At 42.0% G+C, this 288,358-nt stretch overlaps 1 protein-coding gene across 7 annotated transcripts; it reads left to right on the top strand.

Annotated features, from left to right (window-relative positions):
* The first annotated feature begins 157,181 nt into the window (after window positions 1-157,181).
* On the top strand, window positions 157,182-287,701 carry PRR5 (proline rich 5). 7 transcript variants are annotated; one of them, XM_073316425.2, is made up of 11 exons: window positions 157,182-157,515; window positions 195,647-195,783; window positions 204,645-204,731; window positions 214,387-214,500; window positions 231,815-231,895; window positions 238,586-238,634; window positions 239,628-239,685; window positions 242,928-243,019; window positions 245,782-245,922; window positions 281,978-282,116; window positions 285,415-287,701. In XM_073316425.2, the coding sequence occupies exons 4-11, from the start codon at window positions 214,397-214,399 to the stop codon at window positions 285,963-285,965; spliced, it is 1,215 nt and encodes a 404-aa protein (XP_073172526.1). In that variant the 5' UTR covers window positions 157,182-157,515; window positions 195,647-195,783; window positions 204,645-204,731; window positions 214,387-214,396; the 3' UTR covers window positions 285,966-287,701. The 7 variants fall into 7 exon arrangements, with proteins under 7 accessions (XP_073172526.1, XP_073172536.1, XP_073172515.1 ...); XM_073316414.2 differs by lacking the exon at window positions 204,645-204,731 and having other exon boundaries at window positions 157,183-157,515; XM_073316396.2 differs by lacking the exon at window positions 204,645-204,731 and having other exon boundaries at window positions 157,183-157,515; window positions 214,247-214,500.
* Window positions 287,702-288,358: the final 657 nt, after the last annotated feature.

Raw genomic sequence — 288,358 nt, 5'->3', positions numbered from 1 at the left:
CCTATGAAATAATGTTGGGCACAACTGTTTTAATGCATCTCAAATTTCACTTCAGCCTCCAGATGTGAGTATTTAAAGTTATGAAAAGATGCTGAAAACTTTAAAAATCACCCTTAAAGACCATGTCCCTGAGTTTGGCAAGGACAAATTTCACGTTGATGGTAATGTGCTGTTCTGTATTGTATGAGTTCAACTGATATATTTGTATATGTGTACATATTGTGACAGGGTTGGGCCAGAGGGCTACAGGAGAGTGATAGAAGGCAGGTATATTAGCCCCAGATTAAGCATGTCCCTTTTCCCTGGGTAAGGTAACAGGGGAGGTTCCAGAACAATCAGGAACTTGCTGGAACCAATTAAGATAGGCAGGCTAATTAGGGCACCTGGAGCCAATTAAGAAACTGCTAGAATCAATTAAGAGAGGCAGGCTAATCAGGGCACCTGGTTTAAAAAGGACCTCACTTCAGTCAGTGAGGGGTGCGCAAGGAGCTGAGAGTGAGAGGGTGTGCTGCTGGAGGACTGAGGAGTACAAATGCTATCTGGCATCAGGAGGAAGGTCCTGTGGTGAGGATAAAGAAGGTGTTGGGAGGAGGCCATGGGGAAGTAGCCCAGGGAGTTGTAGCTGTTGTACAGCTGTTACAAGAAACACAGTAGACAGCTGTGATCCACAGGGCCCCGGGCTGGAACCTGGAATAGAGGGTGGGCCCGGGTTCACCACATCCCCCTCCCCCCTAGTTGACCTGGACTGTGGGTCCCACCAGAGGGGAAGGTCCCTGGCCTGTTCCCCGACCCACTAGGTGGATCAGCAGAGACTGCGGGGATTGTTCCCCTTCCTTTTCTCCATGCTGGCCAGTGATGAGGTTAGCTGAGTGGACTGCAGGTTTCAGCCACTAGCAAAAGTGGCCAAACTGAGGGCTGCCATGAATCTCTGAGGCGAGCAAATCCACCACTAAGCGCAGGACCCACCAAGACAGAGGAGGAACTTTGTCACAATATATATAAAACTAAAGTTCAGCATTTCATTTTAATCATGGAAAAACACACATTTATGGTTTCTTATTAGAGAATTTTGGGGGTATTTTAATCACAGAAAACTAGTATCCCTAACTATAATATTCCTCCATTCCACAGGTGTCTTTTCACCTAATTCATTGACGGTAAAGTTCTGACATTCTCAACATTACATAAAGTGGAGAGTTCTATTATGAATGCATACCAATTATCTACTAAAATGCAAAAGTAAAGATAATGGTAGCTGCAGTGGGAGGATGGCTTTCAGTGAAGATATAATATTGATTTGTTTATTGTACAGATGTTCAGAATCATTTCCTGGAGTGATTCCTTTAGACAGTGAATGGAAATCAATTTTTCTTTCTTATACATTTGAAAGATCTCAGAGAGCTGTGAAGAAGAACAGGAGGAGCCATTAAGATCAGACATTATTAGATCAAGTTGCTAAATATTATGGTTTACTGATTACAAATCCATCGAAGTGCTCAGTTTGAGCAGAGGAATTATTGCCTTGGTTGTTTATTTTAAGGATTTTTGCAAGCTGGGAGAAGAGCTACCTGAGCCCTCTGGTCCTGACAAACATGGGCACAATCCTGCAGCTATTGGGGTATGTTGTCCAGTGAGAAATCAATGGGATGATGCATGTGAGTAAAATTAAGCATAAATGGGCTTGCAGGATCAGATCCCTGTCTCTGTTTGTGGAATGGAGTATCGTAGGATATCATTAGTGACGGTTGCTTTTAGAGACAGTCCTCAAAAAAAAAAAAGTCTAGAGTCACCTTATTCACCTTTTTCCATATTAGCCAATCCTCTTTGATTTGAAAGTCCATGAATTATAAAACCCTAAACTCTTAATCCTGTTGGCAACTCTAAATGACACAAGTGCAACCCAGGTGTGGCTGGTCCCTGTAAATGAAACAGGTTGGCATTTGGGGGCTATAGAATATCAGAGAGAAACCTAGTGAATGAGAGTCAGGAAAAATCAGAGACCTCCTCCAGTCTCCTAGGGAAAGCTGCAGAAAGCTCTCCACAGGCCATCTCTGGAAAGGAGGAGGAATAATCAGGAAGGCAGTGGAGGGGCTAGCCTCCTGAGCTTCCTGAATCAGAGCTAGTGCCAGGAGGCTGGAATGGACTCAAGGTTAGGAAGATAGTGGAGGGGCTAGCCTGATGACTTGCAAGACCCCAAAGATGGTGGAGGGGCTTACCAGCTCTCCTGCCTGAGCCAGAGAAGGCTGCAGAGGGCTAAAGGCTGAAAGCAGCTGAGGGAATGGCGGCTGACTCTCAGAGCTGGAGAACGGAAGCCAGAGGGACAGAGAGGGCTGTGCTGGGGTGCTGTGCGAGATGTCAGAGCTGTATTTCAGGTATTGCCTGGATTATGCATTGGGCTTTATGTGCATGGGGTTTTCTTCTGTAATAAATTAGTTCCACAAGGGCCATGTGCACCCAGGAAGACAACTGGGATTGTTTCAGGGGACTCTGGAAGGGGAAGCAAAGGCAGACACTTGTCATGTGATGGGAAGAGATCCTTGGCTTCAGCCTGAGCCCAAACATCTACAATAATTAAACAGCCCCTTAGCTGACACAGGCCAGCCTTGGGTTTTAATTGCAGTGTAGACATATCCACAGGGAGCAGTCAAATATCCTCTCAGCCTTCACTTTGCTAGGTTAAACAAGCCATGCTCTTTTTGTGTCCTCTCATAAAATAGGCCCTCCATTCTTCTGACCATCCTAGATTACACGGTAGTGGTTTCTGCTTTGCAATTTTAAAAACTCCAAAAACACAGGTACAATTTGGATATGATTGTACACTGTATTGAAGCAAAGTAGATATTGGCCCATGCAGCAAAATTCAGATCCAGATCTTGATGTCTCCTTCCATGACTCCCAAATGGGGATCATGCCTTTACAGAGACAGGTCAGTTGTGGAATTAAATTCAGGGTTTGGATTCCTTTCTTCTGAAAAAGTGGGGGTGTTTTGATCTGGGATTTTGGTTCCATTCACTCTCAAAATTAATTGTCATTTTCAGTTTTAAACCTACAAAATGGGCCGGAAATTTTAGGGTAGAACTTAATTTTTGGTGCTTCTAAAACTTAAAGGACATTTTTTTCCCTCTTGACTGTGTACAAATATTCTCTTCTACTGAGACCTTGTAAAACAAGCTTTAGCCAGGAGCAAAATTTTGCAGAGGGGTCTAATTCTGTAAATAAATATAATAAAAAATTGGTAGCCTGTCACAACTGTAAGTAGTCAGTCAAGCAACACTGCCAGCAGCAGCCCTGCAGTGTTCATTTGATGTCTATTCTATGGAGAATAGAATGTACCAGGAGCTGCTTCAGTATTTTTATAGACAAAATGAGCCCAATTGGTAAGAAATTAGGATATATACAGTTTTTATTGGTAAGAAATTAGGATACATACAGATCTTATTACACCAGGAAATACCCAAGCAATAAGAGAAGAAGGTTTACCTTATAGGAGAAACACTACAGTGAGATTTTTGTTTTTGTTTTGTGAAGGTGGTTAGGAAATAGATAAACTGGGGGTGGGGGGTGGATACATACCAAATTAATCTTTCTTGTGCTAGGCTAGATTAAAGTGAAGAATTAATTAAAATATATGTTAATGTTTTCTTGTTGTAATGACTAGATACTGCTAACCCCAACCATTCAAAATTCATGTCAGCTCCCCCAATAATGTAATTGATTTAAAAAATCATCAGTGTTTTAGTTTTATAAAACAAAATATATTTTGGGTTCTTTATGTTCTGATATCTGAGTCTTTAGGGTGCACAAGGATCACATTTTCAAGATTTTTCCCTGTAACCATGAGGGCGAGTAATGTGTATAATAAATTTTATATATAAACTTATTATTAAGCACCAACAATATATGCTCTTTGGGGCAGGAGACTATCTCTTATTCTGTACAGTGTGTACAGTGCCTAGGACAATGGAGTCCTGATCTTGGTTTGCCCCAAGCACCAATACAATAAACATGATAAATAATATGGTAGCATTTATCAGAGGGGTAGCCGTGTTAGTCTGGATCTGTAAAAACGGCAAAGAGTCCTGTGGCACCTTATACGTAGCATTTGTGTATTGTGCAGGGTCTAAGACAGTTCATCTCTCAGAACATTTACAATCTGGAAGATGGATTTAAGGAGACAGGTTGTCCTGGGAAACCTAGAGAAGTGCTAATTGTCTATAAATATAGAAAATATATTACTATCTTATTTCTTGTATGCAGTGATGTTGTAGCCATGTTGGTTGCAAGATATTAGAGAGACAAGGTGGGTGAGGTAATATCTTTTATTGGATCACTTCTGTTGGTGAAATAAACAAGCTTTTGAGTTTACACAGAGCTCTTCTTCAGGTCTGGGAATGGTATGCAGAGTGCCACAGCTAAATAGAAGATGGAACAGATTGTTTTATTGACACACATTTCAAGGGACCATTCAAGGTGGCCTGTTGACATCTCTCCAGTTGGGAAATGGGGGTTGTTGGGTTATAGATTGTTGTAATAAGCCATGAATCCAGTGTCTCTGTTCAGTCCATGATTTTTAGTGTCTAGCAAAGTTATGAATTTCAGCTCCCACGCTCATCTTTTGAAAGTGTTGTGCAGGTTTCCTTCAAGGATGAGGATTGATAGGTCAGATATAGAGTGATCGCTTTATGAAAAGAGTTTGCCCTCAGGTGACAGGGTGTTCTTGTCATTAACCTTTTTTTCTGGGAGCTCATTTCAGAGCATAATGATTATATCGTTTCACCCACTTAGATTTTGTTGGGGCATTTAGTGCACTGAATGAGGTATACCACATGTTGTGATAGGCATGTATAGGACCTATGGATCTAGCAAGGTGTGTTGGGAGGGATGTAGATCATCACAGCAATGGAGATATATCTACAGGACTTGCATCTGTTGTTCTGGCACGGTCTGGTGCCACTTTGAGCTGATGTGTCCTGGTCGACGGGGAGCTTGTTTCTGATGATGAGCTTAGAGAAACTGGGGGGGTGGTGTTTGAAGACCAGAAAATGGGGTTAAGAAAAGATTTCTTTCAGGATGTGGTCCCCATCTAGTATGGGTTGTAAATGTTTGATATCCCTTATAGGTTCCAGTGTGGGGTGGTAGGTGACAACCACAGGTGTCCAGTTGGAGGGGGTTCTGTTTACATATTAAGCATGTTCTATTGGGGTATTTGGGTGACCTATTCCATGATACAATCCCTTACTCTGGTGGAGTGTCCTTGTTTGGTAAAGGTGGTTTTAAATATGCTAAGGTGTATATCCCGGACTTTCTCCTTGGAGCATATTCTGTGGTATCTGGGTGTCTGGCAGTAGATAACAGATTTCTGGGTGTGTTTGGGGTGATTACTGAATCAATGAAGGTAGGTGTGGTGACCCATGAATTTCTTGTGTATAGTGGTCTCTAAGGTTCCATTGTTGAAGCTGATCATGATGTTCAGGAAGTTGATGCTAGTGTGGGAGTGTTGTACAGAGAGTTTTTAAAATGGGTTGATGTGGTGGTGAAAATCTATGAGGGAGTTTAGGCTGTCTGTCCAGGTGATGAAATATCATTGTTGTATTCCAGATACATCACTGGTTTCATTTGAAACTAGATTAAAAGGGGGGCTACAAATGCCTTCTTCGTTAGTCACAAAAGCAAAAATATTAATTTTTTTTTTCTCCAGTAACTCTACCCAGTGTATCCCTCAATTCTGAAGCTGCACTGGCAAGTGAAAAAGAATATATTCACTAGCCTTAGTATTTGTAAAAAGCACTGGTTTGCTGCCAACTGGCTGTAGAACAGGGCAGTAGCATGGCCAGCTTTCCCCACACGGGCTTGCAGCTCTGCTTTGTACTCTGTTCCTGAACAGTCACTTCCAGGGTCACGTCTGGACTAGGAAGATAGGTTATGATTTAAAGAACTTGTTTGCCAACATTTTTTAAGCCTGCCTTGGTACCTAGTGTGGGCAAAGTAATTGTTGAATACATGTTAACTTGGTGTGGTCAACCCTAGCCCCTCCACACCCAGGGTTAATTGTGATCAGCAATTTTTAAACATGTTATTTTAAACATGACTAGCCCTATCTGTCCAAGATAAATGGACACAAATCTGACATCAGGAATCATAACATTCGAACACTGGTAGGAGAACACTTCAACCTCTCTGGCTACTCAGTAAAAGATTTAAGGGTGGCAATTTTGCAACAGAAAAGCTTCAGAAACAGACTCCAGCAAGAAACTGCTGAGCTTGAATTAATATGCAAACTAGATACCATTAACTTGGGCTTGAATAGAGACTGGGAGTGGCTGGATCATTACACACATTGAATCTATTTCCCTATGTTAAGTATCCTCACACCTTCTTGTCAACTGTCTAAATGGGCCATCTTGATTATCACTACAAAAGTTTTTTTCTCCTGCTAATAATAGCTATCTTAACTAATTAGCCTCTTACAATTTGTATGGCAACTTCCACCTTCTCTGTATGTATATATATCTCTTCCTACTATATGTTCCATTCTATGCATCCGATGAAAGCTTATGCTCTAATAAATTTGTTAGTCTCTAAGGTGCCACAAGAACTCCTGTTCTTTTTGCGGATACAGACTAACACAGCTGCTACTCTGAAACCAGTCTTGTTCAAAACTGTGTGAGTTTAAAGCTTCTTAGCTGACATATCTACAAACATAACCTCTTTTCTTAGTACATGTGTCCAAGGTGTTTGAAGGGTGGCTAGAGCTCAAGCCCATCCAACTGTGTCCTCTTAACTAATGTTGGTGGGGGTTTTTGTTGATCAGTTTGTCGAGGCTACCAACTCATTTCGCAGATCAATGAAAAGCTGTCACAAAGGATTGAGTTCAGCACTACCATTACTGAACCTGAGTTGTGTGTATTAGTGGCAGAAGTGAAAGGCTTTTGCATCCCATTACCCATCCCCTTGTGGGGGATATTCAGTAGACTAAAGATTGAATAAATATTAGGACCACATATCAAATCTTTAAGAAGTGTAACTAAGAGATGGGACAGGGGGAGAGGTGCTTACTTCCTTTAAATGAAAGCCTATGAGCTAGCAAGCAAAAGCAAATGAAACGAGTGATACTGACATTGTAACAGAAATATATTAGGCTTTGTTAAAAGTGGAAGCCCCTCTTTCTTCTGTTATGCTCTAATTCCTGCTATTTTTAAAGCTGAAAAAGAATACCCCCTGCTGAGCATCTCCAGAATTAATGAGGCGCCTTGTTGACGGCTACACTAATACCAGTTTTTAAATAGAATGCATGATGGGATGGGGGGGTTTCCTCCCCATAAGAGACAAATTTGTGCAAAACACTCCAACTACAAATGGAACAGCAGAGACCAGAAGTGCTTATTCACTGCAAGCTTCAAATCAGTGCGATCACATCACCACCCTACAAAATGATGCTCTCAGCCCCACTCAGAGCCCCACACACTGCTATCAAGGTGACCAGTCTTTTTTGGCTTATCCTCCAAGGGATTTTCATCATAGTGATTGTCCCACCAGCTGCAAATAGTTACTGCCCCTTTCAGAATCAGTTAATGACACTCTTGGATCTGCAAGAGAAGAGGGGTGGCAACAAAGTCAGCTGAGGCTCATGAATTCTTTGGCCTATTGTCCTCATGGCACATTCATCCTAACCCCCCAGTGTGGCTCAGGGTGCTTCCTCTGCAACATTCATAGCTCCCAAAAACCAGGAAGTGAAAACACAATGTCGTGGCAATTTGATGCATCATTCTATACAGCCCAATAAAGCAGCATGACAAAACAATGCAGTGAACACAATATCACAATGAAGGAAACATTCTGAGACCAGCACTCCAAATAAGTCTATTCCCTTTGCTCATGTTTATTGGCTCTTTTTTGTCATGCCATGATGGATTAGAAACTGGGTTCTCTTCCTTTGTCAGGTAATTACAGTTTGATTCAAACTTTGTTGTGACTATCCTCTTTTTCTCTAAAATGCAATACAGATATGGAAGGGAGAGGGTGTGATTAAAACATCTAGGTTTCCAAAAGTGGCTCAGATACTATTAGTGCTGATTCATCTTTCCGACTGATCAAGCTAAATCAAGTTCCATGCCATTACTACATGAGGCATGGAAGTCTCTTCAGGAGTTCCTGTCTATTCTGCAGACATTAAACATTCCACTGTTTAATGTATAACACTTTTTATACCCTAATAGAAGGGATTTGTCTTGCTGTCCTGGCTAAATTGATTCCTCCCTTCTGTTGTTGCAACATCTTTTGTTTGCTGTCTTCCTTTCCTGAGGTGGTTGCATTTCACTAATGCCTGCCACATATGGTATCTGAAGACATTGTGGGATGAGAGATGTTGTATAAATCTAAATGGATGCATCTGATATTAACTTTTTCCTACAATAGTGACACTTAATTACATAGGCTTACTCAAGCTTACTCCCTTACTTAAAGCTAATCATACCTTACTTCTCAAGTTGTCTGATTGACTTCAGTGGGAGTTCAGGTACTTTTCAACATGAGTGGAGGAGCTAGAATCTGGTCCTATGTTTTTATGAGACAATGAATTCTTGTTACCACACATCATCATATTATTTTTGTTTTGAACTGTATTGGCATCTAGATACTTCCATAAGTATCTATTTAAACCACTATTCTGGGATCTTTGTTACAAAACAAATCATTTATGCTTTGCAATAACTAGAACCTGGTTAGCTGCCCTATGCAGCAGAATTATGGCTACTTCTCTAAAATTGGTTAAAGGCCTGCTCCTGCTGTCATTGTTCTACCTGGGAAAAGAATCAGCCCCAGTGAGAGCAAAAACTCACTTTTTAAGTGAACTCCTGAACCATTAATGTGAGTGTGACAGGTTCCCTGGAGTGCAACTGGGAACTCAGGCATCGCTGAGCTCTCTGTCTTACCAACCTGGGCTCCCTCTCACACTGTGATGCTGTGACAAACTGCAAACTTCTCCAGGTCCTGCACTTACACAGCCATCCACAGGCAGGGACACATCCAGCTGAGTTACATGAATGCTTTTGCCAGCCAATCATGAATCAACAATAGAGAGGCTCCAGCCAGTTCCCCACAGCTCCCTAGCCTTGGACCCCAGAGCCATCCTGTCTTGCCCTGGTCAGAAGCCTGATCAGTGTAAGTTTATAACACAGTCCACCCCTCCCTTAATGTGGAAAGGACATGCCCCAACTCTTGTTCCTGTGCAGATTTCACCAAGCACTTCAAGCAAAATACGCTGTTTTAGGTAAGATATAAAACACATTTATTAACTACAGAAAGATTTTAAGTGACTCTACGTAATAAGTGTACAGATCAAACTTGGTCACCTAAGAAATAAAAGTAAAATCATGATCTGAGTTCTATAATCTACCCAGGATTTGAATCAAGCAATGTCTCACCCTGATGGTATAGTTCCTTAATACACAAGCTGGGATTTTCCTTTCCAGCCTGGGACCACCTCCCAGTTCAGAGTCTTTTTTCCCAGACATATTTCCAGATGGTTCTGGCCAACTACTAACTATGAGTTGTGGTGGGAGTGAAGCCAAATGATGATGTCACTTCCCTTCCTTTATAGGTTCCTCCAGCGTTCTGGAAAGATCTTTTGCTATGACTGAGTCAAACAGTCTCCATTGTTTATTTCTCTCTCTGAGAGGTCTCCATTATATACAGTTCCCGGGGTAGTTCTTGTGAGTGTGTTTCCTTTAATGGGCCATCATTAGTGTCTGGCTTCTCCACTATTGTACCTGAAAGGCTGGTTGAGGGTGTTCCCAACCTCATAACATATTTCAGTAACACACACGCAGCCTCCCATACAATGATAGCACATGTAATCCAACAGAACATTAACATTTGACAGATCAAGACTTTTAAAATGATTCCTTCCAAGGCATACTTTGAACAGAACACATCATAATCATATCACCATAGTGAATATGGGGGTGCCAGGGTGTTGCTTTGGGGCACAAAGTATCACAGTGAGTTGATCCTATGTGGGGACAGGAAGGAATTTTAACATCTGGTATTGTCATGTGGTGCAGTGGTTCTCAGCCTTTTCCATACTGAGACCCCTTGGAGACTTTATCTAGGCAGGGATCTAGCTGGATCCTGCTCCCAGTTAACAATATGGAAACAGTTGGGAAACAATTCCCAGGTTGAGACTTCCTAATAAAGTGCACTGCAGGGTTATTTAGAGGCATAACTTGCTATGGGAGTGCGAATTCAACTTTCTCTACATTCTTAGGTAGGATACAAGGTCAGATAGATTTAATGAGGTCTGGGAATGCCTCTCTCTCTATTTTGTGTTGGCAATAAGCTGAAGACCAATCCTTACTCACCAATTCAGATAATCATCAAGTCTGTGTACTGCAGGCAACCAGCTTGCTATAAGTCTAAATGTTTCAATTTTATAAAATTGATCTTTGGCTTTACTAGGAATTCAGTTCCTGAAAACTTAAGTAATGGCTTTCTGTCAACAGAGATGAAAAGAATAATGAGCTAAGGAGGAGACCCCTGTTCACCAGGATTAAGTATTTGAGGCCTTAGTCTTTTTATTCTTGGCCTCAGGTTTTGGGGAGGGGAGAGGTTGTACTAATTTATTGATTAAGAAGTGCTTCTGGCACATCTTAAGTCTTTCTGAAACACACCTTTCTCTGCTTAACTGTGCTTTGTCTTGAGTTTAAAATGTGCCTTAAAAAGTGGACAACATATAGCACTTCATACAACAGGAGCTTACTGACATACATGTCAAGTTGTTACTTTACAGACTTGGTTCTTGCAAGTAGGTTCTGTGTGCCGTATTTGTAAGTTAAGAATCACTCCTTGCTCAACGCGCTACCAGGCTGGAGGCATTTTTATATCAGAGAGAGAGAGAGAGTGTTGTTAATAATGTTTTTTATTTTTTTCTGATGTTTTCTGTAACATCTATTATTAATTAACAACCCCAAGAAAGTTTGAAGTGCTATCTCTAGATGCATTCTAAACAAAACTGGATTTCATACTTTCAAAATGGTGGTGGAATTACATCTCAATTTTTCTGAGAAGGTAGTCTAGATGACACTCAGCTATATAAAGGAATAAAACTGATGCTACTGTAAGGACAACTCAGCCCTCAATTACATGTGTGCAATGGACACGTTTTTTTATGGCAGCTGTGTGTGCACATATATGGGCAAAATCCAGCACTAGGTCTCCTGTGAATCAAAAGCCTAGTATAAATAAGTAGAAGCAACTGTACTGATTTCCAGTACGTCTGCATGTCCATTCTTTTATATAGTTTATTGGCAGATAAGATATAGTTGAAGAAAATCAAGGAACACATTAAGCCTTTAAGCTGCTTGCCTCTTAAATATTCATGATCCCATCAGGGTTTTTGACAGACATCTGGGATGGCTTGTCTCACCTCTCTATTAATAAATTTTATTAATCTCACTCAGTCTTCTTCATTAAAGCTCTCATTAATTCAGGCTTGAAAGACATTCATCTCCCTCCCCATGCACAGATAACTACAGCTGGCACCCCCAATTTGAAAATGATACCCAAAACGCAGAAAATAGCTTTGATACTGTAAAAGGATCTATAATGTATGTTTGGCCTTTTCTATATCAGAGAAACATGCTTCGGGTAACCATCATATGGTCCTCCTCAGTACAGCTTTAACACACCACACAGAAAAATAATCTAGTGTCCCATAGATATTCACATCATTGTTTGAATTAGATATGCTTTGACCTAGGCTAACTATAGCATCCCCCCCCCCCACATCATCCTCAGCTGAATGCATGCACAATAGTGCATGTTGTTTCCACAGTACTGGCCCACAGTGGCACAGTAATTGCTCAGGTGGCCTGTCTGGTCTATTCTCTGAACTCTATTTAGATGGAGCCACAAAGATTAACTAGGGGAATAGAGAATTTTCCTAAAGATAAGGGCCAAGGTTTTGAAAGCTAATAAATGGGTTTGGTTTTGGGTCGGGTTGGTTTTTTTTTTATGGGGGGGGGGATGCCAGAGTTGTTGGATACCCAATTTCAGATACTGTCAAGGCTCCTGATTTTTCAGGAAGCATGGCACATCAGCACTCTGAAATTCAACCTCCTTTAAGATGTACCAAAATCACTTTTGAAAATCCTGGCCAAGAAGCTGAAACTTCTTGTATCCCTGAGATCCAATTCGTCAGTATATGATGGATCATATTGCGGGGATATTGCTCAATGTTTAATGTTTTCTATAGGATGACAGAGACTCTATATGGAGGGAATTCTCACCGGGTGAACAAGTTTACCACACAAAGCCAAAGGCCCTAAAGCTTGGTTTCTGTTACCGCTGAAAACGTAGGGAAGGTCTTTGTATTGTCATGGAGCCCAACAGAGAATCACTGCTGAAAGCTCCTCCTGGGAGACACAGTGTGCTCCTAATAAAATACACATTACTTCCCAGAAAGCAAGAGCACAACCTCTGGAACAGGGGAACAGTGAAACCTTTGGCACAATGTCCAAAGTGGACACTTATAGCAACTTTACTATTCCAGGTGCAAACTTCAAAGTCAGAAAGATGTGAAGGCCATGGGGGCAAGGGGAATCCACTGAGGAATTTGAAGCTATTCTGCTGCAGATTCAAGTTATTAAATCAGGTGACACAATTGTTTCTTCTGTTTCCCTGAAGCTAGAAAGTTTGTTGGTTTTGTTTTCTTTGTCTCTAGTGTACCATTTGAGCTGACTGGTTGTAGGGTTTGTTTGTGTTCTTTTTGGATCCATTTTATTCCTTTGTGTTGCTAAGAGGTTTCCATAGCAATTCTAGTATTGGATTAAGGAAGTCATATTATTCAGGTTAATGCATCATCTCTGGAGTTGCGTAAGCAAGCTCTGAAATTCTGCTGTACCTGAAAAGCCATTGAAATGGAGGGGGGAATAATGTGTGATCCGGATCCTCAGTCAGCTTCAATCCACTGACTTCAGTGGAGCTATGCTGCCTTACATCAGCTGAGGAATTGGCCCTGTAAATTGTACTTCCCACACTAATTCTATCAGTAAGATTCCATGAAAAGAACAGTTTTTTAGGACTGCACATATTGAAAACATAGCTGTTCATTGATGCTGGAACATATTAATTCAAGTTATCTTTATTGCTGCACTGCAGCTATTATTTCTGTTTAAAATACCCCATGTTCATATTTTCCTGAATTGCCTCCAACTTTTCTTCCTTAGCAATTTCAAACAGCTCAATAATTACAGTTCTGCTACAGAAATATTATGCCTTGGGTGGGATTGATACATTTCAGAAGCAATAAACAGACTATCAAAAGCCTATAAATTAAAATCTGGAGGGGTTAAAAATGTAAATGGTTATCTCTTCTTATTGAAAAGTTAATTTAGTAGCCAGAGGTGCCAGATTGCTTCTGTCTCCAGAGCTGTCAAAAATAGCTGCAAGCATGGATACCAGCCTCCTTTCCCTCCCCTCCCCACTGTCACCAGGTATCCATGCTGGGTCTGGAGAGGTAATTGCTAAGGATTCAGTCTCCATGCTCACTGAAAAGCTCTTTTGGCTTAAATGACAATTATTAGGGCAGCCTTCCTAATAAGGACACCTCTCCATCAGGAACTAGACTGAGCCCGGACCACGTTTCATATAGGCCACTGAACAGCTGTAAGGTGGTCACAACAGTCCTGGGCTGGATTCAGATGACAGGATTACCACTTCCCTAAGGACAAGAGTCTGCCATGCTTACACTGAGTAACTCCTTACTCTGATGATAGTCCCACTAAAGAAAACAGGACTGCCTGTAGAGTGACAAACCACTCGGTGAGAGTAAAGGTTGAAGTATAAATCTAGAAGGGTTTAGAAGGTCTTTGCCCAGGCTGCTATATGGTTGGTATTAAAAACGAAACACACAAAAAGACCCCAAAAACCAAGCCCACAGTTATTCATAGTCTGTTCTGTTCAGATTCTTGGACTATGTCTATCACCATACTACTTGAGCACCTTCCAAAAATGCATGACTAACATCTGCAGCAAGACCCTTTCATTGTGATTGCCAGGCTTTTAGCACAGCTTTTTAGCCAGTACCACCACCTTTATTTTGTTTTGTTTTTGTTATTTTGGTTTGTGGGCAGTCTACAAATGACAGAGTGGGATTAAGACTTGTCCGGCTGATCAACTCCAGCTTTCCACTTCCTACAAATGATAGGCAGCAGTAGAAAGTGCATTTTAATAACAAGGGTGTCCTTAGTAACTCCTGTCTAAAACTGAAAGCCATTCAGTTGGGCAGACTGCTCACCCAAAAGCATATACCAGCTCTGCTCTATGGAAAATGTTTGAAGCTGTAGCTCTATCTGGTGGAACAAAGGGAAATCACACTGAATTGGATGGCTGATAGCTTACTAGGTTCAGATCGGAAGAATTTCCTTAATAACAGAAGTCCTATTTTCAAATAATGTGCTTGACTGCAGGGCAGCACAGGCTGTGTCTACACTGGCTTTTTTTTTAAAATTTGATCACTGTTGCTAGGGCTAAATAACATAGAAGCTGGTGTCCTTACCACTGTCTCCTCTACTGCTCCCATTGTTGCTATCCCAGTGGAAGCTGTACCAGGTTCCTACCACCTAATCCCCAGGTGTCACCCCCTAGTCTTGTCTTTTGCAGCTGGACCAAATCATTTGTAAGTACTGGGTACAGTTTACAAAACTGCCCAAGCCTCATTGCAAGTCAGTGGGATTTAGGAGCCTAAGTCACTTAGATGCTATAAAAAAGTTACCTCATTGTCTACATTGGCCTTTTCCATAAATACTCTCACCATTGCACCGTCACTGAAAAATAGAAATCCATATACTGGATCAGGCCATTGATCCACCTCGTCCAGTATCCTATTACCAATACCAGATGCCAGTACCAGATGCGTCATAGGAAAGTAATTCTGTGGTAGGCATCCACGGGATAACTTGCTCCTGGGAAAAGTTTCTACCTAGCCCTTTCAACAGTTGAGGCTGGTTTCCACTTCGGACAAATAAAGACTCATTGGCGCATGGGGATTGGATTCTGGGTCTCCCATATCCTCTGGGAGACTTCTAATCACCAAGCAGCAGAGTCAGTCTCATGCTTGTGCATGCATTCGCATTCACTCTCTTGCTCACCCAATGACTTTTTAATTATTTGTCCAAAGTAGAAGAGCTTCAACAGCAAAATCCCACATCAGCAAATCCCCACAGTTCAGTGGCTAGGGTGCTCACTTTGGATGCCTGTTCAAATATCTTTTCCTCCTCAAGTGAAGGGGTGTGAGTAGCCTAGCCACTGAGCTAAAAAAGTTGAGGGAAGTTTGACATTATTCCATTGTGAATCTTGCCCAAAGTCCTACAGGAAGTCTGTGATTGAGCTCCAAACTGGTTTCCGAAATCCCAGTGCCTAATCTGTAATACAGTCCTTCCTTTCCATGTCCAAGTGCAAATATTCAGGTGGCAGTGACAACTGCAGGAACTAGAGGTGTGAATTAGGTGTGCCATTGCCAGAATAAATTATTTATAATTATTATATTTGAAGAGATGGTCCTTAAACTGTCTCATTCAGCTTCAGGTTTAAACCCATGCAGGGGGGCAGTTCCTTCCTATTTTTAGAGCTTTCCTGTTGCAATATAAGTGCTACAGGAGCTGATGTTTAGCAGGTTTTCTTCATAAACAAAAGGGCTAGAAAGTGTTTATTTAGAAGAAAGCTTATATTCTGCAGAATCTGAATGGGTCGTAGTAGCCAGATAATGACAGCAAACAGAACTCTATCTCCTTTATTTATATACATGATATCTTCGGCTATCTCTCGATTTGAGGATGATGTCTGCCAAGGGAGTTCATTGGTGAACTTTTAAGTGGCTGAGGAGCCCAATTCTTGCCCCACAGATTTTCCCTCAGAAGGGACAGGTATAATCTTGGAGGAGACATAGTTGTTGGCTGGATGTTGTGCCCTTTCTTTTCTCCTTTTGTCACTTCTCTGTCTCATGAGCACGTCTGTTCTCCGCAAAGTGAGCTGTGGCTTGGTGTTTGGTGTGGCGCCACTGTGTTCTTCTTCTGTGCCAAGTCCTTCCAGTTTGTTGGGTTGATGCCTCCCTTTTTAAGATGTACTTTCAGTATGTCTTTGAAACACTTCCACTGCCCTCCTCAAGCCCTTCTTCCCTGACTTCACTTAACCGGTGTCAAGCAGGGCTGTGTCATTACCCCAACGCTGTTCTCCATTTACCTTGCCGTGATCCTGATTCTCATTCGCGACCGCCTTCCCAATGGAATCAGGATAGAGTATCGTATGGATGGCCAACTCCTCAAACTTCGACGACTCCAAACAAAATCTAATATCACGAGAATTGGCATCACTGGCCTTCAGTCCTGTTTACATAATATGTATGCTATATAAAATTTAAATGTATTCAACATATAGATATATAGTTGTGTGTGGACATAATTTGTAATATTGTAATATTCTTCTCATCTCCACATTCACTGTGAAAGATAAGACTCCTCGCAACCTGCAGTTTTACTCATTTTTAAAACTCCCGCATTTACAAAGCTTCTGCACAGGCAGCTGCTCTTCCTTATGGGAGGACAGCATCATTTGGGACCAAAATCTCCCTGCATCCCACACAGAGTTGGTGCTGTTGCATGTTTTGGTACTTTGATATAATAATACAGACCCTTAGTTAGTCTGATGTTATGAAACTGAAGTTGGACCTGATTTAGGATTCAGAAATGCATCTGTTGTCTTCTTTCTTGTGGTTTTTGTTTGTTTGTTTGTTTGGCTTCCTCAGTTGGGGGAATTTAACCCACCCTCTCAAAACAGGGATGGTTATGTAGAAGTTGGCTCACATTGTTTGTCAGTTTGAACTCTGGAAATTGAAAGGATGTGAGGAGTGTTTTTTTTTGTTTTGTTTTGTTTTTAAAGCTAATCAAACTACATTATGTCAGATTACCAGCTGGTGTAAATTGGTGTTGCTCCAATGAAGATCTGGCTCTCTCTTTCTCCTGAATTAACACACAAAGCCAACAGATGAAAATGTAATTCCAGAATATAGCTTCCTAAATCCATGTTATGTGTGTGCATGGAAGAGATGGGCCAATCACTTCTGCAGCACCATTTATTCACATATCCTCTTCAGTCCACAAGTGGGGAGGTGGCAATATACAGGGGTGGAGGAGGGCACACTGTTTCTCCACCAAAGTTCTGACTAGATTCCCACTGAAATAATGCAATTGCATGCTATATCAATTTGAATGGGGCCCCTTCAGTGCTGTGGAACCACCTTTAATCAGGCAAGTCCTGTCAGGAGCTAGGAAAGCAGCAGTGGTCTGAAGTAGAAGTGTGCAGGCATAAGGGGTGAGATTATGTGCAGCTCTCTATCATAGTGCCTGTACCAGGGGAATCCTCTCCTCACCAGAACTGGGGCTTTTAGGGCACCTTTACATCACTCTGGCCCTCTTATGTGGTGTGAAGAGGCTGAAACAGGGGTAAGGCTCCAGCCCAACGTTTTCACATGGAGTAAAATCCTGGCCTTGTTTGAAGTCAAAGTCAAAACTCCCATGGACTTCAATGGGACCAGGATTTCACCTAATAGTTCTTAGAGTAGCTAAGATTTGTGGCATTGGCTTCTTTTGCAGAAAGCAATCCCCAGTTGTCCAACAGTACATTCTGGAAAACTCCACAAAGGGAATCAGCTCCATGGACTTTTGCTCATGGTAGTTATTTCTCCTTGGATGTGTCTAGAAAACTAATCATACTTATATGGGAAATATACGTGGAGGCTCCCTGGTAATGCAACAGCAGCGTGCTTGGAAGGAGATAAAAAGTCATTGCGGGGGCAGAGTGGAGACTAAATTTTTTTAAACTCAGATGGCGCCTTAAGGAAGTGACAGGTGGTCCTTCCACCTGTCACTATATTAGGTAATTTTAGATCCTGTGATTAGATGGCTAGCAAATAAAAATAATAATTTAAAAAAATAACACTTAAAGCAAAATCAGATGGAATAAACAATCCTATTTTTCATAATTTATTCAAAAAGTGAAACCTCTTGTTTCAACTCAAATTTATCACTGGAAAACACTTGTTGTCTGAAAAGTTTTGAACTTCAAACTGCAAATTTTTTCTGTTAAATCTGTATGGGGCAATGTACTATTGGCTATTTTTTCCCATCTCAACAACAGCCATTTAAAACAAACCATATCCACTGGTAGAAATACCAAAATGTTAAACCTGGAACTGCTTTCAGATTCTCATGAAAAATTCAAACTTGCCAATCCTAAGCACTCAAAAATACAAGAGTCAGGTGCCTGAAAATAATGAGATTGGCTTAAAATCATGTGACTTTAACATAAAAGTAAATAATTGGGGTGCTGGTAATCTGCACTCTGGGTTTTAAACCTTCAAGGTTTTCAAGGTTTTCTCCATAAAAATGCAGAAAGGGGGTGTATATAAAATGAGATTGTCATGTAATAACATGACTTCAGGAGCTCTATCTTTAACAAACACCAAATATTGAAAGGCTTGCAATAAAATCATAACACTGAAACTTGCCAAAAGTTTCAGCTTTCATAGTCAAAAACTTATAAATTGTGAGAACTGTTCCCTGCCCTGCTGCATGTGTGTGATGCACATGCCACATGGTAGGTTTACACACTGGGACCACTGATGCATGGAGTGCTTAGAGGTCTGCAGAGAGCACACAGATCACAGGGTGCTGGCTCCCCTTCTTGCTCCAAGCTGGGAGATCAGCACGGGAGATGAATGGAAAAGTAAAGGAGACAATATGGTTAGTTTAAGGGGTGAGGAAGAAGAAAGAGAAAACTGATCACACTAGAGAGCACTCAAATACTTGTGGCTTTCCTTATATTACTTTTCCACCTCAGCAATTGCTGTAGTTGCCACAGGGATGTTATCTAATGAAAAATGGGAGGAAGAAGGCCATACAATTGCAGATGGATCGTGGTTCATGGGACACTCTTTAAAATGTGATCCACGTTCTTGGAAAGTATTGCTGACCTTGACCCATTTAAAGTTCATTACCAAAGTCTTCCAAAAGTCCTTTGTGACTGCTGAAATCACTGGCTAACAGAAAATGTAGTTAAGCTGCAGACTCAGAAACCCCTATCAACCACAAAGGGTCATTAAGGCGCATGGAAACCAAACTGTGTGTTTTCCATATTTGTCTGCAGTTCATAACAGAAGTATCTCTCAGATAGGGGTTTCATTTCTTGCAGTGAATTCTGAGCAGGATATTTTAAGACAGCTATGGGACTGCAAGGGACGTAAGTATATTTCAACACTGTTTAAATTTAAATTCCTCACATTAGAATTGAAAGTGACCTTTTGCTGTTGTGAAGTCAAGGAATGGAATAGCAAATCAAAGAATTCCCATCTCTGTTATCAGGGAAACATGCTTTCTCATTTAGCGGGAACAGAAGGAAGGAGTTAGGTTACCATAGTGATCAATGAGGAAAGGACATGGTTACCTGGATACAGAACTGCTTCCATCCACTGAAACAGGCTTTCTTTTATTTGTTTATTGATGAGAGATCAAAGCTAGCTCTTCACTCACAGAAAAGTCTAAAGGTTAGACTTGGAACAGCTGCTCTGCCTCAGATTTCTGCGCAAGAGAGCAGAGATTTCCAGAACTTTCTTTCTGCAGGATGTTGGCTGCCTTTTTTTCTTTATCTGAAAAATAATAGTCTTCATTGTCAAAGCATAAAAAGAGCAGGTAGCTAAATTAAATTAATTGTCACATCCTTTGCCATCTGAAGAGGCGCCTGTGTGTGTGTACCATTAAAAATACCCCATTCAGCCTTTCATTGCATTTGTGGAGACAAGTCTTTCCTCACAAACTGTAATTGTGTTATACAGACAACATTTACAGTGCCCACACTACCAGCTGCTCCTCCTTATAGAAACACTCCTTGAGATCAAAATCTCCCTGCATCCCAAACACACCTGGTGAGGCTGGATTGTAATAATGGAGCCATTGAGGCTGGAAGCTGGAAGTAATGTCACAGAAAACCTAACCTGGGCCTAAAGAAACAATTGGGAGTTTCCGTTTCTGTATATTGTTGCTGGTGTGTTGTTTGCCTGTCTCCATAATATTGAGCTGTTCTTTTGGGACTCTGACTTTTCCTGAAATCTGTCTTGAGGTCTTAGAAGGATTTGCACTCCTGGGAGGAAGAATGGTCTTTAAGGTACTGAACTGGGATGGAGAAAATCTAGGTTCAATTCCTGGCTTTGCCACAGACTTTCCCTATGACTTTAGACAAGTCATTTAATCTCTCTCTGCCTCAGTTCTCCATCTGTGAAAGCAAAGATAATACTTTCTTCCACTCTGTTTATCTTGTCTATTTAGAATTTTAATTGTTGGATGCATTACTGTCTCTTACTGTTTGTTGGTACAAGATATAGCACAAAGGGGCCCCAATCTTTAGGGCTTCTTGCTGCTGCTGTCATACAAATAATAAATGAACAATGAGGGATCAGAAAACCAATGTGGTTGTAAGGGCTGAAGACCAGAATGGTAGCCATGATATGCTGAGAAGAGCAAATAACTGTGTGAATAACTGATTTTTTTCGGTTTGCTGGCAGTTCCAAAAAAGCAGGAGTGGGGGAGGGTATTCAGTTCAACCCAAAATGACTTTATTAAAAAAACATTGGCAGGTTCAAAGTAGGAAACACTTTGTTGTGGGTCAAATGAAAAGTTTTGGTTTACGGCATTTTTTTAAATAAAAGAAAATGAAGAGCTAGATTCACAAAACTGAGGAGAAGATGTACCCTTATGTCCAATGGTTAGGGCACTCAGCTGGGATATAGGACACTACGGTTCAAATTGCCACTCTGGAGCAGGGACTTGAACCCAGGGCTCGCCATCTTTCTTAGATGAATACTACCCAGCTATAGAGTATGTGGACCAGGTTATAGGGTATTTTCAGGTGACTCTCTATCTTTCTTATTGTAGCTGTTCCACTTTGTATAAAATACTTGAATAGTCATTGGGTCAGCGACAGAGAGTGACTCTAACACCTGGTGGTTAGGGTATTCACCTGGCAAAAGGGACATCTAGTTTCCAGTCCCTGTTCCAATAAATGTTTAATTTATACAAAGTGGAACAGTCAGCGAGAGATACTGAGACCTTGGCCGCCTTAGTGTCATGGAAAGCACACTACCTTTTATTATAGATACAGAAAAAGGAGAAACAAAGCATTTGATATGTAAAGTATTAATGCTTTCATTTTAACAATATCCCTTATTTCCATTCAGCTGTAAGGAGTTTTTAGAAGGAAAATAATCCCTGTCTGGCAGTCTCTTAGATGGTATTTAAGAAGAAAATAACTGTGCTTTTGGGGGAAAAGAGAAATTAGTTGAGATAGTCTGGAGCTGCTCTAGTTGCTGATTTTGAAGTCCAATTCCGTTTCCTAAAAGACAAAACAAGACAAATACACACACAGAAAAGGGAAGAGAAATGAACAGCAAAAATTAAAAAGGCAGCTTCTGTTTTGGAAGCTGACTCTTATTCAAACCCTCAAGGCCGAAGAAACACAGGCACAGCACACACTCGTATTTGCCACTCCAAAACCTGGCCAACTTTATAGCAGCACTGGGCTGTTCAAGGCATTGTTCTTAGCCGCCTTTTCTGGTAGCAGACTCACAGCAGTGTTGCAAAATATCCAGTCTTGGTTGACTAAGCCAAATTCTTATTAAATACAAGGTAAAAAGAAGGAGAGAGGAAAGAAAAGAAATAAGGTGCAGAAGGAAAAGGACAGACGGGGGAAGGATTGACTGCAAGACCCAAAATCTCACATTCCAGGTGCTGTTTGGGATTCAGCCACAGTTGGTGAAGGTGATGATCATAGAATCATAGAATATCAGAGTTGGAAGGGACCTCAGGAGGTCATCTAGTCCAACCCCCTGCTCAAAGCAGGACCAGTCCCCAGTGTTTGCCCCAGATCTCTTAATGGCCCCCTCAAGGATTGAACTCACAACCCTGGGTTTAGCAGGCCAGTGCTCAAACCATGATGTCAGCTGGGTTCCTTTCTCTGGCCCAGTCTGGTCAGGACTTCTCTATGATCAGGATGATGAAGGCCAAACTGTGTCATGGAGGATCCCAGGGTCCATGGAGATGGTGTAGGTGGTAGCAATGATGATGAGGCCTGTGCCTTCCAGTCCACCCATCTCCTAGTGAACCTGAATCTGCATTTATTGGGGACAGGAGCTATAACCCTGAGTTCTAATACTTCCTCTGCTGTTCACTTGCTGTGGGGCCTTGGCTAACTTACTTTTCCTGTTATAACTGGTGACAATGACATTGTGCCATTGATGACCTGCTAGCCAAAATGAAAACAAGAAGGAAAACCAAATGGTACCATGCTTTAGTAGGCTAAGTCTACACACTGAGAGATCATGGGCCTAAAATAAAGAAGGAGCAGTGCTTAATTTGTAATGAAAGAAGTGCTGGGGCTCAAGCAATTTTTTTACATTCATAACTGATGCAGCAAGCCCATAGGTGCTGAGGCCATGAACTGCCAAGCCTAGAGGTTCCGGGGCTCAGCCCTGGCACAAACTAAGCACTGGGAAGGAGTGAATATCGGACCTGTTTTTCCTACAACTGTCAAGGTGTACTACAAATTTTTACCCCTCTTGCCTGACCTTTTTGCAACAGATGCAAGATGACAGGCAATGACTGAAGCCCCAAGGCCACACAATAATAGATTCACTGAATAGTCTGCTAATTTATGGTGGAAACATCATGCAATATGATAATCTACTCAATAAAGTTTGCTGCCTCCTACAGAAATTCTGAGTTGCTTCAGGCAGATGCTTCCTTCCCCAAGAAGATCTTGCCCCAACCAAAAACCAGGATTGCAGTTACTCAACTCTGAGGAACATTAAAAGTATTAAAATCAGAAGCAGATTTACAGTAAAACACAGGGTGCCCTGGCACGGGGGCCCTCCAATGACAGGGGGCCCCAGGGCTGAGCAGCTGCACCCCTCACACACACCCAGCCCCCTGCCCTCCCTGACTCCTGCACCCCTGTCATGCACACCCAGCCCTGACTCCTGCACCCCCTCACACACTTCCAGCCCTGACTCCTGCACCCCTGTCACACACCCCTAGCCCCCTGCCCATCCTGACTCCTGCATCCCCACCTGCACGCCTCACACCAAACAGAAGCTGCCCCAGATAAGCGCTCCACATCCAAACCCCCTGCCCCATCCCTGAGCCCCATCCTGCACCCTAACTCCTGGCCAGAACCTGCACTTTAACTTCCTCCCAGACCCTGCACCCCCAGCCCTGAGCCCCTTCCTGCACCCTAAGTCCCGCACCCCAATGTGTTTTTACATTTTTTTTATAAAGCACTCTTATCCAAAGCGCTTTACAATAGTTAGCTAATGGTACAAACAATATTTGGAAAGATCATTAAGTGGTCTGCCGAGACCCTCAGCAATTTTTCAAGTGGTCTGTGGAAAAATAAGTTAGACTACAAAAACAATAAAGGTACCTCACTTTATTTTCATTTACTTCCTATTACTTATAGGAGGAGGATGAAGAAAAAAGAATGAAAAATGTGGGCAGGAGGGAGAGAAGAGAGAATGTTCTTTCTTGGCAGGGTTCCAAGCAAGGAGGGGCCCCAAAAATGAAGCTGAGCACAGGGCCTCACTAACTCTAAATCCGCCACTGACTAAAATCCAAGATATTTGTTTATCGCTACCAGTTAAAGGCATTTTTTTCTAGAAGAAATAAAAACGTTTTGATGGATAAAATAGAGATGTATCCAAGATCTGGATTTGACTGTAAGAGAATTATGAGCTAAAGTATGTAAAATGCAGTGCTTGAAATCCTATGCAATTGGAAGATTGTTCACAAACATAATACTTTGGAACTGAGGCCACTTGTCGACATTTATAGTATAACACCACTTTGCATTTTGATAGTGCCTTTCATGTGAGGATCTGAAGCCTCTTTAAAAACACTAAAAGAATTAAGTCTAATACCCAAGTGAGTTAGAAAATACTATCACCATTATACAGATGGAGAACTTGAGACAGAGGTTATATGAGTTGCCCGAGATCACACAAGAAGTCAGTGGTGGCAGAACAGTCTGGATTTTCTGACTCCCATTCTAACCTTCCACTTTGACTATTCATATGACAGCCCTGAAGCTAGTAGCTCTTTTCTTTCTCCTTCCCTTTCTAAAGCTATAGGAAGGAGCATCGTCCTTGTTAAATTCACAGCATACGCATAGAGAAATCCGATTAAGAATGCTCTTTGTGGAAGGTTGCACAATAACCCTAATTTATTTCTTAAACTCCAGAACTTTAGCAATATAAGGATCAAAAACAGAGAGACACAACGCAGGCTGCCCCCGAAAACAGAGGTGCACAATTCATCTCACTTTATTGTAAACTGGCTGTCTACAAACTACCTCTGCTAGGTCCAGAGAAGACTGCACACTTACCTACAGAGCTCTCTAGCCTGCAGGCAGGACCAGGATTTAAAGTGACAGCTTGTAATTTTTACAGTTTTTAATACACCACGCTCCTCCTGCAGCCCCCCTAGCTAGTGAGCCACCTGTGTCTTGTCAGATGAAATCCAGTTTGACAAATCACAGGTGGTTCATTGTTCAGATTGGCATTTGCAGACACTGAACCATTTGTAGTTTGTTGGATGAAAAGCCAAGCTGGGGGGGCGGGTTAGTGGAGTCTCGGGGGATATTGCAGAGAGAGTGGCGGGGGGAGCAGAGAGGGGACACAGATGGCAAACTGCCAGGTTCTTTGTCTGGGTGAGGCAGCTGCCAGAGGAGAAGAGTTGGTGGCTTTGCTCCTGACAGCTATCCTCACCGTTCCCCAGCTGCTTTGTAACCTGACCAGCTACCTCTGCAGCAACTGGTACTTTGTGGGATAGGTACCTGGAATGCATTGCCGCTGAACCAGTTCAGAGAACCCTACTGTGGAAGTAGTGCTGCAATGCAATAACATTTGGTATGGCTCGGTTGGGTGCACTGGATGGTATGTATTTCACCTAGCTGTAAATACAAATAATAAAAAAATAAAAACTTAGATAAGCCACTCTTCCCATCCCATCTACCCAGAACATGCACCAGGTATTTCAATGTCTGCACCTCTTTAAAGCTAATGCAGTAGCTCTAAGTGTTGAGGAAACTGGCAATTATTGTTCCAGCTGTTACGGTGAGTTTTGGTCATACATGGATTCTTGCAGGAAGGCATTTGTTCAATTTAGGCCAACGCTTTAGTTAGTTAAATTCCTGTTGACTCCAGTAAGTTTGCCTGAGTAAGTAGGGGAGGGAAGGACCATTATCCTGAAGTTCTGTTTTTTATGTGGTATGTTCATCCTTTCTCTGGCACCAATTCAGAAAGGCCCTTAAGCATGTGCTTAACTTTAACATTGGCTTGACTTCCATTGGACTCAGCTGAATAGGAATGGACATAAACTTATGTGTAAGTGCTTTTCTGAACCGGACCCTCTTAACCTAACAGTTGCCCTGCAGCATCAGCCCTCATTCAGAATCTTGCCTTTGATTAACAATGAATATCAGAGTTTTCAGAGAGAGGTAGGCAACATCCATAATGACCTAGCTAATTATGCAATAATGAGGAAAATTAATTCTTCATTGGGCAATCAGATTGAGTTCTGATGCACTCTTTGATTATCAACCCCCGGCATTTCTGTTGCTTGCATCTGTAAATTTTTCCTAAAATTATCCAGTCTTGCAGTATGGCAAGATTTGCCTGATGGCAAATAAGTTATCAGGATGACTCTATGTTGTGTATAAAATTATTTTAGTATCTGTAAAAATTACTGCTCTTCAAAGTACTCTTTTTTTGCCAATTCTGTTTCCACTGATAAAGATCACCAAAACCTTTTTTAGTTATTGTTTTTTTTAATATCCAGTGTGCATTTAAGATCTAATGTTAATAGGAAATCAGTACTCGATATTTTCTGTAGTGTGCCCATACATTTTCTATGCTTTGTTAGCCTAACATCACTATAAATAAAGACATGTATTTTCTTTAAATTCTTTTGCTTCCAAACTTACCAAAGAAGATAACTTTTAATGAGGATGCAAGTACCATTTGCTGCTCTTAGTATATTTCTGCAGAGTTTTTCAGAGCCACTGGAACTTAGTAATAAGCATGCTCTTATTTTTAATCCATTCAATCCACTGTTGAGTCATAGACAGGATTTTGATTTTTAATTTGGCAAATTGACAGGAAAAACCTAATTTCTCCGAAAAATAAGTAACTCAGAGAACCTTGTCAATTTGTACAAAAGCCATATCACTATTAGCATTCAATATGTAATTCTCCAATTACAGTGTTTTCAAAGCATACTGTCAGGCTTCATGAAGGTGTACAAACACATTTCATTACTGACATACAGTTTGGAGTGTGCTAACACCAAAGGAATCTGCATGTACTAGAAAGTAGCTGGCATTATTTGTTAACCAATTCATTCAGCACAATGCCAGGCTTTGAATTTAATCCTTAGCTACCTGCTGTTTTCAGTAGATAAAACAGTGGAACAGCACTGAGAAGTGAGAAGAGTGTGGGGGATGGGGAAAAGGGTATTTTACAACCTTGGACCACAAAAAATCACTATTTTTTTTCTGCCTGGTAGAATGAGTAGGAAGGCAAAGATGTTTTTTCATTTGCCTCTTTATTTGTAGTATAGTAGCATCTAGAAATCCAAGCAAGGGTTAGAGCCCCATTGTGCTAAGCACTGAACAGACGATTAGTCCCTTTCTAAGAGATCTTATAATCTAGGTGACCTTGTCTTGTTTGGAAAATTGGGATTTGGAAGTCTGAGGATGTTTCACAGACAATCTCTTTGGGGAACAGCATTAAGATCTTGCCATGAAGTTCTGCTGAGTACAGTCGCCTAGTATCTTCCATCAGTGCCATTTCCTTCTTTAGGGCTGGCCTTTTATGGGGACATTTGACATGTCATAAGGATCAGTATGTTGTCCTTCTTACTCAAATTAAACAGCTGTTGCTGACATATACTGAATAATTCATGCAAAATTTAGGCATTGAACCTCAGATCTCCTTGAGCTGAGCCTTTAACTTGAAGTTCAATGAATTTGCAAACACCAGCCCATGCTCATAAACTTGTAAGCATGAGCTGAGGTTGACACAGCTACTAAATCAATGAAATTCATTTCCTCCTAGGGCCTGCTGGACTCCTTCCATATTCCTGCCCCCTCCCACACCCCCTGCTCATCTTATTGTTCATATAGGTTGGAGATCCATTCTGTCCTTACCCTTTCATCTTCAGATCAGGTAACCCAAGTTCTTTGTGGGTACAGGTTGTCTGGGGTAAGAGAAACCTCAAAGGGTCTTTTGGGGAAGCAGAGGAAGGGAGGGCATCATGCCTTATCTCTGGTGCTACTGGAGCAAGGAAAGCCTGTTCCTCTGTAAATTACATAGGAACAGTGAAGCCACATAATCTGTAGAGCAGTAACCAGGGGGTCACAGGGGATTCCCTGGATACCACATGTTAAAAGAAACACCTTATAATTTTTAGCATGTTGCTGCTAGGTTTTTTTATGATTTTGACCTGAATCTTTTGCTCAGCTTTCTTCTAAAGATGTTTGTGAAAGATGGGGCAAGAATACCATAGGTTATGGGTATGTCTGCACTGCAACTGGGGGGAGGGGTCATTGCAGCACATGTAGATGTGTTCCAAGCTAACTTTAACCTAGCTAGCTCAGGTACCAACACGAGTGAAGTTGGTAGCCTTAATCTAGCTAGTTTAGGTACCAAGAGCTGCAGCAGCACAGACTTCAGTGCAGGCTTTACAAGCATCCGATGAAGTGAGCTGTTGCTCACGAAAGCTTATGCTCTAATAAATTGGTTAGTCTCTAAGGTGCCACACGTCCTCCTGTTCTTTTTGCGGATACAGACTAACACGGCTGCTACTCTGAAATAGGTAATTAGACAGGCAGTTAGCCAGAACTGAAGTCTGTGCTACCACCGCTATCGGTACCCAAACTAGTGAGATTAAAGCTAGTTAGGGAGTATGTCTATGTGTGTTGCGATTACACCCCCAGTGCAGTGTAGACATACCCTAGACTGTAAAAAACCAGTTCTACAAGAGATAAGCATTCTGTCCCAGGTCCAGCAAGGCACTTAACCATATGTGTAAAGTTATGTTTGTGAGTAGTCCTGTTGATCTGAATGAACTCACATGCTTAAAGTAAAGCAAGTGCTTTGCTGACTTGAAACCAGAGTATCCAGCACTGGGCTCTGAACCAGAGCAATTGGTGCTTTGCAGGAACTAGCCCTTTTAGAGGGTTGGTTGCTATCAGGCACAGGTTTAAGAGGTGTTCAGATCAGGATCTAGATTATGCTGATATTTCAGAATGAGGCTGAATCATGGCTAGGGTTTGGGTTTGCATTTTTCGTCAAAATTTCAGACAGGAGTATCAGAGATTTTTGCCATCTTGAAGAATATCAACTGTGACTGCTTTTTACAAGAGTTCATCTGCATCTAAGCAACACATGGAAAACAAGAGCCTTCCCATTTTGAATGCTACCTAAATGTAAACTTTAAATCACTGGTATAGATTCAGATCTGGGGATTTTTAACCTGCCCCCCTCTTTTCAATTGGATTTGGATTTCAGAGTCAGGTTTTTGTCTATGTAGGGTTGCTTCTCATCCCATAAAAGTTTAAACAAATGATACTGTGTTCTGTATCACTGCCCTCTACTGGAGGAAATTATAAGTGCTCACCTATGTGTCAGATTCTGTAATATTACCCTTCTAATGGTGGTTCTCCTTTCACTAAGGTGGTAGGGGCCTCTTCCTTAAGAACAAGGAGAGGAGAATATTAGTTCTATCCATCCTGTCATAGGAAAGTTCTGAAGGGCCACAGAGGACAGCATAGTGACAATAATATAATACTAAGTGGTCCCAGTTGTGTTACATTACAGCATTTGTATGGTCTTTTTTGTCTTCAAAATGCTGCACAAATGTTAGCTAAAAAGCACCTTTTACAAAGTTCAACAAGCTAGAAGATAATGAGAGAAACAATCAGTAAGGGCTGATAATAGATTGTCCTCATGAGTCAAGTTCTTCTAACTTCATTATTTATGTAGCTTCACAGATCCCAAATTAACAGGCTATCATCAGCAATGAAATAAAATCCATGCAAAGATGCAACATAAGCTTCATATAAAGGGAGAAACAGGGAAATAAAGCAGCAGGCAAAATGGAAAAAAATAAAATCGGAACATTTGCTCAGATGAGAAGTTTTGACAGTGTCAGTAACTCCTTTTATTGTGAGCAGTGCTCCAATATAATTAGGCAGCTTGCTACAAAGAATCATATCTAATGATTTTTCATGTAAATGTTTGCATGGTAGGGGTTTAACACTGTCAGAGTCTTGGAAGTATAACTGAACAGAAGGGGGAGTTTTACCTTTTGCCTGGCTTATGTATAGAAACAGGTCTGAGGAGCTGGCAAGCATTGTTGATGTTCTGAAGTGGCAATATTCTCCAATGCTACAAAATTACTTCCTCACATCTCATAGACTTTTTCTCCTCTGTCTGTTGCTGGTGGTTCTCATTCAGTATGATCCATTTAACCCCCACTGTTATCAGTCAAGAAGCTGCAGGTGTTATCAATTAACAGAGGAAATGCATGAAAGTCTGCTGCTTTTCATGTCAGGCTTATTTTAAGAGCTGCATGAGGAACACTGTCCCTCACTAAATCTACACCAGTGAGGGCTGAGGCTCAAGAGACTGATTCTCCAATGCCTTGTACCTTGAACAGGTATACAGAAAGTCAGGTCAAAGTACGTATAAAACTGCAACTTCTGCATAAGAGAGTGGAGAATTCTGATTTGGTGGCATTTGACATTTGTGTAAATGTCTACAGGAAAGATAAGGCAGGGGAAAATTAGGTCCTATATTTCTTTTTGTGTGTGTTGTATGTAAGGCGATCCCAAAGTATGCTTTTATGGGCTCAGTCCTGCAAGGTTCTGACCGCTCTATTCTCCCACTGATATCAGTGGGAGGGTAAGTCACAAGTGCCCAAAACCTCCTGGGATCAAGCACTATTTAACCAATTTGAAGAAAGACCAACTAAAAAAAGTGCAGCTGTAATAAACTGGGTTGCTTAAATATCTGTGTTTTTTCACATAATTATCTGCATGTTCATATTACTACTAGCTACATTTTCCCACATCCAACTAGCTACATTTTCCCACATCCAACTATTGAACTCCTACAAGGTGCTAATGTAACATGGATGACAATGACAGGAAGGAGAATAGAACATTGGGAGGAGGAAGAAAGAAGTGGCAAGTTAAAGAAAGAGACTGAAGGAAGACTGGCAACAGAAAAAAGGTGGAGTATCTCATTATTTTAAAGTCACCAGGCTGTCACTCGATGCTAGCGATATCTTAATACCACAAGATGATGGGAGCGGGGGAAGGAATGAAGGCTATTTTTACTGGCACCTCTAGGAAAAGTTAGTACATTAAAATAATTTCAGTGGTCTAAATTCACAAAGGACTATTAGGAAATTCAGCATCAGGCCTGTCATTCTAGTTTTAGTTCACTATGTGGTCTAGTGAACAGGGCACTGAGCAAGGAATCAAGAAACCTGCGTTCTATTTCTAGCTTTGCCCCTGAGCGGCTGTGTGGCCTTCTACAAGTCATTTAACCTCTTTTTGGCCCTTGTTTCTCCTCCTCCCCTTTTGGCTATTTAGTTTTAAGCTCTTTTGGACAGGAATTGTCTCTTACTTTGCTTTTTCACTGTGCCTAGCATGATAGGGCCCTGATCTTGGTTGGGTCCTGCTGTGATGCAAAATATTGCAGTGTGTTGTGTTGCAGTTCTCCATACACAAAGAACAAATGGATATTTTCACTAATGAAGACCTTTCTTTTAAATTTAAGAAAACAAAGCAAGAGAAAATAAATGTAAAGTTTCTAAGAGAGAGGTGTGTGTGTGTGTGTGTGTTTTCCCTTTGACAGCCTGCACTGAGGTCTCAGAACAAAATGGCGGCTGAACTGGGCACAGAGAACACTTAAAATATAAAGATGAACTATGCATAAAACAGAAGCTGTCAGTTTCATAGGTACGCAGACCACACTGCCGTCTATCCTTGACTCAATTAGTGCGCCAGGTTGATCGTTTCCAAAAGCCTACTTAAGAAGAATCGAGAAGAAGATGTCAAAGCCAGGAGGCACTAAGACTTAGCCTTGCTTCATGCCAGTATCAATGCTAAACTCAGACAATGATTCATTTTCATACTGGATAGTTGCCTTCATTCCCTCATGGAACTCCTTTAAATAGGGAGAGCATTTTTTGTGGGCGGTCAGTTTTCAGCAAGATCTTGTATATGCCATTCCTGCTAACCATATCAAAGGCCTTTTTGTAGGTCAATGAATGCTGCATAGAGAGATGCCTATGGTTCTCTGCTTTTTTTTTCTTGCATTTCAGAGTCAGGTTTTTGTCTATGTAGGGTTGCTTCTCATCCCATAAAAGTTTAAACAAATGATACTGTGTTCTGTATCACTGCCCTCTACTGGAGGAAATTATAAGTGCTCACCTATGTGTCAGATTCTGTAATATTACCCTTCTAATGGTGGTTCTCCTTTCACTAAGGTGGTAGGGGCCTCTTCATTCGCTACATACTGGAAATCAGCCAGTCCTTTGTGAAGGACTTGTCAGTCATAGAGCGTCCAGCTCTGAACCCACACTGGGTCTCAGGATAAACTCTCTCAGCAAGAACTTGGAGTCTTTTCAGCAGGATGCTTGCAAGTACCTTGCCACCAGGCTGACCAGAGATATCCCTCAGTAGTTGTTGCAGTCCGCACTGTCCCCTTCATTTTTTGTATAAAGTGATTATGTTTTGCATCTTTCAGATCCTGGGATTACGGGGTATGTGGCTTTCTTCCCAGCAGGCTCAGAGAAGTGTATGGATGTTGCTCGCAAGCTTTCTCCCCCCGCCTTTGGGAGCCCCAGAGGTATCTGATCATTGTCTGCTGCTTTCCCAGCTGCAACCTCTTTGATAACTTTCTGTACATCTTTGAGAGTTAGTGTTTGGTCCAGCTTCTGCATTGTTGGAAGCTGGGGAATGGCAGCTAAGGCAGTATCCTAGATACTGTATCCTAGATACTAGATACTAGTATCCTAGATAATGACATTCTTTGAGTAGAGTTCCTTACAATACTCAGTCAATCTATTGGTCAATCTATTGTTGCCTATCGGTAAGGATGGTACCATCTTTCGCTTTCAGGTTTGCAGTCCTTTTACAAATGGGACCAACTGCCTCTTTGATTCCATCATACCACAAAGGTCTCCTCCTTGAAAGCAGGTCTGAATCTTTTTACCAGGTTTTGCCAATACTTGTGGGCATGTTCTCTGGTGGCTTTCTGGACTGCAGCATTAGCCTCTTTGAACTTAAGAGTTCTGGACTTAGTTGGTTGTTGAAGTAAAGTTAGGCAAGCTTGCGTTTTCTTTTCTATGAGTGGGAGCAGCAGATGTTCAGAGGCTGTGAACCAGACAGGTTGTTTTTTATTTTGTCATTCCAAAGACATCCTTGGCAGTAGCCAGTGTCTTATTCTTGAAATTTTCCCCACAAGGTGTCAGAACCAGGGGAATCATTGATAAATACTGGAGAGGTACATGAACTGAGGACAGACTTCTTGACAGCAAATCCGGCACTGTATAAATTTGATTCATTTTCAGGTTTCACAGACCAGCAGAAGCGGATATTTACTTCATCTAGGGATCCAGTTTCAGAAAGTCTCATCTCACTGAGGGCTGCAATAGACACCCAGTTGATGTAGTTGTCTGTCAATTATGGCTGTTTTACAAAGTTCATGGTCTTTCAGTTCATGTCCTGTTAACATAGTGTGAAAATTCCAACAAGCAATGATTAATTTAGAGCCAGGAAAGAAGAAGTTGGAAGGAAGCTTTTTTTAGCCCATCTTTTTTAGGACCTTCCCCGAATTTGAGGCAGCAGGCCACCCCTAAATAGGGCTGCTTGGACATCTGAGCTGCTGCCAAGCACCTGGGTCCTTCCCCACCAGGACAAGTGACCATGAAGCATAGACCTTCAATATGTGTGCCTAGACAAAACAAGGGAAGAAAGGGGTTGGTGTAGGCCCTCCACCTTCTCTCTCAGCAAGGACTATAGAACTCCAATTGCAAGATGAAGATCAAGATGATTGGTATAGGCCTGTGGCAGCTTCTACACAGAACACCACTCCGAGTTGAAGGAAGCACCTCTCTTGTCACATCCGCAACTGCACCTTTTCTAAATGGGTGTGGTCCCAGTAACGTGAGTACAGTTAGCCAACAGGATTCTGGCTCATCCACCTTTCTGGAGACATTTCCTTCATTCAGGGGGTTCCACTCCCACACCCTTGGACGCCATTGGGGAGACAGGTTTATTGACTGGTGCCTGTCACTCACCATTGCATTGCTGGCTGCACCGTCTACACATCCAGTTGTGAATCCTCAGGGGACTAGCCAGACAATGTATACCAGGAGCTATTTTAAATAAAGGCCATCCTTACCTGTAAATAGCCATGCCAACATCTTCATGTCATGTTTTCTCCATATCTTTAATATGGGGAAAATGCTTCATGCTACATCATCCTATCATATAATAGCTAAACCAGATGACAAAATGTTTGAGGCAGAGTGTTTAAATAACAACACATATAGTGGATCGCACATACGTGATCCAAGGTGAAATGATTAACAGTTAAGTGAATGACAGGAATCTTGAGGTGCAATCCAGTTTAATCTTAGAACAGAAGATAGAAAAGGATTCCCAGTGTTCATGAAACAGTATACTGCAAATATTCTCCTGATGGAAGTAAGTTATATCTGAACAATTTGGAACATCTTTTATGTCAGCTATCCTGCATATTTCATTCCATCATCATCATACTCAAATTGTACTACTGTAATTTTCCATTAAATCAAAATGAAGCTTATGTACATCTGATTAAAGTCAGTCTACTCATCATTTGAGGTAATTGAAGGGTTTGTGTGTGCACTCTGCAATTTCTTCACAGCCATAAGTAAGGGGTGTCTGCTTAAAAGAATGAATTGTGAGGGAAATTTTGAAATAAAGAGGTAAACTAGAAGGATTAAATAAATGCTTGATTCAGAACAGAGCTTTGTGATCACAGTAATTTAATCATCTTTTCCTCCTCTATTTAAGTCTGATTATCCCTGAGACTTAATACTACCTGACAATTTGAACAGAGGTTGAGCCAGTTGACTTCAGTGGAAGCAGGAGCTGGCTCATTGCAAACATGCTTGAATTTAACTTGAATTAGAATGAGAATTCACTACATACTGGAAATCAGCCAAGTTTGTCGCTGCCATTTTGTTTTCAGTGAGGAAGTAAACACCTTCCCACTGTATATCTTTGACCTTGCCTTATCTAACATAAATAAATACATAGCAACAGGTATATGTGTTTTTTTAAAAAACCTACCAAAATGAGACACACTACTGCACATACTTCTCCCTTTGGGGAGAGGATGAGAAAACAAACAGAACATAATGGATGTTAGGCCCATCGTTTAATACACTACTGAAAGGTGCTCGGGTATTATGGTGATGAGCATGGTACTATTGGCAGTATTTATATAAATAGAAGTGTCTTGTTGGATTGGGGAGAGAAGAAATTGAAATGCATCCATATGCATAAAAAATATTCTGTTTTGAGAAGTTTTTGGGGTGGGAGGAATTTTGGAAGATAGGAGTGATGCAAAGGTTTTGTGATGAGACCAAAGCATGAAGTTATCACCAAGATAACTTGCTCAGGTCAATTCAAAGTAATTGTTAGATGTATAAGAATGTTTGGGTATTTAAACTTCCTAAAACTAATGGAATGTTACATACATTGTTTTCACTTACCTGTTCCTGTCATAATGTAATAGCAAAGGTTTACATGGTAAATACCCCTGTAACTAAATAGCTCAGATATCAAAGAAGCCTTGTGGGATACTAATGAAGAACTTAAGGACTTTAACAGAAAATGCTAATTTCAAAGCAAGTGGCCATTATATATATGGTTGGAGGTCAAAAGTCTTAAGTGCATGCCTCACTCACCACCATCAAAGGAAAAGCCCACGTTAGTAGAGACACTGTCAGCTTGCTTTGTGTGTGAAGATACTATAAATATGGATTCAAAGAAAGATGCTTTAATCTCTGGACTGTTTGGATTCTAACAGGGCAGAATAACTGAATGAGAAGCCTGAGATCCCCAGAGTTATTCTGGGCAGCCCTGAAAGACCTTTGGGAATCGGGCAGTTTATTACATCACTGCCACCATTTGAAGTTACTGAAATTTACCTGTTATATTACCTGCTTTAACCTCTCAATAAACTCTTGTTCTTTTTTCTTAGCTAATCAATCTTTAGTTTAATTATAGAACTGGTTACCAGCATTGTCTTTGGTGTAAAATCTGGAGTACCATTTGATCTGGGGTAAGTGGCTGGTGCCTTGGAACTGGGAGCAACCTGATGTGGTGTGATTTTAGGTTTGAGTAACCTTTTATTAAAAAGGCCCATTTGTCTGGGTGGCAAAATAGGCTGGAGAGTCTAAGGGGACTGTCTGTGATTCTGTGTAAGACTGGTATAATTACCCAGGAGTTCTGATTTGGTGAAATCTAATTATAGAACATACCACCAGCTTGGGATGTCTGCCCTTGTCTTCTGACAGTCTGCCTTGAGGTAGGCACTCACAGTTGTGAGCTACTCCAAACAGTGTGACACCTGTATTTTGCAGAGCTCTGCTTTTTAGGCCAAATTCTTGCCTCCGTTTCACCTTTGCAATGAAACTGAAACCAACTGCTGTATCAATGGTGTAAAGGGAGGTAGAAATTGACTGGCTGGCCCAGATCCTCAGCTGATGCAAATTGACTTCACTGGCGTTATGACAATTTACATCAGATGGGCATCTGGCCCTTTATTGTCAAATTGATGACAAGACAGAGATTTTCCATTATGCTTATGACACACTGTAAATGGAACAAAAGGAAGTCAGATACTAAGAGAAAAACAGGATACAATAAAAGCAGTCTTGGAAGGATTTGATTTTTACTGGCAAATGTCGACTTCACCATACACACACAAACCCATGAAAAATTATTTCCATCAATAATAATTGAAATTTGCAAATAGGCCAAAAGAGAAATACTGCTTGAGAATTTAATTGAAGGATATTTACTTTGTATATTTTTACATATAAGTTTACACCTTTCCTCTTTGATTTTGCACAACTGAAAATTTAAACTGGTAAAAGTCTATAAAGTAAAGATCAAATTCTGCCAAGAGTAAGTAAGTGAAGACTGAGCTCATTTTATAATGCCATACCTGCCTTAAGCTTTGAGTTTTAGGAAGAGATGTTCATTTAGGGATTATACTAGATAATGGAAGCTCAGTGAGCTTCAAAGTTTGATTGCATGTTGTTGAAAATTTTGGAAGTATTGACTTTCTGAGCTAGAGCCCTGAAAATGATGATCATACCTAGTACATGAAACACTTTTTTATGAGACATTAAATTGCCTTACAAGGTTTCATCCTTGGAGTTATTAAAAAAAAAAATCAGTATGGCTAATTATCCATTTTATATTAGAGACGCGCAGTTAGGATATTGATACCAGTAACACTTGTCCACCTTTTTAATACATCTACAATACCCACATACTTTGTATGTTAATATTCTTGGAAGTATGGAACTTTATCACATCTCTGAGTTGGTAGTGGCATGGGTCACAAGTGGTTAAATCTAGTTTTAAATAGCTATTCAACTGAATTCCAGCCAAATTTCAGATAACTAGCTTTGGCCAAGCAATGTTCAAATTTCTGTTTAAGGCCCAATAATTAGGAGGAGGTACCAGTCCTTTTCCTGTGTGGAATTGTTCCCTAGTCATGCAATGTAACTTAATGTTAAACTATCCCAAATGAGACAATTTCCACTCTTCCTTTTAAAGAATATTGTGTAGCCTAATATATCTCACTGTTAGGAATTCTTCATGATATGCAGCCTAGATTTTAATTTTAAGCTTTGCTCTTAGTTACATAGTACCCCTGACTACTACCCTAAATAATTCCACTCCCTCTTTAGTCTTCAAATATTTAGTCGTTGTTTAGCGGAGCTGTAAATAGCAACTTCTTTTAATCTTAAATCAATCCTTCTAGACCCCTAAACTTTTTGTTGTTTTTCTCAGAACTCCTCTTAAATTGTCTCAGATCATCCATTAGATCTTCTACTGGGGTATATATCATATAAATAGTGGCATAAGCATTTTAGTACATTGTAAATTGAACACTTTAGCTGAGTATATTTCAGCAATAACTCAGGACATTTAGTGCGAATACTGAGTGGAAGACAAGATCTCAAAACATTCTGGTGGTGATATGATGTCAGGAGCGATCACCTTCCCTGAGAGGTGTAGTATTTTGCTGACAAGCAGATCGGTGTCAAGAAGCTCTTTATTATGAACAGAAATGAGGTAGCAAATGTTCTACTACTCCAGGTAGCTGGAGCCTGTGACTGCCCGGTCCTGTGCTTCTTTGTTTCTTCCCCAGCAAGAAGTGTTTATGCAGGCTTTGGTTTCCTGTGACAGAGTGTACAGGGAATGTGGCATTTCAACACTTCTCGGATGACTTACTTTATAGCACATCTGGCCTTTCTTAGCTCCCTTTCTAAATTTCTTGAATGAATTACAATACTATTATAATATTATAATATACTATTATAATACTATACTAACGAACTATAACAAATACAACAGGGACTGAACAACCCTTCAGGTTATGACGCAATCAGTGGCGGATTTAGAGTTAGTGGGCCCTGTGCTCAGCTTCATTTTTGGGGCCCCCTCCTTGGGACCCAGCAAAGAAAAAGAACATTCTCTCTTCTCTCCCCACCATTTTTCATTCTTTTTTTTTCTTCATCCTCCTCCTATAAGTAAAAGGAAATAAATTAAAATAAAGTGAGGTACCTTGATTCTTTTTGTAGTCTAACTTATTTTTCCACAGATCACTTGAAAATCACTGAGGGTCTCGGTGGACCACTTAATGATCTTTCCAGATATTGTTTGTACCGTTAGCTAACTATTGTAAAACGCTTTGAATAAGAGTGCTTTATAAAAAAATGTAAAAAAGCTTTGGGGTGCGGGGTCTGGCCAGGACTTATGGTGTAGGAGGGGGCTCAGGGCTGGGGGTGCAGGGTCTGGGAGGAAGTTTTGGTGCAGGAGCAGGCTGGGGGCTGGGGTACAGGGACTGGCCAGGAGTTACGGTGTGGGAGGGGGCTCAGGGCTGGGACAGAGCGCTTACCTGTGACAGTTCCCATTTGGTGCGAGGGGTGCAGGTGGGGATGGGGGGGTGGATGAGTCAGGGTGGTCAGGGGACTGGGGGTGTGGGGTTCCAGGAGTCAGGGAGGGCATGGTGTATGAGAGGGGTGCAGGAGTCAAGGCTGGGAGTGTGTGAGGGGGTGCAGTTGTCGGCTGGGGGGGGTGTGAGGGGTTGCAGGAGTCAGGGATAGGGATGCAGGGTCTGGGAGGGAGTTAGGGTGCGGGAGCAGGCTGGGGTCTGGGGTGCAGGGGCTGGCCAGGAGTTAGAATGCAGGAGGTGGCACAGGGTTGGGGCAGGAGGTTGGGGTGTGGAGAGCTTACCTGGAGCAACTCCCATTTGGTGTGAGGGGTGCTGGTGGGAATGTCGGGGGGAAGTACAGGAGCTACCGTTTGGTGCTCAGGGTGGGGGTGCGGATGTGGGGGGGGCAGGAGTCAGGGAGGTCAGGGGGCTGGGGGGGTGTGAGGGAGTGCACGAGTCAGGACAGGGGGCTGGGGGTGTGGACTGGGGTCATGGGGGTGCTCTCTGCCCTGAGCAGCTCATGGCAGGGGGTTAGGGGATGGTATGTGTAGGGGGAGTGCAGGGATCCTGCCTTTGCTCCACCCGGCCTTGATTCCACCCACTTCCCCAAGGCCCCGCCCCTGCCTCTTCTCCTCCTCCTCCCCCGAGCACACTGCGGCCCCACTCCTCCTCCTCTCTCCCAGAGCTACCTGAGTGCTGGCAAACAGCTGTTTGCTGGCGGGGGAAGCACTGGGAGAAGAGGCGGGGGAGAGGAGAGCTTGGCTGCCGATGGGTGCAGAGCCTGCAACAGGAGCCCCAGGAGCCAGCAGGACCAAGCTTTTGTCCCTGCAGCTACCCGGCTCTGGAGCCCCTTGTCGTTGCGGGGGCCCCGTGCCAGGGCACCCTGTGTTTCACTGTCAATCCACCTCAGAACACAATAATAACATGTCTCGATCAGTCTCTTAGGGTACTTCAGCAATCTTCTCAATCTGCTGTATTGCAAGTCCTTGTCTGTAACCGACTGTTCAGTCTTAGTCAACAATCAGGTCCGTTTGTGAATTGTTTTCCACTTGTATGTCTGCTCTCACTTCACTTATCTCAGCTGAGTTGTCAGGTGTCTTATGATATGCTTACAAGTTCCTTTTGTGAGGTTTTGCCTTTGTCTGCAATCAGCAAGTATAAATAAGGTGATTCTTCTTTGATTATTGTAGCCTTGACTGGCTGGGGCACATTTTGCCAAGTCCTCACTGAGTCTTCGTTTTTCAACTGTGGAGAGGATTTGCTCCTTTATTGTAATATTTCACTTGATTGTACTTTCACAGTATTTTCCTCACTAACACACACTCCTTAGCAATCCTTTGGTTTTGTCCCATATTTGGAAATCTGAGTATTTATGTGTCTGTTGTAGAGGAGTTCATCAGGTGATTTGCCACACTGAGTAGTGCTAAATATGGATTGTTTCTTGCTCCCATTGCTTTTTGTTTGTTTTGTTTGTTTTTGAGCAAGTTCTTCACGATACACACTTCATGTTCAGCTAATCTATTGGTTTGAAAATATTCGGGATGTCTCATGATGAAAGTTGTACATTTTAGCAAAGTCAAGGAACGCCTTCTTGAGCTGTGGTCCTCTGTCAGTTATTACTGTTTTTGGAATTCTATGACCTGCAAATACAGATTTAATATGCCTGGCAATTGTTGCTGTTGTGGTATCTTCAGCTATGACTACGTCTGGGAAATTGGTAAAGTTGTCCATTGTAACCAGGTGTTTGTGTCTTCCCAAGTTGAAGAATGTGTCTATTCTGACTTTGTCCCATGGAATTGCAAGTTGGTTTTGAGGTTCTTTCTTGGTTCTTTCTGCCAGGAATCTCTGTACCTCTGATACATTCCACACTTACTCATCATTTCTTTGTCGCTATTCATCTGTGGCCAGAATACAATTTCTCTAGCTCTCCTTTTTGATTTGGTCATTTCCCAGTACCCTTCATTTATTTGTTTCAATATTGTCCTTCTCATCACCATGGGTACCACGATCTGTGTCCCCTTCAAAAGCACTCATAAGACCACTGAAAATATTTTGTGAAAATATGCAGTGCTGCTTTTTTTCCCCTTCCTTTATTTATCACTTGCATCACTGCTTGTGGCATCTCATCTTTAGTTATTTCTGTCTACAGTTCATCCCATATGCCTGGAGATACAGCTGAAGACACTTATCACGTTCACATGTATATTTACTACTTGTGCCAGATCAGGCTGCGTACTGTCAGATGGAGCATATGTTTTTGAGAGTGTGTCTGCTGTTACCAAGTGATATCCAGGTTGGACTCATCCTACAGCAGAAATCATAATTTTATATTTTCAGAAATGATCACTGTGTCCTTGGTGATGATTCTTTGATTCTCTTTCTGCATATTGAAGTCAATGGATTTTGATCAGTTTCTGCTTTGAAGCTATGGCCATAAAGAAAGATTTGAAATTTTGTCCATATTCCAGACCTAGTATCTCCTTTTCAATTTATTCATACATCTTTTCTGCAGCTGTCACAAACCTAGATGTACGAGAGACTGGCAACAAATCAGTTTGACATTAATGGTACTGCTCCCAGTTGTCCTTTCAAGGCATGTGTGGAGAGTCTTTTCACTGGGTCAAAAAATTGCAGCACTGGAGCGAATGTTAGAATGTACTTTAAATCATTGTACTCTCTTCCATGCTCTGATCACCATGCCCATTCAGTGACCTTGTGGAGATTTCAAGTCTAAAAGGAACCATTGTGATCATCTAGTGAGTCTAGTTTGACCTCATGCATAACACAGGCCATAGACCTTCCCAAATTAATTCCTAGAGAAGATGTAATAGAAAAACATCCAATCTTGATTAAAAATAGTCAGTGATGGAGAATCCACCATGGCCCTTGGTAAATTGTTCCAATGGCTAATTACCCTCACTGTCAAAAATGTATGCTTTATTTCCAGTCTGAATTTGTCTAGCTTCAACTTCCAGCCATTGGATCATATTATACCTTTCTCAGCTATATTGAAGAGCCCGTTATTAAATATTTTTCTCCTTCAGATACTTTTGTATTGTAATTCCTTAACCTTCTCTTTGTTAAGCTAAATAGATTGAGCTCTTTTAGACTTTCACTACAGACATGTTTTCTAATACTTTAATCATTCTCATGGCTGTTCTCTAAATCCTTTCCAATTTATCAACATCCTTCTTGAATTGTGGGCATGAAAACTAGATAAAACTAGATAGTCCAGTAGTGGTCACACCAATGCCAAAAACAGAGGTAAAATAACCTCTCTTTCTTCTTGAGATTCCCTGTTTACGCATCCAAAGATTGCATTAGCTTTTCTGGCCGCAACTTCATATTGGGAGCTCATGTTCAGCTGATTATCCATCACAATCTTTTTTCAGAGTCACTGCTTCCCAGAATAGAGTCCCCCATCCTATAAGTATGGCCTACATTCTTTGTTCCTAGATGTACACATTTTACAGTTAGCCATATTAAAATGCATATTGTTTGCTTCAGTCCAGTTTATCAAGAGATCCAGATTGCTCAGAATCATTTTGTGTATCATTTGCAAACTTTATCAGTGACGATCTAACATTTTCTTCCAGATCATTGATAAAAATGTTAAATAGCATAGGGATAAGACCCCATCCCTATGGGACTCCACTGGAAACACCAGTTTGATGATTCCCTGATTACAATTACATTTTGAGACCTATAAATTAGCCAGTTTTTAATCCAGTGGTCCCAAATTGGGGGGGCGGGGCACAGAGGAATGTCTGGGGGGCATGGTGGGCCCAGGCCAGCCCCCGAGGGGCAGGGAAGGAGCGAGCGCCACCCAGCCCTGCTCTGCCCCCAATTCTGCCTGGCCCCAGTCCAAGCTGCCCGCACACCACATGTCTGGTTATCTGCAGAAACCAGCCTCCACTACCAGGGGACAGGAAGAAGTAGTTGCTGCTGCTGGAGCCTGGAGGAGCACTCAGGGATGGCTCACTCTGTGGTGAAATACTTCTGAAACTGAAAGTTTGACAAAAGAGAGTCTTAAGAAGTGGTATCTGCCAAATGGTGTGTTGAAAGAGCAGATTTTTGAGCTCTCAGTGTCAAAGGAGATTTGCCAAAATCCTAACAATGCATATGATTTGCTGAAAAAATTTGGCACCTGCCATCTCAGACATGTTGTCTTTTTTCTGTTCAGCTCTTTAGGGTTCATACACAGTTGTAGTACCCCTCCCTTTTCTTTCAGTTACAAAGGAATGAACACAATCTATTGGTTTTTCTCTTCTCTAAACTATGCTATTTGCTGTCATGTTTTGTAGCTTGCAGTGTTGTTGTAGACATGTTGGTCCCAGGATGATGGGTGAGGTAATATCTTTTATTGGACCAACTTTCAAGCTACAGTGAGCTCTTTTTCAGGTCTGAGAAAGGTACTCAGAAAGTATGTCTACACTGCAATGTAAGCTTCTATAACTGAAGCAGGTTCTCTTAGGGTTTTTGGGTGGCTCATTCCATGATACAATCTACTTCTCTGGGGTGTCCTTGTTTTGGTGAATGCAATTTTAAGTGTGTGGATCTGTATATACAAGAAACTCAAAGATCACTGCACTTACCTTCATAGATCTAGTAACCACCCCAAACACACCAAGAAATCTCTACAGCCAGGCACTCAGATACCACAGAATGTGGTGTGGGGAGAAAGTCCAGGATAACACCTTAACATGCTTTCGCTACACATCATAGCATAATGGTTGGGTTTATTACAGTTTCTACATATTTGCTGAAGGGTGGTGTTTCCTATACTCCTGCTAGGTGCCACATCAATGCCATAGTTTCCTGCTTTACATGCTGGAAACATGCTGTTTCCATGTCTCTGTCCATTGTCACTGTAATTTCTGTGAACTTTTTCCTTACTGGTTTATATATGGTGCTCACAGTCATGAGTTCTGTGCCTTTCTCTAGGTTTTTTATTTGTTTCTGTGGGTTCTGCTGCTTGGCATATACATATTGCCCTTTCTAGTGTCAGATTCATCTCCCTTGGTAATCTTTCATGGTCTTTTTTTGTTGTTACACCCCAGAACAATCTGGTTTTTAATCAGTCTGTTAATATTACATATTCACAGAACTGACTTTTTTTAGTTTTAAGTTTGTAACAAACTCCTCTATTGTTTCCCCTTCCCTCTGTGTTCTCATCCTGAATGTGTATCTCTCACAAGTAACACTTTTTCTAGGGATACAACAATCCTCAAACATTTTCTTTTTTATTTCTGCAAAATTTTCCTCTCCCTCCTACCCACCCCTACCATCTGTGTGGAATGCTTTGCAGACATCTAGGGATTCTGTGCCAGCTGCTAAGAGAAAAGCAATCGTTTGCTCATCCTCCAATTTATTTGCCCCAGTGGTTTTCATATACCGTTCAAATTGTTGTCTGTACTGTTTCCAGGCATACTCAGCCTGGATTCTGATTCTGAGGGCTGGGGAGTTACATACCGTTCCACAGGCTCCATAACATTCATTTCAATGTTACCTCTCACTGTATCTTCCAGCATGCTGTGCCTTCCACTCCTGGTACCACGTAGCATCTCACTGATGAGCAGACCAGTGTCAAGATAAACCCTATATTATTAACAGAACTATGTACAGAAATGAGGTAACAAACTTTCTACTTCTCTGTATAGTTAAAGCGTGCAACTGCCCAGTCATGGGCTTCTTTGTTTCTGCCCCCAGCCGGAAGTGTGTCCCAGGAAACCAAAGACTCCATGAAGTGTGTACAGGAAGTGTGGCATCTCTACCAGAGGACTTACTCTGTAGCATTATGGGAGACTGTGGCCATCTTAACTGAGGGTGCCTAGGAGTCTCTAAGTAGAACAATAGAAGACAGCAGCCATTTTGAAAGAGGATAGCTCTTTGTGAAATTCTGAGTATCAGATTATTTGTCAGCCATCCTGAAGAAGAAACTTTGTTATGAAGACTAACAGAAAAAACTTACCATTAATAATAAAAACAGAAATCTTCTAATGCATGAGATTTCACTGAGTTTTAACTACGCGATGTCATATTTTATTCCACTAAAATCATTCAGAACAACAAATGATCTAACACAGGCTGGTAAATTTCTTAAAGGACTGTTTCCTTAATCTTAACTCCTAAATTAACTGACCAATTTACTTCTAAATTCTCAGAAAATTCATTCTATACTCACAGAACAAGTTCTGTATTTTTTGGGAGGATATGCTGCATTCTTCCTATATATAATAATACAGTGGTTGTATCTCTGATTTAAATGTGCAAAACTCAAGTCAAGTTTAACTGTGGAACTGTAAGTCTTCCATAAAAATAGGCCAAAGCAGGAATGATACTAAATCCAAACATTGCAAACTTTTGTAAAGTTTAGCTTCCTTGTAAAATCTGTTTCAACCTGAACTGTGTGGTTTGGGCTAAACTCTCCTACTAATATGACAATAGTCTTTATATGGAATATTTAGAAAAAAAATTATTCTATTATCTGAAATATACTTACCAGTACATTTGGAAACACTAGTTCAAAAAAAAAAAGGTCATTATACACCTTCATGGCATGAATAACATACCACACTAAAAACAATGAGGAGTCCTTGTGGCACCTTAGAGACTAACAAATTTATTTGGGCATAAGCTTTCGTGGGCTATAACCCACTTCATCAGATGCATGGAGTGAAAAATACAGTAAGCAGGTGTAAATATACAGCACATGAAAAGATGGGAGTTGCCTTACCAAGTGCAGGGTTAGTGGCTGGGTCACCACAAAAAGTAATTTTCCCCTGTTGCTATTCACCCCTTCTTGTCAACTGTTGGGAATGCCACATCCACCCTAATTGAATTGGCCTCATTAGCACTGACCCCCAGCCTGGTAACTCCCATCTTTTCATGTAGTGTATATTTATATCTGCCTACTGTATTTTTGACTCCATGCATCTAATGAAGTAGCCCACGAAAACTTATGCCCAAATAAATGTTAGTCTCTAAGGTGCCACAAGGACTCCTTTGTTGTTTTTACTGATACAGACTAATACAGCTACCCCTCTGAAACCATATACCACAGTTTTCCCACTATCAAAATCATTAATAGATAATGTACAAGTTTCTGTAATATCTGTTTTAAGGCTATGACAGCAAGTCAAATGCCTTCCAACAGTGCACTTACCCCTAGTGTGTGTGTGTGCGTATGTACTTCAGGCTGATATTTTAAAATACATTGTTCCACTAATATTCCATCCCAGTTTAATAAGAATGTTGAAAACTGTACCCCTTCATGGTTTTTTCCCCCTTCTGGTGTGACCATAGGAAGATTAGAAGTAAACAAAGCAAACACAACACAATGAATATGAGTGACCTTGAAGCCAAACTATTTACAGGATGAGATTGTTTAAACTTTTAACTTTATGGCCACTGTTTTATGCTACAATAGGCCATTCTTTTTAGATGGATAGAATGGTGCTAGATAACCCTGGTAATACATTAGGTCACCTTAGGAAAATGTGCCAGTCATTTTGCCATGAAAAGTGTTTTCCCAAACCAACAGGACCAAGGAACAAATGCATTTGTTTTCTACTCTGAACTTGTTCAGCAACTGAACAAGCTAGAGTTTATGTTCCTGGCTTTAAATGGGACTTCTATTGCCTATTTTGGAGTTAACTCAGTTTAGTCAACTTGTATAAAACCTCTTGGATTTGTGAGCTCCCTGTTGCTTCTCAATTAGACTACATAATTTTGCACTAGATTATGTAATTGAGGTTCACTTTAATTTATCTCCCCTAACTGGATCAAGCAATTAATAGGCTGCAGCAGAATTTACAGCATGAATGTGCAAATAATCGTTTGTTTTAAAGGAAATTTGCAGAGGGAAATGAGTTTTTTCAGATGGATTTTAATGGAAGGTACTAGGTTTTTATATATGGGAATCAGTTAAATTTGTACAATGCCGGGGAGCTGAATGACTTAAAAGAATAGTGATGAGATATATAGCCTATCAAATCTGGTATTCATTCATATATTTACCATCAGAATTTTAGCTGCATGGATCTCAGTCCAACTTCTAGTGGAAACGCCGCAAAATAGACTATCACAATTTGTTTCCAAAGAAACATGAATATGAAAACTCAAAATACCAGACTAAATCAGGTTGGCAGTCTCATCAGAAAAGCCAAAGATCACAGCCAGCCCTTCCAATTTAGAGTTGTGGAAATGTGGGGAAGTTTGCACTGCCACTCATTGCGCTGTTCCTAGTCTCTTTCCAGGGCTGTTAATCTAATACCTTTCATATTAATACAAGACTAGTATCCTATGTGAATAATTCTTTTCCATCACTTGCATTATTTCCCTGTTGTCACATTAAGTTCCTTATTACAAGCTATGGTAGGGATCTGTTTACAATACAACCGTGGCCTAATCATATTGTGTCACAGCTTGCTTTTGCTTGTGTGGACAAGACCAAATCATGTTATGAACATCGCAGGGGAACCATGTTACCTTCAGGTAAAACAAAACTCTGTTTTAACAAGGTTAATAAACAACCATGTTGTATTTAGAGTAGATGAGAACTCAGGGACTCGCCTTCTGATCTCAGGTGTCTTGTGATCTTTCCTCTCCCATTTCTCTCAATTGTTCCTTTTGTGATATTTAGATCTCCCATTGTCCCCATGATATAGCCACAAAAATATTTACCTAGATGTGCCACCAAAAGGAGAAGATGTTGGTGTCTTGTTAAATGTCCATTAGGTGTGTTCCAATTCTCTCAGGATTTTATTAGTTACTTTGGATATGATTTTCTGGGGTTTGGTTTGGTTTGTATTCCTGTTCCACTTTTACTACTGTAAACATCCTTTTAAAGTTGTATCCAGACAATAATTGACTTTCAGTCCCTCCTTCATATCTTGGACTCAATTCACCATATCTTTATTCTGATTTAATTGCAGTTTGCAATCACTTCATCAATTTGCATCAGTGTAAATGGCTACGAGATACAAAGAGACACTGAAGTGCATCCCTTATTTCCAGTTAAGCACTCAGCACCCCATGAAGCATCTGCTCTTTGGGCTATCCTAATTTAAAATGCTAATTATCCTGGCTGAATCATCAACCTGGAGCTTGCTCACTGTCAACCTTTAAAGAGACAAGACTCTTTTGTAATTCCTTCATTTTATTTCTACTGTCTATTAAATATAAGTGATTGACACTAAAATCAAACTGTTAATCCTTACATATGTATATAGTACCATTCTGTCACCTCTTTAGCATAGTTTTTCCTACACCAAACAAATAGAATTTCTTAAAAATTTCCTGGTAGGTGATTATCATAATTTTAATTGCTTTTCAATTCATACTGGTACACTTTTTTTAGAAACTAATTCTGCCTTTTCTGAGCCAAAGGTTGCTCCCACTTCAGTGAGTGGCAAAATTTTCATTTGACTCCAGTTGGATCGGGGTTTAATCTATAAGGAAAGTCTCCAGTAAAAATAAATGCAGTTGTGCCATTAACGGCCTTATTTTATGAAGTATAAATGCAAATAGTTGGTGATGAAAAGCTAATGACTTACCCCCTCCCAGAAGAAATAGACTGCATGCTACATCATTGTCTACTGGTAACACTAACCCCTATTGTGGTTGCAATTAATTGTTTAGTTCTATTTCTTCAAGCTACACAATAATTACTAAAATAATATGAACTTTTAGTTGCTATCCCCACAGTAATGCTTTGAAATATAGTTTTCTTTATTTATAAGCAGTAGGTCCGCTGGTATGTCTCTATTTGTCCATTGTCTAAAAATAAATACTTAGCTTAGTATATACTTAACATAGAATATATGCATTAACACAAAATACCTTGTACTGTATATTCATCTGTTGAAAAAAAAATTGCAATTATCTTCCTTGATTGTGATATACCATGGTACAATCTAGGCTAATGAGTACTGGTGTCACCTTTGCCCTGCGTCCTCGGGTGCCTTACAATGTCTTCCTGAAGTAGCTCCCATATGGCCCACTCACAAACATCCTTCTAGCATGCAGCCACATCTTGAGGCTCTGTGTCTGACTGCAGCCTGCCAGCCACATGTGGGTTACACTCTGGCTCTCACCAGCCTTGGTTATACTGCAGGGTGACACCAACACACCCACAATCTTAGATTTCCTCCCAGAAATGTATGTCCTATACTGCCCTGCCCTCTGCTGGACAATATAAGCTATACTAGGTCCATTATTTCTTTAAAGGAATAATAATCACACAACTTGTAACCCCAAATGGAATTTCCCAGACCCTTTATTTTAAACACACTAGGTGAGATAGAACAATAAAACAAGGTTATTAACTACAAAGAAAGAGATGTTAAGTTACGATTTAGGAACCTAACTTATGCATCTGGTTTTGAAACATTGGCCGTTATTTCTGTTTAATTCCAGCTCTTTGAATCCTGAAACAAAGCAGTGTCTGCTATGTTTTTTGCTTCATCCCATATATACAGAGGCTGCCTGGTTACTTAGAGTTGCTCATGTGTCTGGGCTCCAGGAATTGATTCAAATCATCATGCACAAATAAATAAGTTATTTCAAAACTAAACACAAGTAAAACATTTCATGGACTTTTGCAAAGAGATGGTAAATTTCCAACACAGAGGTTTATAAAGCTTTTTGTTGTGTTTCCTGTGAAAATAACCAACATCGTCATATGGGCAGTTCTGGTGTCCCCATCTCAAAAAAGATATTAGAATTACAAAAAGTATATAGAAAGGCAATAAAATGATTAGGGATATGGAACAGCTTCCATATAAAGAGAAATTAAAAAGATTGGAACTGTTCAACTTAGAAAAGAGATGACTAAGGTGGGGATGTGATGTAGATCTATAAAATCATGACCGGTGTGGAAAATGTGAATAAGGAAGTGTTATTTACTCTCTCATAACACAAGAACCAGGGGTCACAAAATGACATTAATAGGCAGTGTGTTTAAAACAAATGTAAGAAGATACTTCATCACACAATGCAGAGTCAACCTGTGGAACACGTAGCTAGGGAATGTTGTGAAGGCCAAAAGTATAACTGGGTTTAAAAAAAACTAGCCAAGTTCATGGAGGATGGTTCAGGAATCACTATTAGCCAACATGGTCAGGGATGCCACAGCTAGCCATAGACCAAATGGCACCCCAGGCAAAGAGCGTCTTTGGCATCCCTCTACCCCATTTGTTTAATTTTTGAATACCTTATTTTTTATTGCATTTGTAGCCCATTTCATGACTTTGATGCATGATTTGCATGCATGATTTATCCCTGTCATATAAGATGATAAATTTGCATGCTAGGATCTGTAAATCTGTTTTTATTCATGCCACATTTAAGCAAATTTTAAGAAAAAATTGTTTCCTCTAAGTTTACAGAAACTTTTTAATATTAAGAATAACTGAAATGTACTAATATCAAGAAATTGAACTGTGCACTAACATTGGGTGGATCAGTATTAAATAGTGTTGCAGTCGGTGACAGCCTTAGACTGTGTGACAGGGTCAGGCCAGATGGCTACAGGAGAGTGCTAGAAGGCCGATATATTAGCCCCAGGTTAAGTAGGTCCCTTTTCCCTGGGTAAGGTTTTTTTGTTTTGTTTTGTTTTGTTTTTAATCTTCAAGTACTTTATAGACTTTGTATATACAAGAGTCACTTCACTCATCACTGAAATCCAGTTACATCTGGATTAAAGCACAGCAGCTGTTAAATTGTATATGCAAACACATTAAAACAATTTAGGACAGGAACTGAAGAGGAATACCATACACAATTAAAACCACAGGGGGAATTTAGATAGGCTAGGCAGAAAGTAGTATTAAAAATCGTGCATATAGTGCTGCAAATTTACACAGTGCTTTCCAAATGTAATTACCAGCATTGGAATTTGGCCAGGACACTAAGGATAATATCCCTGCTCTTCTAGAAAGGGTCTCTGTATCTTTTAACAGCCACATGTAATCAGGACCTCAACTTCATGTCTTATTCAAAAGGAAGAGCACCACCATCAGCAAAAATTTCTGTAGCACCTAGGTATTTTTTGGAAATCTCTCATCCAAGTATTGGGCCCGGCCTGACCTTCGTTAGCTTTTGAAAGCTGATGGGAATCATAGTACAAGATGGCATCGCTATGTGAATATATTTAAAAGGATGAACATTTTGCTGTGAGTTTGTTTAATCAGAAGAAAAAATGGTTAGAATACTAGAGAAGGAAAACTTTAACAGCTAAAACATTATTTGGAATATGACAGGTTTCAGAGGAGCAGCCGTGTTAGTCTGTAATCGCAAAAAGAAAAAGACTACTTGGTTAGTCTCTAAGGTGCCACAAGCGCTCCTTTTCTATTTGGAATATGTTACCACGACTCTGTGTCCTATGCATAAATAAGGTAAATACCTTCAAAAGACCTAGTGAACAATGGCATAGGATCTGTCTCTTCTGTCTACATACCAGTAAATATGGAAAGAGACTCTCAACAATTTGAACGGGTGAATTAGGATGCCTAATTTATGAAAGCCAAGCCCCTGGGACATGATATATATGTATATATTGTGACAGGGTTGGGCCAGATGGCTACAGGAGAGTGATTTTTTTTTTTAAAGCAGAAAAGAATTTTATTTGTGTAACACTTACAAAGAATCACCGAAGAGGATAAAGCAAAACTATGCAACAAAACAAAAGCAAACAGAAGGTATGACACAGCAGCCTTCAGGAGGGAGAAGTGTTCAGGCTAGCCTGGGCCCAGAGCGGGGGGGCTTCCTCGACACTCGTGGTCTTCCACTCCCTCGAGTTACCTAGTACCTCGCCCAGTGTCACCGATTATTCCTCTCCTGAGAGTGCTCGACAAGATGGGCACAGCTGCGGGATGGGCAGTTTGGGGGTAGGGGGGATTACACCCACGTGTTTTAGGACCCCTCCTAGGTGACAGTGATGATGGTATCCACAGCGGCAACGACTGGGGCTGGGGTCTCTCGCTCTTCCCCTCGATCAAAGGGTCAGACGGAGGGAACCGGACGGGGTCACCGAGCAGAGAACCTCGGACAGCACCCACCACTCCTCGAAGGCGTCAAGGGAGTCGGTGGACGCCGCCCAGAGGAACTCCGCCCGGATACGTGAATGTACTGACGATCGGAAAACGGCCCTACAATCGCAAGATGCTTCATTAGCCAACCTCCCCTCTCTGGTTTTATAAATGGGTGTTTTAGCTAGGGCTAGGAGGAGGTTAACCAGGAGATCTTGCGATTTTGTGGGGCCACAGATGGGGAGGGTGTAGATAAAAAGGTGAGGGAAAAAATGGAGCCAAAAGCGTAATAAAATATTCGTGAGGAGCCGGAAAAGGGGCTGCAATCTGGCACACTCTAAATATACGTGCGCCAGGGTTTCCTTCACGTTGCAAAAAGGGCAAGTATCTGGGATGGGGGTGAACCATGTCAAAAACACGCCCATGCTCACAGCTCCATGAAAGAGCCGCCAACTAATGTCCCCGACGGGCCTCGGGACCAAGGTGGAATACAGGCTGGCCTACCGAGGTTGCTCACCCTCCAAAGGTGGCAGTAGGTCCCACCACTTTGTATCGGGGCGGGACACCAGGGTGTGGGCGTGAAGGGTGTGAAGCATGAGTGTGTATAAATATTTCCGTGGCGCGATTTGGAAGCTGACCGGCTGCAGTTCATGCAGCCGGCTTGCAGTGAAAGGGTGAGAGGTTTGTTGGGATCTACAGGGTAGGGGCCCAATTGAAAGGTCCGGCGGGCCTGGGGTAGAGGGTGGGCGGGGTGCGCCCTCGTGCAGGGCTCGATTGAGATAAGCCCGAGAAGTGGGCGTCAAGGCGGCCTTCACCTCCTGAAGTACGCGCCGAGGGGTACAAGGTCTGGAGAGCCCCATGCGCCAAGCGAGCGTCAGGGGATCCAGCCAGTCTCCCCGGTCGTAGTCCAGGAGGTCTCCGACTCTTGTGACTTCCGCCAGGACCAAACTCTGATGCACCAAGCGGGACTCCGCCACCTGCACACGGAGCTGGGGGTTGTGTAGCAGGGGCTCCGTGAGGAGATCTGCTCCCACGGTGGCCGCCACGGTCGTTGAAAACAGTTTCCAAGTCCGGAGGAGGTCCTGCTAGAAGACCGGCAGCCCGGAGAGGTCTTGCGGAAAACCTCTCGGACATAGATAAAAGAGCTGCCGGTCGTATCGGAGCCCTTGGAAGCGGCACAGGAAGGCGTGCACCAGTATGCTCCACATCGAACTACCTGCACTATAAAGGAGCCTCTGCAGGGCCTGGAGGCGGAAGACACGGACCTGAGTGTGCAGACACTTCAGACCCTGCCCTCCTTCCTTCAGGGGTAGACAAAGAACCCCAACAGGGGCCCAGTGCATTCCTGACCAAAAGAACTCTAGAATCGATGTCCGGAGGTTGCTCAGGAAACCTGGGGCCGGGACCAGGGTGTTGAGCCAGTACCAGAGCGTGGACAGGACTAGTTGGTTAAGCACCAGTGCTCTCCCTTGGAGGGAGAGACATCGGAGAAGCCTCGTCCATTTCTGGAGCCGCTCTATCACCCCGCCCTCTACATTTTGCCAGTTCTCAGGTGGGGAAGGGTGCATGGCAGAAAGGTAAACGCCTAGGTAGAGCAGTGGACCCGCACTCCACCAGATGGTCTGAAGCATGGGTGGGAGGGAGCTCACCCAACGCCAGTCCCCCACCACCAAGCCAGAACTCTTGACCCAGTTGACTCGGGCGGAGGAGGCTGCCGAATAGATGGCCTGGCAAGCCTCCACCCGCGCCAAGTCGCCCGGGTCCTGGACCACGAGGAGCACGTCATCAGCGTACACCGACATGACCAGCCACAGCTCCGGCTCCCGCAGCACCAACCCTGTCAACCTCCTGCGGAGGAGACAGAGGAAAGGCTCGATCGCCAGAGCGTACAGCTGGCCCGAGAGGGGGCACCCCTGCTGCACTCCTCGCCCGAAGCTGACTGGTTCGGTCAGGGTACAGTTGAGCCTAACCAGACACTCTGCGGAGGTGTACAGCACCCCGAGAAAACTCACAAACTGAGGTCCGAATCCAAACACCTGCAGAGTGCTCAGGAAGTACCCATGGTCTACTCTATCGAACGCCTTCTCCTGATTGAGAGACAGGAGGGCAAACGACAGACCATCTCTACGCCCGAGTTCCAAAAGGTCTCGGACTAGAAATAGGTTGTCAAAAATGCTGCAACCCGGGACAGTATAGGTCTGGTCTGGGTGGATCACGTCTGCCATCACGGACCCTATCCGCAGCGAGATTGATTTTGCTACGATTTTGTAGTCCGTGCTAAGGAGCGAGACGGGACACCAGTTTCATAAATTGCGGAGGTCCCCCTTCTTCGGCAACAAGGCGAGCACTGCTCGCCTGCACGAAAGAGGGAGGACCCCGCCCTGCAAAGACTCAGCCCAGACAGTGGCTAGGTCTGGGCCAAGGATGTCCCAGAACGCGCAGTAGAACTCCACGGTCAGCCCGTCCATGCCCGGAGATTTATTGGTTGGGCATGCGACGGAGGGCTTCTGAGAACTCGTCCAGGGTGAGTGGCAGCTCTAGTCGGTCTCGGTCGCCCACGCTGACCGTGGGGAGTTCCTCCTAGAGCACCCTGCAAGCGCCAGGATCGGTCGGATCTGGGGAGAAAAGGCTAGTGTAGAAGTCATGGGCCCTCCAACACATCTCCACCGGATCTGTGAGGGGGGCGCCGTCTTCTGCTAGAAGGCAGGTGACGTATTTCTTGGCCCCCCTCGTTTTCTCCAGGGCGTAGAAGAAACGGGAGCCGCGATCCATCTCCCGAAGGAGGCGGATGCGGGATCGAACAAAGGCACCTCAGGCCCGATGGTCCTCGAGGGCCCGGAGCTCCTCCCACTTCTCCCGGCACGCTCCACAGAGGAACGGGTCCTCAGGGCTGGCAGCCAGACGCCTCTCCATCTCTAAGACCTCCCGTTCCAACTGCTCTATCGCTGCATTTCTCCATCGGCTGGTGCCCCGGGTGTAGTCACGGCAGTAGAGCTTGGCACGCACCTTCCCTAGATCCCACCATCGCCGCGCCGAGGGAAAGGCATGCCGCTGCTCTCGCCAGGTCAGCCAAAACTCCCGGAAGCATGTCACGAAGCCCTCATCCTCCAACAGGCTGTTGTTAAAGTGCCAATAGGCCGACCCCGGCCTACCTCTGCATGGAGGGAGGCTGTTATGGTGGCTAGATGATGGTTGGAAAATGGGGCCGGCCGAATGTTGGAGGAGTGGGCCTGTGAAAGATGGAAATGGGATAAATAAATATGGTCCAAACGAGAGTGGTGTGACCAATGGGCCTCCACCCGGACAAAGGTGAACATGGAAGTGTCATCTGGGTGGTGGTCACGCCAGACGTTTACTAGGGAGTGATGTTCGACTATTTCTCGGAGAATGTTCGCAGCGGCCGGGCTCAGCTCGGCCCCTGAGCGGTCCTGTTCCTCGAGGGTGGTGTTGAAGTCCCCTCCCAGGACTAAGCACTCGTGAGAATCTAGGGTGCCGAGGAAGTCGGACACCCGCTGATAGAATTGCAGCCACTTCGGGCTCGTTGTCGGGGCATAGATGTTAACGAGGTTGACCATGAGCCCCTCCATACGGACTCGGAGATGCAGCAGATGGCCCGGCATGGCCTCTGTGACCCCTAGCACCTCGGGCTGTAGGTTGGGGGAGAACAGGGTCGCCACTCCAACTTGTTGAATCATGAAGTGTCTAAAGTAGACCTCGTCCCCCCACTCCAGCTGCCAGCTATCCTCAGCGATCGGATCCGTATGAGTCTCCTGCAGGAAAACTACAGAGTACCCCCCTTCCTGAAGGTAAGAGAGCACCTGGGACCTGCGGAGAGCCATCCTACAGCCCCTGGTGTTCAAAGTTGCGATAATGAGAGGCGTCATGCGCAGGGCTGGGGGGGTGGGGGTTCCTTATTGGCGGGGGTGTTCGCGGCCCCCGACGGGTCACGCAACAATCCATGACCCATCCTGTAAGTGATTAAATCATCACGGAAGCCATGGGTCCACCCATAGGCTGCGGCACCGTGCCTTCCTTTCCCTCTACCCTCCTTTATAAGGGCCCTTGTGGCCTGGAGGAGTTGATCAAAGTCCACTCATAGCTGGAGAGCCAGCTGTACCCTGTTGCGGGAGCCACGGATGTTTTCTAAAAACTCTCGCAATGCTTTTCACAGCTCATGGGGGGTGGGGTTACGATTTCCGGGTTATTTCCTGGTGGGGCTCTTAATGCAGCCTCGTTGTCCGCTGAGGCGGGCAGGCAGGGTGCGGACCACCGACGGGGCGTCTGATAGGCTAAAGTTATTAGGTCCATCTCACGCCTTGGGGTAGAAGGGGATGGCGGAGGGAAAATTGCAGCTCCTAATGGGTCGTGGCAGAAAAATGCAAAGGCTGCTCCCTGGGGCGGATCCGCAAAAAATGGGAAGGAAATAACCCCATGGGCGGCAATAGCATTGCAGAGGGAAGTGGATTGGGCAGGGACAGGGGTGGGGGCGGGGGCAGAGGCAAGGCTCTGGGCTTCGGTAGGCAAGCAGCTGAAAGGTGGTGCCTTCTGAGCAGATTCGAGGGTTGAGGGGTGAGGGAGGGGGCTCCCAGCGATGCTAGGCGCAGGCTCTGTGGTGGATTTGGCGGCTATGGCATCAGGTGGTGGACCACCTTCTGTAGGGTGCCCGCCCGGGAAGGCGGTTAGGGGGAGGGAGCATGGGGAAAGGGGGACTGAGGTGAGGTTGCCCAGATCGAGGCCAGCCGGCAGTAGATCATCCTCTCCCTGGGTGACTGGGGTCAAACCTAGGGCCTCAATCTCCTCATACATGGAGGAGAGGTCGTCTTCTACTACCCCGGGGGCCTCTCCTCTGGGGCCCGCCTTGACGGTCGCTTCAGGGTTCGCGGGGGATTCGGGTAGTATCCGGGTAGAAGGGGCTTCCTCAGGGGTCTCGGAGGGGAGAGTCTCCCGTGGTGGGGAGATTCTACCTTCCAATGCTATTCTGTCTTCCCCTCCCGACACCAGCAGATGGATCTGATTCGTGGGCATAGCGGAAGACTCAGTATCAGTGCCTCCCTTCCTGGTCTTCCGGGGGCCTCTGCATCAGATGGGTGCAGCGGAGCTTGAGCCTTCCGCTTGCCTCACTTCCCCTGGACTAGGGTCCAGCCCTCCATAGCGTCGTCTGGGGGTTGGTTAGCAGGGGTCGTGTCAGGGGGCAGAGGCGATGGTTCAGGGGTTCGGGGGGGTAACGGTGAGGCAGCATGAGGGGCGGGGGGTTCTCCTTGGGGCGGGCCCTCTCCTATACCCGGTAATATCTTTGCTGCACCCTCCTCCATAGGCTCTGCTGGATTGTTGATAGCAAGGGTGGGACTCCCTTGCTCGTCTGGGCATTGTAGGGGAGGTGTCTCTTGGGCCCGGACGGGAGCAGCGGTGGATCGAGCAGGAGGAGAGGTGGTTTCAGGTGCCAGGCGGCCAGGGGCATCGGCAAAGACGGAGCTGATGTCCTGCCGGGTCTCGGGGGTCTCGGGTGCCCCTCCTCGCTGGGTCAAAGGGCAGTCTCTTTGGACATGCCCCGCTGAGCGGCAGAGGTAGCACCGGGCTTCTCCCGTGGAGTAAAAGACCCGATAGCAGGCTCCCTGGTAGGGGACTGGGAAGGACCCCTCGAGTGCCTCTCCGTCACGCGCCGCTGGCGGCAGTAGAAGCTGCACTTGCCGGCGGAACGAGAAGACGTGACGGAGGGTGGGGTCCTTGCAGCCCAACGGGAGAGGGCTGATGACAGAAACAAGTTTCCCCAGGGTGGAGAGAGCGGGTAACAGGGCGGCATTGGGTAGAAAGGGAGGGACGGAGGTGAGGACTAGGCGAACGCCCAGGTCCTCTAGCGGCTCCAGGGGGACAAACATCCCCCCCACCGCCAGGCCCTTCTCTACCGCCTCCTGGGTGGCAGCCTCTGATGCTAAGAAAAAGATGACCTTCCCGTACATTTTGGAGGTCGCCACAATAGCCGTGGGTCCTACCACCCTTGCCAACGCCTGCACGTAGGTCTCCACATGGGGTGAGGCGGGCACCAGGAGGCAACGGACGCCGTGCTTCCTGGTTGTGGTGGGAAAGGGGCCCCGGCCGCTATTGATGGTAGCGGAGGCGTTAGATGGGCAAGGTGACGAGGCGGCAGGCGTGCGGGGGGCTGCCACCGCCCGGGCATATGTCCTGGGGGCCGGGGGAGGGATGCTCGCAGAGCTTGTGGAGGGAACAGCGGGGAGGGACGTCATGGTCGATGACGAGGCCACAGCGGTGGGGGCAGCCCCTGCCATGAAGGGCCTGGTGGTTTTAGCGGGGCCATTTCCTTTCTTCACACCCTGCCCTTTCCTCCTCCTGGCCTTTCCACCCTGGGGGGGGTCCTAGAATCTGGGGGGGCGGTGGACGTAGCAGCGGCCGTAATTGCCCCAGTGCCTCCTGCTGCCGATGCCCCAGCGGGGGCGGTGGCAGGTGTTTTGACAGCAGTGGTGGGGGGAGGGCTTGGGGGTTGGGCAGGGGGATAGGTGGGGGAGGGGCAACTGAGGTTGTTAGAGGGGCCTCACCCTTCTCATTTGCCATTGTGAGCAGGGAGAGACGGGGAGATACCAGAAGGAGGAGGGGTGAGGGGGAAGCAGATTAACCACTCCTCCCTGCTGGGCTGCAGGCGGGGGGGGGGTGCCAAATGGGTCAGACTGGATGGGGGAGGAAAACAGGAATTGGTGTCCGGTAATGGGGGCAAATTGTGGGGTAAACAATCCGGGGGGGGCGTGGACCCACGCGCGTTTGTCCAAAGAGCCTCGTTTGGTCGGCTGTTGTGTCTGGTCCGAATGGCAAAATTCAAAGCAAACAGCTGAATCCAAAGGCAGATGGCAAGTTGCCAGCAGGGACGGACGGCGGGGGGGCTGTGACGGTCGTAGTAGCGTTGGGGGGGGGCACCGATGGATCAGGGGGCAGCTCTGTTCCACATCCCCGTACCACTACAAACACAATTAAAACACCGTCAAACTCCCCCCACACGAGAGTACAATTCAAAAATTACGCAGTCTTACGGCCCCCTCCATGATGGTTCATAGCTTCCCTGGGTGATTTTTTTCTGTCGGCTATCTTCTCTTCCAGCTTTGTAATGAGGCTTTCAGCAGGCCAAGAATGTTGCAAAGATAAGAAGAATCTTCCTAGCTCGGTACGGGTTTAGAAATAACAGCAAAACGGCTGGGTCTGGGGGTTTCAACTCCCCTCCTCCGGGGAGCGGGTCGGCAGTCCTCCCCCCCCCCCCCCGGGATTTCAGCTGGAGCAAATAGCAGTGTCCGAGAGCAGGCGTGGTGGGGGGCTGGCAGCAAGCTGGCAACCGACCAGCACTCAAACAACAGCAAAAAAAAAACAGCAAAAAAAAACAAAACAAAAAAAGCATCTGGCCCAGTCGGGGGGGGAACTAAAGCAGGGTCAAAAAGTAAGAAAAATCCAGGCCAGGGGGCTTTAGGAAAGAATAGAAAGTGAATAGAGTAGCAGCAAGCGAAGGAGGTCCCTTTTCCCTGGGTAAGGGAGCAGGGAAGGTTCCAGTACAATAGGAACTTTCTGGACACAATTAAGGCAGAGAGGCTGATTAGAACACCTGCAGCCAATCAAGAAGCTGCTAGAATCAATTAAGACAGGCAGGCTAATCAGGGCACCTAGATTTAAAAAGGAGCTCACTTCAGTTTGTGGTGCACATGCAAGGAGCTGGGAGCAAGAGGTGCAAGAAGCTGAGAGTGAGAAGGCGTACTACTGGAAGACTGAGAAGTACAAGCATTATCAGACATCAGGAGGAAGGTCCTGTGATGAGAATAAAGAAGGTGTTGGGAGGAGGCCATGGGGAAGTAGCCCAGGGAGTTGTAGCTGTCATGCAGTTCTTACAGGAGTCACTGTAGACAGCTGCAATCCACAGGGCCCTGGGCTGGAACCTGGAGTCGAGGGTGGGCCCGGATTCCCCCCATCCCTCCATCCCCCCAACTCCCTACTTGATACTGGAGGAGTTGACCTGGACTGTGGGTTCCACCAGAGGGGAAGGTCTCTGGCCTGTTCCCTGATCCACTAGGTGGATCAGCAGAGACTGTGGGGATCGTTCTTCCTTTTCCCCATGCTGGCCAGTGATGAGGCTAACTGAGTGAACGGCAGATTTGAGCCACGAAAGTGGCCAAACTGAGGGCTGCCATGAACCTCTGAGGCAAGCAAATCCGCCAATAAGTGCAGAACCCACCAAGGCAGAGGAGGAACTTTGTCACAACTGGTAACCCTAGTTCTTTACTTCAGAAGGACGCTACAGCATGCTGTGCTTCAAATCAGCACCCTGGAGCCCCCATATAATTACAATATGTTTTGTACAAAATATGAATCGTGAGGTATCATTTTAAAAGTCTTGATCTGTTGAACATACAATCCAACAGCATATTATGTGCTATCATCTGATGGGAAGTTATGATGTCTTGCTATGTGTGTGTTACTGAAATATGGTGTAAGGTTGGGAACCCCCATAACCAGTCTTTCAGATGCAACAGTGGATGAGCCAGACCGCTGATAGCCATTAAGGAATCCACACCTAAGGACTATCCCAGGAACCGTGTACAATGGAGACTTCTCAGAGATAGCACATAGACACTGGAGACTGCTTAACTCACATCATAGCAAAGGGTTTTTCCAGCAAGCTGGAAGAAACTATAAAAGAGGGGAAGTGACACCACTTGGCCTCACTCAACCCACAACTCAACACATGGAAACGAGTCTGGAGGACTGAACTGGAGGAGACTTCCAGCCTGTGTATGGAAGATCTGTGACCTGTTTGTATTTTGTATTAGGGTGAGACACTGTTTGATTCAAATCCTGTCTAATTTATAGAACTCACATTGTGATTTTACTTTTATTTCTTAGGTAACCAATTTTGATCTGTACTAGGGCTGTCAAGAGATTTAAAAAATTAATCGTGCTGCTGAACAATAATACAATAGTATTTATCTAAATTTGGGGGATGTTTTCTACATTTTCAATTATAACAGAATACAAAGTGCACAGTGCTCACTTTATATTTATTTTTATTACAAATATTTGCACTGTAAAAAACAAAAGAAATAGCGTTTTTCAATTCACCTAATATAAGTCCTGTAGTGCAATCTCTTTATCATGAAAGCTGAACTTACAAATTTTAGAGCCTACAAGTCCACTCAGTCCTGTTCAGCCAATCACTCAGACAAACAAGTTGATTTACATTTGCAGGAGATAATGCTGCACACTTCTTGTTCACAGTGTCACCTGAAAGTGAGAATAGGTGTTCACATGGCACTGTTGTAGCTGACATTGCAAGATATTTACATGCCAGATGCGCTAAAGATTCATATGTCCCTTCATGTTTCAACCACCATTCCAGAGGACATGTGTCCGTGCTGATGACAGGGTCAGCTCAATAACAATCCAAAGCAGTGCGGACTGACACATGTTCATTTTCATCATTTGAGTCAGATGCCACCAGCAGAAGGTAGATTTTCTTTTTTAGTGGTTTGGTTTCGGTAGTTTCCGCATCGGAGTATTTTAAGACTTCTGAAAGCATGCTCCACACCCCATCCTGATCAGACTTCGGACGGCACTTCAGATTCTTAAACCTTGGGTCAAGTGATGTAGCTATCTTTAAAATTTTACTTTGGTACCATCTTTGAGTTTTGTCAAATCTGCAGTGAAAGTGTTTTTAAAATGAACATATGCTGAGTTATCATCCGAGACTACTATAACATGAAATATATGGCAGAATGCAGATAAAATAGAGCTGGAGACATACAATTCTCCCCCAAGGAGTTCAGTCACAAATTTAATTAACGCATTATTTTTTTAACAAGGTCATCAGCATGGAAGCATATCCTCTGGAATGGTGGCCAAAGCATAAACGGGCATGCAAATGTTTAGCATATCTGGCACGTAAATACCTTGCAATGCCAGCTACAGAAGTCCCATGCGAACGCCTGTCATCACTTTCTGATGATGTTTTAAATAATAAGTGGGCAGCATTATCTCCTGTAAATATAAACAAACTGGTTTGTCTTAGTGATTGGCTGAACAAGAAGTAGGACTGAGTGGACTTGTAGGCTCCAAAGTTTTGCATTGTTTTCTTTTGAGTGCAGTTATGTAACAAAAAATCTACATTTGTAAGTTGTACTTTCACAATAAAGAGATTGCACTACAGTACTTGTATGAGGTGAACTGAAAAATACTGTTTTATTTTTCATCATTTTTACAATGCAAATATTTGTAATAAAAAATAATAATATAAAATGAGCAGTGTACACTTTGTATTCTGTGTTGTAATTGACAGGTTTCAGAGTAACAGCCGTGTTAGTCTGTATTCACAAAAAGAAAAGGAGTACTTGTGGCACCTTAGAGACTAACCAATTTATTTGAGCATGCGCTTTCGTGAGCTACAGCTCACTTCATCGGATGCATATTGTGGAAACTGTAGCAGACTTTATATACACACAGAGAATATGAAACAATACCTCCTCCCATCCCACTGTCCTGCTGGTAATAGCTTATCTAAAGTGATCATCAAGTTGGGCCATTTCCAGCACAAATCCAGGTTTTCTCACCCTCCACCCCCCCACACACAAATTCACTCTCCTGCTGGTAATAGCCCTGCTGGTAATAGCTATTACTAAGGTGCCACAAGTACTCCTTTTCTTTTTGTGTTGTAATTGAAATCAATATATTTGAAAATGTAGAAAAACATCCAAAATATTTAATCAATTTCAGTTGGTGTTCTATTGTTTAACAGTGGGAATAATTTTTTTAATCACAATTAATTTTTTGAGTTAATCGCATGATTTAACTGCGATTAATTGACAGTCCTAATCTGTATGCTTACTATTTATAATCACTTAAAATCTATCTTTCTGTAGCTAATAAATCTGTTTTATGCTTTACTAAAACATGTGTTTTGTTTGAAGTGCTTGGGAAATCTGCTCAGGAACAGGAGCTGATGAATGGCCTCTCCACATTGAGGAAGGGGCAAACTGGGTTATAAACTTACACTGGTCAGGCTTCTGACCAGGACAGGACAGCTCTGGGGTCCTGGTCTGGGGGAATTGGCTGGAACCTCTCTATTGTTGATTCATGAGTGGCTGGCAAAAGCATTCATGTAACTCATTTGAGTGTGTCCCTGCCTGTGGATGTCTGTGTAAGTGCAGTACTTGCCAAAGGTTTGTAGCTTGTCACAGCATTACAGTGTGAGAGGGAGCCCAGACTGTTGGGACAGAGGACTCAGCAGTACCCCATTTCCAGGTTGTACCCCAGGGAACCTACCATAGTCGCTTTTCTCATGTTTGCCCTCATAAACTCAAGCATAGCATCAAAGAGATCTAAAGACTAGCCAGTGACATTTTCAACCAATAATGGCAAGCAATGTCAGTCTCTTGTTGGCCATTGTCAATCAAAGATATGTTTTTAGTAAGCCTGAGTTTCTAGAAGGAAAATATAGTTCTCTGAAAGCCTGGAAGGTTCCACGAGATTCTATAGCAGTCTGGAACATTCAAGGAGATTAGTGAAAAATGAATCCATGTACGGAATACCTGAAACATTTTACTTCAAACATTCTATTTTCCCTTTTGTCGCTAACAACAAAAACAGCATCCTGAGTCCAGCACCCCAGACAGTTGCCTGGGTTGCCTGCCCCTAAATCCGGCCCTGAGCACAACTCCATGCTCAGGGTGTCCCTAAACCTATGACTGCCAGAAGCTGGGACTGGACAACAGGGGATGGATGACTCGATAATTGCTCTGTTCTGATCATTCCCTCTGAAGCATCTGGTACTGGCCACTGTTGGAAGACAGGATACTGGGCTAGATAGATAATTGGTCTGACCCAATATGGCCATTCTTAGGTAGTTAAATTAGTTAATAGATAGAGAAATGTCTACTTTACTTTTTTTCTTGGTGGTATGACGCATTGCAAGCATGACCTGAACTGAGGGAGTCTGACACTGGTGTTAAGAGGTTAATCTTACTTTGCCACTGGGTATGTGTGATCCGATGGCAAGTCACCACGATTTATAACCAAATTATTCTGAAATCCCCTTTAACAGGATTCTCTAAATGATATTCCACTCAAAGAGCCAAACACTTCATTATGATGTCTTTCTCCACAGACCTTTTCATTGGCTTCAGTTCCAATGTGCTGTGACAAATTTTTTGCAGTTTGCATTTGGAAGGACTCTGTTTCTGTAGGATCAATGAAAAGTTAATGCTTGTTATGAAGGATGCTTTGATGTGGTTGGTCTTACTCCATTAAACTAAGTCCACCCAAAAAGGGCAGGAGATATTTTTCAGAATTCAAAGGCAATCATTGAGGGCACAGATAATGTAACCTAGCAAAAATAAGGTAGAAAAATTATCATAATAATACCATAAATTTGTAGTGGAGGAAAACCCTAATTTAGAAGGGTTAGAAAGGGTGTATTTTTACATGTACTTAATAAAAATAATGGGTTTAAATCCAAAATGTCCTGAAATACTCAAGGTACCAGGAGCCCGATTTCATTCAAATGCAAAATTGTTCACTCCAGTCCTGAAGTTAATGGGAATTATACATGAGCTTAAAATGAAGTGCATACTTAACTTCTGCACAGAAGGACAGCCTCAATGAAGTAAGGTTCCCTAGGATGGTTGAAGATACATATCACTCAGAGTCAAATTTGGCCTTCATACACCGATCTGTATAATATGTCCCTGTCTAGTTGCTGATCTACAAAAGTTTATAAATCTGTTTTTGCTTCTATAGGTCAAGAGATAATAACTCAAGCTGCTTGTGCTGTCGATCCTGTGATCAACCCCTGCTCTCAGCCCAAGCAGGGTTGGTTCAGTTTACATGTCACTCCCATTGAAGGGAGATTGTGTGCACATATCTGATGGCAAAATTTGTGATTTGTATCTTTGTTCATCCAATACATCTCAAGGTAAGGAATGATTGGTCAGGATACAGCAAATCTGAATACAGTTTAATATCAAATGGTATTTAGATTTTCACAAAGCCAAGCTTTCCAATGGTGTCAAGAGAAATACAGAAATGAAAAAACAATCATATGCATATTTCACATGAGATTCCTTCTAACAGAAAGCGAAGGCAGAAAATCTGGTTCTCCTAGGGTTAATAAACCATAAAACTTTTCTTGACTTTAATGAAAGTCAATGGAGTTGTTACACTCCTGATGTGACGCATGATAGAAAATCTTATTCCATGTTTTCCTCTTTTTATATACCTGCAACAATAGGGACATTTTTCATTTGTTTATCTGCTGATGGGCTCTTACATTGTTTTCAGTTGTCTTGCTGGCTGATCTCTTGTTATATAAGCTAGTTTTTTTTATAAATAAGGTCAGCTTTTTGCAGTTTCCTAGAGTAAGGAAATAAAATAACCTTCAGTTGTTTGAGTCCCAAATCTCTTGTGGTTCTGGTTAAATGTAATTGGTCACACTCTTGCACAGTTTATATAAAATATACACTTAGTTTTAACAACACATCTCACCCATAAGAATTGCATTCCTCGGAATGTCACTTTCAGAGTGATAAAAAGAAAAGAAACTAATTGACTTCATATTTTATGAAACCATGCAGGAGCCTGGTGAGTTAAGGCAAATCAGACTTCTAAGAGATTCTGTGCACTAAGAAAAGTGATTTTACTAATTTTGGGGGAAATGGGAAAAGCTGACCTTTCTGTCTTCTTTGTAAAAGCAATTTTATATATGGATAAGACAACCAACAATAGGATTTCAACAGACGGAGAAAAATAGTAGGTGCTTATGTAATTAAACATTGTGTCTTAATGCAGACGCACCAGCGGCTGAAACAGGATTGCACAGGAAAACTTCTTTCTGGCCTTTCCTAGCTCTTAGTGTTTGACTTGGAAACCGTAATGTTCTTTTAATGCAAGAATTTTTGGGTAATAGATAACTACATTGTTGTCACTTAGCAACCATAACTGGTCTTTCAAATGAAGTATTTTTGTTTGTTTCGGAGTGAACTAGGTTCTGTTAAATAGTATGTTGTTAGTAATAACAGACTTGGCTACTTTGCTAGTGGAGAATGGAAGTGACAAATCCGTCTGCACAGACCTGTTTTGCTGCCTTTTATGTCTACAGATAGTATTAGGCATAGACTAGTTAACTAAATCTGTTTGCTAATTCCCTCAGTCCTTAGAAGACCCTTTCATCGTGTTAGGTTATTGGGGAGGGAGGCGTATGTTTGTCCATACATGTGCACAATTCTCACAGCAGGTCACTTTGTGTGCACTTAGGTAATTGCATTATTCCCCCCAATGACATTTCCTTACAAACAAGAGTGTGTGTGGGCGAGAAGGAGATGGAATAGAAAGAACTTGGACAGCAGTGATCAATATGATAAAATCATAGTAATGAATACTGTGCCTTTGTTCTTGAAGTATAAAAACTACTAACATTTTGCCTTTTCAGTTTACAAGCACTACAAAGGCTTCTGAGACCCATTCCGTTTATTTCTGCTCTTGCTGAGTGTTCCTGAAACACAGAACACTGAGATCATTTTCTGACATTTAATAAGTAATTAACTCTTCTGCTAAATTCTAAAAACTCCTTTCAGACACAATATCTGCTGGTTAAGGGGCAAAATAAGTCCCATTTCAGTGGTTTGCTCGCTGCTGGTGGTACTGCATGCAATAGTTCAGCAAGGACACAGTTCTCCCTGCCTCCCTCTGTTCTGTGTCAGCTCACTACTCCCTGCTATTGATGTAGACACCAATGGATTCTGTTTGCTCAATTTGCTGAAAGTAGAGCATAAATTCAATGTAAATGGTAGATGAAGCTGTTCACCCTGGTAATCCTTTTTTGTAAAAAGAGGCCCAAATCAAAACCCTGGATGGGAACAGCCCCGTACGTTGAGATTTGGATCCAGATCTAATTTTGCCGCTGATTCTGATCTCTATCATGGACTGAATTAAAACCCTGGTACTCTAGAGAAATTCAGATCCAAATGTTGTGCCTTAAGCTCTTTATTTTTAGCAACATTGAAACCCCCGTTACTAAAGCAGAGGCAAATGGTTCCATTCTCTACACCAATCGCTTTCCCTTGGAACTTGGATTCCAGTCTCTTTAATTTTACCCTGCATAGCTCACTCTATGCCACAGGTTCTCAAACCGGGGTTTGGTACCCCTCAGGGGATCATGAGATTATACATGGGGGATTGTGAGCTGTCAGCCTCCACCCCAAACCCTGCTTTACCTCCAGCATTTATGGTAGTGTTAAATATAAAAAAGTGTTTTAATTTATAAGGGGAGGGTCGCACTCAGAGGCCTGCTGTGTGAAAGGGATCACCACTACAAAAGTTTGAGAACCACTGCTCTATGCTATATGCTCACAGATTTATAAATTAATTCTCTTCATCAATACTCCCAAGGCTTTGACAGAGAACTGTAATCCTGGGGTTGATAGCTGGGAAAGGCCACTCACAGTTCTGCTTTTTATAATAATGAATAGTGAGAGAAAAGTGAAAGTTAAACTGCTAGAATAATTCAGGTCATGAGCTCGTTGGGTGAAAAAGTGGCATTTCTAGTGAACTTCTCTGACCAAGTCAAAAGTTGTATTGGTGGAATTTCCATTTTGGCTGCACCAGTTCTGCTACAAGAAGATGACCCTACTAAGAATGATTCAGAATTTGCTTCTAAGTGACTTTTATAAGGCCAGATAGTCAATATAGGGCAGAGCTGAGAAAAGAAGCTGTGAGACATGTTCCAGCCCCTTTTTGTCATCTTGTTGTTCTAAATTAACCAGCGAACAGAGAATCAGGGAGCTACGATTGGCTCCCTGACAGTCTCCTCCATGGGGCCATCTCTTCTACATCAGCTGGATATCACCAGAAGTCTGAGGACTTTGAGTCCTGTGTTCTAACTTTAAGATCCGCAGTCCCCCAAATGACAGGCACAGTACTAAAGGTTTCATTCAGAAAAGTGTAACTGTTCACAGCAGCATCCTTTGCCTGCATGAGGATTTACTGGGCAAAAGTCTCGGTTCTTTTTGGATGGCATGGCTCCCTTGAAGCCATTGAAGTTGCACCAATTAACACCTGCAGAGAATTTGGACCATTATAAATTATTTTTATTCCAGTAGTGCCCAACATATGCTAAATGTACAGACTAGTAAGAGGACAGTCCTTGCCCTGAAAAGCATACAATCTAAAATAAATACCAAAAAAATTTAAATATATTTTAATCTCTTTGCATGTAAAATCAGCTTGCATTAATATCATGAATTTATTGTAAATATATAATGTTCAAGGGGGGGGAATAGAATACATTTTTAAAATCTCTAAAAATGATCATGTATAGAAAGCTGGTTTAGGTGAGGTCGTGATAAGAAGGTATCAGGATCTTCCAAGGCGATAAAGTGCTGTGTATGTCACAAAAAAGCTGGGAGTATTCCCATTTGAATGCTATAAAGTAACTTGTCCTAGCCCTGATGTGTCACAAGTAAAGCTGGTCAGATTTTTTTTTCCACTCGTAAATTCAACTTTTCAGTGAAAACTCTGAAAACAAAATATTTCATCAAAATAATGAAATATGTCAATTCAGAAGTGCAGCTGTGTTCCCTCATGCTCCCACTCGCCTCCTTAAACCTGACTCCCTGGTCATATTACATCTCGCATGATGCATCTCCCATGATTCTTTTGGTGAGGGGAGGCAGAGCATCATGGGAATCCCATGGCTTGAGTGCATTTATATAAGATGATGTCTGGCTGGGGAGTGCAACCCATAGAGGCCATGAGGTAACAAAACAAGAGATCCCATGAGACACTTCAGCATGTCGAATTCAAAATATTTTAGGTTTTGGACATTCAATATTTGTCAACAAAAATCGACATGTTTTCACAGAATCATAGAATCATAGAATATCAGGGTTGGAAGGGACCTCAGGAGGTCATCTAGTCCAACCCCCTGCTCAAAGCAGGACCAATCCCTAATTAAATCATCCCAGCCAGGGCTTTGTCAAGCCTGACCTTAAAACTTCTAAGGAAGGACACTTTTCACATAAAAAATTCTTTAGTCAAAAACCCAATTTTCTGTCAAAAAAATCAGTTCCGATGGAAAATTTTCAGCCATCCCTAGTTGCAAAATATCAGACACTAAACTGCCAGCAGTGCAGAACTGAAAATGGCCCATTCTGCATTTCTGGAACATGTATGTTAGGGTGGAAATTCCACAGTTTTTGGAAAGGAAAGGAAAGAAAGCCTTTTTATGATTTTTTTTTAAACTGGCAGCTGTTAGAAACTGCTCAAGGGGTTGAAATGTTAGAATATGTTAAGAGGATAGATGGATTTGTTGGTAGGTGTAGTGGTTAAAGGCTCATAAGTGCTATTTATCACATTACTCTGCTACTTAGCACATGGCTATTATCAACACCTATGTGGCATATACCGCTACAATAATCATTTAAAAGTTTTGCCAACCTCCAGGGCATATAAAACCTAATTCAAGGCACTTAAAAAAGACTCCCATTGACTTCAATGGGCTCTGGATAAAGACCTAAAGTAGTTCATTAGTTTGCTTTACAACAGCTTAAATGTGAAATATAGAGAGAGAGGCCTGAACCAAGATCCAGTATTCAAATGCTCCTTACTGTTGGGTTGGGGTTTGTTTTGTGAAACCAAATCCAAATTTTGCAGTTGGACATTATCTTTATAATCTATTTCTGGTACTTACCAGGCCCTCATTCTGCTAGCACTTCACAATCTTTAATTTAATCCTGTGAGGTAGGGAAGTGTTGTTATCCCTAATTTGCAGATGAGGAACTAAAGCACAGAGAAACTAAGTGACTTGTTGAAGGTAACCTTGGAAGTCTATGGCAGAGCAGGGACCCCTAACTCCCTGGATGGCGTGCCCTAACAACTCAATCATCCTGGGCATGTTCAGGAGCATGATACAGGTTTTAATGGATAGCTATAATTTCAGTGATCATGTCCTGCTACCTAAAACTCTTTTCTTACTTCATGGAAAGAGAAATTGGTTAAAAACATATGAAGGGTTTAACCATTTACATGTTGTGCACCTTGGTTTTTTGAACAAGCAATGCAAATGTCTATAGAAACCGGGTGGGGGGAGGGGCGGGGGAGAGGAGGCTTGCATAGGTGGGGGCCTTGCATAAGAGTCTATTGCAGTGATAAATCCAGTACTGCATATTGAATTCAATGTTTTATGTCTCCATTTATCTTAAGGCTTCCTGTAGCACCTATCGCTATAGTTTCTAATTGCTATACAGGTAAATTCGGTCTGTATGACAATGTGCAAAGTGAACTTCATAGAAAGTGATGACTTTCACACTTCCCAGGTCCTAGACCCTCCACCCTTCTAGATAAACAGAGTCCTTAGTTCAGCAGTTTCAAAAAAATTTCCCATCATTGTACTCTTAAACTCAGCAAGGGAGTGCTTTGTAAGTCCCAGGCTGCCACCTAGTGGAAATGGGGTGCTAAAACTAGCTACCCATCAGTAAATGTGGGCTATTAGGCTAGTGTGGATTTGTTATTCTCCCCTTCCCTTTGGTGCATGACAGTGCCCTTCTGTATCTTCCTGATACCTCAGCAGTGATGACACAGAGTATATCTCTTTAGCACAAACATGAAAACAGTTCTCTTAATATTCAACGCATGCACCTGACAAGGCCAGGGGATCAATTGAAAGCACATTCTGTTAGGAAACAAAGGAAGTTGGTGAGCGAACTCCCATGAGTAACAACCCTGCAGATTAAGAGCATATAGCATAGTGCTGAGATAGTCCCAAAACACAGGAATGCCTCTATGAAGACAATGGGAAGATATTAAATAAGCCAGTATGGCTTCATTTGGGGCTGTTTCACAGTGGAAACAAGATTTAGGGCTAAAAGGGAAAGCATACATCAAACAAGAAATATAGAGAAGAAACAAGGTGTATACATAAAAGTAAACTCAGAAGCAAAAAAGCAAAATTAGATACTAACTAGAGGAATAAAAACAAGCTTATAAACATGGTAGCGGCAAGAAGAATCCTGGGCTATTGAAGGAAAGAGAAGTATTCATATAGCAAAGGGCATGCAGAAGGCTAATAGCTCAATTTTAAGGACCAAAGAAACTGGAGACTCAGCATTAAGGAATGCTGGGAAACAGGATTATTAGGAGGCAAATACAAGAATACTTGCATATTAATTCTTTGTAGAGCTGGTCAAAGAACATCAGACTTCACAATTTTTCATCACAATTTTGACCAAATGAGAGTGCAATGAGTTTTGTGAAACGTGTCACAGAAATGTCATCCCATTTCTCAGCCAGCTAAGGAATTTGTCAAAAAGTGTCAAGATTTTGAATGTAATGGGGGGGGGGATTTTATTCACATTTTCACTTGTTCTGGTCAGTTCTAATTATTTGGAATTGCAGTAGAAGCTAGAGCAGGAACAGATTGCAAGGCCCCCTTGTACTAAGCAGTGTATATACAAATTAATATCTATATACACAGATTTGCCTACAAAAAACTGTTCTGTTTCTCTCATGGCCATCAGCTGACATTGCAAACAAACCTCTTTTCCCTATCACTAGTTGGCCTGAATTAACATATTTTGATATTTTTCCTGAGGATTTTTCTTCCCTCTTAAAGGACCTATACCGCCCAAGGATGGGCACAAATTTGTTTGTGCAAATCTTTAAGAAATACTATTTGTATCCTTATGTCAAACTGTTTGGTGAAATAAGTCCTGGATGGATTTTCACTCTATCTATTTCTATAGCACCTACCAGTTTAATACGGTCTGTGTATATAAGAAAGGGTTGATATATTCTTTCCAGAAAGAACTCACCATCTTGTCTCTATTTTAGCTACTGTCCTGCCTGGGATTATTTTGGTGATTGTCTTCCAGTAGTTTCCATCAGCTTTTTACTGGAGGTTGGGGGGACCTACACAAGAAGGAGAGTCTAACCCCCACCATTTACAGATATAATTGAATCAATAACCACATCATCATACAACACAAACACCTTTAAGCTCAACTCCCCTGAGTACAATTGCCAGTCATGCTAATATAAGGGCCTGATTCTGCAAAGACTAGTGTGCGCTTTACTTTTCACACTGTGGTCCCACTGAGATCAATCAGAATATTCCAGATTAAGCATGTGCATAATTTATTTATTTATTACAGGATTAGGGCCTAATTAGGGTAGAAAATTATATTCCCATTTATTGATTAGTTTTGTTTCCAGCCCAATCTGCATTTTAGGTGCCTAAATACCTTTGAAAATTTGGCCCCCTCTCTGTTTGTTTTGTGGAGTGTCCAGCACAAACTTGGGTATGGTACTGCTACTACTACTAATAATAATAGTAGTAGCAGCACAATAGTAATTAATGCCCAAGAATTCACGCCTTTTTGGTATTCTTTCTTCTCCTTCTTCAGTTCTTCATGGAAGTGTCTAACTTTGCATTTCATCTTGTTAAATCTGTCATTTCCCTCAGGACATCCAGGCTTCATAATTCATCTTCCTGTTACATTAATTGATACCTTTCACAGCTATGGCAGAAAATACCATTGTGCACCCTTTCTACACAAAAATGTGCACAGTTTTTTCTGAACCACACAATGTAACTGATGGCTGCACAGGACTCCATATAAACTATTACTTAATAGAATATTGTACTGTTTGTGTTTTTATGACAAACCAATTAAAGGCAATGTGAATATTTGTGTGAGTGTACAAAATTAGGGATGAGACAGAAAGTCTGGATCTAAATTTCGCCAAAGCCTGACCGGCTTTGGATCCAGGGCCCTGGTATGGGCTCATCTCCAGTCAAAACAAAACTAATACACAGGCAAACAGTGTCATGTATATTAATAGACATACTATTTAGTCTCTGTTAAGTACTGGGGAGGGGGAAGCATGATGAACTAAGAAGTATAGGCCTGGAAGGAGAAAGGGAAAGGATTGATGGATGTGAGAGGGAGAAGATTAATGTTTGGGGGAATGAGCAGACACTGAATTTTACCCAGGGATGTATCAAGAATCATCAACGGAGCGCAAAGCTAGTCCATAGAGTTCTATTACCTTTAAAATTGTTATCCTCATCCTCCTTGCACACCCCACTTCCTGTTGTTTGATACCTATACTTATTGCTTCCTGGCTTCATGAAATTATAAACTCTTTGGGGCAAGAACCCTGGGTGAAATCCTGTCCCCACTGAAGTCAGTGGGAGTTTTGTCACTGATTTCATTGTGGCTCAGATTTCACCCTGTCTCTTGTGTGCTTGCATAGCACCTACCACAATGGGGACGCAAACCAGACTGATTTTTTAAATTATTTTTAATGTATTTATTTATTAATTAGTGCCTACAAGGACCAGAACCCCCTTGTGCTAGGTGCTGTACAAACACAAAAGAAATTCTCTGCCCCCAAGGAATTTACAATCTAAGTATAAGACAAGAGACAACAGATAGATACAGACAGACAGACTTGGGAGCACAAGGAAACAATTGGTCAGCATGATAAGCACTGATCTCTGCACAGAAGCTTGTAAGGTCTTTGGGTGCTATCAAAATATAAATAATTAAGAGCTAATGTGGCAGAGGGATTTGGTTTTTTGTTTTTGTTTTTAAAAAGCCTCTTGTGACAATTTTGGCAGCCCATCATGGCCTACAAACCCAAATCTTTGCATCTCAAGCTTGGCTTGTGACATGTGCACTGATATTTAGCTGGGTACCATGCAGTAGCATCAGGCTTGGGACAAGGTCGCCAAAATACCTTACACTATATTGTAAAATTGACAAGTCACTGAAGTGAATTTGGTATTGTCTGGAAGGATGCAGGAATGAAAGCAAGGCCCATCCCAGAGAAGAAGTAAAAATAAGGTTGATGACCAACTGAGAGATCACTTCTCTCAAGCCAAATTTTCTAGAATACTGCTGTCCTGCCACTGAATAGAGAAAAGCTATCTCTTTTCTTTGCCAGCCTGGTTAGTCCTAAATATTGTAGCCTAAAGTATCTATTTCCACTGAGGCTTGTATAGAATAGCATCTCAGCAGAAATGGGGAAGGCTCCTCAGCCTCTGGAGGGAGTTAGTATTTAAGAAATCACTGTATTCTCTTAATAAAATCAATAGAAAGGATCGTCTGAATAAAACGCTCTCTGACATGACATAATTGACCTGTCAATTAATTCCTGTTTCCAGTAAGCAACAAAAGGGAAACCGAACACGGGCTATAGGGATGATTTAACCCAAGGTGGCTAATAAATGAACCAGGCAAAATTCCCAAAGTTAGTTTCATAGGTATCATGTAAACATTTTAGCTGTTTCATTTCAGACAGTTTTATTGCAATTTTCGCGTAATTGCTTCATGTACATCAGAAAACTGAACAATGTGAAGTTTCTCATGCTCTTCATGTTTAAGCCATTTTCAGTCCCAAAAAAATGGCCCATCTTCCAAAAACTGGCTAATGTTCACTCAAAAACAGGCTAAAAAAATTGGGTATTTTAGCAAAATTTTCTGTAGTAACAGGTTTGTTTTTGAGTTTACAATAAAACACAAAAAAATGTTGACTTTCAAGTAGTTTAGCAGCCTCATCAATATTTCACACATACCTAGCACAGCAAATTATTATGGGAAGAGTGTTGCCAATGTAACGTAAAAACATTTTATAAAGGAATTAAGTACAGGATCCTGAATGTATGATTCAGCAAGTATTTAATTCTGATGCTGTGAACTTGTAAAGAATTATAATTGCTCTTACAAACTTTAAAAAAATCAGTGTAATAAAAAGTAAAATCTTACGATGGAAGCATCCAAATTGAACTTTCCATTTTGGTCCTTGACTCTAACATGACCCCTGTTTGGAGAGAGGCATTTACAAAAGGGAAATGAACAGATTTATGACTCCTTCCAGCAAAGAGATACACAATGCTTAACTTCCTACACTGATCAGTTCTATTCACTTCAATGGGACGCACTCTGTGAAGGATCAGGGCTGTATACTATGGCTAGGATTTTCCAAGAAGCCGAAGGGAGTCAGGAGCTCAAATCTCATTGAAATTTTATAGGAACTAGGCACCTAATTCCCTTTGAAAGTCCAACCTAGACTCTCAGTCACTGGGCAGTAGACAACTCGTGGTGCAGGATCTGATTTAAGTTTTTTTAAAAAATTGCACTTGACCTTTGCCAGTCCAAGGTCTTACCGCTTGCTTACTGACTGCCTTCCAAATTCCAGTTGACCTAAATCTAAGTGACTAAAGAGTAACTTAACAATAATAACCATCCAGTTACTATTGCTGCATCCCTAATTACTTTATAAAATGTTACAGATGCTTAAATATTTAATAGATTTAACCATTCCTCCTATGGGAAAAATCTCATGAAATATGAATTATGCATGTGTATTGTTTTGCAATAAAGTGGTTGTTGTATTTCAATCAGATTACTGCATGAAGCTTCTTTACAGATCCCATAGAAAATTCTTTGTGGATTGTTTTGTTTATAGCGAAGATTCTAAATCCTGCACATTCATTCCAATGTTCTGCTATGGGTGACAAAAATAACCAGAAAGTGATTGATCAAAACAGTTTGTTCATAACAATGATTGGGCTGAACTATATCATACCTTGTTAATATCCATCATAAATGAATGTTGACCTCTGCCTGAAATAAAATAGATGACTGAGTCTTAGGGTTTAAAACAAATTTTATAAAGGATCTAATTTTCAAAGAGAGCACAACAGTCTCTAAACATTTTGTATGCCATTTTATGCATGCAGATTTTTTCAGTTAGACCTCTAAACTACTACATTTGCATATGTAACAGCCAGAAGCTGGTAATGGACTGGACAACAAAGGACAGATCACTCGATAACTGCCATATTCTGAAGCATCTGGCATTGGCCACTGTCAGAAGACAGGATACTGGACTAGGCGGACTATTGATCTGACCTAGTGTGGCCGTTCTTATGTCTTAAATGCCAATTCCATGTGCAGAAAGGTGCACTTGGAAAATCAGTCACAATTTTAGAGACTACTTTTAAAAAAGGGCCCTAAGTAACTAACAGTATTTGTCAATAGCTGAACACTGTGATGAGCACTGCTCCAGTTATGGCTGTGGCAATTCAGTTGAAGTCAATGGAGCAATGAAAACTTACACTAGCTGAGAATTTGCTTCATTAGATAAGTTAGATTCTATTAGATTTCTACATATAAATATGTGGTGATGATACTCGCGATAAATTGCAGAACCATGTGGTAAACCACCTGCATTTTTTGTGCTGCCTTGCATATCTCACATGTTTTCTGCTCACTGATCTATCTATATAATGACTGCTTCCAACATTCTAAATCTCAGATCAACTTCAAGCATTCTTTTCTTAAAGGTTCAGATATTTACCCCAAACACATTGCCAAATTCATCCATTCCATCCTCCCCCATAACACAATTTTGCATTCAACTGCATAAACTTTGTCCAAACCATGGGAACAGTCATGGGTAATAGAATGGCTCCCCAATATAGGCCACCTTCAAGAAGAATTCTTGAACAAATGCACCATGAAACTAATAGGATATATCAATGATATTTTCATCCTCTGGACAGATGGTTTAAACGCCCACATAGATTTCCACCACAACTTCAACCACCACTTCCAGTCCATTAAACTCTCTCTGGAACACTCACACACAAACATCAACTTCTTAGACACCAGAAGCAGCTTCAACAATGGAACCCTACAGACAACCACATATAAGAAACACACAGGTCACCATACCTACCTTCATAGATCCAGTAACCATCCCAAATACACCAAGAAATCGGTTATCTACAGCCAGGCTCTTGGGGCTTGTCTCCACTACTGCTGCAGCGTGTCTGGTAAAGACGCAATATGTCGACGGGATAGTGCTCTCCCATCAATGTAGTTACTCCACCATAATGAGAGGCGGAAGCTATGTCAGCGGAACAGCATCTCCCATCAACATAGCGTGGTGTAGACACCACTGTAAGTCGATTTAAGTTATGTTGCTCAGGGGGGAGGGATTTTTTTACACCCCTGAGCAACGTAACTTACATTGACTTAAAAGGTAGTATATACAAGCCCTCAGATACCACAGAATATGCTCTGAGGAGAAAGTCTGGGATATACACCTTAACACACTTAAAACCAGTGGTGCTGGAACAATTTTTATAGTGAGGATGCTGAAAGCGGAAACCATGTATTTGGGTTGTTATTACTACTTCAAGCCAGAGGTACAGCAGCACCCCCAGGACCACTAGTTCCAGCACCTATGCTTAAAATTGCCTTCACCAAACAAGGATACTCCACCAGAGAAGTAGATCGCGTAATAGAACATGCCATCCAAATAGCCTGAGAGAATCTGCTTCAATACAGAAATAAAGCCCCTCCAACAGCACACTCCTAGGTGTCACCTGCCACCCCACACTGGAACCCATACGGGGTATAATCAAATAACTACAACCTATAGTTGATGATGGGGACCCCATCCAGAAAGAAAGCTCTCCTGAACCCCCCTTCTGGCCTTCAAACAACCCACCAACCACTCCAAGTTCATCATCAGAAGCAAGCTCCCCACAGATCAGGGGGCACTAACTCAAAGCAAAACCAGACCCTGCCAGAACAACAGCTGCAAAACCTGAAGACGTATCTCCACTGCTACAATGAACAACACCCCTCACAAGACACCTTTCAAGATCCATGGATCCTACACATGCCTATCACAGCCTGTGGTGTACCTCAACCAGTGCACTAAATGCCCCAACAACAACTATGTGGGTGAAACCAGACAATCATACGCTGTCAGATGAACTCACACAGGAAAATTATAAAAGACCAAAACGCCCTATCACCTATGGGTGAACACTTCTCACAAAGTGAACCCTCTATATCTGACCTATCAGTCCTCATTCTCAAAGGAAACCTGCACAATACTTTCAAAAGATGGGCCTGAGAGCTTAAATTCACAACTCTGCTAGACACCAAAAATCATGGACTGAACACAGACACTGGATTTATGGCCTATTACAACAGTCTATAATAACCCACTACCCCCCTTTTTTGTCCTATGACTGCAGAGGTATTTACGGGTCACTCTATCTTGAATGGTCCCTTACAATATGTGCAAACTATTTATGCTAAACAGTCCGTTCCACCTTGCATTTTGCTGTGAGGCTGAGTTTTCCCCTCCCAGACCTGAAGAAGAGCTCTGTGTAAGCTCAAAAGCTTGTCTCTCTCTCACCAACAGAAGTTGGTCCAATAAAAGATATTACTTCACCCACCTTGTTTCTCTAACCAGAATACAGTAATTTAAAAAATAATAATAGTCTTTGCATTTCCCTGCACCTGCCATTTCTGTTTAATATCAGCAAACATACTTTTCATGGGTTACCTTCCCTTAGATGAAATCAGTCTTTTGTAACTGTATGCGGTGGTAATCATTTTCTACATCTACAGAGAATATAGTTTGACATTGCTTATATTATGTATTTTCTTCAATTCTGAGTTATATGAATAATTTATTTTTTATTTAATTTTCAAGTCTTTGTGTGCTTAATGCACAGTTTCTAAATATATTACAGCCTTGGTATAAATGTAATCTATGATACCATAGCAATAACAGAAAATTCACTTTTCTATTTAATCTTTCCCTTTAGAAAAAGACCAAAATGCCAAATACCACATTGTGCAGTTATGGACATTTTGGGTGACATCCTGAAGTGGTGAACCTCATCACCACTTCAGCCCCTTTACTCTGTGTAACAGCCATCTAAAAGCCCTAAATCTGGCCAGAGAAGGATTACCATGGTGCAGGCATGGTGGAAGTCAGCCAGAAAGCTGACTGATGAAGACCCCTTTATAAGTCTAGCTATAGGAAGCATGCTGGGATGGAGCTGAGGACAGAAAGGGGATTGTAGGGGCAAGCCTGCAGCATGCAACATTGCAGGGATTCCAAGAATTGCTGTGGCCCATAAGGAAAGCCCAACGAGGCTGCCATAATTTAGACAGGTCTCCAAGGCTGTCTAAATTTTGCCAGATACTTCTCCAGACTAGAACTGGGGGAATGGGAGACAGGCAAAGCCCCCATTTATCCTGTTCTTTGGGTTTTTTGCTGCACCTTTAAGCCTCCACTTATTCTGGTCTGTGTGTTCTGTGCTGTATCTCTATGAGGCACAACACAGAATCTCACTGGTACAGAAATTAATTTCTGTGGAAGAAACTTTGGACCATTTACTTTAAATGCATAGAGTACATCACCACAAGTAAATACCATTTGAATTTACCAGTGGCTTGAATGGGGTCTCTGTGACCGAACCCGTCACCACACTACGTGGAGCTATAAAACAAATGAAACCAATGGCAAAGATCTTATGGACTGGATATCTACACAAGACTTACAACTAATCTACGAACTAAAACAACAATCAACATTCCATTCAAGCCACTGGCAACATGGATACAATCCAGACCTAACGTTCGTGTCTAAAGACCAAAGTGGTAACACTCTCATCGTAACTCATGAAGTACTGTTGGCATTTCCGAACAGCCACCACAGGCCTATAATGATCTACGTAGGCATTGAAATTCCCGTGTTCTTTCTGAAACCAGTACCACAATGGAATTTTGCTAAAGCTGATTGGGATGCCTACAAACAGACTATTGAGAAAACTGTTGCAAGAATTCCAGCAAGACCGGAATGCTATCAACAGTTCACAGGGCTCCTGAAAATAGCAGAAAAGAAGAACGTTTCCCGAGACTTCCGGAAATAGTACACTCCCTGCTCAATGAGAGAGATGCAGGAGTTGCTCCGGAAATGCAGTCAGACCAGGAGCTCTCATACTGCAAAAGCCCTGCTACAGTACCTTGACACAGCAAGACGCCAGCGCTGGCTTGACTGCATGCAAAACCTTGATTTTACGCATTCAAGTAGTCAAGCCTGGACACTACTGCAACGTCTTGGGGCCGCTAATCCCACAGAGTACCAAAAATCCGGCCAAACTCAATAGCCTCCAAACTGGTGGAGAACACAAAAGGACCGCTTGATAAACACACAAGAAGAGAAGTATATCAAAAACTCTACCAAACACTTGCGTCAGTCCCCCGAGGAGAACCTCAATGCTGACAGTGGAAAGAAGTAAAAGAAGGATTTGCTGTGATGAAAAAAGGAAAGGCTGCAGGCCCTGATGGTATTCCACCAGAATTCCTCCACCATCTTGGCCCCAAAGGACTCCAATTGTTGTACCAATAAAATAAAAACCAGCAGGATCTTATTAAAGGGAAAAAGGCAAAATACCACATTTATTGTGAATACAGAAAGAATCATAGTAAGCAGTTAGTTATAGTTATAACATTCCATTCAATCTCATATTTATTCACACATTCATTCATACAAACACACACACACACACAGGTTCTGCAAGGTTGTTATCATAGTTACCAGCCTTAGAGTTGCTCATGCCAAGCCACTGGCCAGGTGGCCTGGACATGAGGAGGGAGCAGGGCCTTGTCAGATGCTCATCTGATGCTCCTGGAAGTTGGTTTGCAGAATCAGACCCCCAAAGTTCTCACTTTTTAGAGTCTATTTTTATAGGAATTTCTTCCTATGCCAGTCTATGGGAATTGCTTCATCATGCTGTTGCTGAATCAATCAGCAGATAGCACATTCCTGACGGCTCCAAGATGTTATCTTGTTCTTTGGTTCTCCCATCCTTGAGGCTGTTGGGTGGATTCCAGTCTGCCCTCCGGGGGGGTCCTCTGGTTATTTCCAATTGACGCCTTCTTCAGCCGATGGACACTGGATTCTTAGGCTGGCACCTCCCTGATCATTCAGTTATTATCCACACCAAGCATCCATCCACATGCATCCTCTATCTCTATTTTAATCACAATTGTTAATACAACAAAAGGGTGGGGAGTCTCTGGGTGCTGTTTCTGTTGTGAGAGTATTGCTTTGAGTCTCTCTCTCTGTGAATTGCTTTGAGAACAGACTCTGTCTTAGAATGTACTAACACAATTAGCAGCTTGCAAGTTTCACACATAGAGGGAGAGAAACAGTACCAAAAACCAAGAGACCTCTTATTTAGTAATACCCTGGAATTTAAACTCTGGGGAATCAAACTCATTTGTGATTTTAATACAGAACTTCTTTAATATGATCCAACATAATCCCCCTTTTGACACTAAGATTTATAATCGTCAGTGTCACTTTCTATGTAGCCTATTCAAAAGAAAGTACTGTGAGGCAATTTGAGTTTGTGATTCCAATTCATGCCACATACATGATCCTAGTGATGTATCTTTACTACAAGGTTCTGGGGCAACAGGCAAGATGAGGCACACCCACTTTTGAGGAGTCCATTCGGTACAACCTCTAGTGTCCAATAGCTTCCCTCCCTCCCCAGCCCACTGGCTCAAGGTCCAGGGTAGCCAAAAGGATCCCATATGTAATATGGGGAGTGGGTTAACCTTCAATACCTTTGCCTCCAGGGACTGTTGGTGTGCAATTTTGACAACAATTTCTCCCATTAACAAGTCTGGTTTACAATACTGGAAACATATTGCATCCATTCATATTGATAAGTGTCAAACAATGATCTCTTTCTTTTTTAACAAATGCATCAAACCCTTAATATTTCCCAATATGACCCAGAACATTTTGTGTTCCAAAGTAGCTAGTGCAAGTATCTGCATTTCAGTGCATCCCATAGCTATGCCTGTGTAGTTTCCTATTTCTAATATTTTTTTTTCTTATGGATAAGCCATGTGGTAGTATTAAGCCATTACTAAAGATTCCATTGGCCTTTTAGGTTACCCAGACCAATTTGGACCAAGTCTACATTGGCATGTACTTGTTTTTGTATCAGGCTGTCCTGTAGCTGGGACAGAAAGCTTAATTTATTTTTAAGTTCCTGCAGGTCTTCAGTATTTTTTTTTTAAACACACAACAGTGCTAGCAACAACACAAAACACAAGACAAAACATAGAACACAGAACACAATTTCTATTGTGACAGTAGATTCATGGTATTGGGTTGCTTTTCAGCTGGCAGCTTTTCCTGATTTTCTGAAAGACAAAAAGAACATGTTTCTACCCCTTTTGGGGTGGCAGATTATTGCTTAAAATATTTCTTTTACAAATACTCCCTGTGACTGTAGGGCTTACTCACTTCTAACATTCAATATTCACAAAAAGAGAGAGCCAAGACAGTGCAATATTCATACTTTATTCCTTCCTCCACATATGCTGTCATCTCTCATCACACACTTCCTGAAAGCAGAGTTCTGTAAGTTCCTAGAAATTTCCCTATGCATAATCATATTGTCATACTATAATGTTCCTGATGAGGCTCTATCTATCGTAACAGCAGTTCTACGTGCAAGCTGAGGCTAATTATGTGTTCCTCAGCTCCATGCATATGACTAAATACGCAGCAAATTTAGTCTGTGTGACAACTAAAGTGGGATTTCCAGCTCAGATAGACATACCCATGCCAGCTCTGATTGAGTTAGCATGCTAAAGATAGAGGTGTAGCTGTGGCAGCATGAGCATGAGGATGGGCTAGCCATCTGAGTACATGTCTAGGGTCTCAGATGCAATTGCACTCGGGGTGGCTAGCCCCATTCCACCACTTGTGCTGCTGTGGCTACACCTCTATTTTTAGCACATTAGCTTGATCAGGGCTAGCATAGGTATGTCTAACGGAGCTTGAAATTACACCTCTCACTCCAGTGTAGACATAGCCTAAGGGGAAAAGCTTACATAGAAGTCTTTCCCCGCAGCACCCTCTTGTAGGTCCTCCTATGGAAGGATATAGTCAGACCCTGTATTATCTAATCATTTTCCCACTGCCAAAGTTGGGGTTTGATCCTATAAATTTATTGAATGCCCCTGCCCCCATTGACTTAAATGAGATATGTGGGTGCTCAGCACCTCAGAAGGGGCACTTAGAATCAGCCCCTATGGCATGTACATACTCAAAAATAAATACAATTTACCTGCCCAGTTTCAAAGTTTGGTAAATTATTATCATTATTATTATTGATTGGTCTTTAAGAGGAGAAAAGTTCAACAATCATCTTTAGCCTAGGGAAATAGTATATTTTCACCTTCAGATAATGTTAAAATATCACATGTTCAAATATTAAATTATCAAATTTTCCTCAAACTTAAAAAAATCTTTCATCTGAGACTAATTTTTTCCAGAAAGTTCTGAGCAAACAAAACATGAGGTTATAATTTTAAAGTATTTTGCAACCTTAACTACCAAGTATTGTTTACTACCAAACAAACATTATGCTTTTTATTTGTGTGCATCTGCTTGGTGCCTTTTCAAATCCCATGAGGTATGTTTCACTGGTTGGCCTTTATTTGCTATAATTTTAACTGCAGTTCTGTTTGCATTTTTTTTAATACCATTTAAAGGAGGGGATTATTTCTGCATATGTAGAGGAATGGGGAACTTTCAACTAAAGACTGGGAAGGAGGCAACCCAGCTAATTTAGGGGTAAATTCTGCTGCCCTTACTCCCTGTGACATCAGTGGGACTAATCAGAGTAAGGTCCCATTCACCATGCATAAGCATAGCAGAAATCTTGCCCTTAATTTGCGTATAACCTGCCAGAAAGTCACATTCAAACTCGCTTATCTCCAGAGGTGATGGGTTTATGCTGGATCATCTGTTCCTCTAAGATATATTGTGCAAGTGGGATTTTTGAAGGTTTTGGTATTGATCTAACTCTGCTCCCACTGAAGTCAGTCAGTCAGCAGAGTTAGGCCAAGCACATGAAGGACTTTTGAAAATCCCACTCTATGTAAATTCAGGTTAATATAAATCCTAGGGATGAGGAAACTAGTTCAGAGAAGATTAATTTTATCCGAGTCTTAATTTGAAACTTGAACCAAACTAACTGAACACTTTTTTAAAGTTTGAAAAAGTTTAGATACATTTTTTTTCTCACCTCCACACTTGCTTAATTTTTGGGGAGGACCAAAAGTAAAGACAAAGAATATTGCAGAGGAAGACTCAAAGCAGGAGGGTTGTGAGATCTTGAAAACATCCCTCCTTTTTTCCTCTCTAAGTAGTACTGATACAATCATATGCCTTTAAGGCCAAGTTCTGCTCATATAGACTGATCCTGCATCACTGAGGTGAGAGAGTTTTGCCATTGATTTAAAAGGAAACAGGTTCTGGCCCTTAGTTACAGATCTACAACCATATAAGAAGAAAATGTTGCCCCTGAAATCTATAATCTTATAATGACTGGTTCTGGAGGCTTGCTGGTGAGATGGCTTCAGGTTATTCAGGGTCTTCTGTTAATTCTCTGATGTGGAATCCTACCAGCAAAAGTTAATCACTCAGCAGTAGGTACTCATAGAGACTCAGTTCCTGTTTTCTTGAGTTTCATTCTGAACCAATACCATCAGAGAACGAGGGAACTGCTCAGATACCCACTGTAGTCAATGGAAAGCCACCTACTGATTTTAATGGGCTCTGGATCTGGGTTCATTCTTCAGTTCAATTCTGTATTAAATTATTTTCAGAACTGATTAGTGAACACCACACCTTAATACATACCAGCTCTGTTTACCAATATATGCGCTGCCTTAAAATGAAAAGTTCTTCCATCATCAGCTGCTAATTAACTGACCATGAAGTTTTCACTCAAAATACACACAAAATTTATTTTACTTTTTGGTAGCATGCAGCTAGCAGCAAGCATAATAAAAAATTATTTCTCTCTGTCCCAGAAAACAGCCCATAGAAGCAGAAAGATTTTGCAGAATGGAGAAGACAGGAGACTATAATGAATGCTTTCAGGACTGCATTCTTTGTTTTTCTAATTTGACTAATGGAGCATTTGGACACAAATACTTGGGATGAAAGAAGCTGTGTGTAATGAGACACATCTGTCTAGCCTGAGAAAAGAGACTGGCTCTCAGATATCATATTGTTTGCTTGACTTTTTTAAGTAGCTGGGTTTCATTCACACAATATATATATTTTTTTATGTTGGATCTAGTCATAGGGAGGAAAAGAAAGTGGTGTCTCTCCCTCAATTGTGCATATGAGGGGAAAGGAAAGAGGAGGGATGACCTTTCTAAAATCATTCAGTGTGAACACAGGGGTTACACTAGATGACCCTTGCAATCCCTTCTAATACTATGGTTCTATGAAGTTGTCAGCTCATATTGTTTTCCATTTGGAATGTAACAAGGCTAGTCCCAATTACCATATTTGTTCCTGAGGTTAGGGGTTGTTATTACATATATCATATTTCAGATTCTCCTGTCTAACAAGTTATTTTAAATAACATTTTATCATCATTCCTGTTCCTTAGATTGTTTTTACCATCACTAGCTTCATTAGTTCAGTAGGAAGAATAATAGAAACATTCTATGTAGGGACCTGCCACCAGATCAGGAACAAACAAAAATGACAAATTGTCATGGAGTTAAACATCTAGCACATTTTGAAGCCCTAGCCTGGGCAAATGCCAGATGTACTGGATCTTCCTCTGACAGGGGCCCAAATTTCTGTCTGTTTATACACTTTGGCCGTACTTACATGGCTTCTGATGCCAGTGTATCATTACTGAGTGGAGTTATAGCTGGAGTTGGTTGAAACTGTTTTTATGCAATGTGATGTATGAATTATGTAATTTCTTAAAACTAGATGAATTATGGTAACGTCTAAATAATAGAGGCCCACTTCCAGAGTTATTACTTAATTCTGTTCAGTCAAAACTGCCATTGACTAAAATTGGGATTGGAGTCCTCTTCACCCCTGTAGTAAATCCTACAGCCAAACACACACATCTCAACTTAAAATAGTTAGATGTTTTAGGATCTTTGTTTCCTGATTCTTGCAATTGCTTTAAAGGTGTTTTAATTCTGTGTAACTCATTCAGTAAGTACTCTTCCCCGAGTCTTATATAAATGAGAGAGGATTTTGTCTAGTCTATAATTTAAGTCTCAGTAAAAGTTCAGCTTTTTTTTTATAGTAATTGTTTCCCCTATCCACTCCTGCCATCCGCAAAACAAAAAGAAAAAAAAACATATTTCACCATGTTTTAAAGGAAGTGTATTATGAAATTATTTTATTCCAACACTAATTTTCTGGCCATGGATTCTTCATTTTCCTCAACTGTCCCAAAGCTTCAACGCCCAACTTTTAAGCGTGCAGTGCATAACATCTTCATGTACAAACCAGTGGAGAGTTCAAGAGATTAGAGCCAGGGCACCACATTTTACTTATCTTTTCCATTGCCTTTCTGTAAAATCTTCAGCAAATTGTAGAGTCTTAAAATCAAAGGCCAAGAGTTTAAAAAATGCATGTCTAATATTAGGGGCCTAAAATCACTATTTAGGTACCTAAATAAATGGCCTGATTTTCAAGAGTGCTGAGCACCAAACAGCTGCAATTGAAATAACTTCTGAAAATCAGACTACTACTTTTGGTGCTTAAATACAGAGTTAGGAGCCCAATATTAGAAAACCATTTTTTAAAATCTTGGCCAAAGATATTAGAAAAGAAAAAGACCTGTTAGATTATCCAGCCTATTATATTTTATTGATTACTCCTCCTAGGGAAGGATATTTTCTAGTGCTTTGTCCACTCTAGTTTTATTTGTCTTCAACATTTTCTTTGACAGACCACTCTACTGTCTTTTAGATGTTACTGGCAGGAAGTTTTTCATGATATAGATGTAGCATTTCTCAGTTCATCCCATTATCCCTACCATGTTATTCCCCTTTGTACAAAGCTACATTATGCTCCATCCTTGGATTGAAATCCTGGCTTTGTTGAAGTCAATAGCAAAACTCCCATTGACGTCAGTGGGGCTAGGATTTCACCCTTAGTGTTTACATCCTTCAAATACTCATCGATGGTCATCACCACCATCCTCCAGTTGCACCTCCATCACAATCTTAACCACGCCATACATATTGCTTTCTTAAGCCTTCCTTATAAAATAATCTATCTAGAACCATAATTATCTTTACTGTTATCTTAAGTAGACAAACTTCTCTCTGGTACTAATGTGTGACATACCTAGGGTACAATCTAGACTAGTGAACAGCTGTGTCACCCCTGCCCTCTAAGCTGGTGTGTCCTTTACACTGCTTTGCTGTTTTTTGCCTCCACTCCTGGGCTGCTCACAGACAGACTCTAGTATGTAAGTCGATCCCAGTTATGTCTGTGTACACTTGCAACTTGCCAGTCACTCTCAGACTTTTACTAGCCTGGATTACGCTGCAGGGTGACCCCAGCACATTCCCAGACCCAGACTTTTCCACAGAGATATACATCTTGTGGTGCCCAGCCCTCTCCTGGACAATACAAGCTCATATCATATAAAGTCCTTCGTTTTATTACTAGAAATGATGCACACAGATCCTGTTATTCCAAATGGAGTTTCCCAAGCACTTCATTTTATACACACTGGTTTAATGAGTTTATCAGCTACAAAGAAAGAGATTTTAAGTGAATGTAAGTAATGAGACATAAAAATCAGAAATGATTATGAGAGAAATAAAGATACAACACAACTAATGTCTAACTTAAACTATGATAAATTCAAAGCAAAATTTCTCTCACCACATGCTCTCAGTAGTCTTACCGGCCAAACTTCTAGGCCAGGACCCCTTCTTCTGTGTAGTGGCTGCTTCCTTGTATTGCTTCTGGTGCAGTCAATCAATGGACAGAGTGAGCAAGGAGGAAGAGGGGTGCCTTGGGGTGTTTTTCCCTCATTTTTATAGTGTCAGTCCCTCCCTTGAAAACATTTCCAGCTTAGATTCTGGTGACAAAAAGTCTAGGAGGGGTGAGGGTGTGGAATATCTCCTGCGGGTTTTCCCACCTGTTGGAACTCCCTTTGTGCTTGATGACTCTGTTTACTACTTAAATGCAAATTAAGCAGACCACACATTCTTTTGGTCGAGACAGACCGGTTGCCAACTTCTGTTTGGGCAGGGCTTTGGTTTGGAAAATGTGTTAATAACACCATACAGTGGACTCTTACAACTTTACATACAATGTTGCCACACATATTTTATCAGGACAATATTGACCAGCAAAGTATGAGTTTTCAAATGATTTTGAAATTGATGGAAAGATTCCCCCCTTTTGTCAATGGATCACACCTATGGTTAGGAAGGATCTATTTTTATTTTATTTTATTTGTAATTGTTTCTTTAAGTAATAACAAAACAGTGCTTTTCTTGGTCCCTTTTGTTTGTGGATTCTCTTCCTATCCATTTCCTTTTTACCAAACCTATCTCAAGGGGGCAGGATACAACAGATCAACTGGTAAATTCAACAGTTTTATTGTTCAGGGTTGCATTTGTCTGTTACTTACTGAGCTGGGGCAGTAGCAGCTCTCATGCATCCATATCAGCCTATATGAAGGATGATTGTGATTGTCTCGCCTAAGCTTTAACTAGCCACTAACATGAATTTAGAAGTTTCCACAGCTTTCTTGGTATCTCAACTGTACCATTTTTAAGAGATTAAGAATTACAGTTTTAGCTGTACTGTAACCATTCAACTGCTAGGTGTAAAGTAATGTTTTAAAAAATCTGAACAGATATGTTTTCAACTATGACCTATTTTTCTAGTCTAGACAGGATCGTGGTTTCTCCCACATTTCCCATTGACTTCAATAGGTGGTGTACATGAATCACTAATGGTAAGACTTAGCCTACATTTGTTTTTGTTTTTTCCTCTGCTTCTAAAATGTGCTCTACCTCCCTCTACCCCTTCCATTCCTCAGCTTTTACAAACTGCCTTTTTCCTCTGCTAGACTGCCTTTGGACTGGCTAGGTTTTCTTTTGTGGCTGTGGCTTTTGCTTTCTACCTCACATCTTTCTCTCTGGTCAAACCCCCTCCCTCCTCTGATGTGTTAGTTACTGTTAGACAGTCACATGATATTCCAAGCTCGCTTTCCTTCTCAGGATCTCTTATCCAAGCTGCTCTTCCTTCTGCTTCCATGTAGGACGTAGCTGCTTACTCAACTTTCTTTTCACACATATTCTTCATCTAGTCCTTAGACTGCTTTCAGCAGGATTAGTGCAAAAAGATGGTGGTGCCGGGATCTGCAGTCATAAATTCAGTTATCATTTTGTACTGATTCTTCTGGTGTGTCGATGTGTTTGGATCTGATTAGCTAAAACATAGTTTTGGTAGTGCTAATAAACCTTTTCATATAAACAAATAGAGATTGTGTTTATAAAGAAATCTACAGTATATCCTGGATTAAAATGAAATCATTCTATTGCAACGGTATTTAAACCCACTGATTGGAATGCAGTGGGATGGGGGGAAAGATGGAGATGAAATAAAGAAAACCCTAAAAAAGAGATGCATAAATGGGGAAAGAAAAAAAAGCTGGCATGTCTCAACAAGCCTTTTGTTACCACTATTAAAGCTACAGTGCTCACTATTTCAAATGACAGGGAAAATAAAATCTTTCTTCTGGAGCCTACTATCTACAGAGTCCCCCTCTAAATGTGCACATAAGCAGAGTATGCAGTTACTAAAAATAAACATCAAGATTTTTAAAAATCAATGGGGCAAATTAGTCTCCCACAGCCTTATTTAGGCACTTAAATAATGGGTTAATTTTTAAAAGTGCTGAGCCAGCCGCTGCTCCCCCTGAAATAAATATGAGCTATTGGCTGCTCTGCACTTTTGAAAATCAAGCCACTTATTTGCTGCCTGAACATTAGGGCTAGTTGAAAATGCAGTTTTGTCAGAGTCAAAATGTTTTCAGAAACGTCTTTTTTGACCAAATTTTTGACATGAAACCATTAAAATGTTTTGTTTCAAAAAGTCAATGTCTTGTTTCATTTTGTTTGTTTTGAACTTTATATAGTACTAAAATATTTAACACGGTATTATGTTATATTTAATTTGTATATAGACTTAATATTTTTGTAAAATCTAAAAGTCTACATGAAATTAGTCAAAATGATAAAGTTGAAATGAAATGTTTGGGCATTATCAAAATGAAACATTTTGCAGGAAATTTAGACATTTTGGCTTTTCTTTCTGATTTGGAATGAATTTCTTTTCAAAAGGTCAATCTCCTGTGGAACAGATATTCTGGTTCCCAACCAGCTCCATGAAATAGGTGTTTAGGAGTCTATGTTTGAAATTATGGCCAATGAACTTATAATGCTCATCCACTGAATGCTCTATGCACTAAACATCCTATTTTCCATGTTCTCCATGACATTGCAGTGAAAGATTTTTCATGTAACAACCACTGATTTACTGTGTCCCTGTGATGCTTTCTATCTACATATTAGGCCATTAAAAATAAAGTAAAATGAAGTAAATGAATGAACAAAATCTTGTGAATATCCTGACCCTGCAGTTACCCAAAGCAATTATACTATAAGGAGCATTATTTGGAACTCTATTTCTTTCAATTGATTTTACACACAAAAAAAATCAAAAACAATAATTGAATACATAGGATTCATCTTAGGATATTACTCTCTCGTAGTAGACATGCATATACCAAGATAAAGTCCTTCAAAATTTACAAAAAGAGAGGACTAAAGGAAAATACAGTATACAGCCCTATAATTGAAAAAGCCAGTAATAAGTCAGTCTTATCACTCTTATTATCTAGCAAAAATAATAAATTACACCTCTCTCATCATTTTCTTTCATATTTATTCTTTTTGATCAAATCTGTTTCCAACTCATTCAAAGTGGCATAACTAATGGTATTGCTTTTTGATCTGTTTAATCTTCATTAAAATATATCCCAGTAATATAAATAAATAAGTGATGACTCATTATTACATAAAGCTAAGTTTTAAAACAGGTAGTGGAAGGATCTATCTGTGGTTAGGACACTAGCCTAGAACTTAAGAGGCCGGGGTTCAATTCCCTGCTCAGAGTTCTTGTGTGACCTTGGACAACTTTATGCCTCAGTCTCCTACCTGTAAAATGGGGATAATAGTATTTTTCCTGCTGCATAGGGGTGTTGTGAGGATAAATACATTAAAAATTGTGAGGCATTCATATACTATGGTAATGGGGGCCATATATGTACCTAAAATAGACAGAGAAACATATAAGTTCTGTTGAGTAACCTATGTTCAAGAAGCAATGAGAGAAAATGTTTGACTAAATGTAGACTGTGGCATAACTAGAAAAACAAGCATTTAATGTTCCTTTAAAAGATAATCTGAATGTTGGTAAGATAAATCATGGACTAAGATCCTCAGCTGGTGTAAATCAGCATAGTTAGTTTGAAGTCAGTGGAGCAGTGTCCATTTACACCAGCTGAGGATCTGGCCAATGGTCTACAACAAAAAATAATTTAACTAAGTAAGGTTTCCAAAAAGGAATATCTGTAGGCCTGGGACCTTATCAAACCCCACCCCTACACCCGCCTCTCTATTAAACCAGCATTGGATGAAACTCAGGGAGTTCACTGCTCAAATTGAAAATAGAATGTTTTGCTGCTGATAAAGCACCCCCACCTTAGGAATGTATCTAATACGAGTTATTACCATCAACAGTTGTAAAGTAAAGACACCAAGGTGCTGGGAAATTTTAGGGAGGATACCCAGAGACTTAATAAATGGTAAATAAATAAAATAAACGTTGACCAAAGAATTTCTGCTGACCATCTGCACAAACAAAATAGTCACAAATATGTTACAATTTAAGCATGCAAAATTGTGCAGAAAGGAGGACACTTAGGTGCTGTATGCCCCAAACCCTCGAAAGGGAAAGGGTGGGGGTGCCTAAATTGACCGGGTCACTCCTTGACCCCTCGGTAAGGTATAGGCAGGGTGCCCCAAATTGTGCTGGTAACATATCTGATTTAGCTTAAAAAGAGAAGCACATTCTTGTTTCTTTCTTATGTTTATACAATCCATAGCACAATGAGGCCTTGGCCTGTAGGCACTAGTGTAATAAAAACAAACAACAATAGACAAAATAATTATGAATTGAGATAAAAATGTTGTTATAGGTGGAAGTACCCTTTTACTTATTCCAAGAACTGGTCAGAAAATGGAAGTCCTTTCCTGCAAAAAAGTTCACATTTTGGGGACAAAAAAAAATTCATCTTGAATTGGGGAAAAAAATCTAAATTGCAAATTTATTTATTTTTTAGTAAAGGATTTCTAGAAAAATTCCATATGGGGGAAGCCAAAATGGAATGCATGGCTTGCCAGCTGCTCACCTGGCAGATGGGCAGGTTGCCTGGCAGCACCGAACCTGGGAGCCCTGGCTCTGCGGCAGAGCACCAGATGGAGTGCCAAGGAGCTGTAAACCTGGAAGCCATGAGAGACATGGCTCACAGGCAGTTCACCTGGTGGTGGGCTACTGAAGAGGTGAGCAGCTGAGCTGACCGGAAAGAAGGTTTCCCTAGAAAGCATTACCCTGACAGAAAACTGTTCCTACTTAAAATTCCAAGCTCTCTCTATTTCTTCCTAAAGTGTCTTTCATTGTTCACCAAATAACACTAATGGATACAGTATACAGTCAGCATAGTTATTGTGTAAGTGAGTCATATTTTGCTTCTATCTATTAAGAATGATTTTTTATTTCTCAGCATTTGACGGTTGTACTGCTCCTGAACTCGTTTCAGGCTAGATTGTGCCATGGCTCAGTACAGTTTTGCAGAGGGTTGGGCCAGGAGTAATGACTGTACCAATGCGGTCTGCAAAAGGGCTTTCCTCTTCACAGCTCTGATGATTAAGAAAACACAGGGCCTGTGCCTCAGATGCTTCCATTTGGGAGCAACGGGGTGAGGAATAGATGGACCTGTAGCTCCACCTATTCATGTGCCAGCAGAGCTGAGGATGCATCACCATTATTAACAACAAACCCCCGTAATGAGATGTTGCAAAGTACCCCTTTCTCTTCTGCTCTGAATAACTGGGGAGACTGGGAGGTATTGTGCCTTTCTGATACAGTTGCCTCCCATGCAGCCCCTATAGGCACATTGCCCCAGGAACACCCTTTATGATCTGAGGAGGCATGCAAACAGCATGATCCTGTCCTAACTTCTTAACAGAATATAAAAATAACTCCTCACACGTACGGATTTAAAGTAAATACTTACTAGTTTTGGAATTGTCTTTAATTTTTTCCTCTGGGAATATGTTACAGATTCTAGCTGGGAATCAGCCTTCTGAGTAGCTACTTCCCTCTGATGTTGCATACATCCCTTTTTGTGTGACGTATAAAGAGAATGAGGCAGAAAAATGAGACTATCTATTGAATATTTTAAGGCAAGCTTTATGATTCAATGCTCAGAAAAGAAATACTGGATTGAGAAGTCAGTCAGATTTGAAATATTTTAAACTTTTTCCCAATTGTCTATCCATCTGTGCAATGCAACATTACTGTGAATAACAGCAGCTGGCTGTGACCATAGAGATGGAACATTATTCTTTGTTTCATTATCTTTCTTGAAGAGAAGATATTGATTTTTCCACCCGAAAAACTCTTCTCCCAAGACTATAAAGACATTTATATTTCCTAAAATTTCCTAGAGCTATTTAAGGCCACAGATACTAATGGTTGTTATTATAGGTAATACACCTTGCCACATCCTCAGCTTGCATAAAGCTACATAGCTCCTTGAAGCTCAACAAATTTACAGGCCGATTCTGCCAATATTAGCCATGCTGAGTAAAATCATACTGTACAAGCACACTGTAAGCTGTTTCACCAGCCAGGAAACGGAAATAAAGCCCAAAGCAACAGCCAAGACCTATTATTACTTATTATTTGTATTACAGAGCCCTAGTCATGGATCAGGAATCAGGACCCCAATGTGCTAAGCACTGTACAAACACAAAAGAAAAAGACAATCCCTGCCCCCCGGCAATTTTAAGTATAAGATGAGAGATGACAGGTGGTTACAACAGATGTGGGGGGAGCACAAAGAAACAATAAAACATTTTGGTCAGTCTGGTAGGCAGAGGTCTAAGCACAGTGGCGCTGGAACATCTTTAATAGTGGGGGTGCTGAAAGCCAGCCCTCTTACCTCTGTCCACCCCCCCCACCCCCGCACACACACACACACACCCCAAGCTGAGGCTGGGAGCAAAGCCCCAGGCACATGGGGCAGCAGCCAGGACCCCTGGCACATGGGGCACCAGCTGGAGTCCCGGGCACTCCCAGGTCCCGCGCCTGTGTTTAAGCATACCAGGTGTCTGACAGTTGTCAAGTTTTTTGTAGGCATCATGAAAAAGGAGAGAGTTGGAGAAGGAAAATGAAGTAGCTCCATTTTCTCCTTTTAACCCTTTACAGACTGTAGCACCTTGTCGCATACTCCCATTAAGTTCAGTTAAAGTAATAAAGTACTACTCTGCCTGGGTGAGCTGATTGTCTATTATTGATTAACTCCTATGTGGACAGTCTTGTTCCCAAACAAGAGTGCCTTATTCCAAATTAGTTTACTCCACTTTATCTAAGGCTATGTCTACACTAGCACTTTTGTCAATATAACTTATGTCACTCACGGGTGTGAAAAAACACACCCCTGAGCACCATAAGAAGTGCCAGTGTGAACAGCGCTCATTGGGGGTGATTTAATTTTGTCAACAGGAGAGCTCTCATTCCTACTAGTGTTTTTTTTATCTGCTTGCTTGTGTGCTATAATTTATTAAGAAATACAAACAACACCTTAGCATCCCTGCTACCCACACTGCCAAGTGTCTAGTCATAAATTAGGTTGTAGAGTGTTATGGATGGGGAATTGGTCTTTTTGAACAATAGCTAACACCATGGGGCCCAATCCCAATTGGGGCCTTAGAATGTTACCATAAACCAATTAAATAAAAATAATGGAGGCCATCTAAGATTAGAGACTTCAAAGTTATATTAACAATTCAGGAATGTAGATGTTGGTGTTGATTTGTGACATCCATTGAACATGGAGGAGAAGGATAATTTCCTGGGAGTGGGAATTACTTTTTATAACATACCAAGTAGTGTATTGATGGCAGTTCCCAAATACTGCCATAATTATAGCATATCCCAGAGTCTATAGTTATCAATTTCCTATAGATTACTCTTTTGGCCTTTCTCTCTGTCTATATGTCTCTACCTAGCCTACTTCTCCTTCCCTCTGAGCTTCCTGTTAGATGCATACAGGGTTCATAAGGTGACACTACACCACACAATTCTGTGGGATAAAATACAAATCCAGGCTGATGAATATTTGGAGTGTATGATTCTCAGTTTTGCACAGGAAATGCCAAGGGACTGTGTGCATTATCTTAAAGTAACATTTATATGATTTAATTCTCTAGCTCTTTTATTAAACCTGTAAAACATTTTTTACCATTGAATAAGGTTAAGGTTAAAATGACCTCTTGCATTTAAGTAATACTACAATAGTATTTGAGGTAATTCCTTTATAAAATGGATAGAAATTCTCTCTAATATTGAGGAAAGATGTATGTATGTTTGCATGAAAAATGCTAGATAAAATGTAATCTATTACTACTTATCAATTCCTATGGATCTTCCCACACTGAACTGGAACAACTGCCTTTTCACTAGGGAAGAGAGCCAGAGAAAGAGATACTGTGTAATAGGGTCCTGATTCTCATTTACACTAAGGCCTCTTTACATAACACTGGCAGATTAAATGAGAATCTGGCCCTAATTATTTTCATTTTATTCTTCCTTGAGAGTTGGATCTAACTTGAAAATGGCTCTATTTTTTTTTTAATAAATTGCAGTATCTAAATAAGACACAGATGCTAGTTGCATCTTTTTGCCGATTGCACCAGGAGATAATCAGTGTCCCACATCTTGTTTACACTATATTAACCACGATTTCAAAACTCTGAATACATGTAGGGCTCAAATTTACATTTGGACCTTTTCATGCAAAGAGACCCAATAAGCATTAACAGCTGGAATTTTTTTCTTGGAGCAAGGAAAACAGCCTAATCTGTTAAAGCGATGGTGTTTTGAAAATAGAGCTGACACCTTCATAAATCTTTCATAGAAGCAGAGGTGGAGCCAAATCTCATCTATGTTGTACTCAGTCCATCCCATGTGTAATGTGCTTTGGACTGGTAAATATAGGGCTAGGTGAACATGTCAGTAAGAAATATGAATCAGCATTCATTGGACACTAGAGTTTGCTGATCCTTGAGACACCATATCTTTTTCTCCCAGTTTTGCACTATTTTGTACCTTGCGTAGTGTTTTTATAGAACTGGTCAGAAAATAAGGAGATTTTCCATGGAAAATGCTCACTCTGGCAAAATATCAAACTCCAAATGCTCGGGCTCAAACCCAAAATATTTCAATTCAAAACAGCTCCACTGTGCCTCATGGGAGTTGTAGTTTAGGTGCCTTATGCTCCCATTCTCTTCTATGGGTCATGTTCTCTGCCCAGACTACATCTCCCAAGATGAGCTACTTTCTCCAATCTTGAAAAGAGGCACCATAGGAGTCCCTGGTCACGCTGCATTTTAGGAGATGATTGGGGAACTTTGCTTTTCTTCAGTGACATATCTACATTTTCTATGGAAAGCAGACACTTCATTTTTTAATTGAAAACCTTTTTCCACCAAGAAACTGTTTTGATGGGTGAGGGGGACTTTGACCAATTGGGTCTTTCTTTCGCTACAGCAATTCTGTCTGAGCTCTCTCATGGATTCCAGGAAAGCAGTTTCCAGCAAGGTTGGCTAGCTGTTTTATCTGAAGCCTTTTTAAACAATCAAAACCTCACACTCTTCCCTCAAAAAGTTTGTGGAGACCGTGTCCCTTCCCCAAGTATGTCCCTGTCATAAATATAAAGGGAAGGGTAAACCCCTTTGAAATCCCTCCTGGCCAGGGGAAAGCTCCTCTCACCTGTAAAGGGTTAAGAAGCTAAAGGTAACCTCGCTGGCACCTGACCAAAATGACCAATGAGGAGACAAGATACTTTCAAAAACTGGGAGGAGGGAGAGAAACAAAGGGTCTGTGTGTCTGTCTATATGCTGGTTTCTGCCGGGGATAGACCAGGAATGGAGTCTTAGAATTTTTAGTAAGTAATCTAGCTAGGTATGTGTTAAATTATGATTTCTTTAAATGGCTGAGAAAAGAATTGTGCTGAATAGAATAACTATTTCTGTCTGTGTATCTTTTTTGTAACTTAAGGTTTTGCCTAGAGGGGTTCTCTATGTTTTGAATCTAATTACCCTGTAAGATATCTACCATCCTGATTTTACAGGGGGGATTTCTTTATTTCTATTTACTTCTATTTTTATTAAAAGTCTTCTTGTAAGAAAACTGAATGCTTTTTCATTGTTCTCAGACCCAAGGGTTTGGGTCTGTGGTCACCTATGCAAATTGGTGAGGCTTTTTATCCAACATTTCCCAGGAAAGGGGGGGTGCAAGTGTTGGGAGGATTGTTCATTGTTCTTAAGATCCAAGGGTCTGGGTCTGTAGTCACCTAGGCAAATTGGTGAGGCTTTTTACCAAACCTTGTCCAGGAAGTGGGGTGCAAGGTTTTGGGAAGTATTTTGGGGGGAAAGACATGTCCAAACAGCTCTTCCCCAGTAACCAGTATTAGTTTGGTGGTGGTAGCAGCCAATCCAAGGACAAAGGGTGGAATATTTTGTACCTTGGGGAAGTTTTGACCTAAGCTGGTAAAGATAAGCTTAGGAGGTTTTTCATGCAGGTCCCCACATCTGTACCCTAGAGTTCAGAGTGCGGGAGGAACCTTGACAGTCCCTCACACCAGTAACTTCAGTAACCCAAAATTTCTGGCTCTCGCTTCAGTAATAAAGGACTTCACACTGTCTACCTTCTGTACATTTAGTTTCAGGAGCAATTCCTTTCTACAGTAGTTCCAGTAGCAGTCCTTTGTTAAGGAAAAGTTAGCACATGTGACTCCATTTTGATTTGGGGCCCACCATTGTTTAAATGCTAGCACATCATACACCAGGAGGAGTGATCCTTAGATACTGAATCCCTGTGAAAATCCTCTTCCTTGTCTCCAGCCTGCCTTGACTCCCAGTATCTGGTTTTTGTCAGTCTCTAACTCCCTGTCTTTTGGCCTTGATGTGAGGCCTCCCATCCTGATAATAAAAGTTACTGATGCATGGCTTTAGGACCATGCTGTGTAATTAACATACTGGTATAGCATGAGGAATGCACCAAGCAGGGATAGGTGGTAGATAAGACAAGGGTTTGTTTATTGGCTAAGGTTTCTGATGCACGAGGGCAACATGCTTTGCTAAAAAATATATAACCTTTGTATAATCTGTATTCAGGGTCCCCTCCTGGCTAGCAGGGGGGTACCACTCTCGAGCGTAATAAACTTAGTGTCTTTTGGCAACTCTGCAGTTGTGGACTTTGTTTCTGTGCCTCAGCCTAGATTCGAACTGTGTGTGACCTATCAGGTATAATTCGCAGCATTGGTGTGCGTGTCCTACAAGGTATAATTCGCAGCAGTTGCGTACGTGTCCTCTCAGATGTAATTTGTAACACCTTTAGGAGCATAGCCCCTCAGCTTTCTAGAGGATATTGCAATCTCCCCTCTCTGCTTCCAGCTGCCTTCTTTTATAAGGATCAGCTAATTAAGTTCCACCACTTTTCTCAGGTGCAGCAGGCAGAGCTAATCAGCCAGCCAGCTGCAGGCTTCTGATGCTAGAAGGATGGTATCCCTTATACCTTTACAAGTATCTATCTAGTTATTTATACTACTTTCTTCACCAGTGTCTAAACACTTGTCATATTCCTATAGTTCCCTAAAATATAGGGATCTGATCCCATAAACCTTCAGATGAATAGTCCCCTTGACTTCAGTGGGACTGTGTGTGTGACTAAACACTGTTTATATGATTAAGGGTGTGATGGGTTGCGCCCTTTTAAGATGCCACCTGATGTGCTGAGATACCATTGAGCCCACCTGTTCTGTCAGCAGGGCCCCCTTTTTACTTGTCTTGCTGAGCCAGGCTCTTAAGCCTCCTCCAGCACCCATACAGGTAGGGCCACACCCAACTGCAGAATGACACAGACACTGACATCAGCTCTGGGAAGACTCCGCTTAAGGGATTTGCCCCAGCACTCAGGTGCCCACCTTCCTTGGAGTGCAGACCCAAAGGTATATTACAAAATCAGCCCTCTCCCTCAATGTTGAGGAAGGTATGCACAGCCTCTTACCCACCAACCCTGCAATTATGAATTGCACAAACTGGGTTACATTATAAACAAGAAATAAGTTTATTAACTACAAAAGGTGAATTTTATGTGGTTAAAGAGACAGCAAACAGAACAAAGCAGATTACTAAGCAAATAAAACAAAACACGCAAACTAAGCTTGATTCACTAAAGAAACTGGTTACAAAATGGAATTTCTCAGCCCAAATATTGAATTAGGCAGGATGCAGAGTTTCTGTAGCTCAGAATTCCAGTTATTTCTTCTTGCAGACTGGACCCCTGTCTCAGTCTGGACTCACCCCCTGCCTTTCCCTTCAGGTTAGTTCCTTTGTCCCTTCAGGTTCTTTCAGCAGTCCTTCTTCTTGGGTAGGCAATGGAGGAGAGTCCCCTTTGCCTTCCTCCCCACCCTTAAATAAGATTTACATAAGGCGGGAATCTTTTGTTTCCCAAACTTGACACCCCTCCTCTCCTTTTAGTGGAAGTTACAAGAAGTCCAAAATAATGTTTAGTGTCTGGTGACAAGACCACCTGACCTAGTAGTGTCACAGTTATGTTTCCAGGACGCCTCCCAGGAAGGAGAGAGATTAGTATTTTTACAGTCTTGTTCTTTCTTCCTAATGGCCCATCAAATCTGATGGCCTGTTGTCTGGTGGGCGTCTTCCAAATACACACCCAGTTGTGATAGTTACATAGTCCATATTCCTAACTTTAGATACAGAAATGATACATGCATACAAATTGGTTAATGACATTCAGTAAATCATAACCTTTCCAATGATATCTTACATGAGCCATCTTGCATAAAAGTATATCTCAGTTATGCCATATTCATATCCTAAGCATATTTTCATAAAGAATATGGAGTATAACATCACAAAGGATTTTCCGGATCATGCCCCAAATGATTAAACAACAATGGACTCAAAGGTATATACTAAATAAAACTGCAAAAGTCAGCCTGAAATTCAGTGACTCAACCATACATGGATATACTTCATCTTTGCAGATGTAAAATAAGTTGTCCCTATCACAAGGTTGGTACATAAATGCACACATTGCACATAACTATAAGTACTTTTTCCTTTTTAGAAGAGTGCATCAGATGTTCACAGCCAGAAAGAAATAGTTTATTAAGGGTTATTGTTGGTTACTAAGAGTGACTTATTTTACCATCTAACAGAATATTTTGTGTGTCCACAGGTGGAAGAGGGAGGCTCAAACTTTTCCCATCAAAGCTAGGTAAATTTTGTTTAATTTGTGGATTTAGTATATGTTGTCTCTCTGAATAACACATGAATACGTCCTATCAAGTTTAGCCTCAGTATAATCAGGTGTGACTCCCCGGAAATAAAATGAATTGTGCCAGTTTACACTATGGCTGATTTTTCTCGTAATATGTAACCTGGCTCAGATTAACACAGAAAAAAATAATTCACAAACAGGACTGCATAATTAGACCCGCTTTTTCATTGGAAAGGCTGTTGAGCTGAACATCAACTCAGAATAAGAGAAATCTGACAAAGGGGACTCCAATGGATTTTTTATTTTTAATGTGAAAGGCCAACCACACATTTGTGATGATGCACTTAGACATCACTACAAAACCTGCAGTCTTCCAAAGTTAAACTGCTCCAGTGCATAAATCCCACTTCACTGGGCAATGTGCCTTGACACCAGGCCTTTATGGCCTAAATCTGATCTGGGCACAGTTCCTCAATGTAGCTGTCTCCTGCCAATTAAGAAAACATCTGTGTCTTTCTAGCCCTGGCATCAGTGTAGCTTTATATTATTTGTCTGAAACTCAAAAGGCAGCTGAGCCAAAGAACTGGATGAGAGCTTGTTTTGAACACTCAGGCACCTTTAAAAATAAAGCCTGAGGTGGGGGATACCAAAGCAAGAACTACAGTTATATACAACAGCAGTAATTATATGACAGTTAACACTGGAATTAAGGGACATAGGAAGAAAATTCCCCTAAGCATTAGCTGCCTGGTTGTTTAGATGTTAGTTGGCAATGTAATTCTCTACCTAATCATACTGCCAAGGGCTCTATACTAAAAGATGCTAAAAACCTGCTGTGGAAAGCTGAAAGCAATGGGAATTAAGAGAGCTCAGGAAAGACATGGAACTTTGCTGGATTGGGCCCCCAGTGCTTCAAAAAGATTTTTGTGGAACAGCAGATGGGCAAGCTGTATTCAAGGGACCAATCAGCACAGATCCATGTTAAGATCCGTATCACATGACTAAGAGACCACAGAGGAAGTCAGTCTTGGTGCTGGTGTGGGGGAGAGAAATTTAGCAAATATTGGCAAACTCACCTTGGTAAAAAGGCTTCAGAAGCGGCTCACTTTGAATTGAGATTTAGGGGCTGGCTTGCTGCCTGGAGATTAGATCTGGTGACACTCCTCTGCATTTCTGTGGAGAAGACTGGTGGGGTTGTTTTATTTTAATTTGTTAATGACTGATAATGAACACTTCTTGTCTTTAGCCCTCAGATAAACTTCAATTTGTTCAAATATGACAGTTGTTTTCCGGTGGCTGTCATGCCTATTTTCTTCTTTGAGTGTGATTACTGTGTGTTGCCATTCTATGGCTTTTGATTCAACAGCAGCAGTTATCTGGCCCAGCAGCTGCCTTTTCTCCTCCAGTGGGGGAAGGGATTTCTGAAAATGTTAAAGGACAGTGCCAGACACCTAGATCCTTTCCCCACTGGCTCTATAGCAGTGGTGGGCAACCTGCAGCCTGTCAGGGTAATCCACTGGCGGGCCACCAGACAGTTTGTTTACATTTGCATGGCCGCCCACAGCTCCCAGTGATCTCAGTTCGCCGTTCCCAGCCAATGGGAGCTGCGAGAAGCGGCGCGGGCTGCAGGAACGTGCTGGCTGCTGCTTCCCACAGCTCCCATTGGCCAGGAATGGCAAACCACGGCCACTGGGAGCTGCAGGCAGCCATGCAAATGTAAACAAACTTTCCGGTGGCCCGCCAGCGGATTACCCCGATGGGCTGTGTGCGGCCTGTGGGCCACAGGTTGCCCACCACTGCTCTATAGTGTCCGTGATACATCCTAGAAACTATCATACATGGAGTTGATCAGGTATTTTCACAATCAGGTATTGGCACAACTTGCACGCTGTGAGTTCAGATGTCTGAATCACTGTGGGAGACAGTTTGACTAGTAGTATGAGTAAGTGTCAATTACCCCTCTATACCTCAGTGTGCTTCTCTGTAAAATAGTAATAATATTTAACATGTAGTTAAAATGAAGATATTATCCACAGACTGAATTCACTGTTTATAAAGTCCTTTGGTATTCTTGGGTAAAAGATGGCACTGTCATATCAGGAAAGTCAGACTGGATGGAATGTGAATCTACCAAATCCGCAGCGATCCTCCAAAATAAAAATCCTCCACATGTTCAGCCTTCTTTTTCTTCCACCCAACACCACTGACTCTTCTTCCCAGTCCTGCACTCAGGAATATACTTTCTTCCCGTTCATCCCCTCCTTATTGGCAATGTGTCAGTACAGAAATCATACAGCAAATTTATTCAAAGGCCAACCTTGCTAACAGCCATCATTTATACAGTATGCACTAACTCCAAAGTCTACCTTCTGTGTGTAGCCGTGATATAATGACTCGCAAGCCCTGTGTACACCAGGAGCTTGCATTGCAAGCTGCATCCAAAACAGTATATAGAGTACTACTTCTTATCGGTCTTCCATATTTATCTGTTTCTACCCACATTTTATCACTAGGGGTGTCAACCAAGCAGGGAGATCAAAGATGTAAATATCTGGAGCAGTATTAATGATTTGTTATGCTGTATCTTCTTATGCAAATTCGTATGCGCTGGAAAAAGTCATCCAAACAACTAAAGTAGGGGAGGAGGAGAGGTTGGTGGTTTTGTTTTCCTTTGGTTTTTGTTTTTTTACAGCCTCAAACTTTACTTGGTGTTTAATTCAAAACTATGTAGAACTAGGAATGAAATGTAACCATTTTCTTATACCGAAATATGACCTGGTTTTGGTAGCCTGGCTTGCCTTCATTTGAGAGACCTTAGCTCCGAAAGATGGGTCAAATCCTTTCCTCCTCATTCCCGTGAGAAGCTCCATTGCTGTAGTTGCACTACTTGCTGCAGTAAACTAGCTGCATTTGTCCCAATGTTCATTTTTAGCAATTTCCTTTCAAGATAAACGTCAAACTTCCTCTCTCTCATTTTCCGTTTCTGAAGAGACGCTGAAGCAGAAATTATTCTCCTTTATAATTTACACAGCATCACATTGCTTTCCAGACTATTCTTCTGCTCTTCTATCTGCCCCGTGACAAGTTATAGGCTTCTCTTGTAGGATGATGGGATTGCTGCATACTGGACTGTGCACTATGTCACGGTTCCTCCCCCACTCTGAACTCTAGGGTACAGATGTGGGGACCTGCATGAAAAACCTCCTAAGCTTATCTTTACCAGCTTAGGTCAAAACTTCCCCAAGGTACAAAATATTACACCTTGGACTGGCCGCTACCACCACCAAACTAATACTGGTTACTGGGGAAGAGCTGTTTGGACGCGTCCTTCCCCCCAAAATACTTCCCAAAACCTTGCACCCCACTTCCTGGACAAGGTTTGGTAAAAAGCCTCACCAATTTGCCTAGGTGACTACAGACCCAGACCCTTGGATCTTAAGAAAAATGAACAATCCTCCCAACACTTGCACTCCCCCTTTCCTGGGAAATGTTGGATAAAAAGCCTCACCAATTTGCATAGGTGACCACAGACCCAAACCCTTGGATCTGAGAACAATGAAAAAGCATTCAGTGTTTTACAAGAAGACTTTTAATAAAAAAATAGAAGTAAATAGAAATAAAGAAATCCCCCCTGTAAAATCAGGATGGTAGATATCTTACAGGGTAATTAGATTCAAAAACATAGAGAACCCCTCTAGGCAAAACCTTAAGTTACAAAAAAGATACACAGACAGAAATAGTTATTCTATTCAGCACAATTCTTTTCTCAGCCATTTAAAGAAATCATAATCTAACACATACCTAGCTAGATTACTTACTAAAAGTCCTAAGACTCCATTCCTGTTCTGTCCCCGGCCAAAACGACTACAGACAGACACAGACCCTTTGTTTCTCTCCCTCCTCCCAGCTTTTGAAAGTATCTTGTCTCCTCATTGGTCATTTTGGTCAGGTGCCAGCGAGGTTACCTTTAGCTTCTTAACCCTTTACAGGTGAGAGGAGCTTTCCCCTGGCCAGGAGGGATTTCAAAGGGGTTTACCCTTCCCTTTATATTTATGACACGCCCCCCAAATCTCAGCTAGGGTGAAACACTGGCTGGGATTTCTTCCTGGAGCTCTAGGAAAAACAGAGTTAATAAGACACATGCATCTCTAAATATACTACCAAGTACATAAAGACTAACAATATTTTCCACATCTCAAGGACGATTTTAACCAGTTGATTCTGGGAAACTTTCACGGGAGAGTGCATCAGCCACTTTGTTAGAAGCTCCTGAGATGTGTTGGATGTCGAAATCAAAATCTTGGAGAGCTAAACTCCACCGAAGAAGTTTTTTGTTAGTTTCTTTGACGGTGTGAAGCCACTTTAGTGCAGCATGGTCGGTTTGCAGGTGGAAACGCCGTCCCCAAACATATGGGCGTAGCTTTTCCAGAGCGTAGACAATGGCATAACATTCTTTTTCAGTGACTGACCAGTTGCTTTCCCTCTCAGACAGTTTTTTGCTGAGAAACACTACAGGGTGGAATTCTTGATCAGGTCCTTTCTGCATTAAAACTGCTCCCACACCACGCTCGGATGCATCTGTGGTTACTAGGAACGGTTTGTCAAAGTCTGGGGCCCTTAGTACAGGGTCAGACATGAGTGTCGCTTTAAGCTTGTTAAAGGCCTTCTGACACTTTCCGGTCCACTGAACAGCATTTGGCTGTTTCTTTTTGGTTAGGTCTGTCAGTGGGGCAGCGATTTGGCTGTAGTGCGGTACAAATCGTCTGTAATAACCGGCCAAGCCTAAGAAGGATTGAACCTGTTTCTTTGACTTTGGGACAGGCCACTTTTGGATAGCATCCACTTTGGCCTGTAGGGGGCTGATAGTTCCTTGACCCACCTGGTGTCCAAGGTAAGTCACTCTGTTTAGGCCTATTTGACACTTCTTAGCCTTAACAGTTAGTCCTGCCTCCCTTATGCGCTCAAGGACTTTTTGTAGATGTTCCAGGTGGTCTGCCCAGGAATCCGAAAATATGGCCACATCGTCAAGGTAGGCAACTGCATATTCTCCTAATCCCGCTAGGAGACCATCTACAAGTCTTTGGAAAGTGGCGGGTGCATTTCGCAGCCCGAAAGGGAGTACATTAAATTCATACAGCCCGAGATGTGTGATGAAGGCTGACCTTTCCTTGGCAGATTCATCTAGCGGTACCTGCCAGTACCCCTTGGTTAAGTCCAAGGTAGAGATGAACTGGGCCCGTCCCAGTTTCTCTAATAGTTCATCAGTGCGTGGCATTGGATAGTTGTCTGGGCGAGTTACAGCATTTAGCTTACGGTAGTCCACGCAAAAACGTATTTCCCCATCTGGTTTGGGGACTAGAACCACTGGAGATGCCCATGCACTTTCAGAGGGGCGGATTACACCCATCTGTAACATATCCTGGATCTCCCGTTCTATAGCAGTTTTAGCTTGAGGAGACACCCGGTAAGGGTGGACCCTAATTGGGTGAGCATTACCTGTGTCAATGGAGTGGTATGCCCGTTCAGTCAGTCCTGGGGTGGCTGAGAACGTTGGCGCGTAGCTAGTGCACAGCTCCTGGATCTGCTGTCGCTGCATACGCCCAAGGGTCATGGAGAGGTTCACCTCTTCCACACCACCAGCACATTTCCCTTCGTAATAGACACCTTCAGGCCACTCAGCGTCGTCTCCTCCCTGGGCTGTAAACTGACAAACCTTTAATTCTCTGGAATAAAAGGGCTTTAGAGAATTAATATGATACACCTTAGGCTTTCGGTTGGAGGTGGGGAATGCTATGAGATAATTAACAGCTCCCAGGCGCTCCTGGACCGTGAATGGCCCTTCCCACGATGCTTCCATTTTATGGGCCTGGAGCGCCTTTAAGACCATGACCTGGTCTCCTACTTTGAAGGAACGCTCTCTGGCATGTTTATCATACCAGGCTTTTTGCTCTTTTTGAGCATCCTGTAAGTTTTCTCTAGCAAGGGCTAAAGAGGTTCGGAGGGTGTTTTGTAGGTTGGATACAAAGTCCAGAATGTTAGTTCCTGGAGAAGGTGTAAATCCCTCCCATTGCTGCTTCACCAACTGCAATGGCCCCTTAACCTCACGGCCATATACAAGTTCAAATGGGGAAAACCCTAAACTGGGATGTGGTACAGCTCTGTAGGCAACGAGCAACTGCTGCAATACTAGGTCCCAATCATTGGAGTGCTCATTTACGAATTTACGTATCATGGCCCCCAAAGTTCCATTAAACTTCTCCACCATGCCATTTGTTTGATGATGGTAAGGAGTGGCAACCAAGTGATTTACCCCATGAGCTTCCCAAAGGTTTTTCATAGTTCCTGCCAGGAAATTAGTCCCTGCATCTGTGAGGATGTCGGAGGGCCAACCTACCCTGGCAAAAATGTCTGCTAGTGCCTGGCACACACTTTTAGCCCTGGTGTTGCTTAGAGCTACTGCTTCCGGCCATCGGGTGGCAAAATCCATGAAAGTCAGTATGTACTGCTTTCCTCTGGGTGTCTTTTTCGGAAAAGGACCCAGAATATCCACAGCTACTCGCTGAAATGGAACTTCAATGATGGGGAGTGGCTGGAGAGGAGCTTTGACCTGGTCTTGGGGTTTTCCCACTCTTTGGCACACCTCACAAGACTGGACATAGGTAGAAACATCCTTGCCCATTCCCTCCCAGTGGAATGACCCCCCCAAACGGTCTTTGGTCCTGTTCACCCCAGCATGGCCACTAGGGTGATCATGGGCTAAGCTCAAGAGCTTGGCCCGGTATTTAGTTGGAACTACCAACTGTCTCTGAGGATGCCAGTCTTCCTGGTGTCCCCCAGAAAGAGTTTCCTTGTATAAAAGTCCTCTTTCTACAACAAACCTGGATCGATTAGAAGAGCTGAGAGGCGGTGGGTTGCTCCGTGCCGCCGTCCACGCTCTCTGGAGGCTTTCATCTGCTTCCTGTTCGGTCTGGAACTGTTCCCTTGATGCTGGAGACATCAGTTCCTCATTGGATTGGGGACATAGGCTTGGTCCCTCTGGAAGCGATATAGAGGATGGAGCTGCTTCTGTTGACTGTGAACCGCTCTCTGCTGGTGCACTATGTTGGGATTCAGGCTCCGGCTGAGCCTCTTGGGTAGGGTTATCGGCTGCTGCCAGTTCAGGTTCAGTGGGGCCCTCTGGTGTTGAGGTTGCAAGTACTGGATTCAGTGCTGGCACGGGGTCTGGTGTTGGTTGTTTGGCTGGTTCCGGTTCTGGGACTGGTTCCGTCTGGGTCTCTGGGACTGGATCCACTACTGCTGTTGCAGACATTGGCCTGGGGTCCGGGTCCATCACCTCTGACCGGGCCCTGATAGAAGTTTCCGGAACAGAGCTAGGCCCCACGGCTTGTTTAGCCTGGCTGCGGGTGACCGTTCCCACCCTCTTGGCCTGCTTCACGTGATTGGCCAAGTCTTCCCCCAACAGCATGGGGATGGGATAATCATCATAGACTGCAAAAGTCCACATTCCTGACCAGCCCTTGTACTGGACAGGCAACTTGGCTGTAGGCAAATTGAAAGAGTTGGACTTGAAGGGTTGAATCGTCACTTGGATCTCTGGGTTGATTAAATTGGGGTCCACTAAGGAAGCATGGATAGCTGACACTTGTACTTCGGTGTCCCTCCACGCGGTGACCTTCTTCCCGCCCACACTCACAGTTTCCCTCCGCTCCAAGGGTATCTGGGAGGTATCTGGGCCTGTGGACCTCTGGTGTGATTCCGGTGCAATGAACTGTAATCTGTTGGGGTTCTTGGGGCAGTTGGCCTTTACATGCCCCAGCTCGTTACATTTAAAACATCGTCCAGCTGACGGGTCACCGGGGCGAGGTGGGTTGCTGGAGAACGGGGTGGTGGGACGATAAGGGGTCTGGAGGGTTCTTTGGGAGGTAGGTGGGGCTTTGGGCGGCCCCCGGTAATAGGGTGTGGTCTGGGGTGGTCCCTTCTGGTCTCCGCTCCAACTGCGACCAGTTTTCTTCTTCTCTGCCACCTCCACCCATCTGGCTCAAATCTCTCCTGCCTCGATTACAGTTTTGGGTTTCCCATCTAGGATGTATCTTTCTATTTCCTCAGGAACACCCTCTAAGAATTGTTCCATTTGCATTAGGAAGGGCAAATTTACTGGAGATTCAACACTTGCTCCTGATATCCAGGCATCCCAATGTTTCACAATGTGGTAGGCATGTCGGGTAAATGACATGTCTGGTTTCCACCTTAGGGCTCGGAACCTCCGACGAGACTGCTCGGGTGTTATCCCCATTCTGACTCTCGCCTTGGATTTAAACAGTTCATACTTGTTCATATGTTCTTTAGACATTTCAGCTGCCACCTCAGCTAAGGGTCCACTGAGCTGCGGCCTCAGCTCTACCATGTATTGGTCAGTAGAGATGTTGTACCCAAGGCAGGCCCTTTCGAAGTTTTCTAAGAAGGCCTCAGTATCATCACCTGCCTTGTAGGTGGGGAACTTTCTGGGATGGGAAGTGGTACCTGGAGAAGGATTGCTAGGGTTTGTTGGTATATTCTGCTGGGCCTTTATCCTCTCCATCTCCTCCACATGCTTCCTTGCCTCCATTTCCCTCTTGTGGGCAGCCTCCTGTACCTCCTTCTCCAGCCGCATGAGTTCTATCTGTCTTTCATGTTCCCTTTGTTTTTCCTCAGCCTGAAATTTGGCTAATTCCAGCTGTAGTCGAGCCGAGGATTTGGCCATTCTAACCTCTCTGTTTTTAACTAACTTTACACCCGAGGTTTAGAAATAAACAAAACTTGGCTGTAAAATTTTGCTGTGCTGGAATAGAATACCTATTCTCTGATAGTGATTGTCAGCCTACAGAAAAAGACAATTCCCTTGTCTCTGCTCTGGGCCCAAATTAAAGCAAAAAACCTCCAACTACTTGGAAACCTGCTTACCCAGCCCAAAGAAAAAAAAAATTCTTTTCAAACCTGTGCTCCTTGTAAAACAAAAAAAAATCAAAATCCTAAAAAAAACCCTGCCACTTTTGTCCCCAGGCAAATGGGTAGAGCACACACCCCCTATTTACTTTTAGGAAGAAAAGAAAAAAAAACCTCTGGGTTGGAAGACTGTGAATTTCCCTGCAGGAGTTAAGTACCCTGCCTCCAGGCAAAGAAAACCTGCAATTCACAAGATAATCCCCTTTTGTCTCTGCTTGGCCACAAAGCAGAGAGAAACCAAGCTGCTTTCAGTTTCAAAGCTGCTTCTGGACTTCCTAAAAATTCCTTTTTAAAATCTGTATTTCTAGTTCAAAAAATCTCAACTGGATCTCAAAATGATTTCAGGTTAATCCCACCACTGTGCCACCATGTCACGGTTCCTCCCCCACTCTGAACTCTAGGGTACAGATGTGGGGACCTGCATGAAAAACCTCCTAAGCTTATCTTTACCAGCTTAGGTCAAAACTTCCCCAAGGTACAAAATATTACACCTTGGACTGGCCGCTACCACCACCAAACTAATACTGGTTACTGGGGAAGAGCTGTTTGGACGCGTCCTTCCCCCCAAAATACTTCCCAAAACCTTGCACCCCACTTCCTGGACAAGGTTTGGTAAAAAGCCTCACCAATTTGCTTAGGTGACTACAGATCCAGACCCTTGGATCTTAAGAACAATGAACAATCCTCCCAACACTTGCACCCCCCCTTTCCTGGGAAATGTTGGATAAAAAGCCTCACCAATTTGCATAGGTGACCACAGACCCAAACCCTTGGATCTGAGAACAATGAAAAAGTATTCAGTGTTTTACAAGAAGACTTTTAATAAAAAAATAGAAGTAAATAGAAATAAAGAAATCCCCCCTGTAAAATCAGGATGGTAGATATCTTACAGGGTAATTAGATTCAAAAACATAGAGAACCCCTCTAGGCAAAACCTTAAGTTACAAAAAAGATACACAGACAGAAATAGTTATTCTATTCAGCACAATTCTTTTCTCAGCCATTTAAAGAAATCATAATCTAACACATACCTAGCTAGATTACTTACTAAAAGTTCTAAGACTCCATTCCTGTTCTGTCCCCGGCCAAAACGACTACAGACAGACACAGACCCTTTGTTTCTCTCCCTCCTCCCAGCTTTTGAAAGTATCTTGTCTCCTCATTGGTCATTTTGGTCAGGTGCCAGCGAGGTTACCTTTAGCTTCTTAACCCTTTACAGGTGAGAGGAGCTTTCCCCTGGCCAGGAGGGATTTCAAAGGGGTTTACCCTTCCCTTTATATTTATGACAGATGTGGATACAAGTGTCCACACTAAGGGTATGTCTACACTACGAAATTAGGTCGAATTTATAGAAGTCGGTTTTTTTTAAATCGGTTTTATATATTCGAGTGTGTGTGTCCCCACAGAAAATGCTCTAAGTGCATTAAGTGCATTAACTCGGCGGAGCGCTTCCACAGTACCGAGGCAAGCGTCGACTTCTGGAGCGTTGCACTGTGGGTAGCTATCCCACAGTTCCCGCAGTCTCCGCTGCCCATTGGAATTCTGGGTTGATATCCCAATGCCTGATGGGGCTAAAACATTGTCGCGGGTGGTTCTGGGTACATATCGTCAGGACCCCGTTCCCACTCTCCCTCCCCCCGTGAAAGCAAGGGCAGACAATCATTTCGCGCCTTTTTTGTCTGCTGCCAGCCAAAGATGTAAAGGATAGATGGAGTGGGTCAGAACAAGAAATAGACCAGATTTGTTTTGTACTCATTTTCCTCCTCCCCTGTCTAGATCACACTGCAGTCAGTCACAGAGAAGGCGCAGCGAGGTTAATCTAGCCATGTATCAATCAGAGGCCAGGCTAACCTCCTTGTTCCAATAACAACGATAACTTTGGTGCACCATTTCTTATTGGAACTCTCCGTGCAGTCCTGCCTGAAATACTCCTTGATGTACAGGCACACCCTTTGTGGATTTTAGCTCCCTGAAGCCAACCCTGTAAGCCGTGTCGTCAGTCGCCCCTCCCTCCGTCAGAGCAACGGCAGACAATCGTTCCGCGCCTTTTTTCTGTGCGGACGCCATACCAAGGCAAGCATGGAGGCCGCTGAGCTCATTTTGGCAATTAGGAGCACATCAACCACCACACGCATTATCCAGCAGTATATGCAGCACCAGAACATGGCAACGCAATACCGGGCGAGGAGGCGACGTCAGCGCGGTCCCGTGAGTGATCAGGACATGGACACAGATTTCTCTGAAAGCATGGGCCCTGACAATGCATGCATCATGGTGCTAATGGGGCAGGTTCATGCTGTGGAACACCGATTCTGGGCTCGGGAAACAAGCACAGACTGGTGGGACCGCATAGTGTTGCAGGTCTGGGACGATTCCCAGTGGCTGCGAAACTTTCGCATGCGTAAGGGCACTTTCATGGAACTTTGTGACTTGCTTTCCCCTGCCCTGAAGCGCATGAATACCAGGATGAGAGCAGCCCTCACAGTTGAGAAGCGAGTGGCGATAGCCCTGTGGAAGCTTGCAACGCCAGACAGCTACCAGTCAGTTGGGAATCAATTTGGAGTGGGCAAATCTACTGTGGGGGCTGCTGTGATGCAAGTAGCTCACGCAATCAAAGATCTGCTGATATCAAGGGTAGTGACCCTGGGAAATGTGCAGGTGATAGTGGATGGCTTTGCTGCAATGGGATTCCCTAACTGTGGTGGGGCTATAGACGGAACCCATATCCCTATCTTGGCACCAGAGCACCAAGCCGGCGAGTACATAAACCGCAAGGGGTACTTTTCGATAGTGCTGCAAGCCCTGGTAGATCACAAGGGACATTTCACCAACATCAACGTGGGATGGCCGGGAAAGGTGCATGATGCTCGCATCTTCAGGAACTCTGGTCTGTTTCAAAAGCTGCAGGAAGGGACTTTCTTCCCAGACCAGAAAATAACTGTTGGGGATGTTGAAATGCCTATATGTATCCTTGGGGACCCAGCCTACCCCTTAATGCCATGGCTCATGAAGCCGTACACAGGCAGCCTGGACAGTAGTCAGGAGCTGTTCAACTACAGGCTGAGCAAGTGCAGAATGGTGGTAGAATGTGCATTTGGACGTTTAAAGGCGCGCTGGCGCAGTTTACTGACTCGCTTAGACCTCAGCGAAACCAATATTCCCACTGTTATTACTGCTTGCTGTGTGCTCCACAATATCTGTGAGAGTAAGGGGGAGACGTTTATGGCGGGGTGGGAGATTGAGGCAAATCGCCTGGCTGCTGGTTACGCGCAGCCAGACACCAGGGCGGTTAGAAGAGCTCAGGAGGGCGCGGTACGCATCAGAGAAGCTTTGAAAACCAGTTTCATGACTGGCCAGGCTACAGTGTGAAAGTTCTGTTTGTTTCTCCTTGATGAAACCCCCCGCCCCTTGGTTCACTCTACTTCCCTGTAAGCTAACCACCCTCCCCTCCTCCCTTTAATCACCGCTTGCAGAGGCAATAAAGTCATTGCTGCTTCACAGTCATGCATTTGTTATTCATTCATCACACAAATAGGGAGATGACTACCAAGGTATCCCAGGAGGGGTGGTGGAGGAGGGAAGGAAAATGCCACACAGCACTTTAAGCACAGCACTTTAAAAGTTTACAACTTTAAAATTTATTGAATGACAGCCTTCTTTTTTTTGGGCAATCCTCTGTTGTGGAGTGGCTGGTTGGCCGGAGGCCCCCCCACCGCGTTCTTGGGCGTCTGGGTGTGGAGGCTATGGAACTTGGGGAGGAGGGCGGTTGGTTACAGAGGGGCAGCAGTGGCAGTCTGTGCTCCAGCTGCCTTTGCTGCAGCTCAACCATACACTGGAGCATTCTGGTTTGGTCCTGCAGCAGCCTCAGCATTGAATCCTGCCTCCTCTCATCATGCTGCCGCCACATTTGAGCTTCAGCCCTGTCTTCAGCCCGCCACTTACTCTCTTCAGCCCTCCACCTCTCCTCCCGGTCATTTTGTGCTTTCCTGCACTCTGACATTATTTGCCTCCACGCATTCGTCTGTGCTCTGTCAGTGTGGGAGGACAGCATGAGCTCAGAGAACATTTCATCGCGAGTGCGTTTTTTTTTCTTTCTAAGCTTCACTAGCCTCTGGGAAGGAGAAGATCCTGTGATCATTGAAACACATGCAGCTGGTGGAGAAAAAAAAAGGGACAGCGGTATTTAAAAAGACACATTTTATAAAACAGTCGCTACACTCTTTCAGGGTAAACCTTGCTGTTAACATTATATACATAGCACATGTGCTTTCGTTACAAGGTCGCATTTTGCCTCCTCCCACCGCGTGACTACCCCCTCAACCTTCCCCCCTCCCTGTGGCTAACAGCGGGGAACATTTCTGTTCAGCCACAGGCAAACAGCCCAGCAGGAATGGGCTATACTGAGTGTCCCTGAAGAAAAGCACCCTATTTCAACCAGGTGACCATGAATTATATCTCACTCTCCTGAGGATAACACAGAGAGAGAAAGAACGGATTTTGGTTGAATGCCAGCAAACATACACTGCAATGCTTTGTTCTACAGTGATTCCCGAGTATGTGTTACTGGCCTGGAGTGATAAAGTGTCCTACCATGAAGGATGAAATAAGGCTGCCCTCCCCAGAAACCTTTTGCAAAGGCTTTAGGACTACATCTAGGAGAACCGCAAATGCCAGGGCAAAGTAATCCTTTCACATGCTTGCTTTTAAACCATGTATAGCATTTTAAAAGGTACACTCACCAGAGGTCCCTTCTCCACCTGCTGGGTCCAGGAGGCAGCCTTGGGTGGGTTCGGGGGGTACTGGCTCCAGGTCTAGGGTGAGAAACAGTTCCTGGCTGTCGGGAAAACCGGTTTCTCCGCTTGCTTGCTGTGAGCTATCTACAACCTCCTCATCATCATCATCTTCTTCGTCCCCAAAACCTGCTTCCGTATTGCCTCCATCTCCATTGAAGGAGTCAAACAACACGGCTGGGGTAGTGGTGGCTGAACCCCCTAAAATGGCATGCAGCTCATCATAGAAGCGGCATGTTTGGGGCTCTGACCCAGAGCGGCTGTTCGCCTCTCTGGTTTTCTGGTAGGCTTGCCTCAGCTCCTTCAGTTTCACGCGGCACTGCTTCAGGTCCCTGTTATGGCCTCTGTCCTTCATGCCCTGGGAGATTTTCACAAAGGTTTTGGCATTTCGAAAACTGGAACGGAGTTCTGATAGCACGGATTCCTCTCCCCAAACAGCGATCAGATCCCGTACCTCCCGTTCGGTCCATGCTGGAGCTCTTTTGCGATTCTGGGACTCCATCATGGTCACCTGTGCTGATGAGCTCTGCATGGTCACCTGCAGCTTGCCACGCTGGCCAAACAGGAAATGAGATTCAAAAGTTCGCGGTTCTTTTCCTGTCTACCTGGCCAGTGCATCTGAGTTGAGAGTGCTGTCCAGAGCGGTCAGAATGGAGCACTCTGGGATAGCTCCCGGAGGCCAATACCATCGAATTGTGTCCACAGTACCCCAAATTCGAGCTGGGAACGTCGATCTAAGCGCTAATCCACTTGTCAGGGGTGGAGTAAGGAAATCGATTTTAAGAGCCCTTTAAGTCGAAATAAAGGGCTTCACTGTGTGGACGGGTGCAGGTTTAAATCGATTTAACGTTGCTAAATTCGACCTAAAGTCCTAGTGTAGACCAGGGCTAACATTGTCCACTGATCACTGATAGACACTACACTTGTTCTTAGTGGCTTTATTTGCTGGAATGCCAAAAGTGCTTTGATAACTATGAACTTTCTAAAAGGCTATGAACTTTTCTCACAGCATCACTAGGAGTATTAGCCCAATTAACTATCTAAGTGTGAAGTATCATTATTTTACAGGGGGATACACTGAGACAGAAGTTAAGTGACTCTAACTCTCCGTTTGAAATCCACAGTATTACAATGGATTTAATAATCACCCCTTTTTTCTCTTCACGTTCCTAACTAGAAGCGGTATTATTGTGTGATATTTGGTATGACATAAACAGGGACACCATACTATTTTAGATTTGGTTTTGGTGAGTAGTGAGGACCTCATAGAAAAAATGGTTGTAGGAGACAATCTTGGTTCAAGTAATCATGAGCTAATTCAGTTCAAACTGAACAGAAGGATTAACAAAAATAAGTCTGCAATTAGGGTTTTTGATTTTAAAAGGGCTGACTTTCAAAAATTAAGGAAATTAGTTAGGGAAGGGGATTGGACTGACGAACTTATGGATCTAAAGGCAGAGGAGGCCTGGGATTACTTTAAATCAAAGCTGCAGAAGCTATCGGAAGCCTGCATCCCAAGAAAGGGGAAAAAATTCATAGGCAGGAGTTGTAGACCAAGCTGGATGAGCAAGCATCTCAGAGAGGTGATTAAGAAAAAGCAGAACGCATACAGAGAGTGGAAGATGGGAGGGATCAGCAAGAAAAGTTACCTTATTGAGGTCAGAACATGTAGGGATAAAGTCAAGTAGAGTTGGACCTTGCAAAGGGAATTAAAACCAATAGTAAAAAGTTCTATAGCCATATAAATAAGAAGAAAACAAAGAAAGAAGAAGTGGGACCGCTAAACACTGAGGATGGAGTGGAGCTCAAGGATAATCTAGGCATGGCAATATCTAAACAAATACTTTGCATCAGTCTTTAATAAGGCTAAAGAGGATCTTAGGGATAACGGTAGCATGACAAATGGGAATAAGGATATGGAGGTAGATATTACCATATCCAAGGTAGAAGCGAAACTCTAACAGCTTAATGGTACTAAATTGGGGGACCCAGATAATCTTCATCCAAGAATCTTAAAGGAATTGGCACATGAAATTGCAAGCCCATTAGCAAGAATTTTTAATGAATCTGTAAACTTGGGTTGTACCATATAATTGGAGAATTGCTAACATAATTCCTATTTTTAAGAAAGGGAAAAAAAGTGATCAACAGACCTGTTAGTTTGACATCTGTAGTATGCAAGGTCTTGGAAAAAAATTTGAAGGAGAAAGTAGTTAAGGACGTTGAGGTCAATGGTAAATGGGACAAAATACAAAAAGTTTTACAAAGGGTAGATCGTGCCAAACCAACCTGATCTCCTTCTTTGAGAAAGTAACAGATTTTTTAGACAAAGGAAAGGCAATGGATCTAATTTACCTAGATTTCAGTAAGGCGTTTGATACCATGCCACATGTGGATTAGTTAAATTGGAAAAGATGGGGATCAATATGAAAATTGAAAGGTGGAAAAGGAATTGGTTAACAGGGAGACTACAGTGGGTCCTACTGAAAGGTGAACTGTCAGGCTGGAGGGAGGTTACCAGTGGAGTTCCTCAAGGATCAGTTTTGGGACCAATCTTAATCATAGAATATCAGGGTTGGAAGGGACCTCAAGAGGTCATCTAGTCCAACCCCCTGCTCAAAGCAGGACCGATCCCCAATTAAATCATCCCAGCCAGGGCTTTGTCAAGCCTGACCTTAAAAACTTCTAAGGAAGGAGATTCCACCACCTCCCTAGGTAATGCATTCCAGTGTTTCACCACCCTCCTAGTGAAAAAGTTTTTCCTGATATCCAATCTAAACCTCCCCCACTGCAACTTGAGACCATTACGCCTTGTTCTGTCATCCGCTACCACTGAGAATAGTCTAGATCCATCCTCTTTGGATCCACCTTTCAGGTAGTTGAAAGCAGCTATCAAATCTCCCCTCATTTTTCTCTTCTGTAGACTAAACAATCCCAGTTCCCTCAGCCTCTCCTCGTAAGTCAGGTGTTCCAGTCCCCTAATCATTTTTGTTGCCCTCCGCTGGACTCTCTCCAATTTTTCCACATCCTTCTTGTAGTGTGGGGCCCAAAACTAGACACAGTACTCCAGATGAGGCCTCACCAATGTCGAATAGAGGGGAACAATCACATCCCTCGATCTGCTGGCAATGCCCCTATTTATACATCCCAAAATGCCATTGGCCTTCTTGGCTACAAGGGCACACTGTTGACTGATATCCAGCTTCTCGTCCACTGTCACCCCTAGGTCCTTTTCTGCAGAACTGCTGCCTAGCCATTCGGTCCCTAGTCTGTAGCGGTGCATTGGATTCTTCCGTCCTAAGTGCAGGACTCTGCACTTGTCCTTGTTGAACCTCATAAGATTTCTTTTGGAAGAAGATTTCTTCTTCTTTCCAATCCTCCAATTTGTCTAGGTCCCTCTGTATCTTATCCCTACCCTCCAGCGTATCTACCACTCCTCCCAGTTTGGTGTTGTCTGCAAACTTGCTGAGGGTGCAATCCATACCATCCTCCAGATCATTAATGAAGATATTGAACAAAACCGGCCCCAGGACCGACCCCTGGGGCACTCCGCTTGATACTGGCTGCCAACTAGACATGGAACCATTGATCACTACCCGTTGAGCCCGACAATCTAGCCAATTTTTACCCATCTTATAGTGCATTCATCCAGCCCATTCTTCTTTAACTTGCTGGCAAGAATACTGTGGGAGACAGTGTCAAAAGCTTTGCTAAAGTCAAGGAACACCACATCCACTGGTTTCCCTTCATCCACAGAACCAGTTATCTCGTCATAGAAGGCAATTGGATTAGTCAGGCATGACTTGCCCTTGGTGAATCCATGCTGACTGTTCCTGATCACTTTCCTCTCATCTAAGTGCTTCAGAATTGATTCCTTGAGGACCTGCTCCATGATTTTTCCAGGGACTGAGGTGAGGCTGACTGACCTGTAGTTCCCAGGATCCTCCTTCTTCCCTTTTTTAAAGATGGGCACTACATTAGCCTTTTTCCAGTCGTCCGGGACTTCTCCGGTTCGCCATGAGTTTTCAAAGATAATGGACAATGGCTCTGCAATCACATCTGCCAACTTCTTTAGCACTCTCAGATGCAACACATCCGGCCCCATGGACTTGTGCACGTCCAGCTTTTCTGAATAGTCCCAAACCACTTCTTTCTCCACAGAGGGCTGGTCACCTCCTCCCCATGCTGTGCTGCCCAGTGCACTAGTCTGGGAGCTGACCTTGTTCGTGAAGGCAGAGGCAAAAAAAAGCATTGAATAAATTAGCTTTTTCCACATCCTCCGTCACTAGGTTGCCTCCCTCATTCAGTAAGGGGCCCACGCTTTCCTTGACTTTCTTCTTGTTGCCAGCATACCTGAAGAAACCCTTCTTGTTACTCTTAACATCTCTTGCTAGCTGCAACTCCAGTTGTGATTTGGCCTTCCTGATTTCACTCCTGCATGCCTGAGCAATATTTTTATACTCATCCCTGGTCATTTGTCCAGTCTTCCACTTCTTGTAAGCTTCTTTTTTGTGTTTAAGATCAGCAAGGATTTCACTGTTAAGCCAAGCTGGCCACCTGCCATATTTACTATTCTTTCTACACATCGGGATGGTTGACCCCTGTAACGTCAATAAAGATTCTTTAAAATACAGCCAGCTCTCCTGGACTCCATTCCCCCTCATGTTATTCTCCCAGGGGATCTTGCCCATCAGGTCCCTGAGGGACTCAAAGTCTGCTTTTCTGAAGTCCAGGGTCCGTATTCTGCTGCTTTCCTTTCCTCCTTGTGTCAGGATCCTGAACTCGACCATCTCATGGTCACTGCCTCCCAGGTTCCCATCCACTTTTGCTTCCCCTACTAATTCTTCCTGGTTTGTGAGCAGCAGGTCAAGAAGAGCTCTGCCCCTAGCTGGTTTCCCCCAGCACTTGCACCAGGAAATTGTCCCCTACATTTAAATCTTATTTAATCTTTTTATTACTGACCTCGGTACAAAAAGTGGGAGTGTGCTAATAAGGTTTGCGGATGATACAAAGCTGGGGGGCATTGCCAATTTAGAGAAAGACCAGGATATCATACAGGAAGATTTGGATGACCTTGTAAACTGGAGTAATAGTAATATGATGAAATTTAAAAGTGAGAAGTGTAAGGTTATGCATTCAGGGATTAATAACTAAAATTCTTGTTATAAGCTGGGGACGCATCAATTAGAAGTAACGGAGGAGGAGAAGGACCTTGGAATATTGGTTGATCATAGGATGACTATGAGCCGCCAATGTGATATGGCCGTGAAAAAAGCTAATACAGTCTTGCGATTCATCAGGCGAGGTATTTCCAGGAGAGATAAGGAGGTGTTAGTACCATTATACAAGGCACTGGTGATACCTCACCTGGAATACTGTGTGCAGTTCTGGTCTCCCATGTTTAAGAAGGATGAATTCAAACCTGAACAGGTACAGAGAAGGGCTACTAGGATGATCCGAGGAATGGAAAACCTGTCTTATGAAAGGAAACTCGCAGCCGGTATCAAGTGGAGTGCCCCAACGGTCGGTCCTGGGGCCGGTTTTATTCAATATCTTCATAAATGATCTGGAGGATGGTGTGGATTGCACTCTCAGCAAATTTGCAGATGATACTAAACTGGGAGGAGTGGTAGATACGCTGGAGGGGAGGGATAGGATACAGAAGGACCTAGACCAATTGGAAGATTGGGCCAAAAGGAATCTGATGAGGTTCAATAAGGATAAGTGCAGGGTCCTGCACTTAGGACGGAAGAACCCAATGCACAGCTACAGACTAGGGACCGAATGGCTAGGCAGCAGTTCTGCGGAAAAGGACCTAGGGGTGACAGTGGACGAGAAGCTGGATATGAGTCAGCAGTGTGCCCTTGTTGCCAAGAAGGCCAATGGCATTTTGGGATGTATAAGTAGGGGCATAGCGAGCAGATCGAGGGACGTGATCGTTCCCCTCTATTCGACATTGGTGAGGCCTCATCTGGAGTACTGTGTCCAGTTTTGGGCCCCACACTTCAAGAAGGATGTGGATAAATTGGAGAGAGTCCAGCGAAGGGCAACGAAAATGATTAGGGGACTGGAACACCTGACTTACGAGGAGAGGCTGAGGGAACTGGGATTGTTTAGCCTGCAGAAGAGAAGAATGAGGGGGGATTTGATAGCTGCTTTCAACTACCTGAAAGGGGGTTCCAAAGAGGATGGCTCTAGACTGTTCTCAATGGTAGCAGATGACAGAACGAGGAGTAATGGTCTCAAGTTGCAGTGGGGGAGGTTTAGATTGGATATTAGGAAAAACTTTTTCACTAAGAGGGTGGTGAAACACTGGAATGAGTTACCTAGGGAGGTGGTAGAATCTCCTTCCTTAGACGTTTTTAAGGTCAGGCTTGACAAAGCCCTGGCTGGGATGATTTAACTGGGAATTGGTCCTGCTTTGAGCAGGGGTTTGGACTAGATGACCTTCTGGGGTCCCTTCCAACCCTGATATTCTATGATTCTATGAAACTCAAGGAGCTTGGCTTGTTTAGCCTAACTAAGAGAAGGTTGAGGGGAGATATGATTGCTCTCTGTAAATAAATCAGAGGGATAAATACCAGAGAGGGAGAGGAACTATTTAAGCTCAGTACCAATGTAGACACAAGAACAAATGGATATAAACTGGTCATTGGGAAGTTTAGACTTGAAATTAGACAAAGGTTTCTAACCATCGGAGGAGTGAAGTTTTGGAATAGCCTTCCAAGGGAAGCAGTGGAGGCAAAAGACCTATCTGGCTTTAAGATTAGACTCGATAAGTTTGTGGAGGATATGGTATGATGGGATAACATGATTTTGGTAATTAATTGAGCTTTAAATATTCATGGTAAATAGGCCTAATGGCCTGTTAGATGGGGTAGGATCTGAGTTACTACAGAGAATTCTTTCCTGGGTATCTGGCTGGTGAATCTTGCCCACATGCTCAGGGTTTAGTTGATCGCCATATTTGGGGTCAGGAAGGAATTTTCCTCCAGGGCAGATTGGAAGAGGCCCTGGAGGTTTTTCGCCTTCCTCTGTAGCATGGGGCACAGGTCACTTGCTGGAGGATTCTCTGCCCCTTGAAGTCTTTAAACCACGATTTGAAGACTTCAATAGCTCAGACATAGGTGAGAGGTTTTTCGCAGGAGTGGGTGGGTGAGATTCTGTGGCCTACGTTGTGCAGGAGGTCGGACTAGATGATCATAATGGTCCCTTCTGACCTTAATATCTATGAATCTATAAACAAGAAATTACAATGATTTAGCATCTCCTTTTAGAATCTGAAATTGTTCTGTTCTCACTTCCTTCAATTGACCTCATCTTAGATGACACTATATACCTGTGCTGCCTTTAGTTTCCTTTTAAAAAAAAAAAAAGTACACTCCCTTGTGGATTTATTATGAATTCACTGCTCTTCACCTTCTGAGGTATGCATACACATAATTTTGTGATCTCCCCCCTTTACACCCCGTTTTTAATCCATCTGCCTTATTTGGGGGGCGAGGATATAAGAGGTCTGCACCTCAAGCAGCTCTCTAGCAATCTGCACACCACGGTAAGACTCTACGTGTTATGAAATATTTTTAAATGATGATAAACTATACAGCAGGTATTCCTTTCCATTTTCCTAATTACTTTTTTGATTCCAGGATCCAACTTCTGCTGGACAATCTAGTGATGTAAGTCTGGATTCTCTTTTCACAAAAGTGTAAAAAGAGAAATTCCACTGAAATCCATAGTTTCATCAGTGTCAGATTGGTGTAACTGACTGAAAATCTTTATTTGTATTACAGTAGCATCTACAGGGTCTAACAGAAATAAGCCCCTTATTGTTCTGTACACTGTACAAACACAGTGAGGGACTTCTAAATCAAAAAGCTTAGACAAAGGTGGGAGGGAAAACAGGCAGAGAGAGGTGAAGTGACTTGCCAAAGTTCAAACAGCAGGTCCTTAGCTGAGCTGGAAATGAACCTAAGAGTACACCTACATGACACAAAAAAAACACATCACATCAGCAAGTCTCAGAGCCTGGGTCAACTGACTCAGACTTGCACTATGGGGCTAAAAATAGCAGAGTAGGAGTTCCCTCTTGCGCTGGAGCTTGGGCTGTGAGACCTCTCCACTGCTATTTTTAGCTCCATAGTGTGAGCCAAAGTCAGCTGAACAGGCTCTGAGATTCACTGCTGTGGCTTTTGGGTTTTTTTTTTTCTCCCAGTGTAGATGTGCCCTTGGTCTTTTGGCTCCCAGTCCAATTCCCATCAGCGCTTAATTATTCCCAGGGCCCTCAACTTGTCATACAAAATGGAAAAATGTCATGGTAGAAGCCAAATTGTTCCCAATTTTCCATATTTCACTTCTCTTCCTTTCAGATTGGTACCAGTGTAAATGAGATTTACCATGCTATACAAACTTAAAATAATACATTCACATCTTGACACTTTCCTTCTAATTATTTAATACTAAGTAAAGTACTAAAAGGATTTAAGACTTCCAGGTTGTTGGGGGTTTTTTGTTTGTTTGTTTTGTATTCTTTCTGTTTCCTTCATCTCTATGTTTATATTTCTCCATCGGGACTGAAGCCATTTCTATGCCCATTAATGGATTGTTCTACCATTCTCTGGAAATCCTTCTTATTCCCCTAAAAACCCTATTCAGCATTTCAGTGGAGTGGTAGATTCATAGTAATTGGTTTGTCAAGTTTATTTAATGAATGAATTGAGCTCTGTGACCTTATCTGCCTCAAAACCCTCTTTCATGTTTGTGTAATGTTTCTAGGAAGAAGGCTGCTTCCTCTCCACTGGACTCACAGCTAACTTTTTCCACCACTGCTCATCATAATTTGTCATATCCCTTCCAACGGTGGAAGCAGGTCACTTTAGATTTCCTAATTAAGATTGGGCCCACTCCACATCTACTTTTCAGATCCTAGGAAGATGGATAATCTTGAACCTACTACCAGATTTTTCCTTAATTGAAATATATTTTGTCCTCCTGGTTTTCACTATCCCCAGAGAGTGAAACTCTTTACCTCACTAACCTCATATCTACCTAAATGCTTGCTCTGTTGCTTCCATCCTGGCCTCCTCATTGTACTCTCCTCGAGACTCCTCACAGTCTGGGTTTTCTCTTTCATGTGTTTTCCCCCAAACTATCTGGAACATTTTTCCTTGCTCAGTCTGAGCCACTGAGTCTCTTCCTCACTTTAAAGCCTCATCTGTAAAACAAAGGAGAGCTGAACCAATTTGACCAGGTCAAAAACTGTACAAAATCTGAACCTAAATCTTAAGCTTCCTCACAGCAGACCCTTTAGAAAATTATCAGTAAAGTATACTCCCTCTGACTTCCTACTGCAGGAAAAAATCTTTTAGTTTTGCTGAGTTTCATCTTGGGGCCTCAACAGATTTGGAAATCTGCTAGTCCAGCAGCTGTTTTCAAGTCTCACAAGGCTTAGGGATTTCATAGGGTTAGAGAAAAGAACACTATGTTTTATGTGGAGCTTCTAATACAGGGATGTGCCAGTCAAGTCACAAGAGAGATGAAGCTAGCCAGAACCCATGAGGATTAGTGCCAGATTATGATCCTATTTACACTAGTATAATTCAGATGTGAGGAACCCTCCCAGTGAGATATCACCACAAGTAGGAGGCTGGGTCAGGACCGAGGAAGGGCAATTATGGGATGTCAGAGTCTCTAGTGAAGGTCAAATACAAACAATTGGGAATGCGGGGGAAAGAAAGATCAGCTTCAGAGAATGGAGACTTCAAAGATTCACATACACTTGAATAAGCTATATATCAGGGTTTTGTTTTACCTGGACCAAATGAAGTCAGACGTAAAGTCCATTACTGCTTACAACCTTCCTGTTGACAACAGCTTATTGAAAAATGTCAAAGATTGAAATGCTAATAACATTTTTTGTTGAAATTTTGGTTTATAAAAAAGGAGTCAGAATTTAAAGTGTTCACAAACATTTTGAAATTCAAAAATGATGGAAAATATGGAACAATTCTGGGGAAATGTGAACTTTGCTACTAGATCTGCTGTTCACTTTAGCTCTCACGTCAGAGTACTTTGTGTCAGTTTGAATGAATGCACGAAAATGCATTGTTGTTTTTTATACCTCTCCTTCCTCTTGCACATCCATGTCATAGCTAGGCTTGGCAGAATGTTTTTTTTATAATACCAACCGATAATATCAATTTGTTTATTTTTAAGCAGTTTTCTATTTTTATCTATTTAAATTTTCACAGGTATGGGAAATTATGGGCGGATAAGGCAATTATTTAATGACAGTAGATGTTGAGATTCAAAAAGGTAAAACTTTATAACTGTTAAAACACAGATACTCAATATCACATGTCAAAATATACAAAATAAATGTCCTTAAATCAAACTCTAATAAGGTCCCACGCAGTACTTTTCTTACTGTGCCTATCTGTACATTTCTGTTATTACTAGTGGAAATATCTTTCATCCGTTTCTGTTTGTACACTGAGATTGTCATTTACCTACATTTACCAATTTAAAATCTAATCCTTCCAAGCCTAATCATAACGCATCAGACCTTCACGTAGTTGCCCTTCCAATTAAGTAATGTGGGCATTAGGTGAGTCCATTCTGGAACTCCACAGTACATTGTCTCAAACTTGCTCATAGCCCAGATCTGGCTGATAAGACATTTCTGACAGTCTCGATGTAAGTAGAGAAAAGCTCTAGACTTTGTATAGTTCAATAGAGCCAAATATAATCTCTTGTTGCTTTGTCCTTGACGTTTCTATTTTTCCTTGGAACACAATTTATTTAATAAACTATATTATTCTTGATGATAACATTAATGATATATCAGATCTTTGCCTTTCCTTCCAAAGGATCCTGAAGTATGTTAAAAGCTATGACCCTGAACCTGCAACTCACTGCCTGCAGGTGCATCCCTGAACATACTGGGAAACCGTTGAAATCAGTGGGGCTCCATGTGGATGCAAGGGTGTGCCTGGGTGCAGTCAGTTGCAGGATCAGGGCCTAGATACTGAAATCTCTTTACTTTCCACTGAAAAGCAGCCACTTCTTAGGAGGAACATGGCAGATGCTTAGCAGTGCAAAGCAACATTCTAAAAGTTTAGGGAGTGAAGACAAATTTATTTTCCAGCTGAAACTGAAGGGATTTAGATAAATAAGAATATAATTATCCAAACTGGCATATGACCAATGTGGTATAGTTCATGCTTATACTCTTTCAAAAAGTGCCTTTGCTGACCACAAACCATCAAGATATCCAATTTATGTCTCACCTGAAAGTCAGGATCTCTTGCAGCACAGTGCACCCAATTGCCCCAGGCTGGATTGTGGTGACTGTTGAAGATGCAAATTTCAGCTTGCTTAACCATTAGCACCTTCCTGCTGCAGCTGCATATTCATACATACTAAAGGCTAAATGTGCATACACACAATGTGTTTTCCCTCTATGGTGTATAGCAGCCTCAAATCCCCTCACCCACACACACTTTTTTTTCTGTTTATTTTATATAAAAAAGATCAGGTCCTGAATTTCCTATTTATCAGAGGACTGCGGCAATATCGGGGGGACCTGTAACATGACATCAAAGGAAACTGAAACATGAACAGCAAACTCCCACCCCCAGTAGCATTGTGAGGAAAGGAATACTGAATCTCAGGATTCCTTAGGCTCCATATCCCCCTCTCTCTCTTTTGGTGGCTGGGAAAACTGTAGCTCAAGCTTCAATTCCTGTTATGTCACATTCCAGGGCCTCCAAACATTGCCAAAATCATCCAGCGAGAGAGGAAATTCAGGCCTTGAAATCCTGACATTTCCAGTGTAAAAACCAAGGGAAAACCCTCATGATTGTTTAAAAAGCAAGCCTACTCTATGAGGCCATCTCAGTATATCACAAAGGAAGAATGAAGGGCAAAAACGTTTGTTTTTCAGTTATTTCGCCTTTAAAATGTAATATCACATTTCACCAGCTTATAAAGAATCCAGGCTAGACTCTCAGCTGGTGAAAAGTAACATATCTCCATTGATTTCAGTGGAGCTATGCTAATGTACAGCAGCTGAGAATCTGGCCCTTTAAATCAAGCTTTAAAAATTGCAGTCAATTTGAGCACAATTTTATACAGGAAGAAATATACATTTGGTATTCATGTTTCAACTTTGCATTTATGATACCATATTTATATTGCTTTAAAGTATTCTGGTGCCACTTCACAAATTATTTTAGCTTGCTGTACTTTATCGCTTCTCTGCTTGTCACATTGCAATATTTTATGTTTATTCATTATATTTTAAAATACACAAATTACAGTTTTTTCCTGTGATGGGGTGTCCAGCCCACACAAGGCCTGAAGGTATTAAGGTGGCTAGGCTTTACCTGGAGGTAAAGGTGCCGGAACCTTTGTAGAAGTGGGAGGACCACCAGTCACACCCCCCACTTTTTAACATGGAGTAATTTTGGGGGCAGGGTGCACTGTTGATCCCTCCCCCACCCCAAACTACAAGCCTCAGAGCAGCCCCTGCCGGCACCACTCCGTGCCTGCTCAAGGCTTGCAATTTGGGGGGGGGCAACACTGCCCCCTGTCTTCCCAAACTATGCCCATGAAGTGGGGGGTATGCTCCCTGACTACTTCCTGGCTCTTCCTCCAGACAATGGTGCTGGAATGAGTGCTTAATTCAAGATAAAGCTCAGCTAGTCAGGAACTGTATAAAGCCCAGTAGCTGAGAGTTGAAGGGGGCTACAGTCATTCTCAGGATGACAGAAGGCAAGGTAGGAGGTAGCCCAGGGATACAGCAGTAAGGTTTAGGACTGTGCAGGCTTTGACTCATTTGTTGTAGGGTCCCTGACCTGGAACCCAGGGTAGAGGGCCTCAGTTCCCCTACCAGCCCCTGGACAACGGGCACTGATAAGGGGGTAGTGAAAGAGAAGATTGCCTGGGACATTGGGTCCTGAGAGACTTTGATAATGCACCTGCCATTGTCCCCCAGGAAGGGGAAACTACAGTGACCTGGCCAGAGGGCCAAGCCACGAAGTGGGAGCAGTAGAATCCAAAGAGAGTGTGATGGAGTGCAACTGCAGAAAGGGGCGTCAGCCTGGCAAAGCTAATCCCCAGACGTGGCCAGAAGGAGGTGCTCCAGCGATGAGCAGAGAGTGCTCCATGACACTCTGCTTTTATCATTACTGTATATGACACTGTGATAGCTGATCTGAAACATTTTTCTTAGAAGGGACTGCTGGGTTTTTTAAGCTGTGTGCGTAATTAAGATGTTATCTACACCCTTTCAGTCTGTTGCTTGCTTCCATGAAACTGCCTGATTAATGATTTTTGTCACAGGAAAAGTGACATCTGGTTTATATTATAACTAGTAGCTGAAGCTATTGCATAGATGTAATTCATAAAGTCAAATGTATTTTTTAAAAAAAGTTGAAAATGGGGGGGCTCTTGTTTCCATGCGCTGTGCTATAGTGAGCAATGTTGCTCTCTGTACATGTTCCTCAGAATTGGTGCATAGAACTTCCCCTGGGGCTGGAGCCACAACTGCCTCTGTTACCCCATGTAGCTGTTACTCCCACTTCCTCTGATCAACTGTCACATTCCAACTGCCACAGAACCTTTGGACTCTAACGTTCCATCTGGTTCTCAAAGGGCCTAGTGGTGATTGAACTTGATGATAGTCTTCAAAAAACAAAAATTCTCAACCATGCTTGTAGCAGTTTCCATCGCTTCGCTGACTCAACAGACGGTTTAGGCTTCAGAGTGATGTTTAAGGTTATTGTGTATGTCGGTTGTCTTTGGCTGGCTGGGTGGTTTTGTTGATTTGTGGTTGAGGGGGTGTTGTAGCAGGAGCTTTGTGATATTTGTGCAGGAGGCAGTTGGGGAAGAAATCCATCATCTGTGTAGTCTCCCTCATAAAACCAATTAAACTGTTGTATGCAAATCGGCTGTAAAGCAGGAGTGGTGATTGGCTGACCTAATTCTGATATCTCAATACTCTAGGCCTCTTGGGATGACATAGATACATGCCCTACGCTGCACTGGTGTGATTCACAAATTCAGAAAACTTAAACATTGGATGGTAACAGGTGGCGATGCCCACTGGTGATTGTACCTGGTGATATTCTAAACAAAAAGAGCTCTCAGCTGTGCTTGTAGCTCCTTCCGTCTCTTCATGGTGACTTAATAGACTTAATAGGCTTCAGAGTGCCAATCCTGAAATCTTACTATAGAGATCTCACAGGAAACATCAATATCAGAGCTAGTGGGGGGAAATGGAGAAAACTTTGTCATTCCACAGGTTTTGAAAAGGAATGTTTTGTCATTATTTGATATTCCTTGCCAAATCTGTGTTTAAAAAATTGATTTTGACTTTTTATTCAATTTTTACTGTTTTTGGTTTTTTTCTTTTCCTTTTTCTCCTTTCCTTTCTCACTTTTCTCCATTTCAGTTCGCTACTAAAACTGGGGGGAGCGGGAAGAGGGTGGCGCAGAGGAGAAAGGATAAACAGGAACAGCAGAATAAAAGGTAAAATTGATCAACTAAAAACATTTTTAAAAAACCTCAAAAGCTACATTTTTCATGTTCCCATTTCACTGAAAAACTGAAAGTTTTCAAAGAGAACTTTTGGCAAAATCTGCCATTTAGAAAAAAGGTCATTCTTTTATATTTTTGTTCAAATAGTTTTGAGCAGCTGTAGTCAATAAATTGCGTTAAATTAACCTAGAACTCTGCAAATTCCCAAACACCAAATTAAGGGCATAATCCTGCCATGTGTTGTGCAGGTGAACAGATGAAAGGAGTCCATTCTGTCACAACATGCCCCTACAGCAGATACACAGGATTTCAGGCTAGTTCTCTGAGTGCTAGGCTGCGGGAGTGTCTAGTGAGCCTTCTGATGAGTGCGTAATGAGCCTGCTGATGAATCGAAGCCTTGTGGGAGCATAGTTAAGCCCCTGGTCTCCTTCTCTAATGACTCTGAACTAGATCAAGATGTAGTGACCCATCTGGAGTAAAGGATAGCACACCGTTGTACTGCTGCAAGGAAGGAGAATGTCATTCCTGCCTTCCCCACAGCTCTAGAAGGAAGTAAAGTGTGCCAGTCTACGCCTGGTGCCATGTACTCTTCCCAACACACCAGCACATGACTGCCTTGGCACTGCCCACGATCCACCCTTTCTGACCCAACTACTCAGAAGTGGGAACCAAGCAGCTCTGCAGAGCTTTTTTCCCTTCCACGCTGCTCCCTGTGCTGCCATACTAGCAGCAGGTGGAAGAGGAAGGTGCACAATGCTCTCATTTAAGCATTAGATTATTGAACTGTTTGCTTACATTGAATAGTATCTTATCCCATGAGCAGCCCTTGTGAAATCAATGAGGCTGTACCACTGGCTTGCTTGGTAAATCATTTCCCTCTCTGTGCCTCAGTTTCCCCATCTGTAAAAGGAGGTGAATGATACTGACCCCCTTTTGTAAAGTGCTTTGAGATCTAAAGATAAAAAATACTTTAAGAGCTAGCAGTAAGTCAATTATTTTGTTGTTTCTGAAATAAAATACTAATCCACTGGAGTCAGGTGCTCATAATCTGCCCTGAAAGGAGAAGCATGGGGCCAGGTGGTGTCACATAAAGATGGATTACAGGGACATAGGAATTGTCATGCTATGCCAGACTGCAATGGTCCATCCGCTCCTATATCCTCTGTCCAACAGCGCCAATACTAAATACTTCAGAGGAAGATGTTAGGTACCTCATAACATACAGTAGGTAATTTTTAATAGCTATTTTTCCTCTGTAGTAATCACTACTTCATCACATTGCTAAGACTTGAGAGCTTACACAGCTTCATGAACAGAATGTTGGATACAAAATATATGTACACTGTATATTTATGGAGAGAGTGTGTCCTTTCCCCTAGGGAAGTATTTCAGTGATAACTGAGGTGGGTTTTAGAATCACTTGATTGTCTGGGGAATTTTCAAAGGCACAAAGGACAATTAGATGCCCAACTCTCATTGTTTTCCAATAGAAGTTGAGCGCCTGACTCCCATTTATGTCTTTGAAAGTCTTTCACATCACTAACAAGAAGAAATAATCTATAAAATAAGCTCAGTACTGATGCTGCTATAGTCTAGCCTGGCTGTATTTTTCATTTCTGCAACTGGTTCCTGTCTGTGTGAGACTGTGTCTTGGAGAGTCAGCATGAAGTATGGTGTTACACAGTGTCCTATAAGACATGTGGCAACTTCAAATTTCCTGCTGAAGTTTGTCCATTTATAGCACATAGAGTGTTAATGATTCGATGAAAGCTCACTCTGGGTCAATTTGAGACTTCAGTAGGTGTATTTTGTTATTTACTGGTGTGTTTCATGTGAAATCATTAAAGTGAAAAATGTGAAACCGCTGATTCATGCATTTGTCAGGATGTTTTCACTGCTATGGCTTGATCCAGCTTCCCTCTCCCATGCCTGTAGGTGCTACAGACAATTCAATGCTGGGCATCTCTGTCTAACTGTAATCGGTGTAATTCACAGACACTCATCCTGGTTAAATATTTCACAGTAATTATGGGGTACTAAAATTGTTATTAATGTTGATACAATGCAAATATATTTATCTCCATATGTTCTGTCAGTGCGAGTGTTATTACTGCTAATGATGTTTCCTTACAAATGCAGATGTTTTCTCTCCCCATTGCCTTTTATTTTGACATTCCAAATAACTGTGTTCTGAAGGATGAAATAAATCCACTGTATTTTTGTAAACCACAGGATTATGTGTCCGGTAAAGGTTAGCCAAGACATCAAGGGAAAGTATATTAAAAAAAACCACAAGAAAAGCAGTTAAACAACCACCCTTGCACTATTTTAATGATGACAAGCATCGAATTTGACATTTAGCCAAATGTTTGTTCTAGGATCCATGCCTTTTGGAAGGAAATGACAATGACGATCAGTGGTATCCTCAGTAAAACAGAACATTCCATCATGAAATGGGAGGGTTTTGATTATCAGGGGTAAAAATACACAAAGAAAGGAAACTATAAGGTACAAGCACAGACAACTACACTTAAAACAAGTGTATGGATTAGACCAGTGCTCTAATGACACTGCATTGTGCTACCACAGGGAAATCTAAATGTGGGACCAGAATGGTTCAGGTCTCTGACATCTCCTCTTGGATGTCTGTCAGCTTAAACTTAACATGGCCAAAATTCAACTCCTTATCATTCTTCCTTCCCAAACTCTCCCACTGCTTACTTTTAGTTATTGCTAACACTACCATCCTACCCCTCATTCATGTTCATAATTTAGGTATGACCTTTGACTCTGCCTCTCTTTAAAGGTGCACATTGAGGCAGTGTCCAAATCTTGCCACCCTTCCTAACATATCTAAGATCTGTCCTTTTCTCTCAGTCCACACCACTAAAATTTTCATCCAGCCTCCTTCTGTTCAGAAGCCATGGAAAATCATTGAGATAAAAATTAGTCTGTGGTCATTTGTGCAACTTCTAGTCATAGAATGGCACTGTATGGCCTGATTCTCATTTACACTAAGTCCACTTTACACTATTTTGGTGGTGTAAAGGGGCGTTAAAGTGGATGTAAATGTAATTTATACCCCCTTTAAGGCCCCTTTATACTGTCATAGTGGTGTGAAGCCACCTTAGCATATGAGAGAGACGAAAGGGTTGTCTACATGGGAAAGTTTTTTATCAGTTGTACCAATATAGTCATACAGGCATAGTTACACTGATATAATCCCCTGTGTGAACACTGTTGTTCCTGTATAAGATCATGTCTACACTACAGAGCCTTAGCCAGAATAGTGGAGATACAACATCAGCTGGCAAGAGGTGTTCTTCCATTGACTTAGCTATACCACCTTCTGAATGATGTTAGTTAAGCTAACAGAATCACTCTTCTATCAGAATAGATTCATCTACGCCAGGGATTTTGCAGGCATTGCTATGTCATTAGGGGCTTTAATTTTTTCACACTCCTAGCGGACATAGTAATGCCAGCAAAATTGTGTAGTGTACACCAGGCCAAAGAGTGGTTATTTTCTGGATTCTGTTAAACCCCTCCCAAAGTGATATAAATTAAATTTTATAAAGGTACTCATACCAGAATAAGAGTGGTGGGAAGGGTTGTGGGGGGTGTTATTTCTGCATAATATCTGTTTTTGCATATATCAGAAAATTCCCTGTGGGGACAAGGTCTAAGGCTCTAATTCTGCAAGCTGCTCCTCATGGGCAGAACCCCATTGACTCCAGTGGAATTCCACACAGGTGCAGGGCCCACCCACACAGAACAGCTTTTAAATTCTAGCCTCAAGTCCTAGACATGAATTACCCTGGATGGCTCCAAATCCTGGCTTAGTTATGCACTCAGCTCGCTTGCTTTGGAAGACAGACACACTTTCTTTGCTATCTGATCCCTTTCATTTTGGGTGTTCAAGAATCTTTGCTTCCTGATCAATGCAGCAAAGATCTCTTTTGCTTGGTATTAATCACAAAATCTTTCTTACAATTGGTCTGTGAATGATGAGAGGATATAATTATTAATGCTGGATGTTTATCACAGCCATGACTTCTGTGAAAAAAATCAGGATATCTAGGAAGCTTTCATAAAAAGTCATGGGTTTTGCCAGTATAATCAGACTGTTAGGAGTCAATCTGGCAAAGGTGCTGAGCTCTCCTGTGACGTGTTGAGCACTCTCAGGCCCCAATTTAACAAATCACTTAAGCAAATGCTCAAATTTAAACATGTGAAGTGTATCAGTCCATCCCTATTCAGTAAAGCATGTAGGCACATGCTTAAGTCCCATACTGAATTGGGATCTCAATTCCTTGCAACCTGAGTGGCACGACTGGGACAAGGGTGGTCAGACTTAGTGGTCGGCACAGGAGTCAGGCTGAATCAGATACCAGGAGGCCAGAGTCCAAGAATTAGGTCAGAAGGCATGGGGGTGAGTAAAAAGGCTGGTCATGCAGGAGGGAAAATGCTGTGGCATGGGTCATCCCCTTTTGGAGGTGTGCGAACCTGCTGCCTTTGGAACGCTGGAAGGGAAGCTCCCTGGAAGTGTGGGGAGGCCACCAGTGCCCAGACAGTGTCCCATGATGCATTGTTTTCTGTCCCAGCATTCCCTGGGCTTCCGGCTTTCTTTCATGGCATTTTTCAACGGCCTTTGTTTGCTGTTCACCCCGCCATCTTTGTGTGAAGGGTTGGATCCCTCACTGCTCTCCTATGCTCTGATAACTGTCATGAAGACATCACAGATGGCAGTGCAGTTAATCACTAAGTTCCTAACTGAAGAAGACTCCCAATTGCCTGACATGCTGTGTGATATGGATAGGAGCAACTTTAGATTTTAGACTGTCGCTTTTGGGCTCAGGAAACAAGCATTGAATGGTGGGATCATATCATCAGACAGGTCTGGGATGACGAGCAGTGGCTACAGAACTTTCAGATGCAGAAAACCACCTTCCTGGAACTGTGTGCAGAGCTTGCCCCAGCACTGTGGTACAACGACACCAGAATGAGAGCTGCCCCCTCAGCGGAGAAGCACGTGACAATTTCTGTGTGGAAGCTGGCAACTCCAGACTGCTACAAGTTGGTCACAAATCAATTTGGAGTTGGGAAGTCAACTATTGGGGCTGCATTAATGCAAGCGTGCAGGGCAATTAATCATCTACTGCTACGAAGGACCGTGATTCTGGGAAATGTGTGTGAAATAGTGGATGGCTTTGCAGAAATGGGTTTCCCAAACTGTGAAGGGGCAATAGATGGCACACAAGTTCCAATTTTGGCACCAGACCACCTTCTGACAGAGTATATCAATAGGAAGGGGTATTTCTCCATGGTGTGGCAGATGCTTGTGGATCACCATGGGCATTTCACTGACATCAATGCGATATGGTCCGGGAAGGTGCATGACGCATGCATCTTCAGGAACACCACCATGTATAGAAAGCTACAAACAGGGACTTTCTTTCCAGACCAGAAGATTACAGTGGGGGATGTTGAAATACCTATCGTGATCCTGGGAGACCCAGCATGCCCCTTACAGCCATGGCTCATGAAACCTTACACAGAAAACCTGGACAGCAATAAGAAGCCATTCAACAACAGGCTGAGTAGGCGCCGAATGACAGTGGAATATGCCTTTGGCAAATTAAAGGTGTGCTGGTGATGCCTTTATGGCAGGTTATCCCTTAATGAGGATTATATTCCCATGGTCCTAGCTGTTGACAAAAGCTGACTTTTGTCGACAAAAACTCTGAAGTGTAGACAAGGCCTAAGCTTTGGCAAAAAGTGAATAGTGAACAATGAATGAGTAATGTTGTTTACAGTAGCAGGTACAAAGGTGCTTTGCAAGTATAGGGTGCACTGAACACTGCCCTTCAGATCTTAAAATCTAAAAGTTAAATGGGAAGATAAACAGGGTAGGAAAGTGGGTGTGCAACACCTCCCTTTTGTAAGGATGTGGAGGATAAAATATATCGAGTAAAACACTTCAGATACAGATTTTCGAACAATCACGTCTGCTAACATTCTTTAAAATTTTGGCATTCCTGAATATTTTTATTAATACTTAGAAGTCAGCTAAATATTCATTAGCAATGAATAATATGACCTTGCAAATAACCATGAAGCAAGCTCACTTTTTCTGTTGATAAACATTATTTCCAAATCAGTTTTTGTTTTATTTGACCAGCTTTAGTGACATATAGTTCAGCCAGATAATGCACTGAATGATAGAGGCTTGGAGGGGCCAAACTTAAAGTGATACAAATACCCTAATACATGTTACATTCATTACATACATATCAAAACCTTTGGGAAGAAGTGTGTTTTAAGGAGGGATTTGTGTGAAAGGAGGATGGTTATTTGATACATAGAAACAAGGAGAAAATAGCGGAAGAAAAGAATTGGAAAGAAAAAGACAATTTCCATGGACTCATTGAACATACATATGAATTTAGTGAAAAAATTCAGCGTAAAGTTCTCCTTTGGTGAACGGTGTATTTTTCTCAAGGAGGAATACGTTCTTTTCAGGTCTTTTTTGGTTCATTTGTGCTTTCAATTGTGCAAAAAAAATTTCAGAAAATGATTTATGAATTCCATTGCCTCACTGATTACTTGTCTCCATTCTTAACAGAAATGAATGCAAGCAACTATAGAGGAAAATTGATTTGGACATATTAGAATTTCCACTCAGGTTGTAGCTGGTTTCAAGATGCGCACACACAGCCAAAGAAGAGTGGCATTCCAAGTCTTGCAGTCATTGAGGTAGATCAAAATGGCTTCAAGTATTTATTCAAGAACTACTGCTGAGATACGAAACTTCATCTTGGTCACTTTTTGCAGGCCTCAGAGGCACAGCATGCACAAAGCAAGGAAATCAACTGCAATCTGGCAGAACTATCCTTGTACGTTCAATGCAATACTTTCTTAGAGCCGAGTGGAAAAGATTTAGAGATTAAATATGCAGAATGAAGACAGACACCTGGCTGGGATTCAATCTCTGTTTTAAAATTTACAGAACTCCTAAAGATGTGGCTTCTGGGTCATATTCAGCCACAATTCACCCTAAGAATATCTCTGACTGACCTGGCCTTTATTGTACTGTCCCATTAGTAAAGGCATTCTAAAGCTATTGAATTTCCCTCCCCTAATTATTCTGATATGGTTTCCATGTTTTCTTTGTTCTATTTGGGGGATGGGCGCTTTCTTCTGCTGCAAGCCTAATTAAATCTAATTGCTTTGCCTGGTTAGCCTAGTGCAAAGCACACTTGTCTGCAGCATCCCTTTTGGCTTAACTCAGGGGAAAATGTGCAAGTGTCACTTGAAAGCATTTCAGATGAGACAGAACCTAGGCAAGTCAAAGCAAGCACAATTTCAACATGCTGGTAAACCCAGTATTCAGCCCAAGTCTGAATGATGAGAAGCAAAATGGCAACCATAACTATTTTTATTACATTTATCTTTGTTTTGAATTATAGATACAAGCAAAGATTGAGCAATCATGCTGTTTTCCTTTGTATCAGTTCAATAGCATTTTGGAGTGCTTTTCCTGAGTTTAGCATCCCTGCAAGTTAAGAGTATTATGGACCTTTCTTTGTTAATTTCTCAATATGCATAAAATATGGCCAAAAATGTACTCTGGCAATGTCTGTACATTCCTATACCCAGGAGGAGGTTGCTGATGAGCATTCAGCTAGCAATGGGCCTAACCAAGAACCCATTTATCCACTTCTGAAACTGTAATAGAACTCACTAGAATGTAAATCCGAGACCTGAACACACACGGCTTGTGCTGACATGGAGCCCATCCCCATATCTTATTCTGAACACTGTTGGTCAGTTTTTGGTTGCAGTCCCCTGTCCTTTTCTCCCTTACTTTGTGCAGTGAGACTCCCTCCATCATCTATGGCCTATGTTATACAAGAGGTCAAACTAGATGATCACAGTGGTCCTTTATGGCCTTGGAATCTATTAAAATACCCTCTCATAGTGGTAGGTAGCATGAGATACCTCCCTTCCCATGTCTGCATCTCATCTCAGTAAGCCTGTTAATGTTCAAAGGAGTAAAACAAGGGACTCCACTAATGAGGAAGTCGCTCAGGCAAAGAGAGTCCTGAAGGAATGGCACATGTAGGCCCTGGGAATGGGGGATCCACTGAAGAAATTCTCCCTCTAGCCCCAGTGAGAGAAGGGGGTGGTGGTCAGGAGTAGGTGAAGATAGTCAACAGCAACACCCTATCCCCGAGCCCAAGCAGAAAAGAAGCACAGAGTCCCACTGCTGCTGGGGATGGAGTGAGTGTAAAAAAAATAAAAAAAAAAAGCTGACCAGACACTGCTGTCATTTAAAGCAAAGAGCCCAGTCAGAAAGAGGAAGGTGGGAGGACGAAGGCCTCCTGCACACATTGAAGAGCAGCCATGGCATCAGAAACTGAGGAGCCCTGCTAAGGAGAGAAGGATTAATTGACTTGACTGGGAGAAAACAACATTGTTAAGATGCAAAGGCATGTATAATGGAGTCATGAATGCATATTCCAAGTAGCTGGAAGTCGTGCATAGATTTTTAGGGCCAGAACGGACCATTATGTTAATCTAGACAGACCTCCTGCATTACACAGGCCACAAAATTTCACCTAGTAATTCCTGCATCAAACTAGAACATATCTTTTAGAAAGCTATCTGATCTCGATGTAAAGATTGCAGGTGATAGCAAATCCTCCGCATAAATACAATTAATTTATGAAAAAAGAACGAGGAGTACTTGTGGCACCTTAGAGACTAACAAATTTATTTGGGCATAAGCTTTCGTGGGCTAAAACCCATTTCATCAGATGCATGGATTGGAAAATACAGTAGGAAGATATATAAACACACAGAGAGAACATGAAAAGACGGGGGTTGCCATACCAACTCTAATGAGACAAATCAATTAAGGTGGGCTACTGTCAGCAGGAGGAAAAAAACTTTTGTAGTGATAGTCAGGATGGGCCATTTCAAACAGTTGACAAGAAGGTGTGAGGAACAGGAGGGGGAAACATTAGCATGGGGAAATAGTTTTTAGTTTGTGTAATGACCCATCCACTCCCAGTCTTTATTCAAGCCTAATTTAATGGTATCCAGTTTGCAAATTAATTCCAGTTCTACAGTTTCTCGTTGGAGTCTGTTTTTGAAGTTTTTTTCTTGAAGAATTGCGACTTTTAGGTCTGTAATTGAGTGTCCAGGGAGGTTGAAGTGTTCTCCAACTGGTTTTTGAATGTTATTCTTAATGTCTGACTTGTGTCCATTTATTCTTTTGCATAGAGACTGTCTGGTTTGGCCAATGTACATGGCAGAGGGGCATTGCTGGCACATGATGGCATATATCACATTGGTAGAAGTGCAAGTGAACAAGCTCCTGATGGTGTGGCTGATGTGATTAGGTCCTATGATGGTATCCCTTGAATAGATATGTGGACAGAGTTGGCAACTGGCTTTGTTGCAAGGATGGGTTCCTGGGTTAGTGTTTTTTGTTGTGTGGTTGCTGGTGAGAATTTGCTTCAGGTTGGGGGGCTGTCTGTAAGCGAGGACTGGCCTGTCTCCCAAGGTCTGTGAGAGTGAGGGATCATCCTTCAGGATAGGTTGTAGATCCTTGATGATGCGCAAGAGAGATTTAGTTGTTACCCTCATTGTTAAAAATCAGGGCCTCATTTTTAGTCTGAATTTGTCTAGCTACAGCTTCCAACCATTAGATCTTGTTATGCCTTTTTCTGTTAGATTAAAGAGCCTTCCACTATCAGAAATCTTCTCCCCACATAGGTTCTTACAGATTGTGATTAAGTCACCTATTAACCTTCTCTTACACAAACTAAATTGATGGAGTTTCTTAAGTCTCTCACAATAAGGCATGTTTTCCAGACCTCAAATCATTCTTGGTTAAGCCTGGATACTAGCACATGCCCTGCTGACTTACAAAAGAGGATGAGTTCTGAGTAAAGTTTTTTCATTTCTGGCATTGCATTTATCTATCCTCACCACACCAGACTCTGGGAGTTTGGATAAAGCCAAACTTTCTCCTGCACTGTCCCTGGTTCTTAGTTTTCCCCTTCTTTATATTTGTAATCATGTAGATATACGCTTTGAGACTCTGTAATATTAGGTGATGACTGTAAAAACTGTGAATATCATTTTCTAAAGATTGGGAGGTGATGACTGTGACTGGTTCCCCCAGGGTGCCACCTGGAACTGCAGTACCACTGAGCCCCCTGGCCCACCAGCCTGGGCTCCCACTCACCCTGTAATGTTGTGACAAGCTGCAGACATGCTCCCGGTCTCACACTTTCACCAGCAAACAGGTAGGGACACACCCAGCTGTAGTAACATGCAGACAGGCTTTCTGATCAGCCCCTGCATGGGAATACTATACAGCCAGGGTACTTACCAGCTCCTCAGGTGCACACCCCCTCTTGAGGGTAAACCCAAAATTATACCATCTTGTGCTGCACAAGGAACTGTACAGCATAAGATCATAAAATTCACCTTCTCCCTCGATGTGGAGAGACAGATGCAACAGCTTTCTGCCCCAAGTTATGATTTCCACACTGGTTTTAGACAAAACAAAAACAACTTTATTAACTGCAAAAGATAGATTTTAAGTGATAAGGGCTAGCAAAGGGATCAAAGCAGATTACCTCACAAATAAATGCAATCTAAGCTTAATATAAAGAGATTGGGTATGAGAAGCAAATTCTCACCCTAAATGATGATTTAAGCCGGTTGCAGAGATTCTTAAAGGGCAAGTTGCTCTTGCTTGCAGCTTAAAACCCCAGATATTCCTTTCACAGGCTAGAAATTTCTCTTGCCTGGGTTCAGCCCTTCCTCCCAGTTCTGCAGGTGTTTCCAAGAGTCTCTTTGGGGCGGGGAGTCAGTGAAGAACCATGATGATGCCACTCTCCTGCCTTAAATAGCTTTTGCATAGGGCGGGAATCCTTTGTCTCCATGCTTGGTTCCCACGCCCGGTCAGTGGAAAAACACTGGTATTCCAAGATGGAATCCAGTACCAGGTGACTTGATCACATGCCCCTGCAGGGTCACAGCAGCCTGACTTGGAGGCTGTTTGTAGTATCCTCACAAAGGCTCCCTGGTTGGGAAATTAGCTTCTTCTAAGATCTGTTGTTCTCCCTAATGGCCCTTCCCAGCCAGCCATCTAGACTGATTGCATTCTGCCTAGTGAGCGTTTCCCAGGTGTAAACACATTTATAATAGCTGCATAGACAATATTCCTAACTTCAGATACCAAAATGACACATGCATGCAAATAGGATAATCATATTCAGTGAACCATAACCTTTTAAATGATATCTTACATGACCTATCTTGCATAAAATACATCCTAGTTATGCCATAATCATATCATCATAATACTTCTATGAAGAATATGGGGCATAATGCCACAGTGATGAGTAGTGGAAAACAATACTGACCTCAATGCATTGCTTCTCTGTATCAATTACAGAGGGCCTGATCTAGCACGTGAAGACATTTACTCCCAGGCAGAGTCCCATTGAAGTCAATGGTGAAGTCTTGTGGATCCTTTTATAGGTTCAGGGCTCAGGCTAGAATTATTGAAGTACATATGCCAAAATATGACTTTACTGCATATTTATGTATAAATGTGCATATAAATCTGTAGATGGATTTTGTTCTTACCTGCCCTGAGCCCTAAGATGCTCTTGACAGCTGATATGACATTAATTCACATGGTTCTCTTTTACAGAGAGCTGTAGCCCAAAATACTTGGAAAGGATTACAGAAAGTAATAAAAAATAGTTTTATCATTACATTTTAAGATTTGTGTGCTCCATGCTTTTTTGTTTGTTCGTTTGTTTGTTTAAAAACAAGTCTGTGCCATGATTTAAACCCTGGGCCTGATGCTACATTCCAGGCAAGCTCTGCTGGATGCAAGAACAGAAAGGGCTTGGAGTGCAAAAGTGGATTTTAATCACCTTTGCACTTTCCCTTTTGGGGAGTCCCCAGTACAATTAGTGCATTGTTAAAGACTATTCTAGCAGCCAGATATAGTCAAAGCACAGAGGTGCTCTATTCATGCCCTCTTTTTGACAAGAAAGCCTCCTTCTACACCAGCTCAGTGCCCACCCTACCACTCTGCTGCACTCAATATCTGTCCCATCAGTGTTGTAAAACAGCAAAATCTGTGATCTGCTATAAGGTTCATATGCACACTAGCCATGACTGACATCACTGCCTCTGTATAGAGGCCTGTGGTAGATATTTTCTACTGAATTCTCAGTCTATCTGTCCATGACTTCTCCCCTTCCAAGCATCTAATCTCTTTGAGCAATTTTCTGTCTTTCTGCAGGGATGATTGAAGTGACCCTTTGAAGCTATTAGTTTTGACATTTGAAAAAGAAGCATCCAGAATGAAAGAATACTCCAATTAAGCAAAACATCAATTAAGGCTTAAGCAAAGATTAAAAGATTCAGATCAGTTCTTTCACTTAAAAGAGAAATAAGTATACTTCACTAGTGAAGATGTTCATTAGAGGAAAGAGCATTTTAAGCATGTCAAATTACCATGACATTGAGGCCCACAGGTGAAATGCAAAACCTTACTGTGTATGTAGGGGGGATTATCTTTCAATTGCCTTTGAAAAAACATGTGGCATTACCTACTCTCCTAGTTGTCTAGGAAGAGTAAGGGCCTGATTCTCATTTGAGGCTGCTTTATACCACTTTAGCATAGCAAAGGGGCCATATAGTGTGTGTAAAGCAGAAATGAATTATATTTAAGGCCCTTTTACATGGCCTTACTTTGAACGAGGGTCCAACTATTTGTGCATTCATTTGTCTGGACACACATACATCCAGAATTTCCAAATTATATTACAAGAATGATAAAATAAAAATAATGAGCTTTCAAACACATGACCTCATCCTGCTTGATTTTCTGATGACACTGTGTGTATCTGAGATCTACTGCACATTGCGGAGATTGCTAAAGTGTGATCTTCACACCCCGCAGTCTTATGTCAAATACCATCTGATATGCAGAACAGAATTTAAATGTTACAAGAACTGAGACCAGTATTTTTGTAAACGGAATCTGCGACTCATTGGCTTAGACTTGATGTCATTTTCTGCAAGATATGTAATTGTGCCTTATGAAAGTGGTTATATTTTTATATTGTGAAAATGAATAGGTGCTATGAGTTTTTTACTCTGAAATAGAATATTCTAAAGGGATCAATTCACTCTTTTAAAGGAACTTTCATATTGAAAACTTTCAAATACATTATACTTCAGAATATTCACCTTTTTACATTTAGTCAGTTTTTCTCACCATTTTGCTGAGGATCAATGATATTTGTTGAAATATAAGGGTTTTCACCTTTAACCGTCTCTTAATTCTCAGGGTGTACTCCTTTTTTGGAAAATGTGATAGCATAGTATCAACACTAATAACAATAGTTCCATGTGGAAGTGTTTTTTTTGATGTGTACACTTTACCACTAGGAACTGAACTAAACCCAACAATTTCACTGCTAACTTCATTTCACATTAGCCATTAATCAGCCATTAGGTGGTAATGACCTTCAGTCTGGACTGATCAAGGCTACATTTGAGCTGCGGTTGAAAGACAATATATCTGAGCTGTCTGATCATCCCATACAGCTGAATTTGTTACACACCAAACATTTTCATAGCAGCTTGTGATGTTATAAACAAAGGATTGTCTTCATTATGGGATCAAATGAAAAAATAATCCAAACTATGTGGTAGAACAAGCCTATTTGGCAATGAATCTTCTGTTTTTACACAAAGGAAGTATCATAAATTACCTGGATGGGCAAATTGGCTACGCAACAAAACAAACAAAAACTGTACAGGTATTTTTTTAAAGTTCAGGAAAGTTTAATTTTAAAATAAATACTTGTCATGCTTCTCTGTTTCCTAATTTTGAAACATAGGAATTGCCATAACAGTTCAGGTTATTGATCTGTTAAAGCTATTATTGTGCATCTGGCAATAGTTACTACAAGTTGTGGTAAAGGTAAAGAAGAAAGGTAAACAAATATTCATGCCTTATTCTGCATTATAGAGGCTCTGATCAAGGACTAGGGCCCCATCATACTAGATACTTTGCAGAGAGCCCACAATCGAGGTTTCTTACATGATACAACAGGTGCAATTAACAGGGAAATAGGAGGCGGGGAGAGGATGCTGTAATGGTAAAATCAGCATTTTTTTGCATAATAATCAGTAGTCTGGGCTAGCTAATTGCTTAGCAATTATGAGATGGCAGTGTTTATAGACATTGTGACAGTGGTAAGTCTTATGGAGAGATTTGAAGAAGGAAAAAGGGGTGGCTTTACAAAGTTGGATCAAGAATTTTCCCCATAAATGAGGGAAAAAGTGTGAAAATGCTTGTGAGAGAAGTGAACTAACAGGTGATAAAGACTGGCATTGTCAACAGAACAAAGAAGGAACTAAACCCTACTGTATATGACAGAGATAATGCTTTCCTGACTCCTGCAGGCAATGAGCTTAGTTTACATAAATTTCAGCATGCATAACACAAATATTATAATTGGCCATAAAATTATGCAACTTTTTAAAAAAAATGCAAACCCAGTACTTGACTCTCTGACCTACTAGATCACTGAATTCTCAGTCTGGCTGTCCATCATATGAAGTATTTATTTGTTTTTATATTTATTAATGATCATTTATTTGATAAGCATTTATTTAATTTTCTATTTGCCTTTATTTTCAATGGGACCAGAAGTGATAATGTCATGTTAAAGATTATTCCCTTGGTAACTGCAGTGTGGCCAGAACCGGATGAACTAACAACTTCACAAAAGAGTCTGTTCTCATGAGATATTAAGTCTGAGTTCCAGGCTAAAATAGATGTATCTCCATAAATGCATCTCCAATTTCAACTCCTGCGTCTGAACATTATGAGGTTTTTCCCAGAACCATAAAACACTGACAAAGCAAAGTGCTTTTCATGCAAATGTTCCGTCCAAATTTAGCAGAGTGAGAAAGTTCCTCTTTAAACCTACCAAAAGCCTTGCTTCAGGGAGGAGCCAATTATTTTTATTTTTTAACTCCTTCTCTATTGTATCAATGGTTTTGAAACCATAGTCCGAGCAGCTGATTCACTTTTAAGTATCCTTCATCACATTAGTTCTTTCTTATATTCTTCCTTAACAGATGCTGGTGCTAATGAGAGATGGAAGTGAGTAGTACATTACTCATTCTGCAAACTGAAACATGTACAAGAACTTCTGTGTCACTAATTCAAGCCACTTCTGGTAGTAGTAAAGTTCAGTCCAGTAGTGTCCCTGTGGCCTGCCACTTCCCACAGCTCCCATTGGCCAGGAACAGCGAACCACGGCCACTGAGAGCTGCGGGGGATGGGGGGGGCATGCCTGCGGATGGTCTATGTCAGCAAAATGTCTCGCAGCCCGCAATCAGATTACCCTGATGGGCTGTATGCTGCCCGAGGGCTGCAGGTTGCCCACCATTGATGTAGAACCTGCTGGTGTGCATTAAAAATTCCCTAGTGTACTTTAGGGTGTGTTGTTTGAAACAGGTTTCAGAGTAACAGCCGTGTTAGTCTGTATTCGCAAAAAGAAAAGGAGGACTTGTGGCACCTTAGAGACTAACCGAAAGCTTATGCTCAAATCAATTGGTTAGTCTCTAAGGTGCCACAAGTCCTCCTGTTCTTTTTGTTTGAAACAGTACTACGGAACTTTTAGTGCACATTAGCAGGGTCTGCATGGACCGGTTAGAGCATAACACATTAGTGCACTTTTAAAAATCACCCTCCCTACATAGTGCTCATTGCTGCTCCATATAGACAGGTAACTCAGGGCTTTTCTACCCTGTGTTTGGTTTCTTCAGATGAGATACACTGTAAGGTGGAAGGGGAAGATTACATTGCCGCTGCTTATTCTATACCTCATCATTGCATAAATGGTGGATACTTTAGTTTCCAGCCTGTCACTAAATATAAAAGTGGGGCAAAGGGCTTTGGGAGGTAGTGTAGTCTAGTAGACTGGAAGAAGGAGTGCTAGGTTCTATTCCTAGTTCTGTCAATGACTTTCTGTGTGACCTCAGGCACATCACTGGCCCTCTGTGTCCCCTCCCACTCTGACCATCTTGTCTAGTTAGCTTTTAGGTGCAGGGGTCTGTCTTTCATTATGTTTGTACAGCTCGTAGCATTATGGGGCCCTGATCTTACTTGGTTGAGGCCTCTAGATAGCATTGTAACAAAAATGATAAAACTGAACCCAGAAAAAAATGTGACTCAGTCTGAGGTGACATACACTGGACATCTCCTCACAGCAGAGTGACTGAAAGCTGATCCCAAGATCTGTGAACAGTCAGTCATTGTGCTCACCTAAACTCAGAATGGAAGTCTAATACCACCAGCAGTTCTAGACTCCCCAGCGTGGGCAGGGGTGGTCTGTGTGTGCTCCCTCCCACATATGTTGCCCAACTAAGCTATCACTGTGCAAGAAGAGCACACACTGGACCGTTTCAAAGGCTGTTTCCGGGGCTGCACTCCCCTGTTCTCTAGAAGAAACTGTAGCAGCCTGAAATGCCATGGGTCAGATCCTCAGCTGGCGTAAATCAGTGTAGTTCCATGGAAGTCATGTGAGCTAAACAGATTCATACCAGCTGAGAATCTGGCCAAATGCCTATTGAAGAAGTGTGGCTCCACACTACCACTGTGGGCTTAGGCTTAAGGCCACCATTTTAGCCCTTAAAAGGGAGAGAAGAAATAAGGTGCTCCCCTGCTCTGTATTCACAAACATATTAGTCTACTACACAATGTCCTGCTGTGCATTCCAAAATGTACTTTCCAAGTGAGAAGCACAGTCAAAAGGAAAAGAGGTACCTGGTTTTTATCATGAAAAACAGCATACTGTATGCAATCATGATGGGAAAATGTTATAAAGTGTCACTCGGGAGTTTTTAGTGACTTTGTGGCAGATCTAACCAGTTTTTCACATCATGAAACCTTACTCTACATTATTCATTACACAACGTTATTTATTAGGGCAGAAATTACAACACATGACACACACAAACATCATCTGTAGCAAAACAATGTTCTTTTGCAACACATCTTGCTTTTGTTTGCAGGGCAGCTAACATTCTTCCTGAAATCATTGATACTTTTACCATCAGTTTCTGAATGGATGTGTCAATTTTAAACTTTTTTGCTTCAGGAGTAGAAGGAGGGTTTCCAACTATTCATTTAGGACCTACTCCTGCCAAAGTATCTTAGAATTGCCTTCATCCTTCTAATGCAGGATTATTTCTCAAGCAACTCTTCTGTTGCTTTTCTCAGCCAGATTTTAAATATTCCAAGCCACTAGCCTCCTGCCACTTCCTTGGAAGTTGTTTTCAAGTGGAAAATAGTATTATTTAATCCTTGTACACCCTATAAGCCCTGCTAATGGCACACTTAGTGGGAAGAAGTTCTCCAAATGAATTTAACTGCTTAGGCATCTTACCCCTCCCCATTAACAAACAGTTTTCTCTTTTTGGGTTTCCTTGAAGAATTACTATATTTTGAGGGTATCTTCATGAAGAACTTATCAGGGACTATCCATCCCACCAAAAGCAATGATTTTCTTGGGAGTGTCTTCCTATTAGTGGGTCCCTTAAAAATAAATAAAATAAATCAGCATCTCCATCATATCAGTACCTCCTCTTAAGAGAAGTTCTTTGGAATGTGCTAGCATGGCTTCACAGCTCTGGTACCTGAGCTAGCTAGATTTCCCTGTGATTGCAGTGGAGGCATACATGAACCTGCAATTGGCTCTACATGGGTGAAACCGTGTGCCCGTGGGGAGTCAGTTAAAAATCAACAAGGGTCTATGCTGCCGTGGGGGACCACCCACACAGAGCTCATTGAAAGACTGGGGCCTAAATGAGATATGCAAATCGCATCCCAAAGAGTACAGCACAAAGAACCAAAATACAATCAGCCAAGTCCATCATTGGTGTAACTCTACTGAAATCAAAGGATTTTCACAAGGGATAAATTTGTCCTCAGAAATGTAACCAGCGGGCTAACCATTGCCCTCAGTTCCAGCATGCATCTCCCACTAACATAAATGGGATTTTCATGCTTGTGGGTTTAAGATAATGAATGGCCCTAAAACATTAGAAAATGGTGTCAAATTTTCCCTATTTACTCCTTTCTCTCCACCCTTAAATATTCCCCCCCATTGTATTATTATGCCCTCCCACCAGAGGTGGGTTGAAACTATTTATTGAAAACATTATGTTCAACATCTGTTCCCTCACCTGATTCCTTGCTTTTTTTTGCTTTTTCCTTATCACCCCAAACAGACTCCATTCCCATAAACATTTCTTGCATATTGCTTGACAGATTTTTTCCCCCTTCTCCTCTTCTCTCTCTGTCCATCCCCATACACTCTTCTTTGTTCACTAACTAACTGTTCTGTCAAGCCAGTTCAAATGCTAGCTCCACATCCTGAAGATCCTTAATCTGTCCCTGTCTTCCACAGTTGGAAGGATAAATGTCTATGTGGAGCTATATCTCACTTTCCTAAATAGCCAGTAAAGGCCATGGGTGTCCCCTCAATGACATTCCTAATCTTTCCTGACCCAGGATTATCAAGAGTTGAGTTTATTTGGCTTTGTGCTCTTAGACAGCTGGTGCAACCCAGTTGAGGTCAATGGAGTTAACCAGTAAAATGGAAAGGAGTTGGCCCAACGTTTCCAGGCAAATAGTTGATAATTCAGACAATTCATCTGGAAAGGAGAACTAAAATCAAGCTGTTTTTTTAAATTTAGAAGCAGCAGCCACTGTTGACTTGTAAAGGGTATACTGTTCTATTATAGGGATTTCAGATCTAGATGTGGTCCCTCACAATTTTTTTAAAATAACAGTTTTAGTGAGTGGATCTAAAAGGGTGAGTGTCAGTCTTAATTTCCTGACTTTTATTGAGTAGCATCAGATACTTCAGAGGATTTTATTAAGTAATTTTTGTGTGTGACTTTTTAAAAAGCTATGATTAATTTCTAAGGCAGTGGTTCCCAAACTTGTTCCACCACTTGTGCAGGGAAAGCCCTGGCGGACCGGGCCGGTTTGTTTACCTGCCGGGTCCGCAGGTTCGGCCAATTGCAGCTCCCAGTGGCTGTGGTTCGCTGCTCCAGGCCAGTGGGAGCTGCTAGAAGCAGCATGGGCCAAGGGACATACTGGCCGCCGCTTCCAGCAGCTCCCATTGGCCTGGAGCAGCGAACCATGGCCACTGGGAGCCGCAATCGGTCAAACCTGCGGACGTGGCAGGTAAACAAACCGGCCCGGGCCGCCAAGGGCTTTCCCTGAACAAGTGGCAGAACAAGTTTGGGAACCACTGCTCTAAGGCATTGGAGTGACATTCATATTTATGATCTGCCTGGTATTACTGCAGGTATGCTTTGTGTGTTGTCATGACAAACAGCAATTAAACGAGAATTATTTTAAAGAAAATAATACAATATATCATATCAATCTTAGGAAAGCAAATAGGAAAATGGGAGGTAAGATATCTTAATATTTAAACCTGTTTCATCCATACAACTTCCAGATTGTCCTAATCTAGAACATATTTTAATTTTTTTGTTCTAGGTGGTTCTTATAATGTATCTGTGCCATTTTAGTACTGGATTGTTAAGGTTACACTGATTTGGGAAATTTGATAATAATCTTATATTTAAATATTGTCTGTTAGTCAACAGGTATCCTAAGCATTTTATAAACTCTTTATTACATTATTCACTACAGAAATCACTGCAACTATCACTGAAATGCAGCCAGCTCTGAATCAGAATGTGGCAAATGTTTGGTAGCACAGCTGCAATATTTACCCATGGCTTAGGTTAGGGAAAGAAATAAAGAATATTGAATTTGTACCAGATTCAGTGGTGATACAGAGTTTGGTATAAGTGTTTCCTGCTGGTTTAAACTATTAAAAAAATATGGCCTGATAACTCCTGCAACACAAAGTCCTTAGGCCCAAGTGAGGGGTTGTTTCAGCACTGTCCTGGAGGGAAAAGAGTATCACTTATTAAATCCCCAACAGCATTTCCCACGTCTACTATCTAAGCCTTAATTTATGAGCTCTGATAAGATCAAGAATCAAGATCTCTGATAAGATCAATTATTGAAGTGCTGTGTCTTTAAGGATATAGTCTCTGTTTACAACCATCTTGTTTCAGAGGCTAGACAGTTAGTGTGACCAGACAGCAAGTGTGAAAAATTGGGATGGGGGGGGGGAGTAATAGGAGCCTGTATAAGAAAATTCCCTGACACAACATCATATCACATTGCATTGTTGGAGATGCTGTTTTTTGCAAAGTTCCTTGCAAAGTCCCCTGTGGTCCCTTTGCCTGCCTTCGATGACTGACAAGTTAAAAATTCCATGGTACATTTCATGTATACCCAATATTTGATCAACACATCTTCTAAACAAAAATGGTTCCAATGTTCAAGGTTCTGTGTGTGCGCTTAGAGACTGCCATTTTTTTCAATAGAGCCACTGCACAAATATTTTACTTAACATAATACTGTGAGATGCCTTGAATATGGAAAGGTGCTATATGAGAGCCAATGTTATCTAGAGCTAACACTGTGGGATGGGACACAGGAGATCTGACCCTGACTTGCTGTGTGATGCTGGGCAAGTCACAACCACTCTGTACCTCCATTTCCCTCAGCTGTGGAATAATGATACTTACCTACCATAAATGGATGCTCTGAGGGTGAAATAATTGATGTTTATAAATAATATTAATATCTAGCTCTCTCTATAGCACTTTTCTTCTGCAGATCTCCAAGTCTTGTACAAGCACCTTAGATCCTTTGATGGAAGACACTACAGTAGAGCAAAGTATTATTTATTGGATTAAAAAAACATTCTTCTCTGTTCTTTAAATATTGACTTAACTTAAGACTTATAGAAGAAAACAGTGAGTCAACAAAAATGATGTCAGCTGAAGGCATTATGGAGCTATTGGAGGTCACTCTTTCAAAATCAGGGAATAGCTTTCATTTTAACATAAAGAACATGTATCTCTGGGAAATAACATCACTAATCAATAATCAGTAAGGAACAGCTTGGGAGTGATCACCCAGGAAGGGAGCAAAATATGTTAAGGCCAGAGTGTTGGTGTGGGGTGGATCCCCAAATGGATATTCTCCTCAGAATTTTGGGCCTGATTGTAATTCATCTTACACGAAGAAGGAATCGTGGCCTGATGGTTGGGGCACCAGCTTACGAGTACAATTCCTAGCTGTGCCATACATATCCTGTGACCTTAGGAGAATATTGGGCCTCAGTCTTCCATCTATTTTTTTTTTTTAAACGGAAGCGTTGTGAGTGTAAGCAGAGTCAGAATGAGCTCTCACCTGACATCTGGTGGTGAGCTGTGGAAAAGGACTTCAGGGGCTGATCTTGTTTTCATGGCACACCCACCCTGCCTAGAATGATGGGACTGCTTGCCCAAATGGTCACTTTGGCTGCTGTGGGCTCCCCAGTCTCTTTGCTATTGGGGCAGGAGTAATAAAGTGTTGTTATCCTGGTTATGTGAATCTAGGACAGTAGAACTGTACTTGGCATTTTATGACTGAGAGACTCACCCTCAACTAAGCAGCACTCACTAGGCAAGGGACATGGGTTCCAAAGGCCAGTGAATTGAGAGAGGCTGGGGATAGGCATTTGTACCTGGGAGTATGGGTCCCTTCTGAGGGCTCTAAACACCACTTTGACTCTTCCTCTCTCTACTATGTAATAACAAAGCTAATTTAGACTCAAGTAAGAGTCTTGTTATATGCTGCAGAGCTGAAATCACTGATACCTGGGTTTAAGCATTAGACCTACTTTGGGCTAGTGGTTCTGATGCAAGAAGACTATCCAGGTACACCAGCAGTGAGGCTCCCCTACTAACAGCTGAAATCACTGAGAGCTGTGTTCCTCTGAGATAGATGGGGGGAACTGAAGACATATTGTTGTGCGGCTGGAGGAGAGACGTGGCCAGTGGAGCAGCTGGTGGTGAAGACTGGAGCAGAACCACATAGAGAGGTAAGGATATTGCCTGTCGAGGGCCTGAGCAGTGGCACGTGTAAGGTGCCTCTATACCTCCCCCCACTTCCACCCAGGCTGGGAGGTGAACTCTTCAGATGAACTTCTGAACTCTGGGGCTGCACTGACCAAGGACAGCAACTTTGAGTGGGGTGACTTTTGGGTTGCTGGACTTAAGAACCCAAAGGGAAAGGACACAGCCCAATCTACTTGGGGGTGGGTCTTCTGGTTCATGGTTTGTGTTTATGAACCCTAGTTGTGGTGTTTTCCCAATTTAATGCTGAGTTGTTTAGCTCCTGTTATTAAAGATTTTTTGCTACACTGAGACTCTGTGCTTGTGAGAGGGGAAGTATTGCCTCTTTGAGGCGCCCAGGGGTGTGTGTGTAATTTTCCCAGGTCACTGGGTGGGAGCTCGAGCCGGTTTTGCATTGTATTTTTGAAAGGGAACCTCTAGGTACTGAACCTGGCCCTTGTTGCTGTCAACTCTGCCTGGCAGAAGGGTTACATGAGGATAAATTCATTAATGCTTGTGAGATGCTCAGAGGCTACAATGATGGGAACCAGGTATGTACTTAAATAGATGGTGTAGTTCTTGACTGACACCACTGAAGTCAAGATAAATTCTGGCCATTTATTTCTTAGGGCCAGATTTTTAAAGGCACATAGGCACCTTACTCCCATTGATTTCAAATCTGGCCCTTAAACACTTGTCTTTTTTGTTTCTTTAAGGTGTAGAATTTTTTATGACTTAACCCAACTTTCCCATCACCTTGTGTCTGTCTCTGTGCCTTATAACCTTTTGAAATAGAAACAACACGTAAAAGTGCTGTGTTGATACACTTAATCCTCACTTCGCTTTTCTTTCTCAGCTTTTCTGATCATCATCATTATTCTGGCCAGGGCTTACTTAACATTAGGGAAGTGTAAAAAAAACAAACAAACTGAAATCTCATAGACAGCAAAAAACAAAAACAAACCATAAAACTTTTTTTTTCACCGTAATATAGTTAGGAAAATGGCAGGTAGTTTCTACAGATTGCAAAAGTGTCATTCTTGCACATGGAAGGATGAATTCTGCCCTCAGTAACATCTGTGGGATGAGGTTGGTTTTAATGGGTATTCACTGACATAGGCTGAGGTGAGGACAGAACCTGCCACTGATAAACTGTGAAGGTGTGAGCCAGTAGTTTTGCACAGCTCTGACTGGTATCAGGATACAATGCTCTTTTTTCCAAACATTAACTCATCCTTTCAGCTGCTCTGTGGTTTCCTGTGCTTGTACTAATGTGAATTTCCCTTCATCTAATGGCTTGTTTACCATTATGAGTTGAGAGAGAGATCCACCCATGTTTAATTTAGGAAGCCGCAGTTTGCCCACTTTTTGGTAGCTGTGAACAACTGAGGTGAAAAAAATATTAAGCCCTTTATTTTCAAACGCATCAACTGTTTTTGCTGTCTCAAGTTAGACGCCCAAAAATTGTGCCCCCAACCCAATTTAGCAGACACCTTTGAAAATGTAGGCTTAAATGACCAATACCTGTCTCCCAGTTCTCTGGCAACAAGAGAACGTTAGTACTACAGTTGCCACTCATCCAAAATTCATGGACAGTCACAATTTTCACAGATCTAGCTCACACCCTAGAAGCCTTTCTTGGCACAGACTGTGATTATATGGTGTGGTGTGATGTCATCAGCCATTGGAGGAGCTGCTGCTGCTGCCACCATCCAGCTTAGCCCATGTCAACTATTATAATGACAGTGATAACCTGCTGTTACTTTTGATTTCTGTCATCCAGTCCAACCCCCCAATTACATCATCTGCAGGGGGTTGGACTGGATGGCACTCTTGCTTCAGCTTCTGGTATTCATGCTAACTCCCCTCTTTCACACAGCTCTGGGGGGAAGGGAAAGCCGTTGACACTTCTGCTCACCTTGATTAGTAGCTCCTCAGAATGGTCACCCAGCGAAGACATTGCTGTGGGAGGAGGGAAGGTACATAAAATTGAATGGCTCCCCCTACATGAGTCTCAACTTTGTCTTTCTGATTCTAGCCCTCTTTCCCGCTCACTGACAGTATCTTCATAGATAAGAGTAGAGTCTAAACCTAGCTTTTAGGGGGCAGGAGGGAGGGGACAAAGGGCGTGTCTACACAGAAAAGCTATGCATGGGCAAACCTACCGAGGCTAGCTTGAATCCAGCTCGTGCGAGTAACACCGTAGGTGAAGACAGCCCAGTGCAGGCTTCAGAGCAGGCTAGTGATCCAAGAACATACCCAGGGTCCTTGCTGAGCTTGTATTGCCTGTGCTGTGCTGTGCTGCCTTCACAGCTTATCACCCCTGCTAGCTTGGGAAGGCTAGCCAGGCACAGCTTTTGCTGGGCAGACATAACCTTAGAGTACAGTGCCTGTTTGCCTAGTATTTTAGCTTTGTTGTTTCCCCGGACATATTTTATCCTGGGGAGGCCATATTGTTGCTATCACAGGCATTTGGTAATTTCTAATTTTTTTCTTATGTAAGATGGTTTTCTTTCTCTTGGCTGTATTCTTCCTCTGAGATAGTAAAAAGAAAAAGGGGAAAGGGAACATCAGACAAAATTAAGCCACCTCTGTTATGAACTGCTCTTTTAGGCCTTGTCTACCCACAAAAGTTGTACTGCTTTAACTATACGGGTATAGTTAAAGTTGTTCAACCCTCCTACTGTGGATGCAGTTATAATGTTATGAAGATGAAGGAGAATAATGATACCAGTGTAAATTACTGTTATACCCGTATAAGTGTGTCCACACTATGGCTTTTACTGGTATAAGTATATTGTAAAAAATCACACTCCTACTGACATAGTTCCCCCAGTAAAACTTTTAAGTATAGAATATGCCCTAGGCCTTCCTCTTCTGATCAGGTGCTGAGACAGACCTGTATATCTTACCATTAGCATAGAGGATTCCGATAAAACTTTGACTGGGGTAATTCCAACTCATCCTGGGATTATTTTTAATCTACCAGTATGTTGTTTTTCCTTTGTGAAAACCAGGCAAGATTAAATACTTATGACTCCAAGTTATAACATCTGGATGATCACACACACACGCACACCCACACATTAAGAAGCAGTTGCAAATTAGCAGTATAAAATAAGGTCCCAATCCTCAGAGATGGGCTTCTGCACCCAGGCAGGGCCTTATTGAAGTCAACAGGGCTCAGTATAGGTGCCACACAGATCCAGTTACAGGACTGAGGCCTAAGATATAATTAAAATGAATAGTAAAGAACTCTTGTGCTCGCTAAGCAAAATACAGTTTCTAAGCAAAAGAATGGAAGCTTCAGAGACCTTCCATAGGGAATGTAATTTATATATTTTGTGTTTTTTGTTAAACAACCTAGTATTTTTGAGTTTGAGCAGAGTCTTGGATGCAGGAGACATGTATCACATCTTTAGAAACATATTAATCCTATAGGTTCTTTAGACCAAAGAAACAAAATTGAATATTCAATTCTAATTCTTTTGTAGCTACACTAACTCTGCTTTTAACATTTATTTTAGAATTTCTAAAGATAATGTAATAAGAAAGAAAACAGGCAGTGCAGCAAACACATTTTTTGTCCTGGTAACCTATCAAAGAAAAAAAATGATGCAATATTAAAAAAATAATTACCAACAGTTTAGAGTGGAAAGCGTTGTATTTCTTTCCTTGTTAAAGGTCTGCTCCTTCTCCCATTGAAGTTGGTGGCAAAATCCCCAGTATCTTCAATGGAAGTAGGATCAGGCCCAAAATTTGTTTAATTGCCGTGGGGGAACAGAGGGGAATAAATTTTTGCAGATTATATTGAAACTGGGTGCATCTGAAAATCTGACCCTAAATCACAAATGTTTGGACACAATTATTCCCGACTGGCTTGGAAAAGGGGTGGGGAGGGAACTGGAAAAAAATAATCCAGAAATGAACTTTTTTCCAGCAGCTCTATTTATTAGCAGAGATCTTCTACCTTCTAGGCCCCATACGCACCCTCAGCTTGGCTATAATTGCTCTGCTCCTGCCAACCCACCTCAGTGTACCTCATACTCATAAGGACACAATTTTCTCCTTAGACTTCTGTGTTCAACTAAGCTAATTTTTATAGTAACACCCCTTTCCCCCACCTTACCCCACCCCTTATATGCAGAAAATAAACTGAGCTATTATGTGACTATTGGGTCACTGAGTTAAACTTAAAAAGAAAAGGAGTACTTGTGGCACCTTAGAGACTAACAAATTTATTAGAGCCGAAACCTTATGCTCTAATAAATTTGTTAGTCTCTAAGGTGCCACAAGTACTCCTTTTCTTTTTACAGATACAGACTAACACAGCTACTACTCTGAAACCTGAGTTAAACTTGTACCAGGCTCGATACTGCCGTTCTCACTCATGCAAAATGCTCATCTAAATCAGTGGGAGTTCTGAGGCTATAACATATAAGGATGGTAGCATGAGGTTTGTCATCTGTATTCTATAGTATGTCCTTTTTTCTTTGCTCCTCTGTAAGAGCCAGATAAAAGTGTGCTGCTCTCACTGATTTAAAGGGAAGAATTTGGCGTGAAAGAGAGGACTCTGTCTCTCTCTCTCTCTTTGTGTAATCTTTGCTTTTTTTGCTTTGTTTATATCTGTTCTTTTTAGTCACTTTTATATGATGCTATTACAGAAGTTATTATTAATAAATTAATTAATAAGGCTGGAACCCCAATCCACTAAGGTACTGATGTCCTTACACTTCCACTGGAATCCATGGGAATTGAGAAGTGAGTGTGCAACACACAGCAGGATCACCTGAAACAACTATAGTTTACAACAGTGGTTCTCAACCAGGGGTCTGGGCCCCCCTGGGGGGCCTCAAGCAGGTTTCACAGGGGCTGCCAAGCAGGCCAGCATTAGACTCGCTGGGGCTCAGGGCAGAAAGCTGAAGTCCCACAGCATGGGGCTGAAGCCCAGGTCCCTGAGCCCTGCCACCCAGGGCTGAAGCTGAAGCCTGGGCAACGTAGCTTCGTGGGGGCCTCTGTGGCATGGGGCCCCAGGCAATTGCCCGGCTTGCTACCCCCTAACGCCGGACCTGGCTTTTATATGCAGAAAACCAGTTATTGTGTCACTGGTGGGCCATGGAGTTATTATAGAATGTTGGGGGGCCTCCGAAAGAAAAAGGTTGAGAACCTATGGTTTACAAGACTGCTGAAGTGCCTTTAATTTTGAGGCTTGTGATATTGCGACATGATGATGTAGTTTAAGGCCCAAAATTACAAATGCTGCAGAAGTCTGACAGCAGGCTTCATGGCACAAGCATTCCTTTTCACAGAACCATTAAAAATGGTAGAAAACCTAAGTATAACATGTACCAAACCCCCCAAATGAGCTACAGTTAGAGGGGGCCAAGACTTGCGGTGGATTTGCTTTGCACAAACCTTAATTTAGTATAGATCCCTGAAGGATTTCTTTTGAATTTGGGGTTGGATACATCAAACAACTTAAAGCAAAACCATCAACTATCACTTGGTTTCTCATTAAGATCATGTGAAACCAGGATGCATAGCCATAAATCCAGTTAGGATTTCTCATGATTAAGTCTTAGCAAATCTCTCAGTGATCCTGTTCTTGATGTTAAATTTCTAGTGCAACCCAAATCTAGGTGAGTTTTACGTGACTTTGAGTTTTGCATTCATCAGTTGTTTCTCCAATGTGTTGTACGTTACTTATAGTTTTTGCATGTGTGAAATTACCACTACACAACTGATTGCAAAGCACATTCAAAACTGTGCAAAAGAACCAAGCCTGTCAGATAAATGGTAAATCTACATGGTGAACATGGATAGACAGGTTCACCTGCATTCCTAGCTCCAGCAAGCTTCTGGCTAAACACATGCCTTTCCTTTAAGAATTTAATATCCGTCTTAGTGTCCTTGTGGTATTACCATTTCCCCCCCAGCAGTAACAATTCAACAGTTCAGCAGAGCACAAAGTAGTCTATCACCAGGCTTGACCTCTCGAATTGTTCTGCAAACTAACTTACAGGCTGAACAAACAAGGTCATCAATGAATAACCAAAAAACAGTAACCATCCCTCTACCAACATGCATCTTTGCAGACACAGGATTCACTGCTAGTTTCAGCGGTTTTAAAGCACCAGTGACCAGCATCCAGTCTTTTAGTGCAGTGTTCTATCCCTTTGTCTATAACAACACTTCCTGACCTAATTCATGAAAAAAACCAGACCTAATTTAAGTGGTTGAGAAAGGGAGAGTGAAGGTTGAGCTGGTGAAAAATTTTCCAACAGAACAGTTTTCATGCACAAAACATTTAATGGGAATGTATCAATTTAGTGAAAAAGTATTTGAAAATTTCATTTTGATAAGGTTGAAGCGCTCCATTCAACTTCAATGGGGTTGGTTCAATATTTCCAATTTGTATCTATAAACATGGAAACGACCTTTTTGAAGCGATATATATCCAAAAGGTCATTTCCATATTTCCAAAACTATTTTTCCCCCAGAAATTTTGTTTTGTAGGAAATTTTGAAGTTTGGACTTTTTGCTCCAAATCGGGATGAAAGGGACATTTCGGATTGTCAGGATTCCTGGCAGAATGGAACTTCTCAGCGTCCCCCGGCCGCAGTTAAGAGCGAGGGGCTCGGGCAGTTTGCATGTCATCATGTTGGGTCTGGAAGGGGGGAATCTGGAGAGCCACCCCCTGTGGTTTCTTTACACTGGCTCAGCAAGCAGTAGAAGAAGAGAAGCCGATCAGTGCTTCCCACACTTCTCCTGCTCCTCGTGGCGTCTTGGACACACTCTTGAGGGTGTGGGGTTTTGTTTTTGGTTTTAATTGTTTTTATTTTTTTATTTTATTGCTTGCGCGCGCTCTCTCGCACTGTCTGCGAAGCGGATGCTGCTTTCCAGTCTGCTCTCTCCACCCCCTACCCCAATTCCTGGCAGGGCGCCAAGTGCAGGCGCAGCGCGTTGTGCATCTCAACTACTCCCCTCCGGTGACTGCACCTCTCAGTGCGCGCAGCAGCAGCAGCAGCAGCAGCGGGAGAGGGGAGGAAGAGAGGGTGCTATCACCACAACCCACCGCCAGATAAATCCAAGGGGGAGACAGCAATGGCAGCAAGATGCAATATCTGCCATAGCCCCGGCGGCGTGTGACCGCCATGCAGGCGGCTCCGCTGGGCTGACGCGCTCTGTTCTTGCTGCCTCCCCCCGGCCCAGCCCCTCTCCCCCCGCAGGCACAGAGCGGCTCCCCGGCTTGCGGGCGCACGCGGTAAGTGGAGCGAGGGGGGTGGGGGTCCCGGCTCAGGTCTGTGGAGCCGGCACATTCCCGCCGAGCCTCGCTGCGCGGTTGTATGTATGGGGGGGGGGGGGGGGGGAGGCTCCGCGTGGCTGCGAATGACGGGGGAGCCGAGCTCCCCTCCACCCGGGCATTGCTCAGAGGGAGTCCAGGCAACTGGGATCCAGAGAGAGGGGTCAAGCCCCCCCCCCACCGCCCCCAGCTTCGGCCAAAGGCATCAGAAGCAAGGCAGAAGGGTGCCATGCCTGGAAGTGGAGGGCTCTGGATTTATAGGCGCTGCTGGTAGGTGATTATTTTGTCCTGTGTGTGACTTGTAGCTATTCGGAGGGGGTGAAGCAGAGGGTAGAGAGTTTAAATGGGAATTGCCCGAAGGGGCAAGCAGCGGGGTGAGTAAAAGCAAACGCTGCTGCATAACTTATTTTAGCTTTATCCCTGCACATGCAGGTCTCATCAACAGCATGCACCTTTGAGTGACAACAGCGTCCAGCCCCACCCTAAGCCCAGCAGCTAAAGTGGTCCTGTGATTTCTCTTGGTAGATTTCAGAGTAGCAGCCGTGTTAGTCTGTATTCGCAAAAAGAAAAGGAGGACTTGTGGCACCTCAGAGACTAACCAGTTTATTTGAGCATGAGCTTTCGGGTGAGCTACAGCATCCGATGAAGTGAGCTGCAGCTCACGAAAGCTTACGCTCAAATAAATTGGTTAGTCTCTAAGGTGCCACAAGTCCTCCTTTTCTCTTGGTAGAGTTATCCTGGGTTACTGTCAGTTATCCTGGGTTACTGTCAATTTCTGATTGGTAACAGGGTTCATATGAGGATATAGACGCGAGGCTCTAGGCTAGGGGAACCTTGATAAAATGAAATAAAACGATCTGGTTTGAACAAGGAAATGTTTTGGTGCCCTCAACAATGGTCTCTAGGGAGATGTTTGGTTTTCCAAACTCAAGAGACCCACTGAAGGCAAATACAAAAATTGCTCCTGTATGTATCTTTTCTCAAGGGATGACTTGATAAATACTTGGAAATCACGTAATTGTAGCACAGTTAGCAGGACTTTAGACAACGGGTCTGTTGTTCATTGAGAGAGATTTGGGTATTGGGGAAAAAAGTAGTTTTGATCTTTTTTTTTTTTTTCCTTTCTGAATCAAATGTTTCCCCAGAAAATTAGAAGAAGAAAACACTTTTTTTCCCCCTAAGTGGAAACTACATTTTAGCTGAAATGTAGTGAGAATTCCTAGTCTATTCCAAACTGTGCGTAGAAATTAATACATAGTCCAGTGGGTTAATCATGGTGGTGGTAGCTCTACTGTGTTACTGACAATGTTTACGTTTTTGAAATAAACAATGCAATAGAAAATAAAGTAATAGCATTGTGAAACTTATTATTTATCCATTTAATATCAATTTTAATCTATGTTAACATTTCCATTTTGGTGGCTTTTAAATAGTAAGTATACTAAGTAAGGAGTTTTAAATTAGAGAGATTTATAAAACCATTAACTAACATTGTCTTAGAGATATTCAGCAAGATTTCTGGTTAACATTTCTGTGCATTCTATAATGTATAGTAAACATAGTTTTAAGAGTTGCTTACCCAATACGTTTCTGTCAATACTGAGTTGATAGTTAGCCCTCATATTGGCTTGCCAACATGATGTTTTAACATATCATATGAATATAGAATTAATGTATTTGCAGTCACCTTTCACATCTGAGAAACATATCTAAAATATAACTGAGGCTGATACACAAAAACATAGTAGTTCTGTCCCTATTAATAGTCTTCTTCTAACTGGATTTGACTATAAAATGCTCTTCAGTAGATCAGCTCCTGTAATCTTTATTCACATGGGTGAGATCTGTATGCATGAGCAGGAATTCACAGGATCAGTATGCATGAGCAGGTTGTATATTTCCATTTTTGTGTGTGCAGTCATTGATGATTTTGGCAAGTTATAACAAATCTGATAATTTTATGAAGGTTGAGTGCTTTAATACTCCTCAAGACCACATTAATTTGGTGAATGTCTGTGTTTTTAATACTGTGAAATCACCAGTAGCAGACAGCCTTAGAAAGGGAAAAAAGTGCATCAAGGAAATGATTTAGCCTTTATCGTGTTAATAATTTCCAGCCAGCATGCTTTTAAGTATTTTCATTTTAAATTACAGGAAACAATCAGTGATTACATGTACCAGCACAATGTTTAATAATAAAAAGATACAATCTGTAGTAGTCTAAAAGTAAAGTGTTGATGGTTCATTTAGGACCAATGGTGAGGGAGAAGATGAAAGGTCAGAAGCTTTTTTTATCCATTGAGAGAGGGAGGGGAAAGTCAGTTGATTGATTAGCCATTTTTCTTGAAATTGGAATTAACTGAGTAGTGCAGTATCAATCAGCTATCATAGTCAATACATGTGGGATTTTAAGGATATAGTGGGATTAATTTATTATTATAAAGGTATGCTATAACCACTGAGTTCATGGAAGGGTAGTGCTGTCTAGTGAGAGTGCTCCTTTTTCATTAATACATCTCTTAAGTAAAGAAAAGCATATCTGAAATTTAATTCCAGCAATAAACTGAACAATACACATTATTTTATAATTTCCCGTAGTAATCTATTAATATTTTATTTATTATGAAACATGGATTGATTGGGGTGTGATGTTTGTACCACTCACTGCTGAATGGATAACTTGATGCTTAGTCTTCAGTTCTCTCATTAATAATCTAATTATAGGAAGAGGCTGGAAAGAATATTGAATGAAGAGTTGTTCCCAGTGGACTTGGAAAGGAAGTCACTTTAAAGTAGAACAGTATTTTAACCATTCTGGCCATAACTTTTTACCCACAGTCAGGGTCAGATTTTCAAAACAGCTCTGCTCTGATTTTAGCACGAAAATAAATGGCCAGATTTTCAAAAGAATTCCTCATGTTAGGTTCCGAGCTCTTTCTCTCTCTCTTTTTTATTTGTAAGCATGGCCGTAAGTGCCACAGTCCGAGCTCCTCAGTGCGGCACAGAATTTGGCTCCAATTTGTGGGTGCTAAACTCTTGAAAAACTGCCCCTGAGCTCTTTTGAAAATCTGATCCCACAGTTGTAATCAATTTTTCCCCCTTACTAATGTGTATTCTGGAGGAGACTCTTTTTTTAACAGCAGGTAGAATTGTAGGAGTAAAATATAGCAGCTGTAAATAAAGCCAGTAAAAGTATTTAAATTTTTTATGTGGAAAGCCAGCAGATTTAATGTTCTATAGCTATACCATAAACACTTATGAAAAAGTATTACAGTTCTAATAGAAAATGTAAGTAGCACTTAATCGCTGAACAAAAATAATAGATAATGAGAAAAAATAGCCTTTTTCTGCTTTAACCATACATTTGGGGAAATGTTGTAAAGGATAGTAATTGGGAAAAAAATAGATTGAGCCAGATCCTGAAACAATGCCAATTTATACCAACAAACGTTCTCGCCTAGTTTGAGTTTTCTTCGCTTTAGAGCAGTGGTTTTCAACCTTTTTCATTTGGGGTCTCCTAAAAAGTTTCGAATGGAGGTGCGGATCCCTTTGGAAATCTTAGACATAGTCTGTGGACCCCGGGGGTCTGCGGACCCCAAGTTGAAAATCACTTCTTTAGAGCATCAGTTTTCCTAGTTAATGAACTAGCAAAAACAAAAAAAAGTGTGGCACCTCTGAAGAACAAAACTGAGTATTTTCATAGAATATCAGGGTTGGAAGGGACCTCAGAAGGTCATCTAGTCCAACCCCCTGCTCAAAGCAGGACCAATCCCCAATTTTTGCCCCAGATCCCTAAATAGCCCCCTCAAGGATTGAACTCACAACCCTGGGTTTAGCAGGCCAATGCTCAAACTACTGAGCTATCGCTCCCCCTGCATAATAGGAAAGCTTTAGAAATTATGGAACAGATTCTGATCTCAATTATCCCCCTGTAAATCACAGTGAGGTCTACTGTGAATTTACTCTACATTTATACCAATGTAAGTGAGTTCAGAACCCAGCCTTACATATGGAGAACTAGCATAGTTACATTAGAAGGAAAGCCATTGGGTCATATTTTGATCTCATTGAAACCAGTTTTAAACTGATTTAACACCATTATCTTCAGGCCAGTTTCTTATGGTTTACACTCATATAAGTAAGATCAGGAATTATTTCAAAAGTCCTGGTCACAATGACTTGATCAATTGTATTCTCTTTATTTTTAAGGTTGTATTAATGTTTGCTGAATGACGAGAAATGATAATTATCTGCCTACATCTGTGGTCCAGTAATTACTCAGAACTCACTGACACTATGCACAAAGAATAGAAATGAAAATTCCTTACTGCATGTCTGGAAGTATGTCCTCTGTGGGGTGTTTGCTTTTTCTATGACTTCTTAGTGGCATGAAGATTAATTAGCTAATGCTCTTTGAAGATGAAAAATGTAATGTTAAGGTAACTATAATGCAGAATTATTATTAGTTTTTATTAAGGGAAACTGTTTGTGTATTCACTAGTTTGAAGATCAGAATTTAACGTTGTCTACAGATGATTGTTAAAGGATGTTTAAATTGTGTATTGAAATGTGTGCAGAGTGGCCGGTTAATGTCTGATTCTGTGGAGGACCATTAATAAGGACTAGCTTGTTTCTAAACCATCTGGTGCTTTTGGAATTTGTGTTTATGGCATGGGGTAGAATGGAGTTGAAAGGGGGAATTGTGGTGTAAGGTAAGGTCTTGTCATTGTTCCTTTAAACCACCATGCAAATACATATGCATTTAGAATTTTCAGGCAAGCCAAAATGTAGGACTAGTACTGAATGGTAAATGAAATCTGACAGCTAAATCAGGACATGACACATAAGGATCTTGAGATTTCCTTACTAGAATAATCTTTCTGAAAAATTTTGCTTGGAATGAATGTAGTCCTGGTTAAAAGCTAGTTCAAAACAATGGCAGGTGGAAAAAAATGAGGCTGGAATTTGATTCTGTTTAAAATCTTTCTCCACTTCAAAGGTGTTTACACCTTTGTTTCCTTTCCTGTCTGAAAAATGGGGGTAATGATACTGACCTCTGTGGCAAAGCACTTTGAGATCTACTGATGAAAAGCAATATATACGTGCTGCATAGTTTTATTTGTTTGTTTATTTATTATTACCTTGTGATGACTGGAAGATTCACAAAGGTTGTAGGAATGAAGACCCATCTTTGCTCATCAGACAGTCATATAGTGCAGGCAGCCACAGTGCACTCCTTTGTGTTGATCAGAATGAAACTCAATCTGCCTGAGAGACTGAAAGATGATTTGAACCTTGTTTTGATTAGTGAGAGATACTATATATCACTGCATAAAATCTCTTACTCTGCATGTGTGCACAAATGAAGCAGCAGATTTTATGGGAAACTTGGTGGTGTAACTCCTAGATAAGAATAATGTTTCTTGGCAGTCTTGCCACCATCATGCAAAAACTAAGATGGTGACACTAAAAAGGGTCCGTTTTGCTCTTTCATGCTTAGAACTTCAGTCTGCAGATATTTCCATTGAGAAACAACATAGAGAGACCTGAAGTGAACTGAAGGGTAGAAATAAAGGCACAAAAATAACATTTAAGGAAAATTAACACACATACTTAATGTGAGGGAATACCCTGGGAAATAATAGTGCTGAAAGAGTCCTGCGGGTTATAACAGAGAACAAATTAGACATGAGTTTGCAATACAGTACGGTGGCAAAACATGCTAATGCAATTATCCACCACATCATTATTATGAACCGGGGGGACAACAGGCTCTACGGGTTTTGAGTGGATGCATTTGGGACGCTGTATTAAATTCAGAGCACTTAGAGATACTAGTAAATTGAAGGCATTTGAAAAAAGATCAATAACACTGGTTAGGGGACTGAAGGGACTGATTTATGAGGAAAGATTAAAAAATGAATCTGTATAGATTGACTAAGAGGTGATTTAGTGGAGGCAGGGACTTAACAGTGTACAGTTTACAGTGTACAGATTCTAAAAATAGAGAAATTATTTAGCATTGTATAAGGGGGTATAATTAAGATTAATGGGCTAAAAAAGAAAATGTAACTTGAATGTCAGAAAAGCTTCCAGACATGGTAATTATTCAGCTGTGGAATAGTCTTCTGAGGGAAGTGGTGGTAACCTCCTTGCTTGGGATATTTAAAAGTAAACTGCATACAAGTCCGGGAAATATACTGTAGGTGATAATAGAATCCTATGTAATGTCACTCCTGGCTAGGTCATCTTTGGGGATTGAGCTGGAGACTCTGCATCTAAAAGCATAAGCCTCTACTGCTTGAACTAAGTGACCAGATTCACTAGCTTAGAGGGAGTAGTAGACTCAAACATCAATAGGTGGTCTAAGCAGAGACAGGGTGTCATAATGCATTAGCATGGGCAACACTTGCAGAAGGAGGGAGATGGAGGGGATGAACAAATAGATATTTTCTATATCTAACTCAACTCAACAAATGTATGTTTGCTTATATAGCTGGCAATTGAAATGGGTGTCATTACTCCATATAACAAATATTACCTCATCATGTGTCCCCATTTGGTTTTCATGGGTGGGAGGAAAGGGGAAGAGAAGATGCTATATAATGAATGGTTATTGCAGGTCAGGATTGAGATACTCAATGATTCTATTATACCCTTTGCCCCAAGTAGAATTCTACCACCTGAAGAAAATCTAGAAAGTAATTGTTTCTTGAGCATCTTGCTCCTTCAAGTTCCAGCCAGTAGTGGCAAAAGAAGCTGGGTGTTACTGTTGGATAATACCTTTTCCTTTGTCGAATCCTTTATAAATTAATCTTTGTACACTTGCTGAAACTTGAGAAGCAACTTTAATAGATTCAGAGATTCCAAGGCCAGAAGGGCCTACTATGATCTAGTCCGATTTCCTGTAAAACAAAGGCCACAGAACTTCTCCAAAATAATTCCTGGAGCAGATATTTTGGAAAAGCATCCAATCTTGATTTAAAAATTGTCAGTGACTAAGAATCCTCCATGACCTTTGCAAATTGGTCCAGTGGTTCTTTACTTTCACGGTTAAAAATTTACACCATATTTCCAGTCTGAATTTCAACCTCCAGCCATTGGATCACGTTACACCTTCTCTGCTAGATTGAGGAGGCCATTATTAAGTATTTGTTCCGTATATAGATAGACTGTATAGACTCCACCCCAGTTTTACAGAACCAGAGGTTTTGAAATGTCAGTTAAGAATCCAAAGGTTGGATCCAATCTTTTTGAGCTTTGTCTATACGGACAAAATTGGCTTTATATTATGCTTCTGAAATTCTCTAATTTATATAATCCAACTCTGAGTCAGTTTTCCACTGTACAACTGCATGCAATTTTCCTACCCAACAGGAGTGCTTTAGAATTAATCAATGAATATTTGCACAGCACTTCAAGCACTTCTTAGTAAAGAGCTAAGTGTTTGTCTCTTTCCATGCCATAATTACCCCTTCCCTTGTCCCTTTTGTAACATTCTGTCTGCATTAGTATCTGATACTTTCCCCTTATATAATTAAACAGACAATGCATGCAGAGTGGATTCCTTCTTTGCTGATTATTTATTCTGGATCTCAGGGCTCTTAGCTGAGGAAAACATATACATGTCTCTAGGAATGGAAGGGGAAATCATCCAATTTAGAGAGGTCATATTATAACATCTGAATAAATTGCACACCAATGTTGCGCTTTTACAAAAACATGTAGTTTCCCATGAACATTTGAAATTCTGAAGAGTCTAAGCAGACAGGGTTTTACCTTTCATCTGCCTGCTTAGGTTATGAGGAGGTGCTTATTCTCACACACACTTTCGTAACTCTCTCATCCCAGTGACGGGCTGGTGAATGCTTAGGCGTAAGTATTCCCCTACTGTGGTCTAGCTTGATTGTTTTGGGTTGTTTTTTTTTAATAGTTTTTCTAGTTAAAGGAGTATCAAATTTTATAGTGACAAGATGAAAATCACTAGTATTCACACCGATCTCCCTTTGCTGCGTGTTCATGTGAGGAATTTGGAAGGTTCCATGGCCTGAGTTATGCAGAAAGTCTGACTGGAAGATCATAATGCCCTTAAAATCTATGAATCTATGAAAGCATGAACAATTATATAGATCTACTAACGTTACTCATAATTGCCTTGTTGAGCCTGGACTGCAAGGTTTATGGAGCATTCTGTGTCCAACCACTGGAGGCTACTGTCTGGATTATGATTTTCATATTCAAAGTCACAGTTTCAGGTGTGGAAACAGAGATGCTTGAACCCAGGTCCTCTTCTAATCACTCCACACTTGTTTATTCTTCAGTTTTGCATTATAGATATGCTTTTATTATAGAGTGAGAATGCAGTTCCATTGAGAATTTTTTTCATCAGTCAGTATTAGCATGTCCTTTTAAAAGGACAATAGAAGAACCATGTAAACATTTTGCATTTGAATGCTCTTGTCCAAATTCTGTGCTGCCTTGCACCCTATATAATCCCATTGACTTCAGTGGAATTTGATGAAATCTAAATCAGTGCAGAACATGCTCTGAGGCTAGATGTTGCCTGTGCTGTGCTGGTGCACTTGGTGGGAAGAGAAAGGAGGGGGTCTGCTACTCTGCTGATTCATTCACTAGCAACTCCAGAGGAGCATTTTTGGGCCCCAGCCAGCTAGTGTGCGTGCTGCCATCACCAGTGTATGCTAAATGGGGCACACACTGCTCCTTTTCATAACAGTGGTGAAATGCAGCCCACTGCACATGTGGTGTATTCTTCCTAGTCTTTCAGGATCCCCAGAGCAGTGGACACATGTAATAGAGATCCTGCTATTCCTCACTGCACTTACCAGGGAAGGATATGGCCCATAGGCAGCGCCAAAAGGAAATGACACATCTTTAAAATCTGGTAAGCAGAGACTGGGGTTTATACTCATTTTCACTGCTCAGCGATACACAGACAGAAGGGGGCTGCATGGTCTAGTGTGTTAATACAGCCTTCCATCCTGGGATTGTCCATGCAAATTCACACTTAGATAGCAAGGAGCTATGAGCTAATATGGTCTTAGTTGGGGGGGCGGGGGAGAAGGTGGACATTTGTCCATATAAAACCACCTTACGACTGGCAGCCAATGTTCCAGGAAAAATCCTACATTGGAACTATAGGGGGGTTGCAGGTTGGGAGAACCAAGGTTCACTTGTAGAGCTTAGTATGTGTAGGGTGTATTTTTGGTATGTATGTGTATTTTTAGGCAGTGTGGCTTAGTGAGCTGAGACTGAAGAGACCAGGGTTCTGTTCTGGCTCTGACACTGGCTTGCTGGGTGAGCTTGGGCAAGTCACTTCACCTCTCCGTGCCTCAGTTGCCCCATTTGTGAAATGGTGATAATGATACTGATCTCCTGTATAAACTTCTTGTAAAATCTACTGCTGACAAGCACCGTATAAGAGCTAGCTATTGTATGTGGGATGCTGGCACAACACCTGTTTGTGCTGCCACTAGCTCTAACTATTGTTACTCTGTTCTTGGGCACCAAAGTCACATGCCCACATGTAAGGAAATAACTCACAGACTTGAGGCTTGATGTTGAACTACATCATATCTGCCAAGCTGTGTTTTGTACATTCTCCTGTCTGCCTCTATGAATAGGGCAGTTACAGAGTAGCAGCTGTGTTAGTCTGTATCCGCAAAAAGAACCGGAGGACTTGTGGCACCTTGGAGACTAACACATTTAACAGTGAATGTTGTTAACCTGGCAGAGTGAAGAACAGGAAATACAATGGAATTAGTGTATTTTGGAGAAAATGGTGACATATCAGAGGTACAGTATGCTGTGCTGAAACAAGGTGAAAGCATAATGTGACTGGGCAATTGTCGTGCTATAAAAAAAAAAGTTGTCTGGGACAACTTTTGAAGAAAGAGATAACTGCTGGTTGAGCTTTAACAAGCAGCCCTGTGTTTTGTTGACTCTGTAACAAAGCCCACATTTTCCTTCTTTGAAAACATAGTAAAAAGCCTTAGGCATAGTAGTGACACAGGTTCCTTAGAGAGACTTCAGAACAGCAGTCAGTTAAAATTTTCATTTATTTCCCTTGCTTATTAACAAGAATCCATTTATAGTCCTGAGGGTGTTGGTATGCAGCCTCTCTGAATTGTTGATACGCTCTGCATTGCTAATGATGCTGGAGATGCGTGTAGTTTAATTCCGAAGCTGCTAAGAAAGATTTTAATGGGCTGGGGGACACAAGTGCTGTGTTGTATAGGTGCTGAGAAAGCACAGGAGTTGGGGTAATCTGAATATATGCTGTGAAGTATTAGTCTCACTCTGTAGAGTAGTACCTCTGTATTTAGAATATCTAAGTGCATTATTCAATTTCTGTGACCTTAAGCAGAACTGTGTGCTCTCTTTTTGAGTGCTTATGTTGGAAATTCTACTACCTGGTGCCACAAGCACTGGTTGCTGCTGCTCATCTGTGTTTTATTTCCTAGTAATTCACTTCTTTCCATTCCAGACTTGTAGATGACTTTAGTAAGGTTTTGTTCTTTTTGGCTATATTTATCTGTTGTCAATTTTATATAGGAATATAAATTATAACACCATGTGAATTAGGATGCCAGGTCAGCCTTAGGTCAAATTAGGCCTGAATAAAGACTGGGAGTGGTTGGGTCATTACAAAACCTAAACCTAATTTCCCACATACCAATTTCCCCCTACTGTTACTCACACGTTCTTGTCAACTGTTTTTGAAATGGGCCACTCTCATTACCACTGCAAAAGTGATTTTTTCCTCCCTTGGTATCCTCCTGTTAACTGAATTGTCTCGTTAGACTGACCTCCCACTTGGTAAGGCAACTCCCATCCTTTCATGTGCTGTGTATTTATACCTGCTACTGTATTTTCCACTCCATGCATCTGACGAAGGTGGTTCTAGCCCATGAAAGCTTATGCCCAAATAAGTTTGTTAGTCTCTAGGTGCCACAAGGTGCCACAAGGACTCCTCGTTGTTTTTGCTGATACAGACTAGCATGGCTACCACTCTGAAACTTGTTAGGGATTAGTCTTCAATAGACTCTTGTACTTCAAGATATTTAGCAAGTTTGTAAAGGCTAGTCTGGACACTGCCCACCCGTTTGATCCAGTTTTTTCTTTATTCTATGCTGATCCTAGGGGTAAAAAACAACTATTTGTAGCCTTGAGGAAACATGTGGATAGTGTCCAAGCTAGTATTTACAAACATGTGACCTAGAGCTGGTTGGGAACCAGATTTATCATTTCACAGGTAATTCCATGTCTCAAAAAAAATTTCCATTCTGAAACGGGGTGGGAGTTAAAATTTCCCGCAAAAAGATATTCGGAAACCAATTAGGTTTTGGTCAGTTAAAACATTTCATTCTTATTTTAACCATTTTAAACTTAAAAACAAAAAAATTATATACAAAACAATGAATTTCATTTCAGATAATACCACATGATTCACTGTCCAAAGCCAAGCTCTACGATACAACTGCATTTCTCCAACCCCTCAGACAGAGACAAACACCTACAAGATCTCTGTCATTTCATTTTGAACAGTTTGTTTGAAACAAAAAATAAAACCGTTCTGTTTTGAAATTATGGAAATCCTTTGTTTTGTTTTTTCTGAACAAACTTTTGTCAAAATTGAGACATCTTGAAATGTTTTGGCTTAGATGAAAACAGCACTTTTTTTGTCAAAAAACTGTTTTGATGAAAAATTTTCTGACCAGCTCCAGTAATAACTACAATTGTTGTGTGGTGTATGGTTGCTGGTGAGTATTTGCTTTAGGTTGGGGGGCTGTCTGTAAGCAAGGACTGGCCTGTTTCCCAAGATCTGTGAGAGTGATGGGTCATCCTTCAGGATAGGTTGTAGATCCTTGATGATGCGTTGGAGAGGTTTTAGTTGGGGGCTGAAGGTGATGGCTAGTGGCGTTGTTATTTTCTTTGTTGGGCCTGTCCTGTAGTAGGTAACTTCTGGGTACTCTTCTGGCTCTGTCAATCTGTTTCTTCACTTCAGCAGGTGGGTATTGTAGTTGTAAGAACGCTTGATAGAGATCTTGTAGGTGTTTCTCTCTGTCTGAGGGGTTGTATCGTAGAGCTTGGCTGTAGACAGTGGATCGTGTGGTGTGGTCTGGATGAAAGCTGGAGGCATGCAGGTAAGTATAGCGGTCAGTAGGTTTCCGGTATAGGGTGGTGTTTATGTGACCATCGCTTATTAGCACTGTAGTGTGCAGGAAGTGGATCTTTTGTGTGGACTGGTCCAGGCTGAGGTTGATGGTGGAAATCATCATGGATTTTGTTGAAATCATGATGGAATTCCTCAAGGTCTTCTTTTCCATAGGTCCAGATGATGAAGATGTCATCAATGTAGTGCAAGTAGAGTAGGGGCATTAGGGGACGAGAGCTGAGGAAGTGTTGTTCTAAGTCAGCCATAAAAATGTTGGCATACTGTGGGGCCATACCCATAGCAGTGCCGCTGATTTGAACGTATACATTGTCCCCAAATGTGAAATAGTTATGGGTGAGGACAAAGTCACTGAAGGACGACCCATCACTCTCACAGATCTTGGGAGACAGGCCAGTCCTTGCTTTTAGACAGCCCTCCAACCTGAAGCAAATACTCACCAGCAACCACACACCACACAACAATTGTAGTTATTACTGGAGCTGGTCAGAAAATTTTTTATCAAAACAGTTTTTTGACAAAAAAAGTGCTGTTTTCATCTAAGCCAAACCATTTCAAGATGTCTCAATTTTGTCAACACAACAAAACCACTAACCCAGGAACCTATCTATCCTTGCAACAAAGCCTGTTGCCAACTGTGTCCACATATCTATTCAGGGGACACCATCATAGGGCCTAATACATCAGCCACATGATCAGAGGCTTGTTCACCTACATATCTACCAGTGTGATATATGCCATCGTGCCAGCAATGCCCCTCTGCCATGTACATTGGTCAAACCGGACAGTCTCTACATAAAAGAATAAATGGACACAAATCAGACATCAAGAATTATAACATTCAAAAACCAGTTGGAGAACACTTCAATCTCTCTGGTCACTCGATTATGGACCTAAAAGTGGCAATTCTCCAACAAAAAAACTTCAAAAACAGACTCCAACGAGAGACTGCTGAATTGGAATTCATTTGCAAACTGGACACCATTATATTAGGCTTGAATAAAGACTGGGAGTGGATGTGTCATTACACAAAGTAAAACTGATTCCCCGCGTTTCTTCCCCCCCCCCCCCCCCCCCCGTTCCTCACACATTCTTGTCAACTGCTGGAAATGGCCCACCTTGATTATCACTACAAAAGGTTGTGTTTTTTCTCTCCTGCTGGTAATAGCTCACCTTACCTGATCACTGTCCTTACAGTGTGTATGGTAACACCCATTGTTTCATGTTCTCTGTGTATATAAAATCTCCCCACTCTATTTTCCATGCATCCGATGAAGTGAGCTGTAGCTCCCGAAAGCTTATGCTCAAATAAATTTGTTAATCTCTAAGGTGCCACAAGTACTCCTTTTCTTTTTGCGGCTACAGACTAACACGGCTGCTACTCTGAAACCTAGCTCAAGAGAGAGGATTTCTTATTCAGAAAGAAGTAAGTTGGCCTTTTCACTGCATTCAAAATGCATGTCTCCAGTGTGCTCGCTGGCTGACTGCTGCAGCATCTGATTTACTATGCTCTCATGGATCCTTGGCTGTTCTCTCTATTGTCACATTTAATGATGTGTGTTTTGTGAACATATCTCATATTTTATCAGAGGACTCAGCAGTTCTATTCAACCCCCCAAATCTGCTAATTTCAGGTCAGATTTTCCCAGGAAGAAAAGTCAAATGAAGTAAAAATGGGGAACGAATGTGTATCATCAATATTTGCTGCAATTTTTAGACTTTAAAGGTGACCCACAACGGAAATTAAATGGGCTTGTGTCCCACTATTCTTTTTTCTTGTGATATACAGCGAGGACCTGAAAAAAGTAGGGTTTTTTTTTTCTGCTTGTTTTTTACATGTGAAATGCAGGTCCTGTCTAGGATGTAAGACTCTATGACTATGTTAGCCAGCGGGAGCTACAGTGTAGGCAAGACTCCTGAGTTGTCAGCCTTTTTAAACAGCGCTCTAGCTAAGCTTTCTGTTTTGCATACTGTTAGCCAAATTCTATGCCACCTTGTACTCCATGTAACCCTACTAATGTCAGTGGAGTTGCTTATCTGCTCAAAATGGTGGCAGAAATTATTCTGGCCTTGTCTTTGCTGCGACTCTCATCAGTTTTAACCCCACAGATTTTTTTAATTTTTTTTTTTTTGCGTGCTAGTATTTTGCATCTGTTGACTTATTTAACTTCAAAGACTAATAAACATTTTGGAGAAGGCATCTTTGTTAAAGATTCACAACCCTGCCTTTTCGTTAAGGCATGAGAGCTACCAGAATTCATTCAATTGATTCTCTGGCAAAACCAAGAGAAGAGCTGACATTCCTGATATTTTTAAGGTAAAAAAAAAAAAAGAATAGGTGGAAAGAACAAACTATAATAGCTTAATTAGTTAAATAACCCATCTTTCAGATCTTTTTTTCTACATTTATAAGATGCAAACTTATGGTTTTTTGCAGCCAGTTGTGAGTCACCTTCAAAGGATGATGAAGAGTGAATGGTGAAAATGCTGCATTTGGTCTGCGTGGGGAATTGAACAGTAACAAATAATACCAGGGATGATGATTTCTATGTCAAAAAACCTTTGTTTTACATATAGGAGGTATTAATCTAGTTATGTGCATTGGAAGTTTCCAGTTGATATTTCAGGTTTCAGTTTTGACCATATAAAGCCCCAAGAGTCTTAAGACCTACGTTCCTGACAGACTGCTTCTTTCATACCAACACAATCAGAAACTCAAGCTATATCTAATATGGCTCCCATTCCCATAGTATACAAGGCCTCGCAATCTTTAATGTATTTATCCTCACAACACCCCGATGAAGCATTGTTATTCCCATTTTACAGATAGGGAACTGAGGCACAGAGTGGCTAAGTGACTTGCCCAAGTCATGCAGGAAGCTTGTGGCAGAGCAGAGACTGGACTCAGGTCTCCCAAGTAGGAGGCTAGTGTCCTAACCACTGGTGACAGTGGAAAACTTACTACTGTATACAAGAAGGGACTGTTGGCTAGGCAGTGGCATTGGAACAATTTTTATAGTGGAGGTGCTGAAAGCCATTGAACAAAAGTATAAATCCTGTATATGATGATAACCACTTCAAGCTGCTGCACCCCCCCAGCACCCTTAGTTCCAGCACCTCTGTGTTTTTTGTGAGGGCCTCAAAGCTTCAGAATTCTTTGCCACCTTGTTCTGAAATAACTGTAATCCGATGACTTGAGGACCTCTCGGGGATGCTATTAAGCAATTTTCCCCACAAACATTTGAAAATGGCAGGGAAATCGGAAGGGTAAGAAAGGGCTAATTTGAGCTTTTGGGTTGTCTGGTTTGCAACAACTTTACTGCTATACTTTAGTTATATTTGGGTGTTAATTTTGTTGTATTTTTAAGTTATGTACCTGCAGCATATTAAGACATGCTTTTGTTTTAGTGTGGGTATAGCCATCTTTTTGTTTTTCTTTGTCTGTACGGCACCAGCATGATGGTCCTTGGCTGAGGTGCCTAAGCACTATCATAACACAAGTAAGAAATAATAATATAATTGAAATCTAAATACATGAGTAAAGAGTACGAGTTGATTCTTACTCGGGATAAATAATTGTGCAGTCTATTAACAGGTTTTTTCTAATTGTCTTTGCATATTAAGAATTGGCCACATTTCAACGTTGTTCTTTAAAGTGCTATGAAAGTACTGCCAGGTATTAGTAGTGTTCTTTACCTGAGTGCTAATTCGGCATCGATATAGTGATAACATTTGTAAAGGTTAACAATACTGATTCAAGATAAGCTCACCCTCAGCTGTGCCCTCGCATGTGTGTGGTTTTGGTTCTTTTCCTTTCTCATTTTTACTCATTGAAGATAAGCATTGCCAAACCTGGCTATGGTTCATGATCTCACTTCTGTTTCCTTACACAAGTGGAATAACTTAAGGTCCAAGTGGATAACTTTGGCATTGTTAAAACTTGGACCCGGCCCTCTTTTTTATAAGCAATACTACACAGATAATTTTATATCTATTACACGTAATAGAGACAAACACCACCACTACTAGGCAAACTGCTCATTGGATATACAAGCAAATGCTAGCTGATGTTATCCACCAAGATAAATTTGACCTGTTCCGTTAGGGGCCTTCACATTAAATTCCCTTTCTCTATCAATATTGCCCACATGCTAATATATTATTCAGAGCTTCCAGTTTAGTCCCAGAACTTCAATTTCATATGTATTTAAGACCAAATCCCCAAGTTTGTGTTCTGTCACTGGATACTATATTATGTTGCTTTATAGATTTCTTGTTCACTGGATCTTCAACTTTTCCTTAGCTTTCATTGATGATTGAAGGTGATTCCAAAGATATGGATATTCTTTTGTTGGGATGGCAGTTCTGTCTAATTCTTGCCATCAGGATTTAATTTACTCCTTTCATCTGTACGGAACTGCATTCTTGCTCACAAAAGCATTTTTCCTAGAAACTCAGTGCAAAATATGCTGAGGGTGTATAGTTGGCTAATTTAAAGTCAGTGGACTTGCTCCCATTTATACCAGCTCAGAATTTGGTTCACTATTTGCAATACCTTGATAGTTCTTTTTCAGCTTTTAGGAAAATAATAATTTTTGTATGTTCTGCTATGGATTTGTTAAAGGAAATACTGAGGATATAATTAATTTCTTTGATTAAGAGAACTTGAGGATGAGTGCCATCTTTGGTTTGTTAATTTTGTAGTTAATTTCATATACTTATCGTTAGTGTTTCACTGTATTCCTTCCCTCTTACAAAATATCTTACGTGCCTACCTGACTATCTTCTTCTTTTTTTCCCCCCCCAAGAATTCCTAAGATCATCTGATCACCACATTCAGCTTTTAATGTAATCTAATTTTTGACCGTCTTCCCCTTCATCTCAGTATTGGGCTCTGTTTTGAATATCGCTAGGGCCCTACCAAATTCACGGCCGTGAAAAACATGTCATGGACCATGAAATCTGGTCTTTTGAGTACTTTTACGTTATATTAAACAGATTTCACAGGGGAGACCAGTGTTTCACCCACTGGGGGTCCCAGCCCAAAAGGAGAGTGCGCGGGGGGTTTACAAGGTTATTTTAGGGGGGTCATGGTTTTGCCACCTTACTTCTGACCTGCCGTCAGAGCTGGATGGCTGGAGAGCGACAGCTGCTGGCCAGGCCCTGACCCCTGAAGGCAGCGCCCCACCCGCAGCAGCGCAGAAGTAAGGGTGGCAATACCATACCATGCCATCCTTGTTATACCAATAAAATAAAAACCAGCAGGATCTTATTAAAGGGGAAAAGGCAAAATACCACATTTATTGTGAATACAGAAAGAATCATGGTAAGCAGTTAGTTATAGCTATAACATTCCATTCAATCTCATATTTATTCACACACACACACAGGTTCTGCAAGGTGGTTATCATAGTTACCAGCCTTAGAGTTGCTCATGCCAAGCCACTGGCCAGGTGGCCTGGACATGAGGAGGGAGCAGGGCCTTGTCAGATGCACATCTGATGCTCCTGGAAGTTGGTTTGCAGAATCGGACCCCAAAGTTCTCACTAATTTCTAGAGTCCATTTTTGTAGGAATTACTTCCTATGCCAGTCGATGGGAATTGCTTCATCATGCTGTTGCTGAATCAATCAGCAGATAGCACATTCCTGATGGCTCCGTGCTGCTAGATGTTATCTTGTTCTTTGGTTCTCCCATTCTTGAGGATGTTGGGTGGATTCCAGTCTGCCCTCCGGGGGCCCTCTGGTTATTTCCACTTGACGCCTTCTTCAGCCGATGGACACTGGATTCTTAGGCTGGCACCTCCCTGATCGTTCAGTTATTATCCACACCAAGCATCCATCCACATACATCGTCTATTTCTATTTTAATCACAATTGTTAACAAAGCAAGATGAATACAGCAAAAGGGTGGAGAGTCTCTGGGTGCTATTTCTGTTGTTACAGAGTATTGCTTTGAGTCTCTCTCTGTGTGAGTAGTTGTTATTACAAAGAATTGCTTTGAGAACAGACTCTGTCTTAGAATGTACTAACGTAATTAGCAGCTTGCAAATTTCACACACAGAGGGAGAGAAACAGTACCAAAAACCAAGAAACCTCTTAATTAGTAATACACTGGAATTTAAACTGTGGGGAATCAAGCTCATTTGTGATTTTAATACAGAACTTCTTTAATATGATCCAACATCCTTACTTCTGCGCTGCTGGTGGTGGTGGCTCTGCCTTCAGAGCTGGGCTCCTGGCCAGCAGCTGCCACTATCGAGCTGCCTAGTTCTGAATGCAGCACTGCAGCAGCGCAAAAGTAAGGGTGGTAATACCGTGACCCTCCTACAATAACCTTGAGGACACCCCCCATGCCATTTTGGGTCAGGACCCTTATAATTATGACACTCTGAAATTTCAGATTTAAATATCTGAAATAATGAAATTTACAATTTAAAAAAATCTTATGACCATGAATTTGTTAGGGCCCTCAATATCATACAAAGTGTTTGTAATGGCTTGGAGCTGATTTGGGCAATATTTCTTTTTTGACTTATTAGAACTGGTTAATAAACCTCTCTTTTTTTTTCTTCCCTCCCCCCACCCCCGTGTGAAGATTTTGAATGAAAATGTTTCATTCAAAAATTTTTGTTCTCTCTTATTATTTTTTTTCGTGGAAATGTTTGTTCTAACATTGTCATTTCAATTCAATTAATGTTCATTTTGTTTCAATTCCAATAAAAATTTTGGTGTAATCAGTTTTTAAAAACAGAAATGAAACAAAGATACAATTCAAAATTAAACAAAATTTGTTTAATTTCTTTTTGAAATTTCCCATTGCAAAATTGAAAAATTGTTAGGTCCTCTGGAATCAGAACTTGCACCAGTTTAACGTAAATCAGTTGTTAAACTAATTTAGACAAACAGGTGGAAACCTGTTCTGTAGATATTCTTATTTTCATTTGAGTGGTTGATTTTGGTTTAGCTTAAACCAGCAGTTCTCAAACTGTGGATTGGGACCCCAAAGTGGGTCACGACCCTGTTTTAATGGGGTCTCCAGGGCTGGTTTAGACTTGCTGGGATCTGGGATCGAACCCCGAGGGCTTCACAGTGGAGCTCAGGTTACAGGCCCCCTGCCTGGGGCTGAAGCCCTTGAGTTCAGCTTTGTCCCTTCCCTCCCTCCCGGGGCAGCAGGGCTTGGGCTTTGGCTTTGGCCTCCCACTCAGGGCAGTAGGGTTCAGGCAGGCTCAAACTTCAGTCCCGTCCCGTCCCCCCTCCCCTTCTGGGGTCATGTAGTAATTTTTGTTGTCAGAAGGAGCTCGTGGTGCAATGAAGTTTGAGAACCCCTGGCTTAAACCTATTCCCAATCAGTTTAAGGGAAACAGGCATAAGAGCCCCAGAAGTGGTTTGCATTGGTTTATCTAAATCAGTTTAAAATCATTCACATCTTAAGTTATACTGTACAACTTCCTTGTGTGGGCAAACCCTGAATATTCCTATTGGCCTGATTAATGGAGTTATTTAGTGCATACTGCTGAAAGCAATGGAATTTGTTAATTCTGCCTTCAGGACACTTTGAAACTTTTACATGTTGCCTCACCTCCACCTCTTCTCTCCTTACCTAACTGTCTGGAGGTCTAGCACTTGGGGCTTCCTTTGTGAGTTTAGTCTGCTTCGTTTTTGTGCCTGCAGTGTCATTGATCCCTTGTTGTGTGTTTTGGTCCTGTGCAGTCCTATCACATGCTCTCTTAAGACTCTCAACAGAGTTAAAGGCCTCAATTCTGCACCTTCTGAAGTCAGTGCAGCTCTGTGTGGAAACAGATGCCTGCCTATATACCAGTGATTGGCAACCTTTGGCACACGGCCCATCAGGGAAATCCACTGGTGGACTGGGACGGTTTGTTTACCTGGAGTGTTCGCAGGTTCGGCCGATCGCAGCACCCACTGGCCACAGTTTGCCATTCCAGGCTAATGGGGGCCGTGGGAAGCGGCAGGCAGCTCACCCCTCGGCACACACCGCTTCCTGCGGCCCCCATTGGCCTGGAACAACGAACCATGGCCAGTGGGAGCTGCGATCAGCCGAACCTGCGGACGCTGCAGGTAAACAAACCATCCTAGTCCACCAGCGGATTTCCCTGATGGGCCGCATGGCAAAGGTTGCTGATCCCTGGTATATATTGTCGCAGGATCAAGCCCTACTTGTTCACTTGCTGTTTTACTCAGTAACCTACTTGCATGCAAGTAGATCAAAATATCAGAAGTCAGTGGAAACTTTGATAGACAGGAATACAAAAAGACGCGAAAGTCATGGAATCCATCTCTCTCAGGAATGCCATGGCAAATTAGCATGGGGAGAGGAGGGTTATCCGCCCACCAATCTTAAAGAAACAGCTTGAAAAATACCTTGTATGACAAAATCGTGATCTAAAAAATTGGTGTGAAACTTGGGCTATGCTGGGAATTAAGCCGGTAAGTCCACAATAGTTAATTGCTTTTAGACTTTTTTTTTTTTAACTGTTCAAGTATTGAATGTTCTTCTTGGATCAGATCTTCCAGTCCAACTGAGAGATGCTCAGTACCTGAGGGGGCTTTTATACATCTTGCTGCCCCTGGGTTCTGGGGCACCTCAGTGCTGACATCTACCATCATCTGATGCTGATGCTGCTCCAACCCTCTCAATAATGGGTTGGAGCAAAATGATGCAGTCATGGTTGTCTATAAAGGGCATGCTGTCTAGTCTGTCTGTCTGTCCTAGTTATCCCTGTCATGGTCCAAGGCTCCATTATGCTAGGCACTATACAAATGCAGAACAAAAGGATGGTCTGTGCCCTGTTGAGCTTACAGTCTAAGTAAATGAAATGTTGCTGGTCTGGGGGTTACTGCTCTCTGTTTCCAGTGAGAGACATGAGTTCATTTCCCTCAGGTCTCTGTTCCCCAGACTGTCAGGTGGTACAAGTGCTGGTTATGGAGCATATTCAGCTCCTGGAAGCGGGAAGGAATTTGAGCAGAGTGGCTGAGTGCAGAGTTGTGTTGACTAGCTTTGAAAGTAGCCCTGTGTGGTTATTCTTAGTTGAGGATAGAAGGTGGTCATGCCTACAGTTGCTAGCATGGGGAGGTGAGCGTGGGGAGGATCTTGTGGGACAGTAGAACGCTATAAAAGAGACACCATGTTAGAGTGCTTGGATCAAACTCCCTTCAGTGCTGCCTTTCCTTCGCACTGCTTATTTTTTTCCTGTCCCTGTCCTCCCTCTGCCCCACCATCTAAAAAGAATTTTTGTGCTTATGAAGGTTGTGATTTCCACAGTCATGCAGCTTAAAGTCCTCTATTTAGCCACAGAATAAATACAGCGCACGGAGTAACATTACAGGCTATCCCATAACTACCCCTTACCTCACTCATCCGTGGGTTTGAGATAATCATCTCTAGGGGTAAGAGGTTAGTTCAGTTTCCATGCCCATTGATTTGTTAGCATCTCTACTGGGACTGCCAGTAATGGTGCCCACTTGTGCCAGTCATAATAGTGATGTATGCTGAAGTGGATGCTTGTCAACTGGGAACTGGACTGAGACCATCACACTTGTTTTTCATGGGCCACTCAACAGTCATCAGTTGGTAACAACTTCCAGATTCAGGAACTCCTCACTTAAGGTCCCGGTTAACGTTGGTTCATTGTTACGTTGCTGATCAATGAAGGAACATGCTTGTTTAAAGTTGTGCAATGCTCCCTTCTAATGTCGTTTGGCAGCCATCTGCTTTGTCCACTGCTTGCTGGAAGAGCAGCCCGTTGTAGCTAGCTGGCGGGTGGGTGGAACCAGGGTGGACCTGCAGCCCCTCTATCAGCTCCCCGCTCACCTAAATTCACTGTGCAGCTGCTGCCCAGCAGGCTATCAATTGCTGGCAGTTCAGCTGTCCCTCCCCCCACTGCCCTATGCTGCTCCTGCCCTCTGCCTTGGAGCTGCGGGGGGGGGGGGGGCTCCTGCTTGCTATGCAGAGGAGGGGGGAAGAGGGAGGCTAATGTCAGGGTGTCCCCCTACTCCTGCCCACCCCGCTTACCCCTTCTCCATATAGAGCAGGGTGGGGACAGGACAGGGCTCAGGATGGAGAGAGCTTGCTGGCTGCAGCTGCTGTCTCAACTTCCTCACCTTTTTAAAGGCAATGCATTTAGAGTGGTGTCAGTGTACTTTAAAGGGGCAATGCGCGTCTCTCTCTCTCCCACACACAGGGGGTGTGTCTCTGTCTGCCATGCTGTCTCCCCTCCCTCCATTCCTGCTGCCTTGTAGAGTGTGAGGCTACTGTAACAACAATGTGTAACCGCTCAGCCGAGTGCTAGTTCATCATTTAGCAGTAAGGCATTACCTGGGAAATAGCCCACCCTCTTCCACCCTCTAACTTTACCACTTCAACCAAGCTTCACAATCATCATTGCTTTGTAGAGTATTAAGTTGTTTGTTAAAAACTTATACTCTGTGTGTGTGTGTATATATATATAATATATAATAGTTTTTTCTCTGGTGAAAAAAATTTCCCTGGAACCTAACCCCACCCCCCCATTTATATTTAATTCTTATGGGGAAATTGGATGTGCTTAACATCGTTTTGCTTAAAGTCTCATTTTTCAGGAACATAACTACAACGTTAAGTGAGGAGTTACTGTACTATTACCCTCAGTTGCTTGGTTGGTTTGTGGGGTTTTTGTTTTTCAGTTTTAGTTGGCAATCCAAAGCACCATCACACCTGCCTGTCGCTCATCTGTCATGCTTGCCACCACCAGAACAGCTGTGCAGCAGCAGTAACCATCTGTCTGGCTGAGGACTGATTGCTAATACACAGATTCAGGAAGTAATTATAAGGAGAATTTAATTTGCTCTCTGTGCATGTCAAGGCCTAAGTAATGCAAAAAAGCCCCCACAAAGTCAGACAGACAGAAAAAGTCTCCCTGTACCTCACCATCTGGCCACATAAAACTATGCAGCTGCTCTGTTAGTGACAGGCTGATGTCTCTCAGAACAGCTGAGGCAAATGAACAGCATGGTGAGAATAAACCAGTGCACGTTAAGATTAGCGAACAATCCTGTCAAAATAAAGTGGAATTTAGGACAGAACCTCCTAAGTGCTCTGAAACATTAAAATTTCCTCTGTGATTTGTTTGCCTTAAGCCTAGACGCCAAATAAGGTTTCAACACACACAAGCTTCCGGAATCAAGTCCTATACCTTTAAGTCTACAGTGTTTGGTTTTGAAAAATTAAACCGACACCAACTAGTCAAAGGACTATGATCTGCACAAGACACAGTGGGACTGCTCACATGCTTGAAGTTAAGCACCTGCTTTACTGCTGTGCTGGATTAGGACCTAAATCTAGTAGCCAGCATTGTCAATTCTCACAATTTTATCATGAGTAATGTGATATTTTGTGTTTTTTCTGATCGCCCCATCTTCTGGAATCATGTGACTATAAGAGAATCTTAGCATTCATTTTTAAAAAGAGTATGTTTCTAGCCTTTGTGGTTGCAGAGAATAGCTAGAAAATGTGAACCCTAAGATTTTAGATACTAGAGGGAAAATAAACCCCAAATTTATTATTTTTAACCCAATCTCATGATTTTTGAGACCTGACTTGTGACTTCTGAATTCTTGGGGTTGGCAATACTGTGATATGGAAGATGGAGGGGGCGTACACCACAGGCCCTGGGGCATGGTGAAAAGATCTATGCAATCCTCCTTTTGCCTTCTGTCCACTGCAAGGGGTGGTGGGCCCCTAGACTCCTCTGAGAGGTTTCATTTTCATATTGGCCTACGGGCTGATCCAGCGTCCACTGAAGTCAAAGGAAAAGTTTCTGTGTACCCAATAAAAATCCAGACCTTTGCTAATTTTGATTTTTACTTTGTAATACCAGTAATGAGTTTAGCGCAGAGCATTTGTCAGGGATTGATGACTGGCATGGAGTAAATGGCCCCCTACTGCTCCAAGGGCCATCTACTCCTCCCATGCAGTCATTAATCCCCAGGAAATGTGTTGCACCTCTGCTGTTGTTGCTTAGTCTAATACTGTTTAGAACCCCATAAGTGCCTGTATTCAATTGACCGGCCAGGTGATTATTGAATGACACTAGGCACTACAATCCCTCAGTGCTAGCTTTGCTGTGATTTTATTCCTTGGTGGGAGAGGGAGCATGAGGATCTACCCAACTGTCAGTGTTGAATTAATAGTTCCTCTTTATTTTCCAAATAAATCATAAGTAATTCTTCCTCTACTACTGTATTCAGTCCACCAGTTCTGGAACTGTTGCAAAGTCCTGCCCATGGTTGTCATCATGGAGGTAATTCTTGAAAATTTATGGGGCCAGGGATTTCCTGACCTATGTCAGGCAAACAAACCTAAACTCCTTGTTCATTTCAGCCTTGAGTTTGGCCACTCCAGAGATCTGGTAGAGAATGTGAACTCCAGATGATACTCTACAATTAACACCCTGCTTTGTTCTACATTTGTAGGCAGGTGTGCCCTGGTGGGTATCCTCCTGACCAAAATTTTGATCAAGGATTTCCTTTTATTGTCTTTTATCTGGTTTCAAAAAGGTTTGAATGTCAGGAATTTATGGATTCAGGTGGCAGCATTAGATACTTCAAAAATCGTTATGGGGAAACAAGTCCTGGCAGTTTATCCTCATATTGCTAAGGTTTATTTATAAAGTCAAGAGGTTCAGACCAGCCTGCTGCTGTCCCATACATAGTTGGAAACTTAATCTGGTCTTTTTTTGTCATGTCTCTATGTGACACTGTGCCAGAAAGGGTTAAGCAACTATCAGGCTAAATGACCCATATTCAACCTTTAAAGACATATTAGAAAAGTACATAAGTGATCATTTTTAAGGAATGGCCCTAACAAAGCCATGTGAGATAGACTAGAGCTTTGAAATGCAGACCTGTATTGTTGGAGAATTAGAGGTAAATACTAATGATATTTGTGTTTGCCTATATGCTTTTTAGATGTTAACAATGTGATTTTTTTTTAAGCTTGTAGATGGTAAAGTGCTATTCCTGTCTTACTATGTTCTGTTGATTCAGAGATCACAAGGGACTATTTAGATTGTAGATGAAATTTGGGAGTAATAATATCATTGTCTATATTTCTCTTTATAGTTTGTTGTAAGCTGTCTATGAGCTGCTTAATGGATAATTACTTTATGCTGATGAATGCAACTAATTACATGTGTATACATAAGAAATAGGAGGTTTTGTGGTCAAAGCCACAATTTTTCACCCAAGGAATATCTGCTGTCGAGAGGCTTTCAATAGCCTGCCAAAGATCTATAAAAGAACTCTAGGGCCCCGATCCTGTCATCTCAAGTCTGCTTGAACCTTATCAGGGGAGGTTTTGAGTCATAAGACTGAGGTCTCCAGGTATCCTGGACTGTTCCTGCAAATTCTTATGGAACAAACTCTATACATGAACTGCCTATTTGGATTATAACCTGTGGAATTGATTCTGAAAGAACTTTTTGCAACTCAGCAGCTCACCCTCTCTACTATGAAACTGACCTAAGCACTATATTCGTATCTGTGTGCATAATGATCTTTTAACCACAATACTTGCTCTCTTTTTTCTTTTTAATAAATCTTAGTTTAGATAATAAGAATTGGTGCTAATCGTATATTTGGGTAAGATCTGAAATATTCACTGACCTGGTTAGCAATGTGTCTAATCCCTTTGGATTGGTAGAACTTTATATATGATGAACAAGATTTTTATTAATCCTCATCATCTTTGACTTGGCTGTCTGGGTGGGGAGCCCAAGGCTGGATTGCTTTAAGGGAGCTGTGGGTAACCAGTAAAGAACAGTGAAAAGCTATTACCAGCAGGAGAGTGGGGTGGGAAGAGGTATTGTTTCATGGTCTCTGTGTATATAATGTCTTCTGCAGTTTCCACAGTATGCATCCGATGAAGTGAGCTATAGCTCACGAAAGCTCACTCTCAAATAAATTGGTTAGTCTCTAAGGTGCCACAAGTACTCCTTTTCTTTTTGCGAATACAGACTAACACGGCTGTTACTCTGAAACCAGTAAAGAACTGTAGAAGCTGTTTTGTTGCTGGGTTGGTGAATGTAATTAGTAGAATAACCAACTGTTTAGAGGATCGTCTGCCCCATTCTTTGCAGTTTGCCCTGATTGAGCAATCTCAGTGTGGCACCACCAGTCACCGTCTATTTGAGCATATGAGGAGCTGTTTGTTGTGGGGTTTTTTGGGTCTTTTTTCCCCCTTGCCTTTAAAAGCAGCTGGCCATTACCTCTGCTCACCAGATATGTGAACATGTAGTCCTGTCCATTAAGGAGCATTTCCTACACAGTCTTCTTGAACAAAATTGAGAACGGGCCTGGAATATCTACCAGTGGTGAACTCAGCCTTTCACAGGATGCTTCCTTTCCCTTTTTTCCTAATCCACACTGCCGTATTGAAATTTGCCTTCACTCTCTGGTTGTTATGAGGGCATTTTTGCTTTTAAGACCCTACAACATGCAGTACCTGCATGCATCTGGTATCCTTTTGCACCTCTTTCTTCTCTCTACCAGTGACACCAGCCTTGCTGCCCCTTTAATTTCATTCATTCATGCATTGGTGCTTTCTCCCATGCAACCTCTTATGCTGGACATGCCCTTTACTAATGCAATCTTTACTTACTTTACTAAGCCACCCCCCTTTGTCTTATATCCGACCTAAGAACTCATATCTCTGCTGTCTTGCCAACAAGAAGAAGGGGAGGAAATCAAAACAAAAAGAAACAAACCACAAAAAAGCAATTTTTTTTTAAACAGGAACAGAGCCAGCAAGTTATGTACTTTCCTAACTGCATAATTGAGTGCTCTTATTATCACGGCTTTTTCCTCCTTCAGCCTTATTACCCTAACTTGTTGTGTTTTGCATTGTAGACTCTTCACAAATCATTCAAAGATATAATTCCTGTCCTGAAGTGCTTAATATATTCTGACTGATTTAACAGTAATCCCTTTATAGCTATTTATTAATTAATTAATTATTACCTGGACAGAACCAAACCCTTCCTCAGATCAAACAAAAGTTATGAAAAGGGTTTAAAGCAACCACAGCCAGCACAGTGAAATGTGGGTGCTTTTTGCTATTGCAAAGGCCTAAGAGTTAGCAGACAAAATCCCTACATCAGTTAGGACATGATCCAGAAACTCACTAACGTCAGTGGAAAGACTCCCATTGATGTCAGTGGGCTTTGGATCATGCTTTTAGAGCACATTCAACTAGATCCATTGGTTCTTAGGATGATAGGAAATGGAGCTTTTCAAGGAGATTTGTAGTGTCATGATACTGGTGGTCAGTTCTCACATTTACTCAGCATTGCAAAAGTGATATTCTCTCTGTTTTTGCCCCTGATTTCCATAGGATACTATCCGTCTCTCCATCTCTTATTTTCCCCAGTGTTTGTTTGCTAATTCCCAGCAGTACTGGGAATGGCAGATTGGATGAGAATGGGATAATTTGGTTCTTTAACTGTAACTGAGTTTTTCAATTATCCCCACTCTACCAAACCTTTAATCTCTCCATAAAGTTATCGTTATGGGTTGCTGCTCTTCTTGATAGGAAGCTCCTGTTAGCTGCAGACGTTAACCTTTGGAAGAATCTACTTGGAGTGTGGTCTGACACCTCGGTCAACAGAAGCTGAGCACTGGGATTCATGGATCTTTTAGAGAGCTGTTATGGTGATGATAGTTGTGGGCAGGACGGTCGAGAAGACCTATTTGAGGTAACAAACTGTTCCATTATAACCTTCCTCCACACAACTATTCATGGGAACTAGAAAGGAGGTAAATAAGGAACAGGAATGTCTGTAATTCACTAAAAAAGACATTCAAAATGGAAAGACTTTCACCATTCCCTTTTTAACAAATCCATCCCAGTGCAATTTATGTTCAGCCTCTGGATAACCATATATGTCATTTTCTTTGTTTGTGTGTTGTTGGACTGTTGTGGGAAAAATTCTAAACAGGCAGAGCTCTCAGGTGCAGGGGATAACTCAGCTGGCAGTCTTTGTAAATAATACTGTCAATGCACCTTGAGATATCAGAGGAGGCTCAGCAGTTGCTCCAATGATTCCTTCTCCCCCACCCCAAGATGCAGACTTTCCTTTAGTTTACTCTCAGCTGCAAGCTGCCTCATTTACCAGCAAAACTGTTAACACACTGCGACTGAAATTCTTCAGTTTTAGTTCCTCAGATGGATGCAAAGCAGAGGCCACTTTGCCTCTTCCCTAAATAACTAACAGACTATTCAAAGGAAACATCTAGAGTGCTTCATTATACTACCTTTTAGGGTGGAGTGCTTGTGCCTCTCCATGAGTGGTTTAAAGTTTGATTCTCTTACTGAAGTCACTGTGGGCCATTGACTTTATTGTGAATTCCATACACAGGCTGACTGCAAAACCACACCCTCAGATAGCAAATGTGTATTGAGCTAAATTAGAATATGCCCATTATCAGTGAATTTTGAAAAGTGCTGGGTGTTGGCCTGACTCTGAGCCCACTGAAGTCAATGGTCAATATTACCATTGTCTAAAGTGGAGGCAGACTTTTCAAAACAGACTCTAGAGCCAGGTGTCCCGTGGTCCTGATTCTTGACTTCAGCTTGGCTCCACTCTAACCTCCAGACCTGGCCACTCCCTTGGCTCTGACCATTAGGCAAGACCGCCCATGACCCCAGTTGTGATCCTGACATCTGTGCTCATGGCTGCTGCGGGCAGAGGAGAATAAAAATTTAGATTCAAATCCAAATATGTCATATAAGCCAACAAAAAAAACGCATCAAGGTGATTTGCTCAGCCCGGTGGCCAGATGTTTGACACATCTATCAAAGGGTAATTCTTCACTGCAGAGGTAACTCAGGTCATTGACAGCTGCATCTGAGCACTGGGGTAACCTAACCCAGGTGTGAGCAGCCATGCTGCAGAGCCACGCTTGAATTACTGTGTCCTCAATGGTGCTGTACTCATTCATGTGTGTCAAGTAGGACTTCAGGGGCATATCCATTGTGCTTCAATAAGCTGAGTTGCTTTATGATTCTTTCCCAGTGAACTGTGGGTGAATTTGTCTGTCCTTCTGGGTATATGGCAGGAATTGTGGGAAAGCATTGGAGTGATTCAGCCTGTGTCCTCGCTGCAAAGTGGGTGGGTTACTAGCCTGAGCAAAAGAGCATCTCCAGATGAACACCACCAAACTCTGGTCATAAGTTTGTGTGGACAGCAGGAGGGAGTTACAAGCAACACTCAAGTAAGAGTGCAGGCTACCGGGGTGCTGGAACAATTTTTATAGTGTGGGTGCTGATGATGGAAACCATGTATTTGGTGTGTGTTATTACTACTTCAAGCCAAGGGGTGCAGCAGCACCCCCAGTACCTCTAGTTCCAGCACCACTGTCAGGCTAACTCTGCAGTGAAAATCTATCCTTAGTGAATCTGTATTTCTCTGTTCTGTGTTGATTATTCCTTCCTGTCTAAGAAGGATGCTGTGGGGAGTGGGATAAGAAGAGGCATTAGCTAAGGAGAAGAATTAGTTGAGCTTGGAGTGTGGAGAGAGAGCTTGAGGTGGCAAGGAGGATCTATAGCCTCTGCCCCTGCCCTAGCTATGGACTAGATTAATGCTGCTTTTAGCTTTTTAAGGGTTTTTATAGTTCTTGCTCCAGATCTTTACCACTTGCTTCTTTTTCTCTGTCTCACATGTAATAAAAAGGTGACATGTTTTTATACAGAACTTTATGTGCCTCCCTTCTTTAGATGGGTCACTGGGGAATAAAACTAAGAGTTTTGAGAAGAAATTGTTCCCTTCAGGTTTCCATCTTCACCAGTTTGCAAAATTCAAGCTCCAGAAGCAGTTTATCTTAACTACAACAGCAGAAAAGGAGCTCAGAGAGAGATGGTCTTGGAATGGAGACAGGTTGTCATCACTAATTTTTAAGAAAATAAAAAAAGCAAATCGTATGATTAATTCCAGGTGCAATCCTGGCCCCGGTGAAGTCAATGGGAGTTTTTCCATTGATTTCAGTGGGGCCAGGATTTTAGCTTCCAATTATAATTTTCATGTCAATTTACAAAGTTGGTTAAGGATATGTTATTTTTAGGAAAAAAGTAGGGAATTCCACCCAGGAGGAAAACCCAAATCTCATGTGTCACTCTTGAGCATAAATTCATTTTTGGAGTTATTTTGCAGCCAAAATAGTCATCTGCAAATGTGTTTAGGGCCTGGTCCAATGCCCATTAATGTCAACGGGAGTCTAGGAAAGGACTGAACTGAAAAAATTGAGGGCCACGCTTGACTTCTTATAATCTTGGCTGTGATGGCTCAACAAGGTGCTCATCTGGGCGCAGTATGCACTACAGGGGGTCCCTGGTATAGGTCTCCCCCTTATCCATTGTTTCACATATCCGTTGCTCATCAATAGGGGAACGTGTTCCGATTTCACGTTGGTCCTGATCTGCATATCCATTGTTTGCAACTTACTTGCTTCACCTTTTGCATTGCTTTTCTGTGGGTGCTTACCACCCACTAGCAGCCAGTGCCCCTCTGGCCCCCCGTGCCTCCTGTCTGCCATGATCATCTGTTCAGCAGCGTATAAGAGGCGCAGGGAGGAGTGGGTTGAACTGGACGGGAAGGGGCGGGGCGACCATGAGTACAGTACTATGCATCATGAGTGGAAAACGTGTTAAAAGTGTTGAGTGGGCCTGTGTCTAAGAGGCAATGTAAAAGTGTAACATTAGAAGTGAAATTAGATGTTATACAGCATGTTCCCGGTATACGTCGGGGATATGTTCTTGAAAAGGGCGACAGATACTGGGGACCCACTGGTACAGCAGTGGCGTAGGCAGGAGGGGACACTTGGGTGGGCCGTGGGTGGGCAATGATGGGGGCGGAGAGGTAGGAGCAATCTGGCTGCCTTTCCCCCTCTCCAGCCAGCCTTGCGGCGGGGGAGGGGGGGGCAGGGGGGATAAACACTCTGGCCAGGGGCTCCTGGAAAAATGGGGGGGCCCCAGAAAAATGTGCGCCCCTGCATCCACACCCACTCCTCCCCCACACTTGGAGCTTGTCCTATTCTGCCCACCCAGTGCTCCTGCTGGGGAGCAGGATTAGGGCGCAGGGGCTTGCCCAGCTCTGGCGCTTCAGCCAGAGAGTGGGGGCCTGAGAGCCCCCATACACCAACCCCACTCCCTGGCAGGAGGGCTGGGCGAGTGGAGCGGGGCAAGTCCCTGACCCTGCTCAGTGCCAGAGCTGGGCAAGCCCCTGCACCCTCACCCTGCTCCCCGGCTGGAACGCGGGGTGGGTGGTGTGGGGCAAATGTTGGGGCGGGCGCAGAGCCAGGATTGGGGGTGGGTGGGCCTGGATGTGAAGCGGGTGGGCTGCAGCATATCCGTCGCTCATCAATAGGGGAAAGTGTTTCGATTCATATCAGTCCCAATCTGTATATCCGTCATTTGCATTGCAAATGACAGATAAGTGGATCGGGACTAACGTGAATCAGAACATGTAAAGCATATTGAAAGAGGTGAGCATGCAGCTGACATTGCTCATAGTCTCAGTTTTGCCTGCTACGACAGTACGCATAGTTTTTAAGAGTGCTGATCGAATTCATGAAAGCACTAGAAGTGCTACGAAATTGTCATCAGTGAAGATAATGAAACAGAGAAGCAGTACAATGGAGAAGATGGAACGTTTGCTGGCTGACTAGATTGATGAGCTCCATCAAAAGAAAATGCCTGTGAGTTTAAGCTTGATTCAGGAGAAGGCCAAAAGCCTGTATAACGGTTTAAAAGAGGGAGAGAGCTTGAGAGCTCAACAGTGGAAAAGGAGACCTTCAATGCTAGTCGTGGGTGGTTCCACAGATTCCAGAAGCGTGCCAATCTACATAATGTAAAACTCACAGGGGAAGCGGCTAGTGCAGATGAAGAAGCAGCTGAAGTGTTTCAAAAGGTGGCTAGTCTCCAAAACATTGACAGGACAGGCCTTCACTGGAAGAAGATGCCAACAAGGACTTAAATTTCTCATGATGAGAAGACTGCTCCTGGATTCAAAGCCTCAAAAGACCGTGTAACCCTTCTGCTTGGGGGAAATGCAGAAGGTGATTACAAGTTGAAGCCCTTGCTTGTCTACCACTGTGAAAACCCAAGAGCAATGAGGGGCTACATCAAGTCTCGTCTCCCCATAATTTGGAAGTTGAACAGAAAGCCTGGATGACACGCAGTATTTTCTGTGAGTGGTTTGTAGACCATGCTGCCTTTGAATTTAAGGCTTACTACCTACGGAGGACCATGCTAATTAAGGAGACGGCAGGTGAAGGAAAGCCCAGTATAAAGGAGTTTTGGAAGTCCTACAACATCTTGAACAGCATGGAAAATATTGATGCATCGTGGGGAGAGGTCACTTCGCAATGTATGAATGGTGTTTGGCGCCATGCATGGCCAGATGCTGTCCATAGCTTCATGGGTTTTGATGCCGTTCCTGCTCTCCAGCAAGAAATCGTCAAGTTGGCGAAGGATGTCTGCTTCAAGGAGGTGGAGTTATTGGAGTCTCACGCTGAGCAACTGACAAATGAGGAACTGATTGAGCTGGACCAACAACGGATATCCGAAGAAAGTAAGGACGATGATGACGACAATGTAGGGCAGGAAGCCAGGAGTTTGACGACAAAGAATATCTCCTGTTTGTTTGGATTGCTGGATGATATGACAGAAATCATACAGACTGTTGATCCTTTTCGTGAATGGTCTGCCAAAGTCTCCAGGGCTCTCAATGATGCAGTGGTTTGCTACAGAGAGATCTGTCGTTCAGAGATTCATGCAGGAGAGCAGACGTTGATAAAATCCTTTTTTAGGACTTCTGCAACTGAAAAGCCAGCCATGGAAAAACTAGCCCAAGAAAACCCAGCTGCCACCCCCACCTAAGTTAAGCGTAATTGACACTTTTATATTACTGTATTTACTGTATTAAAATGTTCTGTGTGTTTCAAAGGTGTTAGTAGGGTTCTACATTAGTCAATGTTTTATGTGTAAAATGTGTACTGTATAACTTGTCATTGTAAAAAGGTACACTGTTTAAGCAAAAAGAGCATTGTTGTAGACGAGTGTGGAGACGTGAACGCATCTCCCCCCCTTATTCATTTATTTCTTATGGGGAAAAATTCCCCAGTATCTGTCATTTCGGTATCATCACCCTTTTCAAGAATGCAACCTCAACTTATACTGGGGACCCCCTGTAGTTTATTAGAAGGCTTTTGAAGGTCAGCAGCAACAGGAGGCATGGAAGAGCTTGTGTGCTGGTCACTCCTTGTTGGACTGAACATCAGATACACTAACACCAGATGGCAGAAATTAGAAACTATGTGATTGCTCTGACTACTAGAACTAGGTAATAGGCCTAGTGTGTGCAGCACTTTCAATTCAGCTCAGTGCTGATTTGCAACACTTCTTGCTTAGTCCAGTCCTGGGAGGGACTGACACCAGCCAAGATGGAATTAGTTCATGCTGAAAAAATAAGCATGGTTCAACCAGTCAAAAAATATTATGCACTTGTAGTTGATTTTCAAATATAGACATAGTGATTTTATATGTATGTATGATTGTGTGTGTATATGTATATGTGTGTGTGTGTGTGTGTGTGTGTATAGATAAATAAAAACACATAAGATATTGAACCATGTTCATATATCATATATTATACTTTTGAATGCCTCCTCTCTACTCTGCCCACTAATCCGTCTCTGCTGGATTAACTTCTAGTGGTCTGAATCTGAGCAACTTTCAAATAAATGCAATTTAAATAAAAATTTATTGTCATTTACTGTAGCTGGAGGTTCAGGATGGCCATTGCTCAGTCCTGGACTAGCGAGAGCTCTAAGGTCCTGTAGTTTTTGAACCACCAGGGCTGGAAATGGGTTCTTTATACCATTGAAGATCTGGGGATTTGCCCCCTCTGAGGTCGGGCACTTGTTTCTTTCCTTAGTTGGTCATGAGTTATTAGGTCTTAAATCCACAACATGGCTATGCCTGGAAAAGGTATTTTAGATGATTCTGAGCAGTTTGTAAAACACAGTAGTTCTCATTTTACAATTCTTCCAGTCTTTGTGCTGTTGGACTCCTCCTGGTGCTTTGGCAGTTTGGTTTTAAGGTGGAAGAATATATAAATAGTACCAGGACAATTTTAAAATGTTTTAAAACATTTCTACAATAGTTTCTCTGTAAATTATACAGAATAAAAGAAAAGATTTGATGGGCTTTATGGATTCTTTTTTTTATATGACCTGAGTAGTACACCATTTGATTTGCAACTTGTTCAGATGTGCTTAACTCCAATTTATGCCCACTTGTACCACATCATCATCATATTCATTCTTTTTCTCTCTCTCCTTCTGCCTTCACACTTAGGCACTTGGAGAGGAACAGGAGAGAAGATGAAAAGGGTTGCAATGATACAGATTTAACTCACAAGAAAATTCTGATAATAAATGTACTGGCAGAATTGCTGAGCTATGATAATTAAAGTTGTTTGCTTAATTTAAATGAAAAACTAATGTAATGTTCTACTCTAAAAAGTGACTAAAATTGACAATGTGGCTTTATGTGTTTATTATCTTGCTTTGGCACAATTTCAGATTTGCTCAAGAATATGTAAAATAGAAAAGTCAAGATAGCATCTGTAAGCCAAGCTGTGTTTTTTAACCCATAAGAAGTAGACATTATTGTATACTTTTCTGACCATAACCTATTTTAAAATAATAGCGGTTGTCATGAATTCTCTGTGCTTTTCCTGCTTAAGCAAAACAGGAAGGAACTTAAACATGTGCTTAAGATTAAGCATGTGAGCATTCCCGCTGAAGTCAATGGGACTACCTCAGGTGCTTCAAGTCAGGAACGTGCTTAAGTCTTGTCCTGGATAGAGGCCTATGTTGGACTCGTATTTAAGGAGTTTCTTTTATAGTAAACAAAAGAGAGCTCTCTCCCTGTCAAGACACCTGTGCACAACGTAACAGAGACATGAAATGACACCCCTTTAGCTTCACTGCTTATGAATAATAAGTAATGAAATAAATGCCATTTAAAATATATTAAATTTAAAAATGGTTATAAAAATCACAAATATAATAATTTCTCAAACTTGTTGGGAACATCCTATTTCCTTTACAGCAACATCTTCGAAAATAAGATCTGGGATCATCCTTAACTTACCTCTCTAAAAATGCCGAAGACAGCGTTATGTCTGTATAATTAACCTTACAGAGAACGGAAGAACTTTGGGAGGCAAATTTTCATATCATAACTTGAAAGCTGCAAATTATGTTTTAAAGAAGCCATGCCCTTTGAAAAAAATTCTTTTCATATCTGAAGAAAATCAAATATCTCTAAATTCTACTTTTTAATATAAAACAAAAATGCAAAAAATCCTCCAGTGGTTGCTCGAGAAGGAACTAAGTTTGTAGAATAAATTATACTTGTTGTTAAATATATAAATGTTATGGGCCTGATTTCTCCATTGCCATGCATCTTGTGTAGTCATTGACAAATGCCACTAAATGACAGCTGATAATGTTTTACAGCTACTTTTGCATTCACTTTACCCCGAGTATAAAACTCTCGCATTCTGACTTAGTAGCATTTGATACCCACTTTGCACTGGTGTGAATGATTACACAATGTTCAAGGCAATGGAGAATCAGGCTCAGAAATATATATAAATATGCAGCTGCAAATGACAGGCAAAAAGTGAGGGCATTAAAAGAATGTAAATCTTTCATGCCAGAGTCTCAAGTAGCATAATAAAAGGCGATAGGGTTCCATTTCTATAGATAAAACAGAGGAAGGGAAATCCAGACTGGGACTGTGGATTTTGTTAATAGCAATCTCAAAGGGGAGTGTAAGACCTACTCAAGAGAGGCAGGGCTCAGAATGCTGGGTCTGTCATTGATGATAATAGAATTTCAAACAGCTTTTTAAAATACATTTATGCCTTCTCAACCGTCAGACCCACCTCAAAGGTCTGTCTGTCTTGGATTTTTGGTTTGGGCCTGTGATCCCATACAATTCAGTCTGTTTTAAACTGGGCATCTGCCACCCCTTTGTTTTTGGAACATATATTATTTCCCATGTGTGTGTTAATGGAAACTGGTCTTGTCTTTACCAGTGGGTATAGCTATCAGCATTGGTATTAATGAGCCAATCTCCAGTAAAGAAGACAAAGCAAGAAAGGGAAAAGCAAACAGAGAAATGTCCATTTGTATCAGTGTTAATTAGGCTTGGCAGAATTTGATATTTATTAGCTTTTAATTTTGTTGGATAATTAAACCCACCAAGGTAGAGGAACTTTGTCACACTGGTTATAAATAAACCCAAGGGGGTTTATTTATAATCAGTGTGACAAAGTTCCTCCTCTGCCTTGGTGGGTTTTGCGCTTATTGGCAGCTTTGCTCTCATTGGAGCTTCACGGCAGCCCTCAGTTTGGCTGTTTTCGTGAACCTACAGTCCAGGTCAACTCCTTCTGTGTCTGACCAGGAGTTGGGAGGTTTGGGGGGAACCCGGGCCCGCCCTCTACTCCGGGTTCTAGCCCAAGGCCCTGTGGAATGCAGCTGTCTAGAGTGCTTCCTGGAACAGCTGTGCGACAGCTACAACTCCCTGGGCTACTTCCCCGTGGCCTCCTCCCAACACCTTCTTTATCCTCACCATAGGACCTTCCTCCTGGTGGCTGATAATGCTTGTACTCCTCAGTCCTCCAGCAGTACGCATTCTCACTTTCAGCTCATAGTGCCTCTTGCTCCCAGCTCCTCACACGCGCACCACAAACTGAAGTGAGCTCCTTTTTAAACCCAGGTGCCCTGATTAATTGATTTTAGCAGCTTCTTGATTGGCTGCAGGTGTTCTAATCAGCCGGTCTGTCTTAATTGTCTCCAGAAGGTTCCTGATTGTTCTGGAACCTTCCCTGTTACCTTACCCAGGGAAAAGGGACCTACTTAACCTGGGGCTAATATATCTGCCTTCTATCTGACCCTGTCACACCAGTTTTTAGATTTTTATCAATTTGTATTTTCAAAGTAGGACAGTTTTGGGGTTTTTAGTATTTTTTTTTTATTTTTATTGATTTAAATGTTCACGGTTGCTGGAAATCGGGTGGGGGATCAGACATTTGCTTAATGACAGTAAATGTTGAGATTCAAAAACTTAAAGCTTTATAGGCTGTTTAAACACAAATTGTCAACTTCACATGTCAAAATATATAAAGTAAATATCCTTAAATCAACAAATCATATGGTTTGTACTATTTATTCGCTAGTCTACTGGATTTTAACTCAAGTTTTCAAACAACATTTTGATTTTGAACATTTTGAACTCAAGTTCTCAAACAACATTTTTCATGCTTTTTCTATCTGTGAACTTTGCTTATCGATGGAAATATGTTTGTTGGTTTGTGTGTATGCTGAAATTGATGTTGATTGACATTTACCTATAAAATTTTAAACCTTCCAAGCTTAGTGATGAAGCGTTAGAGCGGTGTGACACATACAGATTCCAAGGTCAGAAAGAGGCCACTGTGATCATCTTGCCTGACCTCTTGTATAACACAGGTCATAGAACTTCTTCTCCAAAATAATTTCTAGAGCTTTTTTTTTTTTTAGAGCAACATCCAATCTTGATTTAACAATTGTCCATGATGGCGAATCCACCATGATCCTTAGTAAATGGCTCCAATGGTTAATTACCCTCACTATTAAAAGTTTATGCCTTATTTCTATTCTGAATTTGTCTGTCTTCAACTTCCAGCTATACTCTACTCTGCACAATGGATATGAGCCTTTATTCATACTGTTGAGATATAATCCGCATCTTAGAACATGTGCAATACATTCTTTTTCATCTTCTTTTGCAGAGCTGCCTTTTTTTCAAGTTGCTAATCTTTTCCACCAAATTTTCTTGACTGTTGGAATTTTTCTGTGACACTTGGGAATATATTGCAGAGGTGCTGGACATCTGCTATTCAGTCCTGTGTTCTACACCCTTTAGCAGGTAAGCTACTGTCATTGCAACACCAATTATTCGCTGTTGAAATGTTTCCACTTCTCAAACATCCCTGCAGAGGGCTCAGCTTTGAAATGAAGAGCTGACAGTGAAATATAGAAGTTAAGCAGAATCTCCCACAGCAACTCCACATTGTATTATCTGCCATTGAAGAACTAGTGCATAACATGGCAGTATCTTGTAATGTTGGAAGTCAGCTCATGTCAATATGTATCTTTCTAGCCTTCTAGCAATTAAATATTGCACCAGTAACCTCCCAATTGTGAATCCATTCGCAGCTGAATTAGAGCTAACTCTATGAAAAAGCAACATAAGTGATTGGTTGAGGCCTTGCACTCTGGGGGGCGCCTCTGCATAAATTCAACTCATGGGCTGAGAAGCCCTATAACATGGAGCTGGAGAGGGAGGCCCTGTAGCCATAAAGCCAATCTTGAGTTGGATTAAAGATTTCAGACACTGTTCACCAATACACGGTTCATTCATGTGCATTGCTAAAACTGAGTCGAAGGGATTAACATTTGGGAATAGGGTTTTCAGGAGGTAGGGTATTTTATGGATTTCTTGAAATAATTTTCAGAAAACACCGATCATTGGGAGTGGGAGGAGAAAGAAAAGGGGGCGGGAGGGAGTAAGAGAGAGCGCATGTATGTGTGTGACAGAGAGAAATATGCTGCGGTTCCTTACCAATCCTTTTCAGCTTGTTATTTCTTTTAACAATGATACCACATGTAGTTATCCTGATTTTTCTAGGCAATTAAATATTGCTCAGACAAAAGCTTTCCACTAACCACTTTCAAATTACTTTTCTTCCCAAACCATCTAAGAGATTTTCTCATCCCTAAGAAGACCTTAAAGAAAGTTTATCCCACTGATTTGACTAAACTTCATCAGCAAACTATAGGATCTAAATTTTGCAGTGGCTTCATTTTTTAAAAATAATGTGGCAGACTTCCCTGAAGGTTCTCACTGTAAAAATGTTTAAACATTTTCTTGTAATACACAACCCCATAGGTGATGTTTTATTCTGAATTTATACCAGGCAATAAATGCTGGGGTATTCCCGGTGACATTTCTTATCCAGATTGTATTCATTCTCTATGTTGTTTAATTCCAATGGTGAGGATTAGATTTCCATATATGAGTCTTATATTGTTATGTTCAATTAAATAATTTAGGGCAGATTGTGACTGCGGGTTTTCCAAGTAGGAGCCTCCTCAACCCTGTGTGCATTCCCCATGAGAACTAGATGCAATCATAGTCCCTGCATTCAGGGAAAAATGATGAAGGTCCACATTGTGTCTGGCCCTTGTACAGTGGGAGCAGTCAAAACCCCTCCCTTTCTTGTAAACCCCAAGCTATAGTAATAGTCCTTGTGTGCTCCTGACTGAAGGACTGCTTCTGGTTACTGCCAATAGCAGTGCTGGCTAAAGGCAGAGTGATGCCTCCAGTCCCCGATACCAGCAGACAGAGCTTGCCAGCTGAGGAGGATTGGCTTAAAGCCAGAATTTAGCCCCTCAGGCCTGAGAGTCTAACTCAGACTTCTCAGAGTAATAGTAATATTTTGCACATGTATTGTACCTCTCATGTGAGGATTTCAAGGCTACTGCCAGCTCAGTGGCCCCATGTGAAATGAGTTGGCACTGTGAGTAGCAGACAGATGGAAGTAGACAGGGGTCCATGTCACAGCTGGCGTTTATTGGTAGTCTCAGGTCAAAGACAGAATGGGCATGGACCCTCTCACCCTTAGAGGTGATTCCTCCAGACAAGGCTCGAGGTGGGACAGTATTGACAAGCCATTATGGGAAAAGTTTTATTTCTGCTGTCCATGCTGATCCTGTTCTGTGAGAAACCAGAGAACTTTCATTTCCACGTCTGCTAGTCTTTCAACTTTCTCCAAAGCTAATATTCACTGTAAAGTTTAAGTAAAAGCAACAGTGATGGCATATATTGTTGCTACCAGAACTCAGTCATTACTGGGTGGACTAAATAGGGACCTAGTCTTGTACTTATCCTCTACCTAGCAGTGATCTCCTTTTGAATGGTTTTACTATGAACAGACCACCTTTGCATTATTTTGTTTTGGAACTTTTTGCATGATTAACTGTGAATCTCACAGTAAACAAACTGGCATATAAATGCCATCTATCTCTACCGTAGCATGCGTGAAACTAGTTAATTTATCATGGTTCACAAAAACATTACAGTGATGGACTATCAAGAGGGATCCCTGTTAAAGTGGGACATTATTTGACAGTGTGTGTTAAGTAAATTACCCTGCCGATGTGTTTGTCTAGTAGATGTACCAATAGTTGATGAAAAGACAGACTGCCTCCTGTGAATCCAGGAGTTTACAATCAGTTGTTTTCTTCATTGCAAAGACTGTAATTTCTCACTTGCTGGAAATACAATAATAGGCCCAGACATTAAGTGATGCTTGTGGTATTAAGTGCAGCATTATAAGAAGATCTTATTTCTTACTCCTGCACATATTTTCATAGTTGTATTTATTATTATTAACTTGTTGTATGGGAGGGCCTCAAAGTCCCAATCAAGATCAGGGTCCCGTGGTGCTAAGCATTGTACAGAATACATATCTGAACCAGGCAGGCATTTGTCCAGTGTTAAGCCCAACAGCCCTGCTTTTCTAAGGTTTGTCCTCCATTCTGTAGTGAAACAAAACTGGATGTAGTTTTGAATGGTATCAAATAGGGGACACCCTTTTGTAAAGCGCGCTGCCCTGCCCCTACTAGCATGCATGTGAGGTCACGCTGGTGGGGTCACGTTGTCGGGTGTGGATCCATGCCATTCCCGGAAGTACCAAAATGTCTAGTATTCTGGGGATGTGTGAGTGGCCTCCCTAATAAAAACCTGATCTCTGTTCCCATTAGCTTACATTCTAAGGTCCTGACCCTTACAAAGACTTACACATGTGCTCAACTTTAAGCAAGTGAGCAATCTCATTACCTCAATGGGACTATCACGTGCTTAAGGTCAGGCAGGTGCATGACTCTTTCCAGAATAGGGGCCTAATTAGAAACAAGACTGCACCATGTTTCTTCCATTCACAAAGGCAGGAGGAAGGATAGTGTAACAGTAATAAATCATACGCTTGGTTTATATAGCTAACATAGTGCACAGTTGGATGATTGACATCATTTAATCTCTTATTATTTGATATCTTTCAAATTCCATTTCAAATCCTAACCCCTTGTGCTCCCTTAACATTTCCCCCACCCAGAAAAAGTGACCCTGGACTTACTGCCTTTTTTTATTTTATTATTTGTTTTCCTCCCTTCTACAGAAATTATACCCAACCAACCTTCTCCTAGGAAGTTCCATGTGGGGGGGTCCAACCCACACAGTGCTCCTTGCTGGGTGCTCCAGTGCTCCCAGTGTCCTAAATCTGCAATATGGGTGAGGAAAATTCAGCTAGCCCCCCTCCCCTTACCTCTTTGTGCTGCTGGCAAATCACTGCTGCTGAATCTCTTGAAATAGCAACTAAAATATCTACCTACTTGAAATACCAGTTCAACCTGTTGACCAAAAAACCACCCCAAAGACAAAACAGTGCTCAACTAAGGTTGGAACAGTTGCATCAGAAAATGATGCGAAACATTAACTGTGTGCATGCCATGACAGGTAAAGATATTGCTGTCATGGTTAGCCGAGCAGAAAAGCAGGCACATAACAGCCATAGGACCCGCATCTGGGTGCTGTATTTGCTCAGCTTGAAAAAGGGAAGCAGGATTTGAGATGCTGAAATTTAACACAAGAATTTTTTAACTACCTCTTTCAAAACAGGCATCTCACGTCACTGAACTGAATTGCCATTCCATCCAGCAGCCTCCCAGACACACTCTGGCTCTTTAGAACCCTTCTGGTATGACTACCCTGCAGCTGGGGATGAGATTTCCGACTTGGGTAGGCGTACCTGCACTAGCTTTGATTGAGCTAGTGCACTAAAAATAGCAGTGTAGTGGTGGCTACATGGGCAACAGCAGAGGTTTGCCACCCAAGTATAATCCCACCCAGGCCCCTGTACTCAGGTGGCTAGCCCTGATGCTGCCCATTTAGTGATGGCTACATTGCTATTATTAGCACACTGGCTCGATCAAAGCTAGCATGGGTATGTCTACCCAAATTGGAAATTATACCTCTGACTGCAGAGTAGTTGTACCCTTTAGGTGCTGTGTAACCATTAGGAATGGGCAGATAAAGAGTGTTCTTCAACATCATTCCAATTTGTCTCAATTTACCTTATTCATTTCTTCTCAAATACTAACTATAAAGCAAGGAGAGAAAAGTAGTATGATTTCCACATTTTTCTCCAACTTCAAACAGGATCTGTACAAGCAACTTTTGTAGGGTTAGGGACTATATAAAGAAGGACAAATTGAGGCACAGAAGGGTTAAATAATTTGCCCAGAGTCAAAAAAACAAGTCACCAGTAGTGCCAACCCCAAACCTTCAAAAATCATATTGGGGCTCAAAAAGTCGTGAGATTGATTTGAAAAATCACAAGATTTAAAAACAAACAAACAATTGGGTTCTTTTAATTTGCCTTCTGGTTTTTGATCCTTTTAAGGCACAGTTTTTCAAGCTTTTCTACAGAACCATGAGGGCTAGAAACACATTTTTTTGATAAAAAGTAAGAATCTCAGGGAATCCTAGGACTCCAGGAGGTGGAGCTTTGATGCCAAATATCGTGAGACTCATGATGAAAGCACAAGAGTTGGGGCACTCAGTCAGTGACAGAGTTGGGACCATTACCCATGAATCATGACTCTCTCTCATCCCCTAGTCTAATCACTAGACAATACTTTCTGAAATTTAACAATTTTTTAAAACTTAAAATAAATAGATAAATAAACATAACATTTTGAGGGGGTCAATTCATAGTTTGAAAAACCTCTTGACTAAGATTTTCAAAACCTGCTAGTGATTTTGGATGTCTCAGTTCTTAAGTGCCTTCCTCTGGCACCTTCAAGCCACCTGAATATTTGTAAAGTATGGAACCATGCACCTTTTAAAAATTAAGGCCACTTTCAGGTCTTTATAGTTGCATGCCCCAAAATTGAGTCATCCAAAATTCCTAGCCAGTTCTGCAATGTTTTAAATTGCTAAAAAGTTTGAAATGGGAGGTTTTCTGTTAAAAGTGTGTGGTGGGGAAAAGATGGTGTTACGGTAAAACAAATGTTTCAGCTTTCAACTTTGCTCATGTGGAATAAGTTTGGTGGTTTGATTTGAGATTTGTATGTCACTTTCAAATGGCATGTTAATTTTTTGTACTAAATAAAATAAAGAAAATCAAATAGAGGAGCATGAATCAAAATCCTGGATCTGAATTTTGAGGAAGGGAGCAACTGAAATCTACATTTGAAATCATACAGCTGAATTCTACAAATGGCCTCTTGGCTTTATTACAGATTAAGCTATAAATTCATATTGAACTTGGAGTGTTTCTTTCTGAGCCAATCTCTAAAATATGTGAGTAATCAAATAAACATGATCTAAAGACGTTTGACATTTGGGGGATTATTTGAGGGTGTGTTGCATTTTGCTTTTAGATTTATTTCACTTTATAAGTCATCCCCTCTCCACCCTACTCATCTCTTCAGGCTGTGCTGTCTCATTGTGTTGACTATACACAGAAGCTGTAGAATGGGGAGAAGTGATGCTTTTACAGGAATGGAAACATTTTATTTTTAGCAGCTGTACTGGTCAGTCTGACTAAACAGGTTTCCTAAAGGCTGCTGCAAGCTGTAGTCTCTTATAGAGTCCTAACCACCTGCTGTAAGTTTATATTCAGCTATAATTACAGTTCTTGGTCCTTAGAGTCCCACCTGTCTGGGAGGAATGGAACAGCAACTCAGCAAATTCAGTTGAATTCATCTTGCAAGCAATATTCCCAGCAAAACAGTAAGAATTTTATGGCTGCAGGACTTTTTTAGTCTAAAGCAGGAATGGATTGAGCTCACATGGAATAAATATGAACTGAGCCAAACCACTGCACAGAACTAAAATCAAAACGAAACATGACCCAAGGTTTGGAAAAATATGGTTGCCTCCCTTTTTCTCCCCTTTCACTTTTCTTCTCTTTCCCCCCCCCTTTCCTTTTCCTCTTTTCTTGGCCTAGAAACAGGGAAAGCAAAATGTCATGAGAGAGGCTGCTGTTTAGGTATGCCTGGCGTCACTAAAATCAGGAAGAACTGAAAATCTTGCCAGAACGCTTACCTCATGTGAATTCCAGTATCAAAGACGTATTCTGGGAGTCCTTACTCAAGCAAAACTCTCATTGATTTCAGTGGGAATTTGACTAAGTAAAGATCACAGGGCTGAGACCATTTTCAGAAAAGCTTTGGGAACTTATTTGACAAGGATCTCTGAACCTTTTGATGTTTGGCATCGCTAGTCTGAAGCCTGTTGCAGCTTTATGAAATTGGCCAATTCATCTAGCTGCGCTGACTCATCTAGCAAACTGTTTGAAGTGGCCGTGGCTGACGGAGCTTAAATAAGAAAACCAGAATTTAAAAGTAATGCATTTTATTGTGAAGAATTTAGAACAAAGCAATAATGAAATGAAAGGAGGTTTGACAAACATGCTAGTTTTTCACTGAGGCACAGGAACTTCTAAGTTGTGAAGTTTAAAGGAGGTGGAGCACCCAGCTTGTGAATGTAGGCTCTGAATCATTGGGGTGCTTGCATGGGGTTAGAGTGTAAGTAGTGTCTGCCCTGAGTAGAGGCTAACATGCAGTTGCACCACCTCCAAAGTATAGCAGAGAATGAATTCATGACTCAGACATTCTCTGTTCCTCCTCCACCCCCCTCTTGCCCTGATGTGGTGGGGGAGGGGAGGCACTCACTCCCCTTTTTGGAGCAGTTTACTCCTCCCTATTCATCTGGCCAGCTATTCTGGCCGAGCAGGAAGGAAGTGGGGCTGAGCCTGTGTTCCACACACTCCCCACCTCTTTTGTGCGGAGCATGAAACAAGTAGCGCCTACTCTGTTCACTGCATCCAGAATCACAATCTGAGCAGGGGCATGTGAGGGGCTTCCAGAGCACAGCAGTCCTTTGACACCCAAGCAACTGGAGAGTTTGAAACTTGCTCCACTAGAAGGAACAGCTGTGCTTTGACTCTGCAGCCTTCTCTTACCCATGCCATTAGGTCACTCTGACTGAAGCTGTTTTTTTAGGAGCCATCGTAAGCTTTTAGATTGGTTCTTAAATTTCAATGCTTTTAAAAAATAAAATGATAAAGGCAATTATTTCAAAAGCAAATAAAAGACCAATTGCTTCCAAAAAGTGTAAATATTTACAACAAAATTAAATGACTGGTTTGATGTAATATGTGGTTTCATTTACTAGAATAGGTCAGGCTGAAGTCATCACCGGTGTGACTTCATTGGCTTCAGTGCACTTTTGGGCCTGAAATTTGGTCGGTCTTAAAACTGTTATTTGGTGATTAATTTGTTTTCTGTGTAATTGTTCACTATGACGTCTGTGCATCTCATCTATATTAACAAGGCAAGCAAGTATTATTTTTCCATTTTACAGATGTTGAACTGAGGCATAGAGAGATCACATAGCTTGTCCAAGTTCACAGAGGAAGTTCTATCCCACTGTGTAAATTACAAGATTAGCCTTCCTTTCATGTCCTCTGGACTATGAGATGCAGGGTTTTCAAACGCACTCTGTATTGGCCTAGCTCTATTCCACTGAAGCCAAAGGGAGTTTTACACTGATGTCAGTGGGAGCAGATTTAGAGCAAGGCCAAGCACTTTTGAAAATCCCACCCTAACTGTCATTTTCTTAAATATACAACATTGTGATCAAGAAATTAAAAAGCAAAACCATTAGGCACTCAAAGGTTCATCTACACCAGCGGTTCTCAAAGTGGGTTGGGACCCCATTTTAATGGGGTCGCAAGGGCTGGCTTAGACTTCCTGAGGCCCAGGGCCAGAGGTGAAGCCCAAGCCCCACCACCTGGGGCTGAAGCCAAAGCCTGAGGGTTCTGCCCTGGGTGGCGGGGCACAGGTTACAGGCCTTCTGCCTGGGGAGGACTTCAGCTTTGTGCCCGCCCCCCTCCCGCGCTGGGATGGTGGGGATCGGGCTTTGGCTTTGGTCCCCCTGCCTGGGGCAGTGAGGCTTGGGCAGGCTCTGGCTTTGGTGCCCCCTCCTCGGGTCATGTAGTAATTTTTGTTGTCAGAAGAGGGTCATGGTGCAATGGAGTTTGAGAATCCCTGATCTACACAGTGGAGTAACGTGCACTGAAGAGTGTGTGGTTTCTAAACTGGTATGTTAAAGGGTGCTGCTAGGGAACCATTAGTGCGCACCAGTGAGGTTTACATGGATCAGATGATGCTCAACAGAAAGAAAAGGACTAAATAGACCAGGAAAGAAATACTAGTTTTAAACTTCTAAGTAGATTTTATAAACAGCGGGGAGCCAAATAAAAAGTTAAAACCCATTTGACAAAAAGGTACTTATTGTTGTCTCTTTAAATTAGTTTTTCTTATAAAACAAGTAAGGGCAGGGTATAGGGTCTTAAAAACTCCTGCTCTAATTGTTAGGTGCTACAAGCCTGCGTCTTATGTGTGTGGCTTTTTTATGACTGCACACCCTGTCATATGGGTGTATGAAATAGCATAGTCGTGGAGCCCAGTAGCACTGCTGTAAGTAAGGATCTGCTAGACTTCCCTTCCTAAACCCTCCTATTTGGTGTTTAATCATGTTTGTCATTTAATATCCTAGCCACTTCAGATATCATCAGACTGAAACTTGTCACTCAGCACAGCTGCATTTTTAAAGATGTAAACTAATTCTAATTGGTTTGTCTGGTTTTGCTTTAGAAATTGGCACAAGCCACAAATTTCTCAGGATTGAAGAATGCTTCCCACCCTCCAGTGACTTAAATATATCAGCTTGAAAATGTAAAGGTCAGTTAAATGTGGTACCAAATTACTTGACAATGTCTTTAAAGACAGAGCAGCTACGTATGTTTAACAAATTAAGAGCCAGATTCTGAGCCCCCTACTCATTGTGAGTAGTACTTTCCTCCATTTCAGTGGGACTGTTCAGCGAGGAAGATGCTATCCAAGGGGAATAAGGGTATCAGAATCTGGCTCTTACCAGTAACTTCTGAGAGAATTCCTTTTGGGGAGAAATTTCCCCTTCCCAGGAACCATGGACATCTCCATACTTTGCTGTCCCCCATCCTGCACAGAAAGGTGTGGGGTTACTGCCTTTCCCCAGTCCCAGGGCTGAAGGAAAGGATTAGAAGGGAGGCTGTGTTCATTTTATAGAGGGCACGAGGACCTAAACCAGTTGTCCTTTAACGGGTAGGAGAATCCTCTCCTCTGCCTGACTGAACAATCTATGTCAAGCTCCAGCCGGGAAACCTCATAGAGTTTTCTTCACCTCCTCAGGCTTCCACACTTGGGTTTCTCTGTGAGAGAGGAAGTTCTGCTCCCTGGATAAAAATGCAGGATTGGAACTTACAGAAAAGCAGGTTTTCTTCCAGGCTTTTTTTTTTCTTCTTTTTCTTCTTCTCCATGTACCCTGATGTTGACACTGGCTTCCACTCTGAATGACAACTTAGTATGCACAATACTGACCATATATGCACTACACTGTCAGCCACTGTGACATGTGACTGGAGTTTGAGGCTTGAGGCTGGGCCTAAGGTGTGGGAAGGAGGGATCAGATAGTTGTGTAAATTGACAAACACAGCCAAAGGCATTGTTAAGAATTTTCACAAACCTTGTTGTATAGTTTTCTAAATTTCCAGCTCTTACCTGACCCTCTCAAAGTGAGATGTGGGCTTTTCTTGAGCTTCGTTAGTGGTGTGACATGATGACCACAGTACATGCTGGGATGCCACAGAAAATGAGATCTGCTAATATTGTGACATCAGGGAACATGAAAGATTCAAATGTGGAAGTTTAAAATCAGTTGTGTGAGTCTTTCTTTCTTACCTTTGGTATTTTGAGCACCAGCATTTTGCTCTGTAGTTATTATTTAACCTATATATAGGTGCTGTAAGTTAGGCTAAAATCCTGTGGGTGGTATCATTTGTATGAAATGGTTGTACAAGGTCATCACTTTAAAATGTGGCATACCACATCCTGCACTGCAGGAGTTGCAAAATCTCACCACACTGCTTGTGGCTGCCATTTTGGAGTTGGTCTCTTCAAGAAGCAAGACTTCTTTGGTAAGTTTTAAAATGTTTGGTTTCATTTATAAAAGAGGGTTCAGTAGAAGCTGTACTTTCCTCATAGGCCATCCTTCACGCAGACTATTCTCAAATGTAGCTTTGCTTTTGAAAAATAAATCTTTCCAAGGCCAAAGGGAAATTATATATGTTCTAAAAAACTAATCCAGATTGATGGCCAGGCTTTCGTAGCTCTTGTAGTACTCTGCACTTTGTTCCAGAAAGCTAAAGTACTTTTAAGGAAAAGCACTATGGGACCCAGAAAAAGAAACTCAAAGTGTCCTTTATACTTTGAGACAAAAAATATGAAGTGCTCCCACTTCATTGGTTAGTACTGTGCTGACCTACTTGAATTTCTCATGGGGATTGGCAGTAATCTTAAAGAGGGCCTGTATTTCCAATAATTCTCATATGAACATGCTTTCATGCTGTTAACGGCTGGCTACCACTGCAACTTATTAGAAACTCAGCTATTTACCAAAGTGGGATCTTTGTCTTGGAAGGTCACCAAGATAATCAGAGCCTTCTTGGAAGACCTTGAATCAGAATTGTTTGGATGTAAGAAGGGTAATGCGGCACAGCACACAGCTCAGATCTCCCAGGATTCATATATTTGGAAGGCACTGTACCATGTATAACTGTAGAAGATAGTACAATGATACTTGAACTGCTACATCAAGGTCATAATGTTCAGAGATCCTATTAATATCATGCATGGTAAGCAATTTTTGAAAGAATTCACACAGCATTTGAAAAAAATCATAAACATTATTATCTTAGTTGCTTTTTAAGATTATTTTTCTACTATACCATGATCTTGTAAAAACAGATAAAAAACATTTTAAATAATGCAGTTATTTATTGGACAGAACTTTGAAACATCAGTTTATGTATCACTTTATATTCCATTTATTAACAAAGCCATGTGCTTGGTTTGCCATTCATACCATTTACACAGTTTAGAATGGGTTGTACTACAGTGGCTTTGGGTGAGTGGGTAGCACTGAGACCTTGAATTGGTGCTGCCCAGAGGTCTTAGTGCTGATAAAGAAACCCCTCTGTAAGTTATTAAAGTGAAGGATGATAAGGAGAATTACAAATGACATAGATGATGCAGACTAAGGCACTGATCTTCACTTCCTCTTCCTCCTGTAACATTCCACCATGTTCATTCCAATTACAACTCTCACTTTAATTCTCAAACCCTACAAGGAGATAATGAGCAAACAGAAGAGCTGCTGGCATTGCCCCTTGATGGAAACACTTGGCACTTTTTGGTTGCAACGTAACAGACAACAGCTTCAGGAACATGGCCTGATTCTTATTCAGTCAGAATATTTCCTGGGTGGAGGGGTTGGCGCAGAAGAGAACTAGCAATTATGTGTTGCACACTTTAAATATCAGCCCAAAATTGCTATTTGGGGAATGAAAAGGGATTTAATGGAAATTTTAGCTATGGATGTTTTACAGTCATTTTTATGTATTTATTTTATTTGTATTGTATTATGGTTGAGTGTAGGGACCTCATCAGAGATCTGGACCCCATTGTGCTAGGCACTGTACAAACAAAGTAAGCGACAAGTTTAAGGTGTTAGGCTTCAGTGCAGCACTATGAACGAAGAGCGTAGAACCTGCAGCCATGTAGAGCCTCACTAAGGTGAAAGGGGGCTTTACCCAGTAGAGGGTTCATCTGTGCAGTTGGCAGTGCAGGATCAGGGCTCAATCCTTACATCCTTTCAGCTGGCCTGTGAATCTGGTATGTATTATCACATTTTATGGATGGAGAAACTGAGGCAGAAAAATTACGTGAGAGCCTAAAGCCATAGAGAGTGTCCAGAGCTGGAACAGGAATTTAGGAATCCATGGCCTTTAAGTCCAACTGTTGTGCTAGACCACATTTCTCCACTTTTGTGCTCATAGAGCTTGTTCATTTGTGCACGTACAATAATTTTGTTTTTAAAAAGTGAAGAGTATTCTTATATCCAGAACCCTGGCTGTTTACTTGGTAGTGTCCCAATATGTTTTCTCACAGACACTAATAATGAGCCAGATCCTCATGTGAGGTAAATTGATGTAGCCTGATGGAAGTCAGTGGAGCTGCACTGACTTGGACCAATTGAGGAACACATCTAATATGTTTAAAGAGTGGTTGCAGTTATAAAAGTTAGTGCAAAATGGCAGCATGACCCAGACTGTCCCCTCTAATGACATCAGTGGAGGGGATCCTTCACAGGCTCATTTCCTCCTGCTTGGCTGGAAGGCAGATGCCACCTGTGCAGCAAAGTCTCTCCCTGCTCCCACCATGACTAGGCAAAAGCCCCTCATGTGGGGCTCTGCAAAGAGCTCCAGGGAGTTACGGGAATAGAGCTGAGGTTAGAAAGTGATGAATCAGAGGACAAGCCACTCTCTACAGTAGCACTTTATTGCTATCCTAGGACCAGCCGTGGTAAATGACAGCAGGATCTGCCCTAGTGAGCTGCCTTTATTTCCAGGTTCTTTATCATGGACTAGTTGCAAATTTGGTTTTGTACTTTCCTTACTCTCAACTGTTCTTTTTTTCCTACCAACAAGGGAGCATTAAGGGGAGATTATCTCAAAAGAGTTGATGTGTTCAGAGTTATAGTGCTTCCACTCCTTCTTCCTGCCAAGCAGAGTTTTCTTTCCCCTTTCATCTGCTGACTGCTGGTGGAACAAGATGCACTGTGCCTTTAAGAAGTGTGGTTTTTCAGAAGGCTAATTCCTTGGCTTTGGCATATGTTGAGGCATGTTCTCAGTTGGGCTGTCTGGTTTATAAAATCTAAAAGTGCATTCGTCTAGTGGGGTTTTTAACTATTTTCTGTAAAGAGGTGGCGTTCAACTTTCTGTTATTTAGTTGTACTCAAAAGAATAATCAGCATTTCTAGGGTAATTCCCCTTTCTCCCCCAACTCCCCCTAAAACGTGGGGAAAATAAAAGGAATTTGTATTTTTTTTATGAATTAAAAAGATATCTTTCTCTAATGCCAATATTTAATTAAAAAGACCCTGCAAATCTCTAATGAAATAACTGACAGGGCAAATTCTGTTCTGAGTTATGTTCCCATACATGCATCAATATCACTGCTGTGTTACGTTGTCATTGTGGTGGCATGCTTGGAACTGAGGGGAGAATTTGGCCCAACACAGTTGTCAGCTTGCTTTTATTTCATTGTGAATCTCCTGATATTTGGAGTGTTTGATAAAGCTCCTGCTCCTGGAGCCATGTGAATAATATGAAAATCTCACCTTGGTACTTTTTAAAAGTACCAAAAAACCAAAGTTTATGGCCCACTTGGTGGTTCAGAAAAGCTTGAAAATGTGACCCAATTGTATCCAAAAAGCTCAAAAGCTAAAAGGCAAATAAAAAGAACCCAATATTTATTATTTTTAAATTAATCTCATGATTTCTTTGTGGGGGAAAACCTGACTCAAGATTTTTGAATCTTTGGGATTGGCAATACTATAATTAAAATACAGCATTCAGTTGCAAAGTAACATATTCTACGAAGAATAGATACGCTTTAGGGTAGTACTTCAGTGATTTTTTTTTTTTTTAACTATTTTCCATGCAGGGCCCTGGCACTGGACTGCAGCAACAATGCAAATCATCTAGGACTGTCCACGTGTACTGGGAGACTAGTCTCCCTTCAATAAACTCACATAACTGTCATTACTCTATATCAAAGTGGATTTTTTAGATCCTGGTCCTGCAAGTGACTCATTGTGAACAGACCCCTGCACTCACACCAAGTCCCATTGACTTCATTAGGGTTTTGTGCAAGCTCTGGAATCCACCCATGCACAGTCACAGATTGGATCCTCCTGGAGAGAAGAATAGGTTTCCGAATATCAGACCAAGAAGAATGGCTGAGTGGCAGTGTTGTGTTTTTTTGTTAGCATAGGAGACTGGACTCAAGGGTTCAATTCCTACTCTGCGACCACCTCGCTGTGTGGTGTTGGTCAAGTCACTTAACCTTTAGGCTGCAGTCCCATGTGAGTTAAAAAGGGACAGTAATACTTACCTGCTTCACGGCTGTGAGCTGGGATTGAATTACTTAATGTCTGTGAAGTACTTGGGGGATGGGGGAGGGGGGGGGGCTTGGCTGTATAAAGTGCCAGGTTTTGTTGTTTGTGTTTAAGATTAATTAATTATTCATTATGGAGCCATGGCAACTCCCCTCCCTTTCCTGTGTCACTAGTTGGTTTTGGTGATCTCATCCCTGCTCTTGTGCAATACTTAAGCCTTCAGAAAGTCCCTTCTATTTAAACCCTTTATTCTGAATTGAGTGGGGTTTTGGGGGCTCCTGCTTTTTTAGTAAGAGGTTGCAGAGCAATGGCAGCACCCCGTCCTTTTATCTCTCAAAGGCTACAGCTATACTTACAGCAGTGTGTAGTGTAGAGACACTGCACACCCAGCTAGCATGTGTGTAAATAGTATAGATGGAGAGGTACAGCTTAGGTGAGTAAAGCTTCCTACACACCTGAATGCCCAGAGAGCTCCTGTGTGGCTCTGTACATGCCAGGCAGTGCCTCCCACCTATATGCTACTGTTTTTAGTAGCGTAGTATGCTGCATTTAGCAGCGTAGGATCCAGCAGTGAGGAAGTGGGGAAAGTCCCTGGCAGCAAGGAAGGGCCTGCTGCCAAAGCGTTTCCCCACTGTGGGACCCTTTCCCTGCTGCTAGAGCCTTTGCAAGGTACATGTGTAGTCCCTGTAGTCTACACACCACTTTTTAAGAGTAGATGCAGCCAAAGTCAGCCAGGGAGCACTCCTCCCCTCTCTCCTAACCATACCTTCCTTCCTCTCTGCCTCTTACGCCAGGTGGCACTATGCTCTTCCTAGCATGCAGCTTCATGGCCTAGCAGCCAGTGGCTAGAGTATGGGACTGGGAATTAGAACTCTTGGGTTCTATTCACAACTGTGCTCTGGCTCACTGTGTGATCTTGGGCTTTCCCCTGTGTGCTTAATTTTAAATGGGTATAATACATTTTGCCTAATTCCCAGGGGCTTTCAGGCGGAATTAGGACTTGTCTACATGGGGCTGTTAGTGAAGTAAACTAGGAGGTTAATTTAAAGCACACTAGCTACTCTGTTTTTACACCAGGTAGACAAGCCCTTAGTTAGTGCTTATAAAGTGATTGAGCTCTGTGACTGAAAGGTGCCATGTAAGTGCTAAATACCTTTCTGTTGTTATGAATGTAGGCAATCTTCATTGAAAGCAAAGTAGCTTATCTGTAAATCAACATTTGATCAGGTGGACGCATAGATTCCATGTTAGTGGGAGGGAGAAGGAGTGTAAACAAAGCCTGCCCACTTCTACTGAACAGAGAAAACTGTAGTGGAAGTAGAAATGATTCTCATCCCTTGTGGTTTGCTTTGTGTGTAACACAGACTTTGAATGTAGTATTCAAAAGCAGAGGCCAGTTATTGAGACTGTTGGATAGAAGTGAGTGCAGTTCAGCTATTGATGTGGAATTTGAAGTTACAGAATGAGAGCTGTTTTCCTTCTGTTAGCAAGTTTCCAAGGTTTAGTGTGATGCTGGGTACTGCTTTTTTCAGCAGCACTTCCTCTGGGCAGTTGAAAACATATCACAAGCACTGAGATTACTTAAGTAAGCAAGTGGAGCATTCAAAGGAAGAAAAGCAATTGAGAGAGGAGTTTTAAAATGATCATTGCATTAAAAGAATTGCTAATAGCTAATATACAGGCATAACCAATGTGCAGTTGCAAGCTTTCTTGTGCTGTCAAGAAAGGAGAAGGAACTAAAATTCCAAGAAAGATTTAATCCACATTTTGTAAAACCTATCAAATTCACAGCAGGTGAGAAGCGGTAAATGTTTGCCTCCAAAGGAGATTAGAAACTGAAACAAGGCAGAATTACATTAGCACAGATTAACCAGGTTATCAGATAGTCATTTAATTAAACAGAGTAAATCCTTGCTTAGCTGAACCACCTCACCAGAAAAACTCACCTTAATACAAATTATGTTTCCCAATTTCCCTCTTTGTTCATCCAGATAAATCAAATGTCCTTCACCCTATTTGAACAAACAGGGTTCTGATTTATCTGTTTTAGATCACTGATTTATATGCTGTAGAAGCTATCTCATTGTTTAGAATTCAGTGATATACTGTTGTGGGTGTTTTCCCTTTGCTTCCTTGTACATGGTGAATTGTTTTTGTTCCAAACGTTTAAACCCCTCAAACAGAGTAGAAATAACCAAGTCTTTGTACAAAGGTAGGTTAGATTTAGATCTTTGTCTTAAATGAATTTTTCTGTTTTATACATTATGATGCCCTTCTCCCATACATCAAGTATTTTGGGTGGGAGGGGCAGCCAACAGAAAATTAAACCCAGTCTTCGCTTGACCATTAATATTAGCCCAAGATAAAATGTGTTTTTTTTCCTTGTGATATCTGATCAACGCCCCCTCCCCCCACAAACAATATGCAAAAAGCTGAGTCAAATTTCAGGCAGGGGCAGGGCGGAGAAGGAATAAATAAATTCAGATTTTGACAGCGCTTACAAATGACTGATTCAGATACGGCATCTGTGAATTTCAAAATCTGTTTTCACTCCTCTAACTTATATTAATTTGTTATTAAAGACATACATATACTTAGGTATGGCAGAATTTGAAGGATAATATCAATGTTTATTTTTAAGCATTTTTTCTCTTTTTATTGTTTACAGTTGTAGGAAATTATGGGTGGGGGTGTCAGACAATGGGCAGGGCAGGCAATAATTATTTAATGACAGTAGACATTAAGATTCAGAAAGTTAATGTTTGTAACCGTTAAAACACAGATTGTCAACATCACACGTCAAAATATGCAAAGTAAATATCCTTAAATCAAACTCTAAGTTCTCAAGTAGCATTTTTCTTCTGTACATTTTGATAAGTATCGATGGAACTATTTTTTCATCAGTTTACGTGTGTATGGTGAAATTGATGTTTACTGACATTTGATAATAAAAATTGAATCCTTCCAAGCCTACATATACTCTAAATGTATTCACAGATCTAGGCAGCTGACATTCATATACAAGAAAAACAAATGAAACAAATAATTATAAATGTTCTGTGCAATTTTATCCCACAAGAAGGTCCAAATTCTGATACCCTTATGCTGAATAGTATCTTACTCTGCGAGTAGTCCTTTTGGTTTAAGTTGGGCTGTTTGATGAGTAATCTGTTACTAACATGAATCTGGCCCCAAGTGTTGTCTAATCATGCTCACCTGATGCATGTCCAACCTGATGCTATATTACAAGCTATTTTCTTTATAGAAATCTTGTTACAAAGGTCCGTCAGTACTTAACTGATAATGAAAACATTTGTGATTTGAAACAAAATCTTGGTGCAACAAGTCAGACATTGGCTAGGATCTTCCAGCATCATTTTCATAAATATTACAGTGTCAGAGAGAGCAGGATGTTCATCCCTTTGAAGATAACTGAACTGGGGCTTTTGTTGAGACTAGTCATACCCCGGATTGTGAAGCTGTTATTTCAGTTTAAAAAAATTAAGAAATCCCAAATAGTTAATTCTCATGTTCACTTTATTTATCCTCTGAAGTTCCTCAAAATGAAAGCACCAGTTTCTACTTTTTGGTCTGTATTCATTTTTCTTTCTTTTTTTTAATACTCTCTCTCTTGTGGCTTATCAGATGCTTTCAGCTTAAACAGCCTCTGAGGCAAACAGTAGGTTTGTGCCGTGTGTGTGTGTGTGCGCGTGAATATGTGTGTGTAAGTATTGTAACGTGGCAGGGCATAGGGAGTTATGAAACTTTCCAATAAAGTCTCAGTGCGTCAGTATTGGTTGGTTGTTGTTTTTTTCCATTGCCCTCTGATTTCATTTCCAGTTATGAGTGAAGAGAGAGGGCTGGGGGGAAAAACCTCAAAAAAACAGTTGACTGAGAAAAGAAGCAATTCCCATGACAGGTGGAGTATGCAGCATGTTGAATGAGACTCTTCATTTTTGGTGCACAGGGGCTGGGGGAAGGGGAAATCTTTCCACTTTGGGCAGCTGCTGGTTTAAAGGGGATCCAGCAAACTGTTAAAGCAGCAGCAAGAAGTTTGGCTTTAATTTTTTTAAAGGACTGGAGAAATTATTAACCACGGTTTATGACATCACAGTTGATCTGATTAAAGGTTTGTTTTCTTGCTGGCAGAGGTGTGCTCTGTAGAGACTGGTTCTCTCTTCTTTTTTTTTTTTTTAAGTTTCTTTTTTGAACAACAAACGGAGAGAACTGCTCGCATTGCTGCTGCTGCTCCAGCTGCGCTTGTGTGTGTGTAAAAAGGATGGTGTATCTGTAGCTGCCACGCACAAACACACATTTGACCATGAGGACTCTTCGCAGGTTGAAGTTCATGAGTTCGCCCAGCCTCAGTGATCTGGGCAAGAGAGAGCAGGCAGCCTTGGATGAGCGGGGGACCCAGCAGCGACGGGCCTGCTCCAACGCTACTTGGAACAGGTAAGGTCTTGCTCGATGCACTTCCTCACCTGGAGCCTCTAAGCTCTCCGACAGCAGCTGGCATGATTAATTCCACAATTACCCTCTCTTTGTTTCACAGTCTGGGATAGTTTGTTCCTAACCGTACTTTATTTCAGGAATGTAACAGCACATTGGCTTCTGCATTAATGTATTACTAAACGTGTCTCTGGTTACATGTAACAGACAGAAGCAACTCTTTGAGGCTGCTATTAACCTTTCTCTGAATGCCGACAGAAAAATAGACTTGCCCTCCTGAAGATGGTTCAACCTATTCTGACCGGCAGGAACTTTTTTCAAAGCACCAACATACAAATATGTTCTTACACCTTGCTAGACATTTTAGTTCAAGGTTGATTTGGTTTTGTTTAAAAGTGTCTCTCTGTATATTCTGCTTTGCTGTGCTTTCTGTATGTTTTGGAAGGGGGAAAATAATCCATCAGGTTTACTTTTTTTGGTGTGTGATTTCTATGTCTATCGCTGTTTGTCAAAATATATAGCGGAACATTTTCAAGTAACTTAGGGGAACATTTTCCAAAGTGAGTGACTTAGGCGTTTGAGAACCTAAGTCCCATTGACTTTAATTGAGACATTGACTGCTAGGTGCCTAAGGCGCAGATTTTTAAAGGTGTTTAGGTGCCTAACTCCCATTAAAATCAAAGTGCCTAAACACCTTTTAAAAAGCTGGCCTTAAGTCAATTTTTTGAAAATGGGACTTAGGCGCTTTTGGAAAATGTTACTGATAGGTATTTTTAAAAGCACTAAGATATATTTACAGCAAGATAGAAATCACTGGAGCGTCCAGGAGAACCAATTTCCTAATAGGATTGTGTCATTGTGCAAAAAAGATTCCAAAAAAAATCACATCTATCACTATGACTGTGCTTCGATCCATCCTTTAAGTGCGAGCAGCTTGTTAGGCATTGTAACAATACAAGACGCGAAGGAGACACTGTCCCAGCCCTGAGAAGCTTGCATCTTAAATAACACAAGCATGCACAGAGAGACCCAGATGAGGGTGTTAATTCAAGATCTGATACTGCCACCCTTACTCAGGTTGAGTAGTACTTCACTTGGCCGGTTGTCCCACGGGAAACAGTAAGGCTATTTGCAGAGTAAAATACTGCTTGGTGTGAGTATAGGGTCCTCGGAACTTTTTCATAATGGTGTGCTGACAGCTTTCACTGGCAGGGATTAGCATTTATGGGACTCCTGGGAGAAGTGAGTTGTCAGGACGGATTTGAAAGGAGAGGGAGTGGCTGCCTGGCCTAGTTGGATAGGGAGGGTTTAGGGGATGGTATGGAAGGGGACTTGTGGTGCTGCATGAGCACTGAGAAAAGGCAAATCTGTTCACATTTGCTGTCTCTGCTGTTGGTGCAAAACACAGTCCAAGAACTGGTCAGTTAAGATGGGGTCATATATATATTTATTTATTTATTTTTGAATTTGGAAAAGGTGGGTACAGTTATGACCAATGGGTATTTGCCATCTGTGTGTGGGAGACTTGTTAGATCTCTTGTGCATTTAATCAATCACGCATCATGTATTGTTTAACCATGCATGTGTGAGTAATTGCTTGACTGGTTTGTGAACTCAGTGACCGACCTTTCGTTTTTGCCATGAGTCATCTTTCCCTTAGCTGTGAATACACTGGCATCCTGAACTTCCATAGCATGCATCTTTGAAATCCCTCTGGAGAAGCCAGTGGAGATGCTGCTTTGTAAGACCCACACTGCTTAATTCTGCAGACAGAGTGAGCATCTGTGTATGTGTGCCAAGGTGCTCTGAAGTCGTGATAAATATTACAAAACATGAGTGATTTTTAGAGACTGCAGCCTACGTGCAGGCTCTGCATTTCATAGTAAATAATAGAAGGCCACTCTGCAGCAAAGCAAGGGGATAAACGTAGCTTTTTCTTGCAACTTAATGCACTTCATATCCTGTCTTGGCTTTAAGGATCTCAGTACCTTAGCAGATACTCTACACACTCTGTAAAATTTATCTTCATAATTTCATCTCAGGACAGTTGAGGCTTCAGTAATGGGTTAGCTATTCATACTCTGAAACAATTCTCTGAAATCTGGTTAAGATTTTCAGATGTGACCCAAAAAAATGCAAGATTTTGAAAAGCGACCTGTGACTTTGGGTGACTCAAAGTGTAGGTGCCCAACCCGAGACACTTTAAAAAGGGGCCTGATTTTCAGAGTGCAGGTGTTCAGCACTCTCTGAAACGCAGGACTCAGGAACTTTTTTAAGGCATCTCCAGTTGGGCACCTAAGGTTTGGGTCACCCAGAATAACTGGTTACTTTTGAAAACCTTTGCCATGCATGTGTTTTGTTTGTTTAGTTCCTTGGGTTTGGTTTGGTTTTCTGTAAAACAAAAGTGCCTTGTTTAACAAAAGCATTTCTAAGTACTGTCCTCAGACATTATCCTTTGGCTTACGGAAAGGTACTGCCTTCCTTATAGGAGAACGATTTCTGCTATTTCAATCAGTGAACTATTAAACATTCTTACTAATCAGGGAAGTGATAGGAAGCACCAGAAATGCCTTCCATTTTCATCAAGCCAGAATCTATTATGGTTAAACGTTAGCTGCCATTTCCCCCTTAACTTTAGCATCTGTGCCTGGGTGGCAGTTTGTGGGTGTGTGTGTTTGCAAGAGGCTATGAGCCTGATTCAGTAAAGCTGATGCAGGGAGGTGTGAAATACAACCCCTCAGAATGCCCCTGCTCCAGCCAAACCCATTGCTCAAGAGAGGATACTCATCCTTTGGGAGGACAGGCAATGACCCTGACTCTGCCCTGTGTCAGAGTACTGTGGGAGGCCACATTTAGTTTTCCCAAGGTTCTCTATAAGCTTTGCCAGTGGGAGCTTCAGAAGAGAGCCACTCAAGTCAGTGCTCTCTCTAGTCATCCTCCCCACAGACCATTTTCTGGCTGTGTCACCCACTTTTGAGCCCATGCTGCCTGCTCCAGAAGTAGAGTTTTGGCTACTTCATGTGCCAAAATGAACTGTCCGGCAAAATGTCCTTCATTAAGTCTTCTATGTTGATATCCGCTTAAACCCTTGGGATTGTATTTTTGACAGGGTGAATTCTGCCCTTTGTAGCTAGGTGAGGGCAAATTACAGGAGACTGGTTCCATGTCTGTCATTGCCCAGCTCCCCGCTGGCACATTGCATTCCTAGCAAGGTTTCTTCCTCTGCAGGGATTTTCCTTCATCTCCGCAGCTACAGTACTGTAAAACAGCATGAAACTGTCAAATCAAATGGAAGTAAGGCACTGTTGAGCTTCTGCCTACTACTACGCAAACTGGACTTTGTGGGCACAGCCTCTTCTGTCCCTGCTGTCCCATGATCCCCAAAAGCAGTGTGTACCAACTCACCAGCGAGCCAACACATGTTAACTAGCAACTAGCAGCTGCATAATTGAACAATACAACTTCATGAGAGCTCACAAACTTTGCATTGGATTAAAATAATTTAGGTTCTTTTACAGGCATTATCTTCAACTGCTTGTTTTCTGCTGCAGCAGTAAAGAGGGCTGAATACTGACTAAACCGATTGGACTGAGAAACCCAAGGTTTATAATCTTTATAATCTGATAGCCAAGGTGGGGCCCCTCTGAGGGCAAAGGAAATCCAAAGAGCGGTTTTCTTTATGACTTAGCTGGCATTGACTGCCTAATCAGTGGTTAATACTGGTTGGGTTCTGCTGTGGAAAAGCCTATCGTGAAATGACATATATTCTCCTTGGTGTTAGGAAAAAAAGGGAAAATGATGACAAGTTGAAGTAGGAGGTAGTGAATAAAATAAGCCAAAATATAAGGAGGAGGAGGAGATGTTTCTTACAATAATGAAATCAACAGTAAATCCAAGCTGAGAAACATTATTAAGAACAACCTGAATTAGTGTTTGCAGGAATATAGTATGCACAGTAGCTTGCCATTAAGTAGTGCTCTGTGGAGGGTGCAATGTTTCATCTTTAATTAAAAATCCCTGTCTTTTCTGATTACAGCAGGGCTTTACTAATGAAAGAAACCTTGAAATGTGTCAAACTGAAAGTACTGAGCTTTCAGTTTTGTTAGGACATTCTTCCCTTTCCCACATTGGCTAATTATTCAGATATACAGTATTTGTATTGACTTAGCTCCTTCTTCCCGGACCTTCTCAATGGGATCCCCTTAGAGAGAGAGTTTGGTTTGAACACAGGAACAAATGGGAGCCCAAAACTCCTTACTTCTACTCCTGACTCCAACACTAACTCTTTTTGTTTCAATTTGGGGAAGCTTCTTAACCCTCTGTGCCTCAGTTTCCCCATCTGCAAAATAGGGATAATAATGTTCATCTCCCTCACAAGTGGGTTTACAATTGATGCAGTTAATGAATGAATGGTTGTAAAGCACTTTGAAGACTTTCTGTTTAATAAATTCATTTATTTTCATTAAATGTTAGACTGAAATTAAGTTGTTTGTCAATGGGTGTTTGCAAATTGTTCCCTTTGAGCACAATTTTCAGAAGTACCAAAGTGACTTAGAAGCTCAAAAGTGATTTATGCACTTAGAAGCTTAAGTCCCCTTGACTTTTAGTGAGATTCACATGGTACTGTTTTTGTTCACTGATTGTTTAACTGGAACTTTTTGAACACGAGAATTACAAATAGCAATTACCGAATACTTGGGTGTACTCTCTCATACCCTTCTTTGCATATGAATTCGGTATTCATTTACAGACTAGCAATTGCCTAAAAATGTGCACAAACAAAAACTCATTTACACACCTTTGTTTGGAAATATAAAGTGAAAAGGTGGTGGTCAAAATGAACAGGTGGTCAAATTTCAAACTAAGTTAATCAATAGAGTTGGATGAGAAATAGTTTTCCCGTCTGTGAATGTTTTCAAGAGTTTGACCTTTTTTCCTGTATCGAATCAGGATGAAAACTAGAAATCTTGAAAATATTCAAAACCTGAAAAACCAGTTTTATTTTGAGTCAATCAAAATTTTTTTTTTTTTTTACAATTTCTAAATATTTCATTTTCAGTTTGACCATTTTTTCTTTGGTTCACCTTTTTTTCAGACAAATTAGTTTAAATTTGGAAACAAAAAGTTGTGTAATACCAGAAATTTCTCAACCTTTTTTCCAGTCAGAAAATTTGGTAAACCCGACCCTGTTGTACAGAGTTTCACTTGTGATGAATTGGCATTTTTCAACAAAAAACATAATTCACTGGAAAAATTCCTGACCAGCTCTGTTTGTGCGCCCAGGTTTGCCATAGTTCCTCAGCTCGACATACAGCTTTTGCCCATTGGAAAGAGAGGTATTTAATCTTAACTAAATCTGGTTTTAAAACAATACAAATTTTAAATTTAGGATGATATTTTCAGATTTGCTGAGCACCCATTGAATCAATGGGCAGCTGTGGGTGCTCAACAACTCTGAAAATAAATCCTGTCCTGTCGGATAGCCATTCAACAGCGCAAGTGAAATGAGTTTGTTTGGTCTCAGGCTAGTTACACAATGGCCTGGAGTCCATATCTTTTAAAAAAACATCCCTTCTGCCTTGGTGCTAATTACAATGCTGGTTAGGAGCATCCGCAGAGACTCAAACAACGAATAGGCTAGAATGATACTCTTAACCGCTTTGCGGTCCCTTTACTTTAAGGCATAGTGTTGGGGAAGCCAACCCTGCTCTTGTTTAATAAGAGATTAGTTCATCCCTAGTTACAGAATACCAACTGCCATAGCCTTGCCTTTCTGAGGAAATTGATTGGGCAAACAGTAGAACATAGGTGCTCTCCAGGTGTGAAGTGGAAGGTCCACTCAGCTGATTTCACCATTCTTCTTGTGGGTTCATTCTCCCTTTCAGTTAGTGTTCTTTTGACATTCTACTGCAGTCTGTGGTAACTGTGGGATGTATAAATGTGAGAGCTTAGTGCAGCCTTTGACCTCTCCCAAACAGGTCAGCATGGGCTTCCTGTCAAAAACATTCCTATCTTCAGCAGCTCACAGCTATGCTGCTTCTTTGCCTCTTGTGATAGGTCTTCACTGCCATGGTGTATTTGAATGTGTTAATCCTCAGGAAATGCTTGATTAGTCTTTTGTTTTGGATATAAATAATTTTAAATTGTCACAAGAGCTTATCTTGAAAAAGCGACAGGTGGACAGCTTTGGAAAGCTATGTTACACTATCTTTAAATTCACCTTCATGTTTCATTTCTTATACTACAGTGTCTTTTTACACATGCATATACTTTTGTGTGTAGGTCAGCTTCAGATTGTGTTTTTAATATATTAACAAAGGCTAGGGCATTAGGGGAAATATTTGTGTTTTCAGCATAGAATGTAATCTCCAAACTGTGGAGAAACCAGTAACAAGTAAATTTCTGTCTGGTTACTTGCATGCTTACCTGCATTGCATATCCACCTATTAAACCCAACGAGTGACCTAGATTTGGTGTTCTCCAGCCTTTTCATTCATTTTGTGTGACCATGTCTATACTCTAGGTGCTACAGTAGCACAGCTCTGTAGCTAAGCCTCTGTAGCACCATAGGAAGAGGTTTTTCTGTCACTGTAGGTAATCTGCCTCTCCAGATGGCAGTGGTTACACTGATGGAAACATTGTCAGCCTTGCATGTCTGTTTCAGGGGTTAAGTCAGCATAATTGTGGTGCTCAGGACTGTGAATTTTTCACACCCTGAGTTCCACAGCTATGTCGATATAACTTCTCAAGTATAGACTTGTCCCAAGAAAGAGCCCTGCTCACTGACCTGAACCCTCTTTTTTCTCAGCCTTCTCTCCCAAATCCCACTGCTGAATTCACAAACGGTTTGATTCTGCAGATACAGGAAGGGCTCTTTAAACCATTGGTGGCTCATCATGACTCACAGTTTGAGGCAACAGTGACTTAGGCTAATTAGTCTGGTACGTCACAGAAGTCAGTTAGCAGTTGAAGAGAAAGAGAACGCAGTCCTCCTGCTTTTTCCCGGATTAGACAGTGCTACGCCACCACACTAGTTTACAGCGCCCCACATATAACACTGGGAGGCTTTCAGTTCTTGCTGCAGTGCTGCGTGTTCTGAAAAACGAGCTGCTTGCGCTGATTCAGTCCTGTCATGAAAATAGCTTAAGCTTTTTAGGGACTCAGGATGTCTACTCCCCTACTGCAGTCTTGACTTGGGCACATTACAAATTTCTACTCTTCTCTTAGGTAACTGGAAACCTCAATCCGCCGATCCCCTAACACACAAGCACTTTCACAGTTCTGGACACATTACTGTTCCTGTATTCTGTGTCCTCTGTCCACATCCAGCACTCCTCGGGGGCAGGAACCTAGCCCTCCACCCCAGCTGTCATGGCATAGGAGTGTCAGGTGGGGGACTCAATGAAGAGAAGTTCACCCAATGAATTGTCTGTCTTTTCAGAAGCAGGAGAGAGAATCTGGAGCAGGGGAGACAGGTGATCAAATGGCTATGCAGAGGGAGTGCAGATCTCCTTTAACTAGCCATGGCTCACCAACAATTGGAGGAGCCAGTTCAGACTTCCCAGCTCCTGAGCTTCTTGTGATGTGGATACTTTTGTCCATTACGAACTGAACTGAGATCATCAACTTATGTCACATAGGTCACCAAACGCCTATCAGATGGTAAAGACTTAGTCCTTACCAGCCTGGATTTCATTCATACTGATGACCAGCTGTGTGCGTGTGTGTGTGTGAAGCTGAAGTAAATTACAATAGTCAGTGGAGCTACACTGATTTACACCAGCTGAGGAACTGTCCCATCAATCCATATGTATGTGCTGTCTTTCCGAAACTGTGCAACCCCCTGCAGGGTAAGGATAGGTGCTGACTCCGTGGGTGCTCTGGGGCTGTAGCACCCACGAAAAAAAATAGTGGGTGCTCAGCACCCACCAGCCACCCGCCGATCAGCTGTTCTGTGGGCCCCACTGATCAGCTCTTCCCCCCTCCCACCCAACACCTCCTGCCCACCACCAATCAGCTGTTCAGCGGTGGGGGGGAGGCGCTGGGGGCAGGGGTGGAGTGTGAGTGGGAAGAGGCAGAGTGAAGGTAGGGTCTTGGGGGAAGGGGTGGAGTGGGGGCGGGGCTCCGGGGCCCAGAGAAAGCTGAAAGTCGATGCCTGTGAGTGTAAGTAAATGGTTGGATTTTTTTACTTCGTGTGGTGCTCAGATACACCCACGCGCATATGTGTGTGCACGTATACTCACACATACTACACACCTTTCTTGCACCCCATTCTCCCACTACATGACACATGAAACCACTTTGAAGTTAAAGGGAATTGCTTGTATTCTGAAGGAGAAGAATCAGTCCATGAGCAGTTGTGATGTATGAGAGAGAAGAAGCCACATCTTTGTACCTCGACACTTGGAGTGCATCAGTAGACTAAAACGGTTTTGAACTTGTACATGCAGTAGTATAAACAAGTGGGTTCTCATCTGAAGATTACAGCATTATTCAGCATTGGGGAGTTTATCTGTACACAGCAAGTGCACAGGTGGTTCAAGAAACAGATGGATTTTGTTGTCTTTTTTTGGGGACTGTGGTTTGGGTTCTTCCTCCGCTTTGCTCTTGTAAATATTTTATTTACAGTCCCAAAATATTATATATATCTAAGTTTAGTGCATGACAAGACATGATAATGGCTTTAAAAAGTACCAAAAATGAAAATTGTGTGTAGCATTGTGTACTATTCTATGGATAATAGCATTTGGCATTGACTTGTGAGGATGGCAGTCATGTTGCAAGGATGAGATAGCAGACAGTCATGAAGGTCATTAGCTAGAACCAAAGAGGATCTTATGTGCCGTTGTGCCAATGGCTCATGGGCCTGTCTGGCTTTGTATGTATCCCATTACCAAACTTCTGATGCATGCAGTTTGCCCGTATTTTGTATTCTTAATGAATTTCATATTATTGCTAAAAGCATAACCATTGCTTGACGACACTTGCAGTTCAGTATTGGCAATGTGTAAGTGACCAAATAACCAACCGTAGCCAAATTTATTGTCTAAAGTCAAAGCAGAACTATACAGAAAGGAATGAGTTAATAGCACACCAATCCTTCTGAGAAGCTTGTTTCTCGCAGCGTGCAGTTCATCTTACACAGAAGCTGTGCTTTGAAATATGTATTCAAAACCACCTCCTTTTATACTAGACCTGTTTACAAGTTAGAGGTCTTTCTGTGTACATTACTGAGTTCTAACCCACCAATCTGTATTAGTCCAGTACCTTTCCGATCTCTTGTTTTCTTCCTGGTGCTATCAGCCTGTGACAGTACCTCCCAAGCTTGTACCAGTGCAAAACATTCACATATCTTGTCTTTGCCAGATTTTGTATTTCCCAGTGCCAAAGCTGACTTCAGCTTTGCAGGGTATTGTGGGATACATATCTCTTGATATAAGTAACCAGATCTGTGGGAAAAAGTATGATACCATTCAGTTAGCGTAACTTTCAAACACCTGTATCTGCAGTGTAGCCCTGTCAGTCCCAGGATATTAGAGAGACAAGGTGGGTGAGGTAATATCTTTTACTGGACCAACCTCAGTTGGTGAGAGAGACAAACTTTCAAGCCACGCAGAGCTCTTCAGGTCTGGGAAAGGTACTTAGGCTATGTCTACATTGGCAGTTTTGTCGCTCAGGGGTGTGAAAAAACACCCCTCTGAATGCCAGAACTTCTAGCGATGAAAAGCGCCGGTGTGGATAGTGTCCCTTGTTGGGGGTGGTTTCATTTTGTCGATAAAGAGCAGCCACACAGTGCACCTTACAGTGGTGCAGCTGCAGCGGCAGAGCTGCGCCATTGTAAGGTGTGCTGTGTAGACGTAGCCTGCGAGTGTCACCGCTAAATACAAGATGGAACAGATTGTTTATCATAAGTCATTAGCACTTACTCTACTGTTACCCAAGTGGAACATAAGTGGTGCGTAGTCCTTATGCTACTCTTGCACAGACTGAACTTTACCCTGTAATGACAATAAGTACTGATACTTAGCAGATCGTAGGCAACATTAAAATTCAGAATTTTCTGCTTTACAGTGATGGCAGAATCTTCTGTTCTAAAGATGCTACAGTCACTGCAGGTACCTGGCAAGGAATGTTGATTTATTTTTCTTAAATTTCAACTTTGTGATGTTATGTGCAAGGTGCTCAGGGCAATATCAGTGAATGTATGCATGCTTCAGAGACAGATATGTTATAAAAGGGATTGAGGAATACATTTTATAAAGCATTTCCAATTTAGGTTGAACTGTTAAAATGTGAGCTGAGATTACTCCAGTATAGCGGCATTTTACGTAAACTGAATGACATAGATTACAATATAAAACCCCCTGAGGATCTGCACAGGTACAGGGGTCCACCCAAGTGGAACAGCTTGTAAGATCAGGATCTCTCTGAGTAGAAACAGCATCCTTTCTCTGCCGGAGAAAGTTGAGCCAGTTTAACTAAGTGTGATTTTAAACCAATTTAGAAAGCCGGTGCAACCCCCATGGGACACTCATAGTTTGATTTAAACCAGGTTTATTTCAGGTTAGCTTAAGTCACTTATGAACACAAATTGCCACAAACACACGTAAGCCACTCTCAAACTGACATGAATGCCCACACAGCCTTTTTTACCTGTTTAAATAAATTGGTTTAAAATCACGCCTCTAATTAAACTTGTGTGACTTTCTCGTGTCGACAAGGCCTACGCGTTCTGTTTAGTGTCATTAATTAGGGCTTGCAGAACTTTTAGAAGAGAAATAAAGAAGTTTAAAAAGATTAATATAATAATGGAAGAAAATGAGGACACAAATACATTGAAAAAACACCACAACTTACATATTGACTGGGGTAAAGTTTTCAAAAGTGCTTAGGTCCTATTTTAAAAGGTGACAGAGGCTTACATTTGTCAGCAAAACATAGTTAACACTGCTTGTTGGGGGTGGTTTAATTATGCCAGCGGGAGAGCAGCTACACAGGAGACCTTCCAGTGATGCAGCTGTCCCGCTGTAAGGTCCGTAGAGATAGCGGTAGTCATTTAGAAATCTAATGGCTTGTCTGGTATAGCTAGAAATTGACTGGCATAGCTAAAGCAGAATAACTACTGCTCTCTAGCTGTGTTGGTATAACTCCTCTGTGGGGACACTCAGAACACTTCACAAACAGCAACTCAGTCTACAGATAATAGCCCAGGTTAGGAGTGGCCTCCATGCAGTCACTCAAAGGCAAACAAAATCTTCTCCCTTGAGCAACTACACAGGGTAGCTGTCCCTGTGCTCCCTGCATTCTGGCACTATTCACTCTTGCTCCCTGCCAGGAAGCAGGACTATTAAAAAAAGGGGTCAGCCCCCTCACCAAGCTCACAGAGCAAAGCCAGTGTACTCCAGAGGGAGCAATCTGCTCCATTTGATGGATGGAGCAGGTTGTACTCCCTTCAGTGCAAGGAAGAATCCTGGCAGACTGTCTCTGGTACTCCTCCTGGGGTGGAGGAGGGGGCAGTATCTTAAAAGCCACAATCTGTGTCTGTCAATGTTTGTTGAGAGTCTTGCTCCATTTGAGAGAGCACCCTCTGTGGAGTAATAGACCTGCTGAGAGTCTGGATAGAAAAGCCTCCCCCTCATTCAGACAAGATCTCCGAAGCGAGAGAGAGAGGGAGAGCTGTAGCGGTAGCAGATTTTTGCCACAGAGAACATTCCAGAGTACATTTCCGAACCAGAAGAGTGTGTAGAGAGTGCTGGTTTTATTCACTACATTAATTGAACCTCACATCTTACTCCTAATATTAAACATGGCCACGTTGCTTCACTGTGTGCTAGGGACATTTGGCTACCAATTTTCAAATGATTGTAAATTGAGTGTCTGTTCAAGCCAGCCAAGATCAACTGAATTGGATTATTAATGCGTACGTGCGAGGAGAATTCAAACAAGGGATACTTAATATCTTGAAAATGTCATCAAATGAATAGCAGAGGGAGAGAGAGGGTGTTGTTTTCTGTTTTGGTCAGCTTATACATTTCTGCATGGCTGGATCATATGCTCACTATCCCTAACACACCACTTTTATTTTCCTTTCCCCATGCTGATGAGGCCAGAGATGTTTAGCTGTAGGTCTCTTCACTGTTAAACACTCTGGCTGTCTCTCTACTATGAAAGTGAACCAGAGTTTGAGAGTGGTTGCCAAATCTCCTTCCTCCCAGTGCTTCACACTCAGCCCACACTCAAAGTGTTTGTCTTGTGGTGGACTTGACTTCTACACAGGGTCAACCATGCTTAATACCCAGTAGTAGTGCCCTACCAAATTCACGGCCATGAAAAACGCATCACGGACCATGAACTCTGGCCTCCTACCACGAAATCTGTCTTTTGTGTGCTTTTACCCTATACTATACAGATTTCTTGGGGGTTCTGACCCAAAGGGGAAATGCAGGGGGGTCACAAGATTATTTTAGGGGGGTCCTGGTATTGCCCCTCTTACTTATACCCTAACTTCACAGTTGGGCAACCAGAGAGCAGAAAGCAGCGCCCTGCCAGCAGCAGCATAGAAGTAAGGGTGGCAACACCATACCATGCCACTCTTACTTCTGCGCTGCTGCCTTCAGAGCTGGACGGCCGGACAGTGGCAGCTGGTGACTGAGGGCCCAGCAGCACAGAAGTAAAGGTGGCAATACCAGACTAGGCCATCCTTACTGCTGCGCTCGCTGCTGCTGCTGCCAATGGCTCTGCCTTCAGAGCTGGGCTCCCTGCCAGCAGCCACCGCTCTCCAGTTGCTCAGCTCTGACAGCAGTGCCACCAGCAGCAGCAGTGCAGAAGTAAGAGTAGCAGTACCAGCTCCCCCCGCTTCTCCCACCCCCCCCCCCCCCCGCAATAACCTTGCAACCCCCTCACAACTCCTTTTTTGGGTCAGGACCCCTATAATTATAACACCTTGAAATTTCAGATTTAAATAGCTGATATCATGAAATTTATGATTTTTTAAATCCTATGACCATGAAATTGACCAAAATGGACTGTGAATTTGGAAGGGCCCTACTCGCTGGAGCAAAATATCTGAGATATTTTCTAGACTTTCTCCAGTAGTATGTGTATCTCTCTCCACTTGCTGCAACAGGTGTTGAACTCTGTTGGCCCAGTCCACACCAGTAGAGTAACCGTTTTCAACACCAATTTTGGGGGAAAGAAGATATCCCCAAAACCCGATCTTGATGTCTGCTATCAAACATGGCTCATTTTTCTGGTGCAGAAGCAGCTGGTACTGGAGCCTTTTAAACCATGTAAAGGAACCAAGCACAAGCTTCACAAGGCAATGAGCCTCCTTGTTTACTAGCTTGTCAAATACAAACTAGCACACTTAGGCTAGGCAGATTTGATCCAAACTTTACATTCTAGAACTCAGAAACTTGTCATTTTTCCATGGTACCAGGTACACTGTAGTGTGACCTGAAGGAAAATCAGCTGCAGAGCTCTAAAAAAACATGCTTGCTAAGTCAGTGGTAAAACCAGAAACACAGGGTGGAGGTGTGTGTGGTGGTGTTTTCAGTTTTCTCAAAATCTTTTCCATCAGGTATTCTAAGGGTGAAATTCAACTCCGTGACCTACAGTGGTGGTCTGTTAGTACCACTGTGGATCTCTATTGCTATTCTGCACATTCTGTGTGCAGAAATGTCAGTGGGAGTTTGGCATGTAGAATAGAGATGCACTCTGCAGATTAGGGAGGAAAATTCAGCCTTGTGTTTTCAGACAAGCTGTGAGGCTTTTTGCCTGGTGCAAAATCAAACAGAGTTTCACTTTGTAGTTAGTAATTCCTTTTTTGCTTGGTAGGGTTAAGAAAGAAGAAAAGTGACACAGTGACAATTTCGAAGAGCCTGTTCCATAACCACAATAATCATGTGCTCTTATAATAATACTCAGCTCTTACATTGCATTTTATATCCACTGATCTTAAAGCACTTTATGGAGGTGGGCAAGTATCATTACCCCCACTTTAAATATGAGGAAACTGGGGCCCAGAAGCTAGCCAACATCACACAGTGGTAGATCCAGAAATAGAACCCAGCTCTCGTGACTCACAGTTAAATGTCCTATCCACTGGGCCGGAATACTTCTCGAAGGAGAAGTGTGCTACTAAAATCCTTCCTTTTTCCTCCCTGCAGAGGGAACTGAACTGTTCAGACACGTTTTTTTCTGCCAGGGTAACGCTAATGCATATTTTTCTGTCTGTGTTGGAAGTGATTACTCTTGGTGTATTTTTCATTTTTAAAGATAAACTGAGAGAGTTGCAGTTGAATTTAAAACCCTGGAGCTATGTCAATTTACATCAGTTTAGAATTTTATATTTCTTTACTTGTGTTACTTTCATTGTTAAAAATGAAATAAGTGTTGTAATCTCATTAACATTTTGCCATTAATCCTATTTGTTCATATTGTGCATTTGTATCCATCTAGAGCAGTGGTTCCCAAACTTGTGCTGCCGCTTGTGCAGGGAAATCCCCTTTGTTTACCTGCCGCCCCTTGCCACTTCCAGCAGCTCCCATTGGCCTGGAGCAGCGAACTGCAGCCACTGGGAGCCACGATCGGCCAAACCTGCAGACACAGCAGGAAAACAAACCGGCCCAGCCCGGCCCGGCCCGCCAGGGGCTTCCCCTGAACAAGCGGCGGAACAAGTTTGGGAACCACTGCTCTAGAGAATTAAACTAACCTCGTCACTTTCATTTTTATTCAGCCTTTAGTTTAATTTAACCAGCCAAGTCACTTCCAGTTTGTGACTCTCTTGCTGTAGCTCAGTGCTGCAATGTTTGGGTGGCAAAATTTAAAAATAGTTGGAAGAAGACATAACTGTCCAGGCTGTGTGCAGGAAACTTCCTCCCACTCTTGCGCAGCTGCCTGAAGGCTATCTACAATAGCATTTGCTGTGTGTCCCAGTCTCTAGGGAGGGCAGGGACTGTTCACGTCTGCTCTCCCCACCCCCAGGAGTAGGTTCCCCAAAAGAGGACAGGGAATGGTGGGGATGAGTCAGGCTCATAATCCACCTCTCCCATGACTCCTCTTCACCCGAACCAATGCATAAAGCAGGGTTGGGGTGATGGGGGTGGGGAAAGCAATCTTCTCCATAGGATGGAGCATATGGTACACAGAGACACTCCTGTTGTGCAGAGATTCCCCAGAAGAGACTGTATGCCTGAAGTATAGTCTCCCCAGTGTTCCTCCTGGGATAAAGCTGCTTGGGGCAGAGATGTAAATGCCACAGACTGGACCGACATACATTTATTATTTTAACCAAAATATTTTCATGAGTGAAGAGCCGCTTTTCTCTCCATGTTAAACTGATAAGGAGAGCCTTCTGTGGGCAGCACAAACAGTCACCTTAGTAAGAATGAGTCTATTAGGGAAAATGGTGTCAAACTGTTGCGGAATCATGTGGCAAAACAACAGGAGTAGCAGCTGAAAGATATAAAGTCCATCTACATTTTGAGCTGTAGGTATAATGCCCAGCTCAGGAAGGCATATTTGTGCTAGCTCTGATCTAGCAGTGTGCTAGAAATAGAAGTGTAGCTGCAGTGGTGTGAGCGACAGGAGGGGCTAGCTGCCCCACATACAATCCTGTCTGAGACACTCGGTACATACTCAAGTGGCTAGCCCCTCCCGCTGCTTGTGGTGCCATGTTTGCGCTCTATTTTTAGTGCGCTAGCTCAATCAGAGCTAGCACAGGTATGTCTACCCAAGCTGGACATTACAGCTCCAGCTCGAAGGATAGACATACTATTTGAGTTAACTTTTCAGCTTTGTCCTCAGAAACAAATTCTTTAAATTGTGATGCATGCCTCATCGCATCAGACTCAATCTGAACCCTTTATGTATTTCAGGACTGTGCTGGAGTCTGATCCTTATTCCTCTGAGGGCAGGTCTACTCATAAAACACTGCATCGGCACAGCTGCGCTGCTGTAATACTTTAATGAAGATGCTCAACACTGTCAGGAGAGAGCTGTCCCGTCAGCATAGTTAATCCATTTCCATGAGAGGTGGTAGCTGTGTTGACGGGAGAAGCCTTCCTGTTGACAGAGCACTGTCTATACCGGGGGTTAGGTCGGTGTAATTATGTTGCTCAGAGGTATTTGTTTTTCACACCCCTAAGCGACGTAGTTATACCAAAGTAATTCTGTAGGGTAGACCTGTCCTGAGTAACCCTTATGTGTGGAGGCCTCTTAAAGTCAGTGGGATTCCTAAGCATCACTAGTGGGAGTAAGGGCTGCCAGATGAGGCCCACAGTGTTTTGCAAATTTTCAGATCAGCCCTTCAAATTTGGGCAGACATGAAAATTATGATAGGTGGCAGCCTTAAGCAGTGTGAATAAATGTTAAGTGCCCACTTACACTTCTAGGCTGAGCTTAGTGAATTTGGAGGTTTCTGCTTTGTGCGCAGTCGATGTTGATCACAGCAGAAACACACAGGCAACATTGACAGTCTCTAAACAGCCTTTGCGTACAAGAGAAGTACAAGTGGAATTAAGAGTGGGTGCTGAGCAGGAATTATACCTGTACCTGGTTCATCACTATCTCTGTTGATGGCTAACTTCCATAAACATTAAATGTCCCCTATTTTTTTTCAACTGGTTTTCCTCTACCTGGGGCAGGAGCATAAATCTTGGGGTGGGGCAAGTAGCAATGAATTGGTCTGTGTTACTGATGCTTTTCTGTCATAGTACTGTTATTTTTCTTAAGAAAAATGAATGAGAGATGTCCAGTGAAATTAGCCAAAAACACATCAAAGAGCAAACAGGCCATATTTTTTTCTTTGAAAGCTCTAAGCATTCTTGTGACTTGAGTAAATATATTCTAGTGAAATAACATTATATTTATGGTCTGAAATTTGCTTTATGTTTACTCTTAAACTACTGATTATTGGTAAAGGAATCAAATAACCATAGTTTAAATATATATATATATATATATATATCAATAATACATAGATACCATCACCTAAATTATAGTAATATATTTCCTCTGTGATGGGGCCTCTATTCTTGTGATTAAAATATATAGGCTTATATTTTCAAAAGTGTCCAGTGATTTTGGGTACCTTAGTTTTTGGGTGCTCATATTGAGACTTCTTCAGGGCCTTGATTTTCAGAAAGGCCATCTGCCTCTGGAAATCAGGCCCCTTTAAAGTGTCTCAAGTTCAATACCAAACATCACTAGTCACTTTAGGCCATGAGGTCTCTGGGAACTGACGTACAGCTTATCGTGGATGTGGTTACATTTCCAACGTATGAGTAATGACTCATTTCCTAATTTCTGCTTGCAGTATCCATAATGGAGTAATAGCAGTGTTCCAACGTAAAGGGCTCCCAGACCATGAACTTTACAACCTCAACGAAGGAGTTAGGTGAGTAACACAATCAGTGAGAGAGACGTTGCAGCAGAGTTTTTAGCTGCTGTTGTTGGCTAGTGATCATTGCTGACGACTTCCACAGTGAGGCCTTCTTTCTTCAGTTGTTTGTGTTGGAACTGATAAAGAATATCATTAATCTGTCCCTACTGGTTAGGTGTTGGTTCCTGGTCAGCTGTATTTACTGCAGGACTCTTGTCTGCACATCAGAGGGAAAAATTAAATGTAGTGACCTGCCTGTGTCATGGAAACAAATACAGTCCTGTCTCAACCAGTTTGTAGCAGTCTAGATGACATTTAGAAAACCAGAGTGTAAATCCAGAGCAACTGTGTTAACCCGTAGTGGAAAGAAAAGGAGTACTTGTGGCACCTTAGAGACTAACCAATTTATTTGAGCATAAGCTTTTGTGAGCTATAGCTCACTTCACTGGATGCATAAAGTGGAAAATACTAAAGTGGAAAATACAGTGAGGAGATCTCCTCACTGTATTTTCCACTTTATGCATCCGATGAAGTGAGCTGTAGCTCACGAAAGCTTATGCTCAGATAAATTGGTTAGTTTCTAAGGTGCCACAAGTACTCCTTTTCTTTTTGTGAATACAGACTAACACGGCTGCTACTCTGAAACCCTTAGTGGAGTTACTCTTGATGTGCTCCCTTATACCTGGGACCAGAATTGGGTCCATGGTTTTCTTTTAACAGCAGGTTGGCTATTAATAATTAGTTTATTGATAAACCTGCTTCATATGTTTTGCTCAATTGATCATTCATTTTGATGTACTTGCGGGAGAACAGTTGCTGATGATTCATACCTGAGCTGATTGAGGGCACATTGCAAAATCTAGACCAAAAGCTTCTATCATAAACAACACATCAGCAGGTCAAAACTTGTGGTGTAAAATATTGCATACTGTTGCTTAGAGGTTGGAAATTCCAGTCATGGTAGCATCCTCAGGGCTCCTGACCATTTGGAAATTGTTCCCATGGCTGCGGCAAAACACAGTCCAAAATTATCATCAGTTTCAGGAAATGTGTAGACCTTTCCTTTGTGAGGCTGTATTGTGCCTTTAAGGCACTAATTTGTGTTGGGGGTTTGTGGAGACCTTAACCAGTAGGAGCTCCAGGAGTAATACAGAGCAAGCATGGCCATTGGGCCACCCCGTAAGAGGATGTAGTGTATACTGGCTGGGGCAAGAGGGGCAAGTGTAGCACCAGCCTCTGCACGCATCCCTCAAGATGGCTAGCAGGATTATCCTCACACAGTCCATCAGTGTGAGTAAGTGCAAGGTGGTGCCTGGCCATTGCAGGAAAGGGCGGGGGATGAAAAGTAGGAATGATTCACTGCACATCCATCCAGTGTACATGCAGAGTCTGCTCCATGGATCTGTAGAGTCACCAAGCATAGTCCAGTTTAGTCTTGCATAGCAAGAGCTTTCCTGCAGGGTTCACTTGTCAGAAAAAATTAACAGATTAAAAAGCCATGGTTGGGCTAAAACCCAGCTAGCCTCTTCACTCTTATTTAGAGGTTTGCTTCCTCTTAGACGCCAAGTTAGGTTGACCATCCTCTAACAGCAATCCTCCTTTTCTGTGACTATCCTGGAATTGTTTTTTACAAAGCTCCTTATATGCCCAATGTTCCTTCATAAAAACACTGTTGTGAGGAGAGTATAAGTGGCTTGGAGGGTTGTGCAGGGATCAGGAATATCTGTATCAAGAGGAAGCATTTGTACAAACGCCAACTGCTAGACAGTCTCTTAAGCAGATTAGGACACATTTGTGCACACGGCAGCAGCAGCTGTCTCTCCTGAACTGTCCACTTTCTGACTTAACTATATTTTTCTACTGCACGTTGTCAATACGCAGTTTCTGAATCCTTGTGACTATTTAAAATGAGAACTTCTTCTTTTTTCAAATTTAGTTAAGCACAATGAGGACTATTTGCATGCCTTGGTTCAAAGTTCATACGTCAGATATTTTTGCTGTAGCTGTGTCCAAAAATTGAAATTAATATTATTCTGAAGTGGGGAAAATGTAATCACCCTCTCACAACTCAGACATCGCTGCATTTTTCCCCCCCACAAAAAATATTTAGGCAAAGACCGCGACTGGAAAATTTCCCTTCAGATGCTGTATTTTCTTCACAGTTACAGGATAATAAGAGAAGTTATTTTCCAACTATAAATAATGCAGGTTCTACTGGCAATTATTGTAATTAAATCATGGAAAGAATTGAGTAGCATCATAACACAAATATTAATATGTGGGGAAATAAGTTACACCTACAGCATTTGTGCATCTTCCTGTTGACTCCCAAACCCCTGGGTGTGTTTGTGCACATGAGTACTTACATGTGGCATAATCTGTTTTGTACATGCATGTGAAGGTTTTCTGTGTACACACAAATATCAGATCCTCAGCCTATTTAAATTTGTGTAGGACCATTTCCTTCAGTGGAGCTACGTTGATTTACACCAGATGAGGATCTGGCTCATAAAATGTATGGGTACCACTTCATGTTTGAAAGTTTGACGCAAGTGTCACTGGATAGGCCTTTCTTCCTTCTTTCCCACCTACCCTTTTCTTCCTCCTCCTTTCTCAGGGAAGATGCAGAAAACATCACAATGGATCAAGGTGATTTTTTAATAAATACAACATACAGCTGTAATAAGATACATGTCTTCTCTGCAGTATTAGGGCTTGTAATTAATACAATTTGAATAAGATATATTTTTGCAACATTAGATCTCGCATACCAACATGGAAATATTTTCCCTTTAGTTCAGTATGTAAAATTTCTGTTCTCCATGATTTGCAGTTTTCCCTCGCCAAAATCACCATTACATTTGACACTGATTGGTCTCTGGGTTGGCAGTCTTGGTAGACCATGTAGCAAGTTACTAGCAGAACCAGAACTAGAATCCAGGTCTCCTGGTCCCACATTGTAAACCTTGGTTCTCAATCTTTTCCATACCGTGATCCCCTTTTCCATACATCCTGGGACTCCCCATCCTATTCAGCAATATGGGAAGAACTGGGTAGGTCTGACTACCCTCCCCCTCCCCCAGATCCAAACTTGCCCCCTTCTGATCTGGGGTTTTGTTTTGGGTCAGCTGCACAAAATAAAAGTTGTTGGGGTTACAAATGAAATGCACGCTATGGTGATAAAGCAGATGGTTCACCAAGTTAAGTAGCTATAGCTATGAGTGCAAATACATTCCAAGAAAATGATAATCAAACCCAATAGTGTTCTGAACCCTGAATACTGCTATTAAAGAACCATAGAGGGCCTGGCTTCATTTATACCAAAGCTCCGTTCCACCACCATGGAAGTGTAAAGATGCCTTAAAGAGGACGTAAATTACGTTTAGAGCCAAAGGGACTGATTTTACTTCACTTGCACTATTGTAAATGATGAGTGACTCTAGTGGAGTTACATCGTTGTAAAACAGGTTTAAGTGAGGGAAGAAATAGCTCAAAAATATAATTGATTTACATCCTGAACTCCTTAACACAGCTTTTATTCAGTCCTTATCAGTTGGTTCAATGGGAGTTTGGCTGAGAAAAGGCTTAAGGTAATGTCCCATAATTCATAGAATATCAGGGTTGGAAGGAACCTCAGGAGGTCATCTAGTCCAACCCCCTGCTCAAAGCAGGATGAATCCCCAATTTTTGCCCCAGATCTCTAAATGCCCGCCTTCCCCCAAGGATTGAACTCACAACCCTGGGTTTAGCAGGCCAATGCTCAAACCACTGAGCTAGTATACTCACCTTAATTTTCAGCCAAGTTAAAAAAAATAAAAAATCATTCATGAAAACCTATATATAGAATCTCTCTGCTTAACTCTTTTTTTGTATCTGTAACTGTGTGATATTAATAACCATATAGTGGAGACCTGCGGGAGTTCTCTTTTCTTATTCCTTTAGTTGGATGTCATTATTTACACTCCTCAAAAATTAAGGAAGAGGAAACCGTGAGGAAGCAGGATAGCCAGTATTAAAGATGATGTATATCTGCCTCTCCTCTGAGCTTCAGGATGCTAATTGGATACAAGCAAGGCAAATTTCAGCAGCATTTCCTCAGTTGTTGAAAGATTTTGTACCTGATAAAAGAATCTTTCTTCGCATCTTTCATAATTTAATAACTAATAAAGTAAAGGTCAGCTATAATAAAGAACTAGATTTTTTTCATTCTGAGTAGCATTTAGGAGTTAATTTCAGAGTCAACCAAAGAAGAAGCAGCAGGAAGATATAAAAGTGTATTTTATGTGAGTTTATATTAGCATCTTAATTTGTAAAGTCTTTAAACAGACAGAGCAGATTTAGAGCCAAAAAGATACAAGCCTCACAGGAGTGCAAAATGGCTCTTGGTAAAATCACAGCTGTTTAAAAATCAGGTCTCATATCTGGTCAGCAATCTCATTTGAATTTAATCAGCATTTTTACCTGGACTCCATCACAGAAGTATGTGTAGTCAGACATAGCTGTTCAGTACTGACCATTGCCCATGGCCTGATGGATTAGTACAATATATTTTGTTAAAAAAAAAGAAAAGAAATACATTTTTGCAAACAACTTTGTTGGGTTCGGTTCTGCTTTGGATCACTTATTAGTAAGCACAGGTACTGAGAACATCAAACACTGGTGTTCTAACACTGCCCAAGGACCTCAGCGTTTCATGGATAATTAATTGAAGTCAGCAACAAAGTACCCGTATTATTAGAGATTCAAAGGGGAGAAAGCACTCTGTGCTCTCAGTTCTGCCTTTACCCTGTAAGCAGAGATAGTAACGCATCCATAATGCTGCTCATGTAAATGCAGGCTGTGTACTTTTTAGCTTTATTTCTTTCTCGTTTGAACTATTAAGTACCAAAATTTTAGTTCATCAGAGCCTAGGGTTAGTTTTCTAATCAAGAGAATGCCATTTTATAATCAACTTTTGGAACTCCAGTAATTAGCCATCACATCTAATCAAGGTATGAAGCCGCCTATGAATTAGCTATTTACAAACCACCTAATAGAATCAACAAGGAAGCTGGGACTGGAGTTTGAAGAGCCAGTAACTTGAAGGGAAGGTTGAAATAAAGCAAGAGATTGCCATATAACGTCTCCAATATTCTTTTTCTGAGCTGTGATACCAAGGTTATATTGCAGAGTGAGGTCTGGAGTGGTGGTGTTTCTTTCATATGAGAAATAAAATCTCTGTGGAAATTTACTGTCCTTTCATTATAGACTAGATTCAGCCAACCTTATTTATACTGAGTAGTGCCTTATTCCATGACATGTCCTATTGAAGTCAATGGGCCTGCTTGGAAAGTAAGCTACTCACCAGGAGGCAGAATCGGGATGGGGGGGGGGGAGATAGGGCAGAAGAGGAGCATATAGAGGGGAGTGGTCTGGGCTTCAGAAATAGGGCATGTTTTTTTTAAAAAAATATATATATATATATTTAATTATTTTTCAAGGCCAGAAGAAGAGAATAAATGAAAGGGAAAGGTGACCATACACAACAGTGTCTTCATTCACATACAATGAAACTTGTTTTGTACAACCACAGTAAGGACCAAAATATTTAATTGAGGTGGGTCTTTAACCTAATTTCACATAAAGTCGTACTGAGCTCCTTCAGTGATCACATGGGGCCAGATTTTCAAGTGTTCAGCAACCAAAGGTGTGACTAGATTCTCAGAATTGTTCAGCACCCAACATGCATCATGGGACTTTGCTGCATAGGCCTTGTGCTGGTTCTCTACACAAGGGCGAATTTCACCTTACATTGGTTCTGGCATTAGAGCTGGTGGAATTCAGTTGTTTCATTTGATGGTGGTTTATGGGAATTTTATTTTGTGTAGGTTGGCACTCCCACAGTTTGGCTTAGAGGCTCTCATTTGGAGGAGTCCCCGAACTCAAAGTGATATGCTGCATTTTAACCTGATTTTGCACTGACACCGTGTGAAACTTGGATTTTTAATTTAAATGACCCAGATTCACTCTGGATGTTTGTGACACTTGGCTCAGTTTCAAGCTTGTCACAAAACCCAGAGAGTTTCACTGGGGTTTCAGGTTTCTTTATGAACACTTTGCACAACTTTGTTATTTAAGTCTCTTAGGGCCCAAACTTGCAGTCCAGAGCTCAAAAAACTCAGAGCGCACCTCATTAAGGCAAGCCAAACTCTCATTCCTTTGGAATTACATCATTTCTAAATTGGCCAGATTGCTCAGAGCCACATACCAGCATAGAATGCTAAGCTTTTTCATATTCTTCCATTTCTGAAGTGGAAGTGAAGTGAAATTCTGGTCTCAGGTACATAGGCGTAAATACAGAGTAACTCCAGTGACTTCAGTGGTATGATACTAAATTTTCACCGATGCAGCTGAAGGCAGAATTCAGCCTCTCTTCTTTCAGTTAAGAAAATGACTCCAGACATACGTGTATTTGTACCATAACTATATTCATTAATATGTCTAAATCTCCTACAATAAATATTTCTGAGCATTTAGAGATGTTGGTTTAAGGGTTTATTATAGAGTGTTATCCCTGTTTAATATGCTTCTAATTAAACATTTTTGGAAGGAAAGATATACAACTTAAAACACTTTGTAAGATCAGCAGTCTTCCTCTCTTATACACAATGTACATTGGGTACAATTTGTTGATTGTATAAATTCTTTTTTTATTCTCTAATACAGGCAACTACTGAAAACTGAGCTGGGATCCTTTTTTACTGAATACCTGCAGGTTTGTGGGGTTTTCGTTTTTCATTTAGCTTCTTACATTTGTCAGTGCTGCTGAGTAAAATTGTTTGTCTGAACAAGTAGTAGGCCAATCCTTTATCTTTCTGTTATCTTAAAGTTAAGGGTAAAAATAGGATCTGTTCCCCTTCCATCAATTTTCATGTCACATTGGTTGAAATTTCATACCAGGTCAGATACTGAAATACTTGACCAGAGGTCTTTGTACCACATGTATTTTAAGGACACTATTAAGGAACTTTATTGGGGTCACTTATAAAGGAAGGATTCAGATCATGGCTACAAAATGGATAAGATTTGCCCCTAACTGTTACAGTGGGATTCCTATAAATACTATTTTATCCAATATTCTGACGTGATCTATTATCCTGATTCGAAGCTCTCTAAAGGCTGTGGAAAGACTCCTATTGACTTCAGTGGCTTTGGATCAGGTCCTGTTATGAGCATTTATTGACTGATGAGATTTGGTTGTAATATTTCATTTTATAGTGAAAGCCCACATCTAATATAATAAATCTCAGCCTAATACAGATTTTTATTAAACGGATCCTTTTCAATAGGGTCCAAATATTTAATGTAGGTAAAAATTCTGTGGGATTCCTCAAGTTTCTTGTGGTATAATTAATCAGGAAGCCATTTATTAATAATTATACATGATCTTACTTTTAAAATACAATTTACCTCCCTTGCTGATTAAATGTTGTATGGCTTATGCTAATGTTTGTAAAAAGCTTTGATATCCCCAGATGGAAGTTGCTATTCGCTGGAAGGGCTAAGAATATGATCATCATCATCATTTTACAAATGTCCTAGTAGATTTAAACAAGAAGATGGACATAGAAGTAAAACTCCATTAATCAACAGCAACCCTTAAACCAGCTTTCTTGTGGGAACAAAACAAAACAAAACAAAAAATCCGCAATGGCTTCCAAGAAATACGGAGTTGTAGAAATAAAAGGTGTGTGTGTTTTATTTACAGAATCAGCTGCTTACAAAAGGCATGGTAATACTGAGGGACAAGATCCGGTTTTATGAAGGTAACTCAGACTTCAGCAATGCTGCAGCTGTTCAGTGGGCTTGATCTAAAACAGTGGTTCTTAACCTGGGGTGCACGCATCCCCTGGGGGTGCAAGATGCCCTTTCTGGAGGTGCGAGACATGCCTGATTATTTTTTTTTTTAGAAGGTAAATCATTGAAAACACAAATTAAGCACAGGCACGTAAGTACAACTACTTTGTTTCATCAAACCTCTGTATTTTTTAACATTATACATTTTTTTAACGATTACTGTAATATACAAACAAAAAACAGACCTAGGTTTAAAGAACTGACCTACTTCAACAATTTTTGATATGGGGTGTGAGAACATATTTTTAGAACCAAAGGGGTGCAGGCTGCAGTAAAGGTTAAGAACCACTGATCTAAAGCATACTGAAATCAATGAGATTCCTTTCACTGACTTCAATGGGCTTTGGATCAGGTCCCATAACAGCAGGTTGTTCCAGTGTCACTTACAGTTTCATGTTCCTATTGGCTTCCACCAAGGAGAAATGTTTGTCTAGCACATCAGCTAACCAAACTTCGTGTTCGGATGTTTACATTTTCATCCAGTTATAACCTGTTTAAGATTAAATGACTGTGGAAAACTGAATACAATATTTTATTAAATGACAATGTAAACCGTGCAATCTCAATTAGCTGAAAAGTCATGGGAACACACTCTGATCTCACTTACACCTGTGTATATCCTGAGTAATTCTGCTGTCTTTAGTAGAGTTACTCTGGGTTTACATTGGCATTAATGAAGTCAGAAGCTGGCCCTTTGTGTTGTCGTGGCTCCATTTGTCTCTGTCTTCAGTTAAAGTGGTTATAAATGTCACCTAACTGAGGCAGCTATTATTGAGATTTCTTTCATATTTGAAAGAATCAATCCAAGTATTAAGTAAATTAAATGCATAGAGAAGGAACAAAACTTCAGAGTATTGGCCAGATTCTGCTCACCTGTACACCAGTATAAATCTCGAGTATCTCCACTGAAGACAGTTTTCCACTGGAATTACTCCAGATTTACATCAGTGTAACTAGGAGTAGAATATGGCCCTATCTCTCCACACAAACACTCTAGTTTCTCTCACTTGCATTCACTAGAGATATGTAAATGTGGCAGTAGAGATGTTGTCAGATCAGTCTTTTAATGAGTCTACATGAATGCAGAAAGAAAAAAAACCTCTTAAAATTGCTAGGACAAATTCACTGGCAGAATTATAGTATGGTCAAATACATTCTGCTTACCTAGCCTCCAGCTGCTATTTTACCTGAATACAATATTCTTCATTCCATGGCCTACACTGTTGTGCAGCAGTTAGAGGTGATTTTTAAATTGGCTGTGTCACCCAGAGGCAGCTATATTTCATTAGCGGGTGAAGTAATTTCTGAATATAGATTATAAAATAAAACATCTGAAAACCTTTTGGAATCCAAGACAGTTTTAAAGAAATGCAGTTTTCTTTCAACTGCCCCACAATGTCAAAATGCCTCTTAGTCTAAATACACCATTTGATCAGTTTCCTGGTGAAAGCCATTGGCATTACTTACAGCTATCTCTGAATTTTAAATGTGACCTTTCATTGCTGTCTGCTTATTTGATTGGATCAAGACTGTTATTGAACCCAAATCTGTTAATGAAAAGACAATTCCCCTGACCACAGCAAACAGAAAACATATTTGACATTACATTCCTCAAACTCCTCTAGAGCTGAACATAGAGTGCTTTAATTATTTAACATAACCCCTACAAAATCACAGACAACTGGACTGTAAGGGTTTCAAGGTTTTCACAGCTTGCTTGCAAATTATAAATCAGATTTTTCAATCTCAAACTGGTAAATCAAAAGGAGAAACCAGTCAATTTTTTAAATCACACTGTATAGGTACATTTTTAAAAAGTTGATATTAGATTTATATAAAATATCATTAATATTTAAGATGCAAAACTGAGAAACAAACATTAAAATGCAAGGTTTCTGAGTTTCATTTCAGTTACAGGAGAAGCTAGCTGCATGTGTAAAATGTCAACAAACTCTTAGGCTAGATTGCTAATTTGATTTAATGCCATATATAGTTTACTTAAACAGGTCATTAAAATGTGTGTGGTGTAAAAATATTGTGGGATCATGGAAAATATTATGTGTCTGTTTCATACAAGAATGACCACATCAGGCCTATGTTTACATGAGCTGAGTTTCCTTTATCCCTGCAAATACTGTAGGAAATCCAACGGCCTTTGCTTGACAGTAAAACAAACGTTCTCAGAGGACATGAAAGTCAAATTCTTTTGTGTGAAATATGCTAATCACCAATTGATTCTAAGCATGCTTCCACATCCCACAGTAAAAGGCCTGTCTGGAAAAATGCAGTTTACTGTTCAGATAGAGGAGCAGCTGTTCTGAGTCACTGTTGTTGCTGCATTGAAATTCATTGCTTTACAAAGTAGACGGTGCTGAGCAGACTGCCCACAAAATATAAGAGATGAGCTAAGGTAAAGACACATTTCCAGCAGGAATAGGGTTGCCAACTTTCTAATAGCAGAAAACCGAACACCCTTGCCCTGCCCCTGCCCTGCCTCTTCTCCTAGGCCCTGCCCCCTCTCACTCTATCCCCACTCCCTCTCTCATTCGCCTTTCCCCACCTTCGCTCACGCGCTCATTTTCACCAGGCTGGGGCAGGGGATTGGGTTGTGGGAGGGGGGTGTAGGCTCTGGGGTGGGGCTGGGGATGAGGGGTTTGGGCTGCAAGGGCGAGCTCCAGCTGGACACAACACAACCACACGGACAGCATTGCACTGCTTCCTACAGATCCTGGAATTTTCAGACCGTCCCCGCGGCTTATTCCTTGCTGGGGTAGGGGTGGAACAATGTTGTGGAATCTCCATGTGGGGATCTTCAGTGATTTAATCCCCTATCCTCCCTCCAGGGAGTTTTACTGCAGGAGGCGGGGGCAGTCTGGCTTTGTTATATTCTGTACAGGAGCTCTCTGACTAAGCTTTGTGCAGGAAGTCCCTCTATTCAGTCAGAGCGTTTAATTGTGTGATCCAAAAGACACACATACTGACTGATCCTATGTACAGGCGGGAGAGATACTTCTAAAATAACTGTCAGTGAGCCCCTTTTGTTCTGCAGGAACTAGTATATTACACATCATTTCCTGTGTTGCTCAGTCAATGCCACTGACTAACTGTTCACAACATAAAACAAGTTAGTGAAGCACTTATGTTTTTACAGGACAGAAGCTGCTGGATACCTTAGCTGAAACCTGGGATTTCTTTTTCAGTGACGTCCTGCCCATGCTTCAGGCTATTTTCTATCCTGTGCAGGTGAACTGTTACTTTGTTACTTTAGAATCCAGAAAAAGCCGTTTGATGGATTGATCAACAAATTGGCACAACTGTCAAACTATCCCAGAGGGGCCAATCTGTTAGTGCAGGTGTTCTGTAAAGTCAAGTCATTTGCATGAATGGTGAAGTACTCATGTGAAAAACATGAAGGGGGAACTTTGAAAAGAGGAACTGCATGCAATGAGGATGTTTAGTCCTTATGTCAGCTCACACTACAGCAAAAGGATATGAATAGTAAAATGAAGATGGGCAATCAGTGAAGCAAGCACAGCTGTGTTGACTTCAGCATGTACATCTCCAGCTAGGCCTCCTGCATGTATAATCTGAAGTGCCTGCACTTAGTATAGTGTTAAAAATGTCAATGGAAAATTTTGTACTCTGTAAGTCATTTTCAGACACTTCCAGTTTTGTTATTGCTGTACTTCTTTGCTGGTGTAAATTGGCTCAGATTCATTGAAGTGAGTGGAGTTGCACTAATTCACACCAGCAGAGAATTCTACCTGAAATCATTTTATACACACTTAAGGCATTTGAGTTCCTTGTGGGGAAAAAGGGCCTGGTTTTCAGAAACATCCTCCTGTTTTGCAGGGTTAACTTTGCATCTACAATTAATTGATAAATCAGTTCATTGGGTGTCTAAATGCTATCAGTATGATCATTTGCACTTGCAGGCACAAAATCCTAGTTCTGTGGAAAAGTTGAAACTATAAATATGTTGTTTCTGCAAGTAAAGGAAACATCTGAAAAATTCCTTGAAGCATGTAAAGCATACAGGGCCACATTGTCCACTGACTTGTGCCATGTGTAGCCATTTAAACCAGTACAATCACCAACTAATCAGAATATTGGGTGGAATTTCAAAAGTATTTTGGCACCTAGTGGGATTTTCAAAAGCTGCTAGATAAATCAGTTACCTATGTCCCTCTCAAATCAATGGAAATTAGGCACTGAACTCACTTAGGTGCTTTTGATAATCCCACTAGGCACCTACTTACATCTTTAGGTGCCTAACTTTCTTGGAAAATCTGCTCCTAGGTAAGTTAGAAACACAAGTCCCATTCTCTTTCTGTGGAAGTTGTGACTGGGATTTTCAGAGGAATCTGAATGTGTATCTGAGGACCTGTATGTCCTAGGGATAAGCCCGTATGTCACCAACTGAAGTAACTACACTAGTGCAAACCCTAGTGCCCTAGTATAGACAAGGAAATGGGGGCTAATCCCTAGTACAGACAAAGCCAGAGGCTGCTATTGCTGCTAGAAACATGTTCTTTGGGCAGAAGCTGAGGTCTTCCCTAGAGAAGAAGTAGTTGCATGGAATCACGATGTGAAGTATCAGCTCTGCTTCTGCCTTGTATGCTGAGACAGTAGCACAGGCAGGTTTTGAGCAGTGGAGGAACTAGGGGGCCGAAGGGCCTTTAGTGGTACCCACCTGCAATTATACCTATTGACTTGAAAAGGTGCCCCACACAAACCTAAAGGCCATCCACGGGCTGGTCGTCCCCTCTCCATTAGCTCTGCCACTGTGCTGAGTATTCCCTGAATTTTAAAGAAGGGTGGAGCCACCACTGGGCAGGGCTGGGAAGTCCCAAACCTAGACAAAGTGTGAATTCCCACCCTGCACACAAGTCAGAGGAAATAAACAGGAATTCAAACGTTGCCCTTGTTAAAATACTCTTAAAACTTTATACTACTGTATTTAGGATTCCAAAATATTCTTACAGGGTGTAAATTCAGGAAAGAGCCCCGATTACATGTGTATCCAGATGTGGCAAAGTTACCACTAACACACTTCTTCCTGGCTGGATGTCATGCTGCAGCAACATTTGCCTCAGGTTCCCCCACTGTCCTTTGGCCGTGCCTGGACTCTCTGACAGTCCTCGTCTGTCCCTCTGGCGCTGGACAGCCAGCCGCCCCAGCCCTTCCAGCTGAAGTGCAACCCAGCTCTTCCCTGAGGGAACCCCCGCAGCCTCTCTCCTGGGAGCATCCCTCATTCCCTCTGCCCCTTCACTGTTCCTCTGGGTCCAGCTCTCTGGGTCCAGCTCTGGCTTTGGAGAAGTCAACAGGTAAGCTCCTCTGCAGCTCCCCTGCCTTCAGTCGTCTTTGGTCCTTGGCTCTGGCTGTCTGGCTTAGAGCCAGCAGGCAACTGCCTCTGGTGCTCTTTGACCTTCAGCTCTCTCCAGCCCCGGTGCTCTGGCTTGGGGACACCAGTCAGCAAACCCGTCTTGCTGCTGTCCTGCCTTCAGCCTTCTCCCAGGCACCACATAAAGTCTCCTGGCTCTGGCAGCTCTCCCCTCCTATCCTTCCCCTGACTGACCCAGGCCCTGACTCACCAGGTCTCTCCTCCCCTAATATCAAGAAGTGCCCTCTTGTAAACACAATTAATTGACCAAACTGGAGTGTGCTGATAAGGCTCTAGCACACCGGCCTTGCTCCCTCTCAAAGGGCCAGTATCACCCTGCCACGCCAGGTCTCGGACGGATTTGTGGATTACAGACTAAATAATTCAGTCCATGGCAATGATAGACAAGTCATACGGAAGTATCATGTGAGTCCACACAAAGATTGTGGATCTACAGATTGGTTTGTTTTGTTTTTTGACTATCCCAAATATTTCCTTTGAATTTGCATTGAATTTACCATTGCTACTACTCGTAAAGATTTAAGAAAAGCACTTATACTTGGGATTCTGACCGTTGTTTTTAAATGGCTCATCATCCTTATTGTGGTGATTCTGTTCATAGGGGAAGGAGCCCTCGGTTCGTCAGCTGGCTCTCCTGCACTTTCGGAACATTATAACCCTCAATATTAAATTAGAAGATGCCCTGTCACGTTCCAGAGCCAGGGTTCCACCTTCAATTATTCAGATGCTGCTAATACTCCAGGTAAGGAGTTTGGGTTATATTTTAAAAATCTCTCTTTCTTTGCTGTGTTGACAACATTTTCAAAAGTGGCCGCTGATTTTTTGGGTGCCCAGTTTGAGACATCTCGACCCTGGATTTTAGAGGCACTGAGCATCCACTAGTCCAGGTGAAGTCATGGAACTGTAGTTCTCAACATTGCTGAAAGTGGAGTTTGTGGAAATTCAAACTGTGCAAAGCAAAAATTAAGGGACCCAAAAGTAGAAGCCACTTTTGAAAATTGAGCCTAAATGCATAAAGTTTTGGTATCAGGTTCATATCTGTGGCAGTAACACAACTTTCAAGGGGTGCTATGGGCTGATGCACTAGTATTTCTGGAGATTGGTGGTTTCATCATAATGCTTAGTACAGATTTGATCATGTCAACAAATTCTGTCAAAATTGCTTGCTAGTCACAGATGTAAGATTCTAGGTGTTGGTGTTTTCTTTAAATATTTATCAAGTCCTTGGTCAAGAAACTAGGGCTAAGGAGAAAATTACATAGATACAAATTAGGGCTGTCAAGCGATTTTAAAAAAATTAATTGTGCGATTAATCGGGTGATTAAACAATAATAGAATACCATTTAAATATTTTTGGATGTTTTTCTACATTTTCAAATATATTGATTTAAATTATAACACAGAATACAAAGTGTATAGTGCTCACTTTATTTAAAAGCACTGTAAAAAACAAAAGAAATAGTGTTTTTCAGTTCACCTAAGTACTGTAGTGCAATCTCTTTATCATGAAAGTTAAACTCACAAATGTAGAATTGTACAAAAAAAAACTGCATTCAAAAATAAAACAATGTAAAACTTTAGAGTCTACAAGTCCACTAAGACCTATTTCTTGTTCAGCCAATTGCTCAGACAAACAAGTTTGTTTACATTTGCAGGAGATAATACTGCCCACTTCTTGTTCATAATGTCACCTGAAAGTGAGAACAGGTGTTCACATGGCACTGTTGGAGCTGGCATTGCAAGATATTTACATGCCAGATATGTTAAACATTCGTAGGCACCTTCATGCTTCAGCCACCATTCCAGAGGACACGCTTCCATGCTGATGACCCTTGTTAAAAAAATAATGTGTTAATTAAATTTGTGACTGGGAGAGATTTGTATGTCGCTGGCCCTATTTTACCCGCATTCTGCCATATATTTCATGTTATAGCGATCTCGAATGATGACTCAGCACATGTTCATTTTAAGAACACTTGGCTGAACGAGAAGTAGGACTGACTGGAGTTGCAGGCTCTAAAGTTTGCATGATTTTGTTTTTGAGTGCAGTTACGTAACAAAAAAAATCTACATTTGTAAGTTGCAGTTTCACGATAAAAAGATTGCACTACAGTACTCGTATGAAGTAAATTGAAAAATACTGTTTCTTTTGTTTATAATTTTTACAGTGCAAATATTTGTAATAAAAAATAATATAAAGTGAGCACTGTACACTTTGTATTTTGTGTTGTAATTGAAATCAATATATTTGAAAATGTAGAGAAACATCCAAAAATATTTAATAAATTTAAATTGGTATTTTATAGTTTAACGAAGCGATTAAAACTGCAAGTAATCACGATTAATTTTTTAATTGTGATTAATTTTTTTGAGTTAATCGCGTGAGTTAACTGTGATTAATCGACAGCCTTAATACAAATAAATGAAACCAGGGAAACTGTCGGAAGAAAAATAAGATATCCAGAAAGAAAAGCAGCACCTAGTTTGAAAAATATTCAAAGAATGTGTATGTTGGTGAACACTTGATGAAAGAAAAAAATCACAACAGAATGCATGTTAAAGGGAAAGGTGGCACTTCTTAAAAACTGGGGCAATTGAGACGTTGTGGTTAGTAAATTTTTATATACAGATGAATTAAGAACAAATGAAAGGAAATACTTTTTCACTGCTGTTTGGGGTCATTGAATCAAATACTGTGGCTGATCGTATTTTAAGGGCTGCATAATTTAACAACCAATGATACTACCTATATTACTCTGTTATGGGTAATACTGAGATAAGTGTAACCAAATCCCATGCTTCATGACCTCTGCTGGATCAAGAACGGGTATTTTTCCTCAGTACCATATTGCACAGTTGTCTAGGTACATTATTTCAGCAGGGCTTAAAGTTGGGGAGGTCGCACACCTGGCAAAAGATAAAAATTAAGCTGGGTCACTGAGAGCACACTTTAAGCACTCTTACTAAAGCTGGTGCTCCCAGATTATGAAACACCCCTCACTTTTTTTCAGACTGTGTTAAACACTGGTTTTCATTTTTTTCACCTTCCCCTTTAAGAATCAAATATTAGCCGCTGCTAGGATCCTGCTCCCATTGAAGTCAGTGGCAAGACTTTCATTGACTGCAATAGGAGCTGGATAACATCGTATATTAGAAAATTCAAAGGAGGTGATGGAATGATCTGCCAGGAACAGTGCTGCAGGGAAGTTTATTGCACCCCTCCCTTGTCCTCCAGCAGGAAACATTCACAGGATAATAAGCGCTGTTTTTTTTATTTAAAGGAAAAGGCCGAATTCATCCCCTGTGCAACTCCACTGATTTAAATCTATAATTACGTGGGGATGTATTCCTCCCTGGATGTTTATTCATGTAAATCTCTCACTTATAATCATACAGCAGGAAGATAGTGACAAAAATTGTTGTTTGCCAATAGTTGCCTGGCTTTGCGGTTTAAAATCTAGGTGAAACCAAACCAAAGGCTTAGTGTCAAAGAGGATCAGGGAATGAGTCAGTTTCTCTGTTTACATTTATAAAAGCTCATAGTCAATTCAGAAGGAAGAATGTTTCCCAAACCGAAACATCAGAGAAAACAAAAGCTATTTTTTTGTACATTTAGAGGCAACTGTGCAGTGTTTTAAATTTGTTGAGTAAGATTCAACCCTGTTGTGGGTAGAGGTGGGGCAAGGATAACAATGCAACTGTCTGGTTCTCATGCAAGATTACAAATCACATGATAAAGTTTTATGCTCAGACTTCCCAGAATGATGGAGAGTATTACAGACCTGTCTGAGTCACCCTCATGGATCACAAGTCTGTTCTAATTGGACTCAGCCTTTGTGCTTCCAAGCCAGCTGGGACTGGGCAGCATCAAATCAGTTTCTAGATCTGGGCCTCTAAGGGTGTGTCTACACAGCAAAGAAAAACCCATGGCTGGCCCATGCCAGCTGTCTTGGGCTCATGGGGCTGTTTTATTGCTTTGTAGACTTCCAGGCTCAGGCTGGAGCCTGGGCTCTAGGACTAGGGTGACCAGATGTCCCGATTTTAAAGGGACAGTACCGATATTCGGGGCTTTGTCTTATATAGGCATCTATCACCCCCCATCCCCTGTCCTGATTTTTCACACTTGCTGTCTGGTCACCCTGTCTAGGACCCTGTGGCATGGGAGGGTCCCAGAGCTTGGGGCTCCAGCCTGAGCCTGAACGTCTGCCCAGCAGTTTTTCAGCTCCAGAGCCTGAGCCCTGCGAGCCCAAGTCAGCTGACCCGGGCCAGCCCCGGGTGTTTTATCCCTGTTCAGACATGTCCTAAGGTACACTCCTTACAGGTCTTTAGGCAACACACAAAAGCCTGTATGGTCTCCCCACTTGAATCCGTGCTCAGTTGTCTGAGCCCTTGGACCCACTCCATGTGTCAGTCAGGAAGGCCCCTTCTGTGGTCCTTCCATTCTCTGGCAGTGATCAGATTAGGGGGTGGAGAGAGACGGGGCAGATCCTGCTTTTACAGAATGTTTCTGTTCCCTCTGTCAGGTGACGAGCTAATCAACTGCAGATTCTAGTCCCATGGTTAGTTGGGAAGTTCCAGCCATCTAGAGTTCAAACTGGGAAAAGCAATTCCCTCCGGCTGGCTCCTCTCTCTAGCAAAACGTTGGTCCAGGGGATGGGCCCCCTTGGTTGGAACACAGTTACTTACCACTGATGACTCTTTTGTGTTAGTCCTTCTGGGAATTAGGCATTACACTAAGCTTCCCTGTCAGTGGAAGACCATAATTTGATACAGACATGTACAATCCATTACATCTGGTTGGATCAAAGACTAGAAGCACTCTGAAGGCAATGGGATTTGTTTGTGGTGTGGGGTAAATTTGGTATTGGTCATGTACCTTTCTTCATTGGTAGCTGGAGCCCTGTCTGGCCAGAGGAAGACAAAATAACACAGGACTTTTTCTTCATGGAGGGGCAATGTAAGTTTATAAAGAAGAGTGGGAAGTCATGAGAGACTCTGACACTTGTTCAACATATAGGCCCCAATCTAACAAAGCATGTAAACACATGCTTAACTTTGACCACATGAGTAATCTCACTGCCTTCAGTGGGACTACTTGCATGTTTAAAGTTCAGTACATGCTTAAGTGCCTTGCTGGATTGCAGCCAACCCAGAAGACTTACCACAAAGGAGAAAATAGTCCCTTTGGAGCATTTCTCAGTGAGAAGGTCTGGAATGAAGTTGGTCCCTGCATTTCCTCCTAGAGGGTAAACTTTTCTTTCAATCAGGTCTTCCAACCTCTGAGCCATAGGCTACATTTATCTTCAGCCCACCCAGTAGCCTCATCCTAAGGAGTGCACCCCAGCCTGTGATACAGTTTCTGCACCAATTCCCTGGGATAAGATGGCATAAGATGGTATATGAATTGGGATAGAAAATCTCACAATCCACCCTGCCACATCCCTGCCCTTCAAACACATGTGTAGATACCACCATTTCTCTGTGAGTAAGGCATCAGAGATATGAAACTCAGGAGCAGAAAAAGGAGAAGAAATTAATGAAAATGTAGTTCAGGAATCTGAATTTGGGAGTTGAGACAAACTGGAGTAGCTAGATTATCTAAAGAGCAACAAAGCATATCAAGGCATTATAAAAGGTCAGATACCCAAGTGGCTCATTCTGTGGGTGCCACATGACAAAATCTTATATCCCTTCAGCACTTTGAAAATATGCCCATGGAAATGTGGAAAGAAATATGTTCACTTTTGGAATAAAATTGTAGGGTGCCATCACACAGCAGTAGCAAACAGCACAGCTAAGGCTAACATTTAAGGATCAGAAAGTATTCCTAGAGCTAGGTTTTCTACTGGATGTATGCACCACACCATCAACCTAATCTGGTCCTACAGCCAGTTTAACTAACCCTGGAAAGATCACCCCAGTATCATCTGGTGGCCAAGAAAGAGTTGATTAGATGGTGAAATCCTTGCCCTATTAAGGCTCTTATGGCACTCAACTTCTCTGCTGTCAGCATGACAGGAGAAAGTGTGGCCAGTTGCTCTGCACTAATCCTTAACTGCAGTGTTAGCCCCCATAGCCATGTATAGACAATGTAAATTAAAGCAGCCCTCAGACAGCTCTAGTTGGGCTATTGGGCCTGCAAGAGCAGCATCAGGATCAGGGGAGTGCAAAGAGGAACTTAAGGCACCTTTACATGCACACAAATAGAGACACTCTCAACCTCCACTCTCTGGCCCTTTGTGTGGAATTAGAAAGCAGGAGAATGAGTCAGAAAGGAAGCAGGAAAATGGGGGTGAAAAGCACAGAGATTAGGGAAGAACAACTCCCAAAACACCAGAGAGACAAAGTGGTCACTGCGTGATTTCCAGAAGTATTTATACAGAGGACTAAAAAAACCTCTGACTTATTTTGAAAAACATGTTGTATACAGGCCCTTTGTTTGCCACTGTGACTGGAATATCTTATCACTAAGTGTCCTAGTTTAGGCCTGAGAAAGTCTGCAAAGAGTGGTAAGAGAATATTGAGCTGAACATCTCTCATTTGACATAAGGATAATGTGGAGTCCATACAGAGGGTTAAAAAAAAAAACCTCTCTGGGCAGCACAAACTATTAAAAAAGATATAGAATACAAAGTACAATATCTCTCGTATTGGGGGATGAGGTCTTTTTACACAGCAGGTCCTAATAGAAAAATAAAACCCTGTGGTGTCGTGTGGCTTCTCTGAGCTTCATTGAACTCTTGGGTCGGTCATCTTCATGTAAAAGCAGACAAAATAAATAAATACATCTGCCCAGTGGGACCTATTTCTTGTCTCTGTAATGTGCCTAAATGTTCTCTATATCCCATCTCATTTCAGATGGGTGCAAAGGGCATTTCAAAGGCTGTAATCAAATACAAAGAGTGCTGTTTTCCCAGCTGGGCAGCAACACAGCAAACTAATGACAATGTAGCAGTTAGAGAACAAAATGACCTGCACTCTCCTGAGCACGGCTGTTCTTTGGAACTCAAGCTTTTCCAGCACTGAAGGGAGTATCAGTTGAGGCCACTTCATTACGGCCTTGAGGTTTATAGTTTGGCAGTCTTTTGTCAGGAGTAGCCTTGCTGCGTCTTTGAGACTGCATTATGGGAGACAGGCAGGTTATAAGCCAGTCAGGGTGGCAGGTGGTTTGGGGTACCAAGATGTTTATAACTCTTTGGTGGTGGTTTTTGAAATAGGGAACCTATAGTGTTTAAGGATATGAGAAATGGATACATACAAATACACTACAGGGCCTAAATATAAAACAGCATTTCTTGAAGTGTACCTTTTCCCTACCTTTTGGGAAATATGATCCTCTCCTCCTTTCCCACAATGGAGACCTCTGTCTGTTGCCTTCTTTGTGTTGTTTCTCTGGGCTTTCAGCCCCATAGATAAAGATGGCAGTGATTGCTACCCATGTAAGAACTATCCCAGCCAGATCTGTAGCTGGTTTAAATTGGCATCACTCCAATTGACTGCGACATCAGTTGATTTACATGAACTTGAGACTATACCCTCAAATTTCCACTTCGGAAGACTTTGTATGTAAAAACCATGGGCACTTGTGAACTGTGGCCAGTGTAATGTTCTGTTGTCTCTATTAGCAAATACAGAGGTCATACACAGTAGGTATGGCACTGTTTCATGCCCTGTGATGGATCATGTGTTGCCATGCAGTTATTTGTGTCTTTGCAGAGAGAGAATTTTTTCAAAGAGAAATGTGACTTTTTCTCCCTGCAGAGTGTATTATTTCTCTTTGCTTTTGCTTTATTCATTAACGCTGTAATTTTTCTATATTAATTTGCTAGATTTCCAGTGATGAGAATTTTTTTTGCTCACAGAATTAGAAGTGACCTTGTGATACTGGCATTGTTTCACTTACAGCTTATTATATGACCTCAGTCCTTCACAGTTCAGGCCAGGAATGCTGCATGTATAAATGAAAAGGAAAAAGCTGTGATTTAGACATTGTGTGCAAGAAAAATTGACCTGACAGTACTAAGAGCACAACTTAGAGTAACCCAGATGCTGCTCTAAGTTGTGCCTTAGGGCTGGACTGTCACCCAGTGGCCCCAACCTCTGGGAAGCATAAATGTAACTTAAATAATAATACCTAGCTCTTATACAGCATTTTTCATCAGTAGATCTCAAAGCACTTTACGAAGGGGGTTCAGTATCATTATCCCCATTTTACAGATGGGGAAACTGAAGCACAGAGAGGTGAAGTGACTCGCCCAAGGTCACCAAGCAGGCGAAGAGCAGCTCTGGGGTTAGAACCAGGTCTCCAGAGTCCCTGTCCACTGCCCTATCCAGTAGGCTATCCTCTCTTAAAACTACCTTCACATTCCTCTCTCCTGAGCTGTGCCCCGCAGTGAAGAGCTGGCCCTAAGCAACTGGTCCCTCGAGCCAAGTTCTGCTTTCAGCTACACCAGTATAAATCGGGAGTAATTCCAGTGAAGTTAATGGAATGACACTGGTGTAAATGAGATCAGGATCAGGCCCTGAGCTCTTGAGGATGTGACTTAATGATAGTGGGTGGCTAGCAATTTTCCGCTTGCAAGCTGTAGTTTTATATTTAAGGAGGGAAACCACTTAGAGGCATTTTTCCCCTGGTATATATTTAGCTCTGTTTTCACAAGGCTTTGAAAAGACGATTTTCTTATTTCAGGAGTTATCACAGCTGAGTTCAGTGCTATGCCCTCAGGCACTGGGGTGGGGGAACAACCGTGGTTACTATTAGCCATTCTACAAGCTATAATGAAAAAACCCAGATTATTTCTCAGAGGTAATTCAACCTGAACCAAAATTCCTGTGACAAACTCTAAGAGAACCAGGCCTGTTCTACTCATGTGGACTCTGCTTAAACCCAGGCCAATGAAATTCGCCCACAACATGGGTAGGTTTATTTTCCTTTTTAAATTGGATCTTCACTGAAAATTAGCAAGCAGCGCATACCAAAACACAGTCGGTTTCCTTTGTTCTTTGCTTTAACCAGGACGGAAAGAGGAAAAGGAATACAGATTGTCCTCTGCTCTTTGTTCTGCGAGCAGATGACGCACATGCACCTGCTTCAAGTGTGTTGTGCCATAATATTTTAACTCTGCATATTCCCCGTTCTTTTAATGCAAGAAGAGCAGTGTGGCCTAGTGACTAGTTCAAGGGAATTAGACTTGGGCCTTGTTTACATGAGAAAGTAGCTTCTACTTAATGAAGTTGGTTTAGAAACCAGTTTAAATCAGTGCAGGCTCCTCTTGTATAGACACTTCTTATGTCCCCTAAATATCAATTTAGCTTATGTGCTTACCTACACAGTTGCATTGATCTGATTTAGGTAAACCAGTGCAAAAGGCTGTGTGGACATCATAAAAGTGGCTTATTTCGGATTAGCTACAGTCCATTAGAACAGGTTTAACCTGAACCAAAACAAGCCACACTTAAACCAAAATAAGTGTGTCCATGCAGGAGTTTGCATCAGTTTAACTAAACCAGTGCAAGTATGTGTGTAGACAAGTGCGAATGAGGTAAAAAATCAGCTTATGCTAAAGCAATATAAACCACTCTGAAACTGAAATAAGAGTGTCTGCTCAAGGGTTTTGCTCCAGTTTAACTAAATTGTTTTTTGACCAGTTGAGTCAGTTGGTACAAATGTGTCTGTAGAAATTTCTTGTGTAGTCGCATTTTGGTCTGTATTCCACAACTGGCATCAGAAATAGTATCGGCGCTTGGGGCACTGGAAAACCCTGATCTAACCAAGGTCCTATCACATGGCAGGGTTATGGTTTGAAGAATGAAAGAGATTCCAGCAAAGTGAGAGGCTCTTTTGGGGTGTTGCGGTGGGGATAGTAATGCTGTAACCCAGAGGGGAATCTGGACTGTTGAATTCTTTTGAGGTGAATAGCCAGATTGATTGAAATACTGGCTGAGGTCAATATTTACAGTCCCGTGCACCAAGGTACATCCCATTCTAGGGCAACCCCATTCACATGACACCATTCACCTGACATGAATAATAACAAAAACCACATTTGCAGCAGTAAAAATGCAGGCTCATGCTGTTTGTAGGTTTTTAATTTTAACAGGGTATAATTCACATTCGCCTAGCATTTCTGAGAGGAATCCCATCGATTTTCCAGGGAGATCTGCTTTCAACCCCAACTGCGTGCAGAAAGAGTTCTTACATCTCCTTGACCTTGCACTGTAGGGGCAACAGGGCAATACACTGCTTAGTACTTTTCAGTTTAGCAGAAAACAAGAGAGCTTTCAGTAGCAAGCTTTTTCTGGGGGGCAGCTCACCATTTTTTTTCTTTGAATATCTCTCAATCTCCTATTGCAGCTGTGGATAATGGGTAACATTGTTTTTAAATCAAGATTGCATGTTTTTTCTAAAAGAGACACTCTATTTCAAATAGGAATTAAATCAGGGAAGGTCTATGGCCTGTGTTATGCAGGAGCTCGGACTAGATGATCACAGAGCTTCCTTCCATCTGTGACTATGAAATATTATAGATTCTGAAACGTGAGATATACTGCACCGAGCTGCATCGTCTCTTCCTTCTCCTTCCTTCTCTCATTCGCTCCCTTACATTCTCTCCTATGCTGCTCTTTTCCTCTTCTCTTCCCACATACTCCATAGGCCATAAGGGGAGATGCAGACAGGAAAGCTGCTGAAAATGCAGGATGGCTGAAAGCTGTGCTTCTCTGCAGGCAGCTCTTTCTCGGATCCCTGCCGATTTTCTCTCTCTCCTTTTCTTTGAGCATGTCTGTAAAAGTGGGTCAGAGCCCGGCGGAGGCTCTCTGCACAGCTACCACTTGCATGGAATGGGAGCTGAACACAAAGGCTGCCGTTAGTTGCTGTGGTTAAAAAGACTTTTTCAGTAATGCCGGTAACTGCTGAAGCCTCACAGAGTCAGGAGTGACATAAGCTAATTACAGTGGAACCCAATTGTAGATAGTGAACTTGGCTGTAATGAAACTCCATTTACAGTGTCTAAAATGAGAGTCCCAAATTGTTTGCATGGCAGGGGGTCAGGAGCAGTTCTGGTTAGATGACTCTGCTTAGAGGGGCAATTCCAGCTCCCCTGGCCAGGGAAGGGGTTGTCCCCCAGCTGTGTAGTTTGTGTAGTTTGCCTGCGCTGCACTGAGAGTGGCAAACGTATGGGAAAATCCTACAGTTTCAGAGGAATAAAACCAACAGGCTCCTATAGAAATCTGTAGGGTGCTTTGCAAAGTCTCTAAAATTATGTGGCATTTAATCTAAGAATGAAATTCTCTCTGTAGGTCTCTAGAACCATCCTATAGAATTTTATAGCAGGGATACAACTCTATGTGTATTCCATAGGGACAGGATTTGAGGGAGAAAGAATCTGCTCTCCTTTCATGACCCTATCTGCCTATCTATCATCTGTCCCATGCCTTTCCTACCCCCATGTTGCCTGGGAGGGAGGCCACTGGCATAGAACAGGTAATGCTTGAGGCCAAAGGTTCCACCACGATTTGGATTCTCCTGTCCACTATCCCACAATGGGAGCACATAAGGGGTGTGAATGGAGGCCAGTCAGTAGTCTGGTACAAGTAGCCTCTGTTGAATGGCTCTACAAGCTTGGAGGGAGAGGTCTGTGAAATCATGACTGGTGTGGAGAAAGTGGATCAGGAAGCATTATTTACCCTTCAGATGGCACAAGAACTAGGGTCACCCAATGAAATGAATAGGCATCACGTTTAAAACAAACAAAAGGAAGTACTACTTCACACAGTGAACAGTCAACCTGGGGAATTCATTGCCAGGGGATGTTGTGAAAGTCAAAACTATAACTGAATTCCAAAAAGAATTAGATAAGCTCATGGAGGACAGGTCCACCAATGGCTATAAGCCAACATGTCTGGGATGCAACCCCGTGCTCTGGGTGTTCTTAGGCCTCTGACTGCCAGATGCTGGGGCTGGACAGCAAGGGATGGATCACTTGACAATTGCCATGTTCTGTTCATTCCCTCTGAAGCACCTGGCATTGGCCATTGTCAGAAGACAGGATACTGGGCTAGATGGATCATTGGCCTCACCCAGTATGGCTATTCTTATGTCCCCCTTTTTGCCCCCTCTGCATGTGCCCAGCATCCAGCCCAACCAACTAGAGCTGGCAGTGGGCATGATGATTTTGTTCAGAAAGAAGCTGTATTGTTGAATTATCATTTTATTTTATTTTTTCTAGAGAAGGCTCCACTGCACTTATATGGTGATCAGTAAAGGGCATAGATGTGATATATTAGATATATCATTCTGTGTAAGTAATGTTTTGTTCCATGGTGAGTGTGTAGGGTTAACTCTTATGCAGTAGTAATTATACATTCTTGCCCGTAGCTCCCTAGGTGCAAAAGTAGCAAACATATGCCGCTCTGTGATATGTGAAACGTACTGTGTAATTCATTACCTTGCTGCTACCTGATAATTACAGGCAATTAAAAGGTAAACAGTTAACCATGTGACTGAACAGTGCTTAGATTATGTGGGTGTTCTTTGAATTAAATCATTACCAGAAGTGAGACTGCCTGCTTTCCCATTGTTTCCAATTTAGTTAGCGTCTAGTTTCAGCAAAATATCCTGTAGTGGTTTTTAGCCACCTTTAAAATTGATTGCCGCTGACTAACTGGCATGCTACCACAGAGTTTTTTTTATGGTAGATGGTCATTCTCAGATTGACTGTCTCTTCAATAACAGGATGGGAGTGGTTTAACAAAAGGAAAAAAATTGAATTACCTTTCTCATATGTAATGAGCTGTGTGCTGGAACCGACAGCTCTTAACTATGGCACTTAGCAGCAGCCCTTAAAACTAGATCTTTTAGTACTACCAAACGCATCGTTTTGCACATGTTATGTGAGGAATTGTTCTTTAGTTCCTAATCCAGATACAAGTTTGGAAAAAAGCAAACCAATCTTTGCAGCCAAGCTGCCCACCTGCAAGGGAAGCACTGTATTTGAACCAGATGAAGTCACCCTCTCAATCAGCTTAACCCTTAGCAAAGTACATTAGTTACTCTCCAGGTATGTTTCACTTAAGGACTGTCTAATTTCCTGGGTTTTACCTAGGATACTAGGAGCCAGGGGTCGGATGGGGGGAAGGCATCTATTGTTGCTTAAAGTCAGGGTAAGCTCGAGACTCTGGAGTTCTGAGTGATCTTTCAAGAATCTCCTTTTTCTCTCCAGCCCTGCCTTCTTGCTGTCATGGAACAAGACTTCACTGTACAAATATAACAAAAAGACAGTCCCTTCCCCAAAGATCTTACAATCTAAGTAGAACACAAGAGACAACAAGTGAATATAGAGAGACTGACGGGGGAGCACAGGGAAACAAGGCAACACTAATAACAGAATTTATTTTGTGACAAATAAATAATGTGATGATGCTAATGATTCAGGAGTAGTCTTGTGATCCAATAGCATCCTGGTACTATGGGATCCTTGATGGGCTCCGAGAAGAAAAAGATAGACATGTCATTCCTCCTGTATACACTTATCTGCCCTTGATGTGGCTTCTCAGTATGTAACTCAAGAAAACAAGAAACTCTAATAAGCAGTGGGGAATTTCCAGTGTTTTTCAACATTTCTGAATCACAAAGGGGCCAAACCACAGCTGGTATGAACTGTAGTTCTGCTGAAGTCACCAGTTTCCAGCAGCATAGGATCTGGACCAGTAGTTTTGTCTCAAAAATAATAGAATGAGCTATATTTATGGTAACCTTGTAGTTTACATGAATAAAGGCAGAAAAGTTGCTCCTTGGAGGCAGCCTTTTCATACTGTGCAGAAATCAATAGGAAAATCAGTCAACTTTGAACAAAATGTTACATTGATTTGTAAAGCCATATTCTCAGCTCGTGTAAATTGGTGTCATTCCGTTGATTTCAGTGAAGCTACACTGATTTATACCAGCTGAAGATCTGGCCCAAGTTGTGCAGTGTAGCAGTAGCTACTGACCCTTGTTGTATGACGGGGGGGGGGGGGGGGTTACCTTTTGTAGCCTTCATTCCTGTCAGGTGACTGCAGCCAGGAAATAAGGATCAATCTCTTATCACCACTCATCCATATGTACCCTTATTACATACAATATTTACATTTTTGGTGTTACATGTAATTTGGTTGCAAATTAACTTGCTTGTCCTTACTTTCTAAGGCAGATGAGCTCTAGGATTCATAGATGAAGATAGAAAACTGTTTCCCATTCCCCAGACATGCTAATGTTTAAAAGGGATACTCGGGAGAAAGTTTCCACACTAGAGCTGGTTGAAAATTTTCGGATGCAACATTTCGCTGTTGGAAAATGCCAGTTCGTCAAAATCAAAATGTTCTGAGGAAATATGTTGACTTTCATTAAACTTTTGATGGAAACCAGGCAGGCTGCTATGGGGCCAGGGATCCCACAGCTGCCAGGCTCCTGGACTCTGTGGCAGTCCATCTGACAGGGAGCTTGGGCTTCTTTGGGAATTAGGCAACCCAGAAGGACGATTGCCTGGGGAGTCGGGCAGCTAGCTCCCTGATTCTCCAGGTAGATGGCTCTCCAGGCTTTCCAATTTCCAGGGCAGCCAGTTCTCTGGGCTGCCTGACTCCCTAGCTCACTGGGCACTGGTATCCGGGCTGCACAAATGCCCAGGGAATTGGGCAGCCTGGGGACAAAACCAAGAAATTCCATTTCAGTTTTCCCAAAATGGACTTTTTTCCAGCCTTTCCCTGCAATGAAAGTTTGTGCATTTTTTGTGGGAGGGAAAGAGTGTTTCCAGCCAGATCTAGACCATGCCTTCTACTCGAATGCATCTGAAATACATTGGAGTAGGAGAGAGAGTTTTGGGTGGGATTTAGTGGGGAAAATTTGTAATTACTGGGCTATAGAAATAAGAACTGTCCTAGTTTAATAGGAGCATTTGGTATGTGTACATTCTCTCTGAGAACTGGGATCCTCAGATCTCCTTCTCCCTCCCTCAGTCCTTCACTTCCATCTCCTAGTTTCTCTCCCTGCCTTATTTTGATCTAGGATAAAATTTTCGAAAGTGCCTAAGTCCCATTTTTCCAAATTGACTTAGGTTAATTTTATAAGTACGTCAGAACCTAAGCCTCATTGAAACTCATTGTGATGTAGAGACCCAGGTCCCAGAGTCACAAAGGTATTTAGACACCTAATTCCCTTTGATTTCAGTTGGATCTATGCACCTAAGTACCTGTGTGTATCTGGGCCCAAGTGCCTAAGTCAGCTTTGAACCTGGGACTTATTTTTTTCTAAATCATTCAGATGCTTCTGAAAAGTTTTATCCTAAATCTCACTGAAAGTGAGCATAAGGAGTGGAAGAGGTGTGAATAAAGGAAATGAAAGAAACAGTAACACATTATGGTGTGTTAATAAGCCACACAGGTCAGGATTTGTTTGTATTTTAAACGATGCCCCTTCACTGCGCACAGGGGTGTTGTTAGTGGGAATCATAATGAAATTTTGTGTAATTATCAAAATGGCAAAAATTTTAAATCTAGGTGGACAAAGAGAGATCTCCCATTAATCTTTTCAGACAAACTTCAAAGGGCAAGAAAATCAGTGGGATAGATTTAGTTATTCACGGAGGATGAAGCAGCAGAGTTCCTTTCGAAGGCTGAAATCCATCAATATAAAATACTCATTAATGTTTTAAAGGGGAAGCGTGGGTGTGGAAGGCATGAGTCTGAAGTCTTCACAAGTCCTTGGCAGCAGTCAAGTTTGCATTTGCAGCATTTCCAAAGTACTGCTTTGGATATCTCTTCAAAAAGAATCTAAACAAACTGAGGGAGGATTCTTCCTTCAGAACTCTGCAATTATCCCTTCTCTTTGGACTCCTACCCAAACCCAAATGCAAGATGTATTTTCTTTAATTAGTGTGGAATGACAATGTCTTGGAGCCCAGAGTGGGTGAAAGACTTGAGAGCTTAAAGTCAAAATGCTTCAATTCATTAGCAATGGCAGACAGGCATACTAGGTATGAATCAGCCTGAACCTCAGGAGGAACCTATAAAGAGATGATGAACTTTACCCTCTGTCAGGGTCTGAGGGTGCAATCCAGATCAGTAAGGGGTTGAGTCACCTCTTATCCTGTAACCCTGGGTTCCTCACAATGCTTTGCTGCTGTAGCTCCCAGCCTGGACACTCACAGCCAGCCTATCAGTATGCAGGTCATACCCTGCATATGTGGGTGCTTAGACAGCCCTGGTTCAGCAGCTCTGACCTCAGCAGCCTGTCTACAGTCCCACAACCCCACTCTGGCTTCCACTAGCCTTGGCTACAACCAGCAAGGTGACCCCAACACACTGCCAGTCCTGAATTTCTCTGAAACAGTGTGCTCTGTAGCATCCAGCCCATTACAGCGTATTAACTTAACTGGGGTAAATATACCCTTCCATTCAAACACAGCACTGAGCTGGTTTATAGTAAAAATAAAACAAATGTATTAACTATGGGACATAAGCTAAGTGATGCCAAGTAAAAGGAATAAAGTTAAAAAGGGTTACAAGCAAATAAAAGTGAAAACATGAATCTAAAATCTAAAACTTAAGCTAGCAAGGTACAAGCTTTAGTCAAGATGGTTTCTGTCACCAGTCATTCTTCTTGTAAGCTGTGGTTGACTTTCCCTCAGTCAGGACCTTCCACAGAAGTACAAGATGCTGGCTTCCCTTGTCTTCCTAGGCAAAAGATCTTTGACTAAGTAGGTTTCTCACTTATATTCAGTTCCCAGAGACTTCTACACACACACCCTTTCTCAGCTTGTAGGAAAAGATGTTGTATGCACTGTAGTTGTAGCCATGTTGGTCCCAGTATATTAGAGAGACAAGGTGGGTGAGGTGAAGTATTTGATTAGACCAACTTCTGTTTGATGAGAGAGGCAAGCTTTCAAGCCACAAAGAGCTCTTCTTCAGGTCTGGGAAAGGCACTCCCAGCGCCACAGCAAAATGCAAGGTGGAACTGATTGTTTAGCATAAGTAGTTCCACATATTGTAAGGGACCGTTCAAGGTAGAGTGGCCCATTAACACCTCTGCAGGTAAAGGACAACAAGAAGGGGGTAGTGGGTAACAGATTGTTGTAATAAGCTGTAAAACAAGTGTCTCTGGGCATGGCCACACTCGAAACTTCAAAGCACTGCTGCAGGAGTGCTCCCGCGGCAGCACTTCGAAGTGCGAGTGTGGTCATGTGCCAGCGCTGGGAGAGAGCTCTCCCAGCGCTCATGGTACTCCACCTCCACGAGGGGATTAGCTTAGAGCGCTGGGAGCAGGGCACTATTTACACTGGCGCATTACAGCGCTGTAACTTGCTGCGCTCGGGGGTGTTTTTTCACGCCCCTGAGCGAGAAAGTTGCAGCGCTGTAAAGTGCCAGTCTAGCCATAGCCTCTGTTCAGTTCATGGTTTTTAGTGTCCAGCAGAGTAATGAGTTTAAGCTCCCAGGCTTGTCTTTTGAAAGTGTTGTGCAGGTTTCCTTTGACAATGAGGACTGATAGGTCAGATGTAGAGTGACGGCTTTGTGAAGTGTTCACCCACAGGTGATAAGGTGTTTTTGTCTTGTATCATTTTCCTGTGTGAGCTCATTCAAGAGAGTAGTGATTGTCTGGTTTCACCCGCATAGTTGTTGTTGGGGCATTTAGTGCACTGGTTGAGATACACCACATATGGCATGTGTAGGATCCATGGATCTTGAAAGGTGTGTTTATGAAGAGGTGGTGTTGATCATTGTGGCACTGGAGATATGTCTACAGGTTTGCATCTGTTGCTCGGGTAAAGTCTCATGCTGCTTTGAGTTGGTGCATTCTGGTACATGGGGAGCTTGCTTCTGATGATGAGCTTGGGGACTGTTTGAAGGCCAGCAGTGGGGGTTCGGGAAAGCCTCATCCTGAAATAATTCTTTCCCAGACCTGAAGAGGACCGCTGTGTGGCTCGGAAGCTTGTCTCTCTCACCAACAGAAGTTGGTCCGGTAAAAGATATTATCTCATCCACTTTGTCTCTTTGTTTCAAGGGCAGAATGACCTCATGCTGTTCTTCCCTTCCTGTGGATTTTTCATCCCATTGCGGATTTCTGTGTAAATGGGGATTCCATTGTTTTTGGTCACACCTTGCTTAATCTCTTTGGAGACAGGTAGATAGCTGCCTTCTCTTGTGTCTGGGAGGGAACCTCTTTCTCCCTGTTTGGCCACTGACTTTAAAGTATAATATCATTAAGTATCCATAATTTCTCAATGTTACATTTCAGAATTATCTTAATCCCCAGTGTGTCATTAGCTTTCAGAAAAGGCCTCACTCTATACACTTTTATTGTAATGTAATATTGTATGCAATCAGTTCATTCAGTTGCTTATCACTTGAGTATCAGCCCCCTGTCTTTATAGATTAATAAACCTTTGTAATGTATTCTTTGAAAAGTAAATATTAGACCAACCTTCTCTCTCTCCTGCTGTTAGCTTGATATCTTTGTTTACCTGGTATGTATATATACACCTTTCATTGTGTCTGCCTGATGACCAGGCTACTGGTCAGAGAAGAAACACATTCCTTTGTCTAGGGCAGACCTGTTTAACAACTCCCCCTGACATACCTGGTTTACACACTTTAGTCATAATTCTGGCATATATCCATAACTCTTAAAGCACACTGCAGACATACATCATGGAAGAATATTAATGATCAGTGATTTATTAGTTTTCAAAAGATACATCACGAGGCATATTTTGTTAAAAAAAATATTACAATAGTGTATTGGATGTGAATACAGAGGTGCTGGGGGGGTGTGTGTGTGTGTATGGCCTGTAATACAAAAGGATCTATCTGTGCAGAGACCAACTTGATTGCACCTGAAATGTATTTCATAAACACCTCTGAAAGATTTGGGGACATAGATCGGTTCGCCTGGGTATTGCTATGGTGAAAGATCCACACGAAGTCACCCAACTATGCATAGCTTTATTTAATGTGAAGTCACGTTAGTTATTTGATTGTAATTGTTGTAGTCCTATTCGCTGCCTAGAGGAGACACTTGCTTAGGAAACCGAGACCCTCCAGCCTAAAAACTATATGTGGCAGAAATGTGAACCATTATTTCTGGTGGCTCCTTAGCAGGAAAATGGCTGCTCATCTTCTAAAGGATTATAACTACTCGTGTATTTAAGGTTTCAGTATAACTTCCTTGTTTTTTAATTTTCTCATGTTTTTTTATCAGTCTCACATCTTTTCCTTATCTTCTGTCTTCATAGTGTCATATTGTCTGAAGTGTTTAATAAAATGTGAGGAAATGTTTTCTTGGATTTCCATAGATAAGGGGAAAGCTATTTTTTCCTTTATGTGCCCGATCCTGCCTGAAAAAATCCCATTGCTATCCTTTCTTCTGCAGAAAAGCCATTCTGAAAAAAACTCCTCTCTGACTTTATATAAACTATATCTGGGAATTCCATTTTCCTTATCTTTTGCCTCTGTCTCAGTGTCACCAACTAATGAATGAAAGCGCAAGAGCAGCTGCTTATATTGAAATTAGAAAGACAAGGTGGATGAGATAATATCTTTTATTGGATCAACTTCTGTTGGTGAAAGAGACAAGCTTTCATAATTATTCACACCTCTTCTTCAGATCTGGGAAGTGTACTCAAGTGTCACAGCTAAATACAAGGTAGAGAAGCTTGTTTACCGTAAGTATTTCAAGGGATCACTCAAGGTGAAGGCAAGTGGCCCGTTAAACAATGGCTGAACAAGCTGTTCCAATTGGTCTTTAGCTGTAACACTCTGAGGGCATTTCCCAGACCTGAAGAAGAGTTCTTGTGCAGCTCGAAAGCGTGTCTCTTTCTCTCCAATAGAAGCTGGTCCAGTAAAAGATATTACCTCACCCACCTTGTCTCTCTAATATCCTGGGACTAAGATGGCTACAACCGCACTGCACACACAGTGAAATTGACATAACTCTGCACTTCCTGAGAATAAAGTGAAAATGACAAGATCTTTATTTCTGCAGCAGTTGCAGGAATCTGGAACACTTACTTCTGTCAATATCACCATGCCCAGCCTGTCTGCTTCTCCACTTTTGCTACATTGTGACTATGAGAGAGGCAGAGATTAAAACAAACATGTAACATTAAACCCTTCATGTACTAGCCTTTTCCAGGATACCAGCTACTTAGGAGAAAGTGTAAGGCCACATTTTTAGTGGGCTTCTAAAAATGTGACCAAACTATTTGTGGATGCATCTGTATACATGTGCAAAAAAAGGGTACTTGTATCTTCAAATGAGTAGTTAGACTTGTAGGGCCAAATCCCTAGCTGGCATACATCACTATAGCTTCCATTACCTTAAATTGGAGCTACACTGATTTACACCAGCTCAGAATCTATCCTGTAATTCCTATTTTGCACATGCAAATGCAAGGAGCTGTGCACCAATATATGTGCTCCCAAATGTGTGTTGGCATACTCTGAGAGGCCTGTTGGTAACTTTTCCTGTAATGAATGGTCAGCTCCGGTAGGTTAAGATCTTTGGGAAAGAAGGGAAAGCTATTTTCTTCCTGCGTGTTCCAATCTGGAAAGGCATTACTCTGCTTCATCCAGCTCATTTTCTTTCTGTCTTTGGATCGTTGCAGACACAGGCACTGACTTTGTCCTTTCTGGGGGGGTGCTTGACCCTCGCTCTGCCCCAGGCCCCGCCCCCACTCCACCGCTTCCCCCAAGCCCCTCCCTGCCTCTTCCTGCCCCCACCCTTCTCTTCCCGCCCCTGTCCTGCCTCTTTCTTCCCCATTCCACCCCATCCTCGTTCCTCCCTCTCCTCCCAGCACCTCCTACATGCAGCTAAACAACTGATCTGTGGCATGCGGGGAGGCCGTGGGAGGGTCTGATTGGTGGGGCCACCAGCGGGCACTGGGGAGAGGGGGAGGAGCTGATGGGGGCTGCCAGTAGGTGCTGAGCACCCACCATTTTTTTCCCCCGTGGGTGCTCAAGCCCTAGAGCACCTATGGTTGCAGAAGAACCCCAAGTATGAAAAACACATTTTAAGTGGATTAGGTTTAGCTCACTTATGGAGAAGAAGCCAAAATTAAGTTTTTGGCTTGGAGCTATTTTGTTGTTGCTGCTGAGAGTGTAGTTCCTAAAGGTTAAAAAATGTCAGTGTCATCTGCTTTGGATGAAAGTGAAATGAGTCAGCAAAAAGAAAACATAGAAGAAAGTAACTGAGAGTTTCTTTCCAGGGTGGGGAGCATGGACGAATGGTTAGAGGAGGGAACTGGGAGTCAGAACTCCTAGCTTCTTGACCCATCTCTGCTCCTGATTAGCGTGATGGGCAAATTCCTTTACCTCTCCGTATTTCAGTTTCTCCTTCTGTATAAATGATGCTTACAGTTCCTCGTAGATAAGTTATGAGGTTTAACTCATTTTTTAATGCCTTGCGATCCTTGATGGAAGGTGCTCTGGTTGAAATCTGGACCCTACTGAATTCAATGGCAAAACTCCCACTGACTTTTATAGGGCCAGGATTTTACCCAATGTGTGTGAAACTATTATTATTCCCTTTAAGATATGGCCTGCCCAGGTTTCCAGCCCTGCATTTCATTGGGCCAGATCATCAGGTGGTGTAATTCAGTGTAGCTCCACTGACTTCAACAGAGCTATGCTGATTTACACCAGGTGTGGATCTGACCACTTATCTGGTATTGCACCCCCTCAATACATGTATAATTGTCATGCAGCTACATCAATGAAAGCAGTTAACAGCTTCATTCTCTCACCCATCAAGAGGGTTCAGTTCTTGAGCTCCTTCCTCTCACTGATACCAGTAATCCTATCAGCCATTGTTGATCTCCTGCCAATATTTACAGCATGGGTAAATAATTACACTCATGTTCTAGAAGAAACTAGAGATATATCATTAACTCGTTAGATATGCCAAGTGTTGTTCTTGGTTTCAGAGATTACAAAGGCAGAGAAGAATCTGTTTAATATATCATGTTGTAGTGAAACCACTTGTGAACAATAGCCACTGAAAATTCTGTCTTTTCACAACCATCATGAGTTTCATTTTTATGGGTTTGTTATCATTAAACTTTTATGGGTGAGTGTTTAGAAGAGGGAATATTGAATATATTTAATATGTTTTTAGGGCCTGATTCAATGCCCGTTGATGTTGATAGAAGCCTTTCATTTGATTGCAGTGGACACTGTATCAGGCCCTCTGTCTTTTGCATTTCAGCACTGTATGAATGCAGAGTGTATAGAGGCACAAAAGGTTTGGTAATATACTCTGTGGCTTAGATAATGTTTTGACTTTTCAAATTTGAGGCCCAGTCCTGCAACCTTTAATCACATAAGTAACCCTTACCTATGAGAGTATGGCTTTAATAGCAGTACTCTTGTGAGTAAGGGTTGCAGGAGTCATTCTGGATGCATTTTCTTGGCTTTTAATTTTATACTAGAGATTTATATTGAGAAGCTAGATACCAATTCAACCAGATAAGAATAAATTCTTTGTGAAAAGCAAGTGGACAGTGAAAAATACGTACACAGTTGCATACCTGTTCAGAGATCTGCATGGGGATTTAGCCTCATGATTCCCACTAACATGAACAGTATATTCAAGAACACCCCACTTTTGTTTCTCAACCAAGAGAGCAAGTTGTTCTGAGCATTGACTATGTACCTTGGAAATAATTTTCATTGGCACTAAAAATTATTTAATGGAAAAAAGTGTTTGTAAAAGGGAAATTCTCTGCGTCTGATTCGCCCCTGTGTTATTCCAGTTGTGTGTTGGTGTAACTATTGAAATCAATGAAGTTACATGCTCAGAACAGAGATAACACAGCAGTGAATCAAGCCTTGTAATTTTAGACCATCATATGTCATTTTAACTACAGTGCCTTCCTCTTTTCTTACAATCAAATCCATCCCTATCACTTTGATTGGCTGTTTATTTCAATCTTGTTATTTATGTGGTCCCAGAGTGTACATCACAGCTTGCATCACCATAGCAGTGATATGCTAATAACCATGTCTGAATAACAGAAGTTTTTACTGTAGATGTTGTTTTGGGTCTGCCTTGCAGGTTAAAACTGAAGACGAGATAGAAGACAATCTTTCTTTAACTGAATAGCAGCTATTAATATCTCGTGTCTGTCTGTCAGGTAATCATTAAGTGTGTGTGAGTGTGCGTGTTATCTCTGTAGTTTCTGACAGTCATATTAGCCTGCTCTGTTAAGAATTTGCAGTCATTTCTGTATAAATATTCTCTCTCCCCCTCCTGGAATCTGCTGCCTTTAAAACCTATGTAAGGCAGGAAGTACTTATCTTCCTTACCTTCTTTCCTAGGTGTTTAAGGCAAGATAGGGGACTAGCTAACTCAGGAGATAGCAATGTTAGTCTGTATCAGCAAAAACAATGTGGAGTCCCTGCCTTACCAAGTGGGGGGTCAGTGCTAACGAGGCCAATTCAATTAGGGTGGATGTGGCCCACTTGGTAAGGCAACTCCCATCTTTTCATGTGCTGTATATTTATACCTGCTTACTGTATTTTTCACTCCATGCATCTGATGAAGTGGGTTTTAGCCTACAAAAGCTTATACCCAAATAAATTTGTTAGTCTCTAAGGTGCCACAAGGACTCCTCGTTGTTTCTTCTGTATCCTGTTACTAGTCACTTCTAGGGCAACTGTTGAAATCTGGTGCAGGATGGTTGTAGACTGAAAGTTGTTAAAGCTGGTGGCACTAATTTGTGTATTTGGGCCTGATCCTGCAAACATTCCCGACCTAGTATTTTCTTCCTCTATCACATAGTCCCATTAATTTCAACAGTCTGTAAGACTGAGCCCCTCAGTGGCAGGATCAAGATGGAGATCAAGCACTGAAGGGTGAGTAATCTTTTCATGCCTAGACGTGGATCCTCTCCAGGGCAGGAGTGAGGCCTGTTGACAGGAGTAGTGTGAGGTGAAGCATGCGCTGTTGCAACCTGTTGTTCTATGACAGGACTTTGTTCTCCAGGGCTGTCAATCCACCAATAGTCATGATTGCTATATTGACTTAAATAATGGAAAGCCTGGCTTTTGGTCCCATTGTTTCTCTGAGCTTTAGCTGAGAGTCGTCAGGTACCTGGGATATGATTCTCCTCTGCTTCAGCTTCTTTTCACCTGTGATGGATCTGCAATGGGCATTCTTCAAAGCATTACGAAATACACTGCATTCTTAGCCATCTTTCACATCCTCCTGTGACGAGACTGAGAGCCTGCCGTTGGAATTCCTGCTTGCTTTGCCCAAATGGATCTGGTAAAAGGCCATTTCAAAAAATGTCCTTTCAGTTTATTAAAAATGTATCTGGCAGTTGGTCATTGTTGAAATCTGAGACCATCTCCTTTTGCCGGTGCTTTCTTGTAAAAACTCTGTAGTCAACTAAAACATTAAAAGTTCAAGTAAGAGTCCTATAAATACTTAATCAATGGCTAATGTACACATCAGTGCATCTAAACGTGCAACCTATTGATGCCCAGTGATTGGAGGATACTGTAATAACAGAGCTTTAGTCCAGAGCTGCTGGTCCTTGGTACAATATGTAATTAAAATAGTCATTTAATAGTTTGTTTAAAAGGCAAGTGAGGGTGACTGACTGAAGAGTCCTCTTTGGACCAAGATGTGGATACAAGACTACAGGACACTTTTAGGAAATGATGTCCCTTTATAAATATAAGCCAAAAAGTTAGTTGTTATTGATCAGCCATGACCGTTTGAAATTTAAAAGTGCTTCACTAATATTTTCATTAATAAACATTAATAAACCTCAGTGTGGGGTTGAGGGAGGATCCAAGGAGCAGCTGTGTAGGCAGCCTGGGAAAGAAGCCAGGAAATCAGGGGGAGCCAGGAGCTGAGACGTGGTGCGAGGTAGCTGGGATGAGCAAGGGGCTAGTGGATGGAACCCAGGAAGTAGCCAGCGGGGTTAGGAAGGTGAGACCCAAGACGTGAGGAGTGGGGGGTGGAGGGGCAGACAAGAGCTGAGCACTAGTGTGACGAAGCCAGGAGGAGCAAGGGAAAGGAGACATTCTGGTCAGTGTGTGTTATGCATCTCACTCAGGTGTGCCATAGAGGATGAGGATCTATCACAGCTCTCACTTTGAGAGCCTGGCTGTTAGTTCAAGTGGTACATTCAATCCCCAGTTCAGTCCCCGGTGTTAGCCAAGATGGTGGCTGTCACTTAATTTTTAGGGTCCATCAGTTTCTGATCAGTGTATCCTGTTAATGCTAAAGGCCCCCGCGTCAGTGAATCAGGATTTTTACTGTTCCTTTCAATATATCTGCCCAGGCAATACCATGCCTATGAGGAGTATCTGAGGTGAAGCTTGGACCTTTTGTGCTCCATTACTTGGGCCAAAAAAGCACAACATGAGCTAGGTGAGAAGTGTTGGGGGATGAGACACTTGTTTATATTTCCTTGTTTTGGCCTAGACAGATGTAACTGAGTTATGTATGTGGAGTGAAGAGCAGTAGACAGTGGTCTCCCATTTAGGATGTGGGTTATTATGGGGTCATTCAAAAGAAAGCAGCAAAGCATATTAATCATACTGAGGCACACTGGCTAAAAACTTTTATTCCGAAGTATAGAGGGGATTGATTATGGAGGCACAGAGCGATGTGTGGTGAGGAGAGAATAGAGCCTAGGGTTTGATTTTATGCTTGGTGGAGAGAACGAATTGTGTGTGGGGATTTGTTTGAGGAGGGATATTGTGCAGTGACAAATAGGAGTGAAATGAGGACTGTGCAATGAGATGATCCACATTGTGGATCCCCGTGCTTGGAATGGCCTGGCTCACTGAGGCAGTAATTCACAAAAGGGAACCATATGGGGGCTGGTGCAGCAAACTCCACTTCTCAGAACCACTCAGTACTTTTAGTTAGTGCTGACGCTCTTGGGGGTGGGTTTACAACACCCGTGCCTTCCCCTCACAAGGGAAATACTTAGGCCTTTGTCTCTCTTCATAAAACAAGTTCCCTAATACAGATAATGATTAATCCCCTTTTTCAGGGGATGTAGCAGTCCCTTTTCCTCAGGTGTTAAACAGCATAACCCTTGTCCACTGGATAAGAAAAGCTACAACTGGTCCCTTTTTACACAGAGTAAATAGTGCACAATAAAATAAACCATCTTCCTTTTTGTCACTCTGCAGGGTTTCGCAGATCAGCTCCCCTCAGAGAAGAGATTCTGTGTGTGCTCACTAGAACACCGCCTACAGCTCTCTGTCTTCTTTCATCCTTCTTTCATCCAATCACAAGCCCCAGGTGATTGGCAACTCCCAGGCATGCCTTCCCCACGCAGACTTTATGGCTGGGGTTTTCAAAGGAGCCTAAGGAAATTAGGTGCCTGGCTCCCATTGAAATATGATGCCTGATTCCCTTAGGCTCTCTTGAAAATCCCATCCTGAGCCCCTCCCTGCTGGGCTGGGGATGGGGCACATACATTGTTTATTTCTCACATTTTGTCTTGACTAGGAATATTGAAACTTGGGTGAAGCTAAGAACTTGTCTCACAGTCTTCTTTTCTAGCACATCACTTTTGGCAGCTGAGATGCTATTGGGTCATCTTTTTAATTTCTTTGTTTCGTAATTTAAATAGGTTTTTTTCTTACAGTAAGAAATGAGTAGGGAAAGAATGGAGAAAAGAGAGGTAAACAAAAATTACAATACAGTTACACATGGTCGGATTCTGCCATCCTTACTCAGGGCTTGTCTTCACTACAGTGCTACATTGGCGCAGCACGTCTTCACCAGGAGACACTCTACCCTCGAAGTAATTACTCCACCTCAATGAGAGTGTAGCCAGTGCTATAAGTCGATATAACTTACAGCGCTCAGGGAGTTGCTTTTTCACCCCCCTGAGCAATGTAAGTTACATCGACGTAAGCAATAGTGTAGACAAGTCCTCACGCTGAGTACCACCTTACTCCATGCGTAATGCCACAGATTTCGACGGGACTGCTCAAGAAGTAAGGTGCTACCCATTGTCATTCAGGGTGTCAGAAGCTGGCCTTTTACAAACATAAAGGAATACTGCATAGTTTTTAAAAAAAAAAAAAAAGTAGAAATAAATGTCTTGATTAAGATTGGTTGGTTGCCATGGTAAAAAATAAGGGAAAGTCATGACTTCGATTTTTTTTAATTAAAAATCACAGAATCCATTTAATAAATATCAAGTTCATGGCATAGTTACAAGTCATATATCCTTTATTTTACTATAAAAATTGCTTTAAACTATTTAATACTATTCAAATAGTAGTTCAAAACCATTAAATGAGCCTAGCTTCTTCATATTGGACACACAGAGAGCTAAATTTATAGAAGAACCTTAGGCCAATTCAGGAAGGCATTTAAGCCTGTGATCACATTTGAATTTAGGCACATGCTTACATGCCTTCCTGAATCGGGGCTGTAATTGTGACCGTTTCAGAACTTAGACGTTATACAGATCTAAAACCAAGCATAATAAATCCTTAAATCTTCGGTCACCCTTCTGAGTACATCTGCGCATTATATTCTCCAGCTTTACTTACTCACACAGTCCATGGTAGTAAATCCATGTGTCGCTTTTTCAATTCTTTAAAATGGATCAGTTTCTACCTTCTGCCTGTGAATTCCTGTTGATTTTGATCGTAGTTGTGCTTCCCAAAGAAATAATTTGCTTTTCCTTTCCTCTGTGTTTTGCAAATGAAGACCTCATATACTCTTATAAACTCAATGGTTGGTAGTTAATCCACTGGATTTATACCAGTTGACACACAAACTGCCACACTAGCCATGCTTAACTGTGTTCTACGGGTCTGCCGTTCTTACTCTGGACAGTTTCTCCACGGTGCTAACTGGCTGTTCGCTCCACCCCCCTCTTATCTCCTCCCTCACAGTCTCTTCTCTTCCCGTGACTCCACCCATCTTCCTCTTATTCCCACACGCTTTTCCTCCCTCCCTTCAGTGTCCTCTCTCCCTTCTCTCTCAGTTTAGTTAATTGTCTCCCAACAAAATCCCACCCAAAAGACTGAAAAACACCCAAACAAAATGAGAATAAGTATCCTGGCACTAACATGGGAGACACAAACCATGACCGTGTTCACTCTGCTTGTGTATCATGTCTAGAACCGGTCAGAAATTTTCTGACAATGTTTTTCCATCAGATATCTGCCTGGTCATCTCCTAGGCTCCTCCAGGCTACTGGCTCCTTAGCATCCTGGCCTCCCAGCTTACATACTCCCAGCTGCAGGGCAGCGTGCCAGGCTCTCTGGGGCAGGGACTGTCTCTTTCTTACTTGGTGTTTGTACAGCCCCTAGCTTATGGGGACCCAGATCTCGGTTGCGGTCCCTAGGCCCTGTCATAATAGAAATAACAAAAAGTTCTCTGTAACTTCTGGGGAAGGTGCAATTAATGATTTAATCTAAAGTAGTGAAGTATGGATTTTGATAATGTTATTAAACTTTGAAAGATGTGACTCTTTCCTTGATGCTGAGTACAGATCTTTTCCACTTTCAGTATCATCCATATCTTCAGGAATTAAATCTCCATCATCCATCCTTCAAAAGATGATTGAGAATCTGACCTGAGTTTATCAGAGTAATCCCACTGAAGATGCCAGAATTACTTTTGGATTTCACAATGGTGTAACGCAGATCAGGATTTGGCCCAGTGTGAATGCTCCCTCTTTTTCTTCAGAAATTTTAGCTTGTTTGCCTCTGTATGACATTACAATATCTTGGTCCTCAAACTGAGAAACAGAGACCTTTGAAAGGAATTAAATAGATGCATCTTACACTCAAAGAAGCACAAAACTCTCCAGATAAATGAGACTGGGTTCATGAAAAGTAACAATTATGTTTTAAAGAAAGATGTTTGCATAGTTGCAGAGCAAATACTGCATTAAAGAGCAGATCAAAGCTACTGTTTTACTGATGATGATCAGCATTTTAGTCTCTCTCTCTAATGCATGGAGCACCAGCCTGTAATATTATTGCCCACTGGATAAAGCAGGCCAGTTTTTAGCATCAGGATCTATCTTTTGTTTTATTCTCATGCATTGATGTGATACACAGCATGGCATAACATGGTAGCTGGAAGAATTAAAAGATGCCAATCCAGGTACGTACTCTTAAGAACCAGAAACGTATACCATACCTGGTTATTTTGGTGAATATTAAACCATGCTGAGAGGCACTGTGAACACAGCAGTTGCCTGCTATTTCAGTAATAAAGCAAAGAGAGTTCAGAGACATCATCTGATCTAATGGGATTATGGAAGACCTCTCATCACGGTTTTTCTTATGTCTTAAACTAGCCTACTGCATGCTGTAGTACATGCCTGCAGCCATACCACTTCTGGGCTGTGATCTTGTCAGCTCTCAAAAGCTAAGCAGGGATAGGTTTCAGTAGGACTTAAATAGGAGTTGGACTCGTAGGTGAGATGTAAAACTGCTGTTGTGACCATTGTGGTCATTGGAGAGTGCTCTGAATTTTTTGCAAAAGAAAGCTTGTGAACCTGCAGTGTTACTAACCAAACCGCAATCTGGATTATTGCATCTTGCCTAACTAGATTCCCCCTCCATTTACAGTTAGATACCTGTGGGCTGATACTCCACTGGTGTAAACTGTAGCTATGACAATTTACACCCACAGAAGATCTGTCTCCTCTTCACTTTCTGTCTTAAACTGTTCTCCTTTGTTGCTTTGTGCTGTTACACAGCCGCTGCTCCCTGTCCCAGAGGTAGTTGCGTTTCAATGCTGCCTGAAGCCATTCCAGTATGTAGCAATCTCTGCAAAGCACTCTGAGATCTCACTGTTTGGAAATTGCTAAATATAAATATAAGAGATTCTCACCACGTTGCCAACTTTCATGATTTTATCATGAGTGTTGTAATATTTGATGTTTTCTTGAACCCCAAGCTCCTGGAGTCAAGTCATTACATGAGAATCTCAGTTTTCAAACATATAAAATAGTAAGGTTCTAGCTCTCTTGAAAGTGTGGCCCAAATGTACCCTAAAAGCTAAAAACTCAGAAGGGAAGAAAAAAAACCCCAAATATATCATTTGGCTTAAAAATCATGAAGGTTTTTTCATCTCTTGATATTGGGGACAAGGAGGGTCTGACTCAAGATTTTTCAGTGCTTGGGGTGGACAATACTGCTAACACAGTTTTTAGTCAACTCAGAATTAACAGCAGACATCAACATATCTATATAAACTGCACTATACACACTTCATTTAAAAGAAGAGAATGTTCTTCACACATGGTATTTCCATTCTCCTCAAAGAAGTGACTTCATTGAGGTGCCTTTGCCTGCTCTCTCCCCTCGTCTCCTGTGTGTCCCCCTGGAAGGCTGTAGACATCAGGCTGCACAGGATATTTAATATTGTTCATTCTTTTTATTTCAGTCGTGCTTAGAGATCCAAACCACGATGGGTCCTGTTGTTCTAGGCATGATACAAATACACAGTGTGAGACAGACTCTGTTGTGAAGAAGAGCTTGCAATCTAAACAGACAAGACAGATAAAGGGTGGGAGAAAGTTAGTCTTATTCCATTTTACAGATGAGGAACTGAGGCAACAAGAGATCCATTGATTGCCCAAGGTCACAAAGGAAGTCTGTAGCAGAGCCCGGGATTGAATCTGAGCCCTGGTTCTGTGCTTTAACTAGAAGACCATCTATCCTCCCTCTCAGTACCCTTTACTGGCACCAGCAATGCAACTCCTTAGCAGGTTTTTGCAGTCTTGAGCTGGTGGTTTCAACATTTTGTTGGGCTCTCTCTCTTGAATATTCTAGGAGTTAGGTGTCTGGATTTTCATTTCCCCACGTATATTAGTAAGACAAGTGTAACTTATCTCTGGAAGTAAAGGACCCCAGACATGGCTCAATGTCCAGGATAAGAACATGCATAGTCAAATGGATACATTACCTGTTTCAGTGGATCAGCTGAGAGTACACTGACTATAGATCTATACTGTGGTCACCTATCCAGACATTAAAATATACAATATGGACTTCCCCACATATAACTAAATATAAACCAAATCCCTCCAACCTTCAGCCCACTACAAAAGCCAGAGGAAATTGTTGGTATTCATAGTTTTTCCAGAAGGTTAAACAATTTAAAACAGCCAGCTGTCCCCTAGAAGCCACAAGGATCAGCACAGAGATGGCTCAGCCACTTGCCTCCTCAGGTGCCAGAGTGAGACTGAGGATCTTGTGTTTAGGTGACCCTTATGAAATGAGTTGGGTCCTCTGCAGACAGTTTTCAGTGGACAAATGTCACCTGACCAACTGTATGCAACAGAAGTTGGTCCAATAAAAGATATTACCTCACCCACCTGACCAACTGACAGTAATTGCAAGCCTTGCTGGCAGACTCAGAGAGGCCTGAAAGTACCATGGTGTCGGAAAGCAAGAGATGGAGGGTCTGGTCTAGTGGTTGGAGCAGTGGAAGCCTTGCCTAGTGGTCAGTGTGGTGGCAGCCAGAACAGAAACTGGAGACATACTCAGGAGCAGGAAAGCAAAAGTAGGGCTGGGAGCTAGGCTAGAGCAGGCTAAAACCTGTGGAGTCTGTCTCCACTGTCAGGCAGGGGAGAGTTCAAAGTTATGAAGTGATGCTGTGCAGACTGAGCTGCTGTTTCTCCTTTGAGGCTTGTGTATCTGTCCTGAGAGTCACCAGACCAGCTCTTAGCTTGTGGATTGGCTGCAGCCTAGCTCAAAAATGACTCCTCACCGCATGTGGCTTAATCAGGCTCTAGTTCAGGGACAACTCATCCCCACACACATGGATACTGCAACACCCCCTCTCACATTGAGGAGGTTCCCTCCAACACATACAGGTATATTGGTGGTCCAGGGCACATGCTTATGCATGGTGCTGTGCCTGTTCTTTGGATAAATACAGGGCTCTGGAGCATTCAATCTGGCACTTTTTCACACACCAAAAATAAATAGTTTTACGAATTCATCGTATAGCCTGAAGTCCATCATACTTCTGGTATTGAGAGAGGCTACATACAAATTGCACCACGGAAAATAGTGTATATATAGTCTGCTATTTAATCTCTAAAGGCACAATCCCCTCTCAGAGAATTCAGGAAGTTCTGTAACAATAGTTTGGGAAGGAAGGATCCTGCAGGTGGTAACAATGTATTTGTGCCAAGAGACAAAATAAAAGAAAAGTCATCACATCTCCAGAGGGAGCCAGATGCTCTTTGGCTATTCAAAAAGTATTGAAAAATGTCTGACGACTGAATACAGAGCTGAGGGCTAAGACTAATTGCTGCCTATGTAAACAGCTGGAGTTTTAACCTCATTCAAAGGTAACGGCACTTTGAGGTCTCCATGCTTGAAAAGTGGGGATGCAAATAAACTAAAGTAAAAATGAGGGCTGGAGATTAATGTCCTTCTAGTTCTTGCAAGTGAAAGAAGGAACTTTGTGACTGAACTGGCGGTGAAATTGAACTGTCAGATACTGTTGTGAAAGGGCTTGTGGGAGGAGAGAAGATCTCATAGTACTAGTGAACTGATATTTTTCAAGTGCTTTTTACAACAGCAGGCAGAATCCTTCTCCAATCCCAGGGGAGAGTAGCAGTGCTATGACAGAGTTGTAGGGCTGCTACTCTCCCCCAGGATTGGAGAATAATTGCTAATGGCTCAGATACCTCCTCAGTCAGCTCCTACTCAGGAGGTACTGAGGCGATATCTGAGCCATTAGCGATTATCTTCAAAAAGTCATGGAAGACGGCAGAGATTCCAGAGGACTGGAAAAGGGCAAATATAGTGTCCATCTATTAAAAGGGAAATAAGGACAACCTAAACAATCAATTTGCAAACATCTAGAAGATAATAAGGTGATAAGTAACAGGATGGATTTGTCAAGAACAAATTGTGTCAAACCAACCAAATAGTTTTCTGTTGACAGGGTAGCAAGTCTTGTGGACAGGAGGAAGTTGTAGATGTGGTATATCTTGACTTTAGTAAGACTTTTGATACTGTCTTGCATGATCGTCTCATAAACAAACTACTATAAGGTGGGTGCATATGACTGGTTGGAAAACCGTTCCCAGAGAGTAGTTATCAGTGGTTTACCATCAAGCTGGAAGGGCATAATGAGTGGGGTCCTGCAGGGATCGGTTCTGGGTTCAGTTCTGTTCAATATCTTCATCAGTGATTTAGATAATGGCATAGAGAGTACACTTTTAAAATGTGTGGACGATACCAAGCTTGGAGGGGTTGAAAGTGCTTTGGAGCAGTAGTTCTCAACCAGGGGTACATGTACTCTGCGGCTACTTAGAGGTCTTCCGGGGTTATATCAACTCATCTAGCTATTTGCCTAGTTTTACAACAGGCTACATAAAAAAGTACTAGCCAAGTCAGTACAAACTATAATTTCATACAGACAATGATTTGTTTATACTGCTCTGTATACTACACACTGAAATGTAAGTACAATATTTATATTCCAATTGATTTATTTTATAATTAGATGGTAAATATGATAAAGTCAGCAATTTTTCAGTAAGTGTGCTGTGACACTTTTGTATTTTTATGTCTGATTTTGTAAGCAAGTAGTTTTTAAGTGAGGTGAAACTTGGGGTTCAGAAGACAAATCAGATCCCTGAAAGAGGTAGAGTAGTCTGGAAAGGTTGAGAGTCACTGACCTAGACCATCCCTGACAGGTATTTGTCCAATCTGTTCTTTAAAACTTCCAGTGATGGAGATTCCACAACCTCCCTTGGTAACCTGTTCCAGTGCTTACCTAGCCTTGTAGTCAGAAAGTTTTCATGATACCTAACCTAATGTTTGTGGTGTTCCCCTCTCTCTCATTATAGCTTTTTGAGTGTTTTTCCTCTTATTTTCTGTCTGCTCAGATATCCACAAAATTGGTTGAATAGTGTAAAAAAGAGATTTGCAAATGTACATGATGAGTTCATTCTGATGTTACTCATGAGGTCACATTATGAGTTTTCAGATTGCTGGTGGACTCTGTTGTAGTTAGTAAAATGACTCTGAATCCTGATAGCTTCACAGAATTTAGCCCGACTGGATATTTAACGAGAAATTCATCTCAGAAGTTTATTCTTTATGGGCCTTCTCTAAAACCCACTGAATAGGGATGCAGCCCTATTTGCTCTTGATTAGTCGTCATTTATTATTTTCCATTTAAAAACTTTCAATCATCCAGTCAGGGAGCAGAGGTAATACCATGTGACTTCAGTTATTAATCACACAGTACAAATAGCAGAGTTGAAGTGAACCATTCACAGACATTTTTACAGGCTGAAATTTGTTCTCAGAAGCTATTTGTTGAATATTGACAGATAACAAATACATTTACAAAAATGGGGGATCATTTCATGAACAAGAAAGAGTATCCATTGTGTAATTTGGGAGTTCTCAAACTTCATTGCTCCATGACCCCCTTCTGACAACAAAAATTACTCCATGACCCCACAAGCGGGGACCAAAGCCTGAGCCCGCCCCAGCCCCGCCACCTGGCTCGGGGGGGGCGGGGGTTGAACGAAAGAGCTTCAGTCCCGGGTGTGGGGCCTGTAAACTGAGCACCATCACCAAGGCTGAAGCTTTTGGGCTTTGGCTTCAGCCCCAGGTGGTGGGGCTCGGGCTTCATCTTCAGCTCCCGGCCCCAGCAAGTTTAATACCAGCCCTGACGACCCCATTAAAACGGGGTCGCGACCCACTTTGGGATCCCGATGCACAGTTTGAGAACCACGGGTAATTTATTCAGAGTTAATAGTTCAATCTGCATGTTTTTGTTTCCTTGTTTTCCTTTGAGAACACTTTTTGTTGATGTTTTTATGATTATTTCAGGGTTACTGAAATCTTTACTCAGGCAAAACTTGCATTGGCTTAAAAGTTTATGCTAGAAGACCTCGATCCTGCCATGAGATCTGTGTGGGCACAACCCTATGCCCATGTGGAACCCCAATGAAGTCAGGGAGTGGGCCTCCACACAGATGTAGTTGTAAGGTCAAGAGCTAAGAGTGAAATTCACCTTTCTGCACAAAGCCTCTGCCACAGATGTAAATTTCAGCCTGACTGACTTGAATGGGAGTTTTGCCTCAACAGTAACAAGATTTGGGGGAAGGGGAAGTGCGTGGAAGACTAGAAACAACACTTTCTTACAAGTATTTTTGATGAAAATCATAAAAATCTTTGACTATGTATTTTAACAGGTTCTGTGTTTTACTTTTTTGTCTTAGGCGTCACATTCCTGTTTGTATTGCTTTAGATGACAGGGACACCTTGTGGTACTGGCCACTCAAGCAGCATCTCCAAGGGTTTACTAAGCATTCAGTCAGTTGGTGCTTGTAGGTCACAATTTAAAAAAAAAATACAGTGACAGTTTTAATCATGATCCACAGTGTCTGTTCTTCAGCCTTGGTTTCTGAGAGACTATAGGTCTGATTCTCAAACTGCAGAATGTGAGCAGCTCCCATTGAAGCCAGTGGCTGTAGAGTCAGAACTCCCATGTAACAAATGCATCAGCTAGTTTGTCAAAACCCTGATGTATGAATTTTGGTGCAATATTTGCAGTATGTGAAGCTATCAGTGAGTGTTACAAATTTTGAGGGCATCAGACATCTTTTACGAGATGCTCTGCAACCACGTAGGTTTGGGCCCTTGTTTAGAATCCGTAAACCTTTGCTCACCTAGGAGAGGGTCTGTGGCAGTGTGTGGAGTACAGACATTGCACGCCTAACTGGCATGGGAATAAATGACAGTATGAATGGTGAGGTGCTGGTTAGATGGACAAAGTAGAGCGCCCTCCATTCCTGATTCCCAGGGTATGTATCTTACATGGCTCTCTACAAACCCAAGCCCTGTCTCCCTCATTTACACTGCTGTTTTTAGTAGCGTAGCATCCCGCTGCCTCCTTGCTGATGGAGCCTTTCCCCACCGCAGAGAAAGTCTCTGTCAGCAAGGAAGGCTCTGGCAGGGGGAGGCAGTGTGGAAAGGCTCCAGCCATGGAGAGCCTTTCACTGCCACATGTAGCTACAGTCTCCAGTGAGTGTGAATGCAGCCTGCCCCTCACTGCAGCATATAGCTATGTGTAGCCTACACGCCACTGCAAATGTAGATTAGGTCTTAGAAAGCACAGACGATGCCACTTGAGTATGTAACCAGAGTCCTAGACGGGTGGGGCTAGTCTGTGCAGCCGTAGTTTCACTGCTATTATTACTGAAGCTAGTTTGAATCAAAGCTAGCTCAGGTAGGTCTGCAAGTCCTGCAATCACACCTCCCGGTTGCAGTGTAGCTATACATACCCTAAGGCCTGGTCTACACTGGGGGGAATCGATCTAAGTTATGCAACTTCAGCTACGTGAATAACTCGTCCCCCGTCGACTCCGCTTCTCACTCTGGTGGAGTACTGGAGTCCCAGAGTCGACGGGAGAGTGCTCTGTGGTCGATTTATCGCACTAGACAAGATGCGATAAATCGACCCCCGCTGGATCAATTTCTGCCCGTCGATCCAGCGGGTAATGTAGACAAGCCCTTAGACTGTAGGCTCCTGGCAGCAGCCTTTTTGTTATGTGTTTGTACAAGTGCCCAGCACAAAGGGGCTCTGGTGTATGATTGAGCTCCCCACACACTACTGCAATACAAATAATAACCATAAAATAAACCAATGTAATACAGCATGTGTACTTTTGGCATATAATGTAATCAGAATACCTGCTAGCTCTCTGCTTTTGTGAGCAATTTGATCTTGAGACTTGGGAGACAATATTAATCTTCAGTTTTGCTCTTTCTTTCAGGGGGTTCACGAATCTAAGGGAGTGACTGAAGACTATTTGAAACTGGAATCCCTGATACAGAAGGTGGTTTCCCCTTACTTGGGCACATATGGTCTGTATTCCAGTGATGGACCCTTCACACACTCTTCTTGTATTTTGGGTAAGAATAACAGGGGCTTTTAAAATGTCATCAATTTGACATAGTGCAGATGGCTAGCCAAAAAGCTTTGTAAATACATCATGCTGACGCCCATAAAACAGGTGATTGTCAATGCCAAAAGAACGGACACGTCATTTTCTTTATGGTGTGTTGTGGGCACACAAAATTCCAGCTAAGCCTGACCAAGCCTCCTCCAGCTTTCAAAATTCTGAAATAAAATTTGTTATAAAAGAAGTTTTATGTTCTATGGCTTGTGTTATGCTGGGGGTCAGACTAAATGATCATAATGGGCCCTTCTGACCTTAAAATCTATAAATAAATTTACATCTCTCTGTATACCGCTTTCAGTTATAAGAGTTGAACTCAGGGTGCTTTATGGACAATGTGAGATAAAAGGAGAGAGGATGTGCAGACACAAGAAGTGCATGCAGATATCACTTTGCCTAAATGTAGCCAGTGGGGCGTTGTGCCTTTTTCTCAGTACCCAGCAACCTTATACAACTGTTTAGGACAGAAGGTGACGGTGAAGGATTATCAAAAGCACTCAGTGTCTTCCATAGAAGATTCCAGCTGATGTCAGTTGAGCTGGAGTTAGGCCAATACTGAATGCTATTCCATTTGAGTAGTTTATACTGTTGAAACTATAGGGAAATACACAAGCACTGCAAGACAGAATAGAAAAGTAGTAATTGTACCTATAGTTGTAAAAACAAGTAATTTGCTATCCAGTTTGGATATACTTTAAATTGTGCATTTTCTGGGCAATTGATTTAATCCATTTTCTAGTATGAAATTGTCAATAGGGTAGTTCATGATTTGCACATGAAGCTGAACTGGAAATGGATTGTGTTGCAACAGGCATTTAAAGAAACAGATCGATTTTACGTGAGTCAGTCTAGGCTGGTTATCTTCAAAAAATGATGATTCAAAAGAACCATTTTGTATTCATCACTGCTATTAAAGGGACATGAAACAGTGTAATAATTGGGGCTGCTTATAACACCAAGCACCTAGGGTGCCAGTAGCATGCCCCGTGATCCTGACTTGGAGTCAAGCAGTGTAGGTGCTTCAGCAGTTAGGTCTCGTGGGCACTAGTCCTGGTGGGTCCCCAAAACCACTCAGACACATGGCTAAGGTCAAGGGTATTTTTCTAGGCCTGGAAGAGGGAAAGGTTGCAGATATCCTATGTACAGAGCCTAAAACAGTTCAAAGTGAGCAAGGATCGCATCTCTCCTTGGGGCCCCTTTGCACAGGCTACCTCCCCAGCCACTGCTGTTTCAGCTTCCCTGCAGCGCCTCACTAGCCATGCAGCTGCCACTTCCAGTCAGAAGTGGACCACTTCCTTATCTGACCTGGAGGAAGGGGATGTGCAATGGGGAGAGGGCTGAGCGGAGCTGTAGTCTCTTGCTGAGCGGATCCATCACAGTGGCCCAAATCTGACATCTTTTGAACACCAGCTTTTACAAAATCCAGGAGCAATAGAACTATTCCCACAAAAAATTGATAAAATTCCCATGAAACAGTTTTTAAAATCAATAAATATTCCACTACTCTATTTGAAACCCAAACGTTGAAGTGCTAAGGCCTTATCTACACTGGGGATTTGCCAGTGCTGTTGCATTGTAGTGATACTCCTGGATGAGTCATCTGCAGGAACTGAACCCAGGTTCAGTGGATTTAAAAGCATAAGTGTCTACTGCCTTTCAGCTAATAGACCTGGACCTGGTCTCTATACTAAATTAGAGCAACCGTAAGCCTTAATTTATGCCTAGCTGCCAAAAGCCCCATGGGGACATTCTGGTAGGTGGAGAATCAGTAGAGCATAGTTTCACTCTTTTCCCCAGCCATAGCCCCCGTACATTGAGATGGTGAAGTGACAGGAGCAGCAGGGCAATCCTTTGAGGACCAAATGCAGTAGCTGTATGATTGTTCTCGCTCAAAGAACAGTGGAACCTCTGGAAGGATGCTTAAAAATCATTTCAATCTTGTATGAATGTTTCATGAAAACGGCACAATTCTGAAAGGTTCTTAGGTAGTGTCAAGAATGCAAAATTGTTGCCACCTAGTGGTCATTGTAAGAAAATGGAGGTGTGGATTAACTGAATTCTAACAAAAAGAAAAGGAGTACTAGTGCATCTGATGAAGTGAGCTGTAGCTCACGAAAGCTTATGCTCAAATAAATTTGTTAGTCTCTAAGGTGCCACAAGTCCTCCTTTTCTTTTTTGCGAATACAGACTAACACGGCTGCTACTCTGAAACCTGAATTCTAACAATTAGCTGTAAAAATCTAGAATACTGTGAAACCGAGTTCAGATTTCTTAGCCCAGTCATGAGATAGGTTCTGATATTATTTTGGGTCACACAGCACCAGGGCAGTACATTTAATCTCAAATTAAGTTTTTAAACCAAGATTTTCCAAAGTGTTTACTCATTTGGGGTGCCTTAAAGGGACTTGATTTTCAGAGGACAGGTGGCTGGTGCATAAATGCCCTGCATGGATTTTATATAATTAAATAGCTTAATTATAGTTAGCAGCACCATCTTCTCAATGCACTTTTTTGCTCATCCTGGAGGAGCTGATTTGATGAAAGAACAAGCTCAATTAAACCAAAAGAGAGCTCAGCCGCAACAGACACAGGACAAAAAGCTGGGTCTCAGATCCTCACAGTAAACTTTGACTCCCGTCCTCTCTTCTCCCTACATGTGAGGAACTTCCAGTTACATCCATAGCCATGCACGTCTAAGAGCAGAATTTCACTTCTGGTTTGTCATTAAATAAAAGCACTGTCACAAACTCTTCCAAGTTTATCACAAGTCGCACAATAGCTGGCATTCTTCTTAAACCCCTAGTCCTTGGAATCATGTGAATATTAGAAAAGGAGTACTTGTGGCACCTTAGAGACTAACCAATTTATTTGAGCTGTAGCTCACGAAAGCTTATGCTCAAATAAATGTGTTAGTCTCTAAGGTGCCACAAGTCCTCCTTTTCTTTTTGCGAATATAGACTAACACGGCTATTACTCTGAAACATGTGAATATTAGAGAATCTTATTTTTTTTAAGTTAGTTTTTAGCCCTCATGGTTGTGGATAAAGCTTGAAGATACTATCCATAAAGGTTCAAAAACCAGAAGGAAAATAAAAAGAACGCAACATTGATTCTTTTAAAAAGCTTATGATTTTTATGTCAATCTCATGTTTTTAGGGCCCTGACTCATTATTTTTGAATGCTTGGGGTTGGCGGTGCTATAAAAAACATAGACTTCAGAGATTTTAATTGAGATTTGTGTCTGTTTACAGAGAAGCGGTTCTTCAGACGTTCCAAATCAGGTGACATCCTCGCCAAGAACCCCGTGGTGAGATCAAAAAGCTACAATAACCCACTGCTGACTCCCGTAGCTGAGTATGAAACAGAGGGTATTGCAGCCAATGGGACTGGCATCCGAAGGCACTCAGTTTCTGAAATGACCTCATGCATGGAGCTCCAAGGGTACTCCAATCTCACAACCATCGTGGACAATGGTTCCAAAAGCTCTATGACAGCCACGAAGAACTCACTCTCAGGAGAACAAGAAAGGCCCACTGCCAGTTCAGTGCAATGTTCCAGCAAACTCAATGCAATTGAGCAGCAGCAAGGACTCTTTCACACCATGGGTGATCAAAACAGGGCTTTTGAGCTGGCCAGGGACCCTGCCTTGATTCCAGTCCCTTCTTCCAGCCCCGAGAATATAGTGGACCAGATTTTGGAGTCAATTGACTCCGATTCTGAAGGAATTTTCATAGATTTCGGCCGAGGTTGTTCAAATTCATCAGCGTACAACGTGGATGTGAGCAGACAGAGCATCGTGTGACGGACAGGAGACAAAACCTTGGTTTTATTATTATATACAAGTAACTGGTATGTTCGGCTACACAGCAGGGAATAGATATACATACAAGGCCAAAACCTCAGCTGGTGTAAATCATCAGCGCAGTATTAAAAATCAGTGGAGCTACAGTGATTTACCCCAACTGGAGATATGGCCCCTAATATTTTTTTAAACCACCAACCTATTTTCTTCTCATCAGTCTGCAGTAAGATTTCTTACTGTCTTTGTAAGATTATGGATTGTTTGTGTTGGTTTGTTTTCTGAATGGAAAAGAGTCTAATAGAAAGCTGTTAGTGCAGCTGGATATGTACATTTACTAGCATAGTCCATTGTATGGCCGCATTCACCTTTATTTGTAGTTGTCTTGAAAGATTCCTGTAAAAGTGGAGGCTGCTCTTTGAACAACACGATTTTGGCTGGAAAAAACCCCCCCGAACAAACAAACAATGATGTGGTCATAAATGTAGCAGAATAGAATGATTTATAGTGACTTTTTTTTTCTTTTCTTGGTATGTCTTGTATGGACTCCTCTAACCACTGTGAGTTAGGATTATTAAGAAAAAAAGGTAAAATAAACAACAGTGTGCTACATAATGTGATGCTGGGCCTGGCAGCCAATACAGTGTCTAGGTGAGAGAGAGATGTCCTAAAACTGGATTTTAGGACTGTGTTAATTTGCTTTTAATGAGACACTTCAAAGAATTTTGTGCATTGTAAACTCTTGGACCACTCTCCATTCTATGCTGAGGTCCCAGCGGAACACAAGTTACTTGTTTCCTGTGTAAATAAAGTTATGGGCTTTCAATGGAAATCTTTATTATTTATCTTAAAGGAATACTATGCAGCAGGTATTGTAATTAGGCACTGACATTTAAAGGATTGGCGTATGAATCAGCAGCGCTTCTGAGGATGCAGTACCTTCTCATACCAGTAGTCCCGTGGAGTTAATCTGTTGAGATGTGTGAAAATGATCTGCGGATCAAGCCCCCAGAACGGTGCAAAGGAATTTAGCCACTTGACATCCAATGACATTAATGTGCACTGGGCAGTTGCATCCCAGTGCCACCTAGGGTTTTGACCTAATGGTTTTAAAGTAAATTTGGAGACAACATTACAGTTATCACATTACAATTACCTGTCCTGGAGGAGTGAAGTCCTATAATTAACCACAGAACATGGTCCATAGTCCAAGCAGCATTTGTGAAAGCTTCCCTCACTACTCATCATCATGCCTTAGTTCTGGTTCAGGAGACACCTGCATAGTTGCTTAGTCTCTTACTGCTATGGCTGATCTGTCAAGGCTGAGGTATATTTGTAGGGAGGTGCTCCGGACATTGCACTGCTGCCACCCACCCTGCTTGTTCTGCAGGTAAAAAGGACTTTTCACTCGCACTAAATTTATTTAAAAGGGGAAAAAAGCATTTTTTTCCTAGACAAAGCTGTCCTAGGGTGGGATGTCTCTTTAAGGTAGTCAGGTTTAGCCCTAACTGTAACCAATGAGCTGCCTCCCAAGTGAGGGGCCTAAGCCCAGGTGGTAGCCTGCAAGTCACCTGGCCTTTACACGAAAGGCCAGCAAGCCACTGAGTTGAGAGTGAGACCTGCAGGGAGCAGGTAAGTTCTTGGAGGAAAGGCTGCCTCAGCAGATGGAACTTGGTTTGTTTGATTTATGTTGAACTGTTTTTGATATGGAGAAATAAAACTCAACCCTGAAGTGAGAAGAGATTGAAATCCTGCTTTTCTTGGGAGTGTCATTTGATGTACTGGCTGGGGAGTTAGCCCCACTGGTGAACAGCAGCAAAACTTGGTCTGTGGGTCTATTATTACTGTGGGTGATGCATGACAAGGAAAGAACCCAACTTACTGCCATTGTTATCAGGGCTGACAGTTAAAATAAGTATTTATTTTTACTTATAAGCTGCATATATTTGCTATGGGAAAACACTGACTATACAATAAACATGGAACCCCGTGGTAGTGTTTTGGTAGAAACACTTCTCAGTAGAGAATCATGCTTTACATTTGTTCAGTGCTGGTCAAACTACACAGCTTTTTCCAAGCTTAAGGTCACTCAGGTGCTCAAATGCAGAACTGGGATATGACAATGACCAAGCTAGGTACATACGATAACTGGGCTCTGTATCTCTCTAAAGCTAGAGTTCCCCTGGAATTTCACTACCCCGGAAGCGGGACTTAAGGATGTCACTAGGATGATGTGTTTGAGTTCAGCAGGGCCAAGGTGGAGCAATGGTGCAGCTCTGCAAGATGAGTACCTTTTGCTGAATGATACAGAGAGTGGCATGGAGTTCAGACTTGCAAGTTCACGCCTGTCTCTGCCTCATGTGAAGATTAGCACTCTATGTGGGGAGGAGGGGGAA

The sequence above is a fragment of the Lepidochelys kempii genome, chromosome 1, assembly GCF_965140285.1.
Source record: "Lepidochelys kempii isolate rLepKem1 chromosome 1, rLepKem1.hap1, whole genome shotgun sequence".
Classification (NCBI taxonomy): Eukaryota; Metazoa; Chordata; order Testudines; family Cheloniidae; genus Lepidochelys; species Lepidochelys kempii.
The sequence above is the reverse complement of the archived record's forward strand: the minus strand, read 5'-3'. Positions and strand labels throughout refer to the sequence as shown.

What these genes read in the sequence shown, in the direction of transcription:
- PRR5 (XM_073316396.2), top strand. Translation starts at nt 214,370, where the DNA reads ATGAGGACTCTTCGCAGGTTGAAGTTCATGAGTTCGCCCAGCCTCAGT. An exon ending in CTATTTTCTATCCTGTGCAG is followed by an intron (nt 243,020 to 245,781) that starts GTGAACTGTTAC and finishes TTCTGTTCATAG; the next exon opens with GGGAAGGAGCCCTCGGTTCG. An exon ending in AGATGCTGCTAATACTCCAG is followed by an intron (nt 245,923 to 281,977) that starts GTAAGGAGTTTG and finishes TCTTTCTTTCAG; the next exon opens with GGGGTTCACGAATCTAAGGG.